This window comes from Plectropomus leopardus, chromosome 17 (genome assembly GCF_026936395.1).
Source record: "Plectropomus leopardus strain MGB_pleo_1.0 chromosome 17, ASM2693639v1, whole genome shotgun sequence".
Lineage (NCBI taxonomy): Eukaryota > Metazoa > Chordata > Actinopteri > Perciformes > Serranidae > Plectropomus > Plectropomus leopardus.
In genome coordinates this window covers 13,311,516-13,537,193 of record NC_142192.1, presented here as the reverse complement: position 1 = coordinate 13,537,193, position 225,678 = coordinate 13,311,516, and the positions used below count along the sequence as shown (strand labels likewise).

The following is a 225,678-nucleotide window of genomic DNA, read 5'->3' as shown; positions in this document are numbered from 1 at the left end:
GTAAGAAGCCCCTCGCTTTTATCTGGGATATCCAGAAGAATCGGGTTTGGTTTTTGTGAGTTATTTCAGTTAACATTAACAGGTAATGGTTAGCGCTGACAGTAAGTAGTTAACATTAGCTAAAGTTAGCACTAGCACTAAAACTTTGGTTTTCTTCATTCATTTAAGACATATGACTTACCAGATCTGTTGCAGCCATTTCTTCCTCTTGTACTCATTGTTCAGAAAGCAGTAAAATGACAAGTTTGGGGTTTTTTGGACTCCCAGCACTGTATTGTAAACAGTGCAAGGTCTGGACCCAGAAATAGTAGCCTATTTTGAAAGGGTGTTACAACACGACTTAAAGACAAGGTAGCCCCAAACAAATCCTTGAATCAAACTGTTATAATCACAAAATAACAGGAGTAACATTTTTCTCTTTAGTATTTTATTGCCTTTAAACTGTGAGAGAGGACAATATAATGATTTTAAAAACTACACTTGACATTGACAGTAATAGGGCAAAAGCTCGCTGTAAAGTGAGGAAGGGGGTCAACAGGTCCATGGTTAGTGGGAGCCATCTGTTCTGGAGCTCAGTCCATCAGTGGTGGGAGGAAAGACAAGCAGAGAGACAGACAGGCTGTTCCACTGGCTGCAACACAAGACACGAGCGGGGAGGAGAGGCAGGACCCATGTCCTGTGTTGCAGCCCCTGGCCCAGCCAACAGGTCACCTTCAGCTTGGGCCGGCAACAGCTGATCCACTGTGGAGAGGAAGACACGGAGGAAGGAAATGAGGGGGAGAGGGAGGGGGCAGAGAGAGAGATAAAGTCAATTACAATAGGTTCTTGTGTGAGAGAAACGGGGAGCAGATGGGAGAAAATGAGAGGAAAAAAGTGACAGAGAGTGGTGGGACTAGAGGACGACATGGGGAGCAGGAAGGAAAATGAACAAGAGGGGTAATAGAATGAACGAAAGAACTAATGGAGACCGAATGAGAGTGAAAAAAGAGAGCCCCAAAAGGGCGATGCACCTCCATGGACACCACATTCATCACATGGCCAATGAAAATAGCCTTTTTCACCTTGCGAAGAGGGGGTTGGCCTTCCCAGCTACATCTCATATCCACCTTGCTCGACACCCAGAGAAAAAGGCTCCTTTGGCCCAGATTGCCTGACTAGAAGGTTAATGACTACTAGTGCCACGGGTCCACAGGAAAAGATCTGTCTGAAATGTCCTTACATAGAAGCCCTGTGGCAGAATTGGAGCGTGTCATTAGGAATAAATGTAATCATTATTATGGTTGTGCCTTGGAAAGAATTCAGATCGGTTGGGGTGATTTGGGCTTAAAAATCACAAATGTGTGCAAGCAAAACTTAAGATTGTACTGTTTATTGCTCTCATGGGGAATTAGTTTGTTGTCAAAAAGGCATGCAATAAATTCCCAAATCGCCCCCAAGTTATTCTCTCTCACTTTCTGCTCATCTCTCTCGGGGAGTCCGCCATGTAACTGGCATGAAAAGGTCAAAGCCGAGTGAACTCAAAGCTGCGCGTATCACAAACAAAGGTCTGAAAATGTCATGGCTTCACAGACATGTCCTCGTATCTGCAGAAGGAACATCAACAAGGCAAAACAACAAAAACAATCGACCACCCTTTTTTGTCTGTGACATTTACCCCAAATTTTCTGATGTGGTGTATTTCCGTCGGGATCGTTCTCCAATCCCCCCGTCTTGTCAGAGATGCTTGCATCAGCTACGCTGGTTAAACCAGACCTCTGCTTTTGTGATGCAGTACAGTTTGGCAATTACATGACTATCTTTCTCTTGCCTAGATCTTACATGAAAATGGGTCCAACCTAGATTTGAGACTACAGGGATATGAACTCAGAGGACAGATGAAAGGAGCTGAAGGACGAAGCACACAAAAAAAGAAAGTAGAGGACAGCCAGGGGTAAAATTTGATTCATTTAACCCTTTTTCCTCTATTCTGAATAAAAAGATTTTAGCAGAGAATACATATTTTGAAAAATAAATTACAGTTGGGGCTTTGATTAGGTTTGGAGTCAGAGTAAAGTCTTTGGATGCTTTAAAGGTAACAGTGTCAGATAGAATTGCACAGATATTTTATCAGAGAGGAGAGAAAAAGGCTGCGCGATGCTTGGGAATGATGCTTTTGAAGTTTGCTCTCAGGAATAACTGATCCCCTACATCAAGTGCATAAGGCAATACCGGGCATCGGTTCCTTTTGTAATCGAAGTCACAGTGCATCTCTACTTTCATGCAGGACATTTGACAAAAAACAGTGAGAAATAATGGGTGGCGTATTACTGGAAACTGCTCAACACAACTGGTAAGGAAAGAGGCCACCCAGATTGTGTGTTTAATCGTTTACGTGAATTGCCTGTCATTACTGCAGCAACAATGGCTTTTTGACTGAACTGAAACGACTTTGGCAGGCGAAAATTGCCGCAGTCCCAGTGTGCAATTAATGGGACTTGTAATTTAAGTATTGATGTTGAGTAATAAGTCCCACTTATTCTCCGTAATCAGGACAATGATCACACAGAGTGTAATGGAAACACACCATGCGTCCCTTTAACAGAAACCTTATCATTTAAAAAGATCCTCCTCTATTCAGAGATGCACACAATGGACAATTCAACAATGGCGCATTGTGCCAGCTGCAACAATGGTGTGGCTCCTCCGATCAGTTTGTGATATGAGGCAGATTTTAGTTTGCTGGCATATCATGAGGAGACGGTGAAGAAAACACAGATAGTATCCTACATTCACGAGGAAATAGATGGAGGAAAAAAAGTTCAATCAGCATACCAGATTCACCAATTTACATAAAGCCTGTGCCCCTGTCTTGCCCCAACTTCATCTGCAGTTTATGTTTATTAATATCACTGTTGTATAAACATGTTCATAATGAGACAGTCCACAAAGTCAAGGGCCTAATTGAAAAAAAAAATACAGCTGTCAAATAACTAACAGCAATTACTCAGGCTGTTCATCATCACATAAGGCAAAACACATCACTTGCTCCATCCATAATTTAACAGTGACGACAGTATGAAACTTTGCGTTCATTTGCATGTGGATCCATACATGTGCATTAAATACGTCTGTGTGCTTGAGGTCGCTCAGCCTTGAAGATTGGCTCTGCAACAATCCGTTAGCTGTCTGGGATTTGACTTAAGAGGGAAAAGAAAGGTCTGGCAGCCACTTTGGGTGTGAGGTTTTGTGCCCATTCATTTATTCTTAAAGCAAGGCTGCAGGGAGCTTACAAACAAACAGACAGCATAAGATTTTACACCATAGTTTGAGACATAACTTGCAACTTTTAAGTCTGACATTCAACCAGCAGCTTTTAACAGTGACTTTAAATGAGCAGTGTGTAGGATTCATAGGATTTGCTGGCATTTAACCGTGGCAATTGCAGACTGTAGCCAAAATCCCTGCATTGTTCAAAAGGTTTTTACCAGGAGACGAATTATTTGTAGAAGTCTCTTCTTGCTCACTATATAGATATCATGCCTCATTCTAAGCTGATGAAAACGCAACAATACTTATTTTTAGGTGATTACACACCCAAAAAACAAACTTATTATATTATATTTCATTTCTGCCAATATATTTCCCAAAATCCGACACACGGGACCTTGAAATGACAACCATTGTATACATCAAATCATGGGTCAGACATTTAGTTAAACCCAAAGCTGACTGTTTGGCATCTGTCAAACACAATAACTTTCCCATCATACCTGTTCAAAACTGATGTTCAAAGAGGTTTACTGTAGCCATTTCACCATGAAAGTTGTGTACTCATATAAAGCTTTTCAAAGCTTTTCAGGGCATGTCTTTCAATGCTAACCTTCAATCATTTCATTATGAAAAGCACATAATGGCAGAAGGCTTTACTATTCCTTGCTATGCCTCTCCTTGTTATTCTCCAGGGATACACAACCTTTTACAAAGACCTTAGCTGGTCCCTCCACTGGGTCCCTTTCCCTTGGTGTCTTGTGAAAGAGCCACTGTTCTCTTGGGTCCTGGATGCCCGGATCATCCTGATCCAAACAAACAGTGCTTGTAGAACCAACATCTTTGTTCCCCCTCAACCTGATTATGCATGGTGAAGCAAAATAATCTGTACCAGCAGCTCTGCTTCCCAAGTGCACACAGCAGCCAGTGCATATGTTCAGAATGTACACTTGTTTGAGACACACAAACACATCCGCTTATTGCCTAAAAATGGACGTTGATGATAAGATCTATAAAGAATTATGCTCTAGGGTGCTGGTTTAAAAAAAACTGTGCCAAAGGATGTAACAAGGTCGAATAACCAGATCACTTTCTTTTGAGTTTTCACATATCTTCAACAAGAAGCACAGTACGTGCTTTTATTTAAAATAGCAAAAGAAAACCATGAAGTCTCCTGGCTTGCAGCTTCCAGTAACAGTTGAGTGGTTCAGCCCTCTTCACAAATAATCTCCACTGAGGGTGTAATCACTTCAAATGTTGACTATAAAATTATATTGATCTTGCACAGTGGCTCTTTGAAAAAGGATTTCTCATCCCACTGATTGAGGATGAAGTTGAACATGGAGTCCTTGAAGTGATGTTTAAATGAATATTCGTTCACTCCCAAAGACGCAACGAAGCACTTGAGCGAGGGATGCTGTGACCTTGGTTTTCTCGTAGTCTGTGCTCCTGCATCAGACCATTCATCCACACGGTGATCTGAAGAATGGCTGCAATAAGTGCATCACAAGCAGGGGGTTGCTTGAGGATTGCTTGCTCTCTAAATGATGCATTAAAATGAGAAATGCTTTCATAACTAAGGAGTAGAGGTCTGGAATACAAACATGCACACATGTGTTCATGCACACATGTTTGCACAGGAGGAAAAACAGAGGGACTAGCTGCTAAAAAGTAGTAAATAAGCTACGGATTAGCAAGACTGCACTGTTTATGCACTAATGACTAAAACATATGCAGCCAGTTATCAGTACACAGCATAAAAACTGAGTGACTGAATGACCTTCTCGCTATTAATTATTAATTCAAGTGGATAATTACACTCATTATAGGGTATAGACTGTTAAACTCAGCAATGTTCCAGCTGGAGATGTGTGAAGTCAGGGAGTTCTGCAGGGAAATGACCTCAGATAACAGCCTGCAGACAAATGCATATCTGTGCCTGGCATCAGTATGCAGGAGAAAAACTGATTGAAGTGGACCCTTGAGTTGTTATAGCTGCACGACAGCGCGAAGTCATCGCAAAGATGTACAACACACACAGCCGATTATAATCGTGCACTTAAGCACACACATTCACAGTGCGTTGTGCCTTTTTCTCCCGAGCTTTCTCAGCACTATTGGAGTTGGTGTTGCGTTTCAGAAGTGATAGCTGGCTCGATGGCTGCTGGGATTGGCTTTTCCCTGCAGATGCTGACAGGACATTTTTGGATGTGTCTCTGCTCCCCTTGTGAGGTCCTCCATATAGGTGAAAGAAGAGTCCTGCTGGCACCAGTGAAACCACAGCACAATGGAGACAATTGGTGGCTCAATGAGTGGTGCATTATTATATTAAGGGCTGCAGCTTCTATCATCTGTGAGTCAGCGCAGGGCAATTTTAGGGTCCCACTGGTGAATCTACAAATGTGCACAACTCATGGTGGACTCAAAAGCATCCATTGGATTTCTAATGTGTGGAAATACATTTCTTCACATCTCCAGGCTGCCTTCAAAGACTTCCTAACACCATGCCTTATAGTTAAATGATTGATCTCCACAGACTGCAGGGTTCATGTACCCTGCAGGAAAATTAGCTTCATTTCTAACTGCACAAACCAGTGGAGAAGTATTCTACAAGTCTTTGATCATGCATTTTCATCATCTCAACATAACAACATTCATTTGTGCCAATTTACTGCGAGACTTCAGAATCAGTGAATAATAGTCAGCCTACCTTTCCATCACTGTTCTCCCGGCTCTTTTTCATGTCGGCAGTGAAGACGGGATATGGTCGCACTTTGAGCACCAACCTCTGTCTCTCTGTCTGTCTGCCTGCCTACCTGTCTGTCTGTCTGTCTGACTCTCCCTCGGAATCGCGAGTCAATTTAGTCCTGTAGTGAGGGAAAATCCGTTTATCCGCGGACTACACTTAGGAGGAGCTGCACCGCTTGGCTATTTCAATCTTGTGAGGAAGCGCCTGCCTGACAGCGCCTGATAAAGTGAAGATTTACTCGCGGACAAAGTGAGAAGCAATCCCTCACACTTTAGCTTACTCTATCAGTTTCTGTGCGCTCTATACTGGCCCAGTGATTTAATATCTCTTCAGTGTGTGGTGGCAGCCCCCTTCTTCTCCTCCTTCCATCCATAAACAGACACACGAACACATTCATCACAAAGAAAGAAGTATAACCTGCGAAGAACATTTTAAAGGCTATAAATAACGAAATGCGTCTAGAAATAATGCAAATAGAATACCAATGAACATGAAATCATAAACTCTGTGCTGTTTGTATTGTATATTTATGCCCCATGTTGTATGCAAAAGTTCCAAAAGGAACAAAAGGATGGAAATTGTAACTTAACGATAAAAGGATGCCGTCAGAGGCATTTTTTCTTTTTAAATCAAGTTCCAGTGGCACCATGATAAATTATAAGAGGCTACGATGAGGCTGAATTATCCGATTTTGACTAAAATTGCAGCATTTGTCATAAATAAATGTGACTAACCGTTAGGCAGGGTGGATTCCGGGAAAAGATGTGCGTAAAACGCACCGGTCCGGCGATCAGTCCTTGGGCACCCTGAGAGGAGCAGAGCGGGCGAAGTAGCCCATCTATTGTCGTGCTGAATGAAGTCCCCCTATTGTCTCGAACAAAACCTCCTTGCAACTTATTGTCTTGTCATCTCCCGTCTCTGATTCACCGGGCGTGTGTCTGACCGGGTTGCTTCATGTGGTATCCGCACCCCAGAGGGTACCCATCGGTGCGCACTCGGTAGGCTCTCCCTCCCCGCTGCCTCAAAATATCCAATTTCACATTGTAGCTCATTCTCCTCCCAGCAGAATTCCCTCTGATCCCCGATGCAATCATTTCACTGGATCCTGCTGGGGGTTTTGTGGACTCAAACGATACCTCGAGTCCTTGCCGGATGGCATAGGTTAATGTGTGTTGTGGACTCAGGGAACCTGGTTTGTTAGTGCGCAGGATACAGCAATAATGATGTCAATACAGCCCCACTGTCGTCTAACATCGGGTAATTCTTACTGTCCAATAAGATCTAAGGAATGATGACATCAAAGGATATCTGTTCAATAGAGCTGGGCTGCGGTAAATTAATAACTTATCTCGGAAATGCAGACATGAGTTCGTGTGTAAGTATTTAACTTTGGCTGTAACATTGCTGTCTGATAAATTATCACAAGTGTGGATCCCAGACTGGGGCTGTTAGTAACCTAATTCTTTATAAATGAGCCTTGAACAAGCATTTTAAAAGTTCATCCTAAATCAGGTTGGTCTTCCAAAAAAAAAAAACAAAAACAAAAAAATAAAAAATAAAAATGCGTACACATTTATTTATTTATCTATTTATTTGTTAGTTAATTTGTGCACAGTTGAAAAAAGGCATAAAATCCAGATGGATAAAAATGCGAAAGAAATGAAAAAGAAATGTGTCAAGAGAGGTCAAGAAGCCAGAGGTTTATACAATAACAGAGGAAGAAGAGAACAAAGAAAATACCTAAATTAAAATTTTACAGAAAAATACAACAGAATAAATAAAAATAAAACAGAAACACACACAACACAAAGCAAAGACAAAAGGTAACAAGAATAAATATATATGTATAATTAAATTTTCTCTTAAAATTTTCTAAAGTTAATGACTTCTTTAGCATTCCATATCTGTACACTGCGTTATCCGAGAGAATACCGGCCATGTTTTGTTAGGATTTATTATCATTATTATTATTATTATTATTATTATTATTTTATCTTTATTTCATCATTTTCAATCCATTTGATTTTAGTCTATTTTAAGGACTTTCCAGTAAGTAGGAGAGAATGATCTGTCACAGTAAATACCAGTAAGCTACAGAACAATACAGTAGCTCCGCAGTGTGCCTCCGATTTACTCAAGCTCCCATAATGCACGGTGGGTGACGTCACAATGTTGCGACGCAGCGTGGATTTGCAGCAACTCAGCGGTAGCACCGTTTTTATCTAAACTGAATGTAAGACTTATACAGCAATTACCGGTCGCTGCAGTTCCCGTATACTAACCTTAATTTTCACCCCGTTTGTCATTTTAACGTTTCCGGAAGAAGTTTTGACACGGCTCTTTTTTGTAGGGAAGTTACAGTTTTTCACGAGTCGCAGTTACCCTGTGTGAAAATGAAGACACCTCCTGAAGAACAGTCAGCCAACTTTCTGTTGAAGGCGTCCTTGCTGTATAAAGAAAAATGCCCGGAGCTATCACGGCACTTCCTGTAAGAAACTTTGTTCAAAATGCTACTTGAATTTCACTTTGACAGCTGAGTCCTTATCGTGTGTCCTGTATTGATGTAATAGCAGCATGTCGGCACTAGGTGGTGGAGCTCGACCAGTGTTAGCAGTCCTGCTAATGTGATACCTGTGTTTATGGCGGGAACAATATACTGAAATCTTTATTTTCTAACATTAGTTAGAGTGTTGTGTATTTACTTACAACTGTACAATAACTAAAAACATTATTCTAAAATGGTATCTGTAGAGTTTAAATAGTGACTAATTATACAATTCACATTAGGCTCCCCTCTGTTAACCCTGTGCCTACAGGCTACAGACAACTTATCTGGTGACATACAGTAGGCGAGATGAGACATCCACCAGAAGAAAGCACAACAAGGCCCTGTCGGTCAATTCACACCATAGCCTATAAATTAGTGCACCACCAATATGGGGATTTTGGAAACCGATAACAATTAAATAGGGGAAATAAATTCATAGGTTACCAATGTGGTGGTTTTAAAGTGAATTTTTGAGCTAAAATGACTTTTTCTGTGCGGATTGTTCACTGTTTTTGCATCGATATGACCATGCAGATGTACTCACAAGGCTGCTCTCTTCAACAAATAACTTTATTAAAAAATGTTTACCATTATAATACACTTTCAACTAATTCTAGAAATGAATAAATGACTGGACATGCTCGATTCCTGGGTTATCTTTGCTTTGCAGTTACTTGCAGACAACTACATCACCATTTCTGGAGATGTTTACACCTTACTGCCCATTCACTGTTGTTTTTTAGCCATCTGTGATAGAGGAGAGACCATTTTGTTTGAGCTGAGCATTTTTAAGATGAGCATTTTTAAAAAGTAGAAATAATTGTTAACTTGAACTGATCATATAGTGTACATATAAAATTGATCTAAAAAGTAACTGAGTGTATTACATCAATTTTTAAACATTAAAATGACCGGATAGACTTTGAAACAAAAAATCAGCATTTCTTGTGGTCATAATCAAATTACGGGCTTGTTTTATTGGCGTGTTAACAAATATAAATGATAGTTAACAGACCTTTAACATTATTGAAAAGTATCTGTAACCAATTCAATTGATGTCCAGTGCTGCACCGTGCTTTAAAAGACCAATCAATTTTTAATTGATAACCTGTAGTGGTGGGACTCTATTGTCATTGTTTTCTTGTTTGTTTTGTTTTAAACATTGAACCACTGTTCAAATGGCTGAATATGTACATCTGCTTGAGAATTGGCTGTGATTGTTTGTAGTGTTCCTCATCTTATCACATGTCTGTGCATTTTATATTTGAATATGATTATGCGTCATGCTCATATTTTCACTGCTTTTGTCAATTTGCCCATATGAGGATGTGTTACATCCATCTTGTTGACAGATCATCAGTGACTGATATGCATTCACAGCTTGGTTTATCATTGTGTTTGTACCTTCGCAAAAACAACTAGTCCATGAGTAAGATTTGGCTGCTGCTGGTGCTTGTGCTCGCTTATTACAGTCTTTAGTGATGCCGCACAATCAAGATATTGTTGTTGTTTGAACATTGGTTTGTGCCTCTTGTTGTGAAGCTTGCTGTTAGTGTAGCTGCAGTGGCTACTGGTAATACTTAATATTATATTTGAATGTGCATAGGGCTGTGAGTACAGTAGAAATATTCAAAAACTTGAAATTGGTGTATCATGACCAGAGACAGCAGAGGATAGGGACTGTGGCATTCACTTTCGCCCAAGAGGTAGAAAACCTGCAACTACCAAAATGCACTGCGCAGCAGTGGACCAATAAATGCTCCCCCGGTGGGTGATGTAATGCAAGCTTGTCTGTTTTAACACAGAAAACAAAAAGGCGGTCAGCTGGTAATAAGTGATGTGAAATTACACTTAAACAATAAGATAAAACATGTTTCGAAACAAAATGTTATCAGCGCTGCTTAGTTTTACTGTTTGATCTCAGTATTTTTAGCCTTGGTTTTGACAATACAGGAAACAGTATGGTTCCCACTTCTTGTTAACAAATTTTTGTATTACAGCCAAACAGTGCACTATACCATGTTTCTGAAGAAATTTTAGTTTGATAGGAGTTTGGTCTGAGTTTGAGAGAAAGAGAGAGAGCCAGGTCTATCTTGATCCGCTTTTGTACTTGTTTGCATTAATTGTCCTTAGACAAAATCCAAACTATATTTTAGTTTAGATCAGAGTTCACAGTGGGATTTAAGTTTGTCTTTGCATCTCTGGTTCTTGGAGATGTTGAGGTAGTTTGGGTCAATGGTCATGCAGGAGTAAAGTTGTATTCTTATCTTGATCGTTTCTCTTTGAGGGATATTGTAAATTTCCATTTTGTCTTGTTGGTCAGCATTCATCAGGGGGTTCGAAACATGCAGTGTGTTTCCCCTAAAAGATGTAATGTTTGTGCAGCATGTATGAGCTATTGCAACTGACGCATTCAGCTCGACTTCACTGTCATTCAATCTCATGCATTTGCACAGTGAAATAGATTTCACAGGGGAGGTCACAACACCTTCCTAACAAACAATGCACCATAAGGAAAACATAGTGCTGCAAGCAAAGACAGTCCCTCTAATCATCGGGTAGAAGAGACAGACAGTCTGTAAAGTCTGTCTCTTCTCTTGTATCTTTTGCAAGGTTGTCAAAAGGACCCATACAGAGAACCACATCTTCTCCAACTGTATCTAATTAGCCTCTAGTAGTCAAGTCTTTTCATCCCTATCAGAATAAAGCACAATACTAATTAAGTTTCTAATTTGGATCATCATTTACAGCTCACTGCTTCAAATTTATTGCTTTTGCCAACTTAGGAATTATTATTAATAATAATAATTGTTAGTATTTCCTCTGATGGTGTATCCCTCACAGTTTTGATTGCCTTATTGAGTAGAAAGCTAAAAGTAATTTCATGAAAAATCCGCTTAAGCCTTAGTCTCTGTGTGTGTGTGTGTGTGTGTGTGTGTGTGTGTGTGCGCCTCAAAGACAGAAATAGATTGTGTGTGTGTGTGTGTGTGTGTGTGTGTGTGTGTGTGTGTAAGCCCTGCATATTTACAGTTGTACCGTCTGAGCGCTCTAATTTTCTGTATCATAGTATATATGGGTATTAGTGCATTTAAAGTGTGTAAAAGTGTGTGTATGGACTCTTGTGTGTTTGAGTTGGGTTCCAGCCACGTCCCTGTATCCTCCAGCTTGTTTTCACTTTCACCTGAGCCAGGAAATCTGTGGGCACGGCCATGAATGGAAACAAAAACAGAGGTTTTCGTAGTGAAACCCCAAAGTCAGGGTCATTTTACGGATGTGTGCGAGCCCACTGCTATTTTGATGCATTGATCTATTCCACAGATTCCCTGGCTATGATGAAATGTGGTTATGGAGAACATTTTGACCACATTTAACTATAACCACCGGCTGTCGAGCAGGCAGGACACGAATTTGAATGTTTGGACCACTGGCTGTAGGATCTGGCTGGTTTTGTGCCAAAGCGCCTGGCAGAGATGACTCGGTTAGCGGCCAGAGCCAAAACTCACCCTTAAGTGTGATAAGCTAGTTGACTACTGAATCTGATCTTCATCCAGAGTGATAATATGGAAGGCATATCAGGAATTCAGGAATTATAGTTAAGTATAAACGTTTCAGACAGAGGTCTTGGACACAGTTGATAAGTTAACCTGAGGGGAAATGAAAATGTTTTTGTCAGCATCCACTAAAATAGCTTTTCTCTGTGGTCGGTGATGTTTTCAGTCCTAATGAACCACAACTGTCACCCCGCGTTCATCTGGGGGTTTCCACTGTCTTCGCTTTCTCCAGTTATGGTTTTGGTCATGCGTCACTGGAGTGTTTCGTGTCATGGTTGTACTCATACTAACAACTACACGTATTTGTTTGGAGATCGTGTTACTTGCCCTCTGTCACTGTCTTCACTTTCCGTCAGGCTGATGATGACTGATTGTTTTTGTATGTTAGCATCGGGGTCACAGTGAGTTTTAAGTAGTTTTTGGTTTCAGTAAAACATTTTATCAGTGTTAACTTTGAGTAAAGGCTTTCACTGAATTATAGCAGTCCACTGTTAGTGGTCTGTGTGTGTGTGCGTGCGTGTGTGTTTCTAGGAGTGTATTGAGTGAACGTGACAGCTTGTTTCATGTGTGTGTGTGTTTGTCCTTGTATGTGAACTGACGTCACTTTTATTGTGGCTCATGTTGCCAGACTGGTAAAGCTGTTTTCCAGTAAGTTCATATTCATAGTTGTGTGTGTGGTCACTGGGCCTCACTGACTGTTCTGATAACCAAAACACGCAGGATGTCTGCAGGAAAAACAATGTCATAGTGACGTGACTTTTCAAAAGCCTCAGCTGCTTTTTCTCTGCATTGTTATTTTCTTTCCGAGAGACCAGCATATTGTTTATGTTGATACTGATATATCTGATACTGATAATTGAATATCAGCCAAAGGTATTGGAGCTGTTACATATCTGTGGAGGTCTTTGTTAGGCAAGCAGTTTTTAAAGCAGAGTAGGGCTGCAACTATTAATTTTAATATCAAATAACTTGACAGTTATTTTTTCTCCATTAATTAATTTAATTTATTTGTGCAAAATGTCTGACAATAGTGAAGGATTACCATTATGATTTCCTAGAGCCAAAAGAGATGCGTTCAGATAGATTGCATGTTTATCAAAAAGCCCCGTTTTTGTCCTAAAGACTTACAGGCAGCTCCTTAGGCACAGTGCTGCTTTCATTCTCACATTAGTGCCATGAATTGGCAAGATTCTGATGAGATAAGCATCTTGTTACCGGGTTTATCATTAAATATATTGCTATGTAGACAATATATTACAATTTTTATGCATCCATGCTGGCATAGCTGTGGCTAGAGGCATTATGTTTTTTGGTTGTCTGTCTGTCCCAAATAACAAAATAACATCATATTCGACACAAACGTGTATTTGGACTCAGATATGAATTGATATCTGTCTATCTATCTATCTAGATATATAAATATATAGACAGATATTCTCGCGGTCAAAGGTTATGGTCAACTGTGTCTTTGCATCCATCTCATTCTCTCGAACAGAATATTTCAAAAAAGATTTTAAGTAATTTCCTCAAATTTTGGCACAAACATCCACTGGATGAACTGATCAGATTAAATTCTAGTTTTTAATCTTATTTTAGGAAAACTGTGATGTTGTAACAAGCACACCGCCATATTCATAAATGATCACGCAATTAGAAAAGTTCTGTCTGCATTTGTATTCATCACCACAGTCACTGTAACATCAGACATCATAGCATGACATTTTGTGCAATCAGAGTAAAGGAATTAACATTTGCCTATATCTGTAAAAAAAAAATAAAATAAAATAAGTGCATGCATGGTCCTTTAGGTACACCACAAAACAAAAAAAGGACAATTAAAAAGTGATACAGTATTTAGGAGAATTGATAAAGTATCACAAAACATAATTAACAACAATACTCAAGTGGGTCAGTGTTTTCTTACACCTCTAATCACAGTGGCCATGTTTATCAGATATCATTTTTACCATTTGTACCACCTTAATTTAGCATGTTGGGATTCTGATATTAATTAATTAGCACCAAACGCAAAGTACAGTTGAGGCCGATGGGAAGTTCTGCAGGTAATAAACCAAATTATTGGACATATTCAAATGACCTGAAGTTTGTGCTAAATTGAGAGTCAGGGATCACCAGAGTTATGATTCATGCTTTAGGCGACAGACGGTCTTTGTCTTTGATTTTTTCAAAAAAGGTCACTACATTTTTTCCGCCCCACTGCCAGCACCTTTTGAAAACTATTTTCCCTCTCTCCCCCGATACAACCGCTTGCTCTCATCTCTCCTTGTACTGTATCTCTCGTTTTACGGCTCCTCTCAGCGGGAGCCAGCAGACATCTCCACCCGTACAGAGAGCTCTAGACTGGGAGGCACCTGCTGGCCTCTTTCTGTGTCACGTCCAGCTGATAAATTGGAGCCCTGCTGGTCTGTGCTGTAGATAGAAGGATACAATATCTGGTGACACACCAAGTGACGCTGACCGCACCACTACCTGAACCTGACCGTTGTGTCTAAATATCTCTGAGTTACAAGCATCAGTGAAGGTTCTTCAGAATATGCCAGCAGTTGCACTGTTTTCCCTGATGGTAGCAATAAAATGTTAATAGTGCTTTTCATTTGGTGCACTTTGCCTCAGCCAGCACTTCTGTCTCCAATTACATTGTAGCAACCCCCCACCCCCACCTCCATATCTTCTTAGGCCCCATATCTTCAGTGTTCATCACCACAACTAAGTGTGCACTTAAAAGGAGATGCATGACAAGTATGATAATAAGATTAGTGCTGTGGAAGAGGTCTTTGCGGTGTGCCATTTCTGAGAGTTGGCTCATCAGGGGAGCAGCGGGAAGAGAGACTGTGGGAAAACAACATTCCCAAAAGAATCCAGCTTCTCTACACTCGAGTCATCAGTGGTCTGTTCATAGCATAGACTGTGTCAGAGAGGGGGATGTAGCCTCTGGGTCTGAAAAGTGAAGCCTATGCAAAGGTGCCTTAAACCTGCATTATATTAAATGGCCAGCAGGGGAGACTATGAGAAAATAACCCCACTTCTCACTTGATTTATTACCTCAGTAAACATTTTCCTAATGAGTTTATGATCTCAATCAGTAGTTTCAGTTAGGGCTGTCGGTGTTAACGCGTTAATCGGGATGCGATTAGGGCCGTAAGTAACTTTTTTTTTTATCATAAGCCAGTATTCCTGTCTTTAAGAGGCTGTACCGGGCTGAGTTTTACTGTGAATGATGACGCTGGTATCATATGAAATGACTCAAGGAATCCAGTATTATGTCATGCTCGCTTCTCACGAAGGAGCCTGAATAATGCTCCAAAATTAGGCTACATTTTTGAAATGGAGAAACTGAACAGTGTTTGAACAGGGGTTTCTTGACCTTTGAACTCGAGATAGCTGAATGAAAATGGGTTCTACGGGTACCCACGAGTCTTCGCTTTACAGACATGCCCACTTTACTTAATTTATTTATTTATTTAGCCCATGCAGTTTTTTTCTGTCATTTGATACCTAATCAAGACAATCTGGTAGGAATTGCTTTACCTTCTATATGGACTTCATGAATGTTTTGTAATGTAAAATAATGGAATTGAAAACAGGTGATCAAAAAAAGATGATTAATCGCAACTAGTTTCGCTGCCACTGTCAGATCCAGCACTCGCTCCTCCAGAGCTCCACCCTCTCGTTCGAATATGGTCCCTTCTAGCTCCAAAAAACAAGATGCCGATGGCCAAAATGCCAAACTAAAGGCTTCAAAACGGTCAGACATAAACTTGGGTTCATACTTGGTTCATAGCCTTTTGTAGAATTTGTTTTTATGGTATTGCAAAGCAATAAAGAATGTGTGGTTTTATATGTTTTGTATGTATTTTTCAGTGGGGTCAAGTGCACCTAATGATCATTGATTATAAATAGAGAAGCACCCACTTCCAACATCATATTCAAAACCTGCTAAATTTCTAAATTTCTTTTATATCAGAAAAGGATGATGAGGCTTTTTTTCTGAGCAACTTTGAAAAGTGTTTTTTTGGACGTGTGAGTCATTGTCTGTCCTCGACAGAGTCACACTACACCACGCCGTCCTTGAACAACTTCTGACAGGGCTTGTATATAATCTGGCAGTTTAATCCAGTCACTGATTATTAAATTTGGGGGGATCAAGGGACAGTGACTCAGACTGTGGGATGAGTGATAGCACATATGTTGCAGATCTCTCTCCACCCTGCACCTCATCTAGCAATATAATGCACCATGTCATGTATGGGGTTATTAAGAATGCAAGTGAAGAGCGTCAACAAACCGCTGTCGCCAGACGCAGCAGCAGCCAGCAGGTCAACTCCAGATTAAAGTCGACCCCATGCCTCCTCCTCCCCTCCACAAACAGCCAGCCTCGTTCCTCCCTCTTTCTGTCACACGTGCAGCTGGACAGTAAATTTCCCTACATCGATTTAAGCCCAGAGCTAATTTTAGCAGGACTTAGCTGTGGCTTAGTCAAAATGTTTTCACAATATGTCATTGCAAGCGTTCCAAAGTTAGAGGTAGCCTCATGGTCGCAGAGGCAGCCATGTGGGGGGTTACCCTATATTGTTTGGGAGAGTCCTATTTGATTTTCCGGTGGCACGTTTTCCACTGTGCACAATGGAAAGAGCTGTCTGTGACAAAGTTTTTTTTCCAATTGGTGTTTCCATCTTTGAATGCGTTTATATGCATGCTTTAATTTTAACAGAGTTCTTATCTGCCAGTTTCTTTCAGTTAAATTAATTACATATTTTTAAACATCATGGTTTATCCTTTCCCTGTCATTTAACATTGTTCCAGTGTGAAAGGACCTGTTATAATGCAAATTGAGAGGGCATTTTGAAATACATTAATATGCATGTTGAAATACTTATAAATGCTTTTTTTCCAGTATTTTAGAGAACCAAAAAGTATTCAAGATAGGCTGTCATCATTTAAGATTGACTTCTTAATTATCTTTTACTAATGGTTTTCAACATTAAACTCAGTTAGTGATTAATTTTACTCTAATCTGGTATAAGTATCTATTCAAAATGTCTCATCTTGTCTCCTGTTTTTCTTCTCTAGGCAGTGGCCTGTCAAGAATAAAGGTAAGTTAAGTCACCTGCACATCATTGACAAATTTTACTTTTTAATTTTTGTCCTGTTTTCATTTGTGCATGTTCCATCAGTAAAACCCTAAAGTGTAATAGCCATGAAGAACTGAATGCAGTAGTAAGTAGGACTTTGTCACCAGCTTGTCAAGGTTGATAAACCTCAATAAACCCTCAGCCAAACACACTGAGTCAGCCAGCTGTCTGTAGCAGACTGCCTGGTAGGATCAAACTCATACAACCACACACGCGCACACGCACGCACACGCGCGCGCACACACACACACACAGGTCCATGCCAGCCAAAACCACATCAATACGTAGCGGTGCCATTTAGTGTTCAGGCGTTCTTTCTCTTCTCTTCTCAGCACTACTGAAGGAGAAATCCTCCAGTCTGCTGCAGAGCACCTCAGTGTGCTCGTACTGTTATCAGTGGCTGCAGCCTGACAACCACCGGATGCGGCTGCGGCCCAAGCAGCGTCCATCAGCACGGGTGCAGAGTGTCCTACGCAGGAAGGCCAGGGGCAAACGACTCAGCCTGGTGCAGAAAAATCTGCTGCAACGCTTCCAAAAGTCCTCCTCCGTACTGGTGAGAAGACAAAACGCTACAACCCCACAGACCCGGTTATTGTACTGCACTGCAGCATATTGTCCTTGCAGAAGAAACACCAGGGGCATATGCTGAATTGTGTCCTCAGTTATAGTAGTGTTGAGCTAAGGGAAAGTTTGGGCTGTGGGTTGGTTTTATGGCCTGACCAATGCTGATATTAGTATTTAGGGATAAGACATGCTGGAGAACTGTGTAATGTCACAGTTTCTAATTTACCTTAATCATTTTTTGAGGATTATGTCCTCTATTTTTAATGCCTCTGCACCGACAAAAGCTGTTGCCAGAGACATAATGTTTTTTAATGTTGTCCATCTGTCCGTCTATGTGTCCCTTTCTGATACATGTGATATCATGAACACCTTGAGGGAATTTCTTCAAACAGGGCACAAACTTCCACTTGGACTCAACAATGAACAGATTTAATTTTGGTGGTCAGAGGTCAGAGTCACTATGACCTTGCATCTGTCTCATCCTTGTCAATGTGATATCTAAAGAACATCTTGAAGGAGTTTATTCAGATTTGGCACAAGCATCTACTTTTTAGTCAAGGATGAACTAATTATATTTTGGTGATCAAAAGTTAAGGTCACCGTGACCTTGCATTTTGTCTCATTCTCATGAGCACAATATTTCAGGAAGGCCTTGAAGGAGTTTCCTCAGATTTGGCACAAACATCCACTTGAATTCAAGAATGAACTGATTCGAGACTGAGGACAAAAATATAACATAAATGTCTAAAAGGAGAAAATAATGAAGTGATAATATTTTATATCCAAAAGTTCAAAGGTCAACTTCACTGTGACAGCGTAGTGTTCTGCAAAAACACGTTCCAGTCATTACTCAACGCCATAACTCAGGAACAGAAGGGCAGACATTTGGCATGATACTGAATTGGTGACACTAATCTTTGGTGTCCACCTTGGAGCTGTGCTGATTGTGCAAATTTTCCATGCTGCAAGGGGGAATATGTGTGAAACATCCATGTTTTCAGACACGTATGTAACCTGTAAGTGCTGCTTGGCAGGTGCATAGAATGGCAAAGCGGTAATTATAGGTTTTTGTTGGGTTTTTTTTACTTATTTTGTTGGTAATTCTGGTGTTTGTGATTTATATCGATTGAGCTTTACCGGTCATGAACATATTTGTATCAGCCCCGTTAAAGAGCCCTCTAGCTGACCACTCATCCTTTAGCTGGGGTTGACCTCTGACCTGTAAAGGTGGAGAGACAACAAATAATTTTTTAGCGACGATCAAAAATGTGTCGAGTCATTACTTATTTTAACATAACAAGGCCGGCATTGTCTCTTAATGTATTGCCTCCAGCTGTTGTTGCCATTTAGATTTATGAAGTCATTTGTATTCATTCCACAGAAAGTGCCTGGTTTCATTATGGTGCTCCACTCATCATTACTGTCGTTACAGTGCTCCCATTAAGCTTAACTGTAAGAGAGCTAATGTTGCCAGACAGTGCTTTGTCAACACTCACCCTGTCCCCCCAATAGCCCCCTAACTGTTAAATTGGTCCTTTTTTGACTGTCCTTTTAGTAGATAGTACCAGGCAGAGACAGAATGGACAGCTTATTTTGGCAAGCACCCACTCGCTCTCCTGATGAGCCCATTTAGATGAGGAAACCGGTGGTGGAGCTTGTGGCAACAGGGTCATTTCCCCCTCTACAATCAGAGAGCAGTGATAAGAGGAAGAGTCCGTCTGGTGATCTGACATCAGCCCTAATGAAGAGCAGCTCTAGTGGAAATGCTGCTGCCTCATTAAAATCTGGTTGGGTTCATTTAAAATGCAGGTATTCACCACGCAAGGCACTCTGAACCCACTCCATCTCACTATCCATCAGTTGACTGTGAGGGCAAAGAGGAAGACAGATGGAGAGAGAGAGCAGTAAAAAAAGGGCAGTGAGAGAAGTGGAGGAGAATAACAGGAGAGTGAAACAGACAAGGTGAATAAAAGCCTGAGGGTGGAAGGCAGATAGATTACAAAGGTGAACAGGAAAAGTCAAATGATGGACTGCAAGAGAAAAAAAAGTTGTCATCTAGTAACCTAACTTTGCATGAAATAGTGGCTGGGTGCTCCTTCATGTTCTGCGTCTGTAGTCTGTGGTGAAGGTCAGATCTGGGGTCAGAAAGTCATCTGGAGAAAGGGATTTGAGAGAATCTTTACATCATGACACTTTTGTAAAATGTTAGATTTATTATATGTGTTTTCAGTTAAGAAAATACTATTAATGATATACTAATAAAAAGAGTCTTTTTATACAGGCCCAAGTTGAGTGCCGAGATTGGCCTAAATATAAGAATGCAGCTACAGCTGTAACATTAAAGGCCCAAGCACACTAAAAGCGTCTGACTCGTGCATTTTGAAGTATATATATTGCTTTAAATGGATATGTGAAGCTGCTTTGATGGCCCTACTCTGAACTTTGAAATTTCGGATCAGATGAGGACACAGTGAACAATGCTGTTTTTTCTGCAGCCATAGTTACTGCTTAGAGAGAGCTAAAAGGAAAAAGAGGGTAGGAATTTTTCCCAAGAAGTCATTAATTTATAAAGAAATACATTTAAAATCATAATAATACAAACTACCTACATATAAATACTTCTGGTTCTGTGGTGTTGGTAACCAAAAATCTGATGCATGCAGTATGCCGTATGAGCATCAACTGACAAGCGTCAAAAGAGGTGTGTGAGTTATTGCTTTCAGTGCATCGGGCCTTTAAAGCAGCCTTCTTCTGCATCTAAAATGCCATCAATGCTGCACCAGCATGGATTTTGTGAAACATGTTATTGAGAAATCTGCTAACTTAAAAAAATGATCCCTGAATTTTTATTCTGCCTTCGCAGCAGTGACCAGAGGCATTTTGTTTTTGTCCATCCATCTGTCTATACATCCTATATATCCTCCAATTTGGCACAAGCGTCCACTTTGGACTCAAGAATGAACTCATTAGATTTTGGTGGTTGGAGGTGACCTCACAAAACCCACTTTTGGACATATCTCCAGAATTCAGAACTTTTTACAAAGTTACGCACAAATGTTCAATAGGACAAAATGATGAATTAGTGACTTTTTAATTCCAAAAGATTAACTTCACTGTGACGACAATCTCTTTCTGATATGTGTGAAGTCTCCATGTGTTAGAATATGCAGCGTCTTTGCAGCACTATCCCTATTTGAAGCATTGTCCGCTGTCATGGCTGCATATGAATCTGGATAGACATGAATGTAAACTGCCACTCAGCTGGTTGGCAGAGGCATACAACCACGCGGCGGTAATTCTAGTTAACAATAATTTATCATTCTGTGTAGGTTTTAACAAGAAAACCCATTTAAATCACCAGTTTGTAACTAGTAAGTTTCTAAGCCCTTAGGAGGATATTCACACCGAAACTTGCTGATTGATTTATGAATAACTGTTGCAAACCCATCCTGGACTTTAAATCCCCAAACATAAACCTGTTTAGCTCATCACACACACCCTTAGTCAAACATAACTGTGTTGTATTTCGTACCCTGAAGGCCTCTCTTACAGACACTCAGTCGTGACTGAGCACCTCTCCTCTTACTCATATGTCAACAGCAGTGTTTTGGTCACGATGGACAATGTTGATGCTTGTCCATCACGTGACTTCCTAGTAAACCAATACAACCCGAGCATGTCTTTCATGGTATTTTTACCCACTGTTTTCATGGTCACTCGCCTGTCATATACTGGCGTTCCAAGGGGCAACAAGTCAAGCCACATATGTGAGACAGTATACACTTGTGCTCAGCTGAGGGGTGATAGAGAGGTGATACCTTTAAAATGCACACTGGTGAAGCAGTGAGATAAGAAAAGGAATGTGGACTTACTTTCCTGTCGTTGTCCCCCTGGCTCCATGCTGATGCACAGACCACAACAACCCTGACAGAGAGGGGGTCAACACGGAGCCTGAATAATCAGATTAGCATCCACTCGTCTGCTCTTTAAAGATAGGAGCATTGTTGTAGTTGGGGTGCAGGGATGATCAGATGTAATATATAGGGAGTATTTTCAAACCTGCACCAGCTGTCCTTTTGTTCATTCTGAGAATAATAAACACAGACTTGAAAACATCCTGCGTGAGATAATGTGCCGCAGTGACCGTGAAGCTTTAATTTGTTTTTTTGTTAGTGCTTCATAATTTTATTGTTTTATTCTAGTGTGCCAGAGTTGAGTGTTATGACTGTGTACACAATATTCTGCTCCTCTTACTGTTTAGTCACGTAGCAGCCTGCAGGGAGAGGCAGAGGATTTATTGGAGAAATAATCAAAACATCCTGTCATATAAATTTACTGTCCCATTTATTCCTCCTTGTGTGCAGGCTTAGACAGACAGTTTATTTGAAACAAGGTGCGAGTACTTGCAGACACAGAGATCCATGTTTGCTTGTGTTCTTAGTCCTTTTCAGAGTGTCAAAACAATTCTGGGATCTTGCTCTGGATGAGAGGTGCTGTAGGACGCTTTGAAGAGCTAATTGTTGTTATAACTGTTCTTTTAATCTGATATTTGTAGTGTATCGAGGCCTTTATGCATTCATAAAGTGTTTCCAGCTTTTGTGGGTGAAATATTAAGTGTTCCAAACAATATACATAGTACATATTACTATAATATAATTCACATATGTTTACATATGTAAAAGTAATCCTGGTGAGCTTCAGATCGTTCCAACTATACAGTATACAGTACTGTGCACTGTTTTGAGACAAGCAGCTTTTTGATGTGTTCATCTGCTCAAGGCATGCAACTGCAAGTGTTTACATAATGTAGCCTACACTGCTACATGTAGCTACATGCTAACATCAGCAAAATGTGATCTTGGTTGCTGATGTTGTTAATTTCTCTGTTACTTCGACTCATATTCCTGCTGGAAAATGTCTGCATTTGAAAAATTTCTAGAAGATTTTATTGGTGATCTTTTTCACAGTAGGAAGTCCCTCTATGTTACAGTCATTCCCCAGCTGCAAGTACACTGCTACATGTAGCTATGTGCTAACATAAGGTAAACATGCCATCTTGGTTGCAATTGATGTATATTATGTATATAATTGATGTATATTATGTCCTATGTCCTAGATTTTGGGCCATATTCCTGCCAGAAGACGTGAGGTCGTTTTTAGAAGATGTTATCGGCGATTTTTTTATATAAGGAAAGTGACACTCCCATACACTGATTCCCCGGCTGCAATGATGATGCAGAGACACCAAGTTACAGGCGGGTGCGAAAAAAAAAAGAAGCGTCTCAGACAGAGAGTATGCAGCACAGACATTATACGTAAAAAAAATGTTTGTTTTTTTTAACATTAAAGCATGTAAACATGTTCTAGCTGGAACCCAAAGTACAAGTATGAACATGAAAATTAGTGTAAAAGTTGCCCTTTAATAAAACATGTCCCTATCTTAACAAAAATATAAGCATGCACATGACCAGTAAATGTATATTCAAACTCAAAAACACGGGTAATGTGCAGCAGTTGTACTCCAGGGTGTAAATCCCCTTCATTTCACACCATATTGCTTTTCCTTTAGGATGTGTGTATGTGTCGCCCTCTGGGTTGATGCAAGCACATGATACTCTTTCCTCAGCTGTGTCAAGTTGTTTCTTATAGGTATTATAAATCTGGTATGTTTATGTCTGCTTGGCAGGTTATGTAGCAACGGATATGGAAATAAGTTGGAATGTTGCCTCACAGGAGAAGTGGAGACCCTAAATGGAGCGAAGGATAGCACATTCGCCTCCTCCTCTGTTCTTCTGCTCTTCCTCCTTGAGCCTAGATTTATGCTTCCCAGCAGAGTTGTTTATTACAAGAAAAAAAGTTTTCAGTACGGGCTTTTCCTGGCTATATACATTAATATTGTTTCGGAGGGTGAATTTATGCTCAGTGCCTATACTCAAGACTTACTTATCTGGGGTTCCCACAGTCACGGAATACCTGGAAAAGTCACAATATTCTTTTATAGATAACCTTCCACATTACAAATGGGCAATATCACCATGTTTCAGGGTGTTTTTGTGATAACAATATTTTTAACTATGACAAAATATAAAAAGTATTTCATCATTAATTTCAAGAACATGCAGTTTCAACAAAATGAGTGCATAGTTCTATATGTCAGGATTTCTTTAGTGTGTAAAAAACCAACCGTAACCAATAGCAAATATGCTCATAGGCACGCTTGACGTAGCCGCGCCTAATGGTATGACAACATTATGTCTACATGTTGGAATATTGCCATTATCACAATCGGAATTTTTATTATACCAGTATTATTGTGAACAATAAGATATGGCACATCAGTGTTTCATGTAATGTAGTATAACGGTAAATAAATTATCGATAGCTGTCGATGTAACGTAGCTATGATATGTGTCAGTGTGTGACAATGTTATGTTTTCCATCCCTGGGTTCTTCCCTCCCTTTTTTATATGCCATCTAGCTGAAATTATGTTTGAATATGTTTTGAATATGATATGTTTGAAAAGTGCTGAACAACTGGTGCAACAAAAAAATCATTCTTATGGGTCTTTGAAAAGTGATGGAAAAGTTTGAAATGTTGTCCATGAAAATGTCTGAGAACCCAGCTATAAGACAGGTGGAAAGGCACAATTACTGAATGTGCAGTCACGATGCTGTTTAACAAGTGTTGTAATGCAACACTTGTTTTACTCTGAAAACAACACTTGCCTTCTGAATAACAGATGAACCAGGCTTAAAAAAACACAGTGGCAGAACATAAGTGGTTGAAAAATTGTTCAGTTTTCCGAGAAGGGCCATTTCTTCCTGACGTAAATCCAACATTCCTCTGTAATTTATGTCACCACTTCTTCTTGACCTCACTGGCCACCTCTCATCCCCCAGTCTTCTGGGGTTTTTCTTTTGTACTCTCCAATCCCTGCACTGCTTTTTCGCTTGCTTTTTACCTCAACCCTTCTACCTGACCGCCCCCTGCCCTCTCACATTACCATCATCTTGCTTCTCTCCTCCCATTCTCGCTCATCTCTTCACCACATCCCTCTGTCATATTTATTTTTACTGGAGTAATGCTGTTGGAAAATGTGTCTCTTAAGGAGATGACAGGAAACAGGAGACAGAGATGTCTGGCTGGTTATTTGTCTGTGTTTGCTCTCAGGGAACAGGAAAACCCCCTCAGAGAGGTTTTGACACCTCGAGATTGGGTAGCGAGTGACAGGATGACGAGAGGGGGACGTGTCTTGGAAGAGAAAGGCCAGTGGTTGCGGCCTTGAGCTTTCTAGATACAAACACAGGAGACTTGCTTTGAAGTGGAAACACTCACTTATGTCTCACGTGTGTCGCGCTTTGACAAAGTGTGTACTGAGGTATTTTAAGCAAGTTAACACACCATTAATGGGAGCACTGTGCATGGCAAGTCAATGCTGGGTTCGTGACTGACATCCTCTGGAAACATTGGAGGGCCTATTAACATAAAAAAAAACATGCATAGTGTAAGAATGCATGCATATTGGTTTGTTTTTCTATCACACACACACACACAAACACACTACAAACCCTGGGCTAGGTTCAGCTTCTGCTCTCTTCTGTCAACATGTTTGTAGCCCAGCTCATATGCAGGATAAACCCCATATAGAGAACTTGATGCTGCTCCATTACAGCGTGTCATCTGTCAATTAGCCTCTGTTCCGCTCTTCATTTCATTTCCTCACCACTATTAAAAGCCTACTCTGGAACTTGGCAATCTCTACTGTGAGCTCAACTGTAAGTTGGCACGGGTGTTAAGGTTTGGAAGCCGCCACAGTTCAGTTTTTGAATCCTCACTCAGCAGCATTTATATTGCTCCTGTAACCCATTCTGACAGCATGCATGCACATTAATGGCATTCATCGCATACCTGTTATAAAGCCACACACGTGCCATTAGTTACCTTTAAATATGACTTGGAGGGCTTCAAATCCAGACCTGTCTCTAGGCTGTATTTTTATGCCTCTGCACCGGCAACAGCCGCGGCCGGAGGCAATAGGTTTTTGGGGTTGTCTGAACGATCTGTGTTCATTTGTCCGTGCATGTGATATTTCAAGAATGCCATATGGTACTTTCCTCAAATTTGGCACAAATGTTCACTTGGACTAAAGGATGGACTGACATTTTGGTGGTCAAAGGTTAAGGTCACTGTAGCCCCTTTGCTTGTTCAAAGCATGAATGTTGTGTCATTATTCCACCTTGCCGTTCTGTATAAAAGGGATAAAATCGGAATAGGGGACACAGTTGTCTCACCTCTTACGCAACAGTGTATGTAGTGACAGCACTGAGTGGAAGTCTGTGTAACAAGGATAGTCAGCAGGACAGGATGAGTGTGATGTTTCGACAAAGTGCTATGTGTGCGACCCATTGCAGGGAGATTTTAAAAGCAGCTAGCAGTCGTTAGGATCTAACTCTAAGACGAAGAACAGCAATAGAAATTGTCCCCAAAGTGGGGAGACAGTGAAGTCTGGGAGCTCCTTATCCTCCAAGCAGAAGGCAAGATCAGCCGCCATGTAACAGGGACAGCAACTTATTGTTGGTGCCATGTTATGCCATTGACATTGTTCAGAAAGGGCTATCTAATGCGTATGTTATATGTCACACTAGAGGCCTACGCTGTTGTGTTACACGTCAGGCCTCTTTTGCTTTCGAAATACTAGAGCTGCACTATGCCTTCCTTGTTTGGTTCTGTATAAAAAAAGCAAAGCCAGTGTAATAAAGGGGTTTGTGTTATAGCCCTAAAGCACAATCTCTGGGTTTTTGGCCATAACTCAACAATTCATACACTTAATGAAAAAAAATCACACAAATGTTTAAAAGAATAAAACGATGAAGTGATGACATTTTATATCTAAAGGTCAAAGTTTAACTTCAGCGTGACATCATAATGTTGAGCAAAAAATGTTCTGGCCACTACTTAACGTCACAACTCAGGAACAGAAGTGAAAACATTTGGTCAGATAATGAATTGGTGAGACTTGTCTCTGCTGCTGGCTTTAAGATGTGTGTGAAGCATTCACGTTTTAGAATTTGTAGCTTCTTTGTAGCAATCTCCATCTTTGAAGCATGGACTATTGTCATGGTTACATACGAGTCTGTACAGACATGGATGTAAATTGTAATTTGACTGGTTGGCACAGGTACATAACCGCACGGTGGTAATTCTAGTTTATTGTTATACCTGCGATCAGAGCAGCTACATCCTGAAGCACAGCTGGTCCATGTGGGAGTAAAATGCATAAAACTGTGTGCAGAATAAGGACTACAACTATGTGCACAAAGACAGAACTATTCATATGCATTATTTATTATTGTTTGCAGATTTATGAAGCCACGCATATCCCTTAGTTATGATTTGTAAATCTCTGATTGTGAAATTGGATGCACAAGCCTAATTTCACCGTCCACAATGTAATATTCTAAATTTATGTCTCTCCCCTTATATTTTATATCCACTCTATTATATCACCAACAGCTATCTCTAAAAAAAACATGCGTGTGCCTGGTCTGAGGTATGCATGAGGTGCGCACAGTCTCACTGTACATTCTTCTTTTATGCATACCAGTGTGAGAAATGACGTATGTGTTCGTCCTTTATATATCTGGCCCTTGAGGTGTCTTCGTGCCAAAGACATTTTGTAAATTGATGTGCCGGCATTGCATATGTGTGTCGTAACGAGTGACATCAAATAATCTTTGGTCTCCTTGCTTATAAATGAAAACAGAATGTAATGATTTTGTTTATACAGAACATTTAATTTTGCATTTTCAAATGTCATACAGACACTAAGCCTTTAATCAGGCAATGTGTTGCTAGATTTAATCCAAACCATGACAGCATACCCTGGAAAAAGCCTTTACAGATTATATCAGGAGAATGGGAGGAAGCATTTGTTCTCACAGTTTATCTTAGGATATTTTTTATGCTATATCTGAAAGAACCTTATCAAGCGTCACTTTTTCCGCCGTGAGATATCGTTGATTCATTGGGCTCTAGATGTTCCCTCACCATTTAACAACTCACAAAAATCTGCAACAGAAGACCCACAGCATCATGAATTACATTATTTCATAAAATCTGGCAGACTGAATATTTCCTACTTGACTTTGTGATAAATCATCTTTTAAAAAACTTAATATCTTACCTTCACCCTTTACAGTGTTTTATTTATTTATGTATTTTTTTTTGAGAACCTGCTGGTGTGATTTAGGATGAAAAGTGACCTTTATCACCCCCAACAGAGACAGAAGGAAAGAGGAGGAACAGATATGACATCTTTCTTTTTTATAAATGGCAGTGTGTAGCCGCTCTGCATTCAGATCGGGTGTCTCTGTGTGTTTACCGGGCATCCTGCCTCCAGACAGTGTGACTAAGTGGCTGCCTGCAACATCACAGCCTGCCTCGTATTGATCCCCCAACTGCTCTTCTGCTTTCGGCTTTATTGTGTTGTATTGATGTGTTCTCAAATGACTTTCACACACAGTGCGCGCAGATATTTGTGCTTTTGAGTGCACGCACACAAGGGCATTTTAAAAACTCTGTCACGCAATCAACATTCAACACTTTTTTCAAACTTATATTCAATTCAAAGGCAATTATGTGCACTTAATTCTGTCACTCACTCTGTTGCTCTGCTCGTCTTTCCCTTCCTGGGCGCTGTCGTGCTGCCTAGGTCAAACTAATCAACCCAAGCTGACCTCTAACTGAAGAGAGAGAAAGTCAGGAAGGGAGGTATTTATGGAGCAGGGGCTAATAATAGAATCAGGGGTCCATCTGTAGAATTGATTTATGTGGGTCTGTGTGAGTTTGTGTCATTTCTGTTGCTTATTGCTATTTCACATTCAATCTACCTTATAATTCTCAGGACTAATGATACATGTAGTAATGTTACATTGTCAGGCTAGAAGCACGGGTGTCACATGCCGGCAGAAATGTATGTTACAGGAAAAAGAACCTACATGGGTTTGACCTGAAAGACTCAGTAGGTCAGAGACAGCAGAAGCAATGATTTCTGTTTTGAACCTCAGAAGTGTTTACTCCCGTCTTCTCATTTTTCAAAATATTAGGTCACACGTTGTCAGCTGGGCGCAACTTCAGCTGCATGACACAAAGCTGCAAAGTCGCGTTCAGAGTTTTTTTTCACTCTTTTGTTCATTTTACCATCATATTTTTATCCCTGTCCATTCATGTAAACTTATATAGGATATATGTCTTAAGCCAAAGCTCATAGATTTAAACTTTGCTGGTGATTTATCAGCATCCCAGCAAGCCCTGACTGCCTTTAAAGGCACAGTTCACCACAAAATTAAAAATACATATTTTTCCTCTAACCTGTAGTGCGATTTATCAGCAAGAAAGGTTATCTGTCTATATGTGTTGGCACTGCGATAGTCTGGCGACCTGTCCAGGGTGTACCCCGCCTTCCACCCGATGACAGCTGGAATTGGCTCCAGCCCCCCTGCGACCCTTACAAGGACAAGAGGTTACAGAAAATGAATGAATAATGACTTGGTTTTCATATTCGAAAAGGAGTGATAAAAATAAAAAAATGTATTTAATTGAACGAAACATCTAATGCAGCTGTTAGTCAGTGCTCATGCACATGTTGTACTGCCAACATGTGCAGAGACAAGAAAGCCAGCAGAAGACCGAGGCCGACAAACTTGTTTTAACTTAAACTTCCACAGAGGAGGACTGACGTCTCCTCTGTTGGATTCTTTCATATGCCATTTGGAGCAATAAGAGGAATCAGAGGAAGGTGCTTTTTTCTGCACATATTCTGTCTCTGTCCTCCTGTCAGGATATAACAAAAGTTTCAACAAATATGACAAAAAGTTATTTTTTTATAATTGTTACCACTGTAGCTTTCATGTTTACATCTTGCACTGTCACGACCGCGAGCCTCTCGTCCATGAGTAGATGCATGCTTCTTTCGGTGCATCTCAAACCAAAATGATCAAGATTGATGATTAGAACCACTGGTTTGACGAAAATTGAATAATTTAATTTTTCGGTGAACTGCCCCCTTTAAACATTTAATTTTCATACCTGCACGTTCATGCAAGCTTACATAGGATGATGCACGTCTTAGTCAAAGCTCATAGATTAAAACAGTGGTGGTGATTTGCTGTTGTGCTGACTGCCTTTAAACCTTTCACTGCACAGACACCATGAGAATTAGCAGATTGGTTTATCCTCTTTATAAAAGATTAAAGGAGACTTAAGCTATTTAGGTGGGCTGCTAGTGAGGTGTATGTGATTGCACATTGTCTTTTTCTATGATTTAAGGGATGAACAGCACAATGCTCATATTCCATGCACTGTGCATAATTTTCCAGAGCTAAACAGCCTAATGTATGCGTATGAGAAGAAGTGTGTGTGTGACTGTTGCTGTGTGTGTTGGCTGGTTGGCTGTGTTGGCACATGTTTTGTCGGAGAGAAACCAAAAAGCTCCTCTTTTTTGTTAGGATGGCAGTAGGATGAAAAGTCAAGGCTGAAGCACGGTGTGAAAATATAATGCTGCTCACTTTGTTTCTTATATGGTGAATTTCATTGTGATATCATAATTACAAGTCATGGTGTCTTCCTCTGATCATATGATGGATCTAGATTTTCAGAAAAAGAAATTTGATTCTCTGCAAAAAACAAAATTCCTTAATTCTCCTCCAGCTGTATATAGGTGGTCGTTTATCCTCTTCCTACACTGAATCTCCAACTTGTCACTTTTGCCATATGCTTTGCGCTCTGGCCACTGCTGGTCTGTCTGCTCCCAGGATCAGCAGACAAGAAATCAAATCTGTCTGTGGCGCTGGCTCACGTGTGTCCCTCCAAGTGCATACACTACATGCCCAAGGATTAGCGTAAATTAGACGGGTACACGTGACGGTTGGGTTTTCATTTCGGTTTGTCATGAACTGTCATAGCCATACGATAGCCACCATTGTTGTTTATGAGTGGACGGTGTCATTTGTCGACGCCTTGGTCTTGTTGAGTTTGACAAGTCTCTGCACTGTGCTTCTCGTGCACGTGCACACACACACTCACTAGATAAAGGTTTCTTTTTTTAGAGCCTGTCATCTCAGTGCCTCAGTGCAGGCCAGCTGATGATGGAGGGGCCAGTAGTGGCAACTAGAGGACAAGAGGATAAACAGAAGCAGGTCATTCTGATTGTAAACATCCATCTGCAGCCAGCTGTCTGTGTTTGATCCACTCCACTGAGAGCTACACACTCCTGTATCCTAAAATTTCTTTTTTTTTTACCTCCTTGGCAATCATGTATTTGATAGTCATCTGAGTTAGACTGTCACCTAGATATCCACGGCCCTAATCACTTACAGAATGCAGTACAATTGCGGTTATTGCACCATTTATAACTGCAGAACAAACAGATTTTGTTAAAGTATTCGTTGCCAGTTTCCTGTCAGTGTTTGATTAGATGAAACTTAAATGATCTACAAGAGGAAATTGGGTAACGGCAGTGATGGAAATGTTCAAAATAACAAAAAAGCAAATACAGAGTGAAATATAATAACACTGCTTATCACAACACTTTAAAAATAAATACAGATGAATAGATGGATGTAAACAGTCATGACGTGAAAATTGGAAGGATGCATGCCATTGTTTAAAATATTCTGTAGGGGAATGTAGTTCCAGTTAATCTCAATGCAGCATGGAAACAATAATATAGTATATACATTATATATGTGTGTGTGTGTGTGTGTGTGTGTGTGTATATATATAAATTTAAGGATAGAGACTGACTATAAAATATATATCGAGAATATATCGAGTCCTTCAAAAAAAAAAAGATCAGGAATAAAAACAGGCTACTGGTAAATACAAAATATTGGTGGTTGTATTACTTCTCAATGTTTTTAGTTCCTTTGTATGATGTTTGTGCCAAAACTGGCCTAAAATATTAAGCTGGCCCATGTGACGTGACTGTGGAAACCTACAGTATGTGACATCAGAACCTCGTGCGCACGTGTTGCACACTTCCACATCAAACACGTGATAGAACGGCAGATAGGAATTATGTTGGATGGTTTGGTGATACTTTTCACCTGATACAAAATACAGCAAGATGCACTCTTTCTGACAAGAAAATGCAGCACAGCAGCAAGATGTGACCTCTTCAAACAAAAAAAACACAACCTAAAAGTTATAGGGAGGCTGAACAAAAACAAGAAGTTGTCCATAATTCATTTGTATTAAAACTGTTATTAGCAGCCATTATGTGCAATGTGAATTGCCTTTAATTCTAATGATCTTTTTTTCCCTAAATTTGACCACTATTTTGAAAAATCACATACCCAATAAAGAAATAATCAATATCAATATTGTTGAAAGTGGAACAAAATATATCAATGTCAGATTGAATTTAGTATGTTTTTTTTATAGTCCATCTCTACTGTGCAGTAGTAATGCTTCACTAATCCTCCAAGGAGAGAGCTGGAACACTCTGGAAACATTAGAAATTCAATGTGGGACTTGAGGACACTATAGCAAGATAGACATTTCCTCCTATATACGTGAACCCAGCTCCTCTAATCGAGTGCCGTTCTGCTCTCTGTAGACTGTTTCTGTGAAATACCTCTATATAACCAGCCGGTGGTGTGAGTATAACAACCTTTGCCATGCTTTTTCAATATTAAGACATATTAGACCGAAAGAAAAGCCTGCAGACAGTGTTTGTTAATGATAAGTTTGAACAGCTTTATGATCTCCAGCTAAATCCATCCTTCGTGGATGAAACACAGTTGCTCCAGCTTTGTCTGCATCTTCTGCATTATCAGCTTTGAGTTATTACGACTAGTTAAATACAACGATTGTAATCAAAATCGGTCGGAGCTTTGCTAAGTTTAAAAGAGTGCTTATTATGTCAACGAGGAGAGATAATGAGTTTGATGAAAAGGCTTTCACTGTTGAATTTTCTCGTTCAATGTGAAGATTCATATGCTGAAATACGGGCTTGTATCAAGGCCTGGAAAGAAATTGTTTTTACTACTTATATAATCACAATAAGTCAGGAACCAGTGGAATGTAACTTAGTACATTTGCTCAAGTACTGTACTTAAGTTTGGTGGTGCTTTGTTCTATTTCTTTTTATGTTGAGTATTTTAGTAGTGGGTTTCTTTCTGGTGATTTTTCTGCATTGGGTACATTTACATTTAATACTGTAAGTACATTTTCCTGAGAATACTGACTTACTTTTACTTAATTAACATTTTCAATGCAGGGCTTTTACTTTTAACTGAGTTTTTTCACAGTGTGATATTCGTACTTTTGCTTAAATAAAGGATCTGAATATTTCTTCCACCACTGAAACCTTATGTATAGACTGTGGATGACCTTGCTGTATTAACTTGGGAATTATTGAGTCCTTGAGAAATAATATAATTGTTTCGCTAAAACATATTAGGCAATCAGTTCTCTTGTATAGGCTGCATTGAAAATTAAATTGTATAGGTGCTGTTGGCCTCTATATTCAGCTGCACTTTTACAATGAAGAAAATACTTCAAAAAGTCAATACAGTCACTAGCAAACCTTTTTTACGATGATCACAATGGTTTTCAAAGTGATTTCTCTTTCAATCCTTTGGATGTGTGCTGCACTACGAATACTGTAATTTCCTTTTTTGAATTTAGTACCATTGGTTTTTAAAAAGCAGTGTACACAGGAATAATTAATCACATTGCGTTCGATACAAAATCAAAATCTTACATATTCTACATGGAAAAAAGGCCTTGGATTCTAACAACATCTTTTAACCCTACCTTCCTGGGTTTAATGCTTAGACGAAGGTCTAACATTTTTTTTATCCCTTGAGGTAAATTTTGTTTGCAAACAACGATGTTTCTAGATGAGTCCAGTTTGAATCTTAATTGTCACCACTGACGAAGCAACAGAGAGTACTGGCTGTCCCACAGAGTAGTCAACCTTTTTGAAAGTGCATTGGTCCGTCCTCCTTTGAGCCACACCCCTGTGCAATGGGTGGATCAGTTGCTCGGCTGGCTCTGTATAAAGCTGGACATGCAGGCTCATGTAGTAAACACTTTACACACGGTCACGTAGAAGCAAGGAGGAACTGTGTACTCGCGGTGCATCGAAACCCAACGCTCTCCAACAGACACCTGTCAGAATCTGAAATGGCTACCTTCGTGTCGGTGAGTTTTCCATCTCATCAGCATTCAGGACTGTCAACAGCTTGACTCAGACTTACTGACCTCTGCAGGGGTGGTCTGTTAGGACCAGTGTGTGTAACTCTTGATGGCGTAATGGGATTTATGTTACTGAAGGTTGAGAGGAATGTTGAAGAAGAATCTTGAATCTACACTAAATACCTTTTTTCTACAGAGAAAATCTCACTAGTTTAAGAGTTTACTGATGTCCTAGTGTTGGTTTATTCTTCTGTGACTTGTCTTGCACTTCAGTTTATCACTGAGATGGTGTTATTATCTCCAAACTGTTATCATCGCTTGATCTTTTAGTTTTCTTAGTTGTAAATACTGGTTAGCAATTGAATAAGAACATTGGTCAAATGTTAAAGGAGTGATTGTGGTGGTTACCTCAGCTGCTGGGTTTTTCTTCTGTTTGGGGATGTACCATAATGTCTGTCATTAACCTCATGACTAACTGCACTGTCCCAGTTACATGTAAGACACATGCACTATACCTTTTTATTGGGACACAAGACAGTGGTGTGCAGGAATCTTGGATGCCAATTGTTGTCTTGAATCATGTGGATCTCATGAACCAGCAGCTGGGGCTCGTAACTCTCGCAAGTGCCTGCGTTCTTTGCTTAATATAGGGCCTTGTGTAATCCGTGTCACGAAATTGCTCAGAATTGATCATGTAAGGCGCAGTATAGTGTCAACTCCACCAGCATTTTAAAGTAATTTTTGTTAGAAAAGGGTCATAGAAATGACCCTGGCTCTTGTAGCACCCATACCCTGAATAGGTGAAACTGCATGGCAACAACCCCACCTTGCCCTTTCATAGGTTAAGCCAATGTTTCCCATCCTGCTTTAACTAATCCAGTTATTTTCATATCCGTACATACATAAGGTAAGATAATCTTGGGAATGTTGGGCAGGGCCAATGGGAACGGCCTCAGCTGTTGAGGCAATCATCTCCTGTCATGAATTTGCTTCCTGGACCCCATTTATGAACGATTCCTCAGCTGTGAGGCTTTGGGCTGGCCAGTGTCAAACAGAGCATATGAGCAACTCTCATTACAGCCCCATTGCCTGCCACAAGTCCCTCGCTTTGTGTCTCTGGCGGCATTCTGTCACTGAAACCAATGTCCAGACTAAGTTACAACAAACTCCCATGTGTCCCAAAGAAAGACACAGAGCTGTGGCTATACTGAGTTTGATGAAAAATAATGACAAATGAAAAAAGCTTCACCCTCCCACACTTAGATTTGCATTAGATTGGTATTATACAACATTAGTTTCAAGAACCTTTAAGAAAACCTTTAGATTTCTTTTGTAAAGCATCCCCATGGGGATACCTTGCATGCCTTCACCTCAAAATCTTGTTATGTGAGAGAAGAATATACATAGATGCTGTCCATGCAATATTAATAAATATGCTCTTCTCTTCCGTTTTTCCCAGATGGCCACCTGCCACACTTGCAACAGGACATCCAGACACAAAGGAATGAACAGGGAGTTTATAGCTACCCTCGCTAAGACCCACAGTACACCGGGGAGTGTCGGAAAACACAAGACCCCACAGTCAACCCACCGAGCCAGCATGACAACTCCCAAGACTCCCGGCAAAGACAAGACACCTGCTCACACACCTAGGTAAGTTATTTTCAGGTGGCTGGTATTAATATATTCTGAGCTAGAAAATTAAAGGGAAACAGCTCTTTCAGTTAGTTCTTTCATGCCATGGTCAATTTTGGTAATTTTTGCTTAAGTCTCATGTCTTCTGACAGACTAGTGAAAAGAAAACGTCCAAATACATGCATCTGATCAGATAATGTATCATTTGCATTTTTAAACAAAACTTTTCAGAAAACTTAATCAGAAAAATAATCGTCTTAATGTTAGTAATCAACTGGGGAAGTTTCATGGTAATATCTATTAGTTAAAAGTTTTACTCTGTTCACCTGTAGTGTCTTTTTTTTTTTTTTGGTCTAAAATGTACAGAATTTTACAGTACTTCTCTTCAAAGGCCATTCTCTCAAAATGAGTTTTTGCTCATACTCTAAGCTGAACACGTCCACTCCAGTAGCACTTTCATACACACTTTATTCATATATATATATATATATATATATATATATATATATATATATATATATATATATATATATATATATATATATATATTCTGAAGGTTGTTACAATGTGATGTGCTAATAAATCATTCATAGTCTGATTTATATAATATTTTAAAACATGGCAGAAATTGATTTTTTTTTTTTCAATTGCTATTGGCAGCCTGGTTGATAAAAAGAGATATCCTTAAGTCCCTCTGTAAAAATCTTAGCTCTAAATGTCCACAATATGAAACAAGACCTTTGAACCTGGCTCTATGAATGTTCAGATTTATGTTCTGGAAATATATGCAAATTAGCACCTATTCCATCGGATAATTCCCAATTTGCATATTTAAAGTTACAGGGTGTAGGATTTACTGACATCTAGCGGTGGGGTTGCAGAACTTTTCCTATCTACCATGTAGGAGAACTATGGTATGTGTAAAACATGAAAATGCAAATGGCACTATCTAGAGCCGGTGTTAAGTTTGTCCATTCTGAGCTACTGTAGAAACAACATGGCAGACTTTGTGGGAAAGGGCTAATATATAATATAAACAGCTCATTCTATAACAAAAAGGCAATGATTATTAACTCAAGGTAATTCTAAGCTAATGAAAATAGAGCTATGAATGTTACGATCTGCAAATATATGCCCCTAAATCCTACACACTGGACCTTTAAACATAAAATTTCAGATAATTTGTAATATAAAAAAAACAAACAATTGTCTTAATATTAGTAATCACCTAGGGAAGTTTCATGATGATTTCGATCAGTTAAAAGTTTTACTCTATTCACCTGGGGTGATTCCCCTTAAGATAAAACCTTCCTTGACTAAAGTTGGTTGCTGATACAGACATCTGAGAGGATGACGTGTCAGGCATGTAAGCATATGAATGATTTTGTTTCATAAAGAGAACTACAGATGGCTGTATGGGTGCTACGTGCAGGTATCCAGGCTTGCTAGATCATATACATGTTGTCAGCACATTTTTAACATTTGCTGCCAACCAACAAAGTCTCAAGTTACTGTGTTGTAACTTTTCATTCCTCTCCCTTTTTCTGTCACTTTCTCCTCACGTCCCAACTCTCTGTGTCTCTCCAGGTCCTCCACCTCCTCTAACACTTCAGGGTCAGGCTCATCTTCCTCCAAGCCTCCCTCTAAACCTAAAAATTGGGTTGTCCAGCGCCTCAGCAAGATCCTCATGCGGGAGGACAACCAGGGCAGCAAGAAGGGGGGCTTGAAAGATTTTCTCTCTTCACTTTGAATATATTCCTTGTCTTTATGTAAAAAAAAAAACAACAACAAGGAGTTAGACCCATGTTTGTAACCTGTTACACCCAAGGCTACAGGGGGAAACTTTGGTTTCCAAGCCGGTGTGGGAAAGGTTACAGTTTGCCCACCAACACAGCTATTGCCGGGCTGTTTGGAATGGCACTCCTGGTATCCTGAATCTAACAACTGGGAGCACTGGGCTGGCTGTTTCAACTATAAATCAGGGTTACTGCATCTTCTGCTGAGCCAATCGGAGGAGAATGCCTCTTTGTCTAATTTATTTAGCAAAAGCCTCTTGTAATCTCCAGAGCTGGGGATGTTATTTTAGGTGGAAATATTATCAAATGGCTGCAGCCATCGCAGGAAACCCACCTGCGTTCTGTGCTGACATTTCTGGCATGAAAAACCTGCTTTACATGCCAATATCTTTTTGATTTCTTTTTTCTAAAGTTACAAGTATACATTTATATGATACGTATATATAAACTATTTCATATTGATATTACTTGATGTCAAAACTTTTGTATTTGAATTTATTTATTTTTGGCCCTCTCCAGTGGGGAGATGTGTCTTTGTAAATTCATTTAGTTAATGGCTTGACATCACCAGACAGACAAATGTATCGCTGCATTTTTATACATGCATGAAAATCATTTTGAAACTGTGCATTGTCACCAGTTAAGATATTTGTGATTATCATCTAAAATGGGACTCATCAGTTGCTGTTTACATTGAGTAGGCACATTTGCCTAAAACCTGTACAGAAAGACTTATTGACAATCAACATTGCCAGGGCTTTACATTTTCTTTATATATTTTTTGTTTTTTGAATGGTTACTCTTTTCATCTTTTTGTTAAGAGCGGGAATTTGAATGTATCGACTGCGTTTTGTACTGCCTGATTACCCAACTGCTTTCCCATTAGCTGTTCAGTGCACAGTATGTGCTTAGATCCCGAAATACCTCACATTTGTATTCCACCTACACTGTGATTGTCGAAAATAAAAACCTTTTCAGTCTGTGAACCTGTTCTGTTTATTCTTACTCACTGTGAAATGAGTGCTTGAAAATGTCTTTTACCGCAACTTCAGTCTTGCAGATTTTATGTCCTTGTCTCTGCATATGAAGATGTAAAATACGTGATTCAATCAGCTTCTTTTATTGAGGATGCTTTAACCCTTTGAAACCAGTTCATCAGTTTCCTTGTAATGTGTTAGGATGCTTTTCACGGTCTATTTTATCCTTTAAACCCTGAGAAAATTGGTTTGATTTCTTTGAAAAAAACATGGCAATGACCAACTTGGCAAGATATTTGTAAAAGATGATGAGAATATCCAGAAAAACTATAAATTTAATCTCTATAATTTTCTATTCACAATTACGTTACAGGGAAAAAAGGAATTAATACATTTTTAAAAAAAAAACAACTTTTGGGTGATAATTTTTTTCTTTCCTTTTTTTTTCTTCTTATTTTAAAGTACTTTTCTTGTAACTCGTTTACAAACTAACATGTCTTGTTTAGTTGCTCATTGCCTTCTACCCATGTTTTTTGAAAGTAGTCAACTAATTTGTCCAGGTTTCAAAAGGTTGAGGAATCTTTAGACCAATATTTATCTCAAAGAAAACAGCAGTGCCAAATATGTCAAATTAAAGCTACATTAGTACTAAATTAAAACAGAACAAATTAATGTACATGTAAAATGAAGGGAAAAACGACCAGATAAAAACACAAAGATACAAATAAAGTCAAATAAAAGTAAAGTGATACAAACAAAGCTATATATAATACACCTTTCACTTGTGCAGATAATGTTTGTCCATGAGAGATATGTGCATATGAATTGTTACACACACATGCTGTGTAAGTAGAAAGTAGCCTAAAGATTGATATGGGCCTAAAGTATAATTATAGCTTACTTGAGTAAATATATTTAGTTACTTTACACCACTGAATGGATGGAAGCAAGCTATAAAGTTTAAAAAAATGAATGAAAAGGTGTAATTTATTGCCTGAAGTAATTATATGCCCTGAGAAAATAACTATGTGCTTATTTGTATGAAGCCAGCTTTTGAACCCTTTGAAGCCTAAGCAGATTGGTTTGATTTCTTTCAGAAACATGGGGAGATGGGAGCATCAACTTAACAAGATGAGGCTCAATACTTAGCACAAAAAACTAAACAAAGAATGAAAAAAAAGAAAGAAAGAAAATTCCTTAAAAAATGCAAAAAAAAAAAAAAACATTTTAAAAAGGAGTGCTGAAAAAATAATGTATGCATTTTATACATTTATCTTTTCTCCTGTAACATAGTTTTAAAGATTAAAATTATTGAAATTATAGTTTTACCACCTAACATTTTTGTGTTGCGAATTTTCTAATCATCCTCCCCTCTTAAAAAAAAAAAGACAAATCAAAAAAACAAATTTTTAGGTAATTGTCTTGTCATCTTTAATTCATTTCTTGCAACTTTTGGGACATTTCCTGCCTAGTTAGTCATTGTCTTTTTTCAAGTGTTTTAGAAAGAAATAAACCCAATTAGCTCACGTTTCAAAGGGTCAAAAAGCGTGTGAAAGGCGTCTCAGCCCAGCACAGGACAGCAGGATCATCCAGGTTTCCGCGTCCCCTCCCGCGCTGCCGCTCGTGTCCTGCAGGTGTCGCTGGACTTTAACTAACCAGCCTGCTGCACAGGAAGTCCACCGCAGCACCGGAGACATGTCTGCTGCTAGTTAGCCGCTGGTTAGCACGTAGAAAGATGTTTTTCACCGTGTAGCTAACACATTTACATTGAACGCAACAGAACTTGTAAGTTGATGATTTTCTGGACGCAGGTTTTGTCAAGACTGGGACAATGTCAGACAGAAAGCGAAAATCAGAGAAGGAGCACCGACGAGACCACAAGAGACACAAGTCATCCAAACAGGATTTGGACAAACTCAAAACACAGACGAAAAAACTCAACCAGAAAGTCCAGCAACTGAAACACGTCGAGACGTTGTGAGTAAAATCACTGAGAGATTTTTGTTCAAACTCCCAAACTTCTGCATGAATTAAATATGTTAATTTGGTTTTCTGTCGTGACTGCAAGTAGTCAATACTATAGGCTTATTAATGTTAGCTCGGACCTGCTGTTTGAGGAGTTTATGTTGTTTGTTTGACAGTTTTGGGACAGCTGAGTTTGAAATAGTTAATCCTGTAGTTGCATAGCAAGTAAACCAGTGTTGTCTTTCTTTCATACAGCTATGAAAAACCTCCACCAGGACTCATAAAGGTAACATAATACACACCAAAATGCATTTAGTGAATTACAAGAAGCTTTAAACATGTGATTGACACTGTTGTTGTTGTTGCAGGAGCACGAGGACAAACCAGAGGACTGTATTCCTGCTGAACCAGGAAATGAAGAAGCCAGGAGCTTCCTGGCACACGCCCCCACCAAAGGGCTGTGGATGCCTCTGGGGAAGGAGGTGAAGGTGATGCAGTGTGAGTACACTTACACTAACTTATTAACGTCTTATCATCTCATTTATTATCTTCAAGATTCAGGATGTCCTTTACTAAGAAGTCCTGGCTTAGTCAGTGGCACAAGAAGTTTTGAGTAAAAGAACAAACATGCAACTTACAACAAAACAGCTAATGAGTAAAAACAAACAGCATTTTAAAAAAATCACATAAAAGGCACAAACAATCAAATTACAGCAATCTACATCAAACCACGAGTCAGCAGTCTTCATTAACAGGAAATGTGCATTCATTGGTCAAATAGCCCTTACTCCTGTTTTTATTATCGCCCGTGTTTTTTAAATATTCTAGTTTAAGGTGACTGTAGCTCACGCCAAGTTGAGGAAGGAAAAACTCACCAAAGACGGTGTGGATTTGAGGAATGACGTGTATGATTTGTTAGTGTGACTGGAGGTTTTAGGAGACAGTAGAGCTCATATATTAGGAGGCAGTTTGAGTAATATGGCCTCATAAAGCAAAATGTAACAGTGTTCCATTTTATGTTTATATAAAAAAGACAAACCAACTTTCTCAAACTGCAATGATGTGAGCGGAGCCCAGAATCAGAGGAATTGCAATGCAGCATGGTGTACTGAATCTAACATTTTCAAAGAAGATGGATTTTCCATATGTAAAATATAACCACTTTCAATTGTACATAAAAATGTCATTTAAATTATTTTGTTACTTTGACCAAAAGAAAAATTGCATTTGTTTCTAGAAAAGAACACCATCTCCACCCTGATTTTTTTTATTTTATTTTTTTTATTAGACACTCGACATGTTGCCTAAAAGACAGATTGTCTTTTATTTAAAAAAAAAACAGGTATTTGTGAGACTCCATCAGTCATCTTATCATTTAAACTGACAATCTTATATACAGATATATGTTCAGTTTGCTGTTGTATCTGTAAGCATTTAGTCCATGACTGCATATTCCACAAACCTCCAGGACAATTCATGCAGTTACAGAAGCGATGAGTGGATGTCAGAGGTGACGTAATTATACGTTTTTCTTTAAAGATAAGAAAATCGGTCCTATGATACAGCCCCTGACCGTGGCATTAATATGAGTTTTTTTTTTTTTTTTACCCACTGGTCCTTTGAAATGTGATACTTTCTGAATTTTGACAGCTCTCATCTTTTAATTCCTTTTGACTCTGTTGTTGGTCCTCATATTCGTTGATTTATAAAGAAAAAGCTCGTAAAAGGTCCCAACCTCAGCTGATAGATCTCATATGCGCCTTGGATTAAGTTTATCAGAAGTATCAGCCGCCTGTATAGTTGAGGAATTGTAGGTGGGAGTTAATATACACCATGTCAGTGTGGCCAGCGGTCTTGATCGGTTACACATGTCACAACTGTAACTTGACAACTAACACCACATCTATTGTTTGTCTGTTGCTGGAGATTAATACTGGTGTTGGTGGAGATTACCTTCTGTCTTTTTTGGTGAGACAAAGACTGTCCTTATATTCAGTGTTCATTCATTCCTTCGTCCTACTCATTTTCATGCTGCATGAACAGCCAGGGACCTAGGGAGTCAGCACAGACACACACACACACACACACACACACACACACACACACACACACACACAAAAACATGCGGGCCCTGTGCACAAGTTGGCATTTGTTCTGCAGAATCGGAGTGCGTTTGTGCTGCTTTATCCTTCGAGACAATGTTTGAATATGCTATCCTGTTTAAAGGAACGGAGAGATGTCACAGTGAATGATATGGATATGAAAAACCTAAGTAAACAATTTTGCACACGACTACTTTTAGAGGATGAACCGAGACTTTGTGTGGTCTCATGTGGAGAAGACTCAAGTTATTCATAGCAGCTACGCTGCCACTTAAAGCCATGAACATTGAAACAGTGTGAAACTTTGATGCAAGTTCTTCACTTCTTTTCAGTGAAGCCACAAGTGATGATTTATGATTGCTCAAGGAGGTCTGTTTTTTATAACATGTGCAGAGCTGTTAGAGGGCGTGACTTCAGGCAAGTTTGTTCAGCTTTTTTTTTTAAATTTCACTGACAAAAGGAAACCTTTTTTTTTACCCTAAGTTAATATGGATGCATGTATATATATATATATATATATATATATATATATATATATATATATATATATATATATATATATGTTACTATGATTAAGATGGAGACAGTGAGATGTGGTTGAAAGCTCAAGAAGATCTTGTACGTGGTGCTTGAGTTCAGGCTATTTTTTTTATTATTAGATTTTTTTTTACCTTCTAGTCCCAAGGTCAACACTGTGATTTCATGCCCTTATTTATATTATTATAAATCATTTTAGGATGCCTATCAACATTAGGAAAGTGAATACTGATGAAACGTAGTTCCCCAATTAACTTTGGTGCATTTACATTTGTTTAAATGTGGATTAATGCACATTATCCCTGCTTAAATGTGATTTGACTGTCATGTCAGTTGTCTCAGCTACTCAGAGTTATATTTGTTTCCTTCACTACAGGTTGGAGATGCAAACGCTACGGCCACAGGACGGGAGACAGGGAGTGTCCGTTCTTCATCAAAGGCAACCAGAAACTAGAGCAGTTCAGAGTGGTGAGTTTGTTAACTGCTTTGGGAAAAAAGAGCCCACCCGTAGTTATTTAGAGAAAATATCAAAGAACGGTCTTTAGTCAAAGAATGTAGGTTGGATTGTGGCAAGGTCAAGGAGCTGTGACTGAGACAAACGTCTGTGTCTCAGGCTGCCGGCAGAGTTAGAGCATATTGAGTTTACACTGAGGAACATGTGTGCAGCAGACTTCTTCACACAGCCGCTTCCAATGTGCCTGTAATGGAGCAATAACTACTGCAGGAGCACACTGCCTCTGCAATGATTACCATAAATGCAGCTGTGTCATATTTTCATACGTTGTAATGTCACATGGAGGTTTTTGAAAAAAGTGCTGACATAAAGAATCAGTACAATGGTTGGAATGTATGAGCGAATATTTTCCAGGATTTAATATGAAAAGTAGCAACTCTTGTTGTGAGTAGGTATGATTTTTTTCCTTTCCTCATAAGACGTAATGACAGTTTATGTTTTGGTCTTTTAGGCTCATGAAGACCCGATGTATGACATTATTCGGGAAAACAAAAGGAATGAAAAAGAAACCAGGTACGTACACTCTTTTTTTTTTTATAATCATGCTTGTTATTCATATCCTTTGCCAAATTTAACTAAAAAAAATAGTCTGATTTTTTTTTAACCTTAAAAGATATAAAAAGAGGCTAAACACTTACTTTTAAAACTAAAACTTTTAATATAAGGCATCAGCTGTCGGTTGTCAAAACCAAAAATATGATTGGCATTTTTAGTTTGAGTTGTGATGCTGTGTAGTTTTACATTAACTTCATAATGAAAGTGTGACGTAAAAAAATGTTTATAAGCTAAACTACACTGTTCCCAAAGAGCAGCAGAGATTCAGCCAGAGACTCAGTGTCTCTGAAATCAACTCAGAATTTTGTTTACAGCCTTGTGATCAAATATCAAACAATTTGTTAATGATCACGTTTGAAGTCACAAAATGTTTTAGTGAATGTGACTATGGAACAAAAACCTGTTATATATGGCAAATTCAGTGGTGTGAGGTAGTTTCGACAGGCGCCAGTGCAGGCTGTGACAGGCCCCAGATTTTGCATCTGTGCTGTTTACCATATATCGCATTATCTCATCACATGATTAGAGACCTTACATTGGACAGCATTAACATACTGCACATATTACCCAGCCATTTGCACATATGTATGTATGTATGTGACAAAAAGTACCAAAAATAAAAAGAAATCATTCATTTAATTAAATTTTTTAAAAGTTTATTTATGTTTTTTTGTAATGTAGGATAAGCATATAATTTTGTTATAGATATTTAAAAAAAAAAAAGGAAAACCATAATGGAGATAAGTTTGCCTTTTCAAGCACATTAATAGGAAATGGCAGCACTTTTAATTTAACAAGTCTTATTTGGTCACAGTAATATTTTTCAGGTGGCAGTTTGAATTACTTCAGAGGGCCAATTCCTCTACCAATTCCCACCCCACAGGGCCTGGTGCACCTACACTGCCTGCACTGTCTATATACACCCCTGGGCAAATATCTGCATATTTTTTCATTCAACAAAATCTAACATTTTTTACCTGAATGTTCTTTTTAGAGTTACAGAGGTACCCAGATCAAAAACCATAATAATACTAATAACGATTTAAACAGAACTAAATAAAATTCTATGATCGGATATTAATCTGCAAAGTGTTACTAAAACTTTCCCTATAGTTAACAGAGCAAATGTTATCCGAAATGTAAACAGCTGAGATTAACATCATTTAAACACTGCTTGCTGAACTAGACATACTGAATAAACCCAGTTTGCTGAAGTTTAAAACATCTCACACCGTGCTTTGCGGTACATTTATTTCAGCCCAACTTGATAGAAATGTTGAACTGACCATTTGTTTAACGGATTTGATGTGACAGCAAACAAACATCCCAAAAACAACATGTCACCAACAACAAACAAATGTGTTGATCAGTGAGTTCAGTTCTCAAACAGAGTCCAGGTCACCATGGTTTATCTCCTGCATGCCTGATCCATCCTGTAGCTTGTCAGCCGCACCAAATCAGGTAAGGATGTAAAGAGTTGATAGTATTTCAGAACATAATAAGCAGTGTTGAAAAGTTTTATAACATCTCCTGATTTGCAGCATTTATCTCGAGTATAGCAGTGTTCATCACCCCAGTAGTGGGTATGCCAGCTCCTGACGCCTCCACCTGTTTATCACCTATCATTGCTAATTTTTTACAAGTGGTTGTAACTGACGGTAACCAAAGGACAAGAATCGGTTGCCGATTTTGAGGTTGTTCTCAGACAGATCATACACTTGAGATCCTGCAGGGTTTTTGTTTTAATGTTTTCCCACAGTGGAGTGGGACAAACTCAGATGACCTGGAAATCCTCTCAGGTTGGCTGGTTCTCTGTGCTCGTTTCTAGCAAATAGTATTTGACACCAGGGTGTTTGAATTTGAGGTGTGCTTACTATGAAGCCTCACTGAAGGCGTGCGTGTGTACATGCAGAGCAGCAGCACATGCACGCTTGTGAGTGTGTTTTTTGCATGCATTACGAAAAGGTTATTCAAAGGCCAGTTGCTCTTTGAAGCCTGAGTTGCGTGTCTGTGCCACATTCATTTTGGCATCTTATTTGAAAGGGAGGTGAAGCTGTCCTGCCTCTCCCAGCTTGCGTTCCAGTTGCATATACAGTATTGTGTTTCGAGTTGTCCCTGGGTGCGTTTAATGATGAAATTGTGGAAATGAGCTTGTTAAAAGTGACTGTAGCTTTAAAAGTACTCACATCTTTATTTAGAAAGTTAATTTTTGCACTTCTTTAGGGTTGTGAAGATATCCCCAGCTGGATATGGGACTCAGGCCAGTTGTTTTCTGATAGGCATTCCCAAAATGACTTATTATGCATTGCTAATCTAATCTTTAGACTTTTCTTCACTATTTTGGTTTGTATACCACAGATTTTCTTTATTTTCATCAGCTATGAATGTGACAATAACAGTCTCAGGTATTTGAGAGTTGGCTCCCTTTATTTCACTTGTTATTGCAGCCTGAGGCTTAAGTATAAAGACGTGTTGTTGTAACACTGTGAATTTGCTGGCTGATGAAGGTTGGTAACTAAAACGTTGTGTCTCTAATAGACTCAGTACTGACAGTTTGCAGGAATTATACCTTTTTCTTTCAAAAGTGGATTTGAGGAAACTGAAGTATTTGAGTATTTTATTTTGAGACATTTTTATTATTTAGCTGTAGGTTATGAAGTGCTGTTATGATGGAGTTACTTTAAGGACTAGAGGTTTGCTTTAAGGAGTAGTGCGACATTCGAAGTGCTCAGATGATCATTCTGCTCTGTGAAGTCAGCCCCGCTATAATGAGGCCTGATGGACACTTCACAAGAGCATGTCAGCCTTTTTTCAGAGAAATGCTTTCATGGCTGAATAGTTTCTGACTGTCTTTAAAAATTGTACATTAATGATATCCCTCTCAGCGTCCCGGCCCAATTCTCTGAGCTTATTAACGGCCAGTCACCTCCTGTACATCTCTTTTTCTTCCTCTGACAAATGTTTTATATTTCAGTGAGCTGCGTGGTGCTTCCTGCCTCATTCTGGGATGTGATGTTTTAATCCTCCTTGAACCTAATTTAGCTGTGGATACCTCAGCAGATGTTTATGTAATTACCTTTACCATTGACTTCTCCAGGATGGTCAGAACCCTGCAGAATGTACAGGCTCAGTCCCTTAAAGGGATACTAGACGTCCCCCAATCTTACCAGCACCTAGGTTTCCCGCCAGCTTTTCGCTGGCTCTAGGGCTGTTGCTCAAACTACAGATTATACTTCCACCGCTACGGACACAGAGTATAGAAGTGCATAAAGACAGAGTCACTGCTATTTCTCTCACTTGAACTCTGACAAAACTCTGATCAAATGGTAAAAGTGCCACTGTGTTACTAATTTCTCACCTAAAATGTCTTTAGAAACATATTTTAGTGCACTGTCTGGCTGTAACACAAGAACTTGTGAACAGGAACAGGAAGTGGGTGTCATATTGTTTCCTGTACTGTAAAACTGAAGGCTGAAAAAACTGTGATTAAAGAATAAGCAGTGCTGATAGAATTTGAACCAAGATGCTGTAACTGCTTATCTTTCATCTCAAATGTTTTCAGAAACATATTTTAGAGTACTGTTTAGATGTAATATGAGACTGCTTGTTATCAGCCAGTTGATACACTGTTTCCTGAGTCAATTCGGACAAGCTTGCATTATTTCATCCACCATCAGGAGTTTTTATTGGTGCAGTGGGGCGCAGTGCTTTCTGATAATTGTAGGTTTTCTATCTCTTAATCAAAAGCAAATACCACAGCCCTTTCCTTCTGCTTTCTGTGGTCATGTAGCACCAATTTCAAAAGTATTTGTGTCTTTCTGCTGCATAGACAGCCCTGTTTTATGAAAAGACCATCTTTCCAGCAGTAAAATACTTCTCGAACTTCTGTAAAGGTTTAATTGTAAGTTATCTGATGTATTTCAGTCATCTGAGCTCGAGACTAAGTGACAGGATGACCCCAATATCCAGGTGTGTCCCAGTGTGTTCTGAAAAATCCTCCACATACATGCAGACTTAGCAGGTATTTGGGCACTGTTGGCAATTACTGGATATATGTAACACAAGTAGCCACTTGTCAGGAAATGTCGGTACTTGGACAAAGACAGTGTCTTCATGAAGGACACTTCAGATGCTTGCCAACCCGGGTATCCAAGCCTGCATTAGTTGTTATTTCCTCCCTGTACTTGACTCTAATCCTACCTCCGCTCCTCCCTGCCCTTCCTGTTTCCAGGATCCAGCAGCTGCAGCAGATGCTTCAGGACACCACTTCCTCCAATTCAGACAGCTCCTCCTCTTCCTCCTCCTCCTCCTCTGACCACCATCGGAGCAAGAAAAGAAAAAAGAGGAGGGACAAAAAGAAGAAAGACAAGAAGAAGAGAAAAAGGAAACGAAAGCACAAGTCCTCCAAAACCAGTGACTGCTCAGATTCAGACTGACTGTTGGGAGCATGCTGATGTACGTGCGCCATCAGCTTTAAACGTAGGAAGAGACTGAATACAGTAGCAGCGCGGGTAGATCTTGCGCTGTAGTGCAGTGTGTTCTGCAGAGTGCCTCAGTAAGAACTACACTCTGAAGACTGTTTAAATCCTTTTATCTGCAGGTTGAAAACTGTTATGTCCAGTATGCATGACTTCTCCCAGCCGTCTCATTGTCTCCAGGGTGATGATTTGCATTCGCATCCTCTCTGTCGGATCGTACAGCACAGGCTCATATGGCACAGCTGCTTAAGTAACTGTGTGCATGTGTGTGTCAAAAAGCATTAGCTGCATGGGTAATGAATCTTAAGTGATATGAAATGAGCCCGCTGGTGTAAGAGATAGCATGTCAGCAAATACACTGTGTTATTAAGAGATTGTATTTTCCACCATATTTTTGTAGCTCTGCCATCTCGCTGGTATGAAATACTTTGATTGTAGACTGTGTTAAACGCAGAGGTGGAAAAAAAAAAAAGAAACATCGGGAGTACAGTTAAGATTTGTCTTCCACACAAGCCTGAATGTTTGAATGCTTGTGACTGTACATAAATATTTGGAATGATTTGAGGTTGGAATATGCTCATTTGCTCTGAAAAAAAGCCACAGACATGGGGAAAGAATGTATGTGAATGTGCTCCCTCATTCTGAGAATAAAGATGGCTCTCTTTCTCCAGTGTTTACCCGGCTCAAGGCTGCAAAAACAAAGATGTTAATCATTTCAGCCCTAATGCTTGCACGACTATTTTTCATATTGATAACAATTATCTTTTGAAGACGGTGCAGTGAAACTCCTCACAGAAGTCCGATCATTAAAAAGTGCACACGACCGTACTGCTGTGACCTTCCTAAGAGACGAAGAACATTTTTTTACTTTTGATCTTGTCCTGCGAGCAGTCTGAGGAGACTTCAGAGAGCGTTTCTCAGAAATCATTTCACAGTCCGTAACCTACACAATGCGAAGCGATCCTCCCTCTCTGTGCTGCGCTTCCATCAACAACTCATCAAACCAGCAGCTTCACGGTTGCTTCTTCGTGCTGTACTCGAACCTTTAGGCCACATGTGAGGAAGTCTGGTGCTCCTCTCCTCCACGAGCATCACATTTTTGAGCGTGACGCCCCGTGGGAATGAACTTGAAACATTCCCTTTTCCTAATGACCCTGATAGAGAGACAATTACAGTAGACCTGCAGGGAACAAGCAAACTAGATTTCCATTTAGATTTGTGTCTTAAGCTTTCTGCTGAGCTCAAATGCTGCAGGGAGTGTATGTGTATATGTGAGAAATTACACTTCCATCAAAGAGTGACAGATTATGCAGCTATGAGAGCATTTTAGTTGCTGATAGAACGCTTATTTATCCTCTCCTCTTTCTCATCTCCTTCGTCATGGCGGCTCTGTCTATCCCTCCTCTGGTGCTTTCATCAATAACACAAGATAAATCAGCTTCATTGAAACAGCCTGTTCCACGTTGACTTCTCTCTCTCTCTCTTTCTGAGTAGAACAATGAATCTCCCAGATGAGATTCAGTCACAAGCTGCTCAGAGGGAGGTTGCGCCACGTAGAGAGAATCTGGTCAGCGGAGAGTCTTTATTGAAGCACTCTGTCTTCTTGGACAAGGGACAGGTTAGATTGAGAGCCAGGCCAGTGCTCGTTGTGCAGACTGTGTTAGAGACAGGCCCAACAGATTTTCAGAAAACCAGCTAATTAAATCTTTATGACTGGAGCTCTGCGCTTAACTCATGAATAATAATGTTTTGCAGGAAAGATGCAGTAACAAGGTTTCTCTCCCTTTTGGTAATGTGATATCATCTTCACACCACATGTCCAGTGGTTGTGAAACAAGCTGTGTTCACATCCAAGTGAGGTAAAAGTCCATGCGTAAAGGAAAACAATCTGAGGTGTACTTTGTGAGATGCAAAGAGAAACAAGCGAGACTATTTTATGCGATGCAGGGGTTCATTGTGCTGCATTGGGAGCGTGAACTTTACTGAATGCATCACGCAGCGCTTTTAAATCATATGGGCTGGTTTAAACGAGCAGCGTGTAGGATTTAGTGGCATCTAGTCGTGAGGATTTCAGATTTTAACCAGCTGAAACTTCTCTCCCGCGCCAAGCGTGAACTCCTGGTTAGGATTCATTCAATATTTATCGCTCAGGAGGTTCTTACCAGGAGCTTAATTATCCACAGAGGTCTCTTCCTCTCCAAAACAATCAGACCGGGTGATTAAAACAGTGAAAAAAAGCAGTCTAAGATTACAAGACATATTTTCTCTGATGCTGTTCGGCCTGTCAGAGTCGGCCTGCTTACCAAGCACGTGCTACTGTGAGCTCACATTTCTTCACTGATAACTTACGATCCAGACATACAGGAGGTTTTAACGGGGAGCTAGATCATCTGCAGAGGTCTCTTCCTCTCCAAAGCAAACAAACCCATTGATTTACACTGGTAAATACACTGAATAAAGCAGTTTCATGGTTGAAAAAAGTGTTTTTCTGATGCTGCTCATCACAAAGGGGCGACTAGCTATGATGGCTGACAGGAGTACGCAAAAGGCCCTGTCCAGAACCAGAGCTTGTTTCTCTGTTGTGTGCCACTGTAGAAACATAGCTGGGCAACATGACAGACTCCATGGAGCTCCCTTTTGAGATATAACTGGCTCATTCTGCTGTGCTAAAAACACAGTGATTCTTATTTTCAGGTGATCATTCACAAAAGAAAACATACGTATTATATCATATTCCCCTTAATCTTACACATTTGGCCTTAAAAACCCTCTACTGTCTCCGTAGTCTCAGATAAAAAAGATCACATCCTCTGTAAGCCCTCTGATGTAGTCTTGACCACTATGAGGCTGAAGTCAGATGCAAAAGTCAGCAAAACTCAATGATGGGAGCAAAATAAAGGGGAAAAAGTTAAGTTTATTTGTTCCATAATCCAAAGAACAATCAAGTAGTGTTTAGCAAATAATTCCGCACAATTTGAGCTGTTTGGATGTTATCAAATCTTGAAAAACCACTGCTCATCACTTAGACTGAGTTGCTTGAGCTAAATTGTTATAAACAGTGAAAAAATCACATCTGCAAACTCAAATCTATGCAAAAATCTTGTTTATTATGCCAGCTTTCGGTCAGAGATGATCAGATGCCTTAAAGACCGAAAGCTGGCATTGTAAACATGATTTTTGCATGGATTTGAGTGTGTGGATGTGCTTTCTTTTTCTACTGTTGATAACTGTTTGGATGAACCCCCGAATCTGATGTGACCTTCAAGGGTTAAACCAAATGGATTTCAAGGGGGACGCAGGGAAAACGTCCCCCACTCTCCTCAAATGAAACCATGAAAGCAGACGAGGACTTCTAATATTAAAGACATTTATGGCATAAATTGATGAAGAAAAGGCACAGATTTGTACATAAAAATTCAACAGAATGCAGGAAATTATGTGTTTGATGCCTACAATTTTTGAGTCCCCCTTCCCCAATGTTGAAAACAAACAAAACAAAGAATGATTTAAAACTAGCGTTTGACTTGCCCTGCTACACTTTACTGTTATCTTTGTATCAGGCCTAACTGCCTTCCAAGCCATATGAATTATGTTTTCAAATTAAGATTTTAGTGAAGAACACAGGTTGTCATTTAATGAGGCGGAGGTTTGCATCTTGTGTCTTTCACAGTGAGAAAAAAAAATAGGGAGAAAGAGAGATTTCTGCTGGGTGTGTTGCTCTAGATTATTTATCAGGACGGATGGGGGCTCCTGTATTAATCCTCCTCCTGCTGCTCCTGCTGAGTGGAAACAAGGATGAGCTGCAGGATTGTCTGCTGTTCACTCTGTTTTACTCATAAAAACACACTCTGGATTTAATATCAGAAACTGTCTGTAATCACTGACAAAATTAAAGGGAAGTGGCCTCGTGTGGCTCAGTGCCGCTCTGCTCTGTGATGAAGTCCTATATCCTGTCCTGTGCGCTGACATCCAATGAAACTGTAACATTATGCTGTGTAGGACCACGCTTGAGCTCTATCAAAATGGTCCTCGGCATAATGTAACATCAGAGGGTCATAACCCTTCCCTCCAAACAGCTCTGTGTGGAGACCAGAGAGCGTTCAATAACCATGAATTATTGAAGTCATTGTTCCTGTTTGCCTTCCATGTCTGGCTGCAAGATTGGAGGCAGTCAAGTCTGTGTGTCACCCAACGTCGTGAGAAAAGACGTGGCGTACATAGATGTTTGTTTTCTTTATTCAGATGGAATTTATTGCAGATCTGCTTTATTCACTAGTTGGTATTTGAGAGTGTAGGCAAGGCTACTGTCCACCAGGGGAGTTCTAGGGTAACATTTTATACATAAGAAGACAAGAAACAAACAATAAAAAGCTAATTCATTTTCCTCTGTCCACTGCATAAATAAGGTGTGGTTTGAAAGTACTCTGGAAATTTTGACATTATTGACATAAAAATTATATTTAAACAATTAAATAACTATAATAAAATAACTTAACATATAATTAATCACTGCTTATGAAAAACAGACAAACCTATTGACCTATGTTGAGTGTAGGAACCCCCCCTTCACACACACACACACACACACACACACACACACACAGACACTTCAGTTTTGTTGGGAGGCTACTACATTTTACATGTAACTAACCACATTGAGGAAAGATTTTTTTTGAGATTTCAACAATACAGTAATATTATGAGAAAAACCTGTGCTCTCACCTGGTTTATAGTTTGCAGGCAATATGTTTATTTCTGTAATATGATATCCCCTTTCTCCTAAAAATATATTTTTATTCTCATAAAATTACGACTTTTTTTTCTCTGAAAATTACAACTTCAGTCTCGTAATATTCCAACTTTATTCTCATAAAATGACTACTTTTTCTCGGATAATTACTTCTTTTTTCCCCTATAATATTAAGACTTCGTTCTTGAAATTACAATTTTATTCTCATAATGTTCTGACTTTATTTTCAAAATCTACCTTTTTTTCCCTATTGCATGGCCCTAATCCTCTGTCGTATAACATTGCACCAACCAACCCTTTGAAGGAGCTGGATGGCACAAATGCACAACATTAATCAATAATCACCTAATTTTAGTAAACATTTCTGTAAATTAAACATTTATTTTTAACTGAGACCTTAACCCTTACTTTGCTGCTGGTTAGACTGCTCTAATATAAATTATGCCAAAGAAATAGGCTATAGCAGAGAGCAAAAAGTGTGCCAACCAGCCCCAGTCTCCCCTATTTTCAGACATAACTGACCTCAGAGCTGCTCAAACTAAAGTAGCACACAGACTTCTGGATTTAAATCTGATGAAATGCCACCATACACTCCTTAACCAGTGAGTCAGTGAGCAGCTGGGCTCCCATGTATTCATGCATCCTCTGTCTGGCTTCACCAAGCCAGCCAGCAGACGGCAGAAGAAGAAAAGAGGAAGTGGAAACATCAGCACTATCTCTATACGGCAGAGGAGAGAGAGAGAGAGAGGAGGGAGAAAACACCACTGAGTGACACACACACACTCACACATACACTCCCAACACACACACACACAAACTCCGGACATCAGCGCTTTAGTGGAAGAAGTGTCCTCGCTTCGTCAGGTTTGTCAAAGCACGTTTCTCTTCTTGCACAAATGTTGGTGTTGAGCGGTATTTTTAGCTTCACTTCCCTCGCGCTTTGTGCTAAATGTTGAGGATTCACGATGTTTGGGGGCTTCGCTGCGCTTTGCCTCAGCAAGCGTTTCTGTGTCTGTTACATTGCAGCGAGACAATACTGTGTTTCTTCTGCTGCCTCTTCTCTCTGTATACCTCCCTGCTCCGGCTTTACTTTTGTGAAGTGGCCATAGCGGCTTTGGGCGCTGTTCTGTTTTTTTTTTTTTGTTGTTGTTGTTTTTGCTTATTGACGTGCCTGATTAAAACATCGCAGCCCACTCCGCTTTCACACACATTGAACTGCAGCGAAAATTCAAACTGCAAGTGGTTTCATTCACCGAGCTGCTTTTTTCAGTTCTGGTTTGTTAAACAAGTGCGCGTTGACGCTGCAAGTTGTGTTGTGTTTGCAGCAGATTGACTGTGAGGACGCCGAGGCTGCTGCTGCTGCTGCTGCTGCTGCTTCCCGGCGTGTTTGTTCAGTGCATGCTGTTCGCTTCATGCAAAAAAGTGTTGCGTTTGTAGATGCCTCTGTTTTTCTCTCCACTGCTAATTAAAGAGCTGCTTTAATGGTGTGCAGTGTGTAACTCCAGCCCAGCATGCACGGCCACACCGAGGGCCTGTGATAAGGAGAGGGGAGGGAAAGCTAGACAGCAAATGCAATGTTTCAGCTCTTGATCTCCAGAAAATGAAAGATATCAAGATGCATTGCAACCTGGCAACAGATCACACGTTTATCTGCGGAGTATCTAGCACCGATCATACCAACTGTATTTTCAAACCTGTACATCAGGGGTTCCCAAAAGTTTTCACGTGACCCTTAATTTGCGTGTTTTTTCTGTTTATTATTGCTAATTATTATTGTTTTTTTTCTCTCTTTTTTTGTTACTAATTTTCAGGTCGTTTTCTTACACCCCCCCACCCCCCTTATTTAGTTTTAAGGAAATTTCATTAATTTTTTGCTAGTTTTCAAGACATAAACATGTTTTAAAGAGTTTTTTTAGCTAGTTTTGGGGCCATTGTGTTGTTGTTTTTGTTGTATTTGTTGTTGTAAACCATGGGCCTGTGATTAGGAGAAGGAAGGCAAGGCAAGTGCAATGTCTGAGCTCTGGACCTCCATAAAATAAACGTTATCAAGATATGTTATGACTTGGCAACAGTTCATCCATTTATCTGAGGTCTAATACTTAGTATACTTAGTATACTCACTCTCTTTTCAAAGCTGTGCCTCAGGGATTTCCAAAAGTTTTCACATGGCCCTTACTTAACTAAAGCGCTTTAGATCAGTGATTCCCAAACTTTTCTGGCTTGAACCCCTCAATACAGGTTGCATATGCCTACAGATTGAAGCTATTTAAAGCAACATTAATCAACTTTAAGTTGATTGCTGAGACTCGTTCCCACGTCATCAAATATCAACAGTTTGGTTTGGTAGTGGACCCGAAACACCAACCCAAAACACCTGTATTTGACAACCTGGGAATGAGACTCAAGAATCAATTAAAAGTATTATAATGTTGCTCTAACCTACGTCTTTTTTTCCTTCAAGGATTTAATAATTCACCATGTCTTTGCTTTGTTGTAATGATGGTTGTTTCACACTACTCAGAACTGGCTTACAAAGCCTGATTTTGCCACTGCATTGGACCAGTTGCTCTTGACCTTTTTCATGTCAAGATACATATTAGGTTACACAACCTCATTTGATTTTGATTTTGATTTTGCCTCAGGGACGTCCATCTGGAAAGATCTGGTTGTTAGATTTGATTAAGAGATAACCACAGAGGACGTGAAACCTATGAACAGAGTAGTCACTTCTGTGACTCTTGCTCACATACCTTATTTCTATGGTGAATTAAATAGTAAAAATAAACTATTTCTTATTTTTCTGGGGACCCCAGGACTTCCTTAAGACCCTTGGGGGTTCCCAGACCTCTGGTTGAGAACCATTGCTTTATACCACCTCTGTTAGAAAAGAGTTTGCCCTTAGTAGCTCCTTTCTGAAGTTATTTGAGCAGGATCCTAAAAATATTAATACTGTACATCAGCGATTTCCAACCAGTGGTAGGTGTACCTGGGGGGGTACTTACACTGTTACCAGGGGGGACATGGACAGATTGTTCTGTAGCTCAACTAATTTGAAAAAACAAGAAAATATTTGATTAAATTGAAAAATATCCACATTCTTGTGTTTTGAGGGTAAATTAACATGCAAATAGGATTACAAATTGAAGCAACGCTTGACTTTCAGCATATTTATTGCCACAATAATCCAAACAGCTATGACATTCAGTTTCTGATTACAGCTGTAACGATTAATCGATTAGTTGTTAACTATTAAATTCATCACCAACCAATTTGATAATTGATTAAATGTGAGCATATCCTAGATTCTTTACTCCTTTATGACAGTGAACTGAATATCTTTGGGTTGGACAAAATAAGACATTTAAGGATGTCATCTTCGGCTTTGGGAAACACAAATTGATTTTTTTTTTTTCTTGTTACCATTTATACATTTATAAACCAAACAACTAATTGATTATTCAAAAAAATTGGCAATGAAGGTAGTTGCAGCCCTATTTCCAAGAAATCACCAAACAGTCGAGTCAATTCATGTTGTAATCAAGAGTATTTTAAATCTAGTCAGCAAACAGGCAGAGAAGTTGATAGCTGCAGTGGTGACTAAATTGTAGAAAGTTTGATTTTTGCCCCTCCAAGTGTCACAAATGGCCGAACCCTACAGAAACAAACACAAAGGCTAACAAAGGATGACTTCAGGGTTATGTTGTCTTATATCTATGTATGAATTCACATGGTCCACCACTGCTAGCGGTGAGTTTCTCTGTGGTAAAATATTTTTTAACAATTTCATAAAGCCAGCCCATCCATCAAAAAGTCTCTTGAGCCTGTCTGATAAGGCTGTTGGACAAAAAGTTGGGAAATGACTGCTGCATTAGAGAAACTGCAGCTATTTCTCTTTATGCCTTTGGTTCCACGGTGGTAAGATCCCCTGGTCGTCACTAGACCCCGCTTTGACCGTGGCTCCATTCCCCCTCACTGATCGCTCAGTAACCAGTAAGAGACCACAGCAGCATTGCTCTGTGGCACACAGCGTGCCTCGGCTCTCTCCTCCTCACGTCAGCGCAGCCTGGAGGCTACTCTGTCGTCTTTTCTCGGTCCCTCTGCCCCTGCAGGCGGCTTCTGATGGAGTGAGAACCCATTTACATGCCCTGTTAGCCACCAAAGACGTCTCTGTTGTGATGGAGCCTGCACGCTTGCTGGAATCACCGTGTCAACTTGACAGTAAACACAGGCAAACATACAGTAGCCTAGATACAGGAGCACATCAGCATGTCTCAGACACAGACAAAGAAGCGGATCTCAAGAGCTTGTCTATAAGGGATATATGGGAGGGGTTTGTTTCAAGTGCCACTCTGGGAGAGAAAGTTCTAGGTTATTGTTTGGTTCCTTCTCGTTGTCCATGAGGATATCGAGTGTTATGTGATATGAGTTTCCATTATGATGACATACTTGAACTGAGCGATTCTATGTTGCATTGTGAGGTTTTGGCCTATATGCGCGCCCTGTCTATGTAACTGTGGTTGACAGTGGGTTAGAGATTGATGTTTGGTTTTAGATTCAGGTCTGGCCCAGCTTCAGTAGTCAAGCAACGCAATCTTCAACTCATACTTTGGAGCAAACCGCGAACTTGAGCGCTCTCTCCCATCAAACCGGCATGTGTGTGCGCAGCATCGGCCGGTAGCTGTCCAGTTCAGAACTGAAGCATGCCAGAAGTGTTATATTTCAGTTTTACAGCCACCGGAGGGACCTACACGTCAAAGGAATGCACACACATGTGAAAACAAGTTTTATTAGCCATAGCAAACCTCCATTTCTTGTTAGCTGGCCTGCCCAAATAAATATTTCTTTATCCCTACAGGGTCTTAAAAATCAGCAAGCATTGCAACACAAGAGTTGATGAAAAGTGAGAAGGTAGCAGCCTTGAATTAAACCATACGCCAAAGCAAACTGATGGAATTAACCACGAGTGCTTTGTTTTAAATAGTGAAACATAATCCAGGAAATGAGATTAGTGTAAAGAGGCAGAGATGGAGAGGCAGCTTGGAATACTTTTTTGGGGAAAGGATCGGTGCCTGGCCTCGCTTACTGAGACCCTGGTGTTGTATGTGTTTGACATCCTCTCACCACCTCCTGAAGTGCAAACCTCGCCAATTTCTGTCTCCTCTTGCCTGTCAGAGCCCTCTGCTCCCTCCTCTTTCAGCTTGTTATCTTCCTCTCATTAGCTTACTCTCTTACACTCGCTTTCTCACACATGCGATCCTGCTGTCTCTCTCATTTTAGCATCCCCATCTCTTTGCATGTTCTTCTCATTTGCTCACTCGCACATTGCAGCCCCCATCTTTTTTTCTCACTCTCAGTTCCTGCTCCCTGCGGGAAATGGAAGTATGTAAATTGTTTTCTCCTTGATGTATGCCTGGCCTGCTATCTGTCCATCTTAATGAACTCATTTCCCCCTTTTTTTCCTCCCGAAAGTCACACCAAAAACTTCAGGGCCCCCAAATTTCCTGTCATCTCTCTGCCACTTTCTATGTCTTTATTTGTGCTATAAGCCATTGAGAACGCCTACACTGTAAAATCTAACTATTTGATTTTACTTAAAAAATCTAGGAAACTGATCACCTTGAAAATGCAATTAAATATAACTATTAGTCTTAATTAGTGTTTACTTTATATCAAAATGTTTACTTAAAATTTAGTAGGGCTGCCTCTTGAAAGTTTGGCTTGAATCATCACTCGGAGGCCCTCAGTCTACTGAGACTGAAGTCAAGCAGTCATTTTAAATCTATGCGGTGTACTTCTTGGGACGTTTTGGTCTCCAGATTTTGCGGCCGTGTGAGTGCTCTTGACTTTTATGCTACTCTTTATAGCTGTGGACATGCATGCAGTGGCACAGAGGGAGAGAGAGGCCGCAACATAACATGAAGAAGCTGTGAATTTGTACCTCATAGTATGTTAAAAGGAGAAATTATTTAGCTTTTGTTCATCTAGTGACTGCAAAAAATGTTGTTGCACATTTACAACCTGTCATTAGCGGTGTTTCCTTGTTATATATTACATAAATGGTGCTGTCACGCTGAACTTCCTGCGGAGCCCCGTTCATACTTTAAACCTTTGTATGGACACCAGAATGAGCCATCGCATATTTGTGTTGAGCAGTCAAATCAGATTCCACTGACATAATTCTGAGTCACGTAAAACTCTATACAACTTAAATATATCAATCTCTCTGCGTTTTAGCAACTTCAGTAAACCATCTGTCTTCTGCTGGTTGCAAACTAGTCATCATATTCTAAACATGTTAAGAAAACAGAACTTGCATATCTCCTAACTTCATCATTTTTTGAAATCCTCTTTGTCAAGTTAAACCAGACTAACTTGGTATACAGAAGTCGTAAACACTCAGAAAAGAAGTGGCTATTCCACTTGTCATTTTTTAGTTGCAACAACTTCACAAAATTTAGTAAATGCAGCAACATTTCTTTAGAAAATCTAATAATTAGATATAATATAGCTATAATTAAGACTTAACTGTTATTTTTACTTTCTTTATTCAAGGCAATCGATGTCCAAGATTATTTTAAGTAAGATCAACTCTTCAGATTTTTGAGTGTATAAAAAAAAATACCACTTAATGTACAGGTATCCTGGTACAAACTGGTGCCTCTGTCCTTTGGCAGCTTGAGGTTAGATTAATTTGCAGTTCCAAATGAGATGAATGTTGCCTTGCATAATTGCTCCCTGTGGTATGAAGTTAATTAAAACAGCAGGTAGGTACTGAAGGTGCGATGGGAAGGTGCCAGACAGCCAGACAGACATAGGTGGGTGAGAAGAGATCTCATAGGTACTGCTGCCATGTTCTGCTCTTTAGATTTCTGATTGTTGCCTTGGGCTGAATTCAAAGCCAAGCAGCTCTGTCACGATTGCAATAAAGTAGAGAAACTGATGGAAAAACGTGTTGTTTTATGACAAACTGTGATCTTGCAGCGGCCGCGCATGGGTATGTATTTCAACCTTTTTAACCTGAGCTTCTATAAATGTATATGTTTTGTTCCTCGGGCCCATCCGTTCTTAGTATATGAATCAGTTTCAGCAGAGAGCATCCGTAGGCATGTTTTTCAGTCCAAGTCTAGACTTTATGCGGAGTGAAGCAGCCCTAGATGACCCAGAAACTGATATGGTTCCCCCTGCGTGCTCGCTCTGCCCGCTGCATTCCAGCTGTGGCGGTGCCGCAGAGCTCTGTAAATATTGAGTGAGAGGTTAGCCAGCTCTCTCGCTCTTATGTGTTTGTGGTGTTTAGCATTTCTCAGCTAAGTGCTGCTCAGCCTCTGAGCCTACTGACCCGGTAGGATAAATGGTTAGGTAGTCTAACCAGTATATCTCCACTCCAGCTGTGTGAGAGGCTTGAACTGACTTAACACTTAGAGTTGGGTACTTTGCAGGGATTGTCGAGTTGTGTGTGTGTGGGGTGTATGCGGCTGCTGTAGTGGGATTGTGCGTAATGTGTCAGTGGCATTAACATCACACGGTATATGATTTATGGCATGTTTGCACATGTGCTGCAGAGATCTGCCGGATTTCAGCGCTGTGTTGCTGTGTCAGTTTTTATTTTTTCTCCAAGGCTTGTGCCCTTTTCACAGTAGCTGCGTGCTGGTGTTTCAGCTTGACACAGGTGCTAAACACAAGTTTTCGTCAGCTGTAAACTAATTATAGCTTTTCCCTTGTGTATGTGTGTATGTGCATGCATTTGTGTGTCTCTGAGTGCTTTAAGTGGTATGTATGGGTCATCGCTTGATCACTATACATGCGTTCACGTATGGATGGCTGCTGTCGAACTCCCTTGCGTATCCGTTACTCAATCCATCCATCTATGCATCTCTTGATCCACGAGCTCATTCATTCATACATCCGTTGCTTTGTTTTTTGTTTCTTTGTCTCTGTCTCCCTGTCCATGACAATATGACCAGGTGGTCTGGCTCGATCAGGCACACATGTATCATCACTAAATCCCTGCATGATCAGTGCGAATCCCTTCAGGCCCCACGGTGTACACGTCCCTTGACACGACAGTCTCGCCCACTACTGTCTTCAGTGAGTGTGAGTCAGTGGAGGCGCCCTAGTTTTCTGCACCGCTCTCCCCAAAGTGTGCACTTGACTTGCGGTATCTGTGTCGAACCATTAGTTCATGGAAGTTTTTGTCTCATGTGGCGATGAGTTTTCGGTTTGCTGTCTGATTTGGGGTGTTGAGGGATTTGTATGAACACTGTGTGCTTGTCATCTTTTTCAAGCACTTTATTATGACATTGCCGCAGTGTTATTTGTAATTTTTTGAACAGTGTATCACTGAGAAAGTTTATGAACTGTTGGTGTGAGCCGAACACTAACTTACATCCAAACGATGTGCATCTGATTTTAAGGAAAGACCGAAGTTGTCATGTCTCCTGGAGCATTTATGCTGTGCTTCATGATGCTTGCTGTGAAAAATATTAAAATGTCATAGTTTTTCCTTCTTTCTTTCCCTCTTTTCCTCCCTCCCTCCTGCCCTCACAGAGCAGAACATACTTGTGCATCTTCTGCTGTACATAGGTGAAAACAAGTCTAAAACAATCAAAGTAGCAAATTACATTTACTGCTCTGTTTCACTTACATTAAAGTAACAAAGCAGGTGGAGACGAGTGCACATGAAAGGAATCATATTAAAATTATATCTGGCAGGTTCATTTACCTCCTTCTTACTTACATATACTTATTAAAGGGAAGGCAACCAATTTTACACACCACAGATTGGTAACATGTCTTGTGGTGTTCTACTGCATGTGTGAATTTTTTGGCTCCAGAACGAGCTGAGCAAAGTCTGATAAATTGCCACACGTGATAACAACAGAGACAGAGTTGGTTGGGTTTAAAAACTACAAGTTTGAAAATAACAATCTGGCGAGTTAGAAGTGAGCTGACAAGACCTCTGTAGGCTGCTTCACTCTTTTCTCGAGGCTTTCGACTCCGACCGAACTGTCAATGGTGGGGCTGCGTTATGGGTAACGTAGGCATCATTTTTTCACAAGGAAGAAGAGAGCATTTCGTCGTGAATCTTAAAGTTCAGCTTTTCCACAGAATTATTGTTATTTGTGTGTGTGTCCCTTTTTTTTACCATTCTGTTTCCCCCTCTCTAAATTCGGATGTTTTTAAGGCCTGTGCCTTTAACATCTTCCACTACTGTGTGTGTCGGGCTGAGTGTTTACAGTAATGGAAGTAAAGAGCAGGTTCTACTTCAGTGAAGCACTGATGAGACCTTGAGGGCTTAGGGCTGTCCCCCTTAACATCAGCAAGAGCTTGAGGACTCCCTGGCTGACTTTTGGAGCCTTTTTACATGTGCCCTTTCTGTAAATGCTGGAGACTTTGCTTGAGGGAATAACCCACATTTCATGCCCTTATTTTAAACATGTGGATGACAAGGAGTTGAAGTTGAAAACCCAAGAACAGCATATTTATTAGAAAAGAACATGGTCACATTGATGTGTTCTCATCTAAACGATAAAACAATGTCACTTGTAATATACAAGGATCAGGGTAGACATTGGGACTGGTATCATCCAGTCTCTCATGCCCAGTATTACATATAATACACCACTGCAGAGAGACAGAACTGAGACAGAAGGCTGAGATTAATATATATTTTTTCCAAGTAAAGGAAAGGTCTGACTGAGTCACGTGTTAAAGCCAGGGCCAATCAGAGGTTGGCCCCATGTCGTCTGTCTGTGTCTCACAGGTGCACACACAACTATGATCTCGTCAACGCCGTCCCATGATGAGAGTGGACAGCACATACGGATGAGTGGAAGTTCAGTGAGGTGGAGCGGAAGTAAAACTAGCCTGTTGTTTTGCTCGGTATGGGAGGGGGGAGACACTGCTTCTAAGAAACCTATCGTATTATTTGTTTCCTATTTTACCATTTAATTGCCAACATGCTCGCTCTCTATTTTGGCCCCTTATTTTCTTGTGCTCCTTGTCTCCCTTTTCGTTCTCTGTTTTTAAGAGTCAATCTAAGCAATGATTATGGAGTCCCTGTTTGCTTAGATTTATGTATTGGTTAGAAAATGACTCTGTTAAGACTTGATTTATTCTTTGCTGTGACTGGAGGGAAAGCAGATATGCACAGAAGATACTGGCAAAATGTGTGACTGTGTGTGTTTTCTTCAGGGCTGGGTATCAGTACTTGATACCTTTTTAGGTATCGACTGAAGTAACCCAATACCAAGTAGTATCGAAACTTCTTCAGTGAAATGATACCTGCATTTGATCCTATTTATACCCAGATCTAAATAAAAGAGACTATTTGTATGGTTTTGCTTGGCTGCAAGTGTTCAATTTATTGCAAAGTGTGATGGAAAAGCGACAGCATCACCTTCACTCCTTTCAGTCTGTGTCTGTGAAGTCAAGTGCATTGTATTCATGGATGTATAAAGAGAACTGGATATAGCATTGTAAGGGGGGCCTGTAGAGCCTGTTACCTAGAGTTTAGCACTCCACTAACATGAACCCGGTCAAAATGATTTTATTCTGCGACTCTTCTCACAGGTTCAAAATGTTATTGGACCAATTTGATCAAATTTTGTCAGTGAAACAAGCCATTTTCCAGGAATTGTGACTCTCAAAAAACATATCTACTGACTTACAGACGTCTCTCTCACCATAAGTCTATGAAAACATCTTTTTGGGCTACATGACATGGTGTGATAGATGTTTTCCACTGTTTGGCCACTACGAAAATTGGTGCCAAAGTCTGGCACGCTTCCTGGATGCCTTGGTGTCTTTGATGGAGCTGACAGTTTAGCCTACAGTGAAGACATTGTTTGAAAGTATGGGCATACTGTGTCTGGTGGCATTTTATTTAACTGAATGATTGGTATCAAATGATGTGGAAAAAAAGGTATCAAGTAAAGTTCTCCATTGGTATCGGTATCACTACAAGGGTATTGGTATTGAAATGTTTTAAATGATACACATTAGTCTTTGATATTTCTGATGGTAGTGTTGCTCCACACAACAAAAACACATCTTTCTATACTTCCCCCACTTGTTTTCTTATGGCTGCAGCAAGCTTGTTCATTTCAAGTTATTACTGTTTGGAAGACTTGAAGGTAGAGTGAAGATGTAGCGCAGTACCACATAGCTAAACGTATTGCATAATTAATGGACGGGCTGAGATTAAGGATTTGAACCCATTCTGTCACGATGGAGGCCTCTGCGATGCCAACATGTCACAGCAGTGTTTTCGGTGAGACTAGTCAAGGCTTCCTCTAGAGAAAGGGGATTGAGGAGGAGTGGAGGGCCTCTCATAACATGCCAAGGTCACAAGCGCTGGTTCTCTCCGGCTGGGGAACTGCAAGCCTTGGATTGAAGGTGTGTTGCTTTATGTCGGGGCTGCCTCTGAGTCTCTGAATAAATCAAAACGCAGAAGGACATTCGGAAACAAGACACTTTGATAGCTCCCTCTCTCTATTTCTTTTGCTTTCAAAATCTCTGTCTTCACTCCCCACTTGTAAGACTTTACAAGCTGATCCCCCTTCGTTCATCATTTCTGCCTTGCATGCTCATCCATCTATCACTTCTTGCCTCTTCTCTATCCGTCACATATATGTTCTCACAGGAACTGTCCATCTGAGCAACTCTGCATATACATATTGCTCAGTTCGTGACTCTTACTGCCCACACATTGACCATCGGCAGCAGCAGAAGCAGCAATGTTCAACAGGGCATCTGGAATTTATCGACCTACACAAGGCTCCAGTGGTTGTCTCTCCTGCTGCTCCAGCGCAGTAGCAGCCTGAAGTCTATTTCTGTTGGCTCCAACAAGCCAGTAGAAACAAGCCATAATCACTCTCACACCCTGACGCTGCATTTCATCACCTGTTGGCAACAATTAAATGTGATCTGCAGCTGGGTAATTCATCTGGAAAACAACGACTGCATGAAGAGGACTAGCTATAGGCGCACCAAGCCTTGTTTAGGGGGATGTTGATGCCCTCAAAGACCAAAAGGTCACCGATATAAAGAAGGCCCCCATAAAACTAGGCTGTCTCTGTAGTAGAAAGATGTGAATACTTTTGAAATTCGTACCACATGATCAGAGAAAAAGGGTGCTTTTACTTAAGAAGTAGAAAACCTACAAATAAGTACAGTTTTACAGTTAAGCGGTAGGCTAAAACATGTTTCTCAAAACATTTGAGGCAAGAAATATGCATCGCACTAACTGACTCTTGGTTTATATTTGACCAGCGCTGCTCATTTTACCATTTGATCTCGGTTTTACTGTGCAGGAAGTAGTGTGGTGCCCACTTCCTGTTTACAAACTCTCGCCATTACACAAAAAAGGGGCATTATATACATTTCTGAAAACATTTTAGGCAAGAAATAGGTAGTGCAGTAACGGAATTTTTATTTATAATCGATTAACACTGCCTAGTTTTACCGTTTGATCACATTTCGGTTTGAGAGACAGAGAGGCAGGTGTGTCTCTTGATCAGCTGTATACTCTGAGTACGTGGCGGTGGCAGCAGGGTTGTTGGCGGTTGGTGGGCAATGTGAAAATGTAAAAATACAGCCTGTAGTTTGAGCAACAGCCCCAAAAGCCAGCGAAACTCCTCCAAATGAAGTAAATTTCCTAATTTGGAGGAGTTTCACTGGGAGGGGGAAGGAGGGATATCTGGGCACTGGTGAGATGGAGAAATGTTTACTAAAGTTCATCCCCACATACTACACACAATGTTTTTTATACAAAGCTGGTTGAAAGTCGGCAAAGTATTCCTATAAGAGCTCATGGATATTTTCTTTACTCTGTGCAAGAAGCAGTGTTTCAGCTTGCCCTTGTGTCTGTTTTTTGCTACAATGTTTGAATATTGGGGATTTTAAATTAGTTTCTTTTAATTTCCCTATTCGGGCATGTCAGGGACGGTAAATAAGTGTTCATGAACACATAAAGGCAACTCATCAAACTTTTATTCGTCCCTCTTCTGCCTGATGAGTTTGGGAGCTGAAAGATTGCAACAACGTGTGAGGCCGTTGAGTCACTTCAGACTAACGCAGAGTATTTCTGTTGTGAAGACACCCATAGGACAACCAATTTGAGTTTTTTCTTCCATTTTAGTGCTTATCAGTGTTTTTGCTTCTTGCCATTCCTGCCAGCTATGTTGTTGTGTCTATAGACACAGCTTTTCCCTGCCATCTGAGACCAAACATCAAGGGGTGCGCTGTTGTCTCTCAGACTCAGTTGTACCATTGTGTTGAGATCCGGATTCTGTTTTTTGTGGCCTGAGCAGATTCCCCATCTGTAAACCACCTGCCTTACCCCGTGTCACCCTTCCTGCTCCACGCTGGCCACACATCAGTGTTTCCCATTTCCTGTGGATGTTACACATAGCCCCTATGTTATTCCCAGTTATGTTAGAAACTGAAGAATAACACGGTAGTGCTCAGCTCAGCTGGGCTCAGCATGCCTCTCCATTGAGAGAAGAGGGGTATTGTAATGTCAGACTAGCTGGGTTTAATGTTGCCTTCGGGGCTTGTTGCTGTGTCTGTTCTTTTGTTGTCTGGAGGGGAAGCTTAACACTCTGTGTTTGTATTTTTTGTGTGTGCATGTCCGACTTGTCTGGCAGCATTTTACAGCCCAGACTGTGGCATGGAAGAAAGGCACAGGAAATACCGATGGCATTATCACAGCAACGGGACAGCTACCGGATGTATAAGTTTTAAGACATGTGGTTAATGTTTGGTACATATGAAGCTGTTTCAGAATAAACACGCCTGTTCTGAGCTGAAGGTGGAAGGAGAGCCACTTCCTGCCCATATCTGCATGTGAACCGATCCATTTCCTGTTGACAGAAAGGTCAAGACGTGCAGGCACAACCCAATGTCATGTGGCTCATGTTTTTCAGTATCAATTACAGGGCAGGCTGACAAGCGAAACATGTCGTGTGTGATGTCTGTTTCCATGTACTCAGTGAAAAGATGTATGGGGGGCAGCTATGCGCCGATTACATCACCCAATGACATCGTACCCACAGCAATGAAAGCCTGGCCTGAGGAATGCCCTCCACTTGTGTTTTTCTTTCCCCCTCTTCCTCAGTCTCTATTTCACATAAATGTGGGTTACATGCAATTAACCCATAAAAGGCAAAAGTGAACTTTGAATTCTATGCCCCAGTCCATAAATAGCATGACTTCAGCCTCATTTCGTGTTGCTGCCTCTGTACTACAAGCAAAGCCCCCACCCACAGTTTTACTATAGTTTGACAATAATAAGGCAACCGCTAGCAAAGCCCCAATGAATGGCTTCGGAGGACTCAGGCTCGGCACGCAGGAGGGATGAAAGTGTTTTAGCAGCGAACAGTCACCACACTGCGAGGGTGGAGGCCAGGATGGCATTGGCATAGGCTCATGACTGACCAGGCAGGCAGGGCTGGAGCCTGTCAGTGGGTAAACACAGGGAGGGGAGGGCATGGGTGTAGCATATGGTTAAAAAAAGACATGGGGGATGAATAAATAATAGGAAGGCAGTGGAGAGAGGGAGGCTGAGGGCAGTGTTTAGGGTTTAGCAAATTAATGGGTGAGCCCAAAGATTGGGCACGGGGCATCTGTCAGGAGAGGAGGAGGGCACTGTGATGAAAGGGTGTGGCATACATGAAGAGGAGGTCGGGCAAACAGTGGGCAGGACTGAGCAGAAAGGACAACAACAAGCATCTGTGAGACAGTAGGAGAGATGTTTCTTAACATTTTTGACATTTCTGATGTGTCTTGGAGCTCTTTTAAGCTAATGTGTTCAAAATGATACAAACTGGTTGCATGTCTGCTATTAAATGGTGTAATATCTATGAGACAAACAGACAATGCATGGTTTGGTCTCAAACACAAGGAGTGTAATGTTACAATTCACCCCATAGTCCGGGTTAGTCATTGCACCCTAGGGTGAAATGTAACATTATGAAATAAGGGGCATGACAGAAATTTAACACATTGAAAGCTTTTTATTCAACACTTAAATTACTTTTTAATATACTTGATGTGTGTGTATGTGTGTGTTTGTCTGTTTTTTTGCATTTGTGCACTTGTTTTGCACTCTAATGTGGGTCTATGTTTAGTTGTCTGTCTATGTATGTTTGTGCATGTGCCAAGTGTCTGAGCAAAAACAAACCTGTTCACTTGATAGTGTTACTTAATTTAATTTTTAAATAATATAAATTAAATGATTTAATTAAATTTTTTTTTTTAAATGAATCAATTAATTGTTTCAGTGACTTAAAATAATCAGCCGATTTACAACAAACAACTAAAATAAGCAGCGTCCAGTGGCCAGACATGTGCATTTATGTGCATTTAGACTTTATACCCTATGACATCACAAGTTTGAGTTTTAGTACTCTAGTTTGGGGATTTGGGAGTCGTTCATGTTTACTTATATTTTTGGATTGTCTTAGACCACAGGAATAACGTGGGAATAGTCCCCTTTAAACACGTTGATAATAACTGGAAACAAAACTTAGGAAACTAGGGAAAAAGAGGAAATTCATCATCTTCCTCACAACATTCACAAAAAAAAAAAAACATGCTCGGGTGAGCAAAAAACATCCTGGAACATGCTCGGGTGAGCATGTTCCAGGTTAGAGAAACGGAAAAAATTACAACTATCCCGTGTCACAACCATACCCAGCCTCCCCTACTCGAGAAAGAGAGAATTACTTGGAAAATATTTTGAATATCAGCAGCAGTATATTATTCATAGCAAGCATGAGCTCATGTGTTGTGGCTGTGTGCAGTGGTGTGACACTGATGAGCCATTGGTGGTTGTGATGAATAACATTATGCCTCCAACAGTGCCGTCAGTCAGCATGGCGGATAGGCAAAGGGAGCACCCAGCAGGGGGGAAGAGAGGAAGTGTTTTGGTGAAGCCACCCAAGACATGTGCGGCGATGGGTGTGTTTGCATGTGTGGAATCAAGGGTAGCTTGATGTATAGCCACAGCTGGGGAAAGGGGGGGGGGACAGCTGGCAGAGCAAAGGGTGAGCGTAACGAGGAGCGAGTGTGACAGCCACAGTGACTCCTTTGTTCCCACTCACTTGTGCCAGTCACAGCGAGTAGATGGCTGATCTGTGAAGTGACTGAATCCTTTCACAGCACCTAGACCAGATACACAGTCTAGCATTACACTAGCTCTCTCCTCAGTGTGTGTGTGTGTGTGTGTGTGTGTGTGTGTGTGTGTGTGTGTGTGTGTGTGTGTGTGTGTGTGTGTGTGTGTGACGCTATACCACAGAGAGCTGGATATGGCAGCAGGAGATTTCCACAAGGTAGCCCATAACCATCTTCCATAATGTCAGTGCACCCGTAGAGCACTTATTACGCTTGTGATGATAGTCATCAGTGCGAATGTAATTGTGGCGCCCAGCAACACTGAACGGTAGCCTGCTTGCTATATGCTTAGGTAATGAGTGTTGTTGAGGGTTGGTGTTTTCTCCTGAGTTATGGTTTAATAAGAAGAGTAATTCTTGCTCTGGTGGAGAGGAGCGCTGTATGTGCGCAGTGGTCCTGTGAGGCTGCCTGTCACTTTGTGCGTCGAGTCTATCAAGGTGTAAGGCCACTTGAGACAGCTTACTCCGGCTTTCTTTTATTAAACCTGTCTGGTGCGTGCCTTCGCATGGGCATTTATCTTACTCAGCACACTAATTTTCACTTCTCGGAATGCAAGTAGCCTGTAAATAACAGAGCAATGGATGGAGTATGTACTCCATTGCTTATTCCTCCCTATCATTAAAAGGTGCTTTTTTTGTCTCTAAAAGCTCTACAGTAAAGGGTCTACTCTCTTACAGCCATTTTGCTTTCCAGCTATTTTTTTTTGTTCAGGAGTTCAATAAGCCTTTTCAGCCCCTGACTTCTTCCTCTGAGTATCTGAACCATTTAGTTCAAGTAGGACGAGTAAAAATAGCCACAAATCAATCCCAAATGTTCTCAGGCTCTTCGCACATCTCGATCTAGGCTAGCACAACCCAACAGGGGATAGAGTGACACGGCATTCAAAGCTGGGCAGGATGACTGGCAGACTGGCACTTTAGAGGAGGGCATGTTCATTAAAAATGTGACTGGTAGCAGTGATTCGGGCCTTGACACACTTTAAAAGCCATTAAAGAGGCAGCAGCGGATTATGGTTTGTTGAGTTATGATGATGATATGACCTTTTGGTTATTACATGCTTCAGCAGAGATGGTAATCCTCTGAGCTATTGAATTTAGCTAAGTGGAGACAGTGTTTCCATTAAGAGATGCACAGTATATGACGTGCACAATACTGCAGCAGGAGTTCACAGCAGACCAAACTGTCGATAGTGTTGAAATGTCACATACTGTAAAGTGTTGCGTGATCCCACAAGAGAGATGGTACAGCAAGACCTGCAGGGCTAAAGAGCAATGTGTGTTCATCAGCAGGCGGGCAGAGATCTTCAGATTATCCTTCATGTAGGATATTCATACCATCAGATCAACTACAAAAGCCAAACTTTTTAATCTGTATGGTACAACACCAATTCTAAAAAAGTTGGGATGCTGTGTGAACTGATTTCCAAACCCTTTTTGACCTATATTATTTGAATACAGTACAAAGACATGATATTTAATGTTCAAATTCACACACTTTATTGTTTTTTTGTAAATGTACATTCATTCTGAATTTGATACCTGCGACACGTTTCAAAAACACTGGGACAGCAGCAACAAAAGTTAAAAGTTTTGCATTTTTCAAAAGAGCACCTGTTTGAGACATTTCACAGAAATACAGGTTAAATGGTTAACATGTGATACTGTAGTACCATGATGGCTTTGAAAGGAGCATCTTCGTAAGGCTCAGTCTTTCAACAGCAAGGATGATCACTGTGGAAAACTGCATTCTCAAGATGATCAGAAGTACAAGTTTCTCATCCCAAATTTAGTGATTTTTCCATCCGCTATCTATAACTCCATCAAAATATTTAGAAAATCTGGAGAAATCTCACATTGTAAAGGCAAGGCTGAAAACTAGCATGCATAGCCATGACCTTCAGCCTCTCAGGCTGCATTAAAAACCAAAATGATTGTATAAAGAATATTACTACATGGGCTCTGCAACACTTTGGAAAACCATTGCCAGTTAAATATCTTGTGTTTGTACAGGAGTTATATAATAGCCCACTTACAAATCACCACCAATATTTTTATGTAACTGATATTTTTATATTTATAATGTTAAAAGGCCTCTTAGCATCAATTCACCTGAGCAGCAACTGATATTATTGTTCTTCATCCCTATTATTAATGACTGAATGGAGAACACAAGGGCTGAGTGATTTATTCATTTCTAGTCCTATTAATAAATTTATGCCATCTTGTTCTTACATGACAATGATTCTGCAGTGTTTGCAGGGAGCAGCAGGGAGCTCCATTGCATCAAAACAAGTATGCCTAATTTCTCTCTAAATTGAATTACCAAATGACAAAACCTTACACAGGCAGAATGAGCAGAAAGAAAAACAAAAATAATGTGAAAACAGAGGAAAAAAATGTACCCAAATCCAAATTTAGTACAGAAACATTGTGCTTGTATCAAGAATGGGTCCTCTTGTGCTTTGGATTCAAAGACGACATTAAAAAAGAAGCAATGTTTTGCCATATTTGCATGTTTATACAATCAGGTCACCGCAAACATTGATGATCAGATCTGATCATGGCCACACCTTTCTGAGAGTGATAAGAGAAAATAGTAAATTTTTGTCACACAGCATTCAGAAGAACTGCAGCAGTGTTCAGTTTTTGTGTAGACCTTGTCACACAGTGTTGACCCTGTCCTTGCAAGGTGCCAAACACATCAGAAACTTCAAGTGCATTGGAGTTTCATGGGAAAATCATCTGCAGCACAACGCAAACACTTGGACATAATATACACCACCTTCCTGTGTGTACGACTGTATGGCTGTCCTTGATACGGACTCGCCTGAAAGCAATCCTGGTTGTGTATGTTTGTCTAAACGCTGAGCAAAATGAAAGCCTGGCCTTGGTGGCTCTGCAATCATTTGCAATGGAAATTCCCTGACCCGGGATGCCCAATTCTTCACATCCCATTTAACTCAATGGAGCACATGCCAGCTCTGCCAGCGCTGTGAGCAGAGGGAGTTAAGCTCCTATAATGTAACAAAGCGGGTCTGAAAAAGCTTTTTAGTCATAAGTGAACCAGTAGCCTTTTAGCTTTAAACCCCGCTAAGATGGTAGGTATAACTGCGATGCTTTTACTCTGCAACAAGAAAATGTTCGGTGTATCATGTAATTTTATGTTCGGTAAGCCACGTTGACTGGTGGATACTTCAAATCATCTTTGGGTTTTTATAAAGCTGTGGATTTGCGACATTGAACAATGCATCCTTTTTATCCATCCAATATCCATGTTAGCTGTTTGGGTCAAACCTTACATACATCATAACAACAGTATTTCACAGATAAAGGCATACAATCATGCCGGCAAAAATGAAACTTAAAGCCAATGCCAGATACACTTTTGTTTGGCGTTTTGACGTACTTTATTTGTGATTTGTTAGCTGTCTGTGTCTCTTGAATACCTGCTGCTTATGGCCTGGTTGCTACCTTTTTATAAAGCCCCGACCTCACCTGAGAACACACCTATAAATGTCTGGAGGAAAGGAATTACTTCTGTATGAGTCTGTATATATCTTTATTTTAGGAAAACCCTTCAAAGTATATCTTTAAATTTAAAGTCCCTTTCCACTCAGAAATCTCATTGGTACAGATCGCTTGGGTGCTTGATTTTCATCTGCTGAAGGAGGAGTGTTTTGTACTCAACATAAGATGTGTTGATGTGAGCAGGATTTCGTGGCATCACATTTGTTTTAAAATGTAATTGTGGTCCAATATATATAAGTTGTTGGAGTTTGGTGTAAAAACTTGAGACCTCCTGCACAGATACTCAGTGAAGTAGGATACATTTCTTTTCAGTATTTAAACTTTTGGAATGAACAATATTTACATATTCATATATTCTGGCTTTTTAATGAGGGAGAAAAAGTAGATGTACTTTTAAAGTTTTTTTTCAAACAAAGTAAAATGAACTTTTTGTAGGGAAACCACATCAGACACAAATTCTATAAGTCTCAAGACATATCTTTAAGGAAGTGATGCTGCAGCCTCCTCACCGGGCATCAATTAGGCTGGATCATCACCTGCTTGAACTTCATGTTTCAGTAACGTGCATCAATATGACTCTGTGCCGGTGATAGCTGTGGCCGGGGGCATAATGTTTTCAGGTTGTCTGTCTGCCTCAAGGGAATATCTTCAATTTTGGTACAAGCGTTTACTTGGACCCAAGGATGAACTGATTAGAACTTGGTACGCAAAGGTCAAGGTCACTGAGACCTTGCATCTGTCCCATTCTGGTGGATGCGATATCTCAAGAAGGCCTTGAAATGAAGAATAAACTGAATTATTTGGTGGTTTAAGGTCAAAGGTCAATGTCACTGTGTCCTCTTCAGGTCTCATTCTTGGGACTGCAATATCTATAGAAAGCCATGAGGGAATTTCCTCAAATTTGGCACAAAAACAAAGTGATTAGAATTTGGTAGTCAAAAGTCAAAGTCACAATGACCTCAAAAAAAGTATTTTTGGTCAATATGCTAATTATGACAAAATTTCACCCAAATATCTAATAAAATAAAATGATGAGGCGATGGCATTTTATGGTTATGGGTATTTAGGTTAACTTCACAGACATCATAACATCATGTTCTGCAAAAGCACTTTTCTGGCCATTGCTCAACACCATAAGTCAGCAACAGAAGGGGAGACATTTGGACTGATATTGAAGTGGTGACACTAATCTTGGAACGGTCGTGATTGTATACTATAGATCTGTGCTGCGGGGGAAAATGTGCGTGTGTGTAGCATTAGTGTTTTCACAGACATAACAGTAAACTGTAATGTCAATGGTTCATGGAGGTACGACAAGGTGTAATTCTATTTTTTTTTCACGTTTTTTTGTGGCCAATTTTCAGTTAATTTTCCTATCTTGATTGCTAGGAATACATCATGTATAGTACATAACAAGGACATTTGAAACTTGTTTTTCTTGTGGTATAGATAAGTCCCAGCATTTTCACCCTGACTATAATCCTGCCATCTGTGTTCATTCACTTTGAAAAGAGATGTGTTTAACAAGATGGGCACCATAACATATGAAGCCTAACACTTGCAGTAATTACAGCATTCTGCCGTAGAAAAGTTGCCTTTTCTCTCTAAAATGAGTGGAACTAAGCCTTTAGCTACAGTATTGTTCTTGCATAATCCTCACTGCTCTATTCTGGGACTTCCACACAATTCATGCCTGGCCGGCAGAGTGCTCTGCTCTTTTTGTGGATATGTGGGTGTGTGGAAGTAACTTTCCCAAAGCACCTGCCCAGTTTGGTTTTCAATTAGCACACAGAAGACGTGGCATCATTATCTTCCTCATGAACAGCACTAATCCAGTTTAGGGATGGAACATCCCTCAAGAGCTGTATTCGGTTAGCTGGGATGTAATAATCACTGTCTGTGTTTTATGAATGAGAAGCCCCTCAGAGGGGAGGTTATCGTCTGTTGTCCTTTGCTTGTACATACACTTGTGGTTGCATGAGCATCTTTTCCACAGTAACCTTTTGTCTACTAGTTTTTTCCCCCACTGCTGTCTGGGGTGTAATTTTAGCACTTTGAGGAAGTGGGATTTTTGTCCTTTTTCACATTTCCAAACTCTTCGACAAACAAAACAAAATTGTGCTGTTGAATTGAACAGTTGGAGCCAGTTAAAACATAGTGAACAACTGTGAATTTTTAAGAAATCTACTTTTTTGAGGTTGGCTTTTTTTGTTTTTTTAAAGGCTTAGTTCTTTTTTTTTTAACAGCTAAGCCTAAAGCAAAGTGATTTTCCAGCTGCTGCTTTTGTTAGGATTATTTTTGATTTCCGCATCATAGTTTGAATGAGCCAGACTAGCAGGCATGTGGTGGATAAAACATGCTCATTATGATGCTGTGTTGGAGAAGAGTTATTGATTTGCCCTGCAGTTGCGCAGTTTGATTAGTTACACAATGTGGAAACTGGAGCTGGTCATAACTTAATGTCTTTTTTTTTTTTTCAATGAAGGCAGGGCTTCACAACATGAACTGTGTCAGTGTTTTTATAGACAAAGGGCAGTTTATGTTTATGTGGCTGTTTTGCCTCTCTGAAATGCACCCACTTGGAATAAGAGGGGGTGTGAGAGCTCTGATGCACTCGCTGTTCTGTTAGAGTAGTCAAGGTCAGTTTATGATGGAGGCGTTTTTCTGCTTGTGAATGAAGAATACCATGCTCATCCCTTCTGATGCTACAACGAGCTCCTGCCTGCTCCAACACACACACACACACACACACACACACACACACACACACACACACACACACACACACACACATACACACACACATAAATATAGGCTTCACAGTTAGACAATGGGACTATAGACCTGTTTCCATGACTTCTCTTTCTGGCCAACCAAAAAGCACCATTCATCCCCGTGACCTGGCAGGGTTTTTGTGTAGTCCTTACCCATCCCCTCTACACATACACACACACACACACACACACAAACACACAGAGTGGAGTCCAGTGAACTTTTCCAGGATGGCTTGTTCCTTGAAGCGTGGCCCCTGAGGCTCCAATCATTGTCTGCCGTGATCAGTCAGAGGGAAGCTCTGGTCAAACCGCTCCCCGTCTCTCCCCCCACTCTACACAGCTTTTGAAGAATTACACTTTGATGTTCTGTTTTATCTACATCACAAACTGTTGTGTCTTTGGAAACAAAGCACACTTTTGTTGTGCTTCTTTTGACTCTCTTGAGCTTGCTCCACTTTTCTGCTCTTGTTTGATATTTCATGATATGTAAAAAAGGACTTTACTTTGCGTTTGATGACAAAGAAGGGAAACTTTAAGATCCCGCTGTTGGAAAATGCCTTTATTTTTTGCTGCCCTTTAATGTTTTGTGTCTACCATGTGGTAATATTAAGAAATAGTACTTTGATTTGAGTTTGCTACAGAGGATATATGAAGATACAATACTTTATAACAGACAACAGTACAAGAGTTCAGACTGGGTTATCTTGCTTGTTTAATCTGTACAAAAACCAAAGTGAAAATACAACTAGTTGTGGTTTTGTGGGGATTTTGAGTTGGACTGTTTCTTTGTTGAGCGCAGTGTCTTTCTGGTTGCCTGGCAACTTGTCACTTTTCTACACCTCATGTTTTGTACAGATTAAACGACCGAGATATAACGTGTTAATTAGTGAGTTGCTAGCTGGATTGTGTTATCTTTGGACAGAAGCAGCTGTCTCCAGTGTTTTTGCTAAGCTAACCAGCTGCTGCCTGCAGCCCAACACGGGAAAAGAGATGAGTGGTGTCATTTCATATTAAAACACAGAAACACAATTGAAGCTCTCTCAAGAGCATGCCAAACCAACAGACAGTGGTATAACCCTAAACCCTAAACTAACCCTAACCCTAACCCTAACCCTAACCCTAACCCTAACCCTAGCCTGACAAAAAGCTATCATTGGAACTGAAATTGTGAATCTTAGGATTGCGAGGGAATGGCCTGCCTTACCCTGCCTCTGATTGGCTTATCCTGACACTCTTACTCTAACCATCACCTATCCCACTTTTCTTGTCAAAAAGTAACCAATCCAAACTGTGAAGACAACAAGTACTAGCCTCTCAGAGTATGGCTGGTCATTCCCCTGCTATCCTAGGTTTTGCAAATTGGCTTACAGGAAAGCTACCTGGAGTAAAACCTCTATTCTGATGCCTTTATTCCTCAATGAAGTTGAAGAGTAGCTGTACATTTACACTATGTAAATTAAAAAAAAAAATGTTTGCAAGGTTGAAGCCAGCACTACCTTGGCTGCCTTTGCACAAAATGTTGTCTCATTTGTGATGCCTCACAAAGAAGTTAAAGTTGAGTACGTACGCTAAAGTTATACACCAAGGGCTAGAGTAGGGTAGGAAAGGAATACTGAGTTTCTGTAATTTTTCACCCTGGACAAAAGGTCAATTTTCAGTAACCTAAAATGCAGTTTGCATGTGAATGAAAAGCCAAAATGCATTAAAAAAGCTACCTATTAAAATAAAATTGAATATATATATATATATATATATATATATATATATATATATATATATATATATATATATATGTATGTATGTGTGTACAAGCCCTCATCCTGGAGTAATTTTATACCTGAATAAACATTTGGTTGAATCCCCTCCATAGTCTGCATGTTGATTAGATCCATACACTGCTGCTGTTTAGAGTATTTTGACATTCACATTACAGATTCCAGTCTGTTCCTTTAAGCATTCAGGCTTTTCTCTCCAGCTTTGTTCTAATGGTCCAGCTATGTAGCTAAGTTGATTACACCAGAGACCCCAAGGGCCTGCAGCCAGACCAGCCACTGTGGAGTCTCTTGGGGATGCGCATAGCAGACATTTTTATCTCCCTAACCCACATCTCTAGCTGAGGTAATTTAAGGTTAGAAACCGCCGTTATCAGCCTCAGAATTTAATCGGAGGTCTGTAAAAGCCTTCTGGTGAAGATCAGAATGGACGAGTGGTTGAGTGGGCTGATGTTTTCGGGAGGAAATTGTGATGGCGCGGTGTCTTCCGTGGTAACTCTATATTTGTGATGCCGCAAATCCTTATTCCTAAGAATCTTTGCCTGCTTATAACAAAAAAAGATACTAATGTCTCCTTGCTGATTGCACAAGTCAGCATGTACACACAATATGGTACATTGGTTACTGTCATCACAGCTAGAATCCAACAATCCCATCTAATGTTTCCTGCTGCTGCAGAAAACTTTCCCAGCTGCAATGAACTATTGAGGACATAATTGAATCAGGCAGTATTTCCATAACTCAATCCTCTATATCTGTCAGTTTGGAAGAAATACACAGGGAGAGTGAGTGTTTGACCTGGATAGACTACTTCCAACAGGGCTGAGGAGCCTGAGAGCAGAAGGTCACACTGTCAGTGACTCACTAAGCCTGTGGGCTCACTCACAATCACACATACACACACACACACACACACTCTTTCCCTAACTGGCAGTGAAAAGGCTTCCAGGGTAAACACCTAATTGTGCTCCTCTTTTCTGTTTTTAAGCTCTCACTGCCGACCTTGATGCTGACTGATATTGAGTTATGTAATGGGGGAGGATGGCATGTTATTTTTAAATCTAAAGAGAAAGGAGATTGTGTTTGAACAGAGCACATAGCCTATTGTGTTTCAGTTAGCGAGGCAACGGAGGAAAAAACAACATGTGTAATGGTCACCTTACATAAGACTCTTGAATACACACACTGTGAGTGCGGTGGATGAAAATACACACACCGGGGTATTTTAATGTTACAGGTAATGTTTCATAAGCACTTAAATATCCTGAAATATCATGAGTTGATTGGTCAGGGAGAAGTAATAAACCTCGTTTTGAACAATGCGTCACCATGTTTGTCTGCTCACTTCATTTTGTTACTCGGATGTTAGATGCTGTAAACACCCAATTAATTAGAAGTCCAAATGAATTCAGTTATCAGTCATGATGCTGATAATGAGATAACAGCACCGGGCTGTCAAACATCTTTACCAGTGATCAGTATTGACCACTATGTTGTGATGCCTGTTTTAACAGAAGGCATTTTTGTTGTTGTACCACAACAAAGGGGCTTTAAAGCCATGTTCTGCGTGATGACGTCCTGTAGTCTTTTTTAGGCACTTGTTAGCAACCGCCTTTTCAAAACACATGAAAGCTTCAAGAATCACAAGTTGGTTATTAACTGAAATATTCAATGTCACAGAACAAAGCCTGTCAATCTTGTGCTAACCACAGACCTTATTTCAGGTATGTAACCTAATCAAAAAGCCATTGACTTTGAGATGAGGAAACCAAAAGTGCAAAAACAAACTAAATTCCTGGTTTTAGGACTCATTCCTGCAGCACTCTGTAATATTTGTGAAAAATTGCCCTTTTGAATGAGCATGTTGGCAGCTTATTCCACAAGCATAATATTCACAGCACGGCCAGTATAAGCTTGCTGTTTTAGGCTGCTTGTTGCCTCTTTTATGCCATGCAGGTTTAGTTCATTTCTCATCATAGTTCATTCACTGAACCACTGTGGTGTAAAAAACTACTGTGAGACAAGCAGAGAGTCAGCAGCACATTAGCCTGTATGACCACGTTCCAATTATTACTATTATAAAGTATCACAGAGGATAATGAGAGGATAGCTACTTGCAGAAGCCGTGGGCAGTGAGACCCAACTAACAGTGTAACTCTACTTGACATTTCGTGCAGTAGGATAGACCCAGGAGTGTTTGGTCCAATTAAGTAGCTGCTGTAGCTAGCAGGTTGTGTACCTATTAACTTTGCCTCTGTGGTATTCACTGCAGGCTGTGGCAGTTGTTTACTCAGTATGAAAGGCATGATTTGGACTATATTTTACTGGGGAAAGTCAACTTTTTGTCCAGGAATTAAAGGAGGAAAAACTATGCCACATACATAAACCATTTCTGGAAACTCTAGGGTCGTTTTCCTATTACGTTGTAAATTGACATCTCTGTAATGTTATCATTCATCACTGTATATGCTGATGGTTTGTAGATCAGCATGCGCATACAAGGATGTGTGTTGATGATGATCTGGACTCCAAACTGCAATTTGATCGAAGAATTTTCTGCTGTTGTAACATATCGCCCATGATAATTACATTACATGCAGTCCCCCACCAAAACTAATCTTCTACTGACGCTTCCAAGCAGGAAGTCTGGCTTTCTCGAGTATCCTCTTCATTGTGGAAATACAGGGACTCTATGTCTATACAGACTAATTGCTTGTGTTTATTGGTTTGTATAAAGACAACTAGCATATGTTAACTTAGCAGGCAGTTGTTTATTGAACAAGGCCGCTGGAGATGGTGAATGTTCTTTTTTGAGAGCTTGTGTTGCTTTGGAAAGCAGAATATTGTGTGATCATACACCTACTTGAAAGGTGTTGTTTTGCAGTGATGTGTTTGGAAACTAAAATGTGGCCCAGCTTTCAGTCTGCACCAACCATATGTAACACAGACCACTGTATGTTGAAATGCATGGATCATAACCACTGGAGTTTGACGGTTACAAGTAAAGCATGCTACTCCCCTTCAAGTGGAATACATTTGGATGTGGTTTTGAATAATAGATGATCCCCTGAGGTGTTGTGGAATTATCTTTGCCTGACAACCTCCTCTGCAAGCAGACTGTGGGAATGTGCCGATTCATTTCATATTTGAAAAATGGGGAAAGAAAGTCAGTGAATAACAAAAAAGGTTATGAAACACTAATAGAGCACATGACGTCAACACCTGCCTGATATTATTATTCATCACCTGCGTTTACATTTTTTACATTTTGTTTTTTTTTCCAGCGGGTAGTAACGTGCACCTGGGTTGGACCCACTTTTGACTGATAATAGTCCTGCTTGAATAGTACAAACAATAACAAAAAACAGTAATTTGACAATTAGTCAGACTGTAGTTCTAAAGATTAATCAAAATCTCACAAATTGCCAGCTTTAGACCTCAGGAAATAACTATTTCATTTATCTGTTCTTTTTATTTAAACTAGTAATGTCAGCAGTTGACTGTTAGCTGGTTAACCTCCAAGGTTGTTTATGATCAGTTATGAACATGGGTCTATATCCTTTGCTACTCTTGAGTTTTTTACATCGTACACCAATCAGGTAAGAGCAAGCTAGCAGTGCCGGTGCTGCTCATACGGCAATTAGCGTTGTAAATTATCCCAACCCAACAACGTTGCCTAATTTTAGCTAACCAGTGGAAAATGGAGAGAAGGCAAAGGCTACTATGTTTCTGCATGTTACTGTGGCTAGCCAGTTGTCTTTCAGCAAATAAATAGGCGGAATAACTAGTGATAATAATAATAACTGGTAAAACATAAAAATAAAAAATAAAAACATTTTGACCACCTCTAAATGGATAGCATGTTGGAGTTCAGCACTAAAGCTAACTGAGTCAATGCAGTGCTGGACTTAAAGGATAGGCCACTTGTGTTTCATAATGATTTTCTTTGTTTTTTTTCTTAAAAATTAACCGGTTAGTAGCTGGTTAATAGGTGTTGGGCTATTGAAAGCAAACTTAATCAAAATTGGCTGCCCTAATTTGATCTCATCTAACTCTGCAGGAAAATGTGTGTTTTTTCCCCTTAAATAGCCCTTCCTTTAAACTTTACTTAATAGGCAAAAAAGGGTTAAAAAGATATAATGTTGGAGGTTTTGACAAGTTAAGATGAATCACATTTTCAGTATTCTACACTCCACATTATATAGCCTGCAGTATTTACTTCTGTACACTGCTGTTTTACTGCAGCACAAATCTGATTTCTTTGTGTCTAGTAAATAAAACTACTGCTCTAAAATCACTGCTAACACCAGCATACAAGGCTCCTGATTTTTTCAAAAACTTAGGCCTTTATGTTTACTAGTAGTAATTGTGTCTAACATTTCTTTCAAACACGGCTTCAACACAACCTGCCTTCCATACTAAGACTGAATTGCTTCTAATTAGAACAACAAACAGCTTAGGCAGTCAGGTTACAACAATCTGACCAAACTAGGCTGCAATCTGCTGCTCCTGGAGCAAGTAGAAAAAAGGTTATTTAAATCTGCTGATGGGATCATAAAACCAGAACAAATTACATATGTGTATGCGTAGTAGCAGGTCATCATTAAAAACCACTTCTTAGACGATCCAGAAGAGACCTGATACTCATCACTTGTAGGCTTAAAGCCGGCTGCTAACAGTTAGCAGTTTGTTACTTGTTTATGGAGCACAACAGCTGTAATCAGCTTGAATTGTTGAAGTGGATTGTTTGTCACAGATACCAATCATGCGACAAGATGAACATTTCATGTGATGATTATCCTGGGCAAAATAATTGCAATTTACAATATTGTTCAAATAGGCTTGTAACTCCTATCACTAAACATACTGGAATCAACCTTACATGTATTTTTATTGCATCACATATAGGATACACATTTTAATGAATATCCTTTTTAGTGAAAAACAATCAAAACTACTTAAATTAGCCAGCTTTTAATATGAAACAGCCAACCCCAGTGCTCTATTACTATTATTTTTGCACTTTTTGAGGTTAGTATGTATGCAGCCTATTTTGTTGAGTCTGCCCATCTTGTCATCACTTGGGATACTTCTGGACATGATATTCATAGTCATCACAATTATGGAAATTCACCATGATCCCACTGTCAGTGTTTATTTCCTTCTATTCATTTTCATCCACCTATATTGGTCAGGATCATGAGGGCAGCAGGCTGAGCAAGGCACTCCAGACATCCCTCTCCCCAGCAACGCTTTCCAGCCCCTCCTTGGGTATCCCAAGGCGTTCCCAGGCCAGATGAGAGATATAATCCCTTCAGTGTGTTCTTGGTTTGCCCTGGTGCCTCCTACTAGATGAATGTGTCCAGAACCCCTCTAACTAGAGACTGCCAGGAAGTATCCTGATCAGATGACCGAACCACCTGATGTTGGAGCTCCTCACCCTATGTCTGAAACTGAACTTAGCCATACTTTGGAGGAAACTTATTTCTGCCGCTTGTATCAGCGATCTCATCTTTTCGGTCTCACTACCCAAAGCTCATGACCATAGGTGAGGGTTGGAACATAGATGGACCAGTAAACTGAAAGATATGTCGTCCAGCTCTCATACTCCAAGTATGGAGTAGTGTGTTTTTTACAGAGATGAAACAGTATATCCTCCCGTCCCTAACCAGTAATGAGCATTCACTATAAAACATCTAGAAACTTCTCAAGTCAGGTGCTGCTCAGTGGGTTTGCCAATGCAATTTCACATTTCACATTAATAATGGGCGATATCAGATCTATTGCAGGGTAGACTTTCGCTTTGATAAAGTCAGAGGATGTACATTTCTCATTCCTTCAGTGTTTGACCCAAACACACAGGATTTAAATTTTAACAAGATCTGTCATCATAGTTGGAGTGTAAAATGGGGTTATGAGGGAGATTTTGAAAGGCTGTGGTCTGAATCGGAGTGCAGCATCCTGGACGGGTCAGTGAGGCTGACGGAGAGTGCAGAGGCAGAGTATTCACGAGGGAAGTGAGATAGTTTGGATAGATTATTAAAGCTTTGACATGGAGTTGGACAGAGTCCCCAGTGAGCTCTCTGACTCAGCAGACTTTACTCTGTTTAAGCTTCCCTGACAGACCGTTATGTGTAGATCACAGAAAAAAAAATATTTGCAAGGATTCATAAGTGACAAAGGTTCTCTGAACCTTTTCACTTCCTCAGGTCTTCATTCAGGCCAAACCTAAACACATGAAAGCTCAAGTCACGCACCAGCTTGGCACGAGACAGAAACTCAATAGGAAATGATACGTTTCTTTTAGCTTGTTGTTTTTCCCCTGGTGTTAAAATGATTTCCTACTAGGATACTACTTCCTGAGGCTCTTTGGGAGTTTGAGTCAGAACTGAAAGTCCTGGTTGCTTGCATTTATAAGGCTCATACGAACTGAAGTTGACCTCAGCATGGGTGGAGTAAACATCTGTTTTTGTACAACACTCAGACACACAGATGGCCTGTTGAGCTCTCAGTCTGAGATGAAGATGTCATCGCCCTGTTTAAACATTAAATGTTTCATTTGGGCATTTAGTCTCTTAGCTCAAGATCAGCAGTGTTTTGTGACAGCGTGTAAACCAACTGACTCACTCTGTTGGTGCTTGGAAACTGTTCTGACTGTGAAAGCATGTGTCGTGTTTTTGGTATCACCCTCTCTCTAGCAGTCTTTGAACAGCAGTATTAAATGCATCTTTGAATCTAACTTGGCTGTTAAATTGCTAACACTCAGTCCAAGTTTGTTGGGTGTCTTTTTTTAAAGAGTTTTTGAGACTTATGTAATGCATAGGGTGGAATTAGGTGGAATTTGTTTTCAGAGTAAATCATTCAATTAAGAAAACACATTTTTCCTCTCACTTGTGGTGCTGTTTATCATTTTATATTGGTGTATATGACCAAGTGTTGGAGATATAAGCAGTAGAGACATTTGCCTTCTCTTTCGAAAATATTGGAACTAGGTGGCACTCAGCTTGTGGTGTTATATTTAAAAAACTTAACAGAAATGTCTTGTTCCAGAAATCATGACCAGGTTACTCAAGAAAATTTGTAGACCTCATTGGGACTAAACTATTTTCTTTCCACCCGAGTTTGTACCACCGACAGTGCTCCATCTCGTGCTGTCATGAGCCTGAGCCTCTCATTTATGAGTAGATGTATGGTCGGTGGGTTTAGTTTGGTAAAAAGAAAATCGTTCCTACATGAAACTGCTCCCAACAAGGTCTGTGACTTATCTTGAGTAACCGGGTCATGATTTCTGAAAAGAGACATTGCTGTTTCTTTTTTGCTGAGTTTTTCAAAAATATTTTTTAGGCTCTTCGAGCGCCACAAGCCAAGTACCATCTATAGTTCCAAGGCAGAAATCTCTACAGCCGATATCTCCAATACTTGGCAACTTACACCAGACCGATCAAGATGAATTAAAAAACACTGCAAGTTAGAGGAAAAATGTGCATAAAAAATGATATGAACTGTCCTTTTAAAGCAATAGTCGGACATTTTGGGAAATACAGTTATTTACTCTTGTATCTGTCCAACCAATTTAATGCCACAGCCAGCAGCCAATTAACTTAACTCAGCATAAAGACTGGAAGTAGAGGGAAACACCTAGCTTGGCTCTGTCCAAAATCCACTGGCCCTTTAGAAACTCACTAATTATAACTTTAGTGTATAAGTATTGCTCCAGGAAGTTACTGTTCCCAGCCAGACAATAGTCTGGCATATAAACAATCAAGATTAAAAAATGATTAGTTATGTTTTGAACTGCTAGTTGGTGGATTTAGGAACCTTTTTTTTTATGCAAGATGTTTCCCACTGTGTCAAATACTAAGATAACCTTCTCACAGCTATGCACTGGAGGAGGGGAACACTAACAACATATTTATGAGATGTGATTACCCTTAATTAATACAATCAGCTCAATTATGTGTGTTTTTAATTTTTAGGGATAGAAGAATGGTTGTTTTTTCTAAATGTGAATCAGGGCTTCAGAGTGTCTTCTCACTCTTTCGCTGTCATCTTGTCTTTGAATTTTGCCGCTTTTTTCGGCTGACGGACCTGTTTCCTCTTTTCTCGACAAACGCCTACTTCCTCCTTCTGTCTGTCTGTCTCAGCACTCTCTTTGCCTCAAGTGAAGCGCTGCACAAACCGTTGTGAAGTCTTTGTCTATGGTTTATGATGCCGAAAGCACTGCTTTTACAGGCAGATACTCAGCCTAAAGTTGCCTAGAAAAGAGCCGTCTTCCCTCCCAGCTTGAAGCAGCTGTTTGCACAAGAAGCAGGTTGATTGGGAGAAGAACTAACAAACCTGTTGGTTGTCAACTTTTCTGGGGTGAGTCCTCAAGTGTTCATGGTGTGTTTTTTACTCTTCCTTCCCGCTACACAGGATGTAGTAGGCCTTAGGGTGCGGCTCTGTGCACTCTCCTGCCTCCTCTCCGATGTGTCACCAGTGGGCATGAATGTTGTGGTTAGATGGAGTAGTAAATGTCTTGGTACGTACTGTACATGCTTAATGGCTGATTCAACATGGGACTCTGGGTTTTCCACATCTGACCAGAGAAGAATGGAAATGTCAAAGAACGGATGTGTTTTAAGTCAGTTGAGCATTGTGGCCTCATGGTTTTGGGGGGATGGAAATGTGGTGTCAGTAGTTTATGATTTTGGAAAGGATAAAGAAAAAGAATACTTACACTGCTGATAATTCTGCTGCATTGGAAAGTAATTACTTGGCAATATGAAGGTTCCTGCACAATGCACATTATGGATTAGTTGTGCGCCTGTCGGCCTAATTTTACCTTGCATTTTCTTTTCCTCTGGCAAGTGTTGTCTTTTTTTTGTGTACTTGTCTCTAAATGTTCCAGTGTTTTGATTATCTGGGTTTGCAGAATGCCATCCAAGTGCCTCTAATTGTTTCTGACTCACTTGTTTACCTCAAATTGCTGGCTTGCTCTGCTTACAACACACTATTTAGGCTACGCTTGTACCTTGTTCAGCAATACTGTAGCTCCATGCCTCACTCGTTCTCCTGTGTGTGCAGATTTATGTATTTAGAAACACATACTGTAGATTTAGCTGGTATACAGTATGTCCACAGGAGTTGCTAGGTGTCCTCTTAGCTGGCTCACACCTCTGTGGGAGGTTGTTGCCTGCTGAGGAGAGTTATTATGAGCTGCTAGTACCGACATTTGACAGGATATCCTGGTTGCGGCATTTTAGTGAGAGTCAGGGCGGGTTTGTGACACAAAAAAGAGGCCTGCTAAGAGGCACAAAGGCCCGGGAAGAGGCACACAGAGACGTCACCAAGCTGTTTTGATGCTTCTTGTCAATCCAATCTCAGAAGTTTAGAAGACGCCATACTGAATTACACTGACAAAAGAATTCCTCATTTGATGCTTTGTTGTTTGAAGAACATTTCTGTTGTTTTCTTGGTATCTTATTTGTACACACATGCATGTTAAGTCTCTTAGAACATGGCAGTTCCTCCTTTGTTTAAATCTAGACATAGCCATATTTCTAAACCCTGACCTCAGCCTTCCCCCTTTTCCTTTTGTCTTCTTCCTTTATTTGTAGCTGTTTTGCCAGCCTTTTGTCTTACAGCCAGCAGCTTTCCTGTGGGCTGGGTGTCGGTTATGTGTGTGTCTATTTGGGAGGGATTGGGCACAACACAATAGCATTTTTAAGATTCTTAGTTTTAGCGTACTCCGTCTGTCATTTTACTATCTGTTGTGTTCTTGTTTTAATATCCTACATCAGCGATTCCCAACCAGGGGCTCATGCACTTCAGGAGGTACTTCTGCAGCTGCTAGATGGTATGTGGAAAGATTGTGGAGTAGTTTAGCCAATTTGTTAAAATAGAATTGGATTTAGAAAATATCCATTAATGAGTCAACTAGTTAACCTGAGCAAAGTCGCATTCAGAGCCTGTTAGTTAGAAAATGGTTGCATAGAAGTAATGGATGAATATTTTGAAATTGATAGCAAAAGTAAATTATTAATGGTTTAAGTAGCTAAAAGAATGCACACATTGTGAACACGACAGGCAGAGGTTTGGGCTCAAGTGACTTGGGACTTATGTGCATAGACTTTAGACTTACTTGTGACTTGCAAAACAATGACATTGGTCCCACCTCTGATGATGAGTTGTGTTGACAAAGTGATACCTTATTTCATCTGACAGGGCTGAGAGGGTACATCAGAAAACTACTAAACTTTTAAACAGAGAGGGTAGTGAAATACTGCATTTAAGATGGTGTTAAGTTACTTTTTAAGGTTGATGGCGTGTGTGTGTGTGTGTGTGTGTGTGTGTGTGTGTGTGTGTGTGTGTGTGTGTGTCTGACATGCATACACCTCTACTCTAGGGTGTAACATGACCATCCTGTGGCGAGTGTATGTGTGTAGGCGTGTGAAGGCGCCGTGCTTGGAGCAACAATAACTCAGTCTTTAGCACCATGTCGGTGGCCTTTTGTATCAGCTCTCAGATAAAGGATGGTGCTCTTTTTGTAGGCTGTCACACACACACACACACACACACACACACACACACACACACAGACAGACAGGCCCCTGCGGCGAGGCGGGCCCTTTGTAGAGGCATCAGATGAAGAAGAGCTAGAAGGGGCTCTTTTGAAATCCACCCAGCACATAGGTTAATACAGACATATTCACACACAGGCACAGACCTCTGCATAAACTATGAGTATATTCCAAAATGCACATAATACAGTGATTCACACACACACTTAAACCACCAAGGGGACTTAGCACAGGATGTGGAAATCCAAAAGGGTTTCATTTTAAGGCTGAAAAAAAAAAGATTTTGATCAACAGGATGGCATCTTGCTGTAGCTTGCTTCATGGTATGTGTGGGTAAACGGGGGAAAAAGGACTTTTTATTGCTGACATGTTTGGTTTCCTTCATTTAAGTTGCTGGTTATGACAATAATAGATTTTAATGTTCTCAAATCCATTGTAATTATGGCTTAAAAATGGGTAAAAAATGAAGAGAATTGTCAGGGTGAGTCAGGGTTTTATAAGAAGTGGCTGAACTATGAGTTGTTTGCGACAAGTATCAAGCTTTGGACAGCTGCCTATGTGGTCTTCTGTAGGAGGATGAGGTTACATTAAATTTATGGTTGCTTTTTTTTAACTGCAAAAGAGAGATGAGTCAAAAGATTTGACCTAGCATCTGTGACTTTTATGAAGGAAATTTCCCTTAAGCTTTCATTCATATCATATAACTAATTTAAGCATCTCAACTTTATACTTCAATCAGGGCTGTCAGCAATTAGTTCAAGTAGCTCATGAAAAATGGGATGTGTGAGATTACAGTGGATCTGGTTATTACAGTTGGGGGTTTTTACCCAAAAAACAAGCATGGACCAAACAATTAATGACAAAACTGTACCTTCTTTTTGTCTTTTGATTTGTCAGTTGACTGTGGTTTTGGTTTCAGCTGAGAAACCAACTTTTCTGGTTCTGAACCAATTAATTGAAATGCTCTGAACAGTTCAAAATTAGGTGTGGGAACCAGATCGGAACTGGTTGGTTGTTGGTGGAAAAGGGGTACTTTTGAAGGTCTCTGTCTTGTTTGGGACATAACCACATTTTTACTCGGTCCTGGACAAAAAGGACTTGGGATTTTGTTTCAAAATCACAACTGTGGGGATATCACTAAATAGCCTGTGCAACACATACACACATATGTAAAGTATGCATGTAAAGAGATGAATGAAGAGGAGTCTTAACTTGTTTACTGAGTTTTTTTTATAGGAATGTCACTCTTTCAGATCAGTTTGAGGAGTGTGCATGGCTTGCATGCTCCACAGTTTATCACAAATGTGTCATGCAGGGTGAGACTTGCAGTACTGTAGTCTTAGTGTTGACTCAATCTCGACCCCTCAAAGTCTTACAGTAGTCTCAGTCATGACTTGGTCTCCGTTTAGGTGGTCTTGAGTTCAACACTGTTGGTTGCAGTATAGTTGATGTGACAGTAGAAGTTAAGGAGAGAAAGGCGTTATATGTATATGTATGTGTATCATGTGTCAAAATTACTCACAAAGTCTGGAAAATGGTGTTTAGCATGCATCAGGCTGCTAAGTGTTCCAAATTAATTGTAATTTAAATGCAAAAGCCTGAGGTAATCATAAAATCATCTACAATTTAAAGGTTGACATACTTTGAAAAAAAAACTAAGTATAACAGTTTAGCAAATGTGTTAACAAAGGCTTTTTTTTTTTTTTTTTTATAAAACTTCCGAGGTTGGTCACACTGACATTGTCTGTAAAAACTGCTGCCTCATGTTCTCTCACACCATTAGGGTTTGTAGTAAAAGGTCCCAAGAGGAGCTGGCAGGAAAGGATGTGCATTACTGAGATCACATTCCCCTTGATATTATTGCCTTTAGTCTCACTCTATTTGTGTCCTCTCTCTCTCTCTCCATCAGCAAGTCTTTAAAAGTTTTAATTAGACTTCAAAGTGTTAAAATCCCTCTAACGCGGAGAGTGAGCATCTTTGATGGATTCTTTAAGAGAACTGGAAATGTGATGAGACAAATGCCATACGCCGCATAGTTACATAAGTTGTACTGCAGGATATGAGTGACTCCACCAGGAGTAGTAGTATTGATTGTATTTTGTACAATTCTTGTACATTCAGCTTTTGGGTTCTCGATCTTGGATAAGTTGTTCTTCTGTTTACTTTGAGGTAAAGTTTAGGGAGTGTCTTACATTTGCTTCTCTGTCTTTCCTTCTCAAACACTCTTTTCCCTTATTCTGTCCTCTCATCTTGATCTCTTTTATCGTCTTTTCTTCACTTGCTCTGTTGTGCCCTTTTCCTGCTCACTCTATCTGCAGGTTTTTATGCCTCTACATTGGCGATGGCCGTGGGTAAAGTCATTAAGTTTTCGGGTTGTTCGTCAGTCCCTTCATCCGTCTGAATGTTCGTCCCATTATCAAGTAAACAATAGCTCAAGAACACCTTGAGGGATTTTTGTTTTTCAAAATTGGCACAAATGTCCAGTTGCGCTCAGCAATGAACTGATTAGATTTTGGTGGTCATAGGTCAAAGGTCAAGGTCACTTTTACCTTGTTTGTCTTACTCTTGTGATTGCAATATCTCAAGCACAGCTCAAGAGAATTTCTTCAAATTTAAGTCAAATGTCCAACTGGAGTCAACAATGGACTGAAGAGATCCTGATAGCCAAAGGTCACAGTGACCTTGCATCCATCTGTTGTTAATGTGTTATGTCAAGATTAAACTTGGCACAAATGTCCACATACTCAAATGATTAGAACATGGTCGTCAAAGGTTAAGGTGACCTTTACCTTGCTTCCATCTCATTCTTGTAAACGTGATAACTAAAAAAGGCCTTGAGTGAGTTTCCTTAAATTTGTCACAAATGTCCACTTGAACTTAAGACTGAACTGATAAGAATTTGGTGGTCAAAGGTCAAGGTTACAGTGACCTCACAAAACATTTTTTGGCCATAACTGAAGAATTTGTACTCAAATTATGATAAAATTTTGTGCGAATGTCTAATAGCATAAAATGATAAAGTAATTTCCTTCCCAAAAGGTCAAAAGTGTTTTTGTGACATAATGATCTACAAAAATTCATTATAACGTCATAACTCGGGAACAGAAAGCGAGACATTTGGTCAGACACTGAATTGGTGACACTAATCTTTGGTGACCACCTCTAAACTGAACTGATTGTGTAGAAAATGTTTGTGAAGCCTCCATGATTTCACAGACATGAATGTAAACTGTAAGTGCAACTTGGATGGTTTGTGGAGGTATACAACAGTGAGAGGGCTATTCTAGTTTTATCCTTTTTTGTAATTATTTCTGTTGATCTTAATCTTCTTCATTTCATGTTAATTTTATTTGTTTGCCTTTATTTTTATTACTTATCTCTCTAATTACTTATCACTCTCTTCCTCCCTTTCTCTCTCCTCGTGTTCACTTGTATTTCTCACCTTCATCACTCCATCTCCATCTCCTCTCTTTCCCTTTCTCTCTCTCCTCTCTTTGGAGACGATGTGACCCCCACATTACACATCATGAATTATTGAGGTGAAAACCTATACTCTTCTGCTGTCCAGCAAATCACAGGCCTATCTCTATCTCTGTTTCCTATCCTCTTACCCTCTCCCCCTCTTTATTGATGGGTTTCTCCTTAATTTCGACCTCCGGCACCAGATCAGATCACAGGGTAACATGAGATTTGTTTTTTTTTAAGGTTTGTTTTGGAGCAAATCCTGAGGTATTATGGCTGCTGTAACTCAGCGGCACATGCCTCTCTGGTTACAGCAGGTGGGTGAGCTCTTGAAGGCAGATTAACTAGTGCACACATTCACAGATTACAATACCTTGCTGGACTAGAGCCTAGTTGGACTAGTGGTGTGATGATTTGGCAGCATGTTGTTGCATACAGTACATTATTGCAATTAAAACAAGGGAAGGATTATAAATGTGTGTCAAATGAATGAAAAAAGGTTGTAGAGTCTGTTTAAGATTTTTCATTGCTTGATTTATGTCCTATGTGGTCAAATTCTGCAAAATGATATGTTCTAAGGAAAAGGAGATTTGGCAATAAGTAGAGAAATGTCAGATGCGGTGAAGAAAATGAATGAGAAGTGGAAAATAGGAAAGGAAGGTCAGATCCTGCAAATGCTCTCCTCCAAATAAAAGATGTGCGCTCTGAGTCCCGTCAGCCTGTTTAACCCTCTGGCAGAGCGAAAAGTCAACACACACTCGCTCACACTCAACCAAACCAGGTTGCAGCAAATCACCTGCTCTGACATGATGAGCTCTGACAGCAAGTAGCTCGATAACAAGGTTCCTTTTACACTGTAAGGAAGTTGCGATAAGATGCCAGAACGACAGATTGGGAATTGATACACAGCCTCCCCCCCAGGCTATAGTAAACACTCATGATGACATGTAGAGAATATATGGAGACAAACACACTCACACACACACACACCTGAGAGAAATCCTGGTGTTCACTGGAGCAGTGCGTGTGTGTGTCGATTGCAGGACAAAACATGTTGAGCAAATGAGCGCTGGACCATTTGTAGCCACGCTCATGGTGTCCTGGTATGTTGAATCTCTGTGCCTCTCAATTACATATGAGCCCATTTTCAAGGGATTTACCGTGGCTGTCAGCAATGAGATTGGTGAGTGTGTGTATGTCTCAAATCAATAAGCCTCAAGGCCGTCCATCTCAGTCATCTAGTTCTCGGAAGATGATGACAAGATGCTCGGAATACACACGCACACACAACGGCACACACACACATACTCGCTGTCTTCACTGGAAAACCAAAGCAAAACCTCAGTCAGAGGGATAGCATTATATTTTGACTGAGCACACAGACAAACTCCACTTTCTATTTAAAGTATAGTTTCTGTTTATTGCATCTTGGGTCTTATTTCTGGAACTTAGGCTACAATAAAGTCTGACTGGGCAAAAAAATGAGCAGTTGGGCAGTTGGACAAGCCATAAACAAATGTCAGGTTAGCCAGATTATATGAAAACCAGTCGTGCATTACTAAGAAAGACTGTGTGCACTCAAAGGACTGCAGGAGGTCAAAGGTGAACCAATCTAAAGTCAAACTTTAGATTTTGAATTTATAATATAGCTCAATCAACCACTGATGGATTTTAGAAGCCAATATTGATATTTAAGATCAGGATAAGAGATTTTACAGTTTAAAAAAAATTGTTGGCAATCTCTGTTTGGGTAATGGTGTCACCGTTTCTCAGATAAATAATTTCTGTGTTGTAGTTTCACATTACTCATCCACCAACAGATACCGACATTTGGCTCTGGTACAAAAGGTAATATCTACTGATGTATCATCCCAGTCAATTTATTATTACCAGCCATGAGAAAGTCATGATGGCACATTTTGGTTTTTGAGCCTGTGTGTGTGTCATCATGGCAAACTTTGGTCCTGGTGGCACCTGGTGTAGCAGGAACTACTGCAGAAGTTGTTTTAAGAACTTTGACAGGTTTGTCTGTCTGTCCGTCTGTCTGTCTGTGGACAGATTTTGTCACTGCAATAGCATCGCAACACAATGAAGGCCAAGTTTTAAGATTGACGTGAGGACCGGAAGTTGGGGGGGTAAGACGTAGGAAAGGAACCACTGGCCCCCTAACTTTCACAACCCTGGCTCACTTAACTTTACGTGTGTGTGCTTGAGATCACAATAAAGGAGATTAGGTCCAAGCAGGGGCACCAGAATTAGAGGTAGGTAGGTTTCAAGATAATCCATCCAATAGCTGTTGCAAAAATTTCAGTCTAAACCCAAAATGAGAACCTCACACTGGCTAGGTTGAAAAACTATAGGATTGGCCTCTAGCTCACCTGCTAGAGTGTGCGCCCCATATGCTGAGGCCCTTGCAGTGCCCTGGCTTCCACTCCAGCCTGTGGCCTTTTGCTGCGTGTCATTCCTCCTCTCTCTCCAACATTTTCTGTCAATCTACAACTGTCCTATAAAATAAAGGAAAAAACCCCAAATAATAATCTTTAAAAAAAAATAAAGAAAAATTATAGGATCACCAAAGTTATTGCAGTTCATCCTGAGGGTAGCATGAATGTTTGTACAAAATATTATAGAAATCCGTGTAATAGTGTTTGAGATATTTCAGACCAACCATCAAATCAGCATTTTAATCTTTTTATAGCCACTCAGCTATGGCATGGTTAAAATCTTGACTGTCAGTCTCAGGAGTAACAATTTTATAGCCATCACTAACTGCCTCTTCATGTCTTCAGTCAGTATTGAGAAGGATGATGGTCTGTGCATCGATGACTAACATGCGGTTATCTATAGAATATAACTGAATTAAACACTCATTTGCACATTCTGGGCATACAGTGAGGCTCGTCAGACCCATTTTTATTCTAACAGAATACACTGATTAGTGCAGCTGATATTAAAACTATACATGTTTGTTTTAGCAAATACTCCATGACGTGTAATGTGTGCAGGATTGTGCCAGATGTTTTCATGCATCCCTCCGTGTTTTGTTTCCAATTTACTCTCTTCATATTTTATTTACCTCCTTGCTCTTTCAAGAATGTGATCAGAAGAGATATTTTCTCTGCATATGGTTGCAGGGGAGAGGTGGGTGGGGTGGGGGGACAGACAGATACACAGCTGCATACACTGAGCCTCGCTGGAGGCAATGCGTCTCATAAAGTATTTCAAATACATTACGAAACTACTCTAATCTTCAATAAACACACTCGGTCATATTTCAAGGGTTGAAATTCAAAGCAGAGGGGTGGAGTGAGTCATTTTTGGGGAGTTGTGACAAACGTGACTTGAGTATGACACGCGCTTTGGAAAGAAAGATGCATCCACATCTCGAGCTATTGATGCAGCGGCTGCCATGGCAACGGGCCCTTGAATAAAGGCTATGTGGATCATTATGGGGTGACTCACACATAACGCCAGGCCAGTCTCATTACGTAAACTATCTTTAGATTAATATGTGCTCATTAAATACACACATACATACAAATCCTCACACAGTACTGTTTGCACTGTACAGTGGCACACCAGACATGCACACAAACAATTTTGGTCAGTGTTTGTGCGCACACACATTTCATCACTCTCTATTCTGCCTGTGTTCATGCACACATGCTGTATATATGAGCACTCACACTATTCTGCTCAATAGTTTTCTCCCAGGAATTACACTGAGCCTGTTTTTATGCATTATGGATTGAGATTAAATATGTAAACAGGCTTCTAAACCAGGAACTTGGATGATCCAAGCTTTTGAGACAGGCTCGGAAGGTGAATTATTGATGCCTTCCTCAGTGGGTTTTAGGGATATCTATGGTGCATTTTCCACTTGATAACTGTCGGTGGTGGGTTTCATTAGACCCCCTGCAAGCATGCAGAAGTGGCTTTACCCAGCTCACCCTGTGTGGTTTGGAGTGACTGTGATTTGGCTGTTTTTCCACCATGGGACCTCTAACTGGCTTATTTTAGAAAGCCGCAGGGTTTCAGGTCAAGCTGGCTGCCTGTTCCTCTGTCAGATATCACAGTCGTCCTCTGCAGAGGGACAGAAGCCAGGGAGGGGTGTGTTAGTGTAAAAGAGGAGAGGTGGTGTGCATGTTGCTATGTGTATGACAGGGTGCACATGTTTTTTAGTTCAGGTTCAGAGTTGTTTTTTCACCAGTAAAAGACATTACTTTATTTCTGATGTTAGTAGCTAACTTATGTGACTCACTGGAGCATGATGTTTTTTTAAACCTCTTATGTCATGTTTTCACTCTGTCCTTGTCCTCACTCTGGCCATTGCGTTCATCTTCTGTTTTGGTGTTGCACCATAAAGTTGGATGACTTGAAAGAAAAAAATAAACGAAAAATAAAAAACACCCACACCTTACAAACTTAACACACACTCCAGTTTGTAAAGCAGGTTTTATGTTAAATGTTGTTCACTTTAGTGACTGATACTGGATTCTTGAGGCTGACACTAATGTTGATATTTGAGAACTTAAGAAAATCTTATAGCAATAAATGTAATATTGCAATATATACTCATACAAAACTGTTTTTTTCACTAGTATCACTTGTATCAGCTGTAAGAAAACAACAACTTCTGAGCAAGACAGTTTACAGTTACAGTTTTTTATCATTTCTTCACTCTGTCCTTGTCCCCTCTCTGCCCATTGCTGTTGCCTCCCGATTTAGTATTATACTATAAAGTTATGCAATTTAAAAGAACGAAAAAATAATAATTAAAAACACCCACACTTCACAAACTTCACACTCCATTTTAGGAAGGAGGTTTTATGATATAAAGTTGTAGTCTCCAAACTAAAGCCTGACTGAGACTGGATTATTGAGACTGATGCCAATGTTGAAATTTGAGAATATGTGCAGAGAAAATCATAAAATCTGATGGCAATGTATCTGCAAAAATGTATTGTTCATACATTCACATATATAACTTTTTTTTTTGTGTGAAGATCTCTTGAATTTGACAATAAAAAACAAATGTGTGGTAATGAACTTAGTACTGTATCAACCAAATTATGTTGGTAGCACCATTGGGTACCAGCACTAAATCCTAGGTACCAGAAGAGGAAGAATTATCAGCTCAAATGGGAATGATACTCAACCCTTCTGACCAAAATTTGTACTGAGCAAGTTATTTTAAAGGTTGAAAAATAAAGTTTTCAGTGCTCTCAGTCAGGCCTATTCATCAGTTACACTTTTAAGCAGATAAGTCGCGGTGATGTCACTTGAGTAAATTACTCAAGGCTTGTCAAAGCTCATCCAGAACGACTGAAGACATTATAAAAAAGTTTTCAAGAGCTGTTTTGTGCTCTTCGTGATGATTAAACTGATGCTTTGGCTTGAAATTGGTGGAATATCCCTTTAAGCCAGAGGTATATGGCAGAGAAAGAAGCTCTGTACTAGTAACCTGCTTAAGCTGATGCTGTCCTGCATGCTTACTGGCTATTGTGGTTAAAGTGCTGCTATATCACTTCTGTGAAAGAGAGATGGAGCTGCTTTATCTGTCAAACTGCGGGCGCTCTTGCACTTTTACTGCTGTGAGTGTGTTTAAAAGCAGTCACATATAACACTCTGGAAGTTGTAGCAAGATGCTGCAGGATTCGTTTGTGTCTTTCTGCAGCGTTTGAATGACTGTCCCAATGAAACAGAGTAGATCTTTTACAAACATCGTAACTTTTTTTCACTCACCTGCTGTGACCTCATTAGCAGTTAAACTTTGATTTGAATTAAGCTCTTGAGTGAATCTGCCCCACCGGCACGTCCTGATGTTCTGTGTGTCAACAACTGCAAATTAAATTAGGCTACCGCTGGAAAAAAGTCATCTCAGAGGACGAATGAAAACTCTGTTTGTCTGGTTTAGTTTGTTAAAGTGGGTGTTAGAAGTTGAACTGTCTATTTGAATACCATTTTAAGCGCTGGAATTTGCATGACATGCTCAGTTTTTAAAGTCAACCTTGACACAAATGGGGGAGCGTGTTCTAGCTGTGGTGGTCTAATGACTTGAGATGGCCGGTAATGCATGTGTGGTTTCTATACTAGCACTAATGATAGACCCTTACGCATTGCGACTGGGAAACCTGACCTCAGATGGTGATGATTGCATAAGGGGCCAGTGTGTATACTTTGTGTGTGTCTGCTCAAATAACTGTGAACTGGTGTAAGTAGGTCAATTGACTATTTTCCTTTAGATCTTTAAAGTGGATATAGACAGATTTCTTTGCTTTAACTTATCATTATAAATTAAACATCGATTTAAAAGTGTAATGGTTCTGAAATAATGACACCATCTGCATTCAGATAGCTTCCCTATAAGCCTTGATTTCACTCTGAAATTCTGTCTGTCCCCAGGTATGATCTGGGACAGTGAACAGTGGCATGTCCAGACTTTTTTACTGGGGTGGCCCACATGGGGCACTAACTTATGCAGGGGTGGCATGAAATACGATCACTGCCGCGGACACATAAGTCAGCATAGCTTTAATTTATCATTTTTGTCTCCACTACCCATACCTTCTTTAATAACTAACACTTCAGTGTCTTACAATTGTGTTTATAGTCTATTTTAAAAGATAAATAAGCCTACCAATCACAACGCAACACAGCGACACCACATAAATGTAACATAAAGCTTCCATAATTTATAAAAAAAACTGTTCCTCCAAAAATAAATAGTGTATAGTGTGAACAGTATAAAAGTGCCAAAAAATTAAAATAACAAGTGTGTGAACAAACTTTTTAATGGTTGTATCAATGTATTTGTAAAATTAGTTAGTTAGGCTAGACATGACTCTGGTACATTAGCCTCTCAGGTTTAAGACTAAATTGCACCTGTAAATAAAAATTCATTTTACTTGTCGAACTGTCGATTTCTAGACACGCCCCTTAAAATGAAGATTATTTTTACGGCAGACAGGAAGTGGGTCAACCATTGTGAAATCGACATAGGAAGAGATTAGAGCTTTTCATATGCATGAGACTGTTATTATCACCCTCAACATCATCATAGAGTGCAATTAATAATTTCACCTCTACCGTTATTGTAATATGACATGCATCTGTTTCTATTATTGCTGTGCCTCTCTCCCCCTCTCTCCTCCTCTCTCTTTCTCTTTCCTTTTTTGCCATGATTGTATTTCATTTGTTATTTACGACATCTATTGCTCGTCTGTCTGTCCTGGAAGAGGGATCCCTCATCATCCTCTACCGCTCTTCCTGAGGTTTCTTCCTTTTTTCTCCCCGTTACAGGGGTTCTTTTTCGGGAGTTTTTCGGGAGGGTCTACGGGCAGAGGGATGTTGTACACTATAAAGCCCTCTGAGGCAAACTGTGTTTTGTGATATTGGGCTCTATAAATAAAATTGGCTTGACTTGACTTGACTTTGTTTTCTCCAGCAGCTATTAGCAGCTATCCCCAGTTACCAAAGGTTATCAAGTTCTTTGCTGTCACCATCCCCAGTAGAAATGGCGGACGGTTCAGCAAGCGAGGCAACAGTGGAAAACAAATGCAGTGTCAATCCTGTATTGTTGGTAGTTGCTAGGCTCTAAGGAAAACCAAAAGTGATGTGGTTGTTTTTGCAACTGCAGCACCGACAATAATATTACTTGGAAATGTTAGACTGGGGCTGGAGGGTTGAAAAAGCTGCATTCCGTTTTTCTCAGAAGTTGCCGTGTGGTGCTGTGAACTCATGGTAATTGGGGGATCTCCAGTTGACATTTCTTATTGGGAAATCCAAAATTCCAGCTTTCCAATGCAAATGAACACACCCTGTTTCCTCTTTAAATGTTGTATGAAAGTGAATTATTGGTTTGAGCTGCTCAGTAGTTTCTACTGCCAATATGAATATATCAATTGCTGATGAGCAGTCTCCAGAGTGCAGCACTGTACTAATTTCTTATGTATTTTTCAGCATTGCCCTTGTTAACTTTTCTCCACAGTCATATATAATCTTCTATGAATTTAGAGGACTCTAATGCAAGCAAACAACTCAAAAAACGACCCAGTTCTCCACTAATGTGCTCCATTTTCCTCTTTTTATTCCCATCCACTTCTGTTTCCCTTAATCTCTCTTTCCATCCTCTCCTCCTCCTTTACTTTCCTCCTGCAGGTTTGGATGAGCTACCTCCAGCAGTAGTGACAGAGGTGTGAGGCAGCAAGACCCACACCACCCACCCCCGTCAGCCATGCCACCGCCGGCAGACATCGTCAAGGTGGCCATTGAGTGGCCGGGGGCCTTCCCCAAGCTCATGGAGATAGACCAGGTACGTGTCTGAGCACTAAAACAGACTTATTATCACTTAACATAACTGCCCTTTAAATCCAGACTAAGCCTAAATTTAGCAGACAAAACCTAGCAGACATTAAACAAGGTGCATGTTTTGTCTGAACACAGTGTTATCACAGTAATCTGCTGTTGTGCTTACGTGAAAGTAGTTTATATGTGTGGGGGTGTGTGTGTCTGGAGGAGATAGGCAGGTGTGATCAGGGCAAGATGCATCCTTGTTTGTTTCTAACAATTATACTAATTACCAAAAGGAAGAGCCTTAATTAAAGATGTTTAACGGGCAACACAGCCACAGCTTTGACATAACTTTGAAGACATTATGCTGAATGTGAGGGCAGAGGTTCTGTAATTAATAACCTTCGTCTTACACCATCAGTTTAGCTTTCTAGAGTTATTATTTTTCTAAAAGAAAAGTGACTAAAAAATATATTTATTCATTATATATATGATATGTGATCAGTCATGTCAGGCCAATGCCAGATCTGTTTAGGCCATTATCAGAGCAGAAACAATCCATGAATTCCTGCATGGCAAAATACCTGGACTGGCTAAGCTCAGAGGCTAACAAATCTTGTACAGAGGGACACTTGGTTGGGTAGCAGGCTTCTCATTTATATCGGCTGTAGCTGTAAAGGATAAAAATGAACTTTTTTAGCTGTTGTCTGGTTATAAGGAGCTTTAAATAAGCTGTTGTTGCAATAAGCCCTCTAGGGTTGTCCCAATCAGTTTTTTCCCCCGATCATAATATTCATGTCATTTGATATTGCATATCTGCTGATACAGAGATCCGATGCAATACTTCATTTTTTCAGAGTGCACTGAACAGGAGATGTAGATTTGGAAAGTTGAGGGCAGCTGCACTCATTGCGTTTCTCTGCATAGACACTTAAAGCCCAGTATAGCTGATTCCCATCAGTTAAAAAATGCCTTGATCAGCCCTGACACTTATCCTAGAGATCAGATCAGAACAGTTCCTGATCAATTCCTAACAGCTCCTAAACCGTTCATATTTTGAAACGCTTATCTGGTTTTTAAGTGGAAGATACAGGTTGTGAACATCAGCTGGGCTTCCCCTAAAAATGAAAGTGTTAAGTGTAGACTGCAGATCAGGTTTAGTTGTTTAGAACCTTAATTAACCAGGAGAGCTAAAATCTTAATCTAGATTAGATTTGATAAAAAGTTTGATAGTGGATTTGTTTTTGATTTTTTCAAATCATCACTAAAAATGTCACTGATTTACATAATGTGGTAAATCAGGGTCAAAACAGAGAACGCTTTCAACAATACTGGTGATATTTGTGATTAAATTAATGCAATCTGTAGTGCTAAAATCATGATGCTGATTGCCTGATAAGGGGCTTTTAACACAGCAAGTGTGTCAGCACACGGCTCAGATAAAGGCCATACAGTATGTCAGCAATCATCGGCATCTAACAAACAGTGCATGACATGCTAATAAAATAATTAGCCCAAACAATGACTACCTTGTGGCGGGGGATGACATGTTTACCATTACGTTGTTTGATTACACATACAGTGTGTAAAATGGCCTGTTCTGTGTGTGTGTGTCTGTGTGTCTGTGTGTGTGTGTGTGTGTGTGTGTGTGTGTGTGTGAGTGAGTCATGGATGGGCTAATGATTGTACAATTCATGAGTCACCTTGGCAACTGGAGCCACGATTGCCCTTCTCGGGGATGAACCAGTGAATGAAACATTGAACTACGGAGCACATGTGCTTCGGGTTTTGCCATGAGGTCGTTAAGGCACTTAAGCGTACATTTAAGGACGTCGTTTTTGGTATTTAATGCCTCCTTATCAGCAGAGCTCTCAGTCTGAATTGTCAGTTGGTCTTTCTTGCATCTTTAGGAATCCACCTCTCCTCCTCCCCTTCCTCTGCTTTCTCTCATTCTGTTATCTCTGGCTGTCATCTTCCTTTTGTTCCTCCTATCTGTTGCCTCCTCCTCCTTGTCCTCCTTTGCTTTCTCTCCTGTGCGCTCCCTCTCTCACTCCTCCTCCCCGTCTTTTGTTGTAACTGTGAAACTTGTGCTGTGCCTCCCCCTCTCTTGTCCTCCACCATCAGCCCCCACCTCTTCCTCCTCCCTCTGCATCTCTGTACAATAGGCCCTGCAGCAGCATATGGCCGTCTGAGTCATGCGATGGGGAGTGGGCTTCAGCTGCTTGCACTGTCTTGAGACCCAGAGAAAGTGTGTGTAGGCGAATTTTTGCGATTGTTTTTTTGTTTGTTTTCGTGGGTACAACTCTGCATAAGTGAAATAGTACGTGGGTGTGTTTGTGTGGCAACATGAATAGTTGTTACTATTCATGTGTGTGCGCTTATGTGCTGACACCTCTGTGTATGTGTGTCTCCATTTGTATGGGGATTTGTTTTCTTTTTTTTTTCTTCTTATTTCTGTCTGTGTTTGTGTGTGTGCGCTCCTCTACAGTGTTAGTTGAAGAGTGTGTTTAGGTACATCTGCGCCTGTGTGTTTGTGTGCATAAATCACACTGTGATTTCTGTATCTATCCAAATACCTTCAATGCCCTATAGGCACAAAAGTCCGATGTTTTTGTTGGAAAGCTGGGGAATTGGTACAAGTGCAGACGATTGTAATAAGCATTTTATTGTTATTGTCTGTGAGAAATGTAATAGAGAACATGGAGAGAACAAGGTGGAAGGGCTGTAGATGTCTGCAGGTAGAAAATACGTTTCGGAAACAAGATGGAAAATTTGAGTGAAACTAAAGGAAAAGAAACAGTGATGGTGCTTTATGCAGTCTGAAAGAAGCAGTGGTGTGGGGTAAGTTGATGTGTGTACTGCTAGGTAGATAGGTAGGTTAACAAGGCGGGAGTGGGTATACTTTCCTATATATACCTGCACGTCGCGCCTTTCTGCTAAACAGATCAGTGGCTAAAGTAAAATAATCTTACCCTATATGACAAATTTGTCTCCATCTCACTCCCTCTTGACGTTAGCTCTTTGTTTACTTTCCTCACTTCTGTTTCTCCCATTCTGTTTCTCATTTCTCATTCACCCACGGGCTCTGCTGATTCAACATGCTGAGTCGATGGGGAAAAAAAAGCTGACAAACACCAATGAGGGCCCATGGTGCGGGACACACAGCAGTTACTAGGTCAACAGACAATCACTGACGCCCTAACATTGACTTGCAGCTTTATAAATTTTGGGTGGACAGTGTTCAGGAATCTACAGCCACCTCTTACAGGTGTGTATAATAGATTACCATTTAGGAAACTTTGTAAATGCCCAACACGTTCTCATCCCAATTCATCACATGTTGCCATTTTGCAGTAGACCTCTGAGTCTACATATTTTGTTTTAGGTATCCTTCTGCGTCTGCTGTTTATGTTGCAGGATGTCGCTACCGAGATGTCAACTAATGCACACGGTGGGGTGTTTTGGCACATGGTTATGTTTCGACCACACAAGCAAATATCAATCAACCCCGGAACGTCAACAAATGCACATGCTGGCACAGATGGTTAGGATTAGGGGAAGAAGGCACATAGTAAGGTATAGAAAAAAGAAACCCATCCCATTCAGAAAGGAAGTGAACTGCGGACTCCAGCATGAAAGTCCTTTGTTTTTTGGACCCATCCACGACCCCTCCTGCCCACACTTATTACGATGTTACTGGCAGCGTTTCAACCTGATGCTACGGAAAGTGACTTTTGGCTGCAAACGTATGCCAAAAGCAGCATGTTTTGTTTTTTTAAATAAAAAAATAATGTATAGATTGTGTGTATGTAATGAATAAAGCAGTCTTTAGCTGATGAGAATAGCGTTATAACAACAAAAGAGTAAATCCAACAGGGACAGGTTGTGGAAGAAACCCCAAATAAGATTGAATTTTTTGATAGCCTGTTAGGGGAGATTCTAGTCCATACATAATGACTGTAGAATAGCAGACAAATTAAAATGTTCAGGAAGTGAAAAATCAAAATGAATGCCTGTGTGACGTAATGGTCCACAGGGGGGCCGGTGTGGCTGCAGGTTTTGTTTCCAACCAAGTAGCAGCACACCAGACTTGACTCATTTAATCAACTGATCTCCGTCTTCAGACAGTTGATTGGTCAAATTGTGTGCTCTTGGTTGGTTGGCACAAAAACCTGCAGCCACACCGGCCCCCCTGTGGACCGGTTTGACATGCCTGGTTTAAGATGTCTGTAATGGATATGCAGACAATGCCGCCATCAGTCATTAGGAGCTGGTGAAGTCTGCTTGTTGTATAACCGTATGGCCTCGGAAAGAAAAAGAGGAAGTGTGCTTGTTATCCTCACCATTGGAGAGAGGAGGTTTGTGTCAGATAACAGGAGCTCAAGAGCTCACAGATGGTTTATAATCACTGAACACCAGACTTATATAATTTTTTGTTGTGCTGTAGATCACAGCTTTGCTTTTCACATTTCTGCCATTGCACAAGGTGAATAGCAGGTGTGACACCTGCATGGTTCTCTTTACTTGATAGCAGTAGCACAGATGAGTGGAGCTGATAGTAAGAGAGAGGAAGATGTGGGAGTTCAGAGAGGTAAATGTGATGGAGTAGTAGGGGAAGAGTAGATGAGATAGTGGTGGTGGCGTGACTCCTTGATGATGAAAGGGTTGGCAAAAGCGCTGTGCGTGTAAACCTCAGAGGTGATGAGATAAAAGGAGAAAGGAGATGGAGGCCAAAAGAAGAAGATTGTGGAAAGGATAACTTCGAAAATATAAATTAATTTAGATTATTTGGTACATTTTAACAGACCCAGACCAGTCCAAATGAATTATAAACTAAAACAGTCGGTGACGGATGATGTTAATCATTTCAGTGCATGTTAAACAAGTTAAACCTCAGTTGAGATACAATTTAGAGGTAAAGGACCGTGTCAGAAGAGACACATTTTGTCATAAGAGTGACTATTGTGATCATAGGTTTTTATTTCAGTTACCTCCTCAACCAACCCAATGTCAAAAATTGTCACATCTTTCATTGAGATGCACAGGCCACACTTTAGCATGTCTATGTGATGTACAACTAAAACACATTGTAATGTGGTTTATGTTGTGAAACGGTTGCAGATAGGTTTATGCAACAAAACTGGGTTTGTGATGTTACGTGACACAATTAAGTCTCAGGCTACTGTAATTAACAAATTTTGACTTTTGGTTTCACAAAGGGTGTGAACTGGGGTTTCCTGATGAAAGTCTTATTTAGTTTGACCCATCCACCTCCAATCCCTACTACCTTACACAGATTTCCTCACTCTAAACACTATGCTAGGTCCTCTCAGCTTTAAGTTTTGCAGCGCATGGGTTTACATGGATTGGGAAATCCTATCAAATTAGGGGCCATTTACACTAAAAAGGTCTAGAACCACTGTCTAGATCAAATACCAGATCATACGTTATTTGTTGGAGAATACATTTTGATAGTATTCAGTGCAAACCTTAAATCTTGTTCTAATGTGAGGCCGATTTAAAGACTTAAAGTACAATTTTTCCTTTTTACAAATTATACAAAAAAAGGTTACCTTTTGATATTATTTTAATATCCACAAATTATATGTATTATATGTAGTATATAATTATATGAGTTAATTAATAATACAGCTCAAAACTGGGAAAAGCTTGGATCATGTATGAGTAGAGGAATAGCTCCAAGCAATGCTAATTTGGTTTAATGTCTTTTAGAATATTGCAACCCTTTTCTATTTCTTTGATGATAGAGCATATTAATAATTTGCTCATTTTAAAAAAGCTACGGTAGAACTAAGTACTGAACATTTGAGGTATAAACCTGGATTTTTTGAGTAGTATTTGTATTCTTACATATTTGTATATAATATATAATACAATATAAGTATATTATTGCATATTTTATATATTTTACCATCAAAGGAGGATATTGTGCATATTTTCAACAGGTTTTAGCATTACATTGTTTTTGTTTATTTTTTATTTTGTATTCTTTAATTCAGTTTCAGGTATAATATCTTAGAATAGCTTTTTAAAACGCACAGATAGTGTGAAGTGCTTTTGGATGCGTGTGTGTGTGTGTGTGTGTGTTCACTGTATTCTGGCAGTGTACTGTAGGTCCCAAAGAGCCTGAGGACGACAGCAGTGGCGAGTAAGCAGATATTAAGTTAATACTTCCTGGCATTATGCACACACGCTCCTTATATTTGTCACCTCATCCCTCCATATGTATTTTGCTTGCTGGCTTCATTTTCCTCCAATCCCTGTTTCTGTGATCAACAGCCACTCTGCTCTCTCTCTCACTATCATCATCCACTGTCCCCCTTCCTGTGTTTGCTCTTGTTTTCCCTTCATCATATTCAGTTTGCCCATTTCTCAATGTTTTTATCTTCTGTTCGCATATAAGCCGACCCTCTCCTTCTGTCATTGCTCTGCGTTTCTCTCCCTGTCACGTACTGTATGCCCATCATCCTGCCACCATTATCTCCTCTCTGTAAATCTTCATCACGACAGCTTTTGCTTTTTGAAGCATCCTCTCACTGCTCAGGGTAATCCCTGGTGAAGCAACAACATCATCAACAATGCTCTGTACATTGTGTTTGTATACAGATGCTCACTAAACTGGTGTGTGTGTGTGTGTGTGTGTGTGTGTGTGAGTGTGTGTGTGAGTGTGTGCACATGCTTGTACCTGTGTGTTTTAAGAAGCCTGTGTTTGGCACAGTAGGGATAAAGACCCATACCTATCCTTTAAACACTCTCATCCTTAAAACACACATCGACTGGTGGATAAGACTCTGACTGAAGTCCTGCTCTCAGATCTGTTGCTCAACTAAATGTAGCTACAGTGTACAGCGGTTTTTAAGGGGTACTCCAGAGATTAAGCTTCATGAAGCTGAGAGACTCACAGAAGACAGAATAAAACAAAACAAGAGAAAAAAAGAAGAAAAAGACAAAGATTTTGAGCAACAGAGGACCACAATCTTTACTTTGAGTCTTGAGTACAGGCCAGGCTCTTAAAATGCTGGATTTCCCATTATGCAACTGAAAGTGCACTGACATAAAGATGAAATGGGAAGTTTGGGGTTCCTCAATTATGACTGTCAAACACTTAATTTTCTGCATTCTGGTCAATATAGGGCTTTGCACACCAGTGCACATGATTTTGTTTTCGATCCTGTAGTTATTCAATGCAAGCTTTCACACCGGCAACGTCATTTTGCCGAGCAAAATTGCGGCTTTTATTTTTTCGGATCTTTGGATTTTTCCAAAGTTTCACTTCCAACGAGTACACGTCTGACCAATCAAAATGCTCATTATTGCCACGTCACACTGCAAACATTCAATATGGCGTACCGGTTGATCGTTTTTCTTCACAAAACCCATTTTTGTACGATAAAAGGGAAAACATAAGAAAAATAACATTATCATGTGAATAGTGAATAGACAGGCACATCAAAATTCACCTCCAAATTAAAGGCAATTTTGTGCTGTTTATTCACGTCACCCCTGGTGTGCAAAGGCCTGGTTTGTGCCTTTTCTGCATCATTTTATGGTGGAATGGTATTTAATTTCATGCAGATAAAAGTCCTCTACTACTTCCGTGTATTTATTTGGGGGGACAAATGTACTCTAAATACTGATGGTGTAGAAGAAGTATTTATATCATTACTGCAACTGCAGTAGTACACTGAAAAAGCATGCAAAACCTTACTAAAGTCAAAGTGTGCAAGTATTTAATGTACTAAGATTACTTAAATTAAAACCACTCATTGTGCAGTATACCCTGCACATCATCATATATGATGTTTTTGATAAATATTACTGCCAAGATTTATGTGTATGTTCAGGGTTCACACAAGGTGCTAAAGGGGGTTGAAGACCTTGAATTTGAATTTTCTCAGAAGTTTAAGTCCTGGAATACCTTTGAAATCAGGCATTTTTAACTCGGCCCTTTAAAGAGTATTTGAATATAATTGAGAGGAGAAAAGAGTGATAAATTATTTTATGAAACACTTTGTCTTTTGCCCTTGCCTGAATATTCCACCAGTTATTATTATTAAGTTAATTTTAGGCCCTGGAATCATGTTTGCTCCATTTACAAATTTGCACAACTCTTTTGCAACAGATGCAATATGTTCATCCTTGAAAATAAAACTGAGTGCTTGAAAGAGTATTTGAATATCCTTGAATTTGACTTGCCCCTGTCTCTTTGATTGCTGATGTTTCATTTCACTGCTGTAGATATTAAAGGTTATGCTATTTTGAACTCCTTTATACGCTGTTGGCTACTTTAATTTACAACTATGCATCATATTCTATAAGATATGTTTGTGGCGATGCAGACCTGTGAGAAACATGTATCTCTAAAAAGTCTCCTTTTCATGGTGTCAGAACAACAGCCCTGTAGTGATCCAAAATACTCACGTAAAGCACAAGAAGCTTGATTTGTACATGTATTCAACAGTGCTTGAGTAAAGCTACAGAGTTGCACCACTGTGGAACTGAATATCACAGCTGCTGATCTGGAAGCAGTTTCAAGTACAATAACACTGAATTAAATGGTGCTACAGACATGGTCAGCTATCCCACATCAGCAGTGGGACAGTTAAATACAGGCTCCTGAAGAACAGCCTCTCATTGTGCCAGTCCTGTAATATAAAGTAATTGCTGCTCGCTCTGAGTTGACTGCTGTTTTCGGAACTTGTGCTTGGACTGTGGACTAAATGTAGTTTTGCCTTCCTCCACAGAAAAAGCCTCTCTCAGCCATCATTAAAGAAGTGTGTGAGGGGTAAGTCTGCATTGGATTTTTTTTTTTAAATGTGTGTCTGCATGCCTTTGGATTTGAAAATAATTCTCCCAGGGCTTCTTGCAAATGCCCCCTCTCTCGATCTCCCTACCTAAATCCTATTAGTTCTATTTTACACGAGTCGTTCTCCACTTTTAACACCAATTATGCAATGTTTTTTTTCCTCTCTCCATCCAATGGCTTTTAGGTGGTCCTTGGGGAACCATGAAAACTTTGCTCTGCAGATTGCTGATGCCACGAATTTCTATATCACAGAAAAGGTTTGGTTATCTGTTTTTAACACCAGGCAGCAATATTCAAGGTAAAAATATGCCTCAAGTGCTCATTTACTTCTGCTTTTATCTTGGTAAATCTCCACAGAATCGCAATGACATTAAGAATGGATCAATCCTGCGCTTGACCACCTCTCCTGTAAGTTTTATTTCTTTGCAAATATCCTTGTAAATGCAACACTCTGGTCATAGTGGGTGCACAGAGAGATATTTTTATTTTTGATATCCCAACGCATTTTTGATAAAGTTTTTCTCCTCACCTATTTCACTCTAGTACCAAACTGCCGTCCAGCTTCATGAACGAATCCAGTCATCCAGCATGGACGCCAAGCTGGAGTCTCTGAAGGATCTGGCCAATGCGTCACGGGACATCACCTTCGCCCAAGAGTTCATCAACCTGGACGGTATCTCCCTGCTCACTCAGATGGTGGAGAGTGGGACAGAGTAAGTCTTTTGCCATTTAGGATTTCCACTGTCACTTCTCCTCTTATACAATTCCTCGCTCCTCTTGTGTGATGATGATAGGTAACATAGGGGACAGTAGTCGATTGGAAGTACATAGATTTACATTAGTTTCCGATATTCAGCTCGTGATGTTTGATATAACCTCACTGACATGTATTGTGGGTTTGGGTGATGAATGTTGAGCCAAGTTAAGTTTTAATAGTATCCCACCTACACAGATCTGCCGTTGGTGAAAATCCAGGGGTTGTTGGAGTTGCACTGTGCATTCTGATTGCTGAAGTTTAAGCCACCTGACAAATTCTCAGTTCATTAACGCTCTAAAAATCATTATATTAAAGGTACTGAGGTTTGCAGGAATTGTTGGTTACTGTTTCTGAATACTATTGCCAGCAAAAGTGAAAACCAACCACAGATTCACTTTTTTGGTGCGCTGTTTGTGATTTTTTTGTAGCTTCCTCTTGGATGCATGCTGCTTACAGTCTGGCACCTGGTCACTACCCAACACAGCAAAATGGGTATAAAATAAGAAAAAAAGAGGGTCTCTGCTGATAAATATATTTCTACATACGTCTTGTGAGTGACAAGTGATAATTTAGAGTGATAACTATTGTATGAGTTGGGACTAGGACTGTTCCCAACTCAGAGTTATGTTAGGCAAATGTAGGGCTGCCTCTTGAAGAGGCTCAAATCATCAGTCTGAGACCCTCAATTGACTGAGAATGTTTCAAATCAAGCAGTCATTTTTTTCCTGTGCAGTGCACCTATGGGGACATTTTGGTTCCCAGATTTTGCTGCAGAGTGAGTGCTCTAGACTTAAACGCCTCTCTTTGCAGCTGCAGACATGCAGGCAGCGGCACAAAAGGAGAGAGACACTACTCTGTAAGGTGAATAAGTGGTGAATTTACAGCTCACAGCAAGTCAATACAGTGCAGTCTTTGGCATTTGTTGATATTTAGTGCTGGCAAAAAATGTTGCGCATTTGTGATCCGTTGTTGCCCCTGTTAGCTTGTTTACTATATGAAGTTGATGCCGCTGTCACACTGACAGTCCTGTTTAGCCCATTTGGACCTAAAAAGTTTGTATAAAAAAACAAAACTAATAGTCAAATATTTGTATTGAACTGCCAAATTCGATTCAACTGGCAGCTTTAGTCAAATTGGACTTGGCTGGTCAATACAAATAGTTGATTTGCTCTTTTTTTATTCCATAAAGATTTGCAAGTTTTAATGGGGTCCATTCAGGGTGTAAGCACTGTCATGTAATATAGTAAACAAGCCAAGTTAGCTCTCCAAGCTAATGCATGTTAACTATGCAAGCGACTTATTGTATATGTGCATCAACATTTAAGAAAACAAACAAAAGCCAGGAACTGTATTGTATTAAGTTGCTATGAGCTGTAAATTTTACCATTTCTAAGCAGAAGGAAGAAGATAAAGTTTTCTCTGAGCCTGACTGGGCAGCTTCCTTCTTCTCATGAAGACTCATCCGGGGTCTGCAGCTGCATGTACAGGAGAGTAGAGTGAAAGCAAGGAGTGCCCACTTTGCAGTAAAATCTGGGGACCAAAATGTCCCAAGACTGTACAAAAAAGCAAAACAAGAAAATCTAACAGCTAAACCTTGAAGAATCTTAATCAACAGAGGGGTCTCTGACTAATACTCGACTTCCAGAAGACAGTCCTTGTCTTTACGTTGTGTTTTAGGACATCCTGCATAGAATACCTTTCATACTAGATCTATACCTTTGCTTCAGGTGTTACAGCACGCTCTGTGATGGTGCCTTTTGGTGAAGCATTGATTGTAGTTCAGCATATTTTAGGATTTCATGGCATCAAAGCAACCCCAGATAGATATGTCATTATCAGGCCACATTCCTGAAGGGCTCTTTTTTCTATTCTCACATTCACCTTGTGCACCTGAGTGATAACTGAACTGTTTGTCCTATCTAGCCAATGAAAGGAAACTGCTGCCATGCACTCACTGATAGCAAAAGTAATCTGTGTAGGATCAAAACACCAGGAGCCTGACCTGACCAATCACAGCTCTTCCTGTCTCCATGGAGCAGCTTTGCGTTGGCACAGTTAAATTTTTGAGGAAGTCTACGTCAGCTGTGTCCAGTTAAGCCTACGGCAAAGCTACAGAGGCTACTTGCAAACATCCACAGCTCGGCAATAATCCTGTAATACACTCTGAAGGTGTCATCCAGAAGCTGAAAGGAGAAGAAGTGGCTTGTGAAGAACATGCCCAGGGGCTCTTGTTCATTTTTTTTTTTTTTTTTACATTATGGTGATATTACATACAACTGCGAGCTCTGCACTGGTTTCTGATTGTTCAGCAGATCCAAAAACTCATTGTGTGTGTGTGTGTGTGTGTGTGTGTGTGTGTGTGTGTGTGTGTGTGTGTGTGTGTGTGTGTGTGTGTGTGTGTGTGTGTGTGTGTGTGTGTGTGTGTGTGTTGGGAGCAGAGGGCCCTGGAGACCGTCTCAACTGAAGGTTAAAGCGAGGACATTTTTCGCTGAGGTGGAATTTCTCAGCTGTGATGCCAGTGGGAAGTGTGTGTGTGTGTGTGTGTGTGTGTGTGTGTGTGTGTGTGTGTGTGTGTGTGTGTGTGTGTGTGTGTGTGTGTGTGTGTGTGTGTGTATGTGTGAATGTGTGTGTGCGTGTGTGCCAGTTGCGCACTGTGTGAGTGCAAGGCTCCGGCCAGAGTTAAAAACCCAGAGGAAAGTTACAGTAGGAGTGCAAGCGCACACGCACACACACACACACACACACACACACACACACACACACACACACACAAGAAGACATACGGTGCAAACTGGCAGGGAGGGCAGCAGCAGCCAGCCATCCGGTACCCTCTCGTTTTCTGCCTCATGCAACTCTCATTATTCATCCGTTTTTACCCAGCGAGAGAAAGGATAGATTGAAGAATTGTTTGCTTGCATAAGGAGATGGCTCCACTCATGTTGTAAACGCACACTCACACAAGGTCAAATATGCTCTTATTACAGCTCAGTGAAAACCCTAACACTTGAGCGTAAGACACAAACAGCACTGACAGACACTTGAGGGAACTCTGCAAAGCAATTTCAAACAATTATTTGCACTAAATTCTTAACCTGCAAACCTTTTCTAAACTGGAGGATCTCTTCTTTTATGTGCTGGATTGTTTTGTACTGTAGGGTCAAATGCCAGTCGGATATTTAATTTCTTCTAGTCATCAGAAACTACCTAATAATGTCCCTTTTCTGGGTCTGAGACAGCAGTGCCTCTAGCATTATGCTCACTTTTACTATTTGACAAAAAATCTTGTCCTTTTTGCAAATAATGTTTGAATTAGCAAATATTTGACCCTTGTTTGATCTTACTGCTCAGAGCCATCGGAGCAGCACTGGTGTTGACTCCGCTCTGCCTCTGGCTCTTTCATTAAATATGTTTTTTTGTAGATTACCATCACATCAGTTATTCAGGACTGGAGAGTTTCAGAGTGGCCTGTGTGTGTGTGTGTGTGTGTGTGTGTGTGTGTGTGTGTGTGTGTGTGTGTGTGTGTGTGTGTGTGTGTGTGAGAGAGAGAGAGAGAGAGAGAGAGAGAGAGAGAGAGAGAGAGAGAGAGAGAGAGAGAGAGAGAGACTTTGCTGCATTTCCATCTCAACAGAAGGAGCTTATGAAACACAGACACGCAGATAGGTATCAGTGTCTGACACACACACAAACACACACACTCATTAGTGTGCCTGCCAACCAACTTGGTGAACTGTAATTATTCAAGAGGCTCAGTGCTGGAGACTCTCGAGGGCAGAGCACTGCTGTGATCTAATGCTTCTGCCAGAGATGTTGTACTGTGTTCATGTGGAAATAAGTTGGCAGAATGCTGCCATTGCCCACACGAGCATCACGAGTGGAAGGCAGATATCGCCCTCTACTGACAGAAAACTGGAACATCTAATGTGCTTTATGTCCGTCATTGGTCAGAATGTACAGTGCAACTTCAGCTTACCTCATCAATCTCATCTTATAAAGGGATGTTATTGCATTCTAAAACTATGGTAGGAGGGGTTTTAGTTTTGAAGTTTACTCAAATAAAATAAAGAGAATTTTCTAATTTACCTTTAGTGGTATAAATCTTTGCAGAGGTTTTGTCATATTTGCACAGACTTTGAGATGTGTGTTTGTGAGAGTTCTGCTGCAGTCTCAATACAATGGAGGTGTTCAAAAAACAGTGTCCTGTTACTTGCTGTCAGATGTTTTCACTGGAATTAGGGCTGGGCAATATATATTGATGTATTGATATTGTAATATGAGAACAGAAACATTTTTCCTGGTTTTAAAGACTGCATTTAAGTGATGAATTTTTCCAAACCTACAGAATGTTCTAGCTGTTATGTTATTTGTGTTTGCACACCAAGTGTGAATCTTTCTTCTGAAATTGTCACATGTTCAAAAAAAAATACAGCCTCATGTTGTGTCAGTCACCTTTACACATCAGCTCTGAAATCTTCAGCCATTATTCCAGTTTTCAGAACAGCTCAGATTTTTTGCATTGTTTTGCATTTATTAGAAGCCTTTAGAGAGTTGTTTGACGGAGTAGCAGTGAAGAACGATGGCAAACAAAAGAGAGGAACAGGGAGCACATTATCATTTCATAGATAGACAGTCTGAGTTCAACACGTCAGATAGTAATACTTAGGTAGATGATGATGTTGACGACAATTAAATAAACACAAGAAAAATATGACTTGGTCTGAAAAGGCCTTTAGTCATTACATCCACATTACTGATTATTATTTAACAAAAATCTTATTGTATAAATATTTTGTTAATGATATAATCAATCCTACAATATCATCACAATATTACTATAAAGGTATTTAGTCAAGGTTGCGATATTTGATTTTCTCCATATCGCCCAGCCCTAATAGGAACTATTTACTACTAAAGAAGTAGTCACGGTGAAAAACGATCATACAGAGTAACAGGGACATGGATTCTTAGAAAACACCAGTTTGAGTTTTTTATTGACATTTTCAGATATGCAACTTTCTTCTCTGTCAATGGTATGGTGTCTTTGTTTGTGTGTAACTTAACTGCAGCAGGATTTCATTTCATAATACAGTATGTTTTTTCTTGTGAAGTCAAAGTGTCGATGTATGGTCATTGCTGTGCATTGTTGTCTCTAGCCGAGCTTGCTGTGTGACAGTCAGGTTGGCAGCAAACTGCTTTCTCAACTGTTTCTGCTTAGCATGCTTTTAATGTCTGAGCAGGATTGAAATAGAAAGGCATTCATTAATATAGATTGATGTAAGAAAGTTTATATTGATTGAAATATTGGCATACAATTTCAGTTTCCCTGTGTTTGAATTGATACAATAAGAAATCTTCTATGATGTGCAATAGATTGGACGTGCTTGGACTGTGGTTTCTTAATACCAGACTGTGATGTGTGTTGCTCCCTGTTGTGTGCTGGCTGAAAGGTTTGGTTGTTTGTTTCCCATCTTTGACACCGAAGTTTCTCAAATCTTTGCAGACGCTATCAGAAACTACAGAAGATAATGAAGCCCTGGTAAGCCCCTCCCCTATCCCCCCCGGCCGGGTAACATCATTGGCTCTGTGCTCTTCCTAACCTGCTGGACGAGTCTGCATGATTAAGACTCTAGCCCCAGTGCCTTATGGGAAATTATCTATCTAAATAGATGTATAACACAGTCACTTCCAGGCTTCAAAATCAGTGTTGCACTTTAATTTCTTGCATGTGGTTTTGGGCAACTCAGTGACTCAAACGACTTCCCAATTCTTCAGCACAGATGGAAAGAAAGCCAAGATTTATTTTTAAAAACCTGAAATATGACATTTATTGAAACCAATGTTTTGTAATGAAGGTCTGGTGCAGCTACATGTATCAAGTCACCCTGAATTAAATCTTGGTGTTCTTTCCAAAATATTTCTGCTCAGGGTGAAGAGATTGTCTGTGGGCTCACTGTAAGGGGTTACTCAGCTACTTTTCTCACTTTTTCTTCAACATTATCAGCCGATAGCCTCTATAACAACAGGAACATCATCCATCCATTAATAAAGTTTCCTTTTCTTTAATCTATCCTCTAATGTCTGTGATTTCATGTAGTATTATATAGTTAAAAACAGTCATCTCAATGCCCAGTGCCATCTGCAAAAGCCTCTTCGTCCTTCAGCTGTTGGTTTTACTAATTGTCCATTTAACCGTCCACTAATCGCCTAACATGCAGCCACACTGACTCCTAATGTTGATCTGCTGTAGGGAATAGTTGTGTCCTGAAAGCCTATACCATAAATTTCTTATTGTTTTCTTTGCTGATTTTGATGGTCTCCTATTATGAAAAACAGGGTCCTTGAAAGTTTGTGAATTTGAGAAAAAAAAATCAATGCCTTGAAGGTTTTTGAACATAGACAGAAATGGGTCATTGAAAGTTCTCTGTCTCTATAGTTCAACATACACCGATCAGCCACAACATTAAAACCACTGACAGGTGAAGTGAATAACATCGATCATCTCGTAACTATGCCATGTTCTATATGTTACCAATAGCAGTACCCTTAAAGCAATACAGAGTACCTCATTCAATACCCATTCAATATGAATAGTTTGGTGTGTAGTATACCAGTAGCCATAATTTTGAAATGTTTTGTGGCATATTGGCACACTTAACTGCTAACTCTGTGTTATACACCACCCTTGACTTCAAAAGACCCCCTGTGCAAAGAGGATAGAATCAAGGTATCATTTGACAAGAGACATTTTTATTGTACTTACGGTGGTATTTTTACTGATACCTTAAAGGTATCAAATACCAACACCAAGCCTGAGTAAAAAACTACTCAAGAATGGCCCAAGGAATGGGACAAAAAGCTCAAGGCTTCAAACTGGCCCTCAAATTGACCTGATCCCAATCTGATCAACATCCACTGATTGGTCTGGTGCCCCACCTCCCAACCCACAGGATCCAATGCTCTTGTGCCAGACATCACATGACACCCTCTAGAGGTCCTGTGTCCAAGCTATGACACGTCTGAGGCCCCATCGTGGAGCTGACTTGACTCTGACCTGTCAAGGCATGGACACGGGAACTATGAGGTACTGTAACATCTCACAGATGCTTGATCAGCTTGGGATCAGAAGAATTTGTGGCCAGTCTGACACTTTGAGCTCATTGTCATGTTCCTCAGGCCATTCCTAAACAGTTTTTGCAGTACGGCATGGTGCTTTGTCTTGTTAGGGGTCAATTGCCAGTGTGGACTGTGGTTGCCATGAGGAGATATACCTGGTCTGCAAAGGTGTTTGGGTGGGTAGTGGATATCAGGTGGGTGGCACCCACATGGATGCCAGGATCCAAGGTTTCCCAGCAGAACACTGAATTGTAATAAGATGATCATTGTTAATCACTTTACATGTTTACATGGTTTTTAATGTTTTGCCTGATAGGTCTTTGTTTTTTTTTTTTTTGTTTCTGTGCTGTGTTGGAGAGAGTAAGAGACCATATAGTCTTGGTAATAGCACCACAGGTATTGTATATTTCCATATCACATTAACACAATGCAGCAAACAGTAAAAAAACAAATGGTGTATAAAGTATAAACAAAGAAAAGCCTGCAGGTTGTTCTGCAATGCCAGTCTTAAGCAGTAGAGGTCAGTATTGTAAAATCTATTGGTGAAGCCATAAAACATCTAAAAGTTGAAACAGTTTTGTAACACAAATTAGCAGAAATAACCTACTGTAGACCCTGCTATAAATTATGTGCAAGTTAAAACTATGATTTCCAAATTTCTCATTAAGTACTTCCAGCAGTAATATGTCTTGGATATAACAGCTGTTTAATGTGTTCCCTGCTTTGGCCTCCTGTGACTCTTGCAGAGTGATTTATTTCTCCTGATATTTGTGTAATTGCATGACTTCACTCTATTATGTAGCTTTCTGGTCCTGATTGAATGCCGCACTGTGCTGCCCGGCTCCTACTGGCCTTCTGACGGCCCCTGCTGTTTGTTGAAGGCCAGTCTGTCTGCACTGCATCGCAAACTTCTTTCCCATTTCTTCCTCTGTGTTTTTTCTGTCTTTTTTTTCAGCAAGCCTGGTCGCAGCATTGATCTTAATCGCCTCTGTCCCCTCCCCGCCACCCCTCTCTCTCTCTCTCTCTGTCTGCTGACCGCTCATTCCTCGTTATGTTCCAAGCCATCTGGGCTTTGCAGCTATCCACTGCTCTAAGCCAAAGCTGGAGAGAAGTTTCCTATGGTCTATGTGTGTCTGTGTGTGTGTTGTCTTGTAGTTTTGGCGACCTGCTGTCCTTCACTCTGACGGCCTTCGTGGAGCTGATGGACCACGGCATTGTCTCCTGGGACACTTTCTCTGTGGCCTTCATCAAGAAGGTCAGCCAAGAAAACGTCTCATTTAACAGGGCAGGAGTTTCGGGAGTACATTTATAATCCTGCTGTTACACTGCATATTTTGCTGTTGTATAATATCTTTTAGAGCCTCTGTGATAAATACAGAGTTGGAAGTTTAGCATTTTCACCTGATACAGTCATGAACCCAACTTGTGACATTTCTGAAAGGAATACTTCACCCGCACCCCCCGAATGAACATTTACACATGAGTTCCTAGCTTGGTGTTATGTTGAATTTAGGGAGAAAGTATTGTTTTCTCGTAGTCCTCTGGTGAATGTAGAATCCAAAAATGTAGAGAAGTCTCATACATCCAGTCGTGTGCTCAGCACTTTCCAGACAGAAAACACTTTCTGAACTGGAACTGAACTGAACGAGTGGTGTAATTTATCTATGCTCTCTTCAAAGCCAGACTCCATTGACAAAAACTATAATTTTGCCTTGCTGAACACGAGTTGCTGGTCTACCGCTGCCTCGATGAGTAAGTTTGTTTGTGTTCTTGTGTGACTTAGGTGAATCCAAATTAACTCTTTAAAACACCAAAGATACACAATAACACAGAACAACTGATTGAGGCAGTGTTGGACCAACAGTCCCTTTGTTCAGTGAGGTAAAATTACTGTTTTTGTCAGTGGGGTCTGGCTCCAAAAAAAGCACAGATAATATTCCCTTTTAGTGTAGTTACCCATCAGAAAGAACTGTCTGTTTGGGAAGTACTGCACATGTGACTGGTTAAATGAAAACTTGATTATACTGCTCGAGTTTGTTAACAGATGTTTTAAAATAATTTTTCTGTTGTTGAACCCGGACCCTATGTCTTCAATCTATCATTAATTTTCTAAATTTCTGGATTCTTCATTAACTGGAGGCATGCAAGAAAGTTTTTTTTCCCCAAAGTCAGCTTAACACTAGGTGAGTAATTGATATGCAAATGATCATTTGGTGGATGAAGTTCCTTTAATGTGTTTAAGTAGTTTGGTGATGATCTTAGTGAAATTAAAGCTAATACATATTACACAGTTCAATTCTTTGCAAATAGATATTCCTTTATTGTAAATGTAATGTCACAACAACTAAATGGAAGCACTGAGTGGCAATTTTGCCTCAAATTTATATTCCCGGATGCCAAGAAGAAGTTATTTTTGCTACCCTCTATTACCCCCAACTATCTCTTTAAAGCATCACTTCTCATATATGTAGTGTTGTTTGCAGATTCTTTATCTCCTTTTCTCTGTCCTTTCTGCAGATTGCCAGCTACGTGAACAAGTCAGCCATGGATACAGCAGTGTTGCAGCGGTCTCTGGCCATCCTGGAGTCCATGGTGCTCAACAGTCAGGATCTTTACCACAAGGTGGCGCAAGAGATCACCATTGGGCAGCTCATCCCACATCTTCAAGGGTAAGTGGATCAGTAGGTTGTATATATTAACACAAACCAAGTTATTTCTATCAATATCGCCTATTGTGTGATAAGCACATGTCAAACCACATGGATAGGTGATAATGAACTACTTACATAAACCTATTAAGATTAGGATCTCTTGGAGTACTTTGGCTCTACAGTGGGTTTACCAGGTGTGAGGAGGAGCATAGGAATCCTGTGAGCTTCAGACTTAATTTAGAGTTTTTTAGAGACTATTAATAGTTTTGTGTCTTGTCACATAAGATTAGGCCGTATTAATCAAAGTGTTATTAAGGGAAAATTACTATTATTATTGCCCATACTGAGCAGTCCTCACCGCTAGACGCCACTAAATATCCCTAAAGTGTACACACTGCTACTTTAAGATTGTAATTCATATACAAAAACTTCCTTACTTACTACTCAGTTAATTAAATGTTATTGAGGAAAAACTTGTAAAGATAGTTGCAAAATGTGATCATCCAGAATAAGACATTAGTAAGTGCCTTATAATGACAAATAAAGAGCTATTATGCTTCTGATATGCATCCTGATGAGCAACTAGTTAATGATGAATTTGTGTATCTTAATAATACTCTTATTTGTTAATTATAATAACAGTAATATTTATAATTAGTTAATATTGTTGCGTGTGCTATTTTCCAAATCCAGGACCGATCAAGACATTCAGACCTACACTATTGCTGTCATCAATGCTCTCTTCCTCAAAGCTCCTGAGGAGAAGAGACAGGTGAGGCTGCAGTGTGCATACTCAGCACTTACTGCATACACTCTGCTGTACATCACTTTCATGATGTAGTGAGCTTTACATGGCTCATTCACGCATAAAAGCATCAGCGTTTTTGTTCCGTAACAGTGTTCTTTGTGTGTATTTTTTTGGCGTGTGATCATAACCAATGCACTGTATGGAGTAACAGTAAACAGTTGTAGAACAGTAGTGATAAAACAGGTGTAAAAGCCAAACAAACGCTCTCATTTTCTACTCATTTTTCTCTCTATCTCTCTCTGCAGACATTGTTTCTCAGCCATGCTCTCATCCCTCTCCTTCGCTCTCTCACCTATGTCACGCTTTGCCCCATAGATAATCACATGATCCCTCGATTTGGCACTATAGGGTCCAGCGATGTGCTTTGACATTAATAATGAATGACGCTAACCCACAGCTTTCCTCCTATGCAGCATACAGAGTTGAAGGAAGAAATAAGCTCCACAGCACAGCTGCATACAGATTGTAGCAAGCTCAGATGTTGCGGTGCTTTTGCTGAGGCCAAATGTGCACATTTTGGCGATTTTAGAGGAGGTCTGCTCAAATCAGATTCATGTGGTTGGTTGGCAGCAATTTTAAGCAACTTTATGGGTTGTTTTAAGGGATGAGTGAACAATGTCTCCTTTTGCTCAGGTGCCATCATGTGTGGTAATATAAATTTATAGCAAACTGTTTCATTTCTGCAGAGAGGCACTTTTATAATGTGATGTTATGGGACAGCACCCACTCATAGTGTTAGGATCTTTTATGCGAAGGTCGGTCACAGATTTTAAAACATGTGAGAGACTAATGACACCATTATGGCTCTCACTGTGCGTGTGTGTGTCTTAAAGGAGAGGTGACAGTGCATGTGTGGAAAGGACTCGACCATCAGTAAAGCTTTTATTATTATGAACCCCCAGTCTCCTGCCATTTTGCTGACTGTTTACACCCCTCTCCTTCCTCCACAAGATGCACCACTGACAGAAAGTGTTTTTTTTTTAACCTCCTCTCAGACTCTATTTTCACATTCACTCACTCACCCTCTCTGTCTCTCTGTCTCTGACTTTGTTTCCTCACTGCACACGATATGGTAGTTTGATGAGCACATTGTGGACATCCTAAATTGTCCCCTGACAGTAAGTGCACCCTTGATCAGCCCACTTTGTAGTTTGCACTGTAGAAGACATCAGTTAGTGCATTTAGTATCCCTTTTTTAAGATTAAGTTATTTTTTGGGATGGCTTTCTTATTTTCTGCGGCCGGTCGCTGCATACTTGCAGTGTGCTGTGGCAGTTTTTATTAATTTTGCCCTCATTCATTTTTCATTTCAATGTATGAAAAACCTAAAAAATATGTATTTTTTGTTTTCTTATTGTGTCTCATCTTCTCACTCTCTTTCTGCTCTTCCTAAATTCTGTCTTTCTATCTCTATTTCTCCTTGTTTTTCTTTCTCCCTTTTGCAGGAGATGGCCCACATTCTTGCCCAGAAACAGCTGCGCTCCATCATTCTCAGTGTAAGTCAAACCGTGCCCTTTTCATTCTTACGTCTCCAGTGTATTCCTCTGTCTCTGTGTCTCCTTCTATCTGTCTTTATCTCTGTTCGGGTTTATGCCTCTGCACCAGTGTGATATCAGAAAAGAAAATGACACCTGCCACTTCTGCCGCCGTCTCATGTCGCTGGTTATTATCTACTGTACTTACTGTCTCACACCTGTTCCCTTTTCTCTCTTTCATCCTCTTCCTTGTGTTAAATCTCATTTCTTCCTCTCTTGTTCCCCCATCTGACGTGTGCTTTCTAATCCTCGTGATTCACTCCCAAATCCTCTTATTCTCCTTTATCTCGCACTGTCTTCCTCCAAAATCCATGTCTCGTCTCTCTGACCCTGAAACCCCTCCTCTCATTTTGCCTTCTTTCTGCACACCCAACACCTCCGCTCCCCTCTCTGTCTTACTCTCCCCTCCTCCCTTCCTCATCCTCCTCTGTTTGTCCTCCATACCGTGCAGAACGTGATCCGGAGCCCCACACCCATCAACGATGAGATGGCCCACCAGCTGTACGTCCTGCAGGTGCTCACCTTCAACCTGCTGGAGGACCGCATGATGACCAAAATGGATCCCCAGGACCAGGTGGGGTACTTTGAATGATGCAGGAATGGGTGACAAATGGAGGGATGGATGAAAGGATGAATAAAAAGGGAAATGCCAAAAAGGGAAAGGACATGGCATCATTATCTTCATTAGCAGTTTAAAAGAGTTGATAAACACATATTTGACAAAGTCATTAGTCGATTCGTCGTACTTTTTTTTCAGACATGTCTTACAGAAATATGTTGTGAAAACTGTCCTGATCAACTTACTTAGCAATTGATGACACAAGAAAAGGAAGTGATATCTTTAAAATGAGACTTGTAAAACTCTATATTTCTGTTATTGTCATTTCGATTGACCAAAACCAACCAAATCTGTTCGTCTCTCAATACGTCTCGACCTCTCTGGCTAATATGATGCTCTCAGCCCTGCACTCATTCATTCCCGCTTGTGATGTTAATCTTTAAAAATAGGTCACAAAGATATACTTAGGAGGAGCTTTGGCTACATATTGATAGACACTTTTTGCTTTCATGAACATTTTTTACAGCAAGACAGTGCATGTAGGATTGACAAAGTTGACAAGTTGAAAAGTTTGGGAACATTTGCCATAGTGTAACTATGGTGTAGCTTTTTGACAACAATGGAGCTCCATAGCACAAAGGAGTAAACATGTATCAGGCTTAGGCTACACAGACACATGTTAGATCAATTCACTGTTGATTTTGGTATTTTTGTTGACAGTAAGAAAAAATATGGAATATCATTATACTTGTCTTTTGAAATAAGTCATGAGCAAGACAAAATGATAAGAAGCCGGAATATTGCCAGTCTAACTGTAGCCTATACTGCACAAGTAACTCAAGAAAACCTCAGGAAAAAAGGGCAAGTTGTGGCCAGTTTGGTCCTGATCTGGCTGGTTTTTCAAAACAGTTATTTTAGGTTGGCCAAGTAATGAAAACAGTGGAGAGACATGGCTTTTGGCCAGATTGCCTTAGGCACTGCAAGACCCCAGACAGTGGAGATGAGCTGAAGCATTCTTAAATTATAAAATGGTGAATGGAAGAAAAGACAGATGGACTCAGGAGCAGCACTTTAATATTTTTCTCTGCGTGTACAGGCTCAGAGGGACATCATCTTTGAGCTGCGGAGAATTGCCTTCGATGTGGAGTGTGAACCCAACAACAGTGGCAGCATCGAGAAGCGCAAGTCCATGTACACCCGCGACTACAAGAAGCTCGGCTTCATTGTGAGTTTGGCATGTGTTTCAAAGGGTCTCATAAAATTTACTTGTTCTCTGATGACTTTCTGTGGCTACTACACACACAGACACACACAAACACACACAACTCAAAACTGAGATCAGAAAGGAAAGGATGAGCCAGTCTGGCCACATGGGACGGCTCTTAATTGGATATGACTGTCTTTCACTTCAGACACTGCAGAATAAAGCGTGTGTATATCTGTCTTGGCATGCTTAGAGAAATTATTTCTGTGCAGTGGTGGAAGAATTATTAAGATCTTACATGCATAAGTAAAAGTACAATTAGAACAATACAACAATACTGATCCAGTTTCATCATAAAATGGCCCATGTGACTCATATATGTTTATGTATGACATTATTAGATTGTTTCATAAAACACAAAATTATCATTTATCATTATCATCACCATTGTTTGAAAAATTACCATACCAGAACCAATACCAGTATCCTTGAAGTTATACCAATACTGCTTCATTTGATACATTTTTTTCTACTTCATACAATACCTATGGAAGCATTTAGTTGGTTAAAATGCCACCAGACACAACAATTGTACACATATGTCTAACACTGTGATGGCATCTCTGCTTATAGATCCCAGAACTTGGTGCTAGGCTCTGGGATGAGTGTGCAGTCTCTGTGGGCCTTCAGTCTTCATTTCTTATTCTGTGTTTCGCTCACGCGCCTTCTTTCTTTTCTTTTGTGGATATGCACATTCCCTTGTTTAAGCAGTCATTCACTTAGCTCTAGCTGCATTTTGAGAAATATCCTAGTGCAGGGGCGGGCTGAACCATTTTGCACCTTTTAAGGGATGAGAAGGGCATCAGAATACTTTCCACTATATTTTTTTTATCCCAAGTTGAGTCTTTCAACTGATTCATTCAGCCAGTTTTGATTTATGGCATTAATACTAATTAATGATTGATTAATAAAAAATTGCGAAGAAAACCAAACTTTTAATTCCAGGCTTTTCGAGGGACTCCCCCTGCCATTTGGGCCCTTCAGTAATCAATCCCACTTTTTCCCCCACTGAAGAGTGTCCCACTGATGACGCTTTAATGTAGACTAACCTGGAAGCAAATGTCACCCTGGTTCCCTCCTCAAAAGGCCTATGGGATTTTTCCATTGGATTTCTGGGTTTTTGGACTCTTTATTGGGGCTTTCTATGACACCCCCCACCACTGATCTGCCAACTTTGTCAAAAACACAGTGCTCAGTGTCACCAACATAGACTGTACAGGTTGTCGTGGGCTAATAACATGTAGCATCAAATCAAAGAACACTTGCAGTGACTGGTTATGAGCAAAACCACACAAAAGATCATTTGTTTTCTAGATTTGGGTATGGTTGAATGTGGGCATCATTTGACTGGATATGTTTTTATACTACTTGGTACTGGGTTATTTTGGTTGATACCTTAAAGGTATCAAGTACTGATACCCAGCCCTAATCCTATTATACTCTATTTCCTCTTTAGGCTTTTTAATCTTCTTTCACTCACATTCTCCCTAAAATGTGTTTTGTTGACTTTCTTTCTCATCTCCCTACCTTCAGGCATGCATGTTTTAACATACTGTATTTGTGAGTGTGTGTGACTTTGTGTTGTATGCGGTGGTCTAACTATAGCATAAGAACTTGAACTAAACCCACAGTGGCTTGGTGTAAGCCCAGAGCTGTTTCACGGCTCTTCCCATCCACACTCCCACTGCAGTGTGCTCAGTACAGATAAGGACAATTGGGCTGCCTTGTCTCCGCTAGTGTGGAGAAAACCCACCCTGAAATCCTTAGTCTGCTTTCTAAGCTAGACAGCTTGCAGACACACAGACAACACTGCGCACACGCACACGCACACACACACGCGCGCGCGCACACACACACACACACACACACACACACACACACACACCATAATTCTCTAGATAGACCATATCACTGCTGAGATCATTTGTTTGCCTTCTAATGCCTTCAGGTTCTTTAGGTAGGGATTTTTACACAAGCTGAAATATTTTTTCACTTGTCCATTTGAGGATATATTTTTTTTAAAGATATTCATGTCCCCAAGTGTGTGTGTGTCTGTTTTAAGCCTATATGTTTTCTCCTGTCAAGCAGAATTACAAAACTGATGAGCCAGATCTCAGTATCCTCCATTCCTCTTTCATCCTTTCTTTTTTCCTCTTCCTGTCGCTTTTCTCCTCAACATCCTGTCTCACCTTTTAAACTCCAGATGCGCTTCAGAGCGATGTGTTTGCAGGTGTATTCGTGGATTTAATCATTAGTCGACTTGAATACTCTGCAGTGTCTGCAAGGAATTAAGTATGATAGGCTGTGACAGCACAGGCAGCGTATATCTGCATATCTCATACAATATTCAGATGTTATGGGAGCTGGTAGTGTAGAGGCAAGACGAGCAGGAATCTTACTGCAAAGTTTTGGGTTTGGTTCTTGACATTGTGGGTGTCGGTGGTTTTAGGCCAAACTAAATATTGTGTATACCCGAAATTCTTTGCAACCATTTCGCAAAGCATGATGTAACTTTTTAGACTGATTTACAGCTGGACCTTCCAGGCAGCCATCTGTTTCTATTATTTCATTATATTTTGAAAATAAACTTACAGACTTGAAATTAGCTAAAAGATAGTGTCACATTTGCAAGGCATCTCAGAGGTGCATTCAAGGACATTTTGACATCCAGAGAGTTAACCCTGAAAAAGATTTAAATGGAACCCAGAAAATAAACAAAAAGCAAGCATGGACACTGTTTAAGGAAGGATGTTTTAAAAACTTATTTTTCTAAATTGGCATTTTACTCAAACACAAAATAATAAGACAAAGTCAGAATGTTTTTGATTATTTAACATGAGAAATCACTGTATTTCTGTTTTTGCCTTTGTCTCACAGGTTTAAAATTGTTTTTATGCACCAATAAGAAATTAGCAATATGTGACTGCCAATCAAATCTGGTCAAAATACAGCTGTGTAGTCCTTAAAAGGAAGATTAATGGAGATTTTTCTTATTGATTAGGGATAATTTTCCTTGTTACTTAATTTGTTACAAATATTTAATGCTATCGAATAAATCTCAGGGATTAAAACCAAATTTTCAGAGATTCTAAAAAGGTTACCACCACTACAACATAACTCTGAATGGAATACCTATTCCAAGAAAGTATCAAGCCCTTGCAGGTTGATATTTATGCTATATTGAATTGAATGGTCAGTCAAAACACTTAAATTATGCTCTGGTATACTGCAGTTTATGATGTGTGGTACTTGAACCCCAGGCTGTGAGAAGGAAACTGACTGTACCATGTGTAACTTCCCGTGTGATTGCCTGACTGTTGCTTTGTGCCGGGAAAAATAGCACATTCAGTGGATTATACTTAGAAGAATAAAGGTTAAAATAAGAGATTTGGTGGAATGTGTTTAAGCTCATCTCTCACCCTCCTCCTCCTCTGTCTCTCAGAACCATGTGAATCCAGCTGTGGACTTCACCCAAATTCCTCCAGGCATGTTGGCTCTGGATAACATGTTGTATTTTGCCAGACACCACCAGGACGCCTACATCAGGGTGAGCATGCACAAACATTTTCATACACAGTTCTATCCCGTGTAGACACACTAACACACACATACAGACTCACACTGGTGAGTGATTTCTGTGGTGTTATATTTCTCCTCGTCACCTCTGCTTCCTACCAAACCACCTTCCCTCCAGCTCATTCACTGTTTTGTAGTTTCTGACTTGTTCCCAATTTTTCTTACAGCTAAAACTGCATTTCATGAAGTTGCTTGGCTCCGATGATATAAATGAATCCATTCCTTTCAGTCCCTTAAAGCTACAGTGGATAACTTTTCTAACAGATTATGTTTTGTCATAGTTGCTCAGTCGCTTAATTCTGACAGCTGTTCATGAGACAGATTATCTTTAAAAAATCATGTTCCTCCTCATCATGGTTCTAATGGCATTTGCAAGAATCCACTGCGACTGAATGAAAATAACCAATCACAGCTGAGTCGAGCCTCTCATGTATTTGTCAATCATTGCAAACTGCAGTCAAACTGTCAAACGAGGCAACACCAAACAAATACGAATCAATATTCTGTTACTGCATCACCTGTTTCCCACCAAAAACATATTTTAGTGTGCTGTTTAGCTGTAAAATGAAATAGTTGATGCGGCAGGTGGGCGATGCTTCATTAACATGGCAGATCATTTTGCAGCTAAAGACATTTGAGCGCTGCCTGGGTTGACAGTTGGACCGCAGTTCGTGAGTGATTGACATGATTAACAGTTGCGTTAGAGACTCCTCGGCTCTGATTGGTTGTTTTCACTCACCTGCGCTGGATTCATGCAAATGAGGAGGAGGGACATTACTTTTTTTTTTTTTTACAGATTATCTGTCTCATGTACGACTGTCAGGATATGGTTGCAGTTTGTCTTTTGTCCCATAATAACAACTATTATATGTTATATAAATGCACATAAAACAAAAAAATGAAACCAACATACAAAACATTTAACTAAACAACAAAACCATAATAGAAATGCTACAAATCGCATCGGACGTTACAAAAAGGAGATGCAGTAAAAACAAATTAATTTGGATGTAGAACAACTACAGTGGCCGTTTGTAATTGGATGGCATTCACTGGTTTGGTGATTAGTGTGTTCCAGTTTCCACCTGACAATTCAGGTCAGTTCGAACCGTTTTAAAGCAGCTGTCCAGCACTCTATTGTAATTAAACTTTTGTGTGTCTCCAACTGTACACATGCAGCAGTTTAGTCACTGCACCTGCAAGTGTGTGTGTGTGTGTGTGTGTGTGTGTGTGTGTGTGTACGTGTTCTTCTAATAATATCATAATATTAGTGTGTGCTTCTCATACTCTCTGGACTTGAATGCGAGAAAAGAGCTGTCTTAGTAGTGCCGACTCAGCCCTTATCAGTCGACCAGAGGGATGAAACACAGCCTACAATTTCCCAAATTAAACTGTCACCAGCTAAAATGATTGGGACCTTGATGGCCTCATTCATGGCGCCCTGCCACCATCCATATAATTAGAGTGACTTTTTTGCCGTTCAGATTTAATTTATGTTTTCTGGCTCCCAAGCAGATAGTTTTAGAGGGTCAGATAAGGTTAGATAATGACCACTAGTTTCAACTATAATGGAAATGTTTATGGGAAATGACCTTCAGTATGACGAGCCAGACACTGTAAATTAATGCAAATATATTTTACATATACTTAACTGCAAAGCGCTCTGAAAGTGTATATCTCTGCCAAGGCCTCGAAATATTCTAAATTTGTTATTTTAATATAAAATGATGGATGTCTTTTAAAACAGCTACCTTTGAGCATTTCTGCCTGGCAGCTCCTAGTTGTGGTGTCAAAACAGGTACTGTGGGAGACACCAATAGATGCCTCTAGCACTCAGTGACAGTGGGAAATAATGGGATGAAAGCAGCATGATGCAATATCGCATAAAGATTCTTCACATAGAGGCTTTAATCTGTAACTTAATCCAGATCCACATGCTATTTTAAATATTATTTAAATTCAGTGAATAGTCGGGTGTTCTACAAGAATCAGCTGAGCCAAAAGACAAACCTAATGTCTGTTATTTTATTCAGAGAGTAAATACACCAAAACATACAAATAGTAACTGCAATAACTACAATTTTGGTCAAAATTGAGTTGTGACTAAAATGAAAACTTTGGATATCTGTTCTCTATTTTCTGTTCTATAGAATAAAATGAAAAAATGTTACCAAGCCCAAGGCAAACTGTAGTAAATTTAGTTATTGCACTCTGCCTTGGGCTTCTGCAAATTTGGGATTCTATCAGGTTAAGGAAGATTGCAGTATGTGCATTACAGCGAACGAAGAACGTAAGAATGAAGATGATGCCACATAAAAAATAATTGGTAACAGAGATCAGTGAGTTTTTTTTGTTCCAACAAAATATTTTCATGTTAGAAACTTTTATTATAAAAAAAGAGTATACTATTTATCCTGTTATAATCTGATATAGTTTATTGTTATTAAGTGAAACATTTCACTTTATAATGCAATCACATATATTGTTATGACAAGAAACATTTCTTGATAATGAAAACAGTTTTCCTCATACTGAAAGGTCGAGTGCAGGTACAACAATTTTAGTGCATTCTTGGGGTCATAGGTCAAACTACCCATCATGGTTTTTAGGCATAAAAATTAATAAATTAAGTGGGCAATACCACTTTTGTATCTGTAAAACATTTGGCTTGGACGGTAGAAAGAAAACTTTGAAGCCATTTTCCTCAGTTTAAGTGTTAGCATGGTTATTGCATTTTCTAGCGCCTTTGTAAGTCATGTCATCATATTTGACCGTGTTTTACCCCTGAGGGGACACTGTCCCGATATTTCTGTTTGGACTTATTTGACTGTCTGTGTTTCTAGATTGTTCTGGAGAACAGCAGTCGAGAAGACAAGCACGAGTGTCCTTTCGGCCGCAGCAGCATCGAGCTGACTAAGATGCTCTGTGAGATTCTGAAAGTGGGCGAGCTTCGTAAGTCTATCAACCACACACACACACACACACACACACACACACACACACACACACACACACACACACACACACTTTCCACTCTTCCTGTACTAAAGCTGCAACGATCAATTGATCAGTTGTCAACTATTAAATTCATAGCCAAAAATCAATTGATTGGCTTAAGTCATTTTCATGCCTCTGCCCGGTGATAGCAGTGGAGAAAGGCATTATGTTTTCCAGCTATCCATCCATTCTTGTGAACTCCATATCTCAAGAATGCCTTAAGGGACTTTCTTCGAATTTGGCACAAACATCCACTTGGACTCCATAACGAACTGATAAGATTATGGTGGTAAAAGGTCACTGTGACTCACAAAACATGTTTTTGGCCATAACTCAAGAATTTATGTGCTAATTATAACAATTTTTACCAGAAATGTCTAACAGGATAAAATGTTGAAGTGATGACATTTTATATCCAAAGGGTCAAAGGTCAACCACATTATGACATCATAATGTTCTGCAAAAACACTCTTCTGTCCATTATTCAACGTCATAACTTAGGAACAGAAGGGGAGACATTTGGTCAGATATTGAGTTTGAGACACTATTTTTGGGTGTCCAAGAACTGTGCTGATTGTGTAGATCTTCTGTGCTGTCGGGGGAAAGATGTGTGTGAAGCATCCGCATTTTAGAATTTGTAGTTTCTTTGCAACAACATCCATTTGAGACAGGGTCAGCTGTCATGACTTTGTGTATGCCTGGAGAGGCATAGACATAAACTGTAACTGCAACTTGACTGATTCTGAAGAGGCATAAAAAAGCATTGCTGGTAGTCCAATTCTCTGATTTCACATTATTAAATGTGAATATTGTCTTGTGTCTTTATTCATCTGTGACATTAAACTCAATATTTGGGTCGACTTTTGCGGGCATCATCATGGGCTTTCGGAATCACTGTCATATATTCTGGACCATTTTCTGACATTTTATCAACCAAACAACTGATCTCTTAATCAAGAAAATAGATAGACAGAATATTTGACACTGAAAATAACTGTTAGTTGCTGCCCTACCACATACTATTGCTAATTATTTCTTTTTCATCTCACTACTACTTTTTTTTGATCACAGTATCTTCAGAACAAGCACACAAACAGAAGAAGAAATAGCTCAGGGACTGCTTTACTCACAGCGATGCATACACTATGTGCACAAAAATCCAAACCTACACACACGCATAATCACAAATGCACACATTACCTCCCTGTTAGGATGAAAGCAGCCATTATGCTCAGTAATTGTGCCGCCAGGAGTTCATTATTTAGTGATGCACCTCGCCCCCAGTAAGCCCCTTTCAGCCTAATATACCGCCTCTGGGAGGCACACAGTGCAGCGAAAGAGATGCTGTGCCCACGTCCACTCCAAATTGATGTGCCCTTTTCATTTGTCTTTACTTGTTTAAATGGGCGAGTTGGTCTCAGTTCCGCTCCAGACTGACCCCTGCTGCTCCCTGTAGGGGGGGAGACGGCATTCTTAGCTCAGTTTTAAACTGATGTGCCCTTTTCATTTTTTTTTCTCATTTTTTTTTTTTTTTTCATAGAGGATTTAGACTCGGCTGCATTGCAGGGTTCTTCACTCTGGTGTGCAAATTGCAGCGAGGGACATTAAACTTAAGTCCATGAAAGAACAGTGTCCACTCCTGTATCTGTGACTTTAAAAGTGCTCAAAGAAATGTCATCCAAATTCTCTCATCTGCCCTTAACAATGCAGATAAAAGTGCTGGGCTAGGTTTCAATACAAGATGAGACAGTGCAGGAGTAGTTTTTTTTTTTTTAACATTTCTAAGCATATTGTAATTTTCCTGTCCTTCTTTAAATATGCTCTTATCTCTGCCAGACTTTGCTCTAATGAAAACGTCTCCACCTTACACATCACATTTAGAGCACACAGTCGGCAGAGGCAAATTAATTTAGATGTTTCAACCACAAAGATGCTGTCTGCACGATTTTATTACACAAATGTAGTTAACAGACAGGCATGCCTTGACCTGGAGAGACGGCAGTGGTGGACAGTTATGAAGTATATTTACTTAAGTACTTAAGTAATGTTTTTGAGTATATTTGTTACTCGTTTAATTTGCTTTGAATATAGCAGATTTTTTTTTCTTCTAAAATGAAAGAGTCCATAAATCCACAAATTGTTTGCACTGGGGACAGATGCTCACTTTTGGACTCAAAATTGGGTGGATGTTACCCCAAAATTAAACATTGTTTGAAGGTTTTGTTTGGTTGTAAATTCATAACATTTTTAATAAGATTTTTCTATCTAGCTGAGTTGCTGTTGAAGTTAAAATACTGGGACGTTAACATAGCTTGTTTATTTAAGTATTATGTTATTTTTATTTTTTAACAAGAACTGCAGTTAAATTTTAAAAAAAGGACAATTGAGGTCATTTTGTCAATTTGTGTTTCTGAGGGCATTTCAACATATACAGCAAGCTTTCTACAGGTTCTGCCATTCAGTGCATTCAGTAGTTTGTTTTGGAGACATTAGGTTTTATACATGTATTGCGAACTTTTACAACAATATTTCAGACCAAAAAAAGTACTTTGGATTCTTAAGTATGTTTAAAGCAAGTACTCCAATACTTTTCACTTGTATTGGCGTAATACTTAAACAGGAGTATCTATACTTTGACTCAAGTAATAGAGTTGTGTACTTTGTCCAACACTGGGAGACAGAGAGTAGAGGGTTTTAGGCCAGTTCAAGGGAATGGGTAATGTCTCCTGCGGTGCTGCGTGACATGTAAACACACATACAGCTTTTATTTCTTTCAGCGATCTGGTGGCTCATTCTTCCTAATAATGTGTGTTTCTGTGCATCTACTTGTGATGTTTATTTTCTGAGCAGTGTCTCGGGCTTTATTTTTATTCAGAGTGTCTCATTAGTTTCAATCCAAATGCACGTGCCCTTTTGATCTTCTCTCTTAGCCGACCGAAATTGCTTACCTTTAGTCCCTCATAGAAATATCGCTCTGACCTCATTCATATCAAAATGCAGATTAAAGAGCCAGACTTGTCCCCAAAATGAGGAAACATCTTTATCTCTCCGCGGCTTTTCTAAGCATGGAGTTGAAGGCTTATGCAATAGAGCTAAATCCCCAGGATGAATGCCAGGCCATCATTATGAATAAGACTTTGTTTTTGAGAGACTTGCTTGTTTAAATGAATAGAGCGGGGACGAGCGCAGGATTTCACATAACTTACTCAAAAGATATGCTCGAGAATATGCAACCCGACCTACAAAGTTTTGCCCCAACATGGCGTAATCTTCCTCATTTCCATGATAACACTTTCCAAACTTTTTCCATTAGCAAATACAACTGCTTATTATTATTATGAAGATGGGAATTGTGTTATTTTATGAAATTTCTCTACAAGACTGAATGCTGAAGTTGAATCCTAGCAGTGACCTCAGCTCAGAGTTCTGGGCCTTTTTATCCCCAGAGGCTCTATATTGTCCTCTTTACTGAGGCCGATAGCCTGTGGGACTGAACGTGAAAGATCTGTAAAAGATTCCACCCAGAACCTCCTATGAGAGGTTCTACAGAGAACCCTTTTATGGTGATATGATTTCACCCAGAACCCTCTCTCTGTGTTCTATCCAGAAGCTTTCCATTGTCTAAGGGTGCTAACAAGAACCCACCCAAGGGGTTGGAGAACCCTTTTATATTCCAAAGGCTGTCTAGAACTCGCCCCAGGGGGTTCTGTTGAGAATCCTGCCCTGAGTGTTCCATCATCAACCCTTTTATATTTAAAGGACTTCATATAGAACCCATAAAAAAATGTAATTTACTACATTACCCATAGAGCTCTCTCCCACCAACCATGGTTTTAGATCTTAATGTAACTCCTAGAACCTTTATTTCTAAGAGTGCATATACACAAATAGGTCATCTATGAGCATCCAAAAAAATTATAAGCAAAGGGAATAAGATAAAATAAATCTGTTGCAGAAAATCATTGGGGACAGGAGAGGAAAGATGACATCTTTGATATATTCATATTTACTGCGTCCCCAATCCTAATGCTCCCATCCATCTTTGTCACAGTTTCCAGTAAATATTTGCACACACTTGCACTCACAGTGCATTATATGTGTCTCGCCCTTATGGGAGGAAGCCAGTAAGTCCCACAGTAATCATAAGCTACAATGCATCATCACTTGTAGAGAGCTAAGTGCATTTACAAACACACCCCATTAGCCCTGTGTATATTAACATGCACTAATGAATGTATGAGTAGGAGGGATGCAACATGGGCCGGGCAGGTGTTGTAAATGCTTTGCGAGTTACTGCTGGTCATTAGAAAAAGTGTGTGTGTGTGTGTGTGTGTGTGTGTGTGTGTGTGTGTGTGTGTGTAAAACATAGGGGCATGAGTGTGCGTTTTCCCAGAGGAAAGCAGGGTGAAAAATGAGTCTCAGCTTCTACGCCGACTGTCATCATCCGGTTGACCTTTCAACAGCGAAACAATGAAATACCTGACACTAACGAGGATGTTGGAGGGTGTGTCTGTGTCTCTGTATCGTTTTATCAGTTCTGAAAGTGTGGTATTTGAGTCAGAATGATATTAGAAACTGTGGCGCATTATTTCACCAATAACTTGAAGTGTAGCAATGACATTTCAGGTCTTTTTTTTTTTGCTCTACATATAAAACACCCTGAAATCATTTTTAGCCTGTCGGTTGGTGCACCACGTTAATTCAGACTGAAATATCAGAGAAATAACTGAAAATCCTAGAAACATACCAAAATCCTAGAAATGTCCTAAAATCCCAGAAACATGTATGGGAACTGCAACTGGCCCCCGGCCTTGTGTTATTTTGCATAAGTGGCCCCCAAACAACCAAGTTTAATATCCCTGTATCCCAAATTATTTGTATCTTAACAAAATATGGGCTAAAGTGATTCCACTGTGTTTTAATGTCATTTTAAGCATATTTTAGGTATTATCAAAGAATGTCCAGAATTGCAATTTATTTTCATAATAACCCTGACATAAAATTTTCAATTTTCATGCCAAGTACAGATATCATTGTGCCTGCACGATGTAAGCCAGTGATTCTGGTGATCCCCTTTTCCTTATGAGGATACATTTGTGCATTTCAGTGAAAATCTTGACAGCCATAGGCCGTTTTTAACAGCAGAAGTTTAATAGCCATATGAGGAAAAGCGCAGGTGTTAACAATAACATTAATGACTGGTCCGTTCTGTTCATGTGTCTGAGTGTGAAAGCGAGCCACATTCTCAGCTTAAAGGAATTCATCCACCATTGATTTTATTATTGACACCTGTGTTTTTCCTGTGACATGTCAAATGTCTTCTGCAGGGAGAAAAAGGCCTATTGAATGAATTGCTGTAGAATTGACCTTTATGTCATCACTGGGATGAATTGTAACAGCTTTGGTGATCCTCTGACTTTTCATACAGAACCACCATTAAGTCAAAGTGTTAATTTTCCCCGTACTTTAGTTTTTGGCTAAAGCTAATGACTTTCCCATCAGCCTCAGCTGTGTTGTGTTTAGTGGTTATCAGCAAACGTCAGCATGTCAACACGATAAACTAAGAGGGTGAACATGATGTCAGCATGTTAGCACCATCATTGTTAGGGTAGTGTTTAGCATGATGATGTTAGCATTCAAATGTGTTGATGTTGTTAGTGATGTTTATGGAGCTAGCGTTGTTAGCTGCTAGCCACTGGCTCAGCCACCTCCGTGTTAAGATCTGTGTGCAGACAACCTGAATCAGACCCTGATTTCCTCTAAATATTGTATATTGCCCTTTTAATCGCGCAGCAAAACTATGACACGAAGCTTCTGGCTGATATCCAAAACTTTATTAAAGAACACAAGCACTCTATAATTCTCCATAATAATTTGTGGTTGTATCAAAAATGGTGTCTATAAAAAGACCCAACCCCTTGTGCAGAAAATAAAGCTAATTTTAGCTTTTTTTTTTTTTTTTTTACATTTTCCCTTTTGCTTCTCCCCATCCCCCTTTGTGGAGAAAAGCAGAGGAAAGAGACAGCAGATTAATGGTGACGGTGTTGATGTCTCAGTGCCTCATTTGCTCTCCCTGTCTGTGTGAAATGCCAGTGTGGCTCTGGCAGAGGCCAGACACTCTCTTCTTGTTTTCTCACGAGGATGAAACACAGGGGGGTTCTGGATTTGCCAGTAGCTGTTGAAGTTGCCTTTCTTCCCTGCCCTCTTCTTCAAGCTCCATCTCTTTCTTTCTTCAGCTTAATTTTTCTCACTCTTCATGCTCTTCCTTTCAGGCTCGCTCTTTATTTCCCCTCTGTGTGGCTCTAAAGAACATCTATCCCTCTCAGACTTGTAATCCTTTCACATGCTTTCATGCTCTGGGTTTCTCTTTTCCGGTCCCATAAATTTCACAAAAAATGACACCAATACACAAAGAAGTAGCATCTTCACATTTTTCAAATAAATAACCGAGAAGCCACTCAACAGTCTGGGATGACAGTTGTGTTAGTGCTCTTTCAAGCCAACAGATTATATGTTTCAGTTTAATGCTATCCTAGTTTTGACGTGTTTTGACATTTTACCTTTTGATTGTTGTTGAGATATTTAATTTCTATGCATATGTAATCTGGAGAAAGGATGTAAGGGATTCTGCATAATTCATAAATCCATCCAGGTGTCTCTCTCTCTGTTTCCCCTCTCTTACCTTCTTCCATTAATTCATACCGTTTCTGTTTCTCTCTCTCTCACTCTTGCAATTGTTGTTGCCCTGCCTCAGATCCTGAAAGATTAATTGTCCCGCCAGGTTTCTGCTGCAGCACAAGGCTTAATGGAATCTGCGTCGGTGAGGCACCAAGCCGCGACTTTTCAGACTCTCCCGTTTAAGTGAGTCCATGTAATATTTATGAAGATATTTAGAAAGGCGTCGTGAGTAATGGCCCTCTTTGGTGATTCACGGTGCGGCATCTTGTTCCTGAGATGGAGAGCTGGGTGGTGAACCATGGCAGGTCCGTGCATGGCCGCATAGGCATGCTGACAGATGCACACATGAAACTCAAAAAGAGACCAGACCCAGCCATGTATTAGCACACATACGCACGCACACACACACAGAGGCAGATATGGGCAGGCTCCAGACTGACGTCACATGATGTCCTCATATTTTGTCTTCCATCAGAGAGCCATCAGCCAAGGTCAGAATAAAGGGTCATATTCAGGACCATGGACAGCTCCATTGTACATCTAAGTTTATGATCATAGTGCACAAACACAGAACACAATGCAGAATATTTGGATTGATTTTCTGTTAGGATGTATTTACTGATTTTTTTTCTTCTTTATATTGTTTCTTGTCAAGGACAAGATTAAGGTTTATATCTTCTTTTTTTGTTACTTAGTTATGAGAATGCATCAGACAAGACCAGTGTATCGTCAGAACTCCGAATGAGGCATTTTGATTTATACGATACGATACGATACGATACGATACGATACGATACGATACGACACGATAGGATATGATATACTTTATTGTCTCTGTAGGGGAAATTTGTATTGGACTCAGTGCTGCACAGATAATGCCTCCACACTTAAAATATATACAAAAATCACACCATTACACCATTTAGATGCTACATATAGTGTCTTTACACATCAATATGATGGAATCATATAAGCTGTTTTGGGGGGAATTATTATAAGCATAAGATACACACTTACGTGATTTGTAGCAGTAATCTCTTGCCAGTGTTATCTTTGTTTCTTAAAATCACATTGCCTATAAATTCCTTAGCTCCCTGTTAAAAAGTTGCTTTATATCTGACAAAAATGTCAACTTCTTACTATCTGTTTCCATATTCTGTCTGACACTGTCTCCACTCTAAAGGCCCAAACACACCAAACCAACATCAAAGAACTGGTGGGAATGAAAGCCAACTGTTGCAATGCCTCAGTTTACCTGTGTCTCTGCCAGAAAGTTGCAATTGAACACAGCTAAAATTATAGCCAACTAGTACATATATTCTGCACCCGTATGGGAGAAAAATAACTCCATACCAGCAGGTGGCAGTAGTCTGTATTTGTCAAAAGGGATACTTGGAAGATTGACTGGATGGATTCAAGATGCTAGTTAGCCAGTTAGCACATTAACAACACAACCCAATTTTGAAAGAACAAAGGATTTTTAAGGTGCAGTGGATAATAACACAAACGATAATGAACCGTTTATCTAATATAACAAGTATATTTTGATCTCACACTCTCTTGACTTTTGACGTTTGCTTTAATCACTTCCGTTTCTCGTCCCATCAGAGTGATTTCTCTCACGAACAAGCTCTGCCATTTTCAACGCTGAATTTACATGCTGGATCTACCAACAAACCGCTAACTATAATTGAAAAGGTGTGGGACACACAGCAAAAACGAGGCTGACAGACACTCACTGATGGCACAACATTGACATACGGCTGACTGCTTGGTGTGTCAGCGCCCTAACCAATTTCCGTGGTGGAAAGGATATATAATTTTCCCTGACCAACCTCTAGACCAATGTATCTGCCTTTATCTAATGTCAGACTTTTGGTTAAGCAAAGTAAAAAAACAACTATGATGTTGGGTGATGCAGGCACAGCTTGACAAGGGTTGACAATTGCCATGCAGCACTTGTTAAATTAATGTGTTTTTCAATGGAAAAACTACTGTTTCATGTCACGATGCTGGACAAATTGGTCAACACGGTGGAGCAGGCAAATTCAAAGGTCTGGAGCCAAGCAAATTTAAATAGAGGATGTTTCAATTGTCCCCTCTGATTCCCTTCCACTTTCTCTGTTTTATCTTTGGCTTTTAAACCTTAGTGAAAAATACTGTAGTTGGAAAAGATTTTAATTTCTAGACCTTTTATATGTCTTACCAGCTGCCATTATAAGAAACCCTACAGCTCAGTATGTGAAGAAAAAGCACTCCAATAATCTTATATGAAGTGAGTCTACTGCCTTTTTAGGGGCTACTGGTTAATTCATGTCTTGTCATGTTGGCACTGCCGTGGTGTGTATGTCCATTGTGGTTGATATGTGTGTACCTGGGTGGCTGGAGCAGGTGTGTATACAGTATGTCCAAACCCAGCAGGTGATTCAGAGTCATCCAAACTCATTAACTGGACAACTCCCCCTGTAATGACATTTCTAAGTTTCCCACTGTGCTGCGATAAAAACAAACAACAAAAACTAATTTACACACACACACACACACACACACACACACACACACACACTAAACACAGAAGCCTCACACACAGACACATGCAGTCCCTGTTCAACCAGCTGCAGTGTGGAAGCCAGCACTGTAGTGCAGGGCTGTTTGAGTGACAGGTTGTCTATGGGGCATTGCTGCAGTCTGAGAGTCAGATCCATCAGTTGCTCCTCCACAGTTCTGCCTTCTTATTTAATTTTGGCCACCTTTGATTAAAAAAAATGCAACACAGCAACCACTGAAATGCTGAACTTTAGGCTTTAAAATAACAGTCCAAAAAAATCAGTGGGTGACATCACAGTTGCTAATATCCATTATTATGCACCAGGGATGACATTTTTCTGTAGGCTGACACTCCAGTTAGTATCGCCCTGGTTCCCTTGAGAACAATGGAATTTTTCCACTGGATTATTGCAGAAAATAAGATTTGTGGCAAACAAACATTTATGGTACTTACTTGTTTTGTTCAGAAAGATAATCTCCACAGATGAACAAAGCCTAAAATAATTTTGAAGCCTAAATGCATTCACCAGTAAAAAGTAAAAAGCTAACAGCAGGCTATAGATGAACTACACCACAGTTGCATGACTTAACATCGCCACCAAAAGAAGGCTGTCAAACCGCGTTTGATGTGATGACATACTGTTGTCTCTTTTAACCACTATTTAGCAACCACCTTTTTTGGGGTGCAGAAAAGCTTCAAAGTTCACATGTGGGTTATTTACTGACATATTTTATGTCATAGAACAATACTTGAAACTCCCTTAAGCTTGTGTGAACCACAGACCTTATTTCAGGCGTCTAACCAAAAACCCATTCAAAAATCCCATTGACCTCAAGATGAGGGAACCAGGAGGAGGAGTTCGTAAATCCCTTGGATGGCGAAGGAATAGCCCATCGTACTCTTCCTCTGATTTACTCTGACACTCTTACTCCAACCCTAACCAATCCATAATGTAACTACTTTTAATTTTCATATGCAGTCGTGCTGACATTAGAATGTCATAACATGTGCCCCATGTAATAGCTCATGAAAACATTGGATGAAATGTACTTGCTAGTGTGTCCTGTTAAATGTCAAAAGTTAAAAGTCACCTAAAACACACATCCAAGGTACACATGGTCTAAGTTGAATGGCAACACTAAGGTTTTTCCACCAAAGTCAGAATGTCATGGTAATGGTGCTGATTTAAAATGAGAAATTGTCAGATAATATTTATTTTTTATTTATTTTTTATTTATTTTTTATTTAGGGGGTGGGGGTGGGGGTTGGGGTGGGGATTATTGGTTGATGGGGGAGATTTTTATTTTCAGTTTCAGGTAACCGGATCACCCGGAGATTACCCTTGTTTGTGTTTTGTTTTTTTGAGGGAACCGGATCACCCGGAGATTACCCTTGTTTGTGTTTTGTTTTTTTGAGGGAACCGGATCACCCGGAAAAAACCCTCGAGAAGAGAAAGGATGTTACTCCCCTCTCCTCTCCTTCGCCTTCCTCTCCTGCTTCTCTTTCTTTTCTCTTTCTTTCGTCTCCTTCCTCTCTCTCTTCTCCCTCTCCGCTGTTTCTTTCTTCTGTCTCTTCAATTCCTCCTTTTGTATTTTCTCATCTTCCTTTCTCTGTTTTTTCTCTCTCTCCTCTCTCTCCTTCCTCTCCTTCTTCAGCCTTTTTTCTTCCTCCTTCTTCATCTTTGCCTTCTCCTTATCAGTTTTTTTGGCAAGCTCCTGGAGGTTGTTGTTGTCCTGCGTCAGGAGCTTAATTGTCTCATCCATGTGACCGTTTTTCTGGCGCAACTCCTCCTCCTTCTCACTGCTGGCTTTCAGCAGCTCCTGGAGGCTGAGGTTGCGCACCTCAAGGTCGGTCTTTTCCTTTGTCAGGAGTTTGATACTCTCCTCCATCTGGCGCATTTGTCGGCCCAACTCCTCTTCCTTCATACTGCTGTCTTTTTGGAGCTCCTGGAGGCTGAGGTGATGCTCCTGGAGGCTGAGGTGACGCTCCTGGAGGCTGAGGTGACGATCCTGGAGGCTGAGGTGACGCTCCTGGAGGCTGGTATTCTCTACTGTCAGGAGCTTGATGGTTTCCTCCATCTGGTGCGTTTGTTGGCGCAACTCCTCTTCCCTCATGCTGCTGTCTTTTTGGCGCTCCTGGAGGCTGAGGTGACGCTCCTGGAGGCTGGTATTCTCTACTGTCAGGAGCTTGATGGTTTCCTCCATCTGGTGCGTTTGTTGGCGCAACTCCTCTTCCCTCATGCTGCTGTCTTTTTGGCGCTCCTGGAGGCCGAGGTGTCGCTCCTGGAGGTTGGTGTTTTGTTCTGTCAGGAGCTTGATGGTTTCCTCCATTTGACAGACTTTGTTTTGCCAACCCTCTCTGGCAAAGCTTGCCTCCTTTGCAGCCAGCTCGGTGTTCATGCGAGCTTCCAGAGCGGTGAGTGTTACCGTCCACTCTGCCTCGCTCTGGATGTGCTTAATGTCTTTCTCTTGGAGCTTGGTCTCACACTCCAAGAGTCTGGCTTCAAGAGCATTCTTGTTGGTGGTAAATTGTGCCACTAGAGTGTCCTTTTCCAGGCGAACCTGGCGCAACTCTTTGTCGTGGTTGTCCTGCAGACTTTTGGCTTTGGAGTTCATCTCCTCCACCTTTGCCGAAAACATGCTCTCCCACTCTGCTTGGGAGGCCGCAAAATTGGCTGAGGCAAGTCTCAGTTGTTGCTGAAGGGAGCAGATCAGCTCATCTTTTTCTTCCAACAACTTTTTGGTATCAATATCTGCCTCCTGAGAGTGGTGGTCTTTAAGTCCCTGAGACAGACTTTGTTGAAGTGAGCGAATCACCTCATCTTTTTCTCTGGCCAATTTCTTCTTTTCACCCTCGGCCACTTTTCTGATGGCTCGCTCTGACTTAAGAGCCTTCAGGATTTTCTGTTTTTCTAGGTCCATGAGGGTGATCTGTTGCTGCAGAGAAGCAACGTCCATGGGCAGCTCACAGACATTCTGTAGGTCTTGGATCTGTGTGCTGGGAGTGGGAGTGGAGGGTTCACTCACCTGCACCTCCTGAACTGAGCTGTCCTGGTTTTGCATGTTGTACTTAAAGTTACTCAAAGTAACAAACGTGATGTGTGAGAGAAAGTCTACCCAAGGTCAGCCTGACACTGCAAACTTCAGACTTCAACTACTTGGAAGTAGTGTTTTTTGTCCAAAGTAAAGGCAGGCCAGACTAGATCAATGGAAGGCTTAATGAAATGTTTCTCGAAGATGTCGGTGAAGAAAATACTTGTCACTGAAGTGATGATTGTCGAGCCGAGATATCTAATGCAGTACCGGAGTCTTGCTGAAGAGATCTGAAGAGAACATAAGATTCTGAGGGCTAAATGTATGCTGACCATTCCGTTACATCATAAAGGATAGAATGTGATGTCTTTCAACTCTAAAAATATGACATCACACTGTGACATCACACTGTGACATCACACTGCATGGTCACATGATCTCTCCCACTCCTGGTCACATGACACACACACACACACACACACACACACACATATCTGAGAAATTGCACAGTGCAATTGCACTGATTTAATTATGTGAAACTACTTTATTCAGTAAAATAAAAATGTATTCTTTATCATACTTTGTCATATTGTTACTTATCAGTTAATTGGTGGGATAAAAAATACCATTAAAAGTCATTACATTGGGCTCTGGGAGATTGGGTAGAGTCACTGTTTTCTAAAATTTAATTGACAAAACAATCAGGAAAATAATGGGCAGATAAATCAGTAATGAAAATAATCGTTGGTTGTAGCCCTAATAAGAGCTGAGATATGAAAGCAACAAGATGGTGGTGAAAATATAATTGTATGATTCAATGAGCACACTAGATTGTGGAGAATTAGATTATTATGCATGCACTTTTTTTTTTAGACCTTCAGCCCTTAAAACTTTGCATAATATTAATAAAAGTCAAGTCTATAGCAAGTTAGTGTTTTAAACTTAACAGACTTTGAATAGAGCATCACTTAAATAGGATTAATTACATTTCTGACCCATTGAGAGAGAGGTTTCCCCCACATGCTGAAGTCATTATATTATCCAGTAATTGATGTGATACATGAGTAGTTGCTTGGGCTAAAATATGAACTACAATATGACTTTCTAAGAGTTTGCTTAATAAATCTACTGCTAATTTTCCATTTTTAATTTTTATATATATATATTTTTAATTGGCTCTTCTTTATGAGACACTAGATAAGGACATACTAAATTATAGTGTACAAAATGTACCTTTCATGATATGTTTGTGTCCTGTCTCATTCATCATTTTCAGTGAACTCCCTCTGTAAACAGTTTCTTCCACTAATGAAGCATTAATGGGATAAGAATTTATGTCCGACATCAAACATTAGTATGCTAACATTAGTGTGAGCCGAACATTAGCCCGGAAACTGATCCCATTTGGAATGACTCGTTAAGTCTCAAGGTTTCAGCCGCTAATCCCTCCCGTAGGTCTCTTTCCATGATTCATGAGCGAAGTAGATGATGGCGAGGGGAGGAAAGGCCAAGCGGAGAATTCCAAGTATCCCTCAAGTCGTGACACGAGGATCTATTTGGCAGTCAGCATCCACTTCACACAGTTGTCAGTTGCAGCCTTGTGTTAAAGGAGGGGTGCCGTCTTCAGGGTTTTCCACTTCATAGCCTCAGGCAGCGAAAAAATGTTTTAAATTGGATTGCACAAATAACAACAAACTTGACAGATGGGTGCTAGAGAATCTCAAGTTTTGAGCATCCTTGGAGTTTTTCAGACGCTCATGTCCCCTGTCAGCTCTCAGCAATCCTTGGTGGATTGAAGTGGCGCTGTGGATGAAACATCGCGTAGCCTATGACAGCGCTGCCACTCAACTGCCGTACTCTGAGCTCCTTGGATGTAATTTACCATCAAACTCTCCCCAGCTTGTCTCCTTCAAACTTTTTTTTTGTCAGAAATTATACACCGTACCCTTAAAAAACTGAAGCTGTTTTCCCAAAAGGCCGCTTACTAGCAGGCAGTAAATTACTTACAGTAAATTATTGAAGAACAGATACAGAACAGAATAAATTTGGGCACAGAAACCACTAAAAAGCAACAAATTAAAAATGAAGGATTGCAAATTTTTCCAATTGATAATTATTATTCCACGCAATCACAGATTCAAAAGAGGTTTGTTTATGAAGTGAATTCATATAAACTAGTGCAGTGCCCGTTCAAAATATGCCTGTGGTATTCCTGCCTGACGTGCATATAAAAAACACTCAACACTATGCTTCACTGGGTCATGAGCTATAAACCTGGGCCCTAAACACCAACACAACAATTGACTGAATTGTGTTACTATTGTAACTCGTATCCCAAAATAACTAGCAAAAAGTCCCTAAAGCACTCAAAAAAATATGCAACTCCATGGTATATGTCTTACTTACTGTGTACTGATACTTGTACATTAAAAGGGCAACACTTTACCACTACATTTATCTGACAGGGACATGTTACTGTTAATGTTGCAGAGTCTGATTTACTCACAAAATATAGCAATGAAATATTAGCATTATTGCTCATCAATCTATCCAGCATTAAATAAGAATTAAACACTCCACCTGAAATAGATGTGATGTAAATGTAAGTGTAATAATACCGCTTCTTCTCTCTTCACTTAAAAAAGGGTTTTAATGCAGGACTTTCACTGTGCTGTTTTAATAGTTTTAAGATCGTTAGTTAATAGTTTTACTTCAGAGGAAGGTTTGAAGTACTTCCTCAACTACTGTGAATACCAGCAGTTAGAGAAAGGTTGAAAAGTAAAGCGAGAAATTTGCCTTGGGCCCTCAAATCACTTAATATGCCTGAGAAACACCTGTCATGGCCAATCAAGGTCAAAAATCCAGAAAAAATACATGTAGCTGAAGTATAAATCTCCAAATAGACCTTTTAGCTTGCCACTATGGTTATAAAGCATGTGTATACTTAATAGAGGTATTTTGCAGGAGGTAACATAAGTAAAGTTAGAAGTTAGAATACAAAGAAACACCCAAGTGTGGCTATACGCTATTGGAAACAGGTAGACATACAGTCAGCAAGTCACGCTCGACTCTCCGCATCGCACCTGCGGCTGCACAGAGACACAAAGTGCTGTTGGCTTGTTTATTAAGTTCATTCAAATTGAATGTCCAATCTGCACCAGATTTTGTGCTGCAAGTCCTTGGGTCCCCAGCAAACACTTGCTAAGTGCGAAGTAGATTGGCTGAAAGGTTTTCAAGATATGCAAAGGACAGATACATAGAAAGACAAAGATTCCTTGCTTTTTAGTTAGATGAGTACATGCTTTTTTCTTTTCTTTTTTTTTTTTTACCTCTAACAGTTACAGCATTATTATCTTTGAGTTTAATGGTTTATGATAATACCTATGTGTCATTTTCTCTCTGCATCTCTATGTTTAGAAGCATAATTATCATTTATGCACGCACACAGGCTGTGTTTGTGTGCTTTCATGTGGGTGTATATGTGTGCAAACGCACATATGTGCATGTAAGCTAGAGAATTTTATGTTGTTTTGTTATGATTAAACAATTCTGTTTCTGCATTTGGGCAAACTCAGACAGATTGTGTGTTTGTTTGCATGACTAAGACCGTCTGATCTGAGGTTTTCCTGCGGAAGAATCTGCCGTGATGTGCATATCAGAGTCTGCACCGTTGCTCCTGTACCTGATTTATTGAGACACAAGTTGTATTCAAGAATTATTAAAAAAGATGCATCCTGAGGCAGCTTTGACTTGACAGAAAATCCACAGCTTGATGCCTGTTGCCTTGTTGTATTTGAGGGGACACGCGTCTGTGAAAGCAGATGTATGGTTGAATTTGTTGGGTGCGTGTCTCAGTTCATATAGCGCCGATGGATTCACTGCATGCCTCCCTCTGTCTCATTTTCCCCTCTCTCCATCTGCTGTTCTGCTCTCCCTCGCTCTCCCTCTGTCCTCTAATGCATCTTGACCATTGTTGGGGACTGCATGCTAAAATGGTTTAGTTACGTAATTAGAAACCGCAGAGGATATAAGGCTTTGACTTTTTCATCCTTATCTAATCAAGGTTCTCCATATGCTTCCTTTCCTCCCTGAAAGGGACTACTTGGTGTAAATAAACTCAGAAAAACAAATTCAATACTGTGGACAAATAGCATATTTTGCACAGCATAATGTTGTCTTCCATTGCAACTTGAACCAGTGACCTCATTCTCCTGGCTCCATTATATAATGATCATTAGTTTCAAGATAGAGATACTCAAATTGTAAGAGCGAGTACCACACAGCAGCCCTGCTGGTGTCACCCAAACATTATAAAACTGGTTTATCATTACACAGATGCCAAACTTCAAAAACCAGACATTACATTTTAATGGGACACATTTGGCCCAGATTCTACCCTAGCATTGTTAGCAAGATAAAAATTAGCTTGTAATCTTATGAGTTTCCCTCACTGAACTCAAGTACTCATTATAGTCGTGGTTCTTGATTTGAAGGCCAATTTAATCGATGCTTGGCTGACTGAACGTCTGTGTGAGTCCTAACTTTGTGTGTTGTGTTGAACCAATGCATGTTTGTATTAAAGCGACAGTTCAATTCAAAGTCAAATATACAATCTTTTCCTCTTACCTGTGGAACTATTTATCATTCTTGTTTTGGTGTGAGTTGTGTGTGTTGGAGATATCAGCTGTAAAGATGTCTCCACCATAATGGAACTAAATGACGCTCTGCTTGTTGTGCTCGAAGAGCCACAAAATACATTTGAAACAACAATTCCAGAAATAATCCACAGACCTTGTTGTTAGCAGTATCATGTAGGAACTATTATCTTTCTACGGAACTGCACTTGCCAAATGTACTGCTGCACAGAAGAAAGCGTTCATCTACTCATGGGTGAGAGTCTCGTGACAGATCAAGATTTTAACATTAATGGCGTTTTTGTTGGCTGAGCTGTAACATTAACTAGCTCAGTGGTGCGAGATGAACTATCAGTAGATGCACTCTTCCTTCTGCTGGGTGATATGGCTGGTGGGTATAGTTCTGAAGAAAGAGTAGTTCCTACATGAAACTGCTTATGGTCTGTGGATTATATCTCAAGTAATCGGGTCATAATTTGTGGAAAGAAACATTGCTGTTGAGTTTTTCAGATGTTTTTTTGGTGCTTTGAGCACCACAAGCGGAATACCATCTAATTTCATTATATTGGAGAGAAAGCTCACATTTATACAGCCGATATCTACAACACTGTGCAACTCAAACCAAAACAGTCTAGACTGATAAATAGCACTACAGGTTAGAGGAAAACTGTGTATTTTTATTTTGGGGTGACCTGTCCCTTTAAACTAACTTCATATAGTATTCCAGGATGGTTCCCCATTTTAATTAAACCTGCACTCCGAGTGAAGATGCTCATAAAGCTTTTCAGGAGTCTGTTTGTGAGGCTGTAGCACATTCGCATTTAATTGTTTCCCTTGCTGACTAGCAGGCACACAAAAAAATCCTGCTTGTTTCTTGAAAAATACCTTTTTGTGCCCAAGAGCATAATGTGACCTGCACTTTAAAATGTAGCTATGACAGAATTGCTGTTCAGCTCACTGTTTTTCCTGGAGACATGTGGAAGTGTAGGATAATCTTAGCAACTAAAAATTATCTACGCAACAGATTTTTCCCAATTAGAGCAGCACAGTCAGTGAAAATGACAGTAAATAGATTGGTTTGCTTTGATAAATGGCTTTACTATGAGCTTATTTTAGGCTGCATTACCAGCATCTGTGGTGTTGTTTGCTGTGCCATGAAGTACACAGTCAGCTTGCTAAGTCATCTAGCCGTCCGTGGTTTGCATCTCTGTTTACCTGCTGCCTTGGCATCCTGCACACACACAAACAGTGACTGGACCGGAAAGATGATGCTGATGCTGCTCGCTGGACACACACACACACACACACACACACACACACACACACACACACACACACACACACACACACACACACACACACACACACACACACACACACACACACACACACACACACACACACACACTCACTCACTCCCCTTGTCACAGTTGGACATCATAGCATGCTGGTATTGTAATTAGAGTGAGGATGACACTTTTCGCTGTGTATTCATCATGTGGCATAGTTGCAAGGTGACTCTAGGGGTTGTTTTGCTTACTTAGTGCACACTCACATACACACAAACAAATACACAGTGGACCTTGACAGATGTCAGGGTGGCATTCAGCTCTCACGCCCCCCTCTGTCTCTTTTTTACTCTCACACATGCACACCGATACCCACACATGCATGCATACAAATAGACACACAGCTGCACACACATTCACTTTAACACACATGCTTAGTCACCTCTCTCTCCTCCAGGACTCTGTGTGGTGGCCAGTTGTGTAATTAGCTCTCAGTTGACGTCACAGAGCCCTCACGTTGAATGGACTTTGATAAAAGCGTGACAGGCAACAGCTGTCCCACACTCAGTCACGCTCCTATTCACATACACATAAACCCATAAACCGAGTCACCTTAGAGAGATGGCAGTGACCCCTGACCTCAGCCCAGCCAGACATGTCCCTAGAGACAGATGGATGACACTGACTTGAAACTCCTCGCTGCCCACAGAGCTCATAACGCGTTCACATTATGTCCCTCAGACCACAATTGCGAGCAACTGAGGAGGAAAAAAGTACCAGTCTGCTGAGTTGTAATTCTGAGTTTAAAATATATTGCTAATAATATTAACAATATCCCGTTTCCAGCAGCAATATTATCTCCCACTTGGTGAAAAGACAACATGACTGCAGAGCTACCATCCCCAGCAGTTACAGCTACCTAAAAGCCAGTGTTCGCAATGAAATTATAATTTATTCAGCTTATTCAGAGGGCACCTATTCTGCTTTTCCTTATTTTATAGTCATAGTCATAATGTCCAATGTTCATATTAAATGTGAAGTTTCAAATAATAAGGTTAACGTACGTAAAAGTAATCCCTGTGAGCAAAAATCTCATTCAGGTTTTTTTCTACTCTCGAGACACGCTGACATCAGCTTGATCAATCAATCACTCAGTCAAATTTGATTTATATAGCACCTTTCGAACAAACTGAATGCAGTTCAAAGTGTTTTACAGTTTAATTGAAGAAACAAAAACAAGAACAACATATAAAATGAGCAAAAATGGATTTTAAAGAAAGTAGAATAAGCGAAAACCATAGAATTTTGACAGTAAGACATGACAGAGAAGCCTGACTAAAAAGAGTTTACATTTAAAAGTATAAATATTTTCAGCTCCTCTCAGATCCTCCAGCAGGCTGTCCCTGCATTTTAAGGCATAATGGCTAAAAGCAGAATCACCAAATGTTTTAGTTCTACACTGTGGAACAGCTCCTGGTTCATAAACTAAAAGCATCTCTGAGATATAGTCTGGTGCAAGGCCATGCAGTGCCTTATGAACCAATAGAAGAATTTTAAAATCAATGCGAAAATGAACAGGTAGCCATTGTAAAGTTTTTAAAACAGGTGTAATGTGTGTTCTCCTTCTGGTCTCCATCAGAATTCAAGCTGCAGAATTCTGAATTAGTTGCAGCAGATTAATTCTATTCTGTGATAGACCTAAAAGGAGAGCGTTACAGTAGTGTAGGCTGCTAATATTAAAAGCGTGCATTAGTTTCTCTGTAGAGAGAGAAACGGCCCGACTTTGGAAATAAATTTTAAATTAGATGGATTTCTTTATATGGTCTTCTGCTCCACAAACGCTACTTGTGTGTTTACATTACATACACTGTATGTTACATACATGTAACTACATACTTACATAAGCGAAACATGTTGGTCGCTAATGTTATTAATTTCTCTCAGATTTCATATAATATTCCTGCTGGAACGTGTGGTTGTGTTTAGTTTTTTATTGGGGATTTCTCATAGTACAAAGTGCCACTATACTTTGTTACAGTCATTTTTCTGGCTGCAATGATAGTGCAGAGACGCCAAGAAGCAAAAGACACGGAAATGCTGACCAATCAGAGCAGACTGGGCTTTTTCAGGAGGAGGGTTTAAAGATACAGGCGCTGTAAACAGTCTAGTTTGGACAGAGGATGAATGCAGGTGTTGTGGTAAAGACAGTATGAGTGGAAAAAAAGTGTTTTATTAACATTAAACATATAACACGTTCCAGTAGAAGCCCAAAATACAAGTATGAACCTGAAAATGAGCATAATAGGTCTCCTTTATAAGAAGCTTTACAACGTTTTTTCTGTATCTGTTTTACTTGTCAATGAACCAGCAGCCATGACTATAAGTCGAGCAGACCACCAGAAAAAATGAGATTCTGGTTCTGCATCAGAAACATTGTCGCTGTTGTGTGAAATTTCCTTTGTGTTTTGTCTTACTTAATTTGAAAGTTGATAACTACAAGGCCCTGTCTTTCAAACAGGCTTCTTGACTCTTAAGCTTAAATAACTAATTCTGAACTCTTTGTTCACTCAAGGGAAGCCTGACAGGATGGTGTGGTGTGAATGGGGAAGAAATAGTCTGTTAGTCAAAAGTTTAATTATTTTTTTGCTGAGATTTGCTGAGATCTCCTCTTTTTTCTGTGTAAGTCATAAATAGAATACTGTACCTTTGGTTTTGGACTTCTTGTTGGTTGGAACAAACAATTTGAAGACATCCCTTTTGGCTCTGTAAAACTGTGACAAAAATAATTCCTAGCTGCAGCATTATTGTGACTGTTTACCTGAAAGGCTTTTCAGATTTCATCCTGCTAAAGTGTCCTTAAGCAAAAAAAAGCTCCCTGTCACTTCCTGGGGGAAGTTTTGTTGTGTTTCTTGCACTTACTCAGAGAAGCAGGACAACTATACATTTTTGTTATCAGTTAAGTGTCACAGCAACAAAAAAACAGTTGTACCACCAAATTGTGGTACAATTTGTATTTGTCATAATTTTGCAGTGACATATGGTCACAAAGTATTGCACCGTATTCATAAAAAAGTCATTCTGCTGATCCATATGCGCATTTGGTCCAACGTAACCTAAACCAGTCATTGCAGTGTCCTGTTACCTACTTTATGGGTGGCACATGCACTGAACATCTGGCTGTGCAGATGTATAAAAAGCATACAGGACAAAGAAAACTCATTACAGTCCATTTTCCATCCATCTTCGTGGTCTGCTGTGGACCCATATGCTCGGCCAAAAAGAGTCATAAATCTTGACTTAAATTGAGAGAGAGGTCAAATCTACCCTGCTGCTTTGTGGCGTGTCATCTGGCTACAAGTAGAGTACTGTGTGTGTGTGTGTGTGTGTGTGTGTGTGTGTGTGTGTGTGTGTGTGTATGTATGTGTGTGTGTCTGTCTCCCCGGATGCGTGACTCATCCATCGAGAAGTGTCAGACTCCTCAGGCACTTGATGTGTCCAGTCGCCCACCCCATCTTCATGACCATGTTAGACTGCCTGTGGGAGAGAAGGCCGCTCCTCAGTGGAGAGAAGGCAGAGAGGTTTTACATAACCCAGTTTCCACCGATTAAGAGTTCAGTTCAAAGTGGTTCAGGAGTGCTTAGCCTCGGGATTCTTACCTGTTTTAGGGACATGGGTCATGGCGTGATGTAGTTTCAAAAAGAGAATTTAGTAAGTAACGACTGCAACAACAGAGGAAGGTGCTAAAGATAAGAAGCTCTCTCTGGTCACCTCTTAATGATGTTACAGAAGCAGCTTTCCAATAACAGCAAAGACTGCTTAACGCTGTGTCTGCAATCCCCACCCGATTCACTTATTCACACCTTTTTAAATAATAGACAACCTCTAGTTCACTGATATCTGATAATTATCAATCATCATTATTTTGCGTCATCACTGACAGATAAAGTGTTGGACATTTTTTTTTCCCTGACCCCCGTGGCAACCTCCGGGGCTTAAAAATGAAGCCAATGCAGAAGTGCCAAAAACTGCAGGACCTTGAGTGGCTACTTGAGGCTGGCTCCAAAAGCCAGTCAATCCCTATAGACCCCCATTTTAAAATGCCCAACTTCCCAGCAGAAAAAAAATTTATATTTACAGCCTGGTACAAAAAAGGGTGTGGTCTCTATAGCTCATTTCTCTGTTAGTAACAACTGTGAGCTGATTAAGTTTTAACTCACCTGTCTAAATGTTTGTAAGGCTTAAAGTTATTCAAAATAAATGGCATGGCTGCTTTGAGTGATGGGTGCTGTCCGTCGACAAGTCTTCGGTATTCAGTTGTATCAAAAGAACAAGGTTTTGTATGAGAGGAAACTAGTCCATAACCCCAGACTCAAAGATTATAGGTAAATATACTGCTATTTTTGGTGCATTTTCATTTCAAGAACGTTATTTTTTTAACATTTTTGTTACCTTACAACCTCTTTTTTTCAGTATTCAGTTGCATCAAAAGAACATCTAAGGAGTCATATATGTTAAGCTTTTCCTGCAAGAACGTTTTGTCACAATGGTTTTAAACCTTTTCTTTTTTTTTTTACTATTCTAAAGTAGAATTACCATAATCACAGTTAACCATACTCCAAAAAACAAAACAAAAAAAACAAGCTAGCTGTTAGCAGGGTTAGCTCCAACCTCTAATCGTCCAAAAACAGTCAATTCTGTCTCCAAAAATATAAGATGGTGACAGCCTCAGTTTCAGTCTTGAGCCTTCAAAGCTGTTGTGGATTCAATGGGCAGTGTCACAGTGATTTCATACCTTATTAATACAGTTTAAGCCTTGAGCCTGTGTTAACTTCATTAATTCAGACGTACAGGGCAATAATGTTTTATAATGAAAAGAAATGGATACACTACATCATGACATCACAGCTGAAGACAGTATATTCAACACTAACTCTTCAGGTCCACTCAAGTATATTCTGAATATCTGTCTTCTATATTTTGACTGACACTGTAAGTCTCATCTCTTTGTGCCCTTATAGAAAGACATTGTTATGAGATAGCTTCACTCATCAATAGCCTTAATGTGAAGATTGAAATGACGTTTCTTGTTACTGAATGTTTCCCCGTTGCCACACATACACACACAGGATGACTGCGTTCAGCCTCAGATTAAGGTCGTGTGCAGACTAATGATTTGGGGCAACAGTGGCAAGGAGCTGTCTGTTTCTTTTTTTCTTCAGTACAGTCAGTCTAGCCACTGAGCTCCATAAGTCAGTGTGATGGGTGGTGCAGTATTTTATTGTATAGAAGATCTTTCTATTCCAGAATAATGCTGAGGCATCGCTTTAGTCAGGAAAAAAGGAAACATCCAAAAGGCCAGCTTAAGGCTAGTAAGGCTTAAAGTAATAGTTACCTAATCACAGTAACATGACTTTGCACTCACACAGTGCCATCTTCATTCAGGCGTATAATTTTAAGTGCATTTGTGCAGTGGTGAGAATGATTCAGACGTGACATTTCAGCTGGCTGGAAAGTAACAAAAAGAATCCTTTAAGATGTCCTTTATAAAGACTCTTTCTCTGCAAAAATTATACATGTAAACAGCTGGTAATTCTCACAGGCTCAGTGAAATATAATACAGTCTATGATGAGTGTTGGGATAGTTGTTTCCCCTCTGTATTGAATATGGAAAGTAACAGCAACTCTGAGGTTAAAGTTCTGACTCTCAGCTTTAACTTGCAGGTGTTTGCATCAACATTTAATGAACTAATGAAATCGCAGACCTTTTTATACATAAAACCCCAAGGGTAAAAACGAAATATCTACAAGCCATTTGAAATCTAGTGTGATTTAGACTATATATTGTGATTTTTTCCATAGATATAAGTGTTACACCGACATACTGTTGCATTTTCATCTCAGGAGTCTGCTGAAATGCAGAGCAGCTGCGCCCACATTCCCCCCTCTTAAATTATTTCCTCAGCATGGATGAATTATGTTTGTTTGATGAAATATTCAGTGATCCACACTCTGTAACCATTTGGGTAAGCTTGCAATAAGAGTATTACAATGCAGAACAATGTTTGGGAACTATTTTGAGCATCAACACACGATAATGTTTTTTTTGCCTTGTCGCTGTGCTGCGCCAGGTCCTGCTGAGCCCTGCGAGAGGTAATAAAACTGTCGGCGAGGCAGCATGCCTTGCAAAACCTGAGGATGGAGAAATTTCTGCAGAGCCACATGAGACCGCTCACGGCCTGTATCTCCCAAATAAGCCTTGACATGTAATTCCCCTCACCTTGACACCTCAGGGCTCTGTTGGTCCTATCAATAAACAGCCCATTTAGCTCAGAGGTCAGTCCAGACTTCAACCTTCCCAACAACTTTTACCAGTCGGCCTAAAGAGTGTTTGACTTTTTTAAAATTCTTTCATCTTTTCCTGTTTTTTTTCCTTCCTTGTTGTGTCCCGAAGGGCGATGTACTGTTGACTAAGCAGCCAGTCAGCATCTGTTTTGACTCACCTCCATTAGTTTCCTGATTGACTAACGGCACCGGTAGCGCATCCCCCCGGATTTTTCCACCTCGCTCTCGCCTTAATCTCCCATCCATCGCACAAAATCAAGGCTCAGGTCGTTGTACCCATGGCCTGCGGGCATCACTCATTATACTGTGAAGTTTCAATTGCTGCCTGACCCCTTCCATCCAATTTCATGGCTGCTTGCGGTGGGCCAGTGTCCCTGCTGCTCTGCTCTGAAACTCTTTAAATGAACCAACCTTTGGCTCAAGGGCTGCCACTCATCTCAGCGAGACGACGAGAGGGAGACGAATTTGGTTCAAATGAATGTCAAGCCTTGTTATTCTACCTCTTGGTTAATATGGTTTGGGCACTGAAGAGCCCTTGCTTTTCTCTTCCCTCTCATTCTTATTTCGAACACACTCTCGCACAAATAGTGGGGATTGAAGCGCTTCAGTGCACTGCCAATATAGAAAATAAACCACCTCTAGCTTTGCAAAATGAAAAATCTCAATTTAATCCAGTTGGAACGATGTTTGCTGGTCACAATTTGTCTCCAAGGGGTGTTTTGTGTTTGAAGTTGATGAGGAGCTAAATTTTCAATAACGCACAGCCTTCCTTCGCTGGGGAACCGTATCTCATTCTCAGTGGCTGTTTCTATGAAATAAACACATCAACTTTCTGCCATGTCTGTACCGCAAAATCTGAAAATCCCTCCCAGACTAGTTAGATTATCTCTCATGAGCAGTCTGTCACATCACATATTACTCTGCACTCTATCTTCTGGAAAATGCTGTATTATGAATATGAATCTAGTGTGCACGAGTCTGATGATTTATTCTTTGGAGCCAAAGTGTCAGAGCGATCATGTATGATCATTAAACTGTCACTTTAAGTGTGATGCAGAACTTTTCACCAGCAGTTATGTGATGACTTCATCTGTAACATTTTCTAGCTAAGTGATATTTACCTGTAGTCATTGTGTGTGTGTGTGTGTGTGTGTGTGTGGTCTGCATGGCCCTGTTGCGCACTAGTCAGGTGCGCAGGTCCAGGCTCGGGGCCACATTCCTTCAGGCCCAATTGCATATTTATAAATTGAAGGCAACCATATGGCATGAGTCGCTCCATGGAGGAGAGAGGTAAAAAGTAAATGGACCTTTGCTGGCCAACTGGCTGTTATTATGTGTCAGTGTACGTGGACATGTAGTAGATGTGAGTCAGGATTAGGCTTATTGGGATTAGATTTACTGAGCTGTGATTACGTGAGTGCAGTGGTAACATTTATATAAAATAGTCCAGACTATGTTCAGATAAGTTTTGGGTGATCTATCAGCAGAAATAGAATAAAATATTCAGAATGATGTTTTCATTAGGGTATAGTCACCTGAAATTAAGAATTGTTGTGTTTTCATTAGCATAGAATGAGTCCACCATGTTTCCACAGTGGTCCAGAAAGGACAAACCAAACACTGGCTTTAGAAATTTTGATTTTGATTTTTGTGTTTCGACGTTGAAGTAATGACCAACATAGGTTTTTCTACACGCTTAAACAGGGAGGACTTTTCTGTCAGTTGCAATCCTCACCACTAAATGCCACTAAATCCTGCATACTATTTGACAATTTGGGAAATGTGCTTTTTTGCTGAGAGTTAGATGAGAAGATTGATGCCACTAATGTTACATTGCCCCTCAAGTAGATGCAGTAAAGGTATTTGCACAGAGTCCACTTTTTTTGTCTGACATCTAAAACAATGAATAAATACACCCTCAAGTTGTGTGAATCACGTTTGCACACTGACTCAGAAATTTCGTTTTTTGTATCTGTCCAAGGCCTAGAGAAAGTTGTTTCACAGAGAATCAGTAAAGAATATTTGCTGGCTGGACACAGGCGGACAGATAGCCTGCTTTTAACAGATCAGAGAGTAATTTTCAGGTGAATGATGATGAAGAGGAGCAGGATGTAATGGAGGATGAAGATCGCACATGGACAGACAGTGTGGAGAAAGAGAGAGAGGACAGCTCAGCCCCTTCATGCAGCTGCAGTGCCGAATGCAAAACACAGGGATAGTGATGGCAGCCAGAAATGCAGTGGGAAAGAAGCAACAAGCAAGGGAGGACATTTTTGTTTTGTTTTTGTTCTGTATTGCAAATTTTTACAAAAAATAGAACTATAAAATGCATTGGATTCAGTGTGCAAGGTTTCTGTGCGGAACTTTTTTCCCCCCAGATTAAAAAACAACACATCTGAAAAATGGACTCATGCCCCGTTTACACGTACATGGTTATTTTTAGAAACGGAGAAATATTCCTGTGTTTGCACCCTTCGTTTACATGCAAACGGAGAATTCCCCTCTGAAAAGGATGCTTTTTAAAAATTCCGGCCAGGGTGGAGATCTTGGAAAACGCCGGTTGCCCGTTTGTGTGTAAACGGAGCAAAACGGAGAAAACGCAGGCAGTAGACGTCACAGTATGCGACAGAACTTGCACTCGCGTCAAAAGTGCGACCTATGTTTACATGTTGCTATGGTAACCATGGATCCCCTCAGAGTAGCAGCCGTATTTATGTTGGTGCAAGCCCTCTTCTCATGCTTACATTTACAACTACAGCTGATTTATTACATGGAGGAGCAGAGACGGATGAGTGTTCGGAGGACAGCAATTTTGCAACAACTTCTCCTCCCTCCAACACCAAGAGCCTGTCTGCGTCGGGATTCTGATTGGCTAACGTGGGCTTCAGCTTCTCGTTACACTGCCACCTACAGTTTTGGAATGTCCTGGCAGCAGACATACACGGGTTCGTGTAAACGCAAAGTTTTCTGAAAACGGATATGTGTGCACGGAATTATTTTTGAAAACGGAGAGGGTGAAATGTCCATTTCTAAAAATAACCGTGTACGTGTAAACGGGGCATCAGTGTGCAAAGGCCATAAAGATCATCACTGAGAGAATACTTTGCCCAAAAATGACTAACTACTCGACCAATGTTACTTTGAATTCCCAAAGAAAGTGTTTTTCTTCCATGGCTCCAAGGTAGACAAAGAATCCAAAAATGGCAAATATTCTAGTTGAAACGTATAGGGGATCGCTTTTAGCAACAACACAAATTAAAAGCATCTCTTCACAAACAATCACACAACTCGTGCATAAAATCCAAGTCTCATTTATCCAGTTGTATGTTTAATACTTCCCAAATACATGCATTTTTGCTAAATCTTACTATTTAAAACACTTTTGCATAAACAGTCCAGTCGGCATGGATGAATAGAGCGCGTCAGCACCTCAAAGGAATGCACATGCAGAGTTCAAACGCACGCTCTAGCCCATGCTGAACCATGCCCACACACACCCTGTGATGCTAGTCCATTAAGAATGCTCACTCTGTTTGGATTCTCTGTTCACCGTGGAGGCTAACAAGAGGGAAAAAGTGTTTGTTTTTTTTTACAAATTCAACGTTACATGGCATGAGTAATTGATATACAAATGGTCAATTTTTTGAGTGACGTATCCATTGAAGTTACCCTGGGGAAAATAAATTTAATTAAAGCTGCAAGCATAGATGAACATCCCCTCGTACCTCTGCGCATGTCGCGGCTACTTGCTGGACGCCGACTGATGCAACCGCGTCTCTCTGAGAAGGGGCAACACTACACGCAGCAGTAGATTAGTGCTTCTTCCATGTAGCGGTGGAGGTAGATACTTGTGAAATTTCTTTAGAAGAGGTGTTTGTGACTCTCTGACGCTCTCTCTCTGTCTGTGTGTGTGTGTGTGTGAGAAAGAGGCACAGCTGCAGCTGTGACAGGTGTGAAAAAGGGAAGCATCCAGCCTGTGAGATTGTGCCTTGGCTGTATGTGCTCTATTCTGCTGCTCTGTGGTGCATGTGATTTACAGTGCTGAGAGTAGTGTCAGCAATGGAGTAGGAGCGCACTCTGCTGGACAAACCATAGAATGCAACCATTTCAAAACCATCCCAGTATCATTTCCTGCTTTATATGGTTTGTGAACAGAGTTTTCCTATCAGTGCATTTGGGGAAAAAAAACACAACTTTCTGTTTTCATGGTGAAGAACGCCACAGAACAGCAATAGCATTTGATGAAATGAAAAACGACTCGCAATTTAACATCACCAACTTTAGGAAATACTGATGTTCAGATTTGAAGTCGATCAGATGAAATCTGGAGGACAAGTGTTTGAACGAAACAGACACTAAAATGACAAAAAATACGAAAATTCAAATCAAAATGGCGCCCTTCCTGTTGGGTTTAGGACATGGCTCCAAGAGGCTTTTTTGTAGGTCTTGGTCTTTTGAACATCTTTCTCAAGTTTCGTAGCTCTAAGTTAAATGGTCTGCGGGGGCTGATTCATTGAAATTTTCTAGGGGGTGCTCAAAAGCCATTTTTGCACATCAATGCAAAAAAATCATATCAGATGTTACAATTTAGGATTTCTGATGGATCTAGCCACATTTGGTGCGTTTTCATGCGTGCCTTGCCCCTTAAAAAGTGCTTTCTGTTTTATGGAGAATAGTGTAATGTAGTGTGTAATGTACTCTCATCAAATGTGTGAAATTTTGTTAAGATCTGACCATCTGGGGTCAAGTTATGACAGTTTTTGATGTCGTGTCACAACATTGAAATTCACCGTGGCGTCACGAGAACACCATTCAAAGAAACGACACAATATTCATTTTTCATCATCACCAACATCTTAATGATTTTTTGACACAATTTTGAGAAATATCAAGTCAACCTGCTAGGAGCTGGACCTCTTACTGTAAAACTTTGTGTTTGTGGGATTTTCAAGTCAATCTGTTGAAATCTGTAGGACCACTGCATTAAATTCCAACACCACAAAATTGCAAAAAATAACAATTCAAGAGGCTTTTTTGTCCGTCCTGACATGTCCTATGTGCATCCAAATTTTTATTCCTCTACATGAAATGGTTTGCCAGGGTTGGCATATTTGGGGTGCTACTGAGCTCATTTTTTGAAACCTATAAAATACAAAAATTTTCACCACTCCCCATTATCATGCCAAATTTCATGAGTTTTTAATATGATAAAGGCCTCAAAAAAGCGTTTCATTTAACAAAATAATAATAATAAGAAAAAACAGACCAATTTCAATAGGGTCCTCACACCCTTCGGTGCTTGGGCCCTAATTAGCTTAATTTACTATATATTTAAAAAGAGTCCACTAAAAGTGAAAAGAGTAAAATATTCCTTGTAGCCCAGCAGTTGCTCAGAATGTTGTAATAGCAATTTATTAGCCTCAGACAACTAATTTGTAAACATACATTTATCATAGAAAATAATCATCATAAAACGGCAATATAAAAAATGCCCGTCAATTTTTACTTCATCACAAGTCTGACAAAATGGTGCACTAACATGTTGAAGTCCTCAATACCAGTAAGTACTGGTTCTAGCCTACTAATTACACAATGAATACTAAGTCATCATTGTCCCCATTAGAGCATTATTTAGGGCACTGACATTTTTGTATAAATTAAATGCAAAGTATTTTGTCTTGTGATAAATTAAATGTCACCATAAAATGGATTGCTGTCACTCACTGGTGTCAGCTCTCATTTAAACTGCTGCTGTACTGCAGGTGACAACTCATCTCTTTTTTTGTGTCCACAGCCAGTGAAAACTGCCATGACTTCCACCCTATGTTCTTCACCCATGATCGCTCCTTTGAGGAATTCTTCTGCATCTGCATCCAGCTGCTCAACAAAACCTGGAAGGAGATGAGGGCCACAAGTGAAGACTTCAACAAGGTACACAGAATGTGTGTGGTTTTGGGAGATGCAAGGTTGAGATGAATTTCCATACCTCATACTGATTATAACTTGATTTTGTTTGTTTGTGGTGCATTCACACTGGAGAGGAGACAACATTAAGTAACGCTGATGCCAGTATGCATACGAAATGTGTTTGATTTTTGAGCATGTTGTTTATGGACTGCTGGAAAAAGTTAAAACACATTGTAAAGACAGATGATACAGCCCCAAGAACATTTTTTAGTGAGTTTCCAAATTTAAAATTGGCAGTTGCTTTTTAAAAGTCCCAGTTTGATTCCTGGCAGGTTTTTTTTTCTTTTTTTTTTTTACAATTTCTTGTTGATTTGGGACACAACTCATGTCTTTGGCTAGTTAAAAAAACACATTAAAAGAACTGAACACAAAACGAGGAGATATCATAAGAAATCACAGCATGAGTTTTTTGTGTAATCAAATTCATTTTGGCGGCTGGCTGTCCCCATATGAGCATGCATATGGTAAAATCATGGCATGCATATACATTTGGGCTGCTTTGACAGATAACGTTAGTGATAAATGTTCTCATTAGACAAAAACAGTGTAAATTTGTTTTCAGAGTTTTGGGAAGTTTTATGATATGGGCATTAAAGTAACAGTTAACCCCCAAACCAAAAAAAAAAAAAAAATTGAATTTTCTTACCTGTAATGCTATTCATCAATTGGGATTTATTTGGTGTGAGCTGCTGAATGTTGGAGACATCAATTTTAGGGATGTCTGCCATCTCTTCAATATAATGGAGCTTGATGTGCTTTATTTTAAAAAATAAATAAATAAAATAAATTGAAAAAACGCAACAGTAATGTCTCTTTTCAAAAATAATTCAGACAGTAGAAAAAAACTGTTCCTACATGAAACTGCTCACAACAAGGTCTGAGCAAGCAGGTCATGATTTCTGGAAAGAGACATTGCTGTTGAGTTTTTCAACTGTATTTATTTATTTATGTATTTTGGCACGTTGTACCACAAGCCGAGTGCCATAACAGCTGAGTGCCAAAAATATGTACTTTTCATCTTGTGTTTAAGTGTCCCTTTAATGTCGAAAATGACATCTGATAGTCAATGATACTGAGGACTAAACAGTGTTTTTACAGAATTAAGGCAGCATATGTTTTGTGCCATGCTTCATTGTCTTTCTTGTTGTTGACACTTGCAAGAAGCACAGCCTCACAGCTCTCTCTTAACAGTATTAATCATATCTCAAATTATGTTAGTTATTAGAAAGGCATTGCTAAGAGTCCCATGCAAATATCAGGCCTGATTAAAGTGTAAAGACATGGAAATGTCTTTTTCCTGTTTGCACAGACGAACATGCTTTAGGCGTTTCCTTTTTAAGGGCACAGATTGAGAGCAGGAACTGCAAACACATCTTGGGGGCTTTTTAGAATTTGAATTTTTCCTACATTGTTTTTTTTTTCCCCTTGGATATGAAACATTAGCCGCTTCTATATCAGCTGAGCTCCTGATTAAGCTACTACATCTTCATTTAGAGCTCATCGGAGTCTGGCTGAAGATGAAAAACTTCCTGTAAGCTGGCTAATGTTGAGTCGACTTGCACAGGAAATATGAGTGTGTGCACACTGCCAGACGGCGATAGTAATGAGGTGTTTATGACAGATATTGTGTGTTGTGTATTCAATTGGGCATCAGATGTAGCAGTCAACAGATGCTGTATCCTTTTTCCCTGATTTGTCAAACAAATTATGATTATCTTACAGTGTCAAATACCAGGCTGTCACAGGTTGTGTCCAAGCTGTGGTCCGAATCCTTTGCTCATATTTAGGCTTTGATCAGCATTGAAATGGCTTCTCACACATGAATGAGCCGGTCTTCACCTCTACATTTGCTCTGCAGGTCCAATATGTCACACTACGGTAAATGGACATATATTGTGCGACATGAAAGTGATGCTGTAACTGCTTGTTCAGCCTCCAGCAACCCGGAAAATGAAATTTTAGGAGTGTGCACGTCTTATTTTTGTTTGTGAATGGAGTGATAGTTCATGTGCATAAATGAAGTGATGAAGGAGTTGCATCATCCTCCGTTATTTCTCTACAAGTGAAAAGATGGAAGGCAGCAGTGTGGGTTTCATAAGCCAGTCTGCTATTGCAAACAGTGCTCAGATGCAAGATTGTGAATAAAGTCTGGCTCTCCACTTTTCCACAAAGGAAATGACCGTTTGATTGTAAAATGTATTGTTGCTGTTTTGAGATTTGGAGCGTTTTTGATCCACTGCAGGAGGCTACAGATGGAGTATCATAACATATTGTGGTCAAGATGAGAAACAGAAAAATGTAGTTATTCTCTGAAGCTGTTGTTGAATCCACCTACAGTCTATTGAAGGCCTCACACCATCTGTTTTTCTACTTTTGCCACTCACTACTTCTGAGAATGCTTCTATGTTTCCTTTAATGATTTCAGAGATGAAAAAAGGGATAATTTGTCGTGTCCGTCTGTGAGTCTGATGATCTTAATGTTGTCATAATGAGCTGCAACTTTATTTATTTTATGATAGATATGCCAGGAGTGATGCAACCATCTCTAATAGGCTCGGAATGACTACGATATTTCATGTTCAGCTGTATCTCTAGTTCATCTATGGGTAAAATTCAACACACGTAGTGTACACTCACCTCCCCTAGCAAGCGATCCTATTATCCAGTCCCATCCTTCACACCCTCCCTTGAAGGCGAGAGTCAGTTTCGATTGAGGTGGGATAGATGATGCTTCCCTTCCCTCTCCCCTCTTCCCTCCCCAACCTCATCTTTCATCACACGGTGCCTTGGGAGTTTGAAATTCAGCAGCAGCTTGTCGATAGTAAGACTGTTTGGTCTCGAGGGCTTCCTATCAGCTAAATGGTGCGTGCGGAGCTATGCGCTTCCAGTCTGCAACGCCGAGTGTCTCGGTTTGTATTCACTATGAACTTGGAAACACTCTGGAGACATCAGCCCCTCTGATGATGTCTGAAAGTTGTCATTTTGTACCCAATTCTGTCAACAAGAAACCGAGTTGTTTATCTGTAACTGAAACAGTCACTGGCTGCACATTTCAAATAACAAAATGTCCCGAAATGAATGTACACGGGAAAGATCCGTGTAAATCCCACTAAATCTTGAGCATTAGCATGAGCAAATAAAAATGACATCAAAACAAGAAGAAGATATTAAATTGCTTTCATGCGGTCCGTAAAGTGAGTACTTAAATAAAAGGATGAAGGAAAATGCAAATCACAAAAATCAACATTTAAAGTCACACAACAGTAAGAGTGTCTTAAATGTTCCTTCTGTGACATATGAAAGAGAAAATTTGATTTAATCACATCGTTCCGATTTGATTGGACAAATGTAGATAATATTGTTGTAATAATAAATTAAAGCTACAGTTGGTAACTTTTATGAAAATAACCTTTTCATATTTGCTGAAACTTCCACTACATCCAGAAAGTATAACATGAGGTAGACAGTCTCAACAAAGTACCTCGTCCTGTTACCTTTATTGGCATTTGCTAGAATTAACTGTGGCGCATCAAATTCAACCAGTCAGAGCTGAGGAGTCTAACATAGCCGTCCGTGGCTCTGATTGGTTGTTTTCGTTCATGTGCGGTAATGCCATTATAAGCAACACGAGGGGACGGAGGAAAATGTTGTTTTTTGTTGTTGTTGTTGTTTTACAGATCATAGCTCAAGTACCACTGTGTGGATATAGTGACAGTTTCAGAATAAAAACAAGCATTTTTTATGAAAGTCATCAACCATGGCTTTAAATAGAAGCGCAACCACACTCTGGGAAATAGAAACATTTCTACCGATAGAAACTGACCTCTACTACCCCTGATACCTCTGAGTGTAGCTAGTTCATCACATGTGATTGGAAAAAAATACATATGCACAAAATTTAAGACAAGACATCAAAAGTATAATAACATTTTACGGAATAAAGTGAATGATTATGCTGTAAATGTTTGTTTGCTTTTTTTCTTATATGTGGCATATACCAAGAGCTAAACGAACAATTACTAAAAAAAACAGAAACAGGATTAAAACACTGTCTCTATAAAGGACAGGAATAAGGAAGAGGGAAGAATTCATTTGGATTAATTAAAGGACAGAATAAATAAATCTTGAATGGATGAAACAAGGAATGAGGAGAAAGGTCAGAAACAAAGACATAAATGCTCTTACAAAGATTAGAGCATTTATGAAAGTTTCGATGAATACTGTCAAAGAGAAAACTGATTTATATAAGCATTTATAGACATTACTTGCCTATTGATGGCTGGTAGAGGTGTAACTGTAATCAGAGCCTGAGATCAGTCATATATAAAGCTGTCCGTCCCACTTCCACTGATTTGGAGCACAGTTATTGTCCTTTCTAACTGCAACCAATTGGTAATTTAAATTGGACTATTGAACTTAGTAGTTAAGCTGCCTCGTCTTAGGCATTTCGTCATGTAAATGTTTTTTGGTGTCCCAGTCGACTGTGGAATGTATGGGCTCTTATAGCGTGTCTTGATTAAATGAGTCTTGAGCCGTCATTAGTCATCAAAGAGAATGATTATATTCACAAACGTGCTTTTGTGTTTCAAAAGAACAGATTTGTGTTGTTAAAGGACTTGTCTCTATCTGCAGTGTGTAAATTTAAATGCAATGCTGCATTTAATTCCTAATGCACATACAGTATATGACGATATATCCTCTCAAAGGTGTGAGGAAGGATAATAAGCTGCGTTGAGGATAACCCTGAGGGCGTCCACTTCAAAACGCAGCTAGTTGTATGGCTATATTTCCCTGCAGCTCCCATAGTCGCTGCCAGACGCTCACAGCACTTAGCTTTCTGAGGTGTGGAATACTAAAACACCTCGCTCGGGTTTTATCGATATTTGGATGTGCACGGTGCTGTGCCCCTGCAAGTGTGTGTGAGCATTTCTTAAACGCTGAAGGCTCTCTCAGCCACTGGCTCTTCATGGCTCACTGAGCATCTGCCCTGCACACAAAGACGTGAACGTGCACACGAGGGCTCTTACATGAATTTATGCTCATTATAGACAAAGGCACAGGGGCTTAAATGAAGCTTAAAAACAACTGTGGTACTGAAACCTCTCACACACACACAAACACACACCATGTAGAGCCACATTATTGTTTGTTTTCTGGATGTTTAGTAAAAGAAGTGGTTATAGAGAACAAGAGGTGTGTGTGCTGTGTGTACGTGACGTGTGTGTGTGTTTAATGGAGGCAAGTCTGATGCTCCCAGGGCACAGCTCCGACCGCCAGGCAACCGTTTCCCCTGTTTCCATAGCAACCCCTGTCCAATTACCACTGCTGCTCTGCACTACTCTGGCTGTGTTTCGGTAAGATGGAGCCACTTCTCCGCTGCATGTGTACACGCTTGTGTTTATATGCGTCAGTGCTTGTGTGCGTCTATCAGAGACTCTTTCTTGTACAGCTGCCTGTCGTCTCTTCATCCAAACGTCTGTGCTCAGACCTCCTCCTCCTCCTCCTCCTCCTCCTCCTCTACCTCCCCACCAGAGGGAGGAAAAAAAGCCTCCATCTCTATGCTCAGGAAAAAAAAAATCCCTCACTGATGTAGCGGCTTGCAGCCACTCACGATACCCCTCCTCCTCCTTCTTCTCCTCCTCTTCTCTCATCCCTCCCTCCCCCTCTGTCTAAACCTCTCTCCCCCCTTCACTCACACACACACACACACACACACACACACACACACACACACACACACACACACTTATCATGTGATCCACTTGCTGCACCACCATTGGCGTCTCTGATCGTGGCGTGTGTCCAATCAGGGCATAAGCCTGGAGATCAACATAAGCGAAGCAGAGCAGCCTGGCTGATGCTCTTAGATTCACAGAGGGAGGGAGGAAGGCAGATAGAAAGGCATACAGAAATATTATAGTAAGAGGAGGGCAGAGTTAAAGAAGAAACAGGGAGAGTTTGTTGCTATTTTTTTTTATTAAAAAAGGAATATGCTAAAATAGAAAACCTGAGGGAGCAAATAGCCAAAAAAGGAAAAGGCACAAGGAGGAGGTGCACGAGCCGTGTTGACAGACTAGACTTCCCTTATTGTTGCTAAGGCTAAAGCTAACTGTCCACAATCAGCTAGACCGCTCCTCCAAGGAGCCATCTGCTTCCTCCATCCATCCTTACATCCATCCCTGTCTCCCGTCGGGCGCTTTAAAAGTCCTTCTCTGGCAAAAGCACGAGGATTCACCAGTCACTGTGGAAAGTATCCCTCCACTCTTGGAAACATGGAGGTGACATGTAAGTACTAAGAATGGGAACGAGAGAGTGGTTTTCAATTAGCAAGTATGGATGGAGCAATGGGTAGTAAAGGAGGAAGAGGGACTGTTTGTGTTGTTGCCTGGCTGCGGAGGAGGAGGGAGGAGGATAGAGAGTGAAAGGAGAGGAGAAGAAAAGGCAAGGATGGAGAAGATGGGACAGGGACAGAGGGGAAGAGAAATAGGAGGGACAGATGGGGCTTGGTGTGGACTCAGCGAGGCGTAAGCAAGTTAGACAAGGACCCAGATCAGTCTTTTTATTCACACACACACACGCACACACACACACTCAGTCACACAAATATAATCTGTTAGATTACAGCTTCACTCACATCCACATGCATGCGTACACAGCTTCCCCCCATCACTCTCCACTCTGTATTCCAGTGTACAGTGTGTGTACGTGTGTATGATGGGGGGTTGGGCTTTGTTGTGAATGGGATTACTCCACATCACCAACACCCACCATTTGTCACCAGAGGAATTCGATGCCACTACCACTGATCTGCTTCACTCCACACCGTCTCGCTCAGCTTTGGATGAGCTTCAACCAGTGTTTTTAGCCAAAGGGGTTTGACACAGGATTAGAGTGGGGTCAGCCCCAGACTGTAGAGCAGGAGTCTGTGATACACTGCCAGAACCTGATCTCATTCGTTTTGGACAATAAACAGTACAACTGAATCCACTTCCTGTGTTTTAAAACCTGGCTTTGTTTAAAGGAACTGTGTATTGGCTTCCAGGTGGCTACCTGTAAGGAATTTTGCTAAATTGTTCAGTAGATCAATCAGTTGGTTGACAAGCAAATTTATTCTTCAGCACTTTTGACAAGTGGTGAATCATTAGTCATTTGTAAAGAAAAAAATGCTGAACATTTTCCTGTTGCAGCTTCTGAAATGCTTAGATTTCCTGCTTCTCTCTACTTTGTAATCAATTTACATTGATACAAAACATTCAGAAAATGCTAACAAGGGCTTTGGACATTGTGTTGGCCATTTTTCACTATTTTCTGACACTTAATTAACAAAAATTGGTTTGTCTAAAAAAATGAAGTGACATATAAAAGGAATAGTTTGACATTTTGTAAATACTTTTTGTAGAGATGAGAAGATCAACACCACGTGTTCAGGATGAAGATACAGCTTCGAGACAGGTTAGCATAGAGACTAGAAACAAGGAGAAACAGCTAGCATGGCTTTGGTGAAAAATTTCCACCCATACCCGCACCTCTAAGAGCCGTGACACACCAAGCCGACATCAGAGAACTAGTGAGCCCCCTGCTGTGTCACCTCATGTCACTGTGTTTTGGCAAAAAAGTTGCATAAGAACACACCAAAGTGACAGCCAAAGTTCCCCTCCATACCAGCAGACGGCGGTCATCTGTCATAGCCATTCAAAATGGGAAGACTGCCATGATGCTAGATAGCCAATTAGCACATTAACAGCACAATCCTATGTTGAAAGAACAAAGCATATTAACTTTTCAACAAAAACCATCAGGAAACGTTTCTGCTTAAGAGCCCAACGGCGGAAGAAAAGTAATCTTACCTTTTAGAGCAAATTTGTTTCAACTCACTCCGCTTGTCTTTAGCCCTTTGTTTGCATTTTTAATTTCCGTTTGTCTTCTTATGCACTGAACTGAACGGCGAATAAGAAGGATTTCATTCATCGACGGGCTCCATAGCTGCCACCAGTTCAACATGCTGAATTGGCAGAAAAACAGCCCCATTATGGTTTCTTTGGAGCACTTTTTTATTTTATTTTTGATTTATTCATTCATTAATTTATTCACTCATGCAGAGGGGCCACGCTAGCCATTTCCAGTGTTTATGCTAGGCTTAACTAGGACTACAACCACACATTTTTGCTTTAAAACACAAAACATTTGCTACGTTTAAGCCTTGCATCCACACAACCCTGGTGTCTCCAAACCTCTAGCACTGAGACCTTTGAATATTCATCTTATCTTATGTTTTTTTTGGGGGGGGCTTTTCATGCCTTTATTATAGCCTGGTTTTAGAGTGACAGGAAAGGGTAAGGGAGAACGGGGATGAGACGCAGCAAAGGGCTGCAAGCCAGAATCGAACTGACTTTAACTCTACCCTTGGGTACAGAGAGTTGTGGACATGCAGGCAGTGGCACAGAGGAGGAAGGAGGAGAAACATGCGTGGATGTGGTTAATTTACTGCTCACTGCAGCTTAATACAATACATGCTCTGGCTTTCTTTCATTTCTTATGTCAGCAAAAAACATTGTTGGGCATTTCTGACGTGTAGTCTAGCTTCCTCACTATACATACATGAAAGCTGCTGTAACACTGAACATCCTTTGAAGCCCGTTCAAACTTTAAAATGCTGTATAAAACAAAACGAATCGTCGAATATTCGTATTTAATAGCCAAATCCGATTTGACTGCCAAAATTCTGAATTGTCGACAACCCTAGCGCTAAATCAGTCATGTGTACAGTGATAATTTTCATTTCAAAGACGGAGTTTTAAAATGAAAATATATTTGTTAGGATGTAGCCTAACTCTCTCCTGGCTCAGTGTTTATATTGTTCCCTACATGGAAAGCCAAGTAAAAGTGCCCTTGAGCAGGAGACCTTGAACCTGGTCGCCCAGCACATCGTATAAACCACAAACAGATGTAAAGCAAAGCCTTTTTTTTAGTTAGTCATTAAACATTTCTGCTCTGGTCTGAGGTGATAAAGAGGAGAGTAGATAATCTTTTTTGTTAACCCATGTTGAAGACTGACCTGTCCCATGTGGGATTATACACATGGCAACCCTCAAAAGCCCCAGCAGCAGCAGCAGCAGCAGAAAACCAAAACTCTCATCAACCATCACACATCAATGTGTGTTGGTTTCTATGAAAGAATATTTTTGACTTGTTCAGCCGCTTTCCTAATTTTATTTCAGGCCCGTCAGCGCAAATCAATTAAGGACACATAATGCAAATCAATGCAAATGACTTCTGACTGTGCTCTTTAGCAACGGCACAGTTCTTCCACTTTGCCAGAAGGTTAACATTGGTGCATGCATGATTAATAAAATGGGTGCTGGTGTGTCCGGTCAGAAGTGATGTGACAATGATAATGTGAGCGCAGGTGCCAAAGGTTTTGAGTGGATGCCATGTTTGGCAGCCTGGGACAGTTGGTGAAAGCGCCGCACATGCTGCCATATGCCAACAACTGTGACTGCTGCTGTCGTGCTTTGCATGAAGCGCTACATATATGACTCGTATCAGGAAACAGGGAACCGGCCCCTCCCCCACTCCCCTTCTCTCCTGCAATGAGACCTGCTGTTTTCTTATTCCACCCTGGTTTTATTTACCTCCACAACAGCCTAGATCTTTCTTTACCTCCTTCTTTTCCTCAGTCCCTTATAGCTCATTTCTTTTTCTTTTTCTTTCCCTCCTGTGGTCTCTCTCTTTTTTCTTCCTCCTTATTCTTGTCTTTTGACCCCCCTCCACCTCTATTGTTGAATTCAGACAGGCTATTTATATCTCTCTGCCTGGCTGCCTCACCTCCCACTCCCTTAACAAGGTTTGCTTTATTGTTTTTGCCTGTGCGTATGCGCACTCGGACAGTGCGTGAATGTGTGTTTGTACATGTGTCGCAACAAATTGCCGTGTTTGTGTTTGAGTCCTTGTAGGGGTGTGTCTGGTTTTATGAGTTTGTTTTTGTTAGTATGGGGTTTTTATGAGTGTGTAGTAAGAGAAGAATGTGAATGTCTTGTTTGTGTCTGTTTCTTTTTGTTCAGTGCATTAGATTTTCATGAACGTATTTTCGTGTGTGTGTGTGTGTGTGTGTGTGTGTGTGTGTGTGTGTGTGTGCGTGCGTGTGTGTGTGTGTGTGCGCCTAAAGGGGGGGATCTCTGATCTCAGGCAGCGCTGGCCCACTCACACTCAGATCGCAGAAGCTAAGCTCACTAATCAGACCAGAGAGATCATCAGCCATTAGCATCAAACCATCAGAGTTGCATGAGCAGAGATGCAGAGCTAACATTTTTGTTTTGTTGTGTGTCAGGATAATTATACTGTTGTTTCATCTTCACAGCAGCTCACTGGGGAAAAGATGACAGGCACACTCAAGTTTTCTTGTCTTTTGATTTTGTTATTTATCTATCTATTCATTTATTTACGCCAGTTTGTTTATTGATATGTTTGTGTGTGTGTGTGTGTGTGTGTGTGTGTGTGTGTATTCATTTTTGGGCACAGCAGTCCACACAATACCTTAGATTGCATGCAGATGATAAAAAGTCTAATGGGTGTGTGGGTGTGTCTTAATGTGGTATGTACTGGAACATGGCTGCTTCTCATTTTTATTATCGCCTAATAATCCAGTTTCACTGCTTGAATTCGGGTTTAATTTGACGCACTCAGGCATCCATCAGTGAGAGGGTGATGACGCGTGTAAGGAGGATATCTGGTACTTTTTGTTTGGGGGTCATAGTGTTTCTTAATGGTCCACTTTTTTTTCAAATATCAGCAAAAAGGCGAGTGTGTTGTGCCTCAGCATGTCAGACCAAACATTTGAAAGTGAAAGTTAGTTGTTATAGATCAGAAAAAAATCCAATATTGTGTATCTCTAGTCAATATTGTTACCTCCACCAAGAAAGGAATATGTTTTTAGTTTGGATAGTTTTTTTTCCTGCAGTATTTCTGCAGTATTTTGGAAAGAGTACTGACCCAATATTCTTAAACCTTGGTGCAAGGGTATAGCATAGGCTAATGAAGAACCCAGCATCAACCTCTGACTCTATATTAAAATCTAATTTAACGGATACAAGTAATCCTTTGGGTATTTGTATTAGAATTTTTCTTTTTAAGATTATTTTTAGGGCTTTTATTGCCTATATTGCAGCACATAAAAGGAAAGAAAGGAAAAAGAGAGGGGATGAATGCAGCATAGGTTGGGTTAGTGGGTTGGAATCAAACCCAGGGCACTGCAAAGGACTCAGCCTATATGGGATGCAGGCTGTACCAGATGAGCTAGCGGTTGCTCCATTTAGTTGATATAATAGTTTCTGAAATACATCCAGATGTATATAGTGGTTTGCAAATTTGCATGTCACAGAAGACTGGACCAGACTAGACCTGTGCCATTCTAGTTGAGACTTGCCTTGTCGCCACCATAACTGTTGATACTTATTATTTATATTATTATTTTATAGCTTCTTTGCAGCCAAACCTGGTTGCAAATCTGTGTCCACTGTTCTTGCTTGTGCTGCTCTCTCCAAAAATGGCATTGCTCTTTGCAATGTCAATCATTTCGTACGAAAGCCCTGCAATTGGCCTAAACAGGTGCTCTTTGCATTATTCATTGAGGACATGACTGACTTCAGTTTTTCAACCGACAACTTCAATCAGATCCAGATTTTTCAGATAGAATTTCTACTCATTAATAATGCATTATGGATAGACTCTAGAATAAGGATCATCCCTGATGGGAGTTATTATCTGAGATATAATTAAATAATACTTGATTTAATGTCCTTGAATGGATGTTTAATCACAACCAATTTACTCATCCCTCTGGGACAATTAATGCAGAATGTTCATATTTCCTGCAACAACTGTGTCATAACAAATGCTCATTAATGCAAAGCTGTGCACAAGCCAAGGTCAGCACTTGGCTTTCATCAGCATTTCTTGACTCGCAGTAAGTGGCGATTTCCCAGGCGACTTTGCTTTCCAGTTATCCATATGGGCCGTGCTGCACCACACATGGAGCTGGTTGTTGAAAAAGAGCTCCTCTGACAGTTTGTCTGGGCGTGCAGGGCTAGCACTCTAAATATGGCAACAACGGCTAGCAGCAAGAGCGGGCGTCAACTCTGCATCACTCATATGTAGGGAAGACTAGGACTGATGTTGTTTTGTGCTTGTGTACATGAAAATATTTGGAATTTACATGGAATACTCACTAATGTTGTTGTTTTGTGTGTATTGGGGCTTGTTCATGCAGTATAATTAATGTAGGAGAGGGAGTGAATAAGTATGTGTGCAGTACAAGTGTGTACATTGAGAGTGTGCATATCTGTCTTGCCCACAATACAGTATGTGCTGTTCCCTGTGGTGCACTAATGCTGTCAAACAGGTCCCCAAGGCATTCACAAAGAGAGAAAATAGCTGCTTTTCACTGTGCTTTCAAGTTACATTTACCCCTTATCACTCTATTGTATTTTATTGAAATACCAAGATACAGTGACTCCGTACATTGCAGCCGTGGGGGGTAGGATACATAATTTAAATTTTAATGGATAAGAGTAGTGCCTTTCTACTTAGTTGCTCTCAGCAGACTTAACATATAGCCGTGACAGGCTTGTCAGGAGAGTCTAACAAGAAAAGCTGAATATACTAAATATAATCTGCGAATCTGTCTGCAGCATTCACCTCCTGTTCCTTACCCTCTATGAAATGGCACTCTGACTGTCTCTTTTTTGACATTTCATATAATACATCAAGCAGTGTAAAGGTGCCACCACACAAATCTTGGAATTACAAAGCTTTTAGCTTTTTACTGTGAAAGGTTATTACCAAGGCTGCACCTAAACATTATTTTTTCATTAATTAATAATTTTGTTTAGAAAATGCCAGAAAGTAATGAAAAATGTCAAGGAAATTTCTTCCCAGTGCCCATGGCGATGTTGCAAATAACTTATCTTGTTCAACAAATAGTCTTAAACCCAAATACATTCAGTAAACAATTATGTAAAATTATATATAATGCAGAAGATGACCAGATAATTTAGAAGATTTATCAACTAACCCAATTAAGCACCGCTGTGTGTGTGAGTGTGTGAGTGTGTGAGTGTGTGTGTGTGTGTGTGTGTGTGTGTGTGTGTGTGTGTGTGTGTGTGTGTGTGTGTGTATGTGTTTGTGTTTGTGAGAGAGAGAGAGATAGATAGTGAGGGGAAAGTGAAGGTGAAGGCTAGACTATTGCAAGTAATGTTTATGTAAGTTACTAATAACTTAAACTCTGCAGGTCAGGCCACATCACATAGCCAGTGCTTTACTTTAGTTGCCAGCCATGAATAACTGTCTGCAGTTCGTCTTACCTGTTCCTTTTTGTCAGACAGCCAATTGAATTGTTTCAAGAGGGGTACAATGACTTCACTGAGGACACTGGGCACCTCCTTTCAGTTTAGTTTATTAGTGAAGAAACAAAAGAAAAAACAGCATTTTAATACTGATTAAGACATTGATAACCATGGCTGTGGTTGAAGCTTCGAAGCATTCAGGTCAGCCCTAGACTTCCACTCTGGTTGGTATATAGTATGTATAGCTAAGATTCTAAAACCATGCTGATAGTGAACCAACAATTGCTGTCAACAGGCTTTCACTGCTGGTCATGCTGCTCGGTGTTTGACCCATATTTCGGTTGTTTCACATTTGACGATTTCCATCCTGGCTGATGGCCAAATGGAACTTGTGAGCTTGTGGTTATGACGTGGGAAGTTGTGTAAATGACATGTCTGGCATTCAGTGGTTAAGTTTTGAGAACACTGATTAACAGCAACATGGCATCTAGAAGCCACACAGACTAAAAAAATTAAAAAAAAAAAAAAAGAAATGAAATTGGCTTTAAGGCTTGGTGCTGTTCCTAGACGCTTGTAGTGAACAGGTAGCATGATGCAGGAAATGAAAAGGCATAATGGCAGAGAATAAATATGAAGCTGTTTAGAGTATCAACTTTTTCCTCAGACATATAATTTAAAATTACAAGGAAAAACAACAATTTTGAAATATTGACTTAACATCCACTGAAAAATTAATGTCTATGGCCCCCGCCATTTCTGTCAGAAAACATGTCAAAACTTGTTCTTTCAGAAAATGTCCATTGACAAGGTTGTGAATACCTCGAGAGGTGGGTGCTTATATGGACTCTTGTGAACATGGTAACCATGAACCCATTTGAAGCACATCCAAACTGAGAAAAAGGTTGTCATGTTCTGTCATCATCTTTATGTCACCTGCTATGTCTCAGTAAATATTCTAGCTTCGACGCCGGCAAAAGCTGACATGCAGAGCAGCATGTTGTTTCAGAAAAAGCTTTTCGTAGCCCTAGCTGGAAGCCTTTGAAGTGCTACACTGTGTTGCGACCAAAGAGAAACCATAGTGTGTGTGTTGTCTGACACCCGTCAAATGGAGGTCTGTCTTTTGTCGTGCCTCCCCAAATGTCCTCTCACACTGAGCGTGTGGTTGACGGAGAACAAAAACGGGCACAGTTGGCATTGTCGGTACAGATTTGTGTCACTATTTTTTCATAACGAGAAACCAGAAGTAAACAATATCTGTTGTCTACATTGTGAGTGGAAAACAATGCTCCTCTTAAACCTGTCAATACTTGATTTGAGCCGGTGTAGACTAAACTCTGGTAGCCATATTCCAGGTTAAAAGGACAGTATTTTAATACATTACAATATATACCTGACGATGGCAGCTTTGCCTTAAATTTGGTAATGCAGTCATAAATCTTCAACCACATCTTTTTCATATTGTCACTCCTGTCAGTTTCCAAAACAGTTTTTTTTTCATCTTTTATTCAATGCATTTTCTGCTTCTAAATTTAATACAACCTGTAGCAGCACTCCTTTCTCTGTGAAGCATGATGATAGACAGGCATCCTTTCATGTCCATCTCTGTGGTATTGTTTTATTTTTAATGGCATCATGGTCAACTTTGGAAGAGATAATTATTAATTGAACATGGTGGCAGGGAGGGGATATGTAATTACCATTTCAATAACAGGGGAAATGGATTCCTTGTATTCTCTTTTTCTCTGCTTATTAAAAAAAATAGGCACTCTGACACAAGTGAACATGTATGCCATTTCATGCTTGTCAATACTTCCTTTTTTTAATGCATGCTTGTTTTGTCTGTTTGAATGCTTCAAATGCAGAAACACACTCCGCTGATGCTCCCATTATCAGCATGTGAGATCAACTTTTTGATTGCTTTCAGGGAGCATAAGCAAAGTCATTATTCTGTGATTACCGCCTTATTTGCCCACCAAAGTGCCTCTCCAGCACCATCTCCAGATTTCCCCACTCAGGCTTGAATGGCGGGTGAGCGTTTGACTGACAGCTGGTAAATGATGTCATTAGCATCCTCTTAGGTAAATGGAGCAGCAGCGGCAGTCGATTGGTCAGAGAGGGAGGATGGTAATTTGTCACGGCTGATGTGTTGGCGATGATGGATGGCGGGGCGACTCCAGGAAAGGGGAACTGCCCAACTGTCCTGTTTGAGGAGAAACTGAAAGCAAGTGAGGAGGAGGGTGGAGGAGTGTGACAGAGCCTCCGTGGCCGGCTCATCATGTGTACTAGTCGGCTCATGGGACAGTGTTTAATTACTTTGCTGACACTTGCTCTGCTGTCTAACTTCCCTTCCAAAGAGCCACAAGAATGAATGATGGCCTGTTGTCTGGGAGAGATTAGAGAGCGTGAGGGGGAATGTAGGGAAAGACAGAAAAAGAGACAAGACAGAAAAGATAAATCTTGGATCAACAGCTTCGAGAACGAACAATTTAGATCAGCTAAGACGACAAAGCTGAGCTTATCCCAAGCTCAGCCTGCAAAGTTTGTTCCAGCGCTGACGTCGCCTCACCTCTACCAAGGTGCTCTCTGAGCAATCAGCAGATGAAAAAGAAGGATGAATATTAAATATTCATCATGCCCCTCCGCCCTGTTGTGAAAGGACCATGTGTTCGTATTAAATGTGATGAATATTCGCGCTGTTAATTAGCATGAGTGCAGCCACATGGGCCAACAGAATTGTTTTCCTGCTGCAGACATGACTGCAAACAAGGCATATTAATGGCCGTTCCCCTGGGATAGAGTTGCCACCCTGACTGGGATAGCAGCCGGTCTCAAGAGAGCAAAAAGAGGCTCCTAAATAGACAAAAAATTGATTTTTTTTTATGATTTCAGGGAATAATTTGGGTGTTTTGAGGTATAACATCAACAACAATGATAAACTTTATTCATATAGCACCTTTCATACAACAAATGCAGCATAAAGTGCTTTACAAAAAAAATGCCAGCAAGGCATTTCAGCATAAAAGGGCAATTAATAGCAGCTTCAAACTAAAATTAAGTGCTAAAAATCATAAAATCATTGGATAAACCATAAATTATTTAAACATTTGAAACAAATTGCAGCAGTCAGAGGTGTAAAAAGAGGATTTTTAGAAAGTCAGAATTAGTTAAAGGCTACAGTGAACATATACGTTTGCAGCTTTAGTGAGCTGTTTTCTCTGATATCTATAGGTAGTGTGTTATTGGTTGTTGTAGGGAACCACAGTAGATGATCGCAGTGTTCATGAATGTGGATAGTTGTCAAGGAGTTAGCGTTGGCGCTTGGTCCAAGCACATTTAGAGCTTTGTACACAAGGAAGAGGACCTTGAAATCAGTTGTAGGTATCCAAGCTCACTCCTTGCTATCAAGTCAAATTACTTTCTTTTATTTTTAAATAGCTTCTTAAGGGAGGGATGTTCCTCCCAGACACACTGACAGACCATTTGCAATCTTAATGGGAAAATAAATTAATTTGAGGCCTAATTATCAGGATTATAGGAGTGTGTATGTGTGTGAAAATTTATAACAGGCAACTCTGTGATTAAAAGTAGTGGACAGGAGTGATGAATCTCTCGTAGCATGATTGCAAGCTGTGGCTTCATCCATTTGTCTGCCCATTTTTCAGCTCAAACAGGAGGAGGAGGCTGAAAGGCCAGTCCTGGGGGTTGTAAATTTACTGTAAGCCGGACACCTGTTTCTCCCCATGACAATATGGCATACATATTACTGAAAACATAAATATGAACCTAGACGTTTGGACAGCTGTCTTTATGGATGGATAAACTGATAGAGGGATGTAAGAGACGCATTTTAACAAAAAAATTTTAAAAATCCTGCGTCACATAACTGGCTACCACAAGTCTCAGCACAGAGTCTCTGCACGTAGTCACCTAGAGACAAGTCTTGACCGGCTGGGATATAAAGTGTGTCGACCCTCGCCCTCTAGTGGTTGGTCCTTTTCTGTGACCATCACATGCTGGTTTCAAAAGGTAATATTCTGCACACAGGGCCAAAAGCATGATCTCACCTTTTTGTCTGCCCCTGTCAAAGGGGATTTGAAAAATATACTAGTGCTGAGTAGCTGATGTTCTTCTTCAGCCTAAGTGTATTTTTTTTGCTACCTTAGAATGAGATATTTGAATCTACATGGGGAGCAGGTCCTCGTCTTCTGTGTCCAGCATGTTGCAACACTATATTTCTACACCAGCCCAGAACAGACAAACCAAAATCTAGTTAGGGCTTTGTGTTTTAACATCTGTAGTTAGCAATCTTCATATAACAAGCTGAAAAGCATTAGAACAATACATTTTTTTTTCATGTGCAATTCCTTTTTCAGTGTTTTTACCAGGATCAATAACAGAGTCTGTTTTTTTTTTTATTTAGAGAGGAAGAGACTTCTGCTGATAATTTGGCTAATTAACACTGAACACAAAAGGAATCCTAACTGGGGCTTTATGCTTGACAAGAGGAAGTTTCAGCTGGTTGCAATCTGAACTCCTCACCCTAGATGCCACTAGGTCCTACACACTGCTCGTTTAAAATAAAGAAATGTCTGCATGCAATACCATGTAGCATATTTTGATTTTTAACATTTTATAACCAAGGAAACAAGAGCATGTTGACACAGTTACCCAGCAACCTGCTGCTTATATATACGTTGATTGTGTTGTTTGCACTTGATATCTTGTTGATGGCTGTTTTATCTTGTGGTGTGTTAAGTGTTTACTAGAGAACCATAACAGAAATAAAAGAAATCAGGTTCTATTGAGTTTATAACCTTTGAGATTTGGAACATATGTAATGACTGCAGTGCAGTCTTGTGCGTTTAATCATCAAATACATTCAATCAGTCAGAGTTTATTTGTCATGCGGTGCAAAAAGGAGACTCTGCTAGTAATCCTTGATATAAATCAACTGAAGATTCATTTGTCATTAGAGATGTACCAATACTGATACCAGTATCGGAAACGCCTCAAATGCTCAATCAGGTATTGGCATGTACAAGAGTATTTGCACCGATCTGATACCACCTAATTTATTACTTGCTGATTACTTGCTTATTCATGCTTCTCAATAACTCCATTTGACCTAACCGTTCTCTTTTTTGTTGTTGTTGTCATGTGGTTTGTCTTTTTTGTTCAAGGTCAATTTGTCGCCTGTTTGATAGAAAATACACTGTGATTACTGCCCCCAAACATATTTGAATTCCAAAAGATAATCCCTGGATTAAATTTTGTAATCAGTAAGAAAAAGACTGGTTTTTTTTCAGTGTGTGTTTGGTGGTAGCTGAGTGTTACCTTTAGGGCTTATCAGATATAGAATTAGAAATGGGTTAATTCCTTTTTGTGGCGCTCTCACTGTACTGCACCAGCGTCTCAAAACGGGGACTTTGAGTCCAAACGTCTTCGTAATGCATTCTTTACATGGCGAATGCTGATTCAAGAGGATTATCCTTGATCGCCTTTGTTGTCTTGGGTTTTGATTGCCGGCTGGAGGTTTATGCTGTTCGTGTTTCATTTTTGGCAGCTCAAACTGTGTATTTTTAATGCTCTCACCCCTGGCTTAGTCTGACTAGTGAGAGTTCAGAGGTTAGGGAGTTGATGAGTAATCGCCTTGCAGTGAAGGCAAACAGCAAGAACAATATTACGTAACAGTATGTTTGGGATCTTGGCTCACTGGGTTTTGGCATGGTTGTTAGGGTTGAGGAGCCCAGATGAAAGAGAATAGTACAGAACAGGAGAGCACACCAAGGGAAGTCCAAAAACATCTACACCTCTGAGTACAAACACACTAAACTCTTACTGTCTCTTGTTATAAGAGAGTCAACGCATTGTGAGGAAGTGTTCGCAGAGGCAAGAAATACCTATGTGTGTCCTCAAGCATTTGATCAACAAGGCACTCGGAGAAAAGAGAGGCACAATAGTTAAATCAAAGAGAACAGAAGGGTAGACAGTCTATTTCTTCTGTCACCTCTGTATGATTTCATCCAGTGAATCAGCATCTGCAGGCCCGGAGGTGGCTGCTAACAAGGCTGATCCATAATCAGGGCTGCTCGTCACGTCTACCATCACATCGTCCGCACTAACTGGAACAGCACCGCTTAACCTGGCTTGAAAAATATTATGTAGCCAAGTTTATTTTTATGGTCAAATATCGTGCTTTAGCTGGATTTACAAGCTCACATATATCGAAGCTCTGCAAGCAGCTCTCAGTTTTGAGGGGAAGCCACTGTTGCAGGTGTTGCTCTGTTGCGTTTGAACAATTCCAGCACATTAGCAATTCAGTCAAGTCTCTTGTGTGTGGGCTGAACACCTTCACAAATAAAGCATCTACCTTTGAGATATATTAGTGTTCAGATCCTAATTACGCAGACTGCAAATCAGATTGTCAGAGTGCACATCTAAATGGAAGCAGCTGTCACTGAAGATTTCAGCTTAGGACTCATTTTACAGAGGCTCAAGTGAAGGATGAGGAGATTTTAATACTTTGATAAGAATGAGTGCTTTATCAACTGTGTAAAAGTCAGTGTAGAACTGTCATAAAGTAACTCAGTCGGGGGTTTAATACCATTTCACACCTTAATGAGTGTAAGCACAGTTCAATTCAGGCCCTTGGTTTTGATCAGCCACTGGTTTTGGTCTCTTCCAGTGTTCAGAGCTTAAAGACCTGGGGCTGTATTCACAAAGGTTCACAGTACAAAGAGTTGCTCTCAGTGTTGCAATAAGAAAATTATTAGAATCTGATTTTTTCTAAGAAATTCCCCTTAAAGTTGAGAGTAAGTCTTGGTAATGAGAGTAATTTGCAAAGCATTAAGAGAGCTCCTCAGGTATGGTACAAGTAGAGAGAGGGACTTTTAGTATGCTTTCTATGCTTTCTTAGTATGTTTCTTAAGCAGAGGAGAAAATGGTTAAAGACAAAGAGGTAGGAGTGATACTCTCCAAACACTGGATGACAGTGAGTGACTGAAATGCTACAGATTAGATGGTCAGTCTTGTTAGAGATGCACTCACATCTTCCAACCAATGCTATAGCGATATAACACCAGAAATACAGCAATATATGCTGTTGGAAAAATGCAACAGTGCAATAGTGCAGCAGTGTAATCACACAAAAATCACTTTCACAGGGAACCTTCATACATCCCTCAACCAATTCAGCTGATAGCATTACTTATTTTTTGGCAAACAGTGACACACAACTGAGGCAAATATCATATATTACAATCCAGAAGCCTGCCACCAACATTTTAGCCTTGTCTTGTCTCACCAACAAAAACAAAACATACATTTTGTAATAGTTTTTATTGTAATATCTGTTTTTATCTCATCAATGTCTGATTGCGGAAAAAAGGTAATTGATGAACATTTTTTGTCATAGTTTTCATTGATAAAAGTAACATTGCTAAAATATGAACGCAATATTAATGCAAGTGTGTCAGAATTGTAAACAGTCACAATATGTTAACCATTTATAAGACTACTTATAATTATTGATAGACTTCTATCATTAGATTTAATTAGAGAATGTTAAATCCCCTTGTTAGTTTTCACCAGCTGACCACGGTTTTCCAATTTAATTCCTTTTTTATCTGCATTAGCGTGAGATATCTTCTTTCGGTTTGTGTTTGTGGTCTGTGTGAGTTGAGAGGATATTGTTTGCTCACTGCTGATTATGATGTGATTTTCCACACACACAGAGTTCTGCGTGTAGACTTTAATTATCTCCTGACAGCAATGCATACACAGCCAGCTAATTGATCCAGACATGCATGAAGTGTCTTATGTGTTGTTGAGGAGTGCCTTCCTTTTGTAGTGTCAGCTCCGTTGATCACAAAGACCCCTCGAGTGGGATAGATGATTCGGAACACCACTCGTGTCATGCTTCTGCAGCCACAGCCAGACTAATGGTATTAGCCAGCTGGGGTATTATAGGCGAGTTCTGTCATGCATTTCACTGATGCATGATCCTGGCGCTAACAGTTGACTAGCCACTGTTGAATTATTCTGCTTTGCTCTTTTCCTCTTAAGGCTCAGTGCACCAGACTGGATTACAGGCTCCAGTTCTGACAAAAAAAACACACACAGCTAAGAAAAAACCCACATTAATCCTATCGGGAACTGAACAGAAGTTTATTTGCTCCCTTGACACCCCCCCACCCCAAAAAAAACAAAAAAAATAGGGAGGGGCTTCGTCAACACACACACACATTTTCTCTACATCTTGTACTGCTCCTGCATCCATGATGACCTCACCGCTCCCTCCTCTGCCTCTTCTCTGCAGGTAATGCAGGTGGTGAGGGAGCAGATCATGCGAGCATTGACTCTCAAGCCTAATTCCCTGGACCAGTTCAAGAGTCGCCTGCAGAACCTGAGCTACACAGAGATCCTGAAGATACGCCAGTCCGAAAGGATGAATCAGGAAGACTTCCAGTCCCGCCCCATCCTGTGAGTCAAGTAATCAGTTTTGTTGACACATTTGTCAGAGGGCCATATTGGTTAGAAGTATCCCAATAAAAGCTTTTTGGGGAGTCAAGATGGGAACAAAATGCTGAACTTAATGCGAAAGAAAGCGGTGTGGACTCGAGTCACATGAAAAATTTGATGACTTTAGACAAAATCAAAAAAAGACTTGCAACTTGACTTGGACTGGTGACTTCACTTGGACTCTAGCCTTTGAGCCAGAAAATACTTAATGCAAGGAGTCTTCAGTGTTTTCCAGGTCAAGGACCCCTTAGCTGAAAGGGACCCCCCACTACATTTATTTGATAAAATTACATATTAAACTTTGCCTGAGACAGTGTGTAGAATAGCCGAAGTGCCTCATCTAAACATACCTTTTTTGGTGCATACAATACTAAACTATTAAGATAATACTTCCCCGCAGATTTGTATGTTACTGTGTTGTGTACTGCAAATCAAATGGGTTGTGTTTTTATGAATATGCCAATTTGTCTTTGCTAAAAATGTTTCATGTGCATTCTTAGACATATATTATTTTTTTTTTAAAAAATAAATAAATAAAATCCCAAACAATAATTTGGCAGCCGCCAGGCCCCTTTGTTGAAGACCTAGGCTTTATACCTTCTCCCAAGCCCAAAGATTAAAAAGTATGTTATTTAAAAATGATCTCAACTAATGTTAACTTTATTAATCCCCTGCTAGTTGATATTTCCCAAAATCCACTTTGTTTAAGCCAATCTGACAGCATCTAGTCAAGCTGCGGAAGAGAGAGCTGATACTAAGTTATTGAGCGCCAGTTGGAAAAAATGATACCCAAAATAATTTTGCTTTCGTATACAAAAATGATGTGATGGTCAACCAAAAATAAAAAATTGGAGAATGTTAATGAAAATTACAGACAGAGATATTACATCTGGGAAACTTGTTGTGGAACTTTACTTGTTAATGACTCAGATCTCAGTGTTTGGGACTTGGGACTTGACTTGGTACTTGTCAGGCTTTGCTTGGGATTTGAATTGGGACTGTGGTGCAAAAACTTGAGACTTACTTGTTACTTGCAGAAAAAATGACTTGGTCCCACCTCTCTATTGTATTCATGCATACTGTGGGCCTGGCAGCTTTATGTAGAGGAAAATCCACTCTGAATACAAGGAAAAGTAAGCACTTTTCTTGTACAGAAGGATGAACTGCTCTGAGATGTTATATTTTCCTCTCCTCAACCCAAGCAGATTTTAAGTCTCAAATGAGGACATAATTTGCATCTACAAAATAGAGCCATGGTCATTAATAAGCTTGTAATTGCTTCCTTTTTTCCTCCTTTCCATTTGTCAACCGAACGCCAGCTACTGACATAAAGCAGGTTGCATCTGTGCTCTCTCCCTATGATTGAAAATATGCATTAAATTCAAATTTTCTGCAAATGGCATTCCCGCTGAATACTCCATTAACGACCCTCCAGCTCACTAAGCATGGAGAGCTCGTCTGTAATAGATCATTCATTGACTGATCATGGATGCAGGGCCTGTAATGGAGAACATTGTTTTGTCCGGCCCGTATTTAATGAAGTAGCCAGCACTATTGGAAAATCGTTTCACAGAGAGAGCTTGTCCCTCCAAACAGTAATCAATGTTGAGCCAAGGGCTTATTGAATCGATATCGGAAGGGTAGAGACCAAACTTTAGCAGCCAATTAATCCTGTTGAAGAAAGCAGAACAAAAGTGAAGGGAGTTGTGGAAAATGCACTTTAAGATGATATTTACATTCAAAATGAGGTTACAAACCTTTTTATAATATATAACATATTGAGTTTCCTGCATTAACTAGTAAAAATAAAAGTATAGCAGAATGCAACAAGTTTACAATCAATATCAGGCTGAATAAGATGCTGAAATGAAAAAGCCCATTTTAAGATTTTATCACAGACTAACTGTTAAAAAGCACTGAACATCACAGGCTGATGAGTCTCTCTTTAACAACGTGAACCTACTCGCAGATGGAATTTTCTTAAAATCAATACAGCACAGTCATGACTTGTAAACATAATGAGTAGAGCATGTCAGAGCGCAGATTTAAAGGAGCTCTGCATTATCTCCTCTAAGTGCCGCCAGTTTTCTGCTATCAATTATTTTGGAGAATGACTTTAGACATCAAAAGAAGGTGAAAAGGAACTATTATGGCTTCAGATCAAAGCTGTGTCTCCTGTAGAGCGTCTTTTTTGTTTTATATCATGTTGACTCTTTGAGGTGTTTTTGCTATAATAAGTAAAATTCTGGGGGGTTTTTTTGCAATGTATGCAGAAAGTTACTGAAAGTTGCTAACACCAAAAAAATAAAAACATCACATAAAGAATTTATGCAGCAGGTCAACTCAGAACTGCTGAGGTTACACTTATGAGAAAATACTAACACAACCTAATTTTAATGCAGTCTTGGGGAAATTAGCATGAAAAGTGGTTTTAATTCATTATTGATTCCCTTCTCAACTTGTGTTTAAAGGTTCAGTGTATAGTGTTCAGGGGGATATATAGGGAGAAATGGAATATAATATAATCAGTATGTTTTCTTTAGAGTATAATCACCTGAACATAAGAATTGTTTTGTTTTAGTTAAATCAAAATGAGACATTTATATATACGGAGCATGCACCATGCTGCACCGCCATGTTTCTACAGAAACCGAGAACTGACAAGCGAAACACTGGCTCTAGATTGGGCCACTTTGTGTTTGCTAGCATAGATGGCAGCCCCTCAGCAGTGAGAGCATTTGAAAAACGTTTTATAATTTTATTTTTTTACGTGAAACGGCTTTAGTAAGTGTTTCTACTGGTTTACTTAGCCAGGTCTCTTTGTTTTGGAAAGGAAGAGACCTCTGCGGATAATTCGGCTCCCAGTAAAAACCTCCTGAACACTGAAGGAAATCTAATTCAGTTTCAGCTGATGGACTCACCTCTAGATGCTACTAAATCCTCTTAAATCTTACACACTGTCCCTTTAAACATTTTACTGATAAACTGTGGAGGTACTGTAAATCTCTACAAAGCTGGAAATTGGTTTTCATCATTCGAAAACCTGACACGAAACCAGAGTGCCCTTGAATTCACGTGTCACTGATTTTCTGCATTTGCTGGAAATAATTGTTTGAAATTGAAACTGGAGCTATGACCTAAAAACACATCGCAGCCAAAGTATCTGAAACTCTCAGACAAGAGCAGCCCTGCACGTCTGCATGCAGAAGGATAGCACATGAGGCAGTAAAGTCCAGCCATCATCATCCATCCTCCCTGCCTGGAGGCACGCCTTCCCCACAAGCTGCTTCTTTAAAGATGCGGGAGTGAGGGTCCAACCACAGATCAATGTAATGACTGGAGTCACTGATGAAGCAAACACACAAGACAGCGAGGGTGAGCGGGGAGACAGATGAAGGGAGACAGGAGCGGATGAGCCTGAAGGAGTCGAGGAAGAGAGAGAAGGACAAAAGTGTGATCAAGTACACCCGCGAGGGGACATACAAGGAAATGATAGAAACGCGTGGCTTTTATGTGACATGGGAAAAAAAACCCTGAAATCCTGTCAACGTCTCCTCGCCTCCAAAGAGAGAAAAAGAAAAAAAAGGTAAAATTGAAGAGAAAGGATTCAAATAGGCTATAATAACGAGAAATAAAATATGGGGAGCAGCAGCACTGCTTGGGCAGATGATATACATAATTCATGTTGACTAGTGCTGTGTGCTCCACATTCATATGCAATACAGTCACATACATGAAGGATGAATAAATGACGAGGAGAGCTGAAGCAGCACAGATTCCCACAGATCAGCCTTTTGGGAACGCTATATGACATATTCCAGAGCGTGTGTTCATGTGCATGCATGTGTGGAAGTACATCAGGCATTCTCTGCTCCCTCCTGATAGTCGTAATCCAGGGGATTTTTTCAGTCACATGAATATTTACGCTGCCAGTAAACACGGGATATGTAAAATAATTCTCTTCCAGATCTTAGAGCTTGCTGATGTCATGCTTTCTACATCTGGAAGGGTGTGGTTTAAAGAATATATAGATAATTAAACCAATAACGTGCATTTTCTGTTTGTCCAAAGGGAGCTGAGAGAGAAGATCCAGCCCGAGATCATGGAGCTGATCAAACAGCAGAGGCTCAACAGGTTGTGCGAGGGAACCTGCTTTAGGAAAATAAGTAGTCGCAGGAGGCAAGGTGAGACACAAAGTACTAACATGCATACATGAATAAAAAGATACATACATTCGCATATCGTAACCACACAGGCATCGAAATTCACATCACCCTCTGCTGTGTTCACGAGGACAATCCTTCAGTTTTCTTTCTTGTCTTCTGTTTGTTCTTCTCCCTCCTGCTTCCCGGCTCATCGCCGTACTCCCTCTGCTTTGTGAGAAATCCCACTGGAAATATGTATCACAGCAGATCTTTGAAGCTCTGGGCTGCTGTGGATCTGCTGTCATGATCGTCGCACACATTTTTCTGTCTCTGTCAGGCTGTGATACAAAAACATATAGTGACATACCTCATACCTCTTTTACTCCTGAGATGCACAAACACACCGTCTTCCCCTCCCTTTGCCCCTACATACAGATACATGCCATGCAGAGAAACACAAAGGGCAAAGTGAACACACATTTATACACACTTGTTGTGATATATTGTAGAGAAAGCTCTGAGAAAAGACATGAAAGAATGACAAAAGAGCAGACAGTGGTAACCCCGGGCTCTACGGTGCAGTAAGGAGGGTGTAGTAAAGATAATAAAGCAGTATGTGTTTCTCTGAGACATAACACAAGACAGAGTGTTTTAAGGCTGTAACAACAAATTGATAAAATCGATTGAATCGATAAAAGTGATTTTTACATGCATTGGCAACAAATAAAACTAACCGCTGCATTCCAAAAGTTGTTCCACTTGCCCTCCTTCACTTCCCCTCAGCACTTGATGTTAGGTAACAGTGGATATCGCACGGAGGCCACTTGGAAAGCCGAGGGAAAGTTGGCGGGGGACTGAAATGAAACACATCTGCCCTCGTTCACTTTCAGCCCGACTATCATGGATCGACCACCAGTTGCAGAGTTAGCGCTATACTGCATTTATTTCTTAATTATCACACACACACATACACTTTCTGATATAATAATTTTTGAGTGTGATCTGCATCACGATTATCAAAACTATTATTTTTAATGGGTTTATGATATCTTGCAAAATGTATTTACAGATAATGTGGATTTTTATACGAGTAAGCCGACCTGTAGCTACAGACATGTGAGATATATTAGAAGATGTGAAACTGAAAAGTATCAGATGGTGAATGTACCTTTATTTAATTTTATTTTTTATTTATTTACCAGTTTATTCATCCTCTCTTTCTTCCGTGGTGCAACCTTAGTTTTAATTATCACTGCCCCCTAACCATGGATGTAATTTTTTGCAAAGCATGCATAGCTGCAATGCATTGTGGGTGACATAGACCTCTGAAGTGACCATCATTGTCCAGTTGCTCCCTCAGCCCGTCAAGGGTCGATCTCACTAAATTCACATCAAGTGCCGAGGGGAATTGAACAAGGGCATGTTGAACGACTTTTGGAACACAGCCGTTGTGTCGCGCGATTATTACGTCACTCGCTGTCTCGCGCATGGTCTCGCGGGACTGATTACGTCACATGCAGACGGGAGAAGCGGGTGTTTTGGAGAGTCATGGCGGAGGCAGAGAGGACGTTTCGTAGTATGAAAACTTCTAAAGGACTTATAATACATCCATTAACACTTCACGTTATATAAAACAAAGAAGTATGTTCTAAATATGCAAAAGTGAAGGACACGCGAGCACGACGGTTATGACGCAGCATCTAAAGCGAAAGTCAGGAGGAGTTTAACGGCAGGGTAAGTCGACAAAAAACCACGTATGTTCAGTTTTAAAGTAAGGAAATGTAACGGTATGTTACGTCAACATAAGCTGTCAACATATAGTTTTCGAATTGTTTCATATTTGAATTTGTAGTTATTTATTATTTATAATTTAATATTATTTTGATAGCTCAGGGATTTTCAAGCAACCGCCTGTTTATGTACTGCACTATTTTTGCAATGTTGTCAATGCTAATCTGGTTTTGAACAAAGTGATGAACAGTTTTGTTCCTAATGAGTGTGAAGAGCATAAATTTGGCCAAAACTGCACATAACACGCTAACAGATTCTTTTCATGAACATCCTCAGTCCTGACTCTTAGAAACAGTCTTGCACATCTCACACATTTCACAAATCACTTCAACGTGACTTTAGGGTAAACAAATATGAAAACATTTTGCGACTTCATGTTTTTTTTTTTTTTATTCAGTTTGAGTTGCAGGATTAAGAATTGATCATGCAATCAGTTTGCAATCAGATCGATCAGGATTTATCAGATCAGATTAGAGGAGCAACTGCTGTGGAGGCAAATGACGGCATACTTTTAGACCAAATGTTGGATGGCATGGTGTACAGTTTCTATGGTAAGATAACAGTTTTCCTCTACAGTAGGTTGAAAAATAAATGCTGGACAACGCAAAAATGAAAGTGCCATTGATCATAAAAATAGACTATTCTATTTCTACATGTATTAATGAACGGCTGAGTTTCACTCTCTGTGCCTGGCGCTCTGCTGCCTTGTCTGTGCCCAGAGTGCCCTGTGGGGTCTGAGAGTGTGGTGCTCGATTTAGCCAAAATAAATGATTGTTTGGAAAACACTCAACAAAGAAAGAAATATGACAGTGTATATATTGACTGTACATGTTACAGTGGGAGCTACAGGTTAGTTAATTAACCTGCAGGACACCCCCCCCAACACTCGTAAATATTGAACATGTTCAACATTTCCAATTTCATATCGGTGCAGCCAGGACGAACCTTCCAACAGATCAGGGGATGTTTAAAACACTCTTAACATGCCTCACACCACAGGAAATGCTGGCAAGATGAATGATTAAAAATCAGGTCGGGAGGAGGCAATCATGCCTAAAGTTGGCTTGATTCTCATATAGTGTGTGTACCCGGCATTAACCTGTCTGATTTGTGTGTGCCACCATGATATGTTGAAGGCAAATGTCTTGTGGATTTATGGACTTGTGCCAGGTTCAGAAGTTTTAAAATCCTAACGATTGAAATTATTGGTGTTTGCAACAACTTGCCTGTGAGCAGTTATGGAGGTGTAAGACTGGATCCGTAAACCTCTCACATTACCTGATAATCTGGTATGTAATTGACACCAATGAAGTTCCCAGGCCAGATATGTCCTCCGATTGTCGGGAGAAAGTAGCAGAGATAAGTCAGCCTAAAACTCCTGCAGCCTGAGCCCAGTTATAGGAGTGTTTTTTTTTATAACACTTTATTCATAGAGATGCTTTCAGTTTATCAGATAAGCCATTAATGTAGAATCTGAAGGTACAAATATGAACAGAAATGTAAAGAGAAATGGAAGCAAAAGAAAGGGAAACGGACAGGTCACACAACAAAACGAAACTTTTGCATTGTAGTGCATTTAAGCACATACAGGACAGACCGCTTATAGAGTCATAGGTTCATAGTTCTAGGCAGATTCTAGGTTCTCCATTAAGAGATTTTGTAAAACCTCTTAATGGAGCCATTTAGGGGGCACTTATTTTTTCTAGCTTGATGTTCTTTGATCCATTGGCTGTGCGATGGAGGGGTTACATCCTTCCATTTATACTGGTGCTCTTTTGACTTGATTCAGTGTCAGCATTGATAGTTTTCCTCTTCAATGATACAGTGGAGGAGAGTGGAAGAAGGATATTAAGTGAATACCCAGCAGCCAGCTCAGATAAGAGCATATTCGAATCATTCGGCCTAATATCGTGTTTCACACTTGCTGCCACTTGAGAGAAAGGAGGGAGGACAGAGAGAGGAGTAGCAGCATTTAGCCTGTATAATACACTGCTCCTCGGTCAAAGAGGATTTAATCCAGTTGAGACCTGATCGCTTCACTCTTGTGTCCTCCCTCTTGCCCTTTTCCTCACCTCTCTCTGTCTACACATACAAACACGTGAATTAAAAAATAATAAAAAAAAACACAGTGACAAGCCCAGGTTGTGAGTCGGTTTGTTGTTATTGCATTACTGCCATCAGCTTCCCTGCAGGAATACTTCCAATAAGTCAAATCTAATTGAGCACAACCAGGTGGAGTTTTTTCTTATGAACACCATTACATTTTGGCATTTGATCACGATTTGTCTTGGCAGCTGTCATACAGATGTTGTCAAAGCTAGATAATAAAAAAAAAACTGGAGAAAAACTGAAAACAAATGTAGGAAGAAGATAAAAAAAAGATTGAAAAGATGTTGCAGGACAGATGTTCAGGTGGCTAGCATCGCCCAGATCGGATGTCCAATCGTCTCCGCTGCGTACGGTTGGCTGACTTATGCTGGTCTGACTTTACTGGGCGAGAAGCTGTGAAAAGTCTCATCTTACCGTATCAAACTTGTTACTTCAGAGATCCTAGATTCCTTGTCGAAGAAACTGAGGACACACACACACACACACTAAACACAGAAATAAAAGCATTCTACATTCAGGAGCAGTACGCCCGCACATAGTCGTATATGAAGCAGTTCATGAGCCTCACTGGATTTAATTTAGCACACTAGCCTGTAGGGTTACACTGACTTTAATCTGCTGCAACAGCACCCCGACTGTAGTGAAGTCGTCTGCCTGCTACAAGTTAGCTGTAGCTGTCTTTGCATCTGAAGACTTAAAGGCGTCAAGGACATTCTCAACAAGACTTCCTTTTATTTTGGTTTGCTTGTATTTTTCCTATTATGCATGTTTGAATGTATACCACTCTCAGTTGTTCCCCTCACTCCCATCTCTCTTCCCTGTAACCCATGCATCTATTCCTCCTTCTTATCCCTGAGCCTTTGTTCTCATGCTGCTACTTATATGCAGTATAGCCATTTGTATATCCAATGCAAAGAGCCTTTTGTCTTGCAGAACTTAGGCGAGCTGAACAAGAATAAATTGAGCCCTATAGCAATTTTAATTTCACTTGGGGATCACGTGAAACCAGATGTTAAATCAGAAGCAGGGTGTTGCATACGTAATACGGAAACTTGGTTTATTAATGTCATTTTTTTCTTTTCTTTTGCGCTCAGACAAACTTCTACAATACGTATACTTATTAATCTACTGTTATGTGTCATGTCCTATCTTTTTTTACATACAAAAAAACGTGCTACCCTTCCTCCCTCCTTCTCCCACTTCTCCCTCAGCATCTTGTACGAATATTTCAAAGTCCTCCAGCCTGCAGGGACTCAAGTACCCACATCAAATATTAATTTGGCTGACTTCAGTGCAGATGACTCTTCTCTCTACCTTCCGAAGTGCCATTCTGCCCATTACAAGGGGGGTGCTTCTCTGTAAAAGCTCAGGTTGATGGTGTTGTGAAGTTTGGAAGAAAAAGTACTACTTGTACTGTCTTTTAAGTGCAGGTACTGGCAGGTAATGTCACTTGGGGCTCAGCAGAGTGTACCTTGTGTAAACGCTGCACTAAAGCAAAAGTAAACTTAGTATTTGGCCTGATTTTGCTGAATCTTATTGTATCATTTTCCCATGTTCTGACAACTAAATCAGATTAAGAAAATACATTATCCACAAAGTGATAATTTGTCCATCATATACTCACCCTGTGTTACCTTGAATTTGAGAACTCTTCTTTTTTTTCCCTTCGTTTTTCTTGCTTGCCCCCACCATGAACGAGGAATCCAAAAATGGAGAAAATTCCTGATGAATTGCAGTAAAAGGGTTCACGTTAAGCTACAGCAAAACTATATCAAAACATCTGTTTACAAACTCTCACACAACGTGTACAGTATAATCCAAGTCTCATTTATCCAGTCGTATGTTCAGTACAACTGGATAATTGCGCTTCTCCTATGCAGAAGCTTTAGATGGTATGGTTTTAGTAAAAATGCACGTGTTTGGGAAGAATTGATAGTGCGACTGGATAAATGAGACTTGAATTGTACTGCTCAGGTTGTGTGGGAGTTTTTAAACAGATGTACTGTAAAGTTTGCTGTTGTTAGAGCTGGCCCCTTATGACTTCAATTCATCAAGACTTTTGGATTTGTCCTTCACAGTAGAAGCATGCAAGGAAAAAACTTTTTCTTCAAAAAGTCAATGTACAAGTGATCATTTTATGGTAGTACTCCTTCAAGGCAATTATAGTGTAAATGATACAAAAAGTATGTTCAGTCCAAGATAGAGATACAGCGTCTTGAAGCCAAAGGAGGAACATATGCGCTTGTGTGTAGACATGCATAAACGCACAAATCAGTCACGCTATCAGTTAAGCTGAACATTTGATTGCATCGTCTCCAAAAATGCCCCTCCACTCGCAGCCGCCGCACACATATCTAGTCGCTCCCCATGGACTGGTGCCACTCTGCACCAGCCTGGCAGCGCCAACTGTCTATTTTCAGCAATTAGGATTTGGACTGTACCACCCATGCACACGCCAGACAGGCCTCCCCAGTCTGTGCCCGCTCACTGCCAGCGCAGCTCCGTGCCCACCTTGGCAGGAAACCACTAAAGAACACCACGCTGGCCGCAGAGGCTGTCCGCAGAGGCTTGCTGCAGAGGAGCGCTTTATAGACGCAGCTGGTAGTTACAGGCTGCTGGAGGATTACACATCACAGCAGCCAGGAGAAGAGCACTTAACTTGATCAGCAATTATGTATTATTGAGCATTTGATGTCTTACTCTAATTCTGTCCAGCTTTTAACAACAAAACTAATAATGTTATACTAAAACCTGTTTCAAGAGCTTTCTTACTTTGGTGTAGGTGAAACAAAGTATTCAGTGGCATTTTGTTGCAGCACTACTTGTCTCAAGGCTTAAAAACATGCCTCAAAACTGCTTTTCATTTTAGCAGGTGTATATAGAGGTCATGTAGCTATTTCTGTTGTAGAAATGATACAGCTAGGTGAAATTCAAAGTTATACTATGCTGGATTGTCCAGGAAAAAAATGCATAGACTCATACAGAAGTAATGACTCTCAATGATCACTTATGACCCACTAAAAGTGTTGGGCAGTGTATTTTTCTGCAGACACTCTGCCCACTGTATTTTTTTATTTTCTTTTTATTCCCTGTGCTTGGGACTTTAATGAGCGTGTTCCAACAGCAGCAGTCAGGTAAAGCCAAGGTTTTGTTTTTATTGTCACTTCAGTTTTTATTTACGTTTTTTGATGAGTCAGACGTTGGGTAAAGAAAAACAAGCACTTCAAAATAAACAATACAACCATTGAAAAAAAACAGCAACATTAATAAATATCATCAAATATACATACGATAACAAAGTGCATCAACATTTATTAATACATACTAGATCCAGTGTCACATATATACTCAACTTTGAGTGACATAAATTAAAAGAATAAAAAATAGAATAGATAAGAGCCTTCTTCCCCTAGCATATTATAGGCACCTATTTCCATCTTATATATAATTCAAAAAAAGATCCCAAACATGACCAAAAAATTCCCTTTGTTAGGTTGTGGCTTTATAAACAGGTAGCAACCAAGAGACAGGCATCCAAGAGACACAGTGTGGAAAAAGTACACATGTAAAGAGGCAAAATGCCAAACAAGAGTGAAACTGGGGTTGGCTTTTACTTCCACTTTTGCATATGAGCATGTTTACAAACTGTAAAAATGGTCATATAAGTGTATCTTCTTCTTTATACTTGGTCTCAAAAGTAGACGTGATGTGTGTCAAAGTTTCATTTTTGTGTATTTAAGTGCAAATTCTAATCACTGTTACCTTGATTATTTAAAATTAAATCATGTTGAAATGTCTAAAACCTTTCCCGTTTTTTCATTAAATAATCTTAGTCCTAGTTGGTGCTTCCTGTAGGTAGAATAGGCATCTGCTGAGGACCTGGTCAAAATAGATGTCATCAGTTCACAGTTAAGGTTTCGTCTTTGCCTCATTTGAGCCAGAGAAAAGCACTCTGGATGTCTTTGTCCTGTGATCTTAACTTGAGTGTGTGGATTGTTGTTGGATCATTATTAAAATAATGAAGGCCAACTGTCTGTATTGCTGTCCATCAGGAGCCCTCCCCTCATGCAGAGCATTATTGCCCATCTGTGGATTTTCCTCAAGGCTTTTTTCTCTTTTTGTCACAGATTTTTTTACCATGCTAATTTTCTCTCCTGTTGATGACTCATGCGATCCCATATGATGTCTTCTGCCAGCCACTGACTTATTTCATAACTCCTCTAAATCTGTCTCTCTGTTTCTCTCTCTCTCTCTCCTCATGTGTTCGTCTAGATAAGTTTTGGTATTGCCGTCTTTCTCCGAACCATAAAGTCCTGCACTATGGGGATTTGGAAGAGAGCCCTCAGGGTGAAGTGCCCCACGACTCATTACAGGACAAACGTGAGTGTTAAATGAAATTATTGATGTCTTTATCAACTATTGTAACACTGTCTGTATTTTTATTGCAGCTCACCAAGTTCATTCAAATATATATTTTCTCCAGTACAAGTCTACAGTCCCTGTCCTCGCTGAAGCACCAAAACACAGTGTGGGCAGTGACAAGCGACTGTCATTGACACTGACTGCTGCTGGCTTTAAAAATCAGTGTTAACATCAGTTCGCACAGTGACAGATCTGTGGAGAAAATGTAAAGTTTAAGTCACTTGAATAAACCACCCACCCATCTGGGATGACACAGTTGTCACAAGGATGTTGTTGCTTTTGCTGTTGTTGTTGTTGCTTTTGCTGTTGTTGTTGTTGTTGTTGTTGTTGTTGTTGTTGTTGTTGTTGTGAACTCCCTTCTGTCCTCTCTGCAGTGCCTGTGGCTGATATCAAAGCTGTTATCACCGGCAAAGACTGTCCTCACATGAAGGAGAAGGGAGCCCTGAAGCAAAACAAGGTGCGTGCGTGTGTGTGTGTGTGCATGCATGCATGCATGTGTGTGTGTTTGTGCATTTTCGTGTGCACACGCCTGTGTACACGTGCATATGTGTGGGTGGGTGGGTGTGTATCCAGGCGAGAGAATGTGTTTCTGTGTGCGTGATAGTTGCATAACACGATGTCAGTTACATAATTTTGCTTTGGGAAATAACACAATAACTTGCGTCTCAATGCTCAGCACAGAGATGTATCCACCAGCGGTTTTGTTGCAGGAAAAAAATTGGCAGAATAGCCCTTTAGCTGCAGACACAAATGGCAAAAGAGCTGAAAACATGCCGCCGTCTTTTCTTTGCTGTATAAATTTGAAAGTAACACATCGGCATGCCCTCTGCAGAGCCTTAACCAGGATGAAAGAGCCGTCTTGTCTGCGTCTGTGTACACATCAGCCCTTCCTCTCCTGCACTTTGCCTCTGCAAACCTTCGCCCCCCCACCCACGGGACCCTGATATATTGGATGTTGGATAAATAGCCTTGAAGACAAAGGAGCACGCCTCCTCTCTGCTTTGTCTCCTTTATTACCTTGTCGATAAGCGCAGGTCTAGGAGGATGACCCGAGGGGGGTCTGCGGGCCGTCTAGCAGGCCTGTCCCAGCCTTGTGAATGAGAACACAAGCACATTTCATTACTCACTGTTACAAGGCCAGCCAAAGTCACCTCTACAGGCTTTGGAGCCGAGCTGGCATGGGGACCATTTGTGGGACACTGAGACAGAGGCGGGTGGGTGAGGTGGCAGGCAGTGTTTTCTGACTACATTTCCAAAATTCATACAGATATATACATCATAAGCTGTTCCACATCATTTAATTTCAAATGTATGCCATACACATATATCTAAATGTGTAGTCAGGGCCATATTTACCTTCAGACACTCCCTGTGCCTCTAGGTATGCATGTTATTTAACTAAGAGGAGTAATGACCCAGAAGTGCAGTTTGCCTGTCATCTGTGTGGCATTTTGCATCTCATTACTGAAGCACATCCTTCTGCTTTATGTGCTGTGCATGCATTTAAAGGGAGGATCGCCCAAATGACTGGAGGATATGTGATAAGTGTGGATGATTGCGTGTTCTGCTGTATTTAATGCAATTTGCAATGGGTCCGATTTGTGTGGAAAATCCTCTGCATCTAAAGAGCAGGTGCAGATTTGTGCAGCAGGGAATAGAAGATTTAATTAAGCAGTATTTTACTGAAATCTCTTTTAATAGAGAAACCACTGCAAGAAAGGGGAGGGGGGCTTAATTGGTTCATAAACAAACAAAAAATAGTTTAAAAAAAAGAAAATTTATAAATAAGCGCCATCATTTTATTACACAGAATAAAGCGCATTGTGGCCATAAAGTTGAACTGCTAACAAGGCTGATGATGCACTGGAGGGATTACACTTATTTCATTCATGAATTTGGTTGCAGTTTTCTTGTGACTCTGAGGAGACTTTGGTATCATCTACATCCACCATCTCTTTTTTAGGGCTGCAAGATATGCAAAAAATGTTGTGATTTTAGTGAGAATGGTAATTTTTACATTTCATTTTCACTGGGAAAAAAAATACAAAAATGATTATGTGATTTTTGCTGGGGTCTGTAACAAACAAACATGTTCTGTTAGGCTGGGGCCTCTGTAGCTCCACAATGCTTCATTTATAAAAGTATGTTTTGTAATACTATACTAAAACTATTTTGACATAAAAACAATTGCAGCTACTGCATTTTTGGTGTTTCACTTGGCTATATTGCTATTTCGTTAATATATTCCTAATTATTTGTTTGTAGCCAAGCTAGTGGCATGGCTGTAGGGAGGAGAATGTCATCGGGACTGAAATATCTAAATGTCTCTTTCATGGATTGTTAAAAAAATTCGTACAGACATTCATTGTCCCCACAGGATGAACTGTAATGATTTTTTGTGATCCCAAAATGTTGATTTTGACATATAACTTTATTACACTACTGCTACACTCCTGCAAAACTGATGAAATGATGTTCGACTAAAATGTTAGCATCGAGAGGGTGAGCATGTTAGCATGCTGATGTTAGCATTAACTCAAAGGACCAGTGTGCCTGAGTACAGCTTCAGAGAGCTGTTAGCATGACCGTAGACTCTTGGGCTACGTTCAGACTGCATGCAAATCAGATTTGTGTTTGTTGAAGCATGAAAAATGAAGGTCCGTCTTCTCGCCATTCGAAAAATGATGCTTTCTAGTTGCGGTTATTTATTTAAATTTATTTCAGCGTCTGTCCACGGACTGTTGTTCTCAATGTTGTCCTCTTGCGCGCTCTGCTAGCAGCAGCATGGATCCTGCTCAGCTCTCCGTCACTCTGGATTTGACATCATCACTGTGTCACGTTGAAAGATACTGTGAAATCCTATTTGAGTGGCCAGAGTGTCCGCGCTGAGACAAATCTGTAGAAATATGATTGGATTCAAATTTTAAACCACCTACAAATGTGGTTTAGATCTGATTTGCAAAAATCGCATTTCATATGGTCTCAAGCTGTCCAGACTTTTAAAAATCAATCTGGGTTCGCTGTGAATATGCCAAAAGACAGACTTGAGCTGGCAGGGTGAACATGGCCTTAGTCTGAAATATAACCTTTGGTTTCCTTTAAGGTTTTTCATTCTCTAGTACTTATTTTAAGGCTTTGAATTAAATCTCTCACAGTATTGTTTTGATAGACGTTTCCATGAATAAAAAATATGCATTGAGTAGTAAATGTCCAAATAAGTGTTCGTCAAATTGAATTTGGCTGTATGAATGTTTTTGAACTCCCATCAATTCAGTAATAAGTATCTGTTTCAGCATCACTACATCTTTTCTTTTCTGAGCCTCCTGATCTGAGACAAATCCCACCACTGAGCTAAAGCTCTCCCTCACAGAGTGCACCAAGGCTGCAGTCTCACTCTCTGACTGTGTAATTACCTGCTGCCGTAGTAAATCAGACGCTAATTTCACGCAGATTGCAAGCAAGCGTTTAATGAATTGATTTTATGTATACAAATGTGGCTGTCAGTGTACCTGTTCTGTCCTCACACTGCATTCAGTTCATTTCCTTCAGTTAGACCGTAGTGGATTTTGAGGGAATGCACCCGAAATCATATCACATCATATTCCCAGCCTCCCCAGGCATTTTTCGATGTCTGGTATCTGAGGGCATCCCAGGTATTCGTCTCTTTGAGCTCCACCTCACTGATACCCGATGAGTTGATGTGCAGCTGATGTAAGAGATGGTGACAAGACGTGAGGAGGAGAGGGAGATTGCATAGGTATGAAGATATTGTGGTGTAAATCTCACCTGTTCTGCACTCTTTTTTTCTTTAATCTCTCCATCCCACCTCCACCACTCTGTCACTGCCTGTATCTACGGCTCTGTCTCTGCACCCCCCCACCCCCCATCTCTGCCTTTCACTGTGTCCTCTCTCCAGGAGGTGTTAGAGCTGGCCTTCTCTGTCCTCTATGAGTCGGACGAATATTTAAACTTTATTGCTCCTGACAAGCATGAGGTAAGCCAGCAGCAGCGGCGGCCCAGCGGCTGTTGACAATGTCTGACAGAATGAGCATGTGTGATCACACAAAGAGACAGGCTTTGCTTCAGTATACAAGTGTAGTGTGGATGCAAGTGTAGGAGTCAAATATGTACTGCAAACTATCACTATGTTCAAGTGGTTCATTTAAAACAAACACAGAAGACTAAATGTTTGTGTATTAGTTTCAGCAATGTCAAAATAACACACATTTAAAACAAATTTAAAAGGAAAATGTGGAAAATGCTGTGTCACTTTAATGGTATGCATTCAGAGCGATTGAAAATTTGCACTTTTGAATAGGGGATATGAATAAAATAACTTGTCATGGTAAATATGTAAATGTAGCTTGCAATATCAATATTTATCATTCAATGTAATGGAATTAGATTGCACTTGTCTTGTGCTTTAAGGACCAAATAAAAAAACATTTCAAATACTCAACAGCAATGTCTCTTTCCAGAAATCATCACCCGGTTATTCAAGATGATCCACAGACCTTGTTGTGAGCAGTTTCATGTAGGAACTTCTTCTCATGGTCACGACGCGTGTGACAGCACAAGATGTGAATGTTAATGGCATCCTCTTCAGCTGAGTTGTAATGTTAGCTAGCTCTGTGGCGCTAGATGAGCTAGCAGTAGATGCACACCTCCTTCTGCTTAGTGAAAGGTTTGAACAGTTCCTACATGAAACTTCTCACAGCGAGGTCTGTGATTATCTTAAATAACCGGTTCATGATTTTTTGAAAGTAACATTGCTGTCGAGTTATTTTGGGTTTTCTTTGGCGCTCAAGCCAAGTTGCATCTGTTTCCATTATGTTCCAATCTAGACTGATAAACAGCACTGAAGGTAAACGGAAAAATATACAATATGGGGGTGAAGAGTCCCTTAGACCTTTATGGGCAATTACTCAAATACACTAGCGTGATCATTTCCAGCAAATTTACTGTTTGATGGTGTATATGTCATCATAGCACCCAAATATTTTTGCATATACAGTAGCTTGGATTTACACCTTTTTTTGGACTTGTCTCACCTAACTTAAGACTCAACTTGTAGTTTACCTCAAAAACTTTTTCAAAACAGCTCTGCTTATAAACTACAATGCATTTTTAACTTGCTAGATAGAAAGTGTTCTTGTTTTTCATAGATTATGGTGTAATATTCCACATTTCAAACAGAGATCTAATACTTAAAGACTACCTCTAAGGATTCACATTGTGCTTTGACGCCAGAAACTTTTTAGACATTTTTTTTAAGCATAGAAGTTAGAATTTAGGACAAGAGAGAACACAGTGTCCTGGCTGTATTTCTCCTGAGTCACAGTGTACACAAACTTTTCTCCCTTGGTGGTTAGCATCTTTTATGCCTGCATGCCTCTGTAGCAGGTGGAGTCTGTACGCTGCCAACGCACTCCTTTGGAAAAACACATCATGCTTAACTTTAGTTTGGAGATTTTGGGATTATTAAGTTTGTGGGTGTGATTTGATTTCATCTTGGATCTCCCGCTATCCATGTCTTTGCAGTACTGCGTGTGGACAGATGGTCTTAACGCCCTCCTGGGTAAAGAGATGACCAGCGATTACACCAAATCTGACATGGACACCCTGCTCTCCATGGAGATGAAGCTCCGCCTCTTAGATCTAGAGAACATCCAGATTCCCGAGGCCCCGCCCCCGATTCCCAAAGAACCTAGCAACTATGACTTTGTTTACGACTGTAACTAGACGAACGACCCCACGAGCCCGAATCCACCCAGCACCTACTGTACTCACTGGACCAATCCCCTTTTCTTATAAACTGGAACAAAAACAAATAAAACCATATGATATAAAACATGAACTGTGATTGAAAGAAAAAGGATTTATTGAAATATTTTCCTCTTGCTTCTTGCTAGACCTTTATGAGAGAGAAATCGGTGCGTATTGATAGGCTCGCTGCACTTGAGGGGACTCGGGTTCGATGCAGAGTCATCAGGTCATGGAGAAGAGAAACCAGGAAGTATTTTCTTGGCCTGTCGTCGGTCGTCCTGCGTCTTTTTCCTCACTCTCCTCCTGTGTCTGATGTTTTGAGACATTCACTTCCTCTTCTTCTTGACTGCAGCGCCCGCTGTCATTTTGCTTGAAGATTGGTGTAGACAAATGCTTAGAAATTCAGCTTCCTTGTTGTCTTCTTTTTAAGTTTACTTTATTATTTTTCCTCAGGGCTTTTGTGGGGGGAGGGATGATGGTCGTGTAGTTCAGGAGCAGGGAGGGACAGAGTTTCGTGTTTTGTCGTCATCTTTCCAGCAGTATTTCCTGTCACATTCTCACTTACAGTATTTGTGGCAGCTAAATGTTTTTCAAGAGGCTGAAAAGGAAGATTGAAGTTCATTTTAAGAGAAATACTTCATAAAAATAGTCTCTTATATCTGCTCTGTCCTGCTACACATATACTGAAGACTGTTAGAATAAGTAGATCCTCAAAAATCAAGGCACTGTACTACAGTAAAAAGCCTTTCTTTTAAATATTCTAATGTTAATGTTGCTATCCCACCGCTGCTTATTGCATATTGTACACACCTACACAGTGGCTTTGCCAAAAACAACCGTAAAAGCACCACCGTTGTGAAACACACACTCGTCTCTCCCTCATTTGAGTCTCTCTCGTTGTAATGACTGCTGTACACAACATTCCTAAGCAATATTTGAGCTTTTTTTTGTTCATCATTTGTAAGATGGTCATAATTTAGGGATTTTAAATTGTGAAACTGCCTAGTAGTTGGTGATATAAAGAGGATGTTAGTGTTTTTGGTAAAGGGAAGTTGTCTTTTTTTGTGTTTTCAGGACTATATGGCCACAAAATTGGAAATTTATGTATTTTTTTAATTTAAAAACAGATCATGGTTGTTATTTCTAGTATGATTTATATATTTTCCCCTTCCTATTTAATACCTTCAGATGTTTTTTCTTTAGATTTTTTCAAAGCCCCTCAAAACTGCTGTTTACATTAAAGATTTAAGAACTGTAACTACCTCTTCCTGCTCTTCCTTTCTTCATTCATCAACATCAACTTCATTCTCAACCACACGCACTGAAAGGATCATATGGGTGTTTCGCACATCCAGGTGAAGGGCTATTACTTAATTAAGAACAGCAAACCTGCTACGTGGTCTGATTTTCACTACTGGTCTCATGGTTCTTGTTATATTGTTGACTTTGTGTTTTTGTTTTTGTTATGTGTTCATGTTACTTGTGTTCTGTTTCCAGTTTTATTTTGTAGTATCTGTCCTCTTGTGTCATGTCTGGTTTTACTTCCTGTCTTTGTGTTTCCCTGATTATGTATCAGTCTCTTTGTCCTTCCTTGTTAGAGTCTTCTCTGCACACCTCTTCTGTTTTTGTCGTGTTTGCTCCACCATCGTGTTCCCTGCTTCACCTTCATTTGTTAGCTAATCCCTGTGTTTCCCTTCTGTTCGCTGTGTCCACCGTCCTCAGTTGTGTGCCATTGTCTTCTCGATTTAGTGCCCTGTGTGTGTGTGTGTGTGTGTGTGTTTGGTGTGTTCCCCTTTGTTCTTTGTCAGTTCATCTGTAAGCCTTGCCGTTATCCTCGTGGTGATCCTCTGTGTTGTTTTGCTCCTGTCTTCACCCAGGTTCTTCTCCGTGATCCTGGTTTATTCCAGTTTGGGTTATTTGTACTGTGTGTTTTTGGTAACCTGCTTTTTTTGTTGTTGGGTTTTTTATTTTTGTTTGCATTTAAAGCTCGCTTTCGTTTGCATACCTGTCCGCTTTTTTTTTGTTTTCTGCATTTCGGTCCTCATCCAAACTCACACCATGACAGTTGGGTTCCACTATATTAGGTCATTTGTGATGATTCATCTCCCACATAGACTTGAGTGGACCATAAAATGTTTATAAAGATGGGCAACACGTCTCCACTTTGTCCCATCGTACAAAAATAAAACCAAAATATCATGGAAACTTCCATCCTGTGCTGCTGCGGTCATTTACATCCAAAGACTCTGCAGTGGTAATCAGGGGAAGAACCCGCAGTGCCTAGATCCTGCCCATACACCTGCACAACTCGACTGCGGTCACACCAGTTGACACAGGGCTGCTATGAGATCACACCCCCTTTATATAGCATCAAATAACTATTTAAAATCAAACTTAAAAGAAACTCAAACTCTTGAACAAACATAAGTGTTATTAGAATGACCCCAAATGAGTAAAACCATCTTAAGGAAAAATGTGTTGGGAGGGAAAAACGTGTTGTTTGATTGTTTTGCTTTGGCATCTGCTAACATGGAGAGGGTGGGATTTATGACCTTTACTGCACCCAGTCACCAGGAGTTGATCAAGATGTTTTGGCTTCACTTCTGCCTTCAGGGTTTTCACAGTCCCATAGGAAGTGTGCCAGGCTTTAAAGCCAATTTTTGTAGTGTCCAAACAGTTGAAAAACAACTTTACAAATTGCAATTTGGGTTAAAATAAATGGCAGACTTCTCTTATGTGCTCATGTTGTCCATCTTTATATACAGTCTATGGTGTGAACACTTTAACAGTTGTCAAGTGTTTTCATAGAAAAGCCATTGAAACATAATTAACGAAGACTTACTAAAGTAACGGCATTTTTTATCATCTGCCTGTTCACGTCTCTCACCCTGTGCAATTACCTTCTACATCTGTTTGTCCTGATTTCAAGCAACACACATTCATTATTATAAATCATAACTAGTCAAAGCCAGATGTTGAAAACATCTACTCAATTAAAAAAAAAAATCTACACATATAGACATTATTTTATCCACTGCTAATAAGAACTATGCCAGTCTAAGCACTTTGGCTGTCAGCGTTAACGTGATAATCACGGCGTGTAATTTATTTTTTTATCGCGTTAATTGCCAGCCAACTATCCCGTCTTTGAGAGGCTGTACCGAGCTGAGTTGTAAAGCTACAGTGATGATACTTTTCAGAAAAGGGGGGTGAATAATGTTCCAAGGTTAGGCTAACTTTTGTAAATGGAAAAACAGCAAGGTTATTTCACGTGGGTCCCTTGACCGCTGACCTTGTTGCTTTACCTTTTCAAAATGGACTTCATAACTGTTTTGTAATGTAAAAGGATTGAACTGAAAATGTGATTAAAAAATGTGATTAATTGTGATTAACTATTGAAATTCTGCAATTAATCACGATTTTAAAAAAACTATTGTTTGACAGCTCTAGAACATACACAAAAAATAGTAAACTAGATGACAAATTTAATACTTATAAAAAGTGTCTTCAGCTTGGGTTGTGCACTTCTCATTCATTCAGTCTGTAGTAATGTGAAACAAAGACACTCCCACATGCTTAAATTATTGTCTGGTCATGAGAGGTGCTCCTCATCACACACACTCTACAGTTTGGTTGGGGGGGAAGAGATGTCGTCCACAGTGGCACCGTGTCTGCACCATCCCATCACCGCCTCCTCCACAGACTGCCAAGTTCATCTCCTTTGATGAGCTTCCACTGCATGCAAGGTTGCAGACGTGGCCAGACAAAACTTTATAGTGAAAAACAATGCCTTGGTAGCCTATGTTGTGTCACTGTTGTTGTCATTTCTAAAACACACCCCGCTGTACACAGACACTTTCTTTAAGCTCAAACATCATCCTTCATCTTCATCACAGCTTCATTTTCTTTGAACCCATTTAGATTTAGTTACATTTTCTACTTGTTGAAGTGGGCAAAAAATGCTATTTTTGAAGGTGATGTTATGTTCCACTATAGAATGTGATTAATATCTCAACACTACAGTAAATAAAGCAGTTTATAAATTATTCACTGCAAAAGTCATCGTCATCCTTAAAAATTTATGTGAAAAAAAATCTGTCAAACACTATTGATTTTATGACCCAGAAAAAGCGAGAAGCTGCCTTTGTTTTCCTGAATATTTCAACTCAGTTTGCCTTTGTGTCTGTGTGAGTGTCTGTGTGTGTCTGTGTGTGTGCGCGCGTCCTTGGGTTTTGGTGCCTGGGTTTTCCCATTACATGCCTGGCTGTGTCACAGGATATTTATTTCCCCACACACAGGTAGTAGCAGTCCCTTACTCCTCGGTGTGTGACACCATTTCCTGCTTGACGGCTCTATCTACCAGCCAGCCCAGGAACCTCCGCTGAGCTCCGTCTTCAGGGGGAAGATTGTTCACTCACCAATGGATACCGATGCCCTCGTGCTCATTAGAAATGTAAGTCAGTTCCTAACAGCATCTGTCTCGCACTCTCTTGAGCAAAAAAGAAAACACTCTCTAGCCTACCACACACTCTTTCAATCACTCGCCCCGTCTCTGGCTCACACACAGCAGGCAGATATGTCAACAGTCACACTTAAATGGATCCATTCCTGGGAGGAGAGGCTGTGGTGTTTCGGGGCTGAGAAGAGCTGGTCTGTGAAGTGGATTACTCACTGGAGCTGGTGAAACTCTTAGCCACTCGTTAACAAAGATGGACAAAAGAGAGAGAAACAACAGAAAGGGAAGAGGAATTCTGCTTAAAAGAGGTGAGACAAATGCAGAATGTACACAAAACAACAGCAACAAGTTGCAATATTTATTTCCCCACACACAGGTCATAGCAGTCCCTCACTCCTCGGTGTGGGACACCATCTCTCACTGTAAATATGAATATGATTTTTATTCTGTTTTATTTAAAAGATAGAATAAAGAGGGGTTTTCAATACAGATATACAGACCATAAAAAATATTAACTTCTTGATATGTGAAGTAGAGCTGCAATGAAGAATCAATTAATTAATTAATAATTAACTGTCAACTGCTAAATTCATTGCAAACGTGTTTGATAATCAGTTTGAGTAATTTTAAAAGAAAAAAAAAGTCAAAGTTCTCGGACTCCAGCGTCTTAAGGGTCCAGTGTGTAGGATTTAGGCGGATATATTGGCAGAAATGTAATATAATATGATACATATGTTTTCTTGAGTTTACAATCACTTGAAAACAAGAATAATTGTGCTCTTGTTGCCTTAGAATGAGATGTTTATATCTACATATGTTGTGGTTCCTCTTCCGTGGAGATGACTATGTTGCACTGCCATGTTTCTACAGTGGCCCAGAATGGTCAAACAAACACTGGCTTTAGACAGAGCCTTTTGTACTTTTGCGTCAGCCAACATAGGGAGCGGACACTCTGCGACAAGAGCATTGGAAAAATACTGCTTTATTTTGTTTTGTTTTGTTTGTTTTTTTATGTGAAACTGCTTTATTCTGTGTTTCTACCGTTTTAATCACCTGGTCCATTTGTTTTGGAGAGGTAGAGACCTCTGCCAATAATTTGGCTCCCGGTGAAAATCCCTGAACAATGAATGAAGACTGAAGGAATTCTAATCGGGAGCAGTTTCACTTCTTTGCAATGTTCAATCCTCACTGTTAGATGCCACTAAATTCCCCTAAATCTTACACACTGTTCCTATAAATGTGCATATTTCATGGTTTCTGTGCTTTTCCCAGTAGATATCGATGCAGATCATCTGACACACACTAAAACAGAGATTTAATCTCTGATACCAAATAATGTATCTCTTTAGGAATCTTATTTCTACATAAATCCGTATAAATTATCAGTATATTAGTTACACTGTGTGCTCTATGTGTGTGTGTTCTAACAAAAGGTTAATGTGAATACTCTCAGCTGCTGGAGAAAACAATCTAGCAAGGCTTCAGTGCTCAGCAAAGTGACTATTTTTAGGTCCTTACCATGTCTTGATTCCCTGAAGTACTCGTTTCCAGGTGTGTGTGTCTGTGTGTCTGTGTGTCTGTGTGTCTGTCTGTGTGTCTGTGTGTCTGTGTGTGTGTATGTGTATGTGTTTGTGCATGTGTCTTCATGCACGCACTTGCCTGTGAAAGACAGGAGAGAAAAGGAGTTAGTTGGCCTCATTACAGGTTCTCTGAGACTTCACGCAGAGTGTGTGACAGCAGCCTGAGGGCTGCAGCCAGCAGGGTGCAGCTCCTCTGCTCGTCCAGCAGGACTCACTAATCAAATCAGATTAAAGCTTGAACTGATTATATGGGCATGCATTCTTCTACAGCGGGCTCTCAGACAAGTTGGCAAGGCATCGAGACTCGTCCGCCTTCTGCGCTTGTTAGTGTCCGCTTGATGTTGTTTGTAGGGTCAAAATCAGCCAAAAAAAAAAAAGACTTTCTACCAAATTCCAATTAAAACAATTGACAGGGAGTGCTGTGGATTTTTAGGACATTGCCTCATTTCCATTTATGTGAGTGAGAGTTTCATTTAAAACTGAATTCGCTTCCATAATTGGGTGGCAGCAGATGTATCAGTTACAGAAAAAAGAAATCAAATTTCCTATTCAAAAAACATGTTTTTTGTTGTTTTTGATTTAGAGGTGAACTAACCCTTTCACCTCTCTCAAAGTCAGAGCAGATTTTGTGATGGTTGTTGGTTTTCTTGCCTCTAGATCGACATCATAATCACCTCAGACTTTAGGCCAGGAAGCTTGTGTGCATTTAACGATTTTATGCTGCATCATCAAAGCATCTTCAAAGCAGGCAAGGATTAAGGGTGAAACCAATACAAACAAAGAAACTCTACTTGCTGTTTCTCGTCTTTTATTATCGACTGCCATAGTTCAGCCATTCCCTAAGGGTGTTATTGACAAAATGTCGTCTTACTGGAGTAAATCACAAATCTAATGGTGCCAAAATCGCAGCTTAAGGGGAAGAGAGAAAAAACGGGTGAGAGCTATTCTAAGTTTTCCTGCTCATCATTTGTATTGACTTGTTTTCTCTGCTTGTTCTCTCCGAGTCTCTCATTACGGGAGACATTTGTCCAATGTGGACCCATCAGAGACTGCAGGGAGGAGCTCTGCTACATGATGTTATTGATTTGTGGAGGGACAGATCCATATCCCTTGTACATTATTATTCACCTGACCCGAGAGCAACTCTGTTCAGTCAGTGTGGAGCAGACAGACCGATGCTGGGTGCAGCATTTTCTACTTCAATGTGACGGACACCTCCAGATGCTGAGCAGAGAGTTATTGATTAAAAACTCAGGTGTAGATCACTGATGCATAAATGTTTCTCAATCAGCTTGTCACTATGAGAAATGTGGTTGTACGAAGTTAGAGGAAAGTTTTCCAAAGTCAGAACAGATTTGGTTATTTTACGTTACAGATTTCTGTCTGTGTCATTTTGCCCGGTGTCTTCTCGCTGGTTTGAGGTGGCTCAGAATCAGTTGGAAAAAGGTGATGTCACAGTCACAAACGTCTGAGCATCATTCAGATTTAGCACTTTTGAATCAAAATCTGAAATCTATATCCCGGGATAAATGTTGGCACTGTACATTTCTGCAAACTACGGATATGTTACATTTGTATATGCCATATGTTAAATTTTGTAAATTTACGCAGCATACATCATGAAACCTTATGTTTCTTTGTATTTTAATTTTAAATTTGTTGTGGTTATTCTCTGGTTAGGTTAAGGCACAAAAACCACTGGGTTAGGGTTAGAAAAACATCATGTGTTAACTCAAAATACTTCGTTTGGTTGCCACAAATACAGCTGGAAATGTGTCATTACAAAGAAAGTTTTATTAGCAACCTCTAAGACTGAAAAATGAAGCCAATGCAAAAGTGCTAAAAGCTACAGTTCATCGAATGGCCACTTGAGGCTGGCTTTCCTCCTAAGATGTAGAGGGGTATACAGTTGATTTATGTGTTTTAAAAGTGTTAAAGTGTTTTAAGATATTTGGGAGGTACATTAAGTTTAAATAGCATAACATAATTCAACATAATTCAATATTCTTCATATCTATATGTCATACTAAATCTATTTTGGTATGGGGCCCCTAAACAGAGCACACCAATGTGCGATAGCTTTTGAAACTTATAGCCAGCAAGTACAGTGAAATGCTGATTTTCAGCCTTGTGTTATGTTATCCTTTAAGGGTATTTCTACTTATATCTTAATGATAATTAGGTGAGCAGGCTAGATGACTGACAGCAAAAAAGTTGCATGTTCACAGCTGAAACCTAGAGTTGGAAGGTAAATTTCCTGAACAGGCAGATGAGCGGCTGTGTCCACTCCTCCAGCTGCAGCACCCGGGGCCCTGGGCCAGGATTAGCAGGGCGAAATGATTGCATTAACCCAGACAAAGATCATCCCAGCAGAGCAGGAAACTGTGATTTAGATAAACGGATACAACTCTAAAATTGATTTCCATGTCCACCCCAACAGTTGCTTAATCTCAGCTATCTCGATAATGAATCGGAGCGTCTTACCCTCGCTGGTGGTTGTGTGGTGATTGATTGAAGACACTGCTGCAGTCAGTCAGTGTTTACAAGAGTTATACAAGCACACCAGGACTAATGCATTTCTAATGGGCAGCAAGAGGAGTAAGTCTCTGCCAAGATGCATTCACTCTGCACAAGTGAAAAACTCTTGTAGATTAAAGGAAATCAAGTTGATTTGTATTGCCAATTTCAGAATAGACACAAGCTTTTTCTCTCCTCATTCTTCACCTTGGAAATAATAGTTGAGGAAAAGATCTGTTTAGGAGCTGATCTGAAGCCTTGAGATGTATCACTGGTTTGTAGATGTCTACACTTTTTTTGCAAGGTGACACTGCTTTTTATTGGGTTTTTACCTGTTTGTATCATGGGGTTATTTTGTTTTGGAGAGGAAAGGACATATGGGGATAATTCAACTCCCAGTTAAAACAATTAAAGGAATTCTAATGAGGAGTTTGAGCCCCTGGGCACAGATACGCAAAAGGGCCCACTACCTCTCCTACTTAGGAGCTAGTCACACAGACTTTGGGGTGGTTTTGCATCTCTTTGTAGTCTCTTAGGCATCTTTTTGCAGTCTGTTTGTGGTCCTTTGTATCTCTTCTGGGTACTTTTGTGGCTTTTTTTTGGTTGGTTTGTCTCTCTTATTAGTCATTTCATGTCTCTTTGTGATTGTTTTGTGTCTTGGGTTTTGTTTTGTTTTGTAATATTTTTGGGATTCCTTGTGGTCATTTCCTGTTTTTTCTGGGTAAATTTGTGTCTTTTTTGGTCAGTTTGTGTTTCTTTATAGTCATTTTGTGTCTCCTTATAGTGGTTTTGTGTCTCTGAGGTCATTTTTCCTCTCTCTGGGGCAATTTTGTGTCTCTTTGTGGTAATATTATGTCTCTTTGGGCTGTTTTTGAGGTCATTTTAGGCCTAAAACTTTGGGCCCCTGGGCCTTTGCCCGGGAGGCCCATTAAGTAATCCATCCATGGGCACGTTGAAGAAGTTTTAGATGTTTGAAATCTGCAATCATCATGGCTAGATAACACTAAATCCCACACATTCCTCATTTAAAACCTACGATTCAAACTTAATTATTGACCTCAGAAATCAAACTCCCTTTTTCTGATATTCTCTTCTGGTCTTTCCTCATTGTCAGAGTTTGTCAAGAGGTTGTCAAAAAAAGTAACTGTGTTAACTGGGTAAATACTCCACACAGAACTTGTATTTGTCTTCTAATTATGCGATCTTGAATAGCTAAAGAAAAATGGTGTCTGTATTTCTAAAATGCCTTTACTTTTTTTTTGCACCATTTGTCATATTCCTGCAGGAAACACACCTGTCAAGAAGAAACTGAACCTAACAGAGCTAAAACGGTCCCCTTCTCACCTGTCATCTTTATATCTCACTCATTTTTTTTTAAAACATATACATTTTAGTCAAACCCCAACACTGCATTGTCTTTTTTGATTTCCTCTTTATATCACTAAACCCCCTTCATCTCTCTTGTGTTTCCATTTTAAAACACACATACACACACATGCACATCACAATCTTTTGTTCTATTTCTGGTGAAAAGCAGTCTCAGCAAGTGAACATGTCATACGCAAGTCTTTTGTTCTCGTCTGCGTCTCTCAGGAGCTAATTCTGGTGAAGGTTGACACCTCTTGATGTTGTAAAATGGACGGGTACTTTGTTGTGAACCGGAGCCCATGAATCACTCAGGATGACTTTGAAGAGCAAGAGAACCACTGAGGAGAGGGGTCTGATGAAGACGAGGCAACAAAGGAACTGAACTTTGCTTCGGGTGTCTGTTTTTGGACCGTGAGGTTTGCGCCTCTAATTGCTTGAGTTTTCAGAAGTCCCCATATGTTCGGGCTTTGATTTGAAAGAAAAAAGAAAAAAAAAAAGGAAAGAAAAAAAGACATGAGGCAAATGAAAGATGGATGATGATGTGCTGAAGACCGCAGTGGCTGTCTGTCTGATGCAGCAATAAATCTTTTAGATTCCCCTTCTGCCAGCCCCACTCAAGGCTGCACCAAATAAAACAAATGCCTGATGGGTAGAGGGTCTGTCCTCCAACCAAGTGAGAAACACACTCTCAGTTGGTGCTGCTCCCCAGCTGACCCTGCTGTCTGACTTCAGTGGGGATAGCGAGCAGAGTTTCCCTTAATGTAATCAATAAAGCATCACACAGTCAATAATATTTTTATATGGTTCAAATCCAACTCAAGCACTTGTCTCCCTGTCTGCACACCCACCATACAGTCCTCTGAGACTGAAGCACTTCTCATCATACTCAAAGATGCCACAGTTTGTTTTTTTTGTTTGTTTGTGTCTTTCAAAAGAAATCCTGGAGTGACAGTCCTTCATTTCTGTTTTTCTCTCATCTTAGGTGTGTGAGGAAAAAGTGATGGAGAGATCGATAAAGGAAGAGAGTAAAATCTCCCATTGGGCCATTTTTTTATGCTCCATTGTGTGGGATTGACACAAGACTAAGGCGAGCCAAATGCAGCCCTGTGCGTCTATATTTACCGATGCAGAACCTGCCAGTGCCAGTGTGTGTAGGATGACAGCAGGCGCAGAGCTTCGATTGGAAAATACTGTCAAGATGGCTCGCTGCAACAGCCAAGGAACAGACTTAAGACTACTGTTGCAATCTCAGGTAAGACTCTCAGCTTTTTAATATGCCCTGGCACCCTTCAGTCAAGAGTTATTGTGATACGAAAACTGACAGAAAGTTTCTATCTAAAGGTTTGAAACTAGAAATGATAGGAAAGAAGTGGCAGCAGAAGTGCTTAAAATTTGTTTCAAGTTGTTTCCAGTCTTTCCCTTCATCTGTAATTTGCTCCAGTTAATTCCTATGGAGGGAACATAACATGCATTGGTTAAAGTTTCTGTCTTTCCCTCTCTCAAACATATGGATAAGATTTAAACAGTAAAAGTTAAATTATAAACATTGTGGCTGATGTTCAGAAAGCTTTAAATTAGGTGTGGGGAATGAGGACCATCACAGCAGTTAAACTGATGTTATGAGTAGCCAAGGCTCAGAAAAAAACATTTAATAAGTCACAAGGTGTCTGTGGGGTCTTAAAGAAGAATTAAAATCTAATAATTAAATCTAGTGACAATCAAGGCTCTTAATATTTATAGTATTAATTAGACTGAAACGGCTTTTCTGAGGTATTAACCTTTGTAGTTTGTTGTAAAATTGAAAAAAAGGTTGTTCATTAAACTATAACTTTATATTACTGTTATCCAGCACACTATAATATGACTCCTTTAATGACATAATATGGCATAATATACAGTGACTTTTTGTGCCATTTCTTTTTTAATACTATATGATGACATTTTTTGTGACATACAATATTATAAAAAATGCATGACATTTTTTATGGCAAACTGTACTATAACTTTTTTAAAATCACTTGTTTTAATGCCATACCATTCTATGCCACTTATTTGTGAAAATTTATCATGAAAACAACAGTAGCCATTTTGAAGGAGGAACTCACAGGTCATGTGACACATGTGCAATGTCAGGTGGTCAAATGAACAAATCATTCGTGGAGTTCCTGGGTCCCAACACATAAACAATGTCATCGTTAAGTATCTTGTTCGAAAACCATCAAAGAAATCATAGTGTAGTATGTCCATCAAAAAGTCAAAGTGTAGTATGTCATTTAAAAATCATTAAAAATATCTAGGTATTGCATGTCAGTCACAAACCATAAAATACGTAATACTTTATTATGTCTTCCAATAATCATCAAAAACCCGTTACAACGGTCGCCCAAAAATCATCAAGAACTTATTGTAAAGTATGTCACACAAAATCATTAAAAACATCTTAATATTATATGTTCCTGAAAAATCATCAAAAACGTCATTGTAAAGCATGTCACTCATAAATAATCAAAAATGTTAGAGTATAGTATGTCACTCAAAAATCATCAAAAACTTTACTTTAAACATAGTTTAGTTTGTTGCCGCAAAACTGTAAAAAAAATGTCATGTTATAGTATGCCATGCTGTTTTGGATGACATATTGTAGTATGATGTTTTGATGCTGTTTTGGACAACATACGATAGTATGGTCTTTTAATGACATTGTCGACGACATACTATAGTATGACATTTTTAAGCTGTTTGGGTGACATACTATCTTGTGACATTTTTATGCCTTTTTGGACATACTATCGACATATGACATACATGTCAAATTTCGCCATTTTTTGACATACTATAGTATGTTCTTTTCAGTCGATTTTTAACATGCCATACTATGACGTTTCTCAACATGCCATACTTGGTTGTTTATAGCCGTTTTTTCAACATGCTATATTATGAGGTTTTTGCTACTTTTTGGACAAGTTATACAATGACGTGTTTAGACATGCCATACCATGTTGTTTACAACCTGTTTTTTTTTGTTTTTTTTTTGATATATCATATCTGGACATTTTTTATCATATTTTACGATGTCGTTTTCAGCTGTTTTTTTAACATGCTCTATTTTGACGTTTCTCCATATACATCTTGTCAAGCAGGATCATGGCATCTGCTCAACCATGGACCCACAACACAGGCTCAGCTTCAGACAGGACCACAGCAACGGCAAAACCAAGACCAAGGCAGGCCAGAGGTACAGTATCAGTGCAGCCCAACACAAGCACAACCAAAGGCAGGATCACAGCATCAGCACAGCCATCACCAAAATCAGGCGCAGCCAAGATTGCATCCACGATCTGGGAAACAAGGAAACATGGGAGCACAAATGCTCCAGAGAGGCAACGGAATTAGCATAATGCGGTAAACAGACATGACTGTTTGCAGATGGAGGGAGCAAGAGAAGGAAAAAGGAGCTCAGTATATCTTAAAAAGTCCCTCAGCAGATTAAACCTATGTCACCGTAACTATACTATGTTGTTTTTTAGCCCATTTTCCAACATGTCATATTTTGACATTTTTGCTTTTGATGTATCTTCACATGCTATGCTCTGTTGTTTTCACCCACTTTTTCAAAATGCTAAATTGCATTTTTTTGTCCCAACATGCTGTGGTTGTAAGCCCATTTCTCAACAAACTATACTATGTTGTTTTCAGCAGTTTTTTAGACATCCTATATTAAGACTTTTTGGCCATGTTTTCAACATGTCATACTAAAACGTATCTAGACATGCTATTTTATTTGGTTTTTAGCTGTTTTTTGGACATTTTTTACTATACTTCACTATACTTCACTACATTTGTCATTATAATCACTACACTTCCCCCTAGTCTACAGGGGAAAGTCGTCAGAAGTTTATACTGTATTATAGCCTGCTGAGAAAAACTGCCCAGAGAGTCAAAATTTTGAGCGTTTTAAGACAAACTACTATTTTGCAAAAAAAGTCAAACTGTAGCACAGGGAAAATGGTCAAAAAAATCATGGCTCCAAATGTTAAAATAAATCATAGTACAGCATGTTGAGGCCATTTATAGTATAGCCCAGTGAAAAAACGGTCCAAAAAGTCAATATTTTGAGCGTTTTAAGCCAAAGTATAGTTTTGCAAAAAAGTCATACTATAGCTCAGGGAAAATGGTCAAAAATGTCATGGCTCCAAATGTTAAAATAAATCATAGTACAGCATGTTGAGGCCATTTATAGTATAGCCCAGTAAAAAAACGGTCCAAAAAGTCAATATTTTGAGCGTTTTAAGCCAAAGTATAGTTTTGCAAAAAAGTCATACTATAGCTCAGGGAAAATGGTCAAAAAAGTCATGGCTCCAAATGTTAAAATAAATCATAGTACAGCATGTTGAGGCCATTTATAGTATAGCCCAGTGAAAAAACGGTCCAAAAAGTCAATATTTTGAGCGTTTTAAGCCAAAGTATAGTTTTGCAAAAAAGTCATACTATAGCTCAGGGAAAATAGTCAAAAAAGTCATGGCTCCAAATGTTAAAATAAGTCATTGTACAGCATGTTGAGGCCATTTATAGTATAGCCCAGTGAAAAATGGTCCAAAAAGTCAATATTTTGAGCGTTTTAAGCCAAAGTACAGTTTTGCAAAAAAAAGTCATACTATAGCTCAGGGAAAATGGTCAAAAAAGTCATGGCTCCAAATGTTAAAATAAGTCATAGTACAGCATGTTGAGGCCATTTATAGTATAGCCCAGTGAAAAAACAGTCCAAAAAGTCAATATTTTGAGCGTTTTAAGCCAAAGTACAGTTTTGCAAAAAAAAGTCATACTATAGCTCAGGGAAAATAGTCAAAAAAGTCATGGCTCCAAATGTTAAAATAAGTCATTGTACAGCATGTTGAGGCCATTTATAGTATAGCCCAGTGAAAAAACGGTCCAAAAAGTCAATATTTTGAGCGTTTTAAGCCAAAGTACAGTTTTGCAAAAAAGTCATACTATAGCTCAGGGAAAATAGTCAAAAAGTCATGGCTCCAAATGTTAAAATAAGTCATTGTACAGCATGTTGAGGCCATTTATAGTATAGCCCAGTGAAAAACGGTCCAAAAAGTCAATATTTTGAGCGCTTTTAAGCCAAAGTACAGTTTTGCAAAAAAAGTCATACTATAGCTCAGGGAAAATGGTCAAAAAGTCATGGCTCCAAATGTTAAAATAAGTCATAGTACAGCATGTTGAGGCCATTTATAGTATAGCCCAGTGAAAAAATGGTCCAAAAAGTCAATATTTTGAGCGTTTTAAGCCAAAGTACAGTTTTGCAAAAAAGTCATACTATAGCTCAGGGAAAATGGTCAAAAAGTCATGGCTCCAAATGTTAAAATAAGTCATTGTACAGCATGTTGAGGCCATTTATAGTATAGCCCAGTGAAAAACGGTCCAAAAGTCAATATTTTGAGCGTTTTAAGCCAAAGTATAGTTTTGCAAAAAAAGTCATACTATAGCTCAGGGAAAATGTTCAAAAAGTCATGGCTCCAAATGTTAAAATAAGTCATTGTACAGCATGTTGAGGCCATTTATAGTATAGCCCAGTGAAAAAACGGTCCAAAAAGTCAATATTTTGAGCGTTTTAAGCCAAAGTACAGTTTTGCAAAAAAAAGTCATCCTATAGCTCAGGGAAAATAGTCAAAAAGTCATGGCTCCAAATGTTAAAATAAGTCATTGTACAGCATGTTGAGGCCATTTATAGTATAGCCCAGTGAAAAACGGTCCAAAAAGTCAATATTTTGAGCGTTTTAAGCCAAAGTACAGTTTTGCAAAAAAGTCATACTATAGCTCAGGGAAAATGGTCAAAAAAGTCATGGCTCCAAATGTTAAAATAAGTCATAGTACAGCATGTTGAGGCCATTTATAGTATAGCCCAGTGAAAAAACGGTCCAAAAAGTCAATATTTTGAGCGTTTTAAGCCAAAGTATAGTTTTGCAAAAAAAAGTCATACTATAGCTCAGGGAAAATGTTCAAAAAGTCATGGCTCCAAATGTTAAAATAAGTCATTGTACAGCATGTTGAGGCCATTTATAGTATAGCCCAGTGAAAAACGGTCCAAAAAGTCAATATTTTGAGCGTTTTAAGCCAAAGTACAGTTTTGCAAAAAAAGTCATACTATAGCTCAGGGAAAATAGTCAAAAAAGTCATGGCTCCAAATGTTAAAATAAGTCATAGTACAGCATGTTGAGGCCATTTATAGTATAGCCCAGTGAAAAAACGGTCCAAAAGTCAATATTTTGAGCGTTTTAAGCCAAAGTACAGTTTTGCAAAAAAAGTCATACTATAGCTCAGGGAAAATAGTCAAAAAAGTCATGGCTCCAAATGTTAAAATAAGTCATTGTACAGCATGTTGAGGCCATTGATAATATAGCCCAGTGAAAAACGGTCCAAAAGTCAATATTTTGAGCGTTTTAAGCCAAAGTACAGTTTTGCAAAAAAAGTCATACTATAGCTCAGGGAAAATAGTCAAAAAAGTCATGGCTCCAAATGTTAAAATAAGTCATACTACAGCATGTTGAGGCCATTGATAGTATAGCCCAGTGAAAAACGGTCCAAAAGTCAATATTTTGAGCGTTTTAAGCCAAAGTACAGTTTTGCAAAAAAGTCATACTATAGCTCAGGGAAAATGTTCAAAAAGTCATGGCTCCAAATGTTAAAATAAGTCATAGTACAGCATGTTGAGGCCATTTATAGTATAGCCCAGTGAAAAATGGTCCAAAAGTCAATATTTTGAGCGTTTTAAGCCAAAGTACAGTTTTGCAAAAAAGTCATACTATAGCTCAGGGAAAATGGTCAAAAAGTCATGGCTCCAAATGTTAAAATAAGTCATAGTACAGCATGTTGAGGCCATTTATAGTATAGCCCAGTGAAAAATGGTCCAAAAGTCAATATTTTGAGCGTTTTAAGCCAAAGTACAGTTTTGCAAAAAAGTCATACTATAGCTCAGGGAAAATGGTCAAAAAAAGTCATGGCTCCAAATGTTAAAATAAGTCATAGTACAGCATGTTGAGGCCATTTATAGTATAGCCCAGTGAAAAATGGTCCAAAAGTCAATATTTTGAGCGTTTTAAGCCAAAGTACAGTTTTGCAAAAAAGTCATACTATAGCTCAGGGAAAATGGTCAAAAAGTCATGGCTCCAAATGTTAAAATAAGTCATAGTACAGCATGTTGAGGCCATTTATAGTATAGCCCAGTGAAAAACGGTCCAAAAAGTCAATATTTTGAGCGTTTTAAGCCAAAGTACAGTTTTGCAAAAAAGTCATACTATAGCTCAGGGAAAATGTTCAAAAAGTCATGGCTCCAAATGTTAAAATCAGTCATTGTACAGCATGTTGAGGCCATTTATAGTATAGCCCAGTGAAAAAACGGTCCAAAAAGTCAATATTTTGAGCGTTTTAAGCCAAAGTACAGTTTTGCAAAAAAAGTCATACTCAGGGAAAATGGTCAAAAAGTCATGGCTCCAAATGTTAAAATAAGTCATTGTACAGCATGTTGAGGCCATTTATAGTATAGCCCAGTGAAAAACGGTCCAAAAAGTCAATATTTTGAGCGTTTTAAGCCAAAGTACAGTTTTGCAAAAAAGTCATACTATAGCTCAGGGAAAATGTTCAAAAAGTCATGGCTCCAAATGTTAAAATAAGTCATTGTACAGCATGTTGAGGCCATTTATAGTATAGCGGAGTGAAAAAACGGTCCAAAAGTCAATATTTTGAGCGTTTTAAGCCAAAGTACAGTTTTGCAAAAAAGTCATACTATAGCTCAGGGAAAATGTTCAAAAAGTCATGGCTCCAAATGTTAAAATAAGTCATTGTACAGCATGTTGAGGCCATTTATAGTATAGCCCAGTGAAAAACGGTCCTAAAAGTCAATATTTTGAGCGTGTTAAGCCAAAGTACAGTTTTGCAAAAAAAGTCATACTATAGCTCAGGGAAAATAGTCAAAAAAGTCATGGCTCCAAATGTTAAAATAAGTCATACTACAGCATGTTGAGGCCATTTATAGTATAGCCCAGTGAAAAATGGTCCAAAAGTCAATATTTTGAGCGTTTTAAGCCAAAGTACAGTTTTGCAAAAAAGTCATACTATAGCTCAGGGAAAATGTTCAAAAAGTCATGGCTCCAAATGTTAAAATAAGTCATAGTACAGCATGTTGAGGCCATTTATAGTATAGCCCAGTGAAAAAATGGTCCAAAAGTCAATATTTTGAACGTTTTAAGCCAAAGTACAGTTTTGCAAAAAAAGTCATACTATAGCTCAGGGAAAATGTTCAAAAAAGTCATGGCTCCAAATGTTAAAATAAGTCATAGTACAGCATGTTGAGGCCATTTATAGTATAGCACAGTGAAAAACGGTCCAAAAAGTCAATATTTTGAGCGTTTTAAGCCAAAGTACAGTTTTGCAAAAAAGTCATACTATAGCTCAGGGAAAATGGTCAAAAAGTCATGGCTCCAAATGTTAAAATAAGTCATTGTACAGCATGTTGAGGCCATTTATAGTATAGCCCAGTGAAAAATGGTCCAAAAGTCAATATTTTGAGCGTTTTAAGCCAAAGTACAGTTTTGCAAAAAAGTCATACTATAGCTCAGGGAAAATAGTCAAAAAAGTCATGGCTCCAAATGTTAAAATAAGTCATACTACAGCATGTTGAGGCCATTTATAGTATAGCCCGGGGAAAAATGGTCCAAAAAGTCAATATTTTGAACGTTTTAAGCCAAAGTACAGTTTTGCAAAAAAGTCATACTATAGCTCAGGGAAAATGTTCAAAAAGTCATGGCTCCAAATGTTAAAATAAGTCATAGTACAGCATGTTGAGGCCATTTATAGTATAGCCCAGTGAAAAATGGTCCAAAAGTCAATAATTTGAGCGTTTTAAGCCAAAGTACAGTTTTGCAAAAAAAGTCATACTATAGCTCAGGGAAAATGGTCAAAAAAGTCATGGCTCCAAATGTTAAAATAAGTCATAGTACAGCATGTTGAGGCCATTTATAGTATAGCCCAGTGAAAAAACGGTCCAAAAAGTCAATAATTTGAGCGTTTTAAGCCAAAGTACAGTTTTGCAAAAAAGTCATACTATAGCTCAGGGAAAATGGTCAAAAAGTCATGGCTCCAAATGTTAAAATAAGTCATTGTACAGCATGTTGAGGCCATTTATAGTATAGCCCAGTGAAAAAATGGTCCAAAAAGTCAATATTTTGAGCGTTTTAAGCCAAAGTACAGTTTTGCAAAAAAAGTCATACTATAGCTCAGGGAAAATGTTCAAAAAAGTCATGGCTCCAAATGTTAAAATAAGTCATAGTACAGCATGTTGAGGCCATTTATAGTATAGCCCAGTGAAAAATGGTCCAAAAGTCAATATTTTGAGCGTTTTAAGCCAAAGTACAGTTTTGCAAAAAAGTCATACTATAGCTCAGGGAAAATGGTCAAAAAAGTCATGGCTCCAAATGTTAAAATAAGTCACTGTACAGCATGTTGAGGCCATTTATAGTATAGCCCAGTGAAAAAAACGGTCCAAAAAGTCAATATTTTGAGCGTTTTAAGCCAAAGTATAGTTTTGCAAAAAAAGTCATACTATAGCTCAGGGAAAATGGTCAAAAAAGTCATGGCTCCAAATGTTAAAATAAGTCATTGTACAGCATGTTGAGGCCATTTATAGTATAGCCCAGTGAAAAAATGGTCCAAAAAGTCAATATTTTGAGCGTTTTAAGCCAAAGTACAGTTTTGCAAAAAAAGTCATACTATAGCTCAGGGAAAATGGTCAAAAAAAGTCATGGCTCCAAATGTTAAAATAAGTCATTGTACAGCATGTTGAGGCCATTTATAGTATAGTCCAGTGAAAAACGGTCCAAAAGTCAATATTTTGAGCGTTTTAAGCCAAAGTACAGTTTTGCAAAAAAGTCATACTATAGCTCAGGGAAAATGGTCAAAAAGTCATGGCTCCAAATGTTAAAATAAGTCATTGTACAGCATGTTGAGGCCATTTATAGTATAGCCCAGTGAAAAAACTGTCCTAAAAGTCAATATTTTGAGCGTTTTAAGCCAAAGTACAGTTTTGCAAAAAAAGTCATACTATAGCTCAGGGAAAATGGTCAAAAAAGTCATGGCTCCAAATGTTAAAATAAGTCATTGTACAGCATGTTGAGGCCATTTATAGTATAGCCCAGTGAAAAACGGTACAAAAAGTCAATATTTTGAGCGTTTTAAGGCAAAGTACAGTTTTGCAAAAAAGTCATACTATAGCTCAGGGAAAATGTCCAAAAAGTCATGGCTCCAAATGTTAAAATAAGTCATTGTACAGCATGTTGAGGCCATTTATAGTATAGCCCAGTGAAAAACGGTCCAAAAAGTCAATATTTTGAGCGTTTTAAGCCAAAGTACAGTTTTGCAAAAAAAGTCATACTATAGCTCAGGGAAAATGTTCAAAAAAGTCATGGCTCCAAATGTTAAAATAAGTCATTGTACAGCATGTTGAGGCCATTTATAGTATAGCCCAGTGAAAAAACGGTCCAAAAAGTCAATATTTTGAGCGTTTTAAGCCAAAGTACAGTTTTGCAAAAAAGTCATACTATAGCTCAGGGAAAATAGTCAAAAAAGTCATGGCTCCAAATGTTAAAATAAGTCATACTACAGCATGTTGAGGCCATTTATAGTATAGCCCAGTGAAAAAACGGTCCAAAAAGTCAATATTTTGAGCGTTTTAAGCCAAAGTACAGTTTTGCAAAAAAAGTCATACTATAGCTCAGGGAAAATGTTCAAAAAAGTCATGGCTCCAAATGTTAAAATAAGTCATAGTACAGCATGTTGAGGCCATTTATAGTATAGCCCAGTGAAAAAACGGTCCAAAAAGTCAATATTTTGAGCGTTTTAAGCCAAAGTACAGTTTTGCAAAAAAAGTCATACTATAGCTCAGGGAAAATGGTCAAAAAAGTCATGGCTCCAAATGTTAAAATAAGTCATTGTACAGCATGTTGAGGCCATTTATAGTATAGTCCAGTGAAAAAACGGTCCAAAAAGTCAATATTTTGAGCTTTTTAAGCCAAAGTACAGTTTTGCAAAAAAAGTCATACTATAGCTCAGGGAAAATAGTCAAAAAAGTCATGGCTCCAAATGTTAAAATAAGTCATACTACAGCATGTTGAGGCCATTTATAGTATAGCCCGGGGAAAAATGGTCCAAAAAGTCAATATTTTGAACGTTTTAAGCCAAAGTACAGTTTTGCAAAAAAAGTCATACTATAGCTCAGGGAAAATGTTCAAAAAAGTCATGGCTCCAAATGTTAAAATAAGTCATAGTACAGCATGTTGAGGCCATTTATAGTATAGCCCAGTGAAAAAACGGTCCAAAAAGTCAATATTTTGAGCGTTTTAAGCCAAAGTACAGTTTTGCAAAAAAAGTCATACTATAGCTCAGGGAAAATGGTCAAAAAAAGTCATGGCTCCAAATGTTAAAATAAGTCATAGTACAGCATGTTGAGGCCATTTATAGTATAGCCCAGTGAAAAAACGGTCCAAAAAGTCAATATTTTGAGCGTTTTAAGCCAAAGTACAGTTTTGCAAAAAAAGTCATACTATAGCTCAGGGAAAATGTTCAAAAAGTCATGGCTCCAAATGTTAAAATAAGTCATTGTACAGCATGTTGAGGCCATTTATAGTATAGCCCAGTGAAAAATGGTCCAAAAAGTCAATATTTTGAGCGTTTTAAGCCAAAGTACAGTTTTGCAAAAAAGTCATACTATAGCTCAGGGAAAATGGTCAAAAAAGTAATGGCTCCAAATGTTAAAATAAGTCATACTACAGCATGTTGAGGCCATTTATAGTATAGCCCAGTGAAAAAATGGTCCAAAAAGTCAATATTTTGAGCGTTTTAAGCCAAAGTACAGTTTTGCAAAAAAAGTCATACTATAGCTCAGGGAAAATGGTCAAAAAAGTCATGGCTCCAAATGTTAAAATAAGTCATAGTACAGCATGTTGAGGCCATTTATAGTATAGCCCAGTGAAAAAATGGTCCAAAAGTCAATATTTTGAGCGTTTTAAGCCAAAGTACAGTTTTGCAAAAAAGTCATACTATAGCTCAGGGAAAATGGTCAAAAAGTCATGGCTCCAAATGTTAAAATAAGTCATTGTACAGCATGTTGAGGCCATTTATAGTATAGCCCAGTGAAAAATGGTCCAAAAGTCAATATTTTGAGCGTTTTAAGCCAAAGTACAGTTTTGCAAAAAAGTCATACTATAGCTCAGGGAAAATGGTCAAAAAAGTCATGGCTCCAAATGTTAAAATAAGTCACTGTCCAGCATGTTGAGGCCATTTATAGTATAGCCCAGTGAAAAACGGTCCAAAAAGTCAATATTTTGAGCGTTTTAAGCCAAAGTACAGTTTTGCAAAAAAGTCATACTATAGCTCAGGGAAAATGGTCAAAAAAAGTCATGGCTCCAAATGTTAAAATAAGTCACTGTACAGCATGTTGAGGCCGTTTATAGTATAGCCCAGTGAAAAAACGGTCCAAAAAGTCAATATTTTGAGCGTTTTAAGCCAAAGTACAGTTTTGCAAAAAAAGTCATACTATAGCTCAGGGAAAATGTTCAAAAAAGTCATGGCTCCAAATGTTAAAATAAGTCATTGTACAGCATGTTGAGGCCGTTTATAGTATAGCCCAGTGAAAAATGGTCCAAAAGTCAATATTTTGAGCGTTTTAAGCCAAAGTACAGTTTTGCAAAAAAGTCATACTATAGCTCAGGGAAAATGTTCAAAAAAGTCATGGCTCCAAATGTTAAAATAAGTCATAGTACAGCATGTTGAGGCCATTTATAGTATAGCCCAGTGAAAAACGGTCCAAAAAGTCAATATTTTGAGCGTTTTAAGCCAAAGTACAGTTTTGCAAAAAAAGTCATACTATAGCTCAGGGAAAATGGTCAAAAAAGTCATGGCTCCAAATGTTAAAATAAGTCATACTACAGCATGTTGAGGCCATTTATAGTATAGCCCAGTGAAAAACGGTCCAAAAAGTCAATATTTTGAGCGTTTTAAGCCAAAGTACAGTTTTGCAAAAAAGTCATACTATAGCTCAGGGAAAATGGTCAAAAAGTCATGGCTCCAAATGTTAAAATAAGTCATTGTACAGCATGTTGAGGCCATTTATAGTATAGCCCAGTGAAAAATGGTCCAAAAAGTCAATATTTTGAGCGTTTTAAGCCAAAGTACAGTTTTGCAAAAAGTCATACTATAGCTCAGGGAAAATGGTCAAAAAGTCATGGCTCCAAATGTTAAAATAAGTCATTGTACAGCATGTTGAGGCCATTTATAGTATAGCCCAGTGAAAAACGGTCCAAAAGTCAATATTTTGAGCGTTTTAAGCCAAAGTACAGTTTTGCAAAAAAGTCATACTATAGCTCAGGGAAAATGGTCAAAAAGTCATGGCTCCAAATGTTAAAATAAGTCATTGTACAGCATGTTGAGGCCATTTATAGTATAGCCCAGTGAAAAAATGGTCCAAAAAGTCAATATTTTGAGCGTTTTAAGCCAAAGTACAGTTTTGCAAAAAAAGTCATACTATAGCTCAGGGAAAATGGTCAAAAAGGTCATGGCTCCAAATGTAAAAATAAGCCACTGTACAGCATGTTGAGGCCGTTTAAAGAATAGCCCAGTGAAAAACCGGTCCAAAAGTCAATATTTTGAGCGTTTTAAGCCAAAGTACAGTTTTGCAAAAAAGTCATACTATAGCTCAGGGAAAATGTTCAAAAAAGTCATGGCTCCAAATGTTAAAATAAGTCATTGTACAGCATGTTGAGGCCATTTATAGTATAGCCCAGTGAAAAACGGTCCAAAAAGTCAATATTTTGAGCGTTTTAAGCCAAAGTATAGTTTTGCAAAAAAAGTCATACTATAGCTCAGGGAAAATGTTCAAAAAAGTCATGGCTCCAAATGTTAAAATAAGTCATTGTACAGCATGTTGAGGCCATTTATAGTATAGCCCAGTGAAAAAACGGTCCAAAAAGTCAATATTTTGAGCGTTTTAAGCCAAAGTATAGTTTTGCAAAAAAAGTCATACTATAGCTCAGGGAAAATGTTCAAAACAGTCATGGCTCCAAATGTTAAAATAAGTCATTGTACAGCATGTTGAGGCCATTTATAGTATAGCCCAGTGAAAAATGGTCCAAAAGTCAATATTTTGAGCGTTTTAAGCCAAAGTACAGTTTTGCAAAAAAGTCATACTATAGCTCAGGGAAAATGGTCAAAAAAGTCATGGCTCCAAATGTTAAAATAAGTCATTGTACAGCATGTTGAGGCCATTTATAGTATAGCCCAGTGAAAAAACGGTCCAAAAAGTCAATATTTTGAGCGTTTTAAGCCAAAGTACAGTTTTGCAAAAAAGTCATACTATAGCTCAGGGAAAATGGTCAAAAAAGTCATGGCTCCAAATGTTAAAATAAGTCACTGTACAGCATGTTGAGGCCGTTTATAGTATAGCCCAGTGAAAAACCGGTCCAAAAAGTCAATATTTTGAGCGTTTTAAGCCAAAGTACAGTTTTGCAAAAAAAGTCATACTATAGCTCAGGGAAAATGGTCAAAAAAGTCATGGCTCCAAATGTTAAAATAAGTCATAGTACAGCATGTTGAGGCCATTTATAGTATAGCCCAGTGAAAAACCGGTCCAAAAAGTCAATATTTTGAGCGTTTTAAGCCAAAGTACAGTTTTGCAAAAAAAGTCATACTATAGCTCAGGGAAAATGGTCAAAAAAGTCATGGCTCCAAATGTTAAAATAAGTCATTGTACAGCATGTTGAGGCCATTTATAGTATAGCCCAGTGAAAAAACGGTCCAAAAGTCAATATTTTGAGCGTTTTAAGCCAAAGTACAGTTTTGCAAAAAAGTCATACTATAGCTCAGGGAAAATGGTCAAAAAGTCATGGCTCCAAATGTTAAAATAAGTCATTGTACAGCATGTTGAGGCCATTTATAGTATAGCCCAGTGAAAAAACGGTCCAAAAGTCAATATTTTGAGCGTTTTAAGCCAAAGTACAGTTTTGCAAAAAAGTCATACTATAGCTCAGGGAAAATGGTCAAAAAGTCATGGCTCCAAATGTGAAAATAAGTCATTGTACAGCATGTTGAGGCCATTTATAGTATAGCCCAGTGAAAAAACGGTCCAAAAAGTCAATATTTTGAGCGTTTTAAGCCA

The 225,678-nt window shown here is 39.8% G+C and overlaps 4 protein-coding genes and 2 long non-coding RNA genes across 10 annotated transcripts; 4 read left to right on the top strand and 2 right to left on the bottom strand.

Moving 5' to 3' along the window:
• Window positions 1-412: 412 nt before the first annotated feature.
• LOC148186616 (uncharacterized) lies at window positions 413-7,924 on the bottom strand. Its single transcript, XR_015779444.1, has 2 exons — window positions 6,730-7,924; window positions 413-741 (listed from the first exon to the last, which is right to left on the bottom strand). It is a non-coding gene; the product is annotated as an uncharacterized LOC148186616 (long non-coding RNA).
• A 239-nt stretch (window positions 7,925-8,163) lies between these two features.
• rmp24 (ribonuclease MRP subunit p24) lies at window positions 8,164-38,432 on the top strand. The gene is made up of 5 exons (XM_042506575.2): window positions 8,164-8,483; window positions 17,186-17,208; window positions 17,580-17,800; window positions 35,475-35,668; window positions 37,238-38,432. The coding sequence occupies exons 1-5, from the start codon at window positions 8,389-8,391 to the stop codon at window positions 37,398-37,400; spliced, it is 696 nt and encodes a 231-aa protein (XP_042362509.1). The 5' UTR covers window positions 8,164-8,388; the 3' UTR covers window positions 37,401-38,432.
• A 1,642-nt stretch (window positions 38,433-40,074) lies between these two features.
• On the top strand, window positions 40,075-49,050 carry rp9 (RP9 pre-mRNA splicing factor). Its single transcript, XM_042505918.2, has 6 exons — window positions 40,075-40,400; window positions 40,644-40,674; window positions 40,757-40,886; window positions 43,404-43,495; window positions 43,993-44,054; window positions 48,328-49,050. Exons 1-6 carry the CDS (start codon window positions 40,255-40,257, stop codon window positions 48,530-48,532), a joined length of 666 nt encoding a protein of 221 aa, XP_042361852.1. The 5' UTR covers window positions 40,075-40,254; the 3' UTR covers window positions 48,533-49,050.
• A 4,991-nt stretch (window positions 49,051-54,041) lies between these two features.
• elmo1 (engulfment and cell motility 1 (ced-12 homolog, C. elegans)) lies at window positions 54,042-201,810 on the top strand. Of its 5 annotated transcripts, none has more exons than XM_088089908.1 (23): window positions 54,042-54,188; window positions 99,755-99,908; window positions 108,652-108,692; window positions 108,898-108,970; window positions 109,071-109,121; window positions 109,257-109,426; window positions 114,968-115,003; window positions 117,736-117,835; window positions 119,098-119,249; window positions 119,925-120,003; window positions 121,116-121,157; window positions 121,484-121,534; window positions 122,025-122,147; window positions 123,229-123,357; window positions 126,839-126,943; window positions 129,816-129,924; window positions 160,287-160,423; window positions 182,117-182,280; window positions 186,391-186,503; window positions 194,637-194,744; window positions 195,161-195,243; window positions 198,703-198,780; window positions 200,328-201,810. In XM_088089908.1, exons 2-23 carry the CDS (start codon window positions 99,831-99,833, stop codon window positions 200,526-200,528), a joined length of 2,223 nt encoding a protein of 740 aa, XP_087946034.1. In that variant the 5' UTR covers window positions 54,042-54,188; window positions 99,755-99,830; the 3' UTR covers window positions 200,529-201,810. The 5 variants fall into 5 exon arrangements, with proteins under 5 accessions (XP_087946034.1, XP_087946035.1, XP_087946033.1 ...); XM_088089907.1 differs by lacking the exon at window positions 54,042-54,188 and adding an exon at window positions 85,718-85,931; XM_088089909.1 differs by lacking the exons at window positions 54,042-54,188; window positions 114,968-115,003 and adding an exon at window positions 85,717-85,931.
• Window positions 140,506-143,642, bottom strand: LOC148186615 (uncharacterized). Its single transcript, XM_088090271.1, has one exon. The coding sequence runs from the start codon at window positions 142,255-142,257 to the stop codon at window positions 140,656-140,658; it is 1,602 nt and encodes a 533-aa protein (XP_087946397.1). The 5' UTR covers window positions 142,258-143,642; the 3' UTR covers window positions 140,506-140,655.
• A 2,986-nt stretch (window positions 201,811-204,796) lies between the features above and the next one.
• LOC148186614 (uncharacterized) lies at window positions 204,797-213,708 on the top strand. Its single transcript, XR_015779564.1, has 3 exons — window positions 204,797-205,316; window positions 211,456-211,725; window positions 213,614-213,708. It is a non-coding gene; the product is annotated as an uncharacterized LOC148186614 (long non-coding RNA).
• Window positions 213,709-225,678: the final 11,970 nt, after the last annotated feature.

Excerpts from the sequence above, each read along its gene's own strand:
- rmp24 (XM_042506575.2), top strand. The coding sequence starts at position 8,389 with ATGAAGACACCTCCTGAAGAACAGTCAGCCAACTTTCTGTTGAAGGCG. Across the intron at positions 17,801-35,474 it reads AAAAGTCCTCCTCCGTACTG|ATGGCCACCTGCCACACTTG; the intron begins GTGAGAAGACAA and ends CGTTTTTCCCAG. Across the intron at positions 35,669-37,237 it reads ACACCTGCTCACACACCTAG|GTCCTCCACCTCCTCTAACA; the intron begins GTAAGTTATTTT and ends GTGTCTCTCCAG.
- rp9 (XM_042505918.2), top strand. The coding sequence starts at position 40,255 with ATGTCAGACAGAAAGCGAAAATCAGAGAAGGAGCACCGACGAGACCAC. Across the intron at positions 43,496-43,992 it reads AACTAGAGCAGTTCAGAGTG|GCTCATGAAGACCCGATGTA; the intron begins GTGAGTTTGTTA and ends TTGGTCTTTTAG. Across the intron at positions 44,055-48,327 it reads AGGAATGAAAAAGAAACCAG|GATCCAGCAGCTGCAGCAGA; the intron begins GTACGTACACTC and ends TCCTGTTTCCAG.
- elmo1 (XM_088089908.1), top strand. The coding sequence starts at position 99,831 with ATGCCACCGCCGGCAGACATCGTCAAGGTGGCCATTGAGTGGCCGGGG. Across the intron at positions 121,535-122,024 it reads TGCGCTCCATCATTCTCAGT|AACGTGATCCGGAGCCCCAC; the intron begins GTAAGTCAAACC and ends CATACCGTGCAG. Across the intron at positions 195,244-198,702 it reads GAGCCCTGAAGCAAAACAAG|GAGGTGTTAGAGCTGGCCTT; the intron begins GTGCGTGCGTGT and ends TCCTCTCTCCAG.
- LOC148186615 (XM_088090271.1), bottom strand. The coding sequence starts at position 142,257 with ATGCAAAACCAGGACAGCTCAGTTCAGGAGGTGCAGGTGAGTGAACCC.